At 44.9% G+C, this 280,211-nt stretch overlaps 3 long non-coding RNA genes across 5 annotated transcripts; 2 read left to right on the top strand and 1 right to left on the bottom strand.

Annotated features, from left to right (window-relative positions):
- Positions 1-37,773: 37,773 nt before the first annotated feature.
- LOC112059503 (uncharacterized) lies at positions 37,774-73,762 on the bottom strand. Of its 2 annotated transcripts, none has more exons than XR_010600796.1 (5): positions 73,536-73,762; positions 46,667-46,791; positions 43,597-43,670; positions 42,246-42,507; positions 37,774-41,215 (listed from the first exon to the last, which is right to left on the bottom strand). It is a non-coding gene; the product is annotated as an uncharacterized LOC112059503 (long non-coding RNA). The 2 variants fall into 2 exon arrangements; XR_010600795.1 differs by having other exon boundaries at positions 42,246-42,493.
- Positions 63,716-185,646, top strand: LOC135983219 (uncharacterized). 2 transcript variants are annotated; one of them, XR_010600798.1, is made up of 3 exons: positions 63,716-64,036; positions 184,495-184,662; positions 184,754-185,646. It is a non-coding gene; the product is annotated as an uncharacterized LOC135983219 (long non-coding RNA). The 2 variants fall into 2 exon arrangements; XR_010600797.1 differs by lacking the exon at positions 63,716-64,036 and adding an exon at positions 64,201-64,697.
- A 27,591-nt stretch (positions 185,647-213,237) lies between these two features.
- Positions 213,238-218,896, top strand: LOC135983218 (uncharacterized). Its single transcript, XR_010600794.1, has 2 exons — positions 213,238-213,425; positions 215,583-218,896. It is a non-coding gene; the product is annotated as an uncharacterized LOC135983218 (long non-coding RNA).
- The last annotated feature ends 61,315 nt before the right edge of the window (positions 218,897-280,211 follow it).

Below are 280,211 nucleotides of genomic sequence, written 5' to 3'. Positions count from 1 at the left end.
TGTATATGTGGCTATTCCCAGCCTCTGCCACTTTCATGCTCTGGCCAGAGCAGCCGTGGGTCAGCATGGAGGAAGGAAACAGTGGCAGATTTCAGTCTCTGGGTTTATTTACAGCACAGAACGTGCTGCCTGCAGGTGATCAGCTCCAGAACATTAAAGACCCCTTGGATTCCAGGCCGGGAGTGTTTAACAGACTATCTGCCTTCTGCGCAGGTTGTTCCTTTCCTTGTGCTGCTTCTCACACCTACAGCTCCAAGTGGTTTCTGTAGCACCTACAGGTCCTGCATACGTTCAGCTCAGCTGCACGTGAGAGCAGGGCCAGGCCTGTGTGCAGTAACAGAGTCCCCCTCCCCTCGGTGACTTCCTGCCACCACCCACATCCCCTCCTGTGCCTCCTCTCCTTGACCTGCCTGTGATCCCCCCGCCCCTCATCTCCTGTTTGCTAGGCTCAGCTGGCTGAAAGGGGGATGGAAGAGAGCGGCAGGACCCAGATGTTGAGATAAGGCATTGTGGGCAATGCAGCCACAGGATGGGGATTGAAACCCACTGCCCAAGGCAGAAATAGACTGGTGACTTGGCAGTGGGGCCAGGTAATCTCACCGGGTGTACACCTGCAAAATGAATGGTTCTTTTAGGAAAACCCAGCTGCAGCGAGATTCCCCTGACTCTGGGGCATGGAGTTGGACAGGGCAGCCCAGGCATTGTCAGGGAGGCTGGTAAGGCAGAGGGGCTCTGCTTTCTACACGCTGCTCCCCGTGTGATTTGACTGAGGTGGGTGATGTAGAAGCCGCCCCGCTCCACTGAGGCACATGGCAGCCCACTGCTGGGACTGGCTGGCTCCTCTCACTGCCTCTGCCCCGTGTGTGCATCTGGACTGGCTTGTGTGCTCTCTCTCTCCCTCCCCCGTAAGTGGTGTCTGGTCCCTGTGTTCCAGCTGATCTCAATGGCCCAGCGTCCCTTGCCCTCAGCTCTGTCAATCACAGGCACTGCCCAATGATGCTGGACAAGCCGTCTGGCAGGGGTAGCCAAGTGGGCTGCAGGGGAGAGCACTAGGAAAGAGCTTCTAAGGACTGCTGTGGCCTGCAGGAGCCAGGGGAGAATAGGCTGAAGATGGAGACACCGTAATGGGGGGTCTGACTGGTGAGTCTATAGGGTGTAAAGTGCCGGAAGAGCAAGTTCCTGTGCAATTTAGACCAAGGTGCCTTAGATATGAGCACGGGGAGAAAAACATTTGTAAGGTCTTGTCTACATGGGAAAGTTGCCCGGGTTTTAGCTGTACGGGGTCAATAGAGGCAACCTCCTCTGGGGGGACACGTAGTTCAGTTTAAGAATGGCTCGCTCTGCTTTAGCTGAAACAAGTTCCTAATCAACTTAAATAAAACCAAAACATGCCTGGTTTAGACAGCAAGGAGAACCTCCACACGGCCGCCTGCTCTGGGTCTGAAATCTTGCTCACGTAGACAAACCCTTGCTGTGGCCAGTCTGATCCCTTGTCTCTCAACTCAGTGATCTGGAGCTTTCTTCCTTCCTTCCTTCCTTCGCTGCCCTTTGTCTCTCTCGACTGCCCTAGTAACTGAGCTATGCGACTGCAAAGGTCACCTGGTGATCTTGCTCCTTTCTGCCTCTCTTGTATGCACGTTTCCCTTTCACTGATACACGGCACATCTTGCCTGAATCACTCCATGGCACAAGGGAGCTGTGTCATTTCTTGTGATCAGTTGTTGCATGGATGAGTTTAGCTGTGTGGGATGTGCATGTTGCCTATATCAACCCTTCGTTTCAGTGAGCTCAAGACAGCATGTTGATATGAGCAAGAATTAGCTGAGTGAGGGATTTCAAGTTGGAGGGGATAAATATTTGGACTCAGGGACATGTCAGCAAGGCAGGTGGTTGAAATCCTCCAGCTGGAAGCCTTTGGAAATTAAAGGTGCAGCAGACAGTGAGGGGAGTGGGGGAGGATATGCTACCTATTAGAATGGGGGCAGGGAGAGGGGGCAGATGTTCTGGGGCAATGGGCAGGGATGTATGAGAGCCTGGCTGCCTCTGGAAATGAGCTGAGCTGAACGGGGTGAGGACGCAAACCCCATTTCGTCCGGTGCTTCTGTCTTTGCAGTGAGCATTTAGTTTTAGTACATCTGCCGCCTCCTTTCTCGCAGGAGAAAGAAAGGGATCCCTGTCCTCCCCCATTCCTGTCCGAGCTTGTGAGGCAAATGTAGCTGGTGGAGAACAGTGGCTTTAAGCCACTGTTGCAGTAGCAGGTTGAGGTCTCTGGAGGATTCAGATCTAGCTAGATCAGAAGGAAGTGGGATTGGATTCAGAGCAGCTGCTGGGAAACATCCCTTCACAACAGACCGAGATGCGGTTAACCCTTGATGTTCGTGCATTGAAATACAACACTGTAGTGGAGGAGGTTTAATGTGACTGTATGAGACAGCCTCTGTCAAGTGAAAGCACCATCAACAATATTTATTTGGTTGATCTGTGTGGTTTTTCTATGCCTCACGGCTACAGGAAGTTTTGTTGAGGTAAATTTACTTGCATTATGGGAATTGCACTTTAAGGTAAGTACAACATCTTGTCCTGGTGAGGGGGTAGAGCTGCAAGCAAATTCCTCACCATTGACTGTGTCCAGCAGGAGGGATGAAGCTGTGGTGAGGAGCGCTTTCATATGCCTTCCCCTTGCGACACCCTCACCTATATCTGTTCTTCTAAGGCATTACGTTCTCATCTGGGAAGTGTCCGAATCGCTTCCCTTGGCCCAAGCAGCAATTGCAGCGTTAAAATAATAACCAGCCATTCTGTTTGGATGCACTTCCATGCTGTGATCTTACTGGGTTGTAAGTTCATGGCCGTGCTGTCTTTTCTCCTTAGGGATGGGTTTGCATGTCCTCCTGCCTATCGTTCCTGATTCCTGTAGGACAGAATGAACAGGGATAGGGCCTTTAACGTCACAAACCTGGGGAATCCCTGCCTGAGAGGTGCTTCTGCAACGGTGTGACATGAAAATTATTTCTGTACAATGGGAACTATTTAATGGAAGTGAGGTATGACATTCCCCTCTGGCGTCATCCAGACCGGTGATCTGCTAGGTCACCCCAATCCTTGACTCTGGGAGCCAGCCTTACCCTGCTCTGCTGTGAGAACCTCCACTCCTGGGCTGTCCACACACAGCCTCTGGCATGTAAGCTGCTCCTTGGATTGTGCAACCCAATGACACTAGCCAATATCTCCGGTCCCAGACACAACCCTGGGAACCTCCGTCTTGCAGTGTCCAGTTATGCCTGCTGGACACTGCAAGCTTATATGAGTTCGTCAATTTAACAAATAAATTGATATGTACCAGGTTTGTTATCCCAAGGGGAGTCTCTGACACATTTCCAACCAAACGCACTGCTTCAGGTAGAATAAACAAACAAATTTATTAACTATAAAGATAGCCTTTAAGTGATTATAAGTCAAAACATAACAAGTCAGATTTGGTCAAATGAAATAAAAGCAAAATGCAGTCTAAGCTGATCTTAACACTTTCAATGCCCTTACAGACTTAGATGCCTCTCACCACAGGCTGGCTGGTTCTCTTCAGCTAGGCTCTCCCCTTTGATCAGCGCTTCAGTCGCTTGATGCGGTGTCTGTAGATGTAGGGGGAAGAAAGAGAGAGCATGGGAAACGTCTCTCCCTTTTATCATGTTATTTCTTCCGTCTTAGCTTTGCCCCACCCCTTCAGAGTTAGGTGAGCATTACCTCATTGCAGTAAAGGTAAAACTGACCAAAAGAAGGGTGGGAGACTCCCTCGAGAGTCTAACAGATTCTTTTGTTGCTGCCTAGACCAGCGTCCTTTGTTCCTGTGAGGCTGGGCTGGATTTGTCCCATACCTGCCCTGATGAGGTGTGAACTGCCTCTCTGCTCTTGGAGAGTTTTTGCCTGGGCTTGTTTTAAGCCATGAGGACACATTTTCAGCCTCATAACTACATAAATGAAATTATAACCTGTAACAACAATGCTCAGTGCATCATGAGCCTTCTGAAGACACCCGACATGACAAACTTTGCATTGGATACCACACAATCATTTTACAAGGATGAAAATGGGGGTGCTAGGTGTTCCCCCAAGGTACAGACAGGGCCGGTGCTACCATTAAGGTGAACTAGGCGGTTGCCTAAGCCACCAAGATTTGGGGGTGCCAAAAAGCGGTGCCCCCACTTTTTTTTTTTTTTTTTTTACAGCATTCCTCCCCGAGTGCACGGTCGCCGCTCCACTTCTCCCGCCTTCCAGGCTTGTAGCTCCAATCAGCTGTTTGGTGCCGCAAGCCTGGGAGGAGAATTAGAGTGGGGGTAGCGTGCTTGGGGAGGAGGCGGAGCAGAGGTGAGCTGGGGTGGGGAGGTGCCACACGGCTCCCCGGGCCGGGCGGGTGGAGATCTGCTGTGGGGATGCCTCAGGACGGGCGGGGGGAGCTGCTGTAGGGCTCCCCACCCCAGCTCACCTCTGCTACGCCTCCTCCCGTAGCACGCCGTCGCTGCTCCACTTCTCCCACCTCCCAGGCTTTTGGCGCCAATCAGCTGTTTGGCGCCACCAGCCTGGGAGGGGAGGAGAATTAGAGTGGGGGCAGCGTGCTCGGGGAGGAGGCGGAGCAGAGGTGAGCTGGGGTGGGGAGCTGCCGCACGGCTCCTCGTGGAGGGGGGGATGCCGTGAGGGGGGAGCGCCTCAGGGTGGAGGGGGGGCGGGGAGCTGCCGCAGGGCTGGGGGGGCACAAGGTGGAAGTTTCGCCTAGGGCGCGAAACTTCCTTGCACTGGCCCTGGGTACAGAGCATCACATGATGGTCCCTTGTATGAGAGATACATGTGTGTGATTTTAGTACTTGTGAAATGGAGTTGATGCTGCTTTGACAGCCCCTCAAGCTGAAGTCCTCTCTTTATCCGCAGGGTAAATGCAGCATGAGAAGTAGGAAGCCCAACCTTCCCTCACTGCCCTGTTAGCGCTCCTAGGCCTCGACCTGGCAGGACTGTCTCTAAGGATGAGCTCTAGGCCCATTGATAATGGATCTCTGCTTTGACACCCATCCCGGGTCAATTAGTGCCATTTGGGGTGAGAAGTTTAGCACACTGGGTATGACTAAGCCGAGGGTGGGGGGAGGGGGTGGAGAAAGCATCCAATTGTCACAAGGTCTGGTCACTACAGCCTTGGGCTGCATTCAAGCTGGCATCCTAGGCTCAAGAAGCTTTATATCTCCCAACATGTCACTATAAAGAAAAAAAGAATGGGAAGTCCATGCGAAGCTGGTGCACACACCAGCTAGCAACTGTAGACAATAGATGCAAAACCGAAGACATTGCCTGCTCGTAATTAAATTATGCCTCTGTGACGGAGTGGGGAGTATTGACCTGGGGATGTTGCGTGGGAGTTTTACTGGTACTGTCTGCATTGGTGCTGGATGGTGATGGGGATATCAGGGTGTGACTTGAGGGATGATAGCTGAGCATGTAACCTGAGTCCAGGAGGGAGATGAGGCCAGGTGACACCTGCCCGGGAAACTGGACAAAGGCTGGAGGAGGAGCCGGGGTCTGTGGCTGGAGGAGACTGCTGGAGGGGCTTTCAGTTTGGAGCTGGCTGGGGAACTGGACAGGGGTTTAGGCTCCCTGCCCCCCAAGATGGACCTGACTGAGAGGGTCCTGTTGTCTGTACCTACAAGCTCTGTTTGGGACTGTGTTCCTGTCGTCTAATAAACCTTCTGTTTTACTGGCTGGCTGAGAGTCATGGTGAATCACAGGAAGTGTGTGTGGGGGGTGCAGGGCCCTGACTCCCCAGCTCTCCATGACAGCCTCCCAGCATGGAGAGAGAGTTGAGACCCCCCCCCCTCCACTGCATCCAGCCAGTGGACAGGAATAGTCTGGCTTCCATAGCTCTAGAACATGGAGTATGCATATGTGGGTTTGTGGTCCACTCCTACATACACCGGGATGGCAGTGCTGTGCTCCTACATACGCTGCTACGTGCTTACATAAGAATCATACTTCCAGCCACCTTCCTGGGGATGGTGAACCTGCTCATCTCACCAGCATGGCTCAACATAGTAATAGAAGCAATCAAATTCTGACCGAGTAGGCGAACACATGGAGTTAGTTGGCTCTGAAAGAGGTTTGAAAAGTTCTCCGTCCATTTATTAATGACCAGCAGTAGGATCCAAGAGAAGAAAAATGTCCATTGTGCTGAGCTTCTCAGATGCCTCTGATATTCTCCTCTGATTTCCGTAGTAATCAATTGTCTATGAAAAAAATCTATCCTGAATGTTGTGAACAATTTTTTAAAGAACTTGGATATGAAAGTAATTGCTCAGAGATCTGTATCTAAATTGCTGAACTGGTACCAACCAAAGAGCAAATGTGATTTTGACAAATGTTCCTAGCACACTCAGAAGCTGCAACATTGTGAGGAGTGGAATAATTCAGCCAATAACAGGCTATGGAAGGCTTAATGTTTGACTTTTTGTTCCATAGTTGTTGTTACTTAAAATGTCAACTTCATTTGACTTGCTGTTGTATGCAACTTTCACGTAATGGGCCTGATTCTCCATTGACCACATCCTGGGTAGTTATTCTCATCAGTGCCCAATGGGTGTGAAATTCCACCATCCTCACTTGGTTGTGTTTCACACACACTTTGCCCTGTACACCAGGTGCAGGGCAGTAGAGAATGGGGTCCAATCTGTGTTACAGATTTTTTCATGCACGCTTTATTTTATTTCTATTGCAGTAGTGCCCAAAGGGCCTAATCAAAACCAGGTCTCCAGGGAGTTGTACAAACACACACGGGGTCATAGTCCTCGTCCCAAGGGAATCCAAGAAGACAAATGATCTACAATGTTCAGCGAGCGAGCAGTATGATCGAATAGATACAATTTGTTAATAGAGATACATTTCTTTTTAAATCTGATTTATTATTATAAATGGTTAAAGGGTGTGACTTTCCAAAGTAATAAGGGGTCCAATTCCCATTGATTTTCCATTGACAGAGATTAATGTTTTGTTTTCAACTATGTAAAATGCCCAGATGCTTTGGCAATGGAGGGATAATACATCAGTCAGTGAATAATATTTCTGCTTGCTAACTTCAGTATTAATTCTGTGAATGATGGGACAATGTTTTGCATTTAACTTTGAATAAAACCTTGCCATAAAATAGGGTTGTTTATTGTAATTTGTTTCTTTTTTGCTATATGCAGAGGATTATGAGCTGTATTCACAAAAGATTATGGGATCCGGCCACCAAGGATTCTGAGTTTGGGGTCATGTGAAGTCACTTGTGTGGTCAGAGGCAGCAAAGGATTGAGAACCAGAACCAAGATGAAAACTGTGATTTATTTCCTTTCCATGCGATTAAAAAAAAAACCCCGCACCAAACCTGCAGAAAGCCTAATTTGACTAAATGATATTTTCCAACCACCTGAGACTTTTCGCTGAGGCTGCATTAATATGACAGAGCTTTTTCTTTTCCACCTCCTGATACTCAGCGGGTTAGGGACATTATTGTCACAAGAATATTCCTGATTCAGTGAAATTTGAGTGGGCTAATTAAATTATTTAAAAAAACCTTGCCGAAGCCCTACAGTCTTGTGCAAAAGAAGACTGCAGGGTTTCCCCCTCCTTATTTCAAGGGGAGCCGGAGGACGGGGGAGGGAATATGTGAGTCTAATGAACTTGATGATTTCCTGTGGCTTATTGAGAGCAAGGCAACCTTTAGCACTAGTTGCATTATTAACATCCCAGATGGCAAATTGGCTGACATTTGACACCATATAAAAGTGGTATGAAAAACTTTATTAACTTCTTTTTGCTGACTGCTTTGGATTGTGTCTAGAGCTTGGGGGAAATGCCATTCTTTGGAAATGTCTTGAAAATGCTGAGTACTCCCTGATTGTTCTGTCTATTAATTTAATATGCTTTTTATTAGAGGAATCTAAGGCGCGATATGGCTGCCTTTAAAATCAACAGCCAACTCTCTGGTTTTGGATCAGACACATATTGCAGTAGGGCTAGAGAATGACACCAGCTTCCATCCAAATGAGGAGGAAAACAAAAATATGAAGCTCAGCTGTCATCACGCTTGGGCCAGGAGAGGCCTTGAATGATAACTTTCCCCTAAGCCCTGTTGTTTTCCCTAGGATTCATACTTTGTGTTTTTAGGGGAATTGGTCCACCTAAAAATAATCTGATTCTCTTGGCCAGCAGCTCTGCTACAACTTGTAGCTGTGCCATCACTCGCACTCTGCAGTCATTGAGCTGATGCTCAAAGCTGTGGATATGGTGGCCTAACCAGTCAGTGCGGTTTCTGTAAATTTGGTTTTGATAGAAACTTGGGTTCAATTCCTGGCTGTGCCACTGACTTCCTGTGAGATCTTGGGTAGCTCACTTAGTCTCTCTCTCTTCTCTCTGCCTCAGTGAGGGCTACTATCTTGGTTGACATCAAGGATTGAGCAGTGGAACTCCAGAAATAAAAGCATGAATCTGTACAGGTTGAGCCCTAGTCTGGAAGGGACCTTGAGAGGTCATCTAGTCCAGTCCCCTGCACAGATGGCAGGACTAAGGATTATCTAGACCAGCGGTCCTCAACCGTGTGTCCGCAGCCTGCAAGCCCTTTCAGGATGAATGTGGAGCTCCACGGCTGAAACCAGGTGCCCCAAGCCCCAGCACTGAAGCCGGGAGCAGTGTGGGGCTGAAGGCAGTGGTCCCCCCCGCCCCAAAGCCGGGAGCGGCGCAGGGCTGAAGGCAGCACCCCCCAAAGTCTAGACGCGATAAATTAACCCCCAAGTGCTCTCCCATCGACTCCTGTACTCCAGCGCCGCGAGAGGCACAGGCAGAGTCAACAGGGGAGCGGCAGCAGTCGACTCACTGCAGTGAAGACACCGCAATGAGTGGGTCTAAGTACGTCGACTTCAGCTACGTTATTCATGTAGCTGGAGTTGCATAACTTAGATCGATCTCTCCCCCCGCCCCCCCCAGTGTAGACCAGGCCTTAGTCTGGCTTTCAGCTCCTCTCACGCAGCATCAGCATATTCCCCCTCCATTCTGCTGGATAGAAGAATCGTATGCAACATGCAGGGAACAATCTTAACTCTGCTTTCATGCGCTGCGTTCCATTGGCTGTGTGCAGCCTGGATTCAGTCCAGAGGCCACAGAATTTATGATGCTGCAGTAGGACCAATCAGGAGTTGAAGAAATGAGGCAATGTAGAGAGGTGTTATTAAAACCCAAATATTGGTCTCAACCAGGAGCGCCGCCAGCTTTTCTGCTGCCCTAGGCGGCGGAAGGTCCTGCCCCGAAATGCCGTCCCCCACAGAGGCAGCGGAAGGTCCCGCCACTGAAATACGCCGTGGTCACCCCCCCTCCCCAAATTGCAGCACCCTAGGCGACTGCCTAGGTCGCCTAATGGGTTGCGCCGGCCCTGGTCTCAACTCCACTTGCTTGGAGCATAAAAGTTTGCTGCAGTCCTGCTTGGTTTTTTACCTTCTGAAATAAACTAAAGGTCCTCAGCCTCCCTCCAAGTGTTTAATTCCACTGACATCTCTAAAGTCAAGATTTTCCTTTCCACGGGTTTGCAGGGTCTTCCAGGTTATGTGCGATGTCTTGTTTCTGAATATAGAGCTTGCCGGATCTGCAACCCCAGCAGAAAATTCTGTAGGTTCCTCTGAAGTCCTGACCTGCTCCTCCTCCTCGTCTCTGATTCTTTCCTTTTGTACTTGCTCATTGCCCAGGAGTCCAGCGAGTCTGTCTGATAGGTCAGAGATTTGGTGAGATCTTTGTCTGCCTTTTCTCATTTCCCCCCCATCCCCCGCTTGCTGGCTCTTCAGCTGCTCTGACTTGATCTGATTTTTTTTTCATGCTCTCACCTTGTTTTTCTTTCTTTTAGGTAATAGGGACAAGAATTCTTCTGCCTGAATACTAGGAACCCATGCAAAGGAAGCTCTCAAAAAGGCAGGGTTGTAGCAAGTCGGAGAGATCTGCCTATTCTCCTCTCTCCACTTCACATGCTTCTTTGTTCTCTATTCTTCACTGCAGCACAGGTTTGCTGAGCAAGAACACCTTGAGTCACTCACATTAGTCAGTGCCTCCCCAATCACGTCCAAATAAACAGGCAATGCCTCCCCCTGTAATATATGCCAAAAATGGCAGAAGACCTAAAATACTCCTTCAGTAACTAATCGCTGAGAATGTGCATCACACAGACGGCCGGCAACCAGTGTAATTTCTGCTAAGCTCAGGCTAAGAATCTGAGGGCAGATGCTATTTATGTCGCACAGCACTTCAGAGGCAGCACTGCAGAACAGTGCTAGCGGGAAATGAAGGTCAGTTCGGGCCTTTTAAAACACTGCATTACTTAAATGGCTTTTCCTGTCTCAGCTGTCTAGTTTTGAGATTAGCACAGCTCCAAAAGTGGCATTTTTTTGCTGCTCTTTTCTGCTGCTGTAAACCAAATGCAGATTTCTAAGCTGCTTTGGAGACTGGAAAATATTGAAATGACCTACGAATTGGCAAACTACCATTCAAGAGATTCCCTTGGCTAAGAAATTCCCTTCTAAAAGAAACTTCTTAAAGATATTTGACAATGAAAACATACCTCAGAACGGATCAAAGGCACCTTTCTACCTGTATCATCCTTTCTGTCATACTAATTTCACAAAGGTTGTTAAATCCCCCCACTTTATATTTGGCCATCAAGTTTTTATCTCTTCCACCTATATAGGACAAGGTTGAACACCTCTATGTTTGTGGTACCACCACAAGGTTTTGAATGTCTTGGGAGCTTTTGAAGACAGTTGAATAATTGAGGGCTTGGCTCATCGAAGTATCTTTCCATGTAATTAACAGACACTGGGGGTCAAGCTATCGTTTCAGGTAACAGGAGTTTGGGATAATTGAGGTTCAGATAACTCAGGTTGTGTAGACATTTGTGAAAGCACAATGTGTCCTCTGTACCTCCTTTAAGCAACCTCTTTACAATCAATAGAGCAGCATAATAACCGTCTTGTGGCGTTTGCCTTTAGGGAAAACCGACTCCTTTTCTTTTTTACTACCAGGATGAAAAATTGATCTGTTCCCCAGGTCTGAGGGGTGGAGTCCTGCAAGACATTGTACAGAGCCAGCTCTGTAAACGGTGCAATTATTGTCTTAAAGCATTCGTCTTTTATAGCACTTTGCAGAAAGCATGGGGCCAGATTCTGCTTCTTTATGCCAAGTCTACACCCACAGTTAACACCATGCAAGTCACTGGAATTACTCCTTATTTCAGTGCTATAAATGGCTATAAAACTACAAGGCTTTATCTGGTTTCTGAATATATCAGAAACTACCCCTCCATAACCAGGACCCACCCTGACAGCTGCATTTTCCAGGGAACATTGGAGCTGACCGGGCAGTGGACTAAATGTGCATGTGCAAGACAGTGGGCTTTTTCAATGGTTAATCCAGCACTTCCTGAGTTTTTGAAAGTCGAGTCCCCTTTCAGGACAATAAAACCAACCATGCCCTCTTTATCCCAACCACGTGTTGATAAATGCCCATGTATCTTAATTTATATCCCTCCCCACTTTAGGTAGCTCATCAGAGTATGATACAGCCTTTCCCGTCTTACCTGTTTTGAGGAACTATGAAATAGTTAGCAACGTTGACATTGAACATAGCACATGGACATTTGCATTAATATCCATTCAGATAAGTGGGGCAATTGTTTTAGGTGCTCTGCAAACTCAGTCAGACATCTCTGCACAAGTTGCGTTTTCTTTGCAACCATAACAGCTAGGGTCTCTGATTTTTAAATGAAAGCTGGAGACTGGAGAAAATTTGAGAGACTTGTTTGTGCCCCCCGGCTAGTCCATAGTGATGGGTGCCACAGAAATGTGGGATAGATAGAGAGTGAGAGTAGAATAAGGAGACTGTAGGACCCGATTTGCCTCTCCTTTACATTGGCTTCACAACAGTGCAACTCTATTGTCTGATCTAGTCTGGTGTAAAGGACAGGGGATCAGATCCTGAGCCATCCTTACACACATGGGGGATTATTCAGCCCTGATTGCATTAGAGCAGTTCTAAGTGATACCTTAGGAGCCACTCTGCCTGCCCAGGAGGGCTGGAACAGAGTGCCCTGGCCATGCTCCTACCCTCTCCTAGAATGCCCCTTAGGCTGTGGGGAACCAGGAGCGAGATGACAAAGAGTGGTTTTACACCAACCCATGCAAGGGGACTTCCCAGCTGGCCACTTAGGGCAATTTCCTATAGGCTTTGAGTTGCTCAAGAAATGCAAAGCAACAGGAGTAGTGATGTGGTGGGAGGTAGTGTAATGGAATATTGAACTGTATTATACTGTTCAGTCACTAGGTGGTAATGTGTAAAATACCTTATTTATGCTAACCTGAGCAATACCCCAGAGAGCATTAAAGGATCTTATGATGAACACATCTGGTGTGTCCAAGTAAGCGCTGTAGCCAGTCCATATCTGGTACAGAGGAACATGACATGGTGTCAGAAGTAAACCAAGAACAGAAACAGGAGGGACACAGCAACAAAGGTTGTAGACAGAAGAAACAAAGCAACAAAGGTTGCAGGTTCAGCATGCCACGCTTCAATGACCCAGAGAACTTTAGCTTTGACAAACCTTCACAATGGACAGATTGGAAGCAATATTTTGCAAGATTTCAAATTGCAAACAAGCTCCATAAACTGGAGACATGCAGGTATCTTCTTTAATTTATGCTATGGGGAAGCAAGCAGAGCATATCTTTAAGTCCTTTGCTTTACTGAAGACAGTAATAAGGATGACTATGAAAGGGTTCTGGGTATGTTTGTTTCACACTTTATCTCAGAGAAATGTAGTGTTTGAAATAGCATGTTTTCACCAGTGAATTCAAGAATCAGAGTAAAATGTTGAATGTTTTATAAGAGCTCTACATACATTTGCTGAAAACTGGGATTTGGGGGCCTTTCACAGCAGCTACAATTAAAGAAACTTTTAACCCTGTGCACAGCTATACAAAGAGCAAAGCAGACTGAGCTGGTGAAAAGCAAAACCTAGAACAACTTGAAAAACCTGAAATTAGCTTAGAAATTGTAAATAGACACTTGAGTATTAAAAGTCGTTATCATAGAACCCCTGTGTCAAGGAGTGAGAACTCCCAGGCTAAAAGGGACAAATTCCAGCCTACGTGCACAATGTATAGAAAAAAGTCATATTCCAAGAGATCACGCATGGCTAGCCAGAGGCACATGGTGAAATAAATGCATGAAATATGGACATTTTGCAGCTGTTTGCTGCACCAAAGCAGTCAGGGAGTTGTCATATTACAGACAATCAAGAGCTATTGGTGACACAGAACCTGCCTGGAGAGTGAAAGTGAATATTCACGACAAGACTATTGATTTTAAAACTGACTCAGGAGCTGACATCACAGAAGGGACTTGCAGTCACCTTCAACCCCTCCCAGAATGGAAATCACCTGACATAGCTATGACTAGCCCTGGAGATATTCTGAACTGCATGGGCCAGTTCACCACCGAAACAACTTACAAAGACAAAAGCTATACATTCAGAATGTCTGTGATCAAAGGACTGCAGACCAACAGGGCAGATCGTGTCAAACTAATCTGATCTCCTTCTTCGAGAAAGTAACGGACTTATTAGATAAGGGAAATGCGGTGGATCTAATATACCTGGATTTCAGTAAAGCGTTTGATACTGTACCCCATGAGGAATTATTGGTTAAGCTGGAAAAGATGGGGATCGATATGAAAATCCAGAGGTGGATAAGGAATTGGTTAATGGGGAGAATGCAGCGGGTCGTATTGAAGGGTGAACTGTCAGGTTGGAGGGAGGTTACCAGTGGAGTTCCTCAGGGTTCAGTTTTGGGACCCATTTTATTTAATCTATTTATAACTGACCTCGGAACCGATTGCAGGAGTGGGCTGATAAAGTTTGCGGATGATACGAAGGTGGGAGGCGTTGCCAATTCGGAGGAGGATAGGGACATTCTGCAGGGAGACTTGAATGAGCTTGTGAATTGGAGTATCAGAAATAGGATGAAATTTAATAGTGAAAAGTGTAAGGTGATGCATTTAGGGATGACTAACAACAATTTTAGTTACAAGCTGGGGACGCATTGGTTAGAAGTAACGGAAGAGGAGAAGGACCTAGAGGTTCTTGTAGACCGGAGGATGACTATGAGTCGACAATGTGACGTGGCGGTGAAAAAAGCCAATGCGGTCTTGGGATTCATTAGGCGAGGTATATCTAGTAGGGATAAGGAGGTGCTGCTTCCGTTGTATAAGGCGCTGGTGAGACCTCATTTGGAGTACTGTGTGCAGTTCTGGTCTCCCATGTTGAAAAAAGATGAACTCAAATTGGAACGGGTGCAGAGAAGGGCCACTAGGATGATCAGAGGAATGGAAAACCTGTCGTATGAAAGGAGACTAGAGGAGCTCGGGTTGTTTAGTCTGACAAAACGAAGGCTGAGGGGGGATATGATTGCTCTCTTTAAATATATCAGAGGGATAAATACCAGGGAGGGAGAGGAATTATTCCAGCTTAGTACTAATGTGGACCCGAGAACGAATGGATATAAACTGGCAGTGGGGAAGTTTAGGCTTGAAATTAGACAAAGGTTTCTGACCGTCAGAGGGGTGAAATATTGGAACGGCCTTCCGAGGGAAATGGTGGGGGCGAGGGACCTGTCTGGTTTTAAGATTAAATTAGATAAGTTTATGGAGGGAATGGTTTAATGGTAAAACATATTAGCTGAGGAATACCGAGCAATAGCAGGTAAATAGTATAATGGCTAACCAGGGTCAGGCTGGAGACTCTTGCCTACATGCTCGGGGTCTTACTGATCGCCATATTTGGGGTCGGGAAGGAATTTTCCTCCAGGGTAGATTGGCTGAGGCCCTGGAGGTTTTTTGCCTTCCTCCGCAGCATGGGGCAGGGATCGCTAGCAGGAGGGTTCTCTGCCAATTGAAGTCACCAAGACACAGGATTTGGGGACTTCATCAGCAGAGTCAAGGGAAGGGTAGGGACGGTTTTGTGGCCTGCAGCATGCAGGGGGTCAGACCAGATGATCATAATGGTCCCTTCTGACCTTAAAGTCTATGAGTCTATGAGTCAACAGCCTTCTCAGCTGCATAATGGCAGCCATGATATGCCTCATGAGAAGAATGGAAGAACTCAATGGAATATTTGATATTAGACTTTTGAAAGGAGACCAAGTACAAATAACCTATAGAGACAACGCTAAACCATGAAGTGTACATTCACCTTGCAGGAGTCCTATCCCATTACTTCATAAAGGGGAAACTGAGTTAAAGAGAATGAATAAATTGGTATAATGGGAAAAAAAACACTGATCCAGCAGCCTGGTGTGTTCCAGTGGTATCAGTTATAAAGAAAAATGGAAAAATATAAAGCTGTGTGGATCTTAAAAGACTTAGTGAAGCAATTGTGAGAGAAAACGATATCCTCCCAACACCAGATGACTTCCTCCTCACAGTGAAAGCAGCTAAAGCTTTCTCCAAGCTGGATGCCTTGATCAGATTCTGGCAAATTCCTTTAGCCAAAGAGAATGCTAAACTGACTATATTTATCACACCCTTTGGGAGATTTTGCTTTTGAAGATTACCTTTTGGGATTACCACTGCACCTGAAATTTTCCAAAGAAAGATGGCAGAACTGTTAACAAATGCAACAAAACTCTCAACAAATGTCCTAAGCCTAATCAGTCAGTCTGGACTTAAGCTAAACAAGGAAAAATGCATTTTTCACTTACCACAAATTGAGTTTTTGGGAACAGACGATAAACAAAGATAGAATCAGTCCAGAAAAAAGTAAAAGCAATTTGAGAATTAAATGCACCAACTAATGTACTAGAACTGCAAAATATATTGGGGATAGTAAATTCCCTTGGCTGATACTACAAAACCTTTCCACAGTGACAAAACCACTGAATGAACTGTTAATATTGGCTCTGGGGAACAAATTAATAAATTGCCTTTAGAAAGGTAAAAGAAGTTATCTCAACAGCTCCAACTCTCAAGTATTGCCATGTGCACAAACCTACAATGGGTCAGTGCAGATGCAAGGAAGTATGGCCTAGGTGGTATATTGTTACAATAACCTGGCTCTGAGTGGAAGCCAGTTGCATTTTGCTCCTACCCACTGACAGAAGCAGAAAAACGATATGCACAGATTGAAAAGGGGTGCCTGGCAAGTGTATGGGCAGGTGAGAACTCTTACAGAGATCTGTATGCATTGGATTCGTTTACACTGATAACAGACCATAAATCACTTGTAACCCTCATCAACAGAAAACACCTGGATCAAGTACCACTGAGATACTACCGGTAGCATTTATTGATAAGGTTAATGCGATTTAGCCCAATTTGTAATATGTTGTTGGGAAAAATCTGGTAGTATCAGATGCTCTGTCACAGAGCCCAGCAGTGCGCTCAACCACCCATGAGCTCAAAGATGACATAAAGGCATACGTGAATGCTGAGGATGCAGACAGACCAGTGTCATAAAAGAAACTACACCAGCTACAAAAAGCAATCTCAACAGACCTGCAACTTCAGGAAGTTCAAAGTTATACTGGGGCAGCTGGCCCAAGTATCTAAAGGATACTAAGGAAGTGACAAGAGACTACTTTGCGGTACTCGGACAACTAAGCATATCAAATGGAGTCATGATTAAAGGCAACTTCATCATAATTCCAAAAAAATGAGAGGAGAAATTCTACACCTCGTACATGAAGGACATCAAGGACTAACTAAATGCTGTGATTGGGCCAATCAGTCAGTATGGTGGCCAGGCATTGTCAAGGACATAAAGAATAAAGTATCTGTGTGTGACCATTACAGAAGTAATTGACCAAAAGAACACAAAGAAACGTTGATAACAACACCTCTACCAGATAGATGTTGGAAGAGACTTGCAGCAGATTTATGCTAATTCAGAGGATATCATTACCTAATCATCGTGGACTATTTTTCCACTATATAAATAATGTACTTGAAAGACATAACCTGTTGCACTGTTATTGAGAAACTGAAGTGCACTTTTGCTCACTTCAGTATTCCCAAACAACTAGTGATGGACAATATACCACAATTCACTGCAGCAGAATATAAGTCATTCCAAACAAAATATGGTTTTCGTCATATTACTAGCAGCCCACACTACCCACAAGTGAATGGAGATGCTGAGAGAGCTGTACAAACGGCCAAGAAAATCCTACAGCAGGAAGATCCATTCCTTTCTCTTCTGAGTTACAGATCAACATCAATAGCAGCTCCTGGATATAGTCCAGCACAACTCCTGATGAGAAGACAAGTCAGAACCACTGTTCCAACTTTGGAAAAAAATCTGTCTCCAAAGTGGCCAGACAAGAAGAGAGTAGCCAAATCAGATAAAAAGGCAAAAGAAGCCCACAAATACTTTTACAACAGACAACACTCAGCTAGAGAACAGCTGGGTCTAGAACCAGATGACCATGTTTGTATCAAACTAGATGGAGAAAAGGGATGGTCAACTCCAGCTGTTGTAAAGAAAAATAATTCAGCGCCCCAACCATATGTGATCGAGACAGACAGTGGAGAGTTCAACAGAAACCATCAACATCTACAGTTTGTTCCTCCAAAAGAACAACCAACAGAGGAAACTCTACAGATGGTGAATATAGAACATGAAGAAGAAGATTGAGAGATTCCAAACTGACCACAGCCAGTCATTGCAACTAATGGACAGCCCGATGACCAAGTAGTTACATGTTCAGGTCTTGTAATTAGAAAATGAGTATCTAGTACAGAGGAACATGACAGCTGGGGCATGATGATTTGTCCCAGAAGATTCAAACCTTACTATTTATAATTGTTGTAAAATGTCTCTCATATGACACCATAGCTGTGAAATGGGACATTTTCCTGCTAGCTGTGTGTAGTATCAGATTAAGTACAAATCAAGGGTGAAGACCCTGATTCAAGAAAGCCCTAGGCAGGTACTTAAGTCAATTCCTATTTAGGACAACACTTAAGCACATGCTTAAATTTAAGTATGCCATTATGTCCTATCGATTTCAATGGGACTTAAGCATGCAATTAAATATTAAGCACATGCTTAAGTGCTTTCCTGAATTGGGTCGCAATCTATGGGCCATACAGGAGTGCCCCTACAGGAGCCAATGAGATACTCAAGTGAGTAAAGAGAGCAGGATCAGTCCCAAAGATTTCAGAACTTAATCAAAAAGACAACTATCAGCCGCTTACCAAATCCTCCAGTGAAAACCAAGCCGTAAAGGTCCCAGAATGGGCTGTGAGGACTCGACTTTCTCTGAATAAAAATCAAGATGGATGCTAAGCTCTAAATATCATTTTTGTCTGCAATAATCTTGTTGCGTTGACTTGGCAATTCCCCAGAAATAAAACTATCACATTGCTATACTATAGTGTACACGTTACATAATACAAAAGTTTACTACAAACAATATTTACTGTTTTCCATAAAATATAGACGTGTGCATTTAGATGGGCAGTTCTTTTCCCAAGAATGACTTGGTTTTATTTCACAAATAGTGTATTTATTTATTTATTTCATGCACAGTTTCACATTGACAACACCCAAAGCAGTTTCTGTATACTATGCAATTCAAAAGAAGTAATCACAATGAGTTATTCATGTTTAAAGTCATAGGATATTATTTAGTGTAGTTCTAGTCATGTTATATGATATGCATTAAATATTTTTGGTGGTACACTTATTAAATATAAATTGAGGAAAGCCAGTCCCTCAGTAGGAATAGAACTGCCAAAGAAGTATTTTTCTACTTTAAATGTGACATACAAATGAAAATCTTCTCAGATTTCAAAGATGGGGTTGTTTTTTCCCTGTGCTGTTTTCTCTGTGAATTTTCTGGACTATGGGGACTTGTTAGAAAAAGATCAAACATAATGTATATATGTTAATGCATAATACATATAGATTTACCTCACATGGGGCATTGAGAATTAATTAGCTACTGATTGGAAAGCACTTTGAAGATGAAAAGCACTTTATTAGTGCTAGATATTTATTTATTTATTTATTTTCTACACTAAACCTGAAGCATGTTGGTTACTGTGTATTGGGTAGGTCTACATTGTGTAAGAATTTGTCTAACATGTGGTTTAACATCAGTTCAATTCAGGCTAACATAGTTAACCTAGCTGGGCCAGCTGCTGTGGACAGGAATCATGGTAAAATGACGTTATAAATCATGTATATTCCCAGAATGATGCAGGGGACAGGGGATTTTCTCGAAATGATGGGAAGATGGGGTTGGAAAGGAGCTTTTTGGAACTGGCTGACTGAGCTTTGTTATTTTCCCTGTCTGAATTTGTCCTTTTTGATGCTGCTGGTGGTATGATTATATTGTTATAATAATAATGATATCTTGCTCTTATTTAGTGCTTTTCATCAGTAGGTATAATTAAGTGTCAGGGCACCTACAGCCTTTGTATAGGTGCCCGTTTATGATTTAAATTTAAACGAATAAAAATAGTTCGAGGCCAGGTCCCCAGTGTTCCAGGCCAGTGTCCACGCTGGCCATCCACACCATGTCTAAACCAAGTTAAACTAAACTGGCTTAATGCTGCATTTCTAAATACTGTAGGCATAGGCACCGACTCCGTGGATGCTCCGGGGCTGGAGCACCCACGGGGAAAAATTAGTGGGTGCTCTGCACCCACCGGCAGCCAAGCTCCCCCCTCCTCGCTTCCTTCTCCCTCCCTCAGTGCATCGCGTCCCCGCTCCTCCCCCTCCCTCCCAGCGCTTCCCGCGCCCCCGCCGCCTAACAGCTGTTTGGTGGTGCTTAAGACTTTCTGGGAAGGAGGGGAGGAGCGGGGACGCGGCGCGTTCATGGGGGGAGGTGTAGAAGAGGCGGGGCAGGGACTTGGGGGAAGGGGGTGGAATGAGGGCAGAAAGGGGGCGGAGACTTTGGGGAAGGGGGTAATGGGGGTGGGGAGAGGGTGGTGCAGGGGTGGGGTCGGGGGGGGGGTTCGAACACCCACTGGGAAGAGGGGAAGTTGGCACCTATGACTGTAGGTTAAGCAAACTGGGTTTGAGTCTAACTGTAGGTAAGGCCATTGGCATCTGGGGCCTGATTTTTCAGAAGGACTGGGCACCTGAAACTCCAGCTGAAATAAATTGGAGCTGCAGATGCCCAGCGTCTCTGAGAATCTGCCCCTTGGTGCAGCTGTGTTTGACTCCAGCCTGCGGCCCAGCATACATTAATCAGCTGTGTACCCTGGCTGTGGTCCAACTGTTCCAGAACATGAGTCCTTCTTGCCTGTATGGAGGGAAACCAACATGTTATCCCTTTTAAGGAAACATGTTAGAGCTAAAAGATGGTTCCTGAACATCACTTTTTTTCTGTCCAGATAGACCAGAAGAATCTGTCTGAAAGCACAATTCTGCCACAACCATGTTTCACAGTTGTGTATATGCAGTGCCCAGATACCACAGTGATAGGTATAGTGTAGACATAGGCAGACAGAGCCTATGGGACTTCATCACTCCCCCTATGGCCATACACGTTGATAGGGCTATCACGAAGCGCTTTACAAACGTTAATACATTATTGAGCAGCAGCTTGAGAGAACAAGTCACTGTTCTCTTATGCCCCCTGTTCACAGAGATCTGTTTCTTGGTAGAGTGAATTTGGTGCATATGGTGCTGTCAGGGAAGTTGCTTCTAACTGCTCTTGTGAAGGTTTCTGTCTCTGCCAGCTGTAGTGGAAATCACACTGACCACCTTCTCTTCCTCAGAGGTTCCTCACATGGCGGGAACACATTTCCAGTAGTGAAAATTCCTCACTGATACTGTTGCAGTCTGCTTTGGGTACCAGGTGCGTCAGGTCTGTGTTTGTGGTGTGGGTAGATGGTTTGCAGTAGTGGATCAAGCAAGCATCCTGAGAGCACCAAGATCTAGGACATGAGTTTGGACAGGACCTAGTGAATTTGGAACACAGGGCACTGGACTGTGTGGATCCACTTCTTGTGGCGTGGGAGCAGCAGCTCATGCCGTGGGTCAGTCTGTCTCAATAGTAGGGTCAGAACTCAGTTCTTTCTTCTCAAGGCACCAATCTGAATTCAGCATAAAAAAAGGGGCAGCATTTTGGAGCCACTGGGTTCTCTCTTGCTCACATAGGAGCTTGTTACAGGGTAACTGGTTCCTGTGGATAGACTAAGTCCAGCTCCCCTGGACTGGAGCAGGCAAGCCCAGTCCAGCTAATTAAAGAGGGTTGGGCTATATCTGGGCCTATAAAGGGCTGCTACGAGGCAGCTGAAGAGGAACGACTGGGCAGGTTGAGCCTGGAGAGGGAAAGCCACACTGGGGTGGAGTTAGCTCCTGTAGTGGATCCCTGGATCAAGAGTTCAGGGGCTCTGGAAAGCAGCCCTGCAGCTGATGCTCCAGGAAGGGAGCAGAACCAACTGAGGCTGGGAAGCAGACAGGAGCTGAAGTGCCAGAGACCCCTGGGAGGGATGGCCCTGGAGCCTGGGACCAAGGATGGACTTAAGACTGTTTTCTGTTTGATAATCTCTGTTAAAGAAATAAACCCTCTTGACTGAGACTGGGCGGGGCAGTACATGTCTTCGAGCCGGCTTGCTGACTCTCATAGCTGTAGACGGGTATCAGAGAAATCCCATACCTTCCCTGCTATGTGGCCAACTGGGAGAGGAGAGAGGAAGCCACCAAAACTGCCTCTGACTCACTCTCCAGCCCTGCCCAAGCATCCAGGAAAGTGGCAGGTGATCTAGGCCTTGTTTGAAGCCTGGCTCCCATACCATTCACTGTGTTATACATACTGCAGTGTGCTAACAGGGCAACAAAAGGGCCCATACACCACACCAGTTTAGCTGGTATGTAGCGGTTCTTCTAACGGGGACTTGGGACGAGCCGGAACTAGGCTAAGGGTGTGTATACATTGGAGTGGGTATGGCAGACATACCAACGCTAGCTCTGATTGAGCTCCAGGGCTAAAGAAAAGAAGTGTAGCTGTGGCAGTCCAAGCTGTGGGATGGGCTAGCCACCCCGATTATGATCCCATTCAAGATGCAAGTGTGAGTATGTCTACTTGAGCTGGAAATTACACTTTCCAGCACCAGTGTAGACGTGCCCTAAGTTGGCAGGATAGAGTCAGAGATGGAGGATTCCATCCAGAAGCTATCAGAAAATATCCATGAGAAAAAATGTTATTTCTCAGAAAATATCTTTGTCTTTGGTGGAGCTGGGTGAGAAAGTCAAACCAGCCTCGTTTATTTTAACAAACGTGTTACGGCTTTTCAGGAATTTTTGGTGCTTTCTTTCTTTCTTTCTTTCTTTCTTTCTTTCTTTCTTTCTTTCTTTCTTTCTTTCTTTCTTTCTTTCTTTCTTTCTTTCTTTCTGATGCTGAGAAGGATGCAAAGCCCAGGAGTAGCCTTCCAAGGTTTGGTGCTGAGACTCTGCCATGGTAAGTAAGCCAAGAAACTCGCATTCTATTCTCACAACTTGAAAGAAGAACCCAGGGTGGCTGCATGTCTGTCTAATGTTTGATGGGAAGGGGATTCATTCACCCCATTCTACTTCAGGCCAGGCTGGAATCCCCAAGTACAAACCAGCTAGTTCAAGTTCTCATCTGACATGTTTTGTGTGAAAGTGATTAGATTCCAGGAGGTGGGGTGTATGAGAGGCTCTCATCTAATAGGAAGTCACTTTTTATTTACATTATTTGACCGGTGACATTTAAGATGCTTGTCCTAAATTTTAAACTGAGGAAAAGCTCAGACCACACAGGGCTTTAGCATGAATGGAAGGAAAATCTTGACACTGAATATTTGGGTGTTGTCTTAAACTTGAGACCCCCTGCTGAGACCTCTTCACCAGTGGAAATGCAACAACATTCAGTTGCCTGTCTCCTAGGCTCATTACTGTCTGTCAGTTCTGACCATTATATCCATTTAAAATACCACAGGGAGAAGTTATTGGACTTCTTCTGATATACTGTGCCTCGAAAAGTCAATCAAAAAACAATCTAGGGCACTTAAAGCTTTTTACTGCTTTGCCGAAGACAATCTCCCGGTCTCTGCAATCTGCACAATCTGCTCCGATGGCAAAATGATTTTTAAGGGCAAGCAGAAGAGATTACCTATCTGTTTATAAATTGTGATAATGGCTCACTTTCAGCAGGATGTGGGAGCATGATCGGGTAATGCAACAAATGCAATTACACCTGTTTCCACAGCACAGCTGGCTGCTCTGTGTTGGGAAAACCAATAGAGAATGTGTTCATTTGGGCTGTACCATAAAATCTGGGGAGAGTTGCTGAATGAGAGGGAATAATTTCATATGATCATTGATCGCTGAGATGAACTGCAGTTATCAGGCTGCAGACAACGGAGGGAGGCTATTTTATTTAGACAGCAGCATGTGGCGCAGAATGTGTGGAGAGGGCAAGACTTGTTCTAAGTGCTACTGATGGTTCCAAAAGACCTCAGAGCCTTGTAAAAACTCTTTCACGGACAGAACACTAGAAAAATGGACTCAGAGCCACATTGTAACATTTCTAAGACCAACATTAAAGAGACATTCGCTGTGCTATTTAATATCCAATGTTTTAGAATGATTATTTGTATTATAGTAGGGCCTAGAGACCCTAGCTGAGATCAGTCCCACTGTACTAGGCACTGTACAAACGCATCTCTTCTCCAGAGAGTTTTCAGTCCAAGAGACAAAACAGACAAAAGGTGGAGGGGAAACAGGTGCAGAGGGTTGACATGACTTGCCCAGGGTCACCCAGCTGGTCAGAGGACAGGGCTGTCCACTTATATAGAGTGTCTTGCCTCTGGGACACTCCAAGAGCTTTAATGAAACAGTTGCTCATTGGCATGCAGAGAGCACTTTGAACCATAGTTGTCATAGAGCTTTACAAAACTAGATAAGCATCTTCCCCATTTTACAATTGGAGAAACTGAGGCACGTAGTGATTCAGTGAGCGGCCCAAAGTTGCACAGCAAATTCAAGGGACAGATCAGAGCTCACCGGACTTCTAGACCTCTGCTTTAACCACAAGAACATCTCTTAACATTACTCTCCTGCCCCACAGAGTGGTGGAAGCTCCCTAAAAGTGGGAGGAGGAAGGGGTGGAGCCCAAACCATGGTTCCACCCCCTGCACTGCCCCTTCTCCCTGAGGCCCGGCCCCCATGCCATCCTTTCTCCCCAAACCCTACCCTCACACCACCCCTTCTCCCTGAGCTCCCACCCTCGTGTTGCCCCTTCCCCCAAGATCCCACCCCCGCTCGCTACTTTCTGCCCTTCCCCCACATTGCTCGCCCTTATGGCCAATAAAAAGTGGGAGGGCATAAAAGTGATGGGGCCATGGCCCCTATGTCCCCACCTCTTCCGGCACCCTTGACTCCCCAAACAAATTCTATGTGTTGTTTTCAGGGAATTTAGTGCAAGTGAGGCACAGCCTAAGAATTCCCCAAAGCTGCAAAAATCCATTTAGCAGCATCTTTTTCATTTAATTGGTAAATGTACCCAGATTTAAGGAGAAATTGTGGTTTGCTTTAAATGTCACAACTCTCTCTCCCGGGTAGTGAGACACAACACCAGAGGGGTTGATGAATGTAGTGCTGCCCGAGGCTCAGATCTTGTATAGCTAATACTGCCTCACAAAGCTGCCTTGCTACCATGGCAATTGACCAGGCCCTGAAGTCACTTTATAAGGGTGTTGCTATGGTAGCCACGGCTTGGTGAGGCCATGGCAGGATTGTAGCTGTTAAGCCTGGGCTGCAGCACATGGCGATGAGGCCCGAGTCCTAGGCCTCCATGGCCTGCTCTCCCACAGGTGGACCCTGTGCATTTGTGCAAGTAGCTACCCCCAAGCGCGGGATTGCCATGAGATGTGCCCTCCCCGCCTGCCGCCGGTCCATGTAGCAGCAGTGGTGGCTCCAGGTCCTGGGTCTGCTTGCTGCTTCTTCACGATAAATAAGGTAAGATTTTAATAGCTATTCAATTATACGATGGGTGGAGTGGAAATAACTATTTTGTGATTTGTGCCTCGTGTCAAAAACGTCATCACCCACCCCCGGTATGCAACTAACGATTGCTCCTTCCTAAGGAGCCCTATACAGTCCCCCTCACCTTAGCATCGGAGCACCTCAGAGTCTTTAGTGCATTTATGATCACAACCCCATGAGGTTGGGAAGTGCCATGGTGCCCATTTTACAGATGGAGAACTGAGGCACAGAGGCTTACCCAAGGTCAGGCAGGCAGTCTGTGACAGAACAGAGAACTGACCCTCCATCTCCCAAGGCCCAGGCAAGTGCCATAACCCTTGGGCCTTCCTTCCAGACTACACACACTGCTCCCAAGGCCATTCTGAGTACATGTGAAAAGGTGGGTGCCTGCTTGGCAAAGAAATCCCATTGTGTAATGCTTTAACTATGTGGTTACACATTTCAGTTGAACTGCTAACTGCCGCATTTTCAACTAAAAACTCAAATCGTGTAAAAACTGTAAAGTGACTCATAAAATGACTAACATGACATCTATATAGACTTTGGGAGATGTCCTCTACCCTTTTCATATCCAATCACGGATTAATTCATCAGCTTGATAAAATAAAAAGTAATTAATATATTTCTCTCATGTATCTCCTTGCAGTCAGAATGATAAAATATTCACAGGAGACGTGGCTTGGAAGCCTGAATTTGATGAAGATGATTTAAAAAGAAAGAAACTTTAATTAAAGTCTACAAAGGTCATTGAGTCCTAACATCAGATAATGGTGAGATTATAAAACAGATGGCAAATGTCCCCAAGAAGAACAGAAGCAGCGGTCTGGAAGAAAGAAAAAAGATACTGTTAACAAAGTGAAACTGCACTTATCAGAAGTACTGCATTACGCCTGATGTCTAAGTCGGAAGGAAGAAATGGCCAGGCCCTCTTGGTCTGTAAAACTTGTGGGTTTTTTCCTACTATCATTAAAAATAAAAACAAACAAAGAAAAAAACCTTTGTTGAACAAAGCAGTGTAATAGACACATTTTTATTTGACTCAAATGTGTTATTTATTTATTATTTATTTGTATTGTGGTAGGGTCTAGCGGCTCTGTTCAGGAATCAGAGCCCCATTGTGAGAGGTGCTGCATGCAGACATAGTAAACAAAGAAAAAGTCTCTGCTCCAAAGAGCTTAAGGTCTAATCATATGATGAAGGACAACAAATGGAGTAAAACAAACGGAGGGGCGGGGCGGAGAATGGGAAGGTAGCACTGAAATGAACATACAGCATTTCTTTAATCCATTCTGTATAAATAAGGTAGTTTGGGCCTTGCATGGCACTCACATTATCTGGGTGTATTAGCAGAGCGCTTTTGCTAATAAACAGCGTGATCTGACAAACTGTGAGTCCTGAGTCTGACTTTGACATCTAGTTATTACTTAGTCCGGCCTTGAGTACAGGGGACTGGACTAGATGACGTACTGAGGTCCCTTCCAGTCCTACACTTCTATGATTTGATGACAAGGAAGCAGTTTCTCCAAACCAAAGTATGATTTATTTGCCTTCACCATGCTGACTCTTGTGTTTCTCTATCAGCTTCCAGCTAAGGTGTCCATTCTCCCACTCCCTTTCTGCCACTGTTTAACCCCCAGGGTCTTTTGACCTCAGCCCAAGTCTTCAGAAAAAAAACATCTTAAACTGAATAGTGCCTTGGCGGTAGCTTCCCCCTCCAACTGACGGCTTAGTCATTGTCTTTACTCCTTTGAAGCAGGTACCTGAGGGGCTGTGCCACTGTCTCACTCTTCCTGGATTCTTTAACCACCCCCATTTAAAGCCTCCTTTGTTTACTCTCTGCATTCAGTCAGGCAGCAATGTAAAATTGAACAGAGAAACCAAGTCATACATTATTCCTAAGAAAAAATACAGGCATTTCTCCAATTTCACACTGCACCCAATTCACACCCTGCTTTGAAGACAGAATTATTAATTTTCTCATGGGCTTTTCTACGGTGCTCATCACTAAAGTATCTGAGTGCTTCATAAACATTCTTTAATCTTCACAACACCCTGAGGGACAGAGAGATGAAGGTCAAAAGCATCCACTAATTTTGGGTACCCAATTCAAGGTGGCTAGGACCTGATTTCTCAGCGTGCTTAGCATTATACACCTCTACCTCAATATCACGCTGTCCTTGGGAGCCAAAAAATCTTACCGCGTTATAGGTGAAACTGCGTTATATTGAACTTGCTTTGATCCACCAGAGTGCACAGCCCCGCCCCACTGGAGCACTGCTTTACCGCATTATATCTGAATTTGTGTTATATTGGGTCACGTTATATCGAGGTAGAGGTGTATAGCACTTTGTATGTTTAAACTGCAATTGTCAAAGACTTACAACTTAGCCAAATTTGAGTAGATTTTCAAGGAGAGAGCAAAATGCACATTCCTGACACAAAGGCCCACCCACCTGTCAAATTTCAAGTCTCTACTCCAAATCATAGAGCCACTGGAGACTTTCAAAGAAAATGGTTCTAGAATTTTTTTAACATGGGCAAAACAATGTGTATTTTCCCTAGCCTCATTCTCAGAAACAACTGAACTACTTTGCTGAATTTTTCCAGAACAATGCAGCCTGAGGCTGACATCCAGCATGGAGAGTTTCAGCCCAAATGCTTAAAAGTTTGGCAGAGTTATAAGCAACTGAAAACAGGCAAGTGTTAGGAATAGGGAGTGTCTGGCAACCTTAATAATAAGCAATGCTAGCAACCTAACCTATAACCTATAATGTACATATCCCATCCAATCAGAATAGCCGTCCTTGGCCCGTTCCAGAGTATTGGCTCTTCAGCACCACTTCTCATCTTCATGCTGATGTGTTTGGATGAAACCTTACTCTTTTCAGCCAATATCGGAATGACAAAGCATAAAACTTTCAGTGTAATCCTACACCCTGCTGGTTCAAATCCCAGGTTGCGTTACAACTGGAGCTGGAATTGCCACGATCCCATTTTGCACATGGCAACATTTTTGAATGCTTGGCTCAGCAGAGGTCTAAGCACGAGCTGCTGCTTATGTGTGTTGGGAATGAGGTGCACAGACTGAGCTGTGTGGGGAAGCTTATAAGCATCTACCCCTTTGTGTCTGTCTGGATTTGGTACGCAGGTACCTCACTTCCACCAAGTGGCTCCCTCCAATCTCAAAAGCTTTACAAACCCACAGCGCTTTACAAACCAAACTACCACTGGCTTCAATGGAGCCAGGATTTCACCCATGGTCTTTTGTCAGCTCTGGTGTCTTTAGCTATAAAATAGGCCTCTGGTTCAGACCCTGAACAGAAATATATGCAACTTGAACTCATTGAAATCCCAGAAATCCTAAATTAAACCTTAGTGATGACTTCCGTTCCAAGGGGGGCATTTTCCCAACTGTCCCTTGCATTCTTGTCCTATATCACCGATATAAACAGGAAACGAGAGGAGAGACTGAGGCTCACAACTCCAGTCAAGTGACAGTTACAAAGATTTCTAAATTATAAGAGCCAACATAGTCATCTCTTTGTTCCAGGGCCACCTCTTTCTTCCAAAGTGTTTAAAGTCCAAGCCAATTTTTATGTGCTGTATTTTTATTGGCATACAGCTCATGTGGAAGATCAAATGTGTTCAGATTGTGCTGTTCATTTCCCTACAGGTTCACGGTCCTCTTTACTAATTCTGGCAGATTAGAGACTGATCACTGTGTACACCAAACTCTCTTGAGTATTGTCTGGGCGCATGCTGGTTGGCAGAGGCAGAAAAAACCAGATTCCTGTACTCCTTTTTGCAGGAAAATCATGCAGTGGGGACTAGCATACCGCCCTTTGATTGGACTTTTGGCTTCTACATATAGTAGTTAAGGCTTTTGTCAATTATCACATGCCCATTGTGTTTTCCATAAGCTACTCTTACAGTGAAAACAGTTTTTAACTCTATTTAAATTGACTCTCCAGTAGCTAAGGAATAGCCAATGTATATATATTCTCTCGTCTCCTGCCAAAGGCAATTTAAATGAAAGGCTTTTGCAGTGGTTTCCGCAGGGTGAATAACAGCTTTCATGCACATGTGCCCGTTTACACCAGTCCAAATGTGCAGGGACTGCGGTGCTTTAGGAATATACTTTGGTCAAAGGAAAATTTGCAGACACTAGCTCAAGATTCTGCTCTGGTATTTTAGCTAGTATGTGGATGACCTTGATATAAATTGCTTTTGTTGTGTCATTAAAAGCTACCAGCCAAATTCTGGTCTCCCTTGTGCGAGTGCATCCCCCAAATTGTCCATGCTGAGCAATTTAGGCTTGTGAATGGCAGAGGACGTCATGCTTATTGAAGAAAGCTGTGGCTGTTTTGCTCATGGTGAGAAGGTAGCTAAGCTCTTTAAAGATGAGCTTGGATTCTGGAAGGTGGGTATGACAGTCCAGCCTAGGGAATTTTCCTAATTGTTCTTGTTTGAATGAACAGAATCCAGTCAAAACATCCATTATCTCCACTCAAAAGTACTGTCTAGAGTAGACACCCAGACAAACACAGGAAAATGTAACCATTGCTTGTGTGCAAGCTGTCTCTTCTGCAGCTGTTAACATCTGGAACAATCTTCCTGAACTATATAAATACAATTCTTCTATAGCCAAGTATAAGTTATGTGTTTTTAAAATAAAATATAATGCTTTTATAGCCAAACACATACAATATATAGCCAAATAAATACAATGCATTCATAGCAATATATATATATATATATATATATATATAAATACAATGCATTCATAGCCACGTAGAAAGCCATTTAACTACAGTGTGTTTATAGTGATATGCATATGGTATATATCCATATAAATATAATGCATTTGTAGCCATATAAAAATATCTTCAACTCACCATCCCATTTCAGATCTCAATTGAAAATATTTTTTCGTGCTTACTCCAAATTTCTTGATCTCACATTTATTATTTGAGTTTATGAAAACTTTATTATTAGTTTTGCAGAGCACTTTGGAGCTGTAGTTTGTATGAAAAGACATCACAAAGAATAAAGTTAGGTTGCAGTATTAGCAACTGAATAATAGTTACTGTGAGATGTTTATTTTTCTTTGCCATAACTTCTGTCAATACTGAGGAGTATAAACAGAGAACAGCTAGCCTGTCGCTGTGTATGTAAAGAGACATATTTACACATTATCTTTCAGTTTATTGGGTGACCTCTGGTTCTTGATCATGAAGACCATCTGACTACTAGAGGCCAAGTTACATCATCTTCATAATTCATAATAATACTTTGCTCTTATATAGCACTTTTCATTTGTAGATTTCAAAACTTTACAAAGGGGGTCAGTATTACCACCTCCATTTTACGGAAGGGAGGACTGAGGTACAGGTTACCCAAGATTACCCAGTAGGCCAATAGCAGAACTCGAGTCTCTTGTGTCTGATCCTAGTTCAGTGCCCTGTTTGCTAGACTACAAAAGTAACTGAAGTGTAGAATGCTAGCTTTAGGCCTGGTCTACACTGGGGGGGGAGGAGCGAACTAAGTTGGTCTAAGTTACGCAACTTCAGCTATGAAAATAGCGTAGCTGAAGTCGACGTACTTAGAGCTACTTACCGCTGTGTCTTCACTGCAGTAGGTCAACTGCTGCCGCTCCCCCGTTGACTCCGCTTCTCGCTCCGGTGAAGTACCGGAGTCGATGGGAGAGCGCTCAGCAGTCGATTTAGCACGTCTTCACTAGATGTGATAAATCGACCCCAGGTGGATCGATCGCTCCAGAGGTAAGTGTAGACATGTCCGTAGACTAGGGATGCTTGCTTACTTTATTGGCTAATTGATTGATCCTTTCTGGTCCCTGTCTGATACATGTAGAAAAAGTGATGCTATGATGATGTTGCCATACAGTAGTGCTGGGATGTTACAAAAGCTTTGTCAACATGAATTTGGGATTGTCCCATTACTCATGAAAGGCAAAGCCATTAGTGAGTTATCAAGTTTATCCCAAAGAAGTGCCAGTAAAACCTTTACGTCACACCACTCCCGTCCAGCGGGCATTTTGTATGTGCAACATGTTTAACAGAAAAGCTATGTTTAAGTGGTTTTGGAGAGTTTGAAATTTTTTTCATTGCTCCTATTTTTCTTTTGAAATCCCTCTGCCTCTACTTTTAGCACCAGAAAGTCCAACTGTCTGAAGAAGACAACGAGAAAACTAATTTTAAAAACCTCTCAAAATAACTTGAGCTCTTTTCAATGCATGAGAATGTCCTGACTTGAAATTACAATGTCCTGGGAGCTTTGAAGAGACTAGAGGCAAGTGCTGAATGTTCCAATGTAAGATTGGGGCTATGGGAGTTTCCCCTTTCCAGCGGCATAACACTTTTCCTGGGGCCAGGTCCACAGCTGGTGTAAATCAGTTAGGGTAACCAGACAGAAAGTGTGAAAAATCGGGACAGGCGGTGGGGGATAATAGGACCCTATATAAGAAAAAGACCCCAAAATCGGGACTGTCCCTATAAAATTGGGACATCTGGTCACCCTAAAAACAGTGTCACTCCATTAACTTCGATGGAGCTGTGACAGTTACACTATCTGAAGCTCTGGTCCCATTTCTAGCTTGAGAGCTCATGAGGTATTGGACCTCAAATCTCTCATTGGTTTAGGACTGATTTTAGCCTGTGCATATTGTTGAGTTGGTTTTCAGCGGGAGAAGATGGAACAATTTGGTGGGAGGTTTTTCTTTTTTAGGCTGTTTGAAACTGCTCTAAGAATTGAGAGGTTGGACTGTGCCCCAGGGAAGATGTATTAGGGCCAAATTTCTGTTATGTTCTTTTTAGTTTCTTATATTGTCCTTATCACCACAGTATCTAAGCACCTTCCAGTAGTGCGTTAAGAGACGTGACTAACATCTGTCACATGTTTGTTCTCTCATCATCTTCCTAGGAAAGAAGTGTGTGCAGAACAGGGTTTGTTTTGTTTTTGTTTTAAAAGCAGGAGAAGCAGCAGGGGAACTCTCAGAGACATGGTCTCCCTCTTGGGCTGCTTCTGGGGCAGCACAACCTGGCGCTGCCCTTACCCTTGGCTAGTGGAAGGCCGTGATTAGTAGGCAGGGTGCAGGGGAGATGGCCACAGGTTTATGGTGACTGCAAGTGCTCACGTGGTTTCACAATGTCTCTTATGGACATTACCAACACATAAGGGTATATTGCTTAATACTAACAATCTGCTGCTTGGATAAAATGATTTTTTGAAGGGCAAAAGTTGATACATTTGCTGAGCAAATTTACAGTGGTGTTAAATGACTGATAAGATGTCAAGGCACCGCTTGAATTACACTGATTTGCCCTCCCTGATTTTACCCTTTTATTTTTCAGCATCTTTCTGTCAGATAAAAGGCTTATAAGTGACACACTCAACTGTCACCAACTCTGTATTGATGTGGACTTTTCTGAGGGGAGGAGTTGTCTTCCAAGGTCATTAGCTAACAGTTGTAGCCTGTTTGAAAATTGCTTGCACTCTCCACTAATTAGCTCACCGACCTGTTCAGCTGTTAATTTGATGCCATTGGGTTGCTGCATATTTCTGCTGCTGTAGATGGATTATGGAAGGAGTTGCAGCCTTTATTTTGGTCTCTGATGTTAAAGGATTCCTTTTCTCTGTGTACTAGCTGCAGAGGAAGTGAACTTGCCAACTTCCAAACCAACAGCAAATAGAAAGGAATTGAATGGGGGGCACTGCTTCTGCCAGGCATGTGCAGGGGCAAAGATCTCTCCTAATCAAAGGAAACGTTGTTGGGTCTCTGGTTGCACAGGGCATACCAGGAAAAAAGAGCTGTGGAGGCTATTCTGAGTGCAGAGCGTACCATGGAAGAAGGCAAAAAAGTGAGACTGGGAGACAGATAAAGAGCACGGTTAGAGGAGAGAATAGTGACTGGGAGGCTGCGAGCCTTGGGCAATATAGGGAGCGAGAGGGGTTGAAATGAGAGTGGAGGTGAAGGTAGCAAACAGAGATGGGAAGAACCTAGACAGAGAGGACAAGATGCTGAATGTAGTAAGGGTAGTGGATCACAGTATGGGCTGGGAGTTTAAGCAACATCACAGAATCATAGAAATGTAGGGCTGGAAGGGACCTCAAGAAGTCATCAAGTCCAGCCCCTTGTGCTGAGGGAGGACGAAGTAAACCTAGACCATCCCTGACAGGTGTTTGTCCAGCCTGTTTTCAATAACCTCACATGATGGGGATTCCACAACCTCCCTTGGAAGCCTATTCCAGAGCTTATCTACCCTTATGGTTAGATAGTTTTTCCTAATATCTAACCTAAATCTTCCTTGCTGCAGGTTAAGCCCATTTCTTTTTGTCCTATCTTCAGTGGACATGGAGAAAAGTTGATCACCATCTTTATAACAGCTCTTAACATATTTGAAGACTGTTGTCATGTCCCCCATTAGTCTTTTTTTAAAACTAAACATGCTCCGTTTTTTAACCTTTCCCCAGAGGTCAAGTTTTCTAAGCCTTTTATCATTTTTGTGGCTGTTCTCTGGACTCCCTCCAATTTGTCCACATCTTGCTGAAGTGTGACACCCAGAATGAGGGACAGTACTCCAGCTGAGGCCTCACCAGGGCTGAGTACCTCCTGTGTCTTACATACGAACGTACATACTCCTGTTAATACACCCCAGAATGATATTCGCCTTTTTTGCAGCTGCATCACATGGTTGACTTCTCTTCAATTTGTGATCCACTAAACTCCTGATCCTTTTCAGCAGTACTACCACCTAGCCAGCTGTTCCCCGTTTTGTTGCTGTTCATTTCATTTATCTTTCCTAAGTGAAGTACTTTGCACTTGTCATTATTAAATTTCATTTTGTTGAATTCAGACCAATTCTCTAATTTTTCAAGGTCCTTTAGAATTCTAATTCTGTCCTCCAAAGTGATTTCAATCCCTCCCATCTTGGTGTAATCTAAAAATGTTATAAGCAAACTCACTACTCCATTATCCAAGTAATGAATGAAAATGTACTGGAACCTGGACTGACCCCGGCAGAACCCCATTGGGTACGCCCTCCCAGTTTGACAGTGAACCATTGATAACTACTCTTTGAGTATGGTCTGTCAACTAATTTTGCACCCACCTGATAGTAATTTCAGCTAGACAGCATCTGTGCAGCCACGCATTCATCTCCAGGATGCACATGTCCCTGCCAGGGCCTTTACCCTCAGTTGGGAGAATGGACGAGAAGACAACCTGCATCCCAAACCATTCACCCCACCTCTCACAGCCCCGTAGTCACTGCTGATCTGCTCAGGATCAAATCTGGCAGTATTTAGTGCCCATGTAGATAAGCAGCATGGAGTAGTGATCAGAGGGATGAATGAGCTTGGCAACCTCTTGTAACATCTCAGATGCAGGCTCCAGGCAGGCAGCATGCCTCCTGGGATGTCATGGCATTCTTGGAGGATGCTGCAGTGTCTCTCTTGCTAGAACAGTTGCTATTGGCCAATCACAACAGCTCCAATGTCATCTTTAAATTAAATTAATGGAGATATCCCATCTCCTAGAACTGGAAGGGACCCTGAAAGATCATCGAGTCCAGCCCCCTGCCTTCACTAGCAGGACCAAGTACTGATTTTGCCCCAGATCCCTAAGTGGCTCCCTCAAGGATTGAACTCACAACGCTGGGTTTAGGAGGCTAATGCTCAAACCACTGAGCTATCCCTCCACCTCTTGTTACTCTTCTGTCCCATCTAGCTCCTTGGTACATCCTGAAAGGATGTAAAATATAGCACAGTCATCATAATTCAGATGGGTTTGTGAGTAGAAAATTATAACCTACTCACAGGGCCTCCAAAATACACTTGGGCTTGAAACGTAGTGACTCCCCCTGCCTCCCTCAACTTCTCCTTATTGTTCACTCCTTATTGTTCAATTGTCATTGTCCACAGAATTGAGTGTCTAAACTCACCTGTTAATTTGTGCCGAGAATGTTTGAACCTTGTGGTTTATTGTAACACAAATCATTGCTAACATGCTCCATTGGAACAGCTGTAACTTATGAAACAAAGGGGCCGGATTACATCAAGGTGCTTTAGCACAAACCTCCTATTCCTTCCCCGAGATAAAGGGCCTTATTGATATAATTTTGTGAACAAAAGGGTGTCTTGTCAGCCAGAACAATGGCCAAATCTTAAAAGCAAAGTCTATAGCTGTACAGTTCTTTGAAGTGAGGTAGAAAAATCGCCTCTGTTGATGCAAGGCATTCAGATTTCATTACTCTCATCGGCCGTGCTCTGCTTCCCCAGGCTTCTGGGTTTTACTCGCTCACCCAAGGAAACATCTCACTACGGAAAATCCAAGCACTGGAGACAGATCTTTGGCTGGTGTAAATTGTTGCAATTCCGTTGAACTTCATCTCAGGGAGCCATGAGCGCAATGTGACTCCGAATTGAAACTCGTGGCACCATGCTGCTCGACACCAGCTCAGGATCTGGCTTGTAGCTTTAGATTCACCTTTCTGACCAACTCAAAGGCTGTGTCTATACAGCAATCACAGGGTCTGACTGCAGCCTGTATAGACATAAACAATCTGGCTTTGATCTAGCTAGCTCAGGTACCAGGGCAGTGAAGTTGTGGCAGTGCAAGCTTCAATGCGGGCTACCCAAGCCTGCCTGGAACCCTGTATAATTAGTCACAGGGCTAACCCACGCTGATGGCTTCACTGCTCCAGGACCTGAGCTAGCTAGATTAAAACTAGCTCAGGTATATCTAATGAGCTTCAATTACATCCCTAAGGGCAGGTCCACACTAGGAGCACTTTACTTGGGATAGCCTATTTTAGCCCCCACTTCTCTCCCTCTGAGTGAGATAAACTGTACCAGCAAAAGCACTGTTTTGCCTGTATGATGTGCATCCACACTAGGGGCTTTTGCTAGCACAGCTGTGTCAGTCAGAAATCACACCTCATCAAACTCCTGACCAACTTGTGCTGGAAAAGGTTGTAGTGCAGACTTGGACTAGCTGGCTGGGAGAGTTGAGTGGGTTTCTCCTGACTGTGCAGCAGTATTTTGAGAATATCTGAAAACCCCTTTCCTTTGGCGGGTAATTTCATAGGCTGGTAGAAAAGCAGCTGTTGGTGGTTCACAGCTCACATTTCCTTGAGAAGTGTAAAATCCCAGCTGGACATCATGATGATAGATTTTATAGATTTTTCTCCTCTCACAGCCGCTAGGCAGTTAAAATCTACAGTAGACTACAGTGGATTTCTATACGTTTAACTTCTTGAGATAATCCATTCGCCTTTGTTCTTTGAGAACTTACTGAATAAGCCACTTGTTTCACTCTGGCGAGGAAATAACACTTTGGGGGCCTCGTCTCTGCCTGTCTTATATATAACAGAAGCATGGAGTTTTATAAAGTATAATAAATACCCAGGTCTGCCAGATGTTAGATTTTCTTTTTTTCCTACTAGAAAGGAGGTCAGATTTTTTAATTCCAGACTTCAGCTGACTGCAAATAATATGGGGACTGTTTCTAAAAGGCATGTTCTGACAGTGTAAATAATCACATCTTAGATGGAGTTAAATATAGAAATGCCATATAAGTGGGGATAAATTTTGCTCAGTAAAGTGTAATATTTATCTCAGCAGGAATAAGATCATTGTGAAATGCTGTGTGTTTATTATTTGCATGCTGTTTTATGCTGTTGTACAGGCATTACCAGCAACCAGTGATGCAGTGGGGAATGCCAAAGAGGAGATGGTCTAGTTTCCCCTGAGTTTGGGGGCTACTCAGTAGGGACCAGTGGCAAAGTTCTAATAGACCAAATTCAAACCTGATGTAACTGGGGTCAAATTCAGTGGCACAAGCTGCAGACCAGGTGTCAGTGGTAATTGGTAAAATAGTGTAACATGCACCAAATTGGCATTCAGTGGGTGTGAATGAAACATATGACAAAAGATCAAAAATGGGGCATAAACATGGCAGGAAAAACAACTAATAGGAGGGTGTAAGGAAAAAGTAGGGATGTGTGTGGCACTCATTTTGCACACCGAGTGAATGTCACGTTCTTTAACTCTACACTTCTTTATCACTTCTACCCAGTTTCTAACTGACTTACATTACTATGTACCTTGGCCTTGCACTGACATCGCCTGCATTTGTGATAGCCCTATTAGAGAGACAGTAAAAAGGGTCCAGGGGAGAGAATGGGAAAAAGGGACGAAAGAAAGGCCAGTGGAATGAATGGGGAAATTGCTGATAGAGTGGAACAGACAAAATGCACCATGGTGAACAGTTCTGATTTTCATTTGCTGGGACTGAGTAGGGTGCTGTGGCTGCCAGGAAGTGGCCCAGGCAAGTCGAGGCAAAGGAATGCAGTAAGTGACTGTGATTCAGAGGGTCCCTGGGTCAAGGCCTGGACTGGAGTAGTGGGGCAGGCGCAGGTCCCCGCACTCACTACTGGAGATGTGGCTGGACAGTTGGACTGCAATACTAAACCCGAGAAGTGGGGAGCACAAATGGTGACATGGCCGGATGGCCGTGTCACAAACAGGATGCTGCAGTCCCAGGAGTGATGCGGGTCAGAGAGCAGATGTGACGGTGGGCGAGGCACCATCGGGAAAGGGCGTACCAACCTGTGCCACTAATTCCCAAGATGGCCAGCAGGGGGCACCAGCGTGGTGAATGGAGCCCCAATCACAAGTAGTCTTAGTTTTTAATACATTCAAAATTTCATTTAATGAAGTGTCATTTAAGTTAGAAGCAGTGCTGCTTGCCATCAAAGTGCTGCTCCAAGCAGGCGCAGTTCTTGCTCATATAGCAGAGTCTCAATTGTAACTTTATCTTCTCCACCTTGGTCTCAGCCCCATTAAACTTAATCACCATCATATACTGTTACCATTCAGCTAATGAAAAATAGTTATCTCCGAAGGTAAAGTGTTATTAAGGGGTAGTATATAACACAATAAGCTTTTGTTCCTTCATGCTTTTTTTCATTCTTAATATATATTAATTTTGCACTGAGGGGACAGACCAAAGGTGCTTATGAGACAGAGGAATCCCATGCAGAAAATAAGGAACATATTCATGTAAAAATCTATAGTGGCTCCTGGTCCCACACCATGAATCACCAGAAATGTCTGACTAAGCTAAGGAGCAACTGGGGAAATATTACCCAGCAGGAGAAATAGAAAAGTTGCTTCCACTTGGAATTGCCCCACGTCTGTTATTTAATTAAAAAAAATGGAAAGGGGAAGCAGTGTACTTACAGCCCTATACAGTACACTCCCTGCCAGTGCAGTGTGTGTGTGTGTGTGTGTACACGTATATCAGTGGTACCCAAACTTTTCCAGTCATCTCCCCCTTACCGGTAATGGAATCTATCCGTGCCCCCTCTCCATTGCTGCACGGTTGGCTCAGCAGAGGAGGTTGGGCTGAAGGCGGAGCTGGGGGTAGAACTGGGGATGGGAGAGGAGCTGCGGCTGGGGCTGGAGCAGGCCTGGGGATGGAGAGGGAATGAGGGCAGAGCTGGGCTGGGGGGTGTGTGTGGAGGAGGCGGCAGAGTGGAGCTGCAGATGGGGCTGGAGCTGGGCTAAGGGTGGAGAAGGGGGTGGAGTGGAGCTTTGGCTGGGGGCATAGCGGGGCTGGGTGGAGCTCTCTCCCCATTCCCCGTGGGGGCTGGCCCGGGCCCCACCACACACTGCCCCCAAGTTCCTATGCCTCTCCCCGGGGGGCGGGGGGGCACCCCAAAGTTTGGGGACCTCTGATATATAAAGAGCTGGTCAGAAATTGGAATTTCTGTGTCACAGGAAATTCTGCTAGTTATAAATTTGTTTTCATTCCAAATTCGGACACAAAACATGAAAATATTACCATTTTTCACAGAGTAGAAAGTTCAGAAGAATTTGGATTTGAAAATGTCAACATGTTTTGTTTTGACACTTCCAATTGAAAGGAAATGTTTTTTGTCATTTCCAAGTAAGAATGTTTTGGTTTGGTTTGTCGAACCAAATTGAAACATTTCATTGAAGCTTGGTTCAACATTAACCTCTCCCTCAACTGGGGTGGTGCCTCATAGAGTTGTAGTTAAAGTGCCTTCTTCTCTAGGAGCTGGGCTCCCCAGCCAGACTACTTCTCCCATAATGCACTGTGGTCACATAATCCCATGATGGACTGCGGCAGTTCAACCAGAGGGGAAAATGTGATACAACATGGGAGATATTGTCCAGCCCAGGAGCTCAGTCCATGGGGGCATGAACCACCCAAACTACAATTCCCATCAGCAACTGTGGCAGCTCAGGGAGAGATAGATTAATGTTTGAACCAAGACAAAATGAAATGTTTTGTTTCAGTTTTCCTTGATAGAAAATGAAAAATTTTCAGCAAAATCGAAATTAAATTTTGATTTTGAAAAAGATGCATTTTCTAAAACAAAATAACAAAAAACCACTTTGACAGAAAATTCCTGACAATCTCTAATATAGATCTTTTCACATGCACATGATTACAATGCATTTATAGCGATATACTTATACTGAAGAGCTATATAAATGCAGTGCATTTAGAGTCGTCACATATCGGGTAGGTTTATTATTAACTTCAATGAGAGCACAGTTAGCACAATGATGAGTGTCTCTGAACATCCCACTCTATATATGCTCTAGTGGTAGAAACAGTCTATTTGTATGTTTCAACATAGTCAGATAGTAAATTATAGTTATATATAGAGAGGGGATCAAGCTGCAAAATTCAGATCCAAATTTCAAACTCTCCTAAAATTCAGGATTGTTAATTTCCAGCCTTTTAGTTTGGCCCATTAGAGAGATCTCAGGCCACCATGAAATCTAGATCCGGATTGTGGTTTGGATTTCAATCTTCCTACTTCATAGTTCAGAGGTGTTTAGGCCTGGGATTTTGGTTCAGACCTATCTCTAGTTATATGGTGTGTACTGAATCTGTATGGACTCCAGGGCACATTCCAATAGTAATATTCTCTTGCTGCCTTTGTGTTTCATCATGCACATCTGTTATAACCTTGCTCTCATTCAGTATATAATTATTCCATGCCTCCCACATAATGGAAGCAATATGCATCATTCTTACGTTTCCCATTTTCAGTTGTTTAATATGATCCTGTAAGTTTCCTTCTGTCTTTTGTACATTAAAGACCCAAATAATTAATGAAAGAAGCCACATTTGTGTGTGGAGAAAAAAGAAACAAACCAACCCAACTTAGGCTAATTTTGAAAATGACAGAAGCAATTGCAGTATTGACAATTCCAAACTAGTTTAGGCATTAGGCCGGTGTGATGAAAAAGAAAATCATGTTACCATAATGACTGACACATGAACATTGTTAGCATTTACTCTGAGGTACAGATGTGTGCTCAAGAAACATGCATCCCATAAAAGGTGAGTTTGTTTTGCAGATGTTTTCTCGGGGAAGATGTCGTCCTAATAAGCGGTACATTGTTCCCTCTGTTTAATTATGAATTGAAATGAATGGCTGTTTGAGTTCTAACCTTTCTTTTTCTCCTGCTGAACTTTTCCTTTTCTAGCCTGTCACAAGTGAAGTATGATTATATATATAAAATCATAAACAAGATTATCTTTAAGGGAGTTGATAAATATAAAGGAGAGTTGAAGTGTGTTGTGCTTCTGTTTTCTCTGCAGTTAACTTATTGCTCTTCTGGGAGTGCTTCCAAAAAGTGGCAACTAGTATTTTAATTAAAGAAGGCTCTGTTTACATGTTTCAGCTGTTAGTCACGTAACCAGTCTGTTTATCGTGTGACCACCCTGTCCATACGTAAGCAAGGGATGCTCCCTTCAGGTGACCCAAATCCATGTTAACCTAATCCTCCACCACACACTGTCACACATTTATGCAAGCATACAGTATTTGGGACATCTCTGTGCCAAATCCATGAGCCACATCTGACACACTTTGCAACCCACATATCGGAAGGCAGAATATGGCTAGTGGGATTACATGGGGTTAATGAGCTGTACGGGCAGGTCACCAAGATGTTCAACCTGAAAAGTCTTTGTTGTCTGAGGGAAGTTCCATTAGTGGGCTCCCCTGAAACAGATTATACTGCTTCATAAGAAAGCCATATCTTGGGGGTGAGGGAGTTAGCCAGTGAAAGACATTCACACTGAAGTTCCTGGAGAGAGAGAAAAAGAGAGTAAAGCAGAACCTGGATATAATCAAATTCTATCCATTTACTAGTAGTCACATAGAGCCTGAGCCAAAGCCCATTGAACCCAGTGGAAAGACTCATTGGGTTTTAGATCAGGCCCATATTGCATAAATGGGGAAAAAAACCAACCAAATTCAGTTTGAAAACATTAAGGGCCAGGTACTCAGCTGGTGTAAACCAGACTAACTCCACTGAGCTATGCTGTTTTACACCAGTTGGGGATCTAGCCGTATGTTTAAAAGAGAGTTTGTGGATTATATTTATGTGATGCTAAGTTACAAACTATAACACAACCACTGACATCCCGTTAAGAAAATTGTCACATGGCCTTGTACTTTATGATGATAACATTAGAACCCCCAGAAATCTAGTTTCTTGTGGAAAAGTGAATCCATCACACAAACCTCTGTTACATAGGTCCTTAGTGGATTGGATTCCTCTTTACACAACTCTGGCAGTGTAAACGGGCTTTAAAAGGGATGGGACTATAATTTACACCCGCTTTAAGGCCAGTTTACACTGCTAGGGAGATGTAAATGGGCCTTAATGTAAATGAGAATCAGGCCTTGGATTTCCACAGAGTGGAATAAAAGCCGACACTGTTGCTGCAGCAGCTTTGTTGCGTGACTGCGGTTGTGAATATCATTACTAATGTCCTCATTTAGCTATGAAGTGGAACACCTGACTTTGAACTAAAGTACTTAGACGAAAGCTCTTCACTTGGCACTAGCTCACCCTTTGTTTCCTGTGCATACCTCACAGATGGGTAGGATTACTCAGAGCCTCCTGGACCATCATCCTCAGGATTTTTTTCCCCCCAAGCTGTCTTGCTTCCCTCCCTCTTCTGCCCCCGCTCCCCGATAAACATTCCTTCTGCTGTATTTGTGTAGCGCTCCTATGCCATCCTGTGTTGTCAGGGCCATTTACAATGTAGTGTATAACACACACATATTGATATAATAGACCTTTTTAATTTAAAAGAGTCAAGGCTGACCCAGTGCATTGTGGGTGTCTCAGCTTCAGAGTGTTGAGGGGCTCATGTCGAACAGCAGTGACAGAGCAAGGCTGGAGGAGTGTTTCTGGGTCCTGCTGCAGAAGAAATGGGCGTGCTGGTCACTCTCCCAGAAGATGCTTGACTTGCCATTGGGTGGGAGGAAAGGACTCACTAGGTTGACTCCCAGGGTTGCCAACCTTCCTGAATTGGCCGGGAGTCTCCTGGAATTGGCCTCAATCTGTTGGTTGCTATTGAAAACAATCTGGGAGATTTTAATAGGCCAAAAGTCTGGTTGGCGGCACAGTGGGGCTAAGGCAGGCTCCCTACCAGCCCTGGCTCCGCGTGGCTCCTGGAAGTGGCCGTCACGTCCAGCTCCTCTAGGCGCAGGGGTGGCCAGGGGGTCTTTGTGCACTGTCCCTGTCCCGAGTGTGGACTCTGCAGCTCCCATTGGCCACGAACTGCAGCTAATGGGAGTTGCGGGGGTGGTGCCTGCAGGCAGGGGCAGCACGTGGAGCCGCCTGGCTTCCGCTGAGCCTAGGATCCACAGGGACATGCCGGCCGCTTCGGGGAGCCGCCTGAGGTAAGCACTGCCCAGCCGGAGCCCGCACCCCTCCCATACCCCAACCCCCAGCCACCTCCTGCACCCAAACTTCCTCCCAGAGCCCACACCCTGAACACCCTCCCACACCCCAACTCCCTGCCCCAGCCCTGAGCCCCCTCTCTCACCCAAACTCCCTCACAGAGCCCACACCCTGAACCCCCTCCTGCACCCCAACCCCCTGCCCCAGGCTCAGCCCAGAGCCCCCCTCCTGCACTCCAAACCCCTCGGCCCCACCCCCCAGCCCAGAGCCTGCATCACTTCCTGCACCCCAACCCCCTGCCCCAGGCTCAGCCCAGAGCCCCCCTCCTGCACTCCAAACCCCTCGGCCCCACCCCCCAGCCTGCATCACTTCCTGCACCCCAACCCCCTGCCCCAGGCTCAGCCCAGAGCCCCCCTCCTGCACTCCAAACCACTCAGCCACACCCCCCAGCCCAGAGCCTGCATCACTTCCTGCACCCCAACCCCCTGCCCCAGCCCGGTGAAAGTGAGTGAGGGTTGGGGAGAGCAAGCGACTAAGGGAGGGGGAATGGAGTGAGCGGGGAATGGGGCCTCAGAGAAGGGGCAGGGCAGCGGCATGGCCCCGGGGAAGGGGAGGGGCAAGGATGTTTGAGTTTGTATGGTTAGACAGATGGCAACCCTGTTGACTCCTCCCTGCAGATATAGAGGAAGCCAGCTGTCTCCTGAAGGCATTCGTGTGTGGGTGTGAAGGCACTTGGATGATGGGGTGATGGGCACAACATGAATACCTACGTGGATGGGATTCTGGAACTCTCCACAAAAGGCACCATAAGGCAAGGAGATGGGGACTGTGCGTCTACGGAGACCTGTGGAAGGAAGGGAAATTGAGAGAGACACCTGGGGATAGGGAGTACTGGGGAATGGCTGGACTTTCACCAGCTTCCCTCAGGAGGGTGAGATGGGTGGGAAGTGTCACGAGCTCTTGTACGAACATGCCAGAACCTCAAGGAAGCTTACTGTGCTTGTGTGGGCACATGGGCCTTTATCTGGACCACTTTGTCCATCCCTCATGAGCTTTCAGAAGCCCACTTTCTATTCTAGTCTAGTCTTTTGTTTTGTTTTTTAAACCGTGCTTATCACTGTGGTATTGGAGCGTGTGGGCTCAGCAGCCTAGCAAGCCTTGAAACATAACCTTTTTTTTTTTTTTTTGTAAAGGGGACCCTGCCTAGCAAAGAGGTCTGCCCCAGCTCTCTCTAGTGGAGGATGCCACGTCATGAGCCGCAGATAATTTTAAAGAAGTGACTTGTGGCTTTTGTGCACCCTTCTTTTGTGTAGCTCCTGTTTGCTGTAATAGCAGTAGGATGTGCTGGGCTCCCTGTTTGTGTAGCCGGGGAGTTTTCATTGTCAGATTTCTGTCTTCATCAAAAAAGCAATGTGTTTTTCTCAGATACGGCGATTTGTGTGTGCTGCATTTACGCAGGCCCCATTGTTAATGTGGCCCAAAGCCCAGCTATTGTAATCTTGTTTGCTCATGACGTCTGTTGCTCTCTCTCCTATCACCTGGAAATATGAGGAGTGCAGAGCCCTTTTCTTTCACCCTCAAATGCTCTACTCCTTTCAGTGACGCCATCTGTTCATTTGGACCTTGGCTCTTTTCTCTAATGTGATTTATCAGTTTTCTGCAGTCTGGTTTCTCCTGGGGGTCATACAGCTACTGCAGTCCTCCTACCCCTGGTGCCACTTTCCAGCTTTAATACTTGATTGTTTACTTCATAGACACGAGTTTCTTTTGCAGGAAAGTTCCATAAATCACTTTTCCAGTTTCTCTGACTTTTTTTTGGCTTACCAGGTAGTTTGCATTTTCCTCACACATTTCTGAGAGAATTTTGTTTGTCCTGGCCTCTTTGAAGTGCATGCTTAAGAAGCAGCAATACCAGTTTGTGCTGTGCTCTCATTAGACTTTAAAAAGTAAGTAGGGCTGGGCTGGGTTAGTATTTGCATTGGAGACCTCTAGATGTTGCATATACCACATGCCAGGTAATAACATGAAAGGACCCCATGCTTGTAAAACTAAACTGGCTCTTTATTAAGAGAATTCTGTACAGAGATGCTGCAACTTCAGTTAGCATTCCAGCCATATGCACATAGACTGACTTCCTCCAAACTCTTCCCTCCTGCAACCTGTGCTCCTCTCTCCAAATTCCATCATCTTTCCTTTCAACAATCTTTTTGTTGTGTCTTTTATGCAACTGTTTGGCCTGCTAGGGCCGGATGTCACTAGTACATAGCTCACTCTGGAGACCTGGCCTTGACTGCTATCCCATTGCAGCTTGTTAGGCCTCAAAGTCTCAAGTGTGTTGGTCTTCGAACCAGTCTCTGACTTCTTGTTTGTGTTGTTGCTATTGGTGGGGGACGTGCTTCCACCCTGTTGCTACCTTCATTCTGTTGGGTGGTATCCCTATTGGATGGTCCTCTCTATTGCTCATATACCTCATTTCTTCTGACTCTCCTACATCAGGCCTGCTTAAGGCTGAGGTTTTGTCTATATCTCTTGATCATGGCTTTTCCCCTCTCTGTCCGGGTCTGCCATCTCTCTGCCACTGCTCCCCAGTTGTCTTTGGTTTCACAACCACTGGTGTCCTGAGTCTGTAGCTACCCTCGTATGATCTGTGGCCTGCTGCAGCTTGGACTGCTGCCTTTTGCCATTGCTTTGTGCGGCTATTCGGTGGTTGGATCCATCATGTGCATCTGTTCATAGTAGCCTCAGATTCTTGGCTCCTCTGTTGTAGCAAAGTGCCTGCTTAACTTGCCATTCTCTTAACTTCTTCTGTGTCCTGTCCATCATTCCTCCACTGGGCCGCAGCAAACTACCCCTTATGGGAAGCAGAGTTTTGGTTCTCCAGTCCATCAGTCTCAGTGCTGCGGTCCCTGGGAGTGTTTATAGTGATAGTCCACCATTGCCAGGTAGGGTTCCATTCTTGTCTGTTTTACCTTTGCCACCAGGCTCTTGGCCACCTTTACTGTTGGCTCCGCCTTCCTGTTACTTTGTGGGTATCCAGGGGAAGACATCTTGTGGTCAAATTTCTATTTGATGCTGAATCATTTTAACCCTGCTGCAGTGTATTGTGGCTTTTGTCTGAGTATAGCGTATCTAAGCTATGTGCCTTCGGTTTCCTGATCCCAGTTCTTGCCTGAGTGTCCTACAGACTGTCCACTTCCCAGAAATCGGAGCAGTAATCTATTCTGACCGTGTAGTTCCTGTCATTAAAAGTGACCAGGTGACCAGGTCTGTGCTGACCTTTCTCCTGGGTCAGGTTGGGATTTCATGAGGATGTAGAGGCTCCTTCTGTTGTCAATCACTATAGTCTTTGCACATCTTATACTGTTTCATGTATGCTCTCAATTGGACACTCAGAGCTGTCAGTAGATACACTCTATGGATCCTCTCGGGCATGCTTGTACAACCAGTTGTGAAGTACGTATCTGTCTCCTGATGTCAGCTCTTAAATCTGCTGGGATTACTGCTCAGTCCCTGTCCAACAAAATCCCATCTTGCACACACTGCCCATCTCTCATCTGGTAGTAGGGGGCTCTGGTCTCAGCAGGTTTAGGAAAGGACAAAGTGGTTGCACACCTGTTGTGCCAGAGTCTAAACTCCTGTGTGTGAAGATCCCTGAATCTCCTGTGGGGGGTTGGGGGGTGGGGGGACTGCCTGCCTACCTCCCAGGAAACATCTGAATATTCCGAAGTGTCTCCAGGAACGTATTTTCCATCCATTTGGTTAATACAAGGCTGGCCACCTACCCACCCAGAATGTCTGGAAACAGCCTGTCTCAGAATAACTGTCAAACCCTTGTCTCACCTGTTATCTCTCCCCTGAGCAGGATTTCCGAGTCCCAAACCCAAAGTGATCTCTCAGCTGGAATGAGAAGAGCTGTAAGTCCCAGATCACCAGGGCTCTGAGCGAAGGGAGATCCCGAGAAGTATCTGCACAGGTGATAAATGGATTTAATGTATGCAGAAACTATCTGTCACTGATGTAAATAGCTGGGATTCCTGCAAAAGCCTTGTGAGCTCCTAATCCTGACTCATCTCTCCCAGGTCATGATTGTCCCCAGCAGGTGGTGTTACTCTCATGGCAGATATGCTTGGAAGTTCTTCTAGTGCCTGATTCAGTTTACACTGGAACACTTTTGGGCAATGCCCATAGAAGCATAGGACTGGAAGGGATCTCAATACGCCATCTAGTCCAGTGATAGACTCATAGAAGATTAGGGTTGGAAAAGACCTCAGGAGGTCATCTAGTCTAACCCCCTGCTCAAAGCAGGACCAACCCCAACTAAATCATCCCAGCCAAGGCTTTGTCAAGCCGGGCCTTAAAAACCTCTAAGGATGGAGATTCCACCACCTCTCTAGGTAACCCATTCCAGTGCTTCCCCACCCTCCTAGTGAAATAGTGTTTCCTAATATCCAGCCTAGACCTCCCCCACTGCAACTTGAGACCATTGCTCCTTGTTCTGTTCCCTGCACTCAAGGCAGGACTAAGTAATAACTTGATCATTCCTGACAGGTGTTTGTCTGACTTGTTCTTCAAAAAACCTAATCTAGCTCAGTATGCTAGAACCTATTCTTGACATCACAAACAGGGAATGCTTTTGCCCAGGAAAAATCAGGTAGTATATCTTCAATTGTTGGTAATGGGTAGTGACTTCTTTTAATGCCTTGATCAGTGGTTTTGGATTAATGCAGATCCTCAATTTACCTGAAGGTTTTCTCACCACTACTAGGCTGCTGATCCACTCGGTGCTAATTTCAATGAGTGTAATGATCCCTCTTCTTTGCAGTCTTGCCTGTCCTTCTTCAGTGGCTGCCCCAGGGCTAATGCAACATTGCATTTTGGTAGTCTCGTTGAACTGCAGCTGAGGGTCTGTTTCTAACTTGAACATGCCCATTTCTTTGAAATATGTCTGTATATTCTGCTAGAATGCTGGACAAGTCACAGGGTGACTGTTCTCCCTCCTCTTTCACATAGGTGCCGACTTCCCCTCTTTCCTGTGAGTGCTCGACCCACCCCCTCTAGCCCCAGCCCTGACCCCACTCCACCCCTTCCCCCACCCCCATTCCAACCCCTTCCCCAAAGTTCCTGCCCCAACTCTGTTCCCTCCCTGCCAATATTCCAACTCCTTCCCAAATCCCCGCCTCCTCCTCTGAGCGCGCCACATTCCCGCTCCTTCCCCCCGTCCCGGAGTGTGCTAATGCTGCCAAACAGCTGTTTGGCAGCGGCCGAGCGGGAAACGCTGGGAGGTACGTGGAGGAGCGTGGACACGGCATGCTTGGGGGGGAGGAGGAGGTGGGGCAGGGGGGAGGGGAGCATGGCTGCCGGTGGGTGCAGAGCACAGACTAATTTTTCCCCATGGGTTCTCCAGCACCGGAGCACCCACGGAATTGGCGCCTATGCTCTCTCACATAGAGGATGTTCTGGTGCTACATTGCGATCAGATCCATGGCTTGCACTGCCCTGCTGCTCAGCAGCATGTGATACTCCTGTATATCAACCTTGACAAGCATATAAGTAGGGGAAGCAAGAACTGAGTCTATATAAAGAGCTGACAATGGGGGATAAAGATGAGAAAAAGGTAAAACTCTATTAGCTCACTAGGAAAAAAGGATGAGAAGTGAGTGAGACGCTGTTGCTCAAAACACTGGATAAAGCTGATGAAAGTATTTGATGATCACTGTTAAAGGGCCAGAGAGGAGGGTTAGCGATGGGCTACCGACAGGATCTGGAGAGGATAATGTTGGTCTGGGGAACTCACCATGAAGCATGGCTTACTGTACAAAAGGAGCTGGGAACAGTGCCTGTGGGGGACTTGGCAAGAGAGGTTTAGGGAAGGACCGCCAATATAGGAAGTGGTCTGAGGAACGGGGGCAGCCATTTCATGGCTTTGGGTTACTAAGCTGGATCCCAGAGTGTAGGGAGGGCCCAGGCTTTCCTGCTCCTCCGACTGACCATCTGCAGGAAGTTAGCTACAAGGGGGAATTGTAGATTTTAGAAAATGGAACATGCACACGGTACAGGTCACAAACATGGAAGCTTGGCACTATTCTGCTCCCTGTTAATCCTATCCGAGAGCCACTCCCACCCCCAGGTACAGCTCTCCCTCTGAAAACGTGGAGAGGTGAAATAAGAGGGCTGTGTTCCAGCAGGTGGGCTGCAGAAAGAATGACAGCCGCTAGATCAGGGGTGGGCAAACTATGTCCCGCGGGCCAGATCCAGCCCCTCAGGGCTTTGGATCCGGCCCAGGGGATTGCCCCCCGCGCCGCTCTCAGAAGAGGCCGGCACCATGTCCCTGCGGCCCCCGGCGGGGGGCAGAGGGCTCCATGCATTGTCCTTGCCTCCAGGCACCGCCCCCCGCAGCTCCCATTGGCCGGGAACAGGGAACCACGGCCAATGGGAGCTTCAGAGGAGGTACCTGGAGACGCGGCAAGGGCAGCGTACGTGGAGCCCTCCGCTTCCCCTTCCCCAGGGGCCACAGCACTTCCTGGAGCTGCGCAGAGTGGGTCAGGGCAGGCATGCAGGGAGCCTGCCCTGGTCCCGGTGCACACCGCTGACACCCCGGAGCCCGAACCCCTCCTGCACCCCTCCCCCCAACTCCCTGCCCTAAGCCCCCTGCCTGCACCTCGCACCCCTCCTGCACCCCAACCCCCTGCCCTGAGCTCCCTGCTGCACCCTGCACCCCTGTGCACCCCAACCCCCTGCTCTGAGCTCCCTGCTGCACCCTGCACCCCAACCCTCTGCCCTGAGCCCCCTGCCGCACCCCACACCCCTCCTGCACCCCAATCCCTGCCCTGAGCCCCCTGCCACACCTCGCACCCCTTCTGCACCCCAACCCCCTGCCCTGAGCCCCCTCCCGCAGTCCGCATCCCTCCTGCACCCCTGCCCTAAGCCCCCTCCTGCACTCTGTGCCTCTCCTGCACCCCTCACTCCCTTCCCTGAGCCCCCTCATGCACCCTCCACCCCTCCTCTGCCCCAATCCCTTGCCCTGAGCCCCTTCCTGCACACCGCATCCCAACCCCCTGCTCCGGCCCTGCATACAATTTCCCCACCCAATGTGGCCCTCGGCCCAAAAAGTTTGCCCACCCCTGCTCTAGATCCATGCAGGAAATGAAAGTTACATAGAGGAGACACTTTCACCATGAGTCTTTGGCAGGAATGATATAAAGTGTAAATGCAGTGTTAGTGTCTCTCGCTAAAGTTCCCCCAATCAATGGGAGTGCAGCCATTTTGACCCGCTTAGAGTTGGAGAATAACTCTACCACTTACAATAGCTGACATTCTCATGTTTTCACTTCAGTTTTAGGTTTCCTTGGAAAATTGTGACCATCCACCTGACAGAATCATAGAATATCAGGGTTGGAAGGGACCTCAGGAGGTCATCTAGTCCAACCCCCTGCTCAAAGCAGGACCAATCCCCAACTAAATCATCCCAGCCAGGGCTTTGTCAAACCTGACCTTAAAAACCTCTAAGGAAGGAGATTCCACCACCTCCCTCAGAGAAACCGTGTCCATCGCAGCTGGCTAAAGCTAGTAGGGAGACGTTGGACCCATTATTATCAGGGTAGGCATTCTTCCAGGCAAACATGCATGGTAGGCAGGCCCTTGCTCATAAATAGGAAATTCATGGTCCATTTTGGTCCATTTCATGGTGACAGATTTTTAAAAATAGTAAATTTAATGATTTCAGCTATTAAAATCTGAAATTTCACGGTGTTGTAATTGTAGGGATCCTGACCCAAAAAGAAGTTGTGGGGGGTCACAAGGTTATTGTGTGGGGGGTGGCAGTATTGCTACCCTTTCTTCTGCGCTGCTGCTGGTGGCCGCCTTGCCTTCAGAGCTGGGCAGCTGGAGAGCGGTGGTTGCTGGCTGGAAGCCCAGCTCCGAAGGCAGAGCTACTGATAGTAGCAGCGCAGAAGTAAGGATGGCATGGTATGGTATTGCCATGCCACCCTTACTTCTGCGCTGCTGGTGGTGGCAGCACTGCCTTCAGAGCTGGGCTCCCGGTCAACAGCCACCGCTCTCCAGTTGCCCAGCTCTGAAGGCAGCGCAGAAGAAAGGGTGGCAATACCGCAACCCCCCTAAAATAACCTTGTGACTCCCCTGCAACTCCCTTTTGAGTCAGGACCCCCAATTTGAGAAACGCTGGTCTCCCTGTGAAATCTGTATAGTATAGGGTAAAAGTACACAAAAGACTAGATTTCATAGTCCGTGATGTGTCCTTTATGGCTGGGAATTTGATAGGGCCCTACTCATAAACAGGAGGCTAATGACTTTCTTGTTCATCATCTGTCTTCAGCAACATCATCTATTTTAACATCCCTGTTTTCAGGGATGGTTACTGAATTGGTAACAAAGGCTCAATTACAGCTACACCTAACAGGCTGAGGTTGCCATGTAAAGTGGTTTCCAGACACCATCAGACTCATGCCTGTAGCTGACTCAGATCGAAATATCAAAAAATGGATGTTCTCTTAGAAGGGCAGTTCTACAGATGTGCCAAGAGACCTCTGATGACTGACATGGGGGTGTATTTTCAAATAGGTGCATTGGCTTGTAGCAGATGACTGATTAGTTGTCTCTGTCACAAAATGTGTGGCAATGTTCTAGTCTGAGTCCCGTGCCTTCTTCGACACATGGATCAGCTGTGTGTCTTAATAGTTTGGAAGAAGCAAAACGCTGCTCTGTAGTCATGCCTATATTAGGAGGATCAATGTATAGTTTGGATTAAGCTCAATTCTGACCACTGAAATACATCAGGCCTTCTGGTGCTAACTTTCTATGTACTGCCAGTAATGGTGACACTGCTTTGCATAAGTTAATAGTAAATGACTTCCTGCATGATAGCTATGGTATTGAAAATAAATGGTGGCTCATAAAAACTAGTGGGCACTGCTCATTTCCTCAAGGCCAATGAACTATCACTTCAGCTGCAGGAAATAACACCTTGTTCAAGCAGGAGGATGCAACTCATTAGAGTCCCGTGTAGAAAGTATTTGAGAAGTTTTTGCAACATCAGAGTTGGGTGACCGGATGGCTCAGTGGATGGTAATGAGACACATAGGATCTTTTGCCTATAAGTCATCTTCATCAATTCAAACACAGTGCCGACAGGTAGGGCCTGTATCTCCACTGGTACGTCAATCTTATTCTAGTGAAGTCAATGGAGCTACCATAGCACAGAAGTAGTGTAACACAGTGGAGACCCTGGCCCATACTGCCAAGGGATGAATAAGCCAGAAAAAATAAGTAACATTCTAAGCCTTTACTCAGCATTCAAATCAAATATTTTTTTCAGGCTCAAAGAAATCACTTTTAATTTTTGAGCACTTTTATATTCCCAATTACAGATGGAAGCAAAAGAGCTTAAATACCCCACCAAGGTTACCATAGTGAATGTAAACTTCCTTTCTTTGGTGCTTAGGTAGTACAGTGATTGATGCAGTATTGTGGGGCAGTGGTAGCTATGCCGAAATTAAGGTTTCATTACAGAGATAAGTTTTAACTGGAGATTTAAACCTTCATTTTGTAAAGGTCTCATTGATATGGCAAAAATCCAAAACCTAGGATATAGCCTTTGAGCACCATGTGAATTTTTCATAGTAGCTTGATGAAAAATGAACTGATACAGATGGAATAAAAAAAATGTTCAAAAACAAACCCTTTGGGGTGATTTTCCCCCCTTCCCCACTGGATTGTCTCACTTTTCTTTGTACTCCTTGTGCAAGAAATCAAAAACACTCTGGAACAGCTGTTCCCTGGCCATATTTTGGCTCTCACATGTGGATTCCTGCCATGTCAGTTATACATCAGTGTTTGTCTATAGAATATCTGCCATGGTGTGAAGCCTGTTGTTAGCTTCTGGGTGAGGCTAACAAAACAAGAGAGACATTAATTCCCCAAATACCCCTGTTGTCTGTAGGTAAGTTCCCTGAGCTGAAAAAGCAAAGACCAGAGTTCAAATCTTCACCACTTTTATGTCCTCGTTAAATTCCAGTGCAATTTATTATCAACTAAAGCCATGAACCACAATTAGAAGACAGTTAGAGAAGAGCCACTGTCCATCATGACAGTCACCTCAGAAGGCAAAATAACTTCCCAAGGGCATGGAATGGGCGACAATCGGACGTACTGATTTGTCGATGTAACTGATATAAAAGCATCTGAGATCACTGTTAAGGTTTTGCACTAGAGTGCAAGTTTGATGAAGCTGGGGTTTATACAGGCTTTACGTATCTGCTGGAGATAGAACTAAGTGCCTCATGAAGTGTGTTATCGACATTGTTGCAGGAAATATGAAGGTGGAAAGGAATGCCTAAGACTTTCCACTCAACCTCTTGTGTCTACTCTTTTACAGTTTGGGGTGACTGAGGAGTGTGCTGCTGCAGCTTTAGCAGTCACTAAACATAGCTTTTGTTTGCTATAAATTCATAGGTGGAGAGTCTGTTCTTGTGGCAATTCCAGCACTACTGGAGGCTGAGATTAATTGCTCTACCAGCGATCTCATTGGAAACCTGTGCTCTTGAGTATTATTATTTACTTGTATTACAGTAACGCTGAACAGCCCCACCTGAAATCAGGGCCTCATTTTGCTAGGCACTGTTCAAATATAGTAAGAGACAGTCCCTATCCTAACCTAAGAGTTTAGAATTTAAGTAGGCAAGGAATAGGAGGGGAAACCTAGGTGAAATGGCTTGCCACAGGTTACTCAGTAAGTCAGAGCCAAAGCCAAGAATAGAATCTAGGCCTCCTGAATCCCACATCAGTGCCCCCTCTGTTAACCCACTCTACTTCCCATGTCCAATTTGGGAGAGCCAGATGTTTGAATAATTCAGGTAAGTTTTGGTTCATTATCCAAAATTCTGGGGGCTCTGAATCTTTTGAGGCTACCCATCACTAATGGTGAGTGAAGGTTGTCATAGAATCATAGGACTGGAGGGGACCTCGAGAGGTCATCTAGTCCAGTCCCCTGCACTCATAGCAGGACTACGTATTATCCAGAACATTCCTGACAGGTGTTTGTCTAACCTGCTCTTAAAACGCTCCATTGATGGAGATCCCACAACCTCCCTAGGCAATTTATTCCCGTGCTTAACCACCCTGACAGTTAGGAAATTTTTCCTAATGTCCAACCTAAACCTCCCTTGCTAAAATGTAAGCCCATTGCAGTTCCTCCGGCATGGCAACCCCGCCCCTATTCCTTCCACGCAGCTGTCTGCGTCTCCTGTCTGGGGGCGTGCGCGCTGCTTGAATATAAGAGCGCGATCAGGGACAGCTGCCAGTTAGTCTGGTGCCCACCCCAGTGGGCTGGGCTGGTACAGCCGCGCCAGAGGAGCTGCTGGTGCGAGGTGCTGGCTCCTAGGAGCGGTGGTCCCACGTTCCGCTCCTTTTGCCGCTGTGGTTCCCAGGAGAGCCCTGCGGTTCCGCGGATACCCATTTATATTCGTGGGTATAAATTTGTATCCGCGCAGGGCTCCACACATCTACCCATCTGCATTCCCATACGCTGGTGATAGGGCCATATAAGTACTGAGCGAGAGTGGAAATGTAATTGAAACGGCCATCCTGGAAATCAATGGTGATGGCACCAATATAAGCTTGCTGCTCTTTACTAGGCACCTGCAATTCTTGCTAGGGGGCGATGCTCAGCTTGGCAGGCGAGGAGTGTTTTGGCAGCTGAGTTTTTTATGGACTTGAGGGGAGTGATTTGGGTGTCCAGGAAGTTCAGAGGAGGAGGTTCCAACAAAGAGGAGAGAGGGCTGTTAGTTTCATACAGCATTACTTTCCCACTCTCTCCATGACCATAGCATCTGAATGCATGCGACAGGATGAGGGAGGGGACTCAGATCCACGAGCTGGGGGACACCTGGGTGACAGGCTAGATGGTAACACCACAACCCTCCGTGCATTGTGTGTGCGTGTGTGGAGGGCAGTAGTAATACGTTTTAAACGTGTCACCTTTTAACTTCGTTGCATGTCATCTATTCTAGCACATTATGAGGGAGTCAAAGGCACTCCCAATTTGCCTTCCTGGCACTGCCCATTATCATAGGCCCCTCTCATTTTGTCTCTTGTGCCTGAAAAGATATTGAAAACCTGTTCTAAAACTTTTTTTATATAATGGGGGATGACAACAATCTTTCATATGGTTTGAGGAACTAATTGCTAAACAGTGTTAGAGTCCCCGTCTCCTACAGCAAACAGTTCATGATGTTGCACCACAGAAGGGTGTTGAAGTGACATTATCCATTTAGCTGGATACCCATCTTTGACTTACTTTCCCCCTAGGTTCCCCTGACCTGATGCGATGCTGTTTCCTACTGCTGGAGAATACAGGTTAATGTCTTAAGGAAGGACCGGCTACAAAAGCCCACTGAAGTTATTGGAAAGACTCTAAATGACTGCAGTTAGCTTTGGATCCCATCCTGAAGTAAAAGGCCCATGTGGAATTTTTGGGCAAGAGCCTCTCACAAGAGAGAGTGCTCCAGGCTCGCAGATCTGTGCGATCACCAGCCTCTCTCTGATCTTGGTGCCAAGCTTCCTCTGCCCGACTCAGCGAAAAGTCTTTAAGTTGTGGTAGCTGGCATGAAACCTAGCAAAATACATCTAGCTCCACTAACATGCTAAATGTCAAGAGACGTTCCCATATCCTGCTTTCTAATGTTAGCTGTGGGTATCCTCCACCTACTGTTTCTGCCATTCCTCTAACCGCTTCTAAGCGATGGGATGTTCTCTCCTTACTTTGTGCCTGGAAAGGGACAATATTGGCTGCTTTAGGCACCTCTTATTTTTATTACAGAAACCTATTATCAATAGGGCTGATTTCTTGGCATTGGTTGGGTGCTGGGGAGGAATCTACATTATCTCTACCTGTCCTATGCTTATTCTGGGGATAAAGAGCTTGATCCAAAGCTTATTTCAGTCATGGAAAGATTTCCATGGACATCAGTGGACTACGAATCAGGCCCAAATACAATGGTTTCAGTGTCTGAGGCTGCTAACGCAGCACCATATCCAACTACTGGATCTCCATTGTCGTGCATCTTGTGTGGCCATTTATACCAGCGCAAAAGGAATGTAAATCTTTTCCAAATTGCATTCGCTTTGTACACGTGTAAATGATCACACAAGGTGCAGGACAATGGAGAATCAAGTCCACAAAGTTTTAGGGAGGGAGGGGGAAGGTGCATTTTTTTCAATGTTTAGAATGTAAACTGGACCCAAACAATGAGGGTTAACCAGATGTGAGCTAGTGATTCTAATGAAACATAGGAGGATTGGTTCCTTTACATTTCTCCACTGCCTGGGCATAGTTTTGGTTGGCCAGATTAGAAGTCAGTGTTGTGAACAAATCACTTTCTGTACTGAAGGTTCTGATCGTGCCCTCCCTGTTCATGACCATCTCACGGTGAAATGGGAGTGTTGCCTGCATGAAGAGTGCATGATGGGGGCACTTCTATTGCAAAAGTCTGTTAGGAAAAGACTTCACACATGTGAGATCAAATGACAGTGTTTGTAGAGAATTATTGTTATCTGGAGAAACTTCAGATAGATCAGTGTAATTAGTTGATATCAGGCTGGTGTTTAAGCTGTAAGAAGCATCTGTAAGGGTGCTAGCAGCAGAGGACTTCGAGGAAGGAGGGGATAGGAGGCAAACAGAATGTCACTGAAAGAAAGATACAATTATAGGATGTGGTATCTTAAGTTTTAGGTTTTTATTTTGGTTTAATTCTGCATCACGCAGCATGGCAATTTGGAGATGAAAGTTTCAGACGCTGGGAAACTTTTTCTGTTTAAGAAAAGATCAGGGCTGTGTATCCATTTCATGAGACAACACAAGAGAGTTCAGTGATGAAAATAGAAAGTGATATATGGAGTTTTTAACTCAAGATTGGATGTCTTTCTAAAAGAGATACTCTAGTTCAGTCATAAGTCGTTGGCTCGATGCAGGAATCATTGAGTAAAATTCAATGGACTTTGTTATACAGGTCAGACCAGATGATTATAATGATCCTTTCTGGCCTTAATATCTACGTATAGGTATGTACATAAGGACTTCCTAGGTAAGTCACCAGCAAGGACTGAACCCACGCTATCTAGCTCCAAAGCACAGATCTCTACTACGTTGACTTAGCTAAAGGCCTAAGCCTACGTCTTCACTGCTAAAAAAAGGCTGGTTTTTTACAATGAAGTAACTAACTTGAGTTGGCTCTCTGGCTGTAAAATCCTAATGAAGGCAAGGCACAGGAAGTTTTTACCTCCAATTAGCTAGTTGAGCTCAACACTATATGCTCTGCCCAATTTGGGATTTACCTCAGCTAGCTTCACTGAGGTAAAAACTACCTGTGCCTTGTCTCCACTAGGATTGTATAGCTATCTTGCTGTAAAAACTCACCTTAACAGTTTTCAGAGTAGCAGCCGTGTTAGTCTGTATCCGTAAAAAGAACACGAGTACTTGTGGCACCTTAGAGACTAACGAATTTATTTGAGCATAAGCTTTCGTGGCCTACAGCCCATTTCATTGGATGCATAGAATGGAACATATAAGAAGAGTATATATATACATACAGAGAAGATGCCATACCAGCTCTAAGAGGCTAATTAATTAAGATGGCCTGTTATCAGCAGGAAAAAAACTTTTGTAGTGATAATCAAGATGGTCAATTACAGACAGTTGACAAGAGGTGTAAGGATAGTTATCATAAGGAAATAGATTCAAGTAGTGTAATGACTCAGCCATTCCCAGTCTCTATTCAAGTCAGAGTTAATGGTATATAATTTGCAAATCAATTCAAGCTCAGCAGTTTCTCACTGGAGTCTGTTTTTGAAGTCTTTCTGTTGCAAAATTGCCACCTTCAGGTCTGTTACTGAGTGGCCAGAGAGGTTGAAGTGTTCTCCTACTGGTTTTTGAGTGTTATGATTTCTGATATCAGATTTAAGTCTGTTTATTCTTTTGCGTAGAGACTGTCCGGTTTGGCCAAAGTACATGGCAGAGGGGCATTGCTGGCACATGATGGCATATATCACATTAATAGATGTGCCGGTGAATGAGCCCCTGATGGCGTGGCTGATGTGATTAGGTCCAGTGATGTCACCTTAACAGTGAAGACGTAGCTAAGTCCTTTAGACTGGAACAGTAACAGGCAGCGATTTCATTGGATGAGCCAAAGACTGGGACATAGGCAACTTGGCCTTACATGTATGTATAATATAAAAAACAGGGATAGAAGGAACTGCAATTGTACGATTTATTTTACAAGAATATCTTCTTATCTTGGGAATACTCAACTAGATGGCAACATTTTATGCAGAATAAAGCCAGATTTAACACCCCCCCCCCCAAACTCTGAGACTTGTAACATGTTTTACGTGAAAGGCATGAGAGACTCTTTTCATTTTCTTGGGGAATTAATACAATAGAGCTGTCACCTTTTATCAGTCAAATTTGGTGGCAGTTAAGCTCAAGGGGGACATGTGAAATGTGTGGAAAAATCCTGAATTTGCATAGGTGATAGGAAAGGATTTTCCATGTGTCCTGAGCAGAAATGTTTTCTTTGTCAAAAATCCTAACTTGGGGCTGGCTGGCGGTGGGGTGGGGGAGGAGTGAATGTAAACAGTGGCTAGGTGTGACAGAGAAGTTTGGCATCGAAAACAGAAGCACTGGTTAAGGAGACATTATGATTATTTAGATGCATATTTAAAACATGCTGCTGCTCTCTCTCAATCTCCCTAGTGGCACTTTTTTCTGAACTCTGCCTGGGGATAGGTTAACCTGTTGATTAAGGGGAAATGCTCCCAGACCCAGGGAATGTCCCAAATGCAATGCAATTGCTGTGGCTCAGCCACTCAAAGGGAACAGACCTGTGCATGTTGTGCAGAGGCCCATAGAGGTGCTGATGGGTGGGTCAAGGGAATGGCTTGGACTTAGCTATTGAGTCTGTGAACAGCATGGAACCACTGGGCACAAAGGCCAAGTACAGCGAGGGACCAGTTATACTGGTGCCCCATGGTCTAGTTCCAGATTCCTGGGGCGGATTCCATCAGATGCTACTACAGAGAAGCAGTTGTCAATGATGATCTACCATCCACTTTTCTGTGGCATTCCCCCCCCTCCATCTCTGTAAGGGCAGGTCTTCACTACGGGGGGGGGGCGGGGGGAGGGGAGCTGGTCGATTTAAGATACGCAAATTCAGCTACGTGAATAGCGTAGCTGAATTCGACGTATCGCAGCCGACTTACCCCGCTGTAGGGATGGCGGCCAAATTGACCTCTGCGGCTTCCCGTCGACGGCGCTTACTCCCACCTCCGTTGGTGGAGTAAGAGCGTCGATTCGGGGATTGATTGTCGCGTCCCGACGGGACGTGATAAATCGATCCCCGAGAGGTCGATTTCTACCCACCGATTCAGGCGAGTAGTGTAGACCAAGCCTAAGTGATACAGAGAAATGAACAATGGTGAAAAAAGAAGATGTGACATGATCTCACTGGCGAAGGTGGCAAAATTTTAGGTGGAGCACTTTTACCTGCCCATGTGTTCCTTGGGGGTTCTGTTCCCACAAGCGACTGTGGCATCCGAAGAAGTGAGGTTTTAACTCACGAAAGCTTATGCCCAAATAAATCTGTTAGTCTTTAAGGTGCCACCAGACTCCTTGTTGTTTTTGAACACCCTGCACTCCCATTAAGGCCTGGTCCTGCAAGAAGCCAAGCACCTTCTCGGTTGCCCCATGCATCCTCAACTCCCACAGAAGTCAGCATGGGTTGAGGATGCTCAAAGATGCACAGGCCATTGCAGGTGCTGGCACCAATGAGACCTAGCAGCCTCAGCAGAACACTCAGAGGAAACTCGGTAAGGGGGTATGAGGAATTTTGGGTATACTCACTGTGGTAGTTGCTACTGGAATGTGCATTGAAGAGCCAAATAAAATCTGCAGAAGACAACTGTATCTTTTTCTCAGTGTCTCTGGAGCTCTGTGGGTGGAACTGCCACACTTGCTGAGGGCCCAAGCCTGCAGTCCAGACTCATTGCTGCCTGTAGGACTTCAGCTGTCCTTGGCTAAGTGGAAAGTGAATGCTGCTCACAGCTGGCAGTCACTGACATACTAAGCTCCTTTCTGTCCATGGCAAAAGCCTTTCCTGTGAGAGCTGAGCTTGGTCAGGCGAACGTGCAACTTACTGGGTTTTGGAAGAAGGATAAAATTGTTCTCTATTCTTGATTTTTAGGAGAAATGACTGAAGCATCAGGACGTTCCTTCAGAGATGATTTAATAAACATGGAGTGAGCTCAGCTCTCATTACCCTTCTAGGCTTCTGATAAGTGCAGCCTGTGAAAAATCACATTAAGATCTGCGGGAGTGCAGACAAGACTTCCTTTCTACGAGCTTATTGGAAAAAAGCTCTCAACCCCCAGGAACAGCAGGTTTTTACATTTCACGGGCCAGGGAGGCCCTTTTGGTTCTTATTCGGCCCATACCTAGGAAAACACTCATTGCCTTCCATAGGAAGTTGCCTGAATAAAGACAGAATAAAATCTGAATGACTAAGACGCTTGCAATTTGGACTTCAGTTTTCACTCTGTTCTGATGCAAAGTTCCCATTGGGCTGGATCATGAGAGGCGCTGCATACTGGCTATTTCCATTGACTTCAGTGGGCCAAATCCTCATGTCCTCGCTTAAGTTTTACTCACTCTTTAAACAGGCAAACTTATTTACTTCAGTGTGAGTGTGTGGAAATGAGGCTTAATGGAAAGGTTCTCAGGATCTGGCCCAGTGGGACTTGTCAGTGCCCATGTAATGGCCCAAAGGACATCTTGGCTGAGTCGGGGTTTCAGGATTTGGCCCTTTAAAAGGGCTGGTGGAGAGAGAGAATTGAGAACTTACCTGAGTGATCCACACCTGAAAAAAGCTTCTGGTTTATTTTGAGGGACGAGCAAAAGTTCAGGATGTGGTTCCATTTTTTTTCCAGATGCAGTTCAGTCATCACCAGATCCTACGGCCCTTTGAAAAGCTGGAGAAAGACCATCGGGCTCCAGCAACTGTGACCTGTTGCTGCTGAAAAACTCCCACAGAATTGTGCCTCATCAGCAAAGCTGCTATCAGCTTAGCTCCTCCCACTGGGCCAGTGTAACAGATGATAGGTCTCTTTCACCTTTACTATGGAAAAAGAATCTTCATATTGCTCTTAAGGCTTGTCTGCACAGTAACACTGCTTTGGTCCACACCAGAGGGGTGCACTGGTTTCATGTTACAAGGAGCAGTAGGTTAACGTGCACTAGGAACTTTTAGTGCACATCAGCCTATGTGCAACCAGTCTACTGCAGAGTAAAATTTACACCCCTCTGGTGAGGACTAAAACACTACGTTGGCAAGCCCTTACTCCCATCTTCCTTTGCCCCCTTTCCCTACCATTGTCATGCTCACTTTGTGGCATCTTGATTGACAGTAGATTCCACGTTGTTTGGGGCAGGGACTATCTCTTTATGTTTGTATGGCATCTAGCACAACGGAGCTCTGATCCTGACTGGGGCCATTGAGTGCTACCACGATGTGAGTAATTGCCCTCAAACTACAACCTAGTTACATCTGAGGAATGCTGGTGTAACTGGTGGCATAATTAGGAGAGAATGCGGCTGCACATGTAGGCCTGCAACAGGAACTTAATTATCAATTCTTTTGGTGATGTGAGGGCTGGAGGAGAATCCACTTCACTATCCTAGAGCTGTGCTAATTCCGCAGGGCTGAAGACAGTAAAATAACCGGAGTTTGTTCCTCTAAAAGGCCAGACCTGACTCTGAATACTCACTTGGGGCAGATGTGCTGAATAAGAAGGTGCCATTTTCATATACTCCCTCTTTAGAGAAAAACCAGCTCTGAAGTGATGGGTAGCTGCTGAGGCTGCCTCCAGAACATTACTAGAAGTTCTGCTGATGGAAAATCTCTCTGTGTTGGCAAAAATATGGGAATCTTTTTATATGAAGTAGGACGCTTTTATCTTCCCTCAGTGAGCTACCCAAAGGTCTTTGGAGTATATTGTATTCAAGGTGACCTTCTCTAAGCTAGCATTTATAACCTTGACATATCCTGAAATAGACCTTTCTGTGCATGCCAGATGTAACCATAAGTCTATTACACAGAGCAAAATGTGCTTCTTCTTGAGAGACCTTGCAATTGGTTTGAATTCTCCTGTTCAGTTTGAATTTAAATCTCATGGAGATGTGTTCTTCCACTGGTGTCTAGATGCATTGTATTTTTCAATTTCACATTTATCGAGTTTGCATTTTTATAAAGCTTAAATTTACAAAGACAGGACTTGCTTTGTTATATACTGGGGCTTGTGCCGTTGCCTCTTCAACACAATTACCCCAGCCCTTGTACATTTCATTTCTGGGTGATTATTATCAAAACCCATATGCAGCGTCAAGACAGCCTGATGACAGAATTCTGGCAAAGGCTGTGACATGATTTGTAAGGTTAAGATGAAGTAGCTGATGATCTCTGACAAAACAATTATTTAACCTAATGAAGATGTCACACCTAACATGCCATTGCTACGCACATTGCTTATATTAAATATTGTAAACTATCCATGTAGAAGTGGATATCTATCCATTCCTACAAAGCCAGCTAATGTACATAAAAAGGTTTTTACATCTGAGAGATGTCTGCATAAATAAATGAAAGGCAGAACTACTGGGTATGCGGTAGCTGGCTGGCATTTACATCTGTCAGGCTTAAACTAGAACTAGATAGGAGTGTTTATAAGATGAAATTATTTAATATGCCAGTCTTCTCTCAGCTGTCATCTATTCCAGGAATTTCAGATCTTTCTAAATTAAACCTGTTTCTCCTTCCTGTCTGAATTTTGGGGGTGGGCTTGAGTGGGAAGTTTGTTGAAATAAAAAAAATAATTCATTTTAGTACAATTATTTATGGCTGGGGGAGAGGGATGGGAGAGGAAGGGCTAAAGAAGAATCTAAGTTAAATATATTAGCTCAATAAAACATTGAAATGGATAAATGAAAGCTGTAATATAAAAGGACAGGAGACAATGTGATTATCCAGCATCCCAAACATGTAGTGCAGATGATACTTCTGCAGTGAAGAATTGGCCCTCCGTGTCAGGGTGGAGAGTAACTCCAATGCATGTTAAGAGCTGGGTTTCTCTGCTGGCCAGCCAGGTACACGGCATTTTATTTTAGAGCCTTTTTGGAAAGTAGACAAAATGGTCCCAATGCCAAATGGTCCCAATTTTGAAAAACATGTTCTGCTTTTAAGAGCCCCTCCTGCACCTTTAAAGCCAATGGGAGCTTTGCCTTTCATTCCATGGCTGCAGAAGCAGGGCCCTCTGGGGGTCACTTTGGGTTAGATCCGCAAAGTGGACTCAGCCTCTGTGTGGTGATGCCTAACGTTTACGTGCTGCTCCTCCCAGTGGAATCTGCAGCCCTGAGTTGGGCTCCTGGCCTTTCCGATGCCGGGGGAGAGCTAGGTGCCTGGGAATGGGCTCCCCAACAGCCAGCATGCTGAGCACAGCGCTGCCTAGGCTAGTCCGTAGGATGTGCTGAAGAGAGGGGTGGGTTTCATGCCCCACTCCTCAAAGGGAGTTAGATGCCTAACTCTGGGCTGGCGGGAGATGCCACCTGGCATGCACAGCTGTGACTCCTCTCCTGGCCTAAACCAGGTCAGTCCTTGCAAAAAAAAAAAAAAAAAATGAGGAGGAGGAAGGGGCTTTCCTACCCCCTGCTAACTAGTAGCCCAATGGTTAGAGCACTCAGGGGGCTTGTGGGAGAGCGGGGTTCAAATCCCTACCCTGCCTGAGCAGAGACTGGACCCACACCTGCCCTAGCCACTGGGCTGACAAAGACCCATCTGCTGAGCACAGCTGAGAGGCAACTGGCAGGATATGGGATGCAGCTGGAAGGAAGTGGGACAGAGAGCAGTCATGGGAATGTTATTGTGCTCTGAGTGGAGCAGCCTTACAGCCACTGCCTCCTGGGAACTAGTGTGAGACTGAAATTACCTGGGTGGGAATTCCAAAAGCACAGACACTCTTGGCTCAGTGGAAACAGCTAGTAGCTCTGAGTGACTTGCCTGGCAATGGTCTACACCAGTTCCTGCAGTGTCCGGGGTCTTCTCTCAGATATTGTACCCAAGCTAGGGGGTACGCAGGTTGGATACACTTCAGGTAAGGTTGTGTTGGTTCTGTCTAGCCTATGAAAATGTCTAATGTAACTTCCACTTTACAACCCCCGATGCATGTAATAAATAGATAAGTATATCCATGTGATGGGTGTCCACCCCGCACAAGACTGAAGGGGTTAAGGTGACCAGGGAGGCCTATTAACTCCACTGGTTGCACCTGGAGGAAGAGCCAGGGAGCAGGGAACTAATTGGAAGCAAGTTCAGCTGTGCAGGAACAGGCCGGGCCTGTAGAAAGCCAAGTGATCACGGCTTGGGAAGAGGGAGGAGTGTTTGGAGCTAGTGCAGCCAGAGTGAGAAGGGGAACTATGTGTACTAGGAAGCAGTAGTGAGGGCAGAGAGACTGAAGCCCAGACATGCTGAGGTAAGGGTCTCTGGACTGGAACCTGCAGTAGACAGCAGGTCTGGCTTCCCCCGCTACTGATGGAGTGGCACCATGGAGCCATGAGAGGGAAGACTGCCTAGGACTGCTAGGGAGAAGGGACTTTGCTACCCCGGAAGGCTGAGTCACAAAGAGGACGCTGCAGTTCCTGGAGTGAGAGTGGGGCCGTGGACTAGAGAGAGAGGCAGAGCAACTGTGTGCAAGCTGCAGAAAGGGGGTGTTGACCTCAAGAGCTGCTTCCCAGAGTGACCAGGAGGAGGCAGTGGTGAGTGGAGCACCCTGTGATAGACACCAATATCTTGGATAGATTTAGGGCATCATAGGGCCAGATCCTTAGCTGGTGTCAACGGTGTAGTTCTATTAACAGTAGCTGAAGATCTGGGGTGCTGATTGTTGTGGTGAGAAGTCCCCCCCACCCCCCAGGTCATGTTTATGAAGTGTGACCTGCTTTCCTGATCTGAATGGCTTTTATCAGCATGGAGAAGGATGTAAGTTGGGGGTGTATGTATGTGTATATCTATCTATGCAAAATATCCTAGTGAAGGGAGAATATTGCCTTTGTAAGGCAATGACATGGCTCCTGAATCGAAATGGCCGCGGAGAGGAAATGTGGCATTTAAGAAGTTAGGTTAATTTGTATTTAACATGGTTCTAATTCTGCCCTGAACAGAACTAGCCACATGGGAGGTGATGGGGAGGGAGAAGCTGCTCGGCAGGCAGGCTAGTATATTTAGGATAGTTGCATTTAAATCTTTCATATAAATTGCTTGCAAGTTCCACCTACCTATCAGAAAAAAACAATGGGAGTTCTAGGCTCATTTAAAAAAAAAAAATCTTGGAGAAGTAGCCAGGGCCTTGTGTGCCAGCCATAGACCCTACCAGACGCCTAACTGCTCCCAAACTCCTCTGGTGGCTTAGTTGGACCTTGTGTAGGGTTACCATTCGTCCGGATTTACCCGGACATGTCCTCCTTTTTGTGCTAAAAATAGCGTCCGGGGGGAATTTGTAAAGCACTCAAAATGTCCGGGATTTCCCCCCTCCCCCGGCAGAGCAGAGCGAGCGGCTGGGAGGGCTGCAGGGAAGTCACGGGCTGGACTCTGGAGCAGCTGTAGAGGAGCCGGATCCGCCCTGCATTCTGAGCCGGCAGCTCTCCCCTGCAGCCCGGTCCGGCAGCACTGTGCAGGGCCAGGGACCGGGTTTTGTTGTGCTGGGGAGCGCAGCCACGTGTCCGGCTCGCACAGAGCCCAACACCCTGTTCTGAGCAGCAGGGTAAGGGGGCCAGGGGGCAGGAGAAGGGGCAGGGAGGTTCTGGAGGGGGCAGTCAAGAAACGGGGGGGGGCTTTTTGGAGGGAGTGGAGAAAGTTTTGGGCAGTCAGGGTACAGGTAGGGGGTAGGGTCCTGGAGGGCAGTTGGGGGGGGGTCTTAGGAGGGGGCAGTTAGGGGACAAGGAACAGGGAGTCTTAGGTAGGGGGTGGGGTTCTGGAGGGCAGTTAGGAGCAGGGGTCACAGGAGGGGGCAGTCAGGGGACAAGGAGCGGGGGGGTAGGAGGCTGGGAGTTCTGGGGGGGAGCTGTCAGGGGGCAGGAGTGGGGAGAGGGATCGGAGCAGTCAGGGGACAGGGAGCAGAGGGGTTTAGATGGGTTGGGAGTTCTGGGGGGGACTGTCAGGGGGTGGGGAGTGGTTGGATGGGGCGTGGGAGTCCCAGGGGTCTGTCTGGGGGTGGGGGTGTGGATAAGGGTTGGGGCAGTCAGGGGACAAGAGGCAGGGAGGCTTAGATAGGGAGTGGAGTCCTGGGGGGCAGTTAGGGGCAGGGGTCCCAGGAGGGGGCAGTCAGGGGACAAGGAACGGGGGGAGGATTGGGGGTTCTGGGGGGGCGGGAAGTGGGAGGGGCAGGGGCGGGGCTAGGGCGGGGCTCCTCCCGTCCTCTTTTTTGCTTGCTGAAATATGGTAACCCTAACCTTGTGGATCTAAACAAATAGAAAAACTCTTCAGTGGGAGGCTTTTTCTCCTTGCTGCCTTCACACCACTCTACTCCACTCATTCTTCCTTTCCTCCATCTAGGCCTGCTCCCTCCAGGTGTTTGCTTAGCCTTAATGCAAATAATTGAGAAGCCTTCAACCAAGAAGAGGTTAAAGAGTTCCTCTCGTTGTGGTCAAAGGGGTATTGGTGGAAATAGCAGTTAATTCTGTTGTTAGGCTTTGCAGCTGATTTGCTGTAGATTGGGTCTAGGCTTAATAAAAGCCTGGCAGTTTTGTGGGGTAACTCCATTGCAGAGATCCATCATGCGGCAGCCTCTGTGACAGTGTGATAGAACTGACTGGATGTAGTGATATACTTAGGAATTCTCATTTGAACTGCTTCGCTGGCCATGACTACAGATGGCAACCTGCAAGGACTAATGTAGCGAAAAGCCTCCTTCCTGCATGTCTGGGCAACTTGATTAAAGTGCTGGACATCACACCTTGTTTGATTAGTGGTGCATTCTGTTCCTGAGATGCACCGGACTCCGCCACAACAGGGCTGTCAATCAAGGGTATAGGATTAAAAGGCTAGATTGCTTTGCGCTAATGCTTCACACAAATGGTGCTCTCCTTTTAAGATTGTCTAGATGATAAAATGAGTGACCTTCATATCAAAGAGTCTCAGAAGTACCAGCTATGCCCTCCCATTTGATTAGCATTGCTGGCTGTAATGTAATGGTTTTAAGATTGTTTAACCTCAAGATCTCTCTAGCTAACATCCCTTCCCCTCCCCCCCACTGAGCATGTTCTCTTCCCCACATTCTTGCTGCATGAAAATTCACACCTTCCAAGCCCTGCACGCTAATTCTGAATTCTGTTGCTCTGTATTTTTTTTTTAGCCAGGCAGCGTACGGTTAATCTTACAGAGCAAACTTAATTTTACATGATCAAGCGACTCTAAACATCACACAGGGGATGTCAGGTGCTTTTTCAGCCCGTCAGCCAGGTTTCAAATGTTTATCTTAAACTGTGAAAATGGGAGGAAGAGTCTCAAAGGGGGTGAGGGCAGGGGATGCCAACTCAGAATGAGTGAAATACAAACACCATTTCAATGGGTTCATACATGTAAAACAGGAGACTTTTGTTTTTCCTGCTCTGCACTTTAGCTGGCAAATTCTTGCTTCTGCCTCCTGCTGAGTTCTTAAAATCACTTCCTGCTGAATCATCCAGGCTAGCTGAGCTGTGGATGTGGGAGAGGGGATGATAAATACTAGAAAGGATTCTGAAACTCTTGAAAAGTCTTTTTGGAACTAAGTGGGGCTGGTGTGACAGCAGAGTTTGAAAGGCCTTTTTATTGCTTATTCAAGGGACACATTCTTGAAAGAGACACTGTCCAATACTTTTATTAAAGAAGAAAGTTCTTATTTTCTTGTGTATTATTAAAACTCTTAAACTTTCTCATTTTGTTCTAGCCCCATTTTGGGCCTGGTCCCACATCCCCTACTTGAGTGAGTAACACTTCCTTACTCAGTCCTGCTGCAGGCAAAGACCTTGAAGTTAATGGGCCTGGTCAATGAGGGATTACTTTCTTGAGTAAGGGTGCAGCGTTAGGCCCTTTGTCCTTTTCCACTCTGCAACCATCGGGAGCTCAACCCTGCAAGGTGCTGGGTGCCTTCTGAGAGGAAATCAGCACCTGTATCTTTATTGTGAGTGTGTGCTGCCAACTGCCATTGACTTCAATGGGAATTGAGGGCATTCAGTATCTCTCAGGAGGCGTTAGCACCTTACCATATCAGGCTCATTGATTTCCCTGCCCTCCCTTCTCTTCCTCCCCTCCGGGTTAACTAGAAATTAGCAAGGCTTCTCAGTTTACTTCATACACCAGCATCCGGAAGGACACGAGCAAGGATATTCCCTCTGCTGGGAATAGCCAAGTATTTATAGAACTGGATTAAGCACTGTACATGCTATTTCAAGTACAGGTCTGGATCCTGCAGCCCTTAATCGGGCACAACCCGAGCTGAAGTCAGAACTGCAGGCCTGGGTGTGTATTTCTGTGAAATGTTGTGACAGCCAAATGAGGGGAAATGTATGTCTGTGACTTACGGCATTTCCAAGCGTGGAAAGAGCTGAGGATGGAGCCTTGCCGTTGAGCTGAGGCTGCTGCGCTGATGAGCGTTGCCACACAATACAATTAAAACTCTGTGCTGGGCATGCTACTGGGTGATAGAATCTGCAGGATCTAGTGCTAGCCGACCTGGGGAAGGGGTGCACAGGACCTACAAAGGAGCAACCGGTACTTGGAGCCTTGGAGATAGCGGTTTGCACTGGTGCCCAAGATGGATTAAAAAAAAAAAAAAGTGGTAAACAAATCCTCCCACAGATGGCTTTTCAGCTTGAGACCCTCCTGATCCTTCTATGCTTATTTACATGAAGCCAGTGGGATGAATAGGGAGCTTACAAACCGGTGAGGTAGAATTAACTGGGACTACTTACGGGTGTAAGCGTTGCTAGACTTGGCCCTTATTCTGTTGCATGTATATTTACACAAAGATGCATCTACATCCACATTTACCACCAAACATTTAAAAAAATATCGGGTTTTTTTGCCTTTGGCACCTTTTCTAACCAATATGCTCTAGTGGCCCGTCTATAGAGAAGCATGCTCATGTTCTGAGACTTATTACCATGCTGCCCATTCCATTTTTAGTTTATGGCGATCCTTAAAAAATTAAATGGGTGGCTTTCAGCAATTTCTGTGCTCAGTTTACCCAGAAAATCTATAACTCAGTGACTTCTTTGGATTATTAAATTCACTTTGCATTCCAAGTCACTATATTCATCATAAATGAGTGTAGCCTGCATCACAAGTAGCTATTCTCATCCGCAGATCTGTGCCATTACTGTCCTGAGGTCCAATACAAGTCAGGGAATATATTAAAACCATGAAGTCCCAAGACCTACAAGTACGATGCTAAATGAACTAGAACAATGTGGTTTATACATTTTATCTGTACCTAGTTTATCAATAATAATCTATCCAATATCCATCGGGAAGGCGTTTATATATGTTCAGTACAAATGCAGGTAAATTTTCACAAACTGCCGTTAACTACTGCAAAAATGTCAGGATGCAATGCTTTTGCCTCACAACAGAATGTGTGTAAATAAACCAATGATTGCCAGTTTCATCAGGGGTCTAATTATTTATTCATTAGGGCCTCAGTCCTGCTGGGCACTCGGGCCCCAGCCCAGCAAAGCAGTTAAGCTTGTGCTTAGCTTAAAGCATGTGACCAGTCTCACTGACTTGAATGGAACTACTCACAGATCTAAAGTTAAACACCTGGGCCAGATTTGCAAAGCTTTTTAGGTGACAGAAGAAGCGGAGAGGCACCTGGTGAGATTTTCCAAACCGCCTGCGTCTTCAGACACCTAAATACCTCTACACACCTGGCCTCGTGCTGAAATGCATTGCCCAGTAGAGCACTCAGCATCTTTGAAAAATCAAACTCTAGTTAACTGCTGTGTTAGAGCCCAGGAATCCAAAGTGTTTGTGTTTAGCAGAGCCTACATAAATATGGCGATTCAGATTTTACTAGTGGCTAGAACACTGGACTGGGAGTCAGGAGACCTGGCTTCTATTCCTCCCTCGGCCACTGGCATGCTGGGTGACATGAGGCACAGACAGGTGAAGTGGCTTGCCTAAGTTTCCCCATTTGTAAAATGGGGATAATGATAGTGACCCCCCTGCCTTTGTAAAGTGCTTTGAGAACCACTGATGAATGGTGTGCTATGAAAGAGCTAGGTATTCTCTTTAACCCTTTCTGTAATAGGGTGAGAGTAACCTCTTTAAAGGCGAGAGAAGAGAAATGTAGAATTTGGAAGGGATTCCCCACTAACCGTTTTCATGTGGGACTAATTTTAGTACTTGGCCATATTCCCTTGCATGTGAAATTTGATAAATTTAGATTTGACTAGTTTGCCATGGATTGAGTAGGAATGTTTGCATTAGAGCTCTTTGAATGTTGTGCACTATTTCAAAAGCCCTAGTGAGAATGGTGCTCTTGTCAGTCCACCTTTTTTTTCCCCCCCCCCCCCTCCCCTTCTCTTTCCTTTCTGCTTTTTGTATTTTTAGAGACCTTTTAAAAACAACTTTTTAACAGCCTAAAGGGGAACTTGGCTTTTGAAAGTCCTAAGGGAGGTTTAAGAGTAGGTGTCTGGGTAGATTTTTACAGTATGGATGCATTCTCCTGTGAACAATTAAACTGGGGAGTTCAATAGGGTGACAGCTGGTGCTGATTGTACAGAGAGCTGGGTTTGCTGACTCTGACCTGACGCTTTGAAACATCAATTTCTTTTCTTTCCTTTCAGATTTTGTACAAATTCTATAAGGGAGAGTTGGTCTGAAGGATCTGGAATAGAGTTAGCTGAAAATTTATCAGTGTTTTTTGGGATGAAAAATGACTTCTGATGAAAATGAGAACTTTCTCATGAAAGTGTGTTGTGTACGTTTAATAGCCGGTCCCATTTTCCATCAAAATGACTGTCTTTCCCCAGTGGAAAATAGTTTCTAAAAACCTGAAGTTTTCTGGGGGAAACTTTTAGATTTTTGGAAAACTGGAAAACTTTAGCCCCCAAAAAGTTTTGATTTGGATCAAACCGACCTATTTGTTTGAACTGAAACCTGTTTAGAGTCAGCTCAGCATTAAACTCTATCTGCCAATGGTGCTGCAGTGCCACACTCCATCTCTTATGATGTACCATGGTCTCCGCTCTGAGCTGTGTGGTGCCTCATGGGAGTCACATAACTCTGGGGGAATCCTGGCCTGTAGGAAAAAATGGGGCCGAGGCACCTGAGCGGCAACTCTCAAAAGGCACCACGGGTAGATGCAGCTTGATTAGGCTTGGCAGAATTTGATTATTTTTTTTTTATAATTTTGATGGATAATATCAATGTTTATTTTAATTCCGTTTTCACAATTGTGGGAAATTATGGGGGTGTCAGACAATTAACGTCAATAATGAGATTCAAAACATTAAAGCTTTAACCATTAAAATACAAACTGTCAGCATCGCCTGTCAAAATATACAAAGTAAATATCCTTAAATCAGACTCTACCTTCTCAAGCAGCAGTTTTCATTCTTTGCCTAGCTGTAGATTTCAATTATCGAAGGAAATTTTTTGTCTGCTATTGTGTATACAGTGAGAGCAGTATTTACCACTTAAAATCTAATCCTTTCAAGCCTAAGTTTAATGTTGAACTGACTCAAAGGTATGTTACTGAGGATGTTAACATGTTTTATCAAATATTAAAATATTTCTACATCAATTCTTCAGAACTGTGTGCAGAAAATTTCGATATTTTGACTTCTATTTCAAGATGCAAGCAAATATTGAGATCACAAATTCTGGTGGTGGTGTTTTTATTTTTTTTTTCTTCTCAGTTCCTCTCCATCTATCCTATCTATCATGAGCAAAATTCTGTCTCCTGCCACCTCATGCTTACTGCTGAATTTTGTTTATTTTATGAATTATAAAATTTCAGCTACAAAAACTTGACAGCTCCCTGCACTCCCAGGGGTAACTCTCAGGACAGGGAACCCCAAAATGCAAAACTTCTTTCTCTCTCATTAATCTCTTAATTTTGTATGTGTGTGTGTGAGAATTGAAGAGAGAGTCCATTTTCAATCTTTAGACATAATCTGCTTGGTTAATAGCCACTACCTGGAGTAAATCCAATGATTTATAATACATAAAATATTATTTATATAACGTGTAAACGTTGTGCTTTCAGTAATGGTAGGGGATATCAATAATTATTCCTGCAGAAGGACAGCCACCATCCTCTGAGTGTGCTTCCATCTGACCCTGCCAGCAGGTAGGGGATCTTGGGGGACAACTACTGCACTGGTGGGGTGCAAAATAAACTTTATTAAGAAAATGCAAAAACAGGGAAAATTCAATAGTGAGGGGTACGGGGTTTAAGGTAGACAATTGGGGAGGGGTTTCTTTTAGTAAATAGGATAGGGGGTTTCAATAGTGGGGCACAATACAGTGGGGTCCAATACAGTTGGTAACCAATTAACACTGAAGTATAAATGTAACCGGTAGCTAACAGTTCCTATGTAAAGGGTGTGTCACAGCAGCATATAACCAACTAACAGTTATGGGTAAAATGTGTTAAATAACCAACAACTCTAGGTAAAAATATGTCTCAGTGGTGTAAATGTAAAATGTGAGGTGTGTTAGAGAGAAAAAGGATAACCAATGGGGTTTTATGCTAGACTTCAGTAATACAATTGAGGTTTGGCAGCAGCAAGAGTGGGGTGAGCACATGGGGGAAGGGATTAAAAGAGAGAGAGAGAGAAAGAGGCAGTGGTAGAGGAGTGAGGTTGGGGGATGGGGGAAGAGGAGCATGTGTTGGAGCAGAGACCAAAGGCAGAGGCGCTGCGGAGGGAGATTTAAACTCAGGGAGACACAGAGAGCAGACAGGCTGCAAGTTTAAACAGCAGAGACACTGCAACGAGTGACTGGGGAGCTCGGGGGGAGACACGGGCAAGCTCGGGGGAGGGGGGGTTAGGGCAGTGGGAAGACAGACTTAACCACAATTATACAGAACACAGTAAAATCTTATCTATGATCTAACTTAATCAAGACTACACAAATTAGCAAGTAACAGAACACAATGCAACAATTTTTTTTAAACCTAACTTACAGAGCACAATACAAACAATTCTTTAAACCTAACTTAACCACAGCTCTGCAAAATGAAACTACAACTTATCTAGACTAAGAACCTGATTCTAATAGGTGCACCTTACACTATGCCGCTGCTTTGATCGGGAGGGGGAGCAGTTCCGGAGGGCAGAGTGGTGTGTGCCCAGGGTACAGCCCCGGGGGGGGGGGGGGGAGTTTGTTAACTAGTGGTGGCTGCAGCAGTGGGGTGGCTGCAAGCCGGCAGCCCAGGATACAGTCCAGGAAGGCACAGCCTAGCAGCGGCACAGGCTTATTTCCAGCAGCAAAGGCGCTGCGGAGCAAGAAACAGATTACAGATACAGACCAAGGAGTTAGCTTGGGTCTGTTTGCTGGGGAAACAAGGCCAGCAGCTAGGACAGGGGGAGTTTGCAAGAGGGAGTTCTCACCAATCCCCAGGACAGCAGCAAGCAGAGACAGGAACGGCAGTAGCATCGGAGGATGGAGAGAGGACTTGATTCGCTTACAATAATCAGGAGATCTCCAGGCACAAATTTTGTTGTTCGTGGGAGGGGAGTTTAAAAACGGGTACGCTCAAAAAGAAACGAGAGTGGGGAGAGGGCCCCCCCCCAAACACCCCTAGCTGATCAGACTAGGTGGCAAAGCAGGGACCTTCTCCGAGGTCTGATCAGAAAATGTCTGGCTTTAAAGGCAAACTCAGGCAGTTTCCCACCAGTACTTTTGATTGGCTCCTCTTGATACAGGGGAGGAGAGAAGGCAGGGAAAGGCTGCAGGTAAGCATAGGCATGCCTGGGCATGTTCTGGGCCACAGCTATGACTCATATGCTTAATTAGTTGGCCACTTCAGGTCTTGCATTTCTGGGCAGCGCCCCCCACACCGAGTCCGGGTCTGAACAAAGGAACCAAACAAAGAAGCAAGAAGCCCCCTCCCTAGGCAGAGCAATGGCTCCAGTTAGTCTGTACAAGCCATTCCTATGAATAGGGCTGTGACTTTAGTTAGCACAATGGCCGGGAGGGGCGGCCACACAGGACAAACAGAAAGGAGAGGGGAAAAAGGAATGCAGCAGGGGGACAGCTGTAACAGACACCATCCATGACTGGTTTCCTCTTTGCTCAATGCAAGGAAGAACCATGTTCCATGTAATTTAAAACCCTTTAATATCTATTTTCTGCTGCACAGGGTGGGTGAAAAATAATACCTGCTTCCTGAACTCCCACATCCCTCAACTACCTATTCTCTCCTGTCAAAAGGGTTATTTTTGCAGTTCACTTGCTTGCAAGCTACCTTTTGCACAAGTAATGGAATTGCACAATCGCATGGAATGGATGTCTCTGAAAATACTGTAATGTAGAAAAACTAGGCTACTGTCATGTTAACTCAGGAGAAGACGAAGCACAGCATGGGGCCTTGGGCCAGATTCTTTGCTGGTGTAAATCAGTGTAACTCCATTGATCGCAGTGGAACGATGCCAATTTGCACCATCTAATGATCTGGCCATAGTAGGACATGTCCTGATTATGCATAATAGTGTTCTGCAGTTGAGTCAATGTTGAACAGAAACAACGTGAATCCCCCTAGGATCCAATCTTGCTCAGTGCTGAGTGCCTGCTGGGAAGTACTGAGCATTGTCAGCTCCCATTAGTTGCACATCACGTCTTCCCTTCCAGGAGCATACAACAGATGTAATGTACAGGTGGAGAGGCAGAGATCAGAGCCCATTCAGGAGCACTTTGCTCTGTACTGCTGAGACCTCCAAGTAACATGGCTGTAACCTGCTAGGTACTGAACACCACATAGCCAACTGCTGAAGTCAACAGGAGCTGAAGGTCAATAGTTGCTTCCTGATTAACCATAAGACTATGAAAAGCAGGGGTGGGTGGAACCAGCTTGAGTAAAATAAGAACCATTCCAAACCTTCATCCATCCCCTGCACTAAAACCTGACCAAGGAGAATCTTTCAGGGCCTGATCCAAGAGAGTGCTAAGTACATTCATCTCCCATGGACATCAGTGGGAGTCAAAGGAGCTCAGCATCTTGCTGGATCAGACCCATATATTATGAACCCTTTGGGAAGTGGATTGTCAGTGCTTGGCTACTATTAGTTATTTGTGATGCTTAATAGCTGTTTTAAAAGCTTGTCACTTGTTTTTCATTTCTCCCCCCCCCGGCCTGGTAACCCAAGCCGGCAGTGCCAAAATGCTCTGAGAGGCTGATCCTGCACTACCTCCTGCCTATTGGAAAGTAGAAAGTGCCATAAATCATGCATGAGTGCTCATTCTTGGGGGACTTCCAGACCAAGTTGGCAGGCCAGAGAGAGATGGAAAAAGCATCCTAACTTCTGAACGCTCCTGATCCAGACCCACCTTCTGGGATTCATCTGCCACGAACTTGAAAAAACAACGCACAGCACCACCAGCTAATTTAGGATAAGCCTAAAAAAGAAGCTTTTGTCAGTGTCTGAAGACTTCTAGTTGGGGGGGGAACAATACAGCCCTGTAGTCCAAAGGTTAAGTATTGTGGTGGTAACTGTGTGACATCAGCATATTGATGCAAGATTTCAGGACCCTGGTCTTACTACAAGAACTTTATCTCTTTCTTGCACTATAGAGACAGCAATTTCCTAAGTGTAACTGGTGTACCATGGCAGTGCTATATTAAGTACACACATATGTCCTGAATAGGAAGTGCCTAGCCATTACAGAAGGCTCAAGTAAGAAAGTTGACCTAAGGCTTAGTTAGCAGCTGGCAAATAGTATTGGGATAGCTCAGTGGTTTAAGCATTGGCTTGCTAAACCCAGGGTTATGAGTTCAATCCTTGAGGGGGCTGTTTAGGGATCTGAGGCAAAAATCTGTCAGGGGATTTTTCTGGGGATTGGTCCTGCTTTGAGCCCTGGACTAGATGAGGTCCCTTTCAACTCTATGAAAACAACTCCTTAAAAAAAAGAAACCCTGGGATGGAAGGACTCATATGAAGCTTATACTAGCAGGAGCTTCCCAATCTAACTCAGTCTTTAATTTTTCTTATTTTTAGAGATGGTCAGATTTCCACACACCCCTCCCCAGCTGCAGGGAAATTTTCAGTAGAAATTTTCAACTTTTTTGGCCAAAAGCAGTTTGATTTTCAGCTAACTTTTTTAACGTTTGCATCACAGCTGCGGGCTCCATGTGGCACAACTTTCCTTCCCCAAAAAGGAAGACCCTGATATGTTATGGGAGATGTAATTCAGCTAGGAATTTTGGCCCATAGACAGGAAAGAGCAATCTACAACTTCCATTGGACACCCGAGCTCCCATTTTGGCCAAAATCTTCCAGTTTTCAAGGCTTGTCTGTATGTGTGATTTTTGTTGTTGTGTCTCTTTGTGAAAACTAAAAAATGTCAGTGGAAAATGAGCTTTGAATCATTTTTGTCAAAATAATCCAGGTGGGGTTAGATCAACTCTAGCTATGTTATCAAGAGCATCCACTGATCAGTGAGCAACTGCAGAAGCCTAATTCAACCATTCCTAGTGTCAAAGGGAGCTGGTCCCAAGGTGTAGAGCTGTTTGATTCCAACAGCCTTCAAACACAATTGGAAATTGTAACATGCATCACATGCATCCGACGAAGTGGGCATTCATCCACGAAAGCTTATGCTCCAATACATCTGTTAGTCTTAAAGGTGCCACAGGACACTCTGTTGCTTTTTACAGATCCAGACTAACATGGCTACCCCTCTGATACTTGTAACTTTTCTGTTACCTTTTTGGCAGTGAAGTTAGTGTGTGGTGGGGAAGTGTGCTTAGTTTGAGGGTTTGGATTTTTTTTAGTGGCTTTCTTTGGTTTTGTTTTCTTTGTATTTACAACTTGAAACTCTTTCAGACTAACAAACGTGTTCATTTCCTTTTAATTTCCCTACATCTGCCACCTTTTCTCACTTTTCAAATTTGGGGCCAGATCCTCAGCTGGTGTTAAACTGATATAAGAATTGCCAGACTGGATGAGGCCCCTGGTCCATGTGGACAGCAGCTAACAGCAGCTGCTTCAGAGGAATGCATAAGAACCAGGCAATAGGCTGATGTGGGATAATTTGTCCCCCCTCCCCCCCCCGCTGCCCCTTGGTTCAGCCTGGTCCCCAATAGTTATGTGGCATAGCTCCATTTGCTTTCTGGAGTGATGCTGATTCACACCAATGGAGGATCTGTCGTGTAATTGCCAGATAGAGGGCCAGTCTATAATTTGTCAATGTCCTGTAGCCATCGCAATAGAAGTGGATCTGGAGAAGGGATGTGAAGGAGGTGTTGGCTTTATTGACCTGTTTAGCAACGACCTGAGAAATGCCATCTACGACCCCACTAGCATTGGTAGGCATTGGCTCAAAGGCTGTTGAATTACACATACTGTAGTAGCTTAGCTGGTAGACCTGTTCAAGCAAGCCATTCTGGAAAAGTGAATACTCTGAAAAGATGAACAGATAAGGGGCAAACTGAGGCACTACCAAAGGAAGAAACGCTTCTGATCCTGAGTTCCAGACCGCTCATTGTCCTGTATTACTACAGACATGCTGTGTCCAAATGAGACGGCAGCTGTCAATAGAGGGATATTCAAGATGGTGTTACAAAATCATTCATTAACACAACTAAGAAAAACAGGCGTAATGAACATGCTCCGCCTTCTAAAGTAACTTTGGAAAACTTAAAATCTGTGCAAAAGACAGAACTACAATTACTATCCATCAAATAAGGAAATGAAGCTGAAGTAAAATGGCAATTGGGAAAGCAAACGGCACAAGTTTAGAACAATAGATGTGGAACTTGACAGGTTTTTTTTTTTTAATAGAGGTTGACCAATGTGCTGTGACTATAATAGACAAGCTGCAAATATCTGACAGAATAATAAAAGTGCTGTCTCATTGCGAAGAGCTGCAGTGGCTCTTTCTTCTGCAAGCAAGTGATTTTTGACTTTCCCATGTCCTAAGGAAGATGGACTCACACCACAGAACTGCTTTTTAAGATGGGAGGGAGTTGGGGAAGAAGAATCCCAAAAAACCCAATACAGGAAAAGTTGGCTCCTCTGATAGCTACCTTTGAGGAGATTTTTATGCTGTAGCTTAATTCTTAAGCAATGGGGAGGGTAGATTATAGCATCACTGTTGATAAGAAAGGAAACCAAACCTAAAGGTTAGGGATGGAAAAGACTAGTAGATGAGAGAGATCCTTGGCAAGAGTAGTCCATGAGTATTAAATGTTCTCTCTAGCTGGACACATGACTGCCCATGAACTGAAGAAGTGTTCACAGATGAAATCTGTACTGAAACAGATTTACAAGGGTATTCTAAGGGCCTGATTCTGAGCTCACTTATGCAGGCATAAATCCACCCGGGCAATCTATTAGTATAAATCCGGACTGTTGGCACAGCCTTAGGCAAGGAATGGTGTCTGTTTTGCCCCACCCTAGGAATAGCGCTGTGAGGTGATGTGCCTCGGACACACCTAGAGGATCCCTAAATGTTTCTCTGGAGGAAAGAGTCAGACCCCACAGACTTGAGTGGAGGAATATTTATGAATACCATGGACAAATTCTGGTGTGACTTAAAAATAGACACACACAGAATGACATATTTACAAACTTCAAGTCTGATACAATATATGATGCATCAGCAGCTTTTTCAATATTTGTTTGGGACAATTCCCATAATAAAATAGAAATGTAATCCCCACCTCCATCTTGATTTCTTTAAAAAAAAAAAATCCCTCCCAATGAGGTTTCCCTAAGATGTAATTTAAAACCTGTATAAATATCCTCTGCTGCAAAGGGTGATAATTACCACACCCGCATGTTGTTATAATATATACATCTAATTGCAGTAGAGTTATTTGGGGCAGCCAGGGCACTTAAAATATACTTTTTATTGCATGCCTCCAAGCTGTGATGAAAGGTCATCTTATTGCTACCTGACAATACACTTGCAGGGCACTTCTGGTTTTGTATAACTAAAACCAATCTGCTTTTAGCCTTTTCCTTGTCTAGCTAGCTAAGTTTTTCTCATGTGATTAAAAATAAATGTTTCAGAAGGACACGCGTGCCAAAAGACGTGTAAAGCTAGATTGTGGCTTGGACTATGGGACTAGAGGGGAAGTAAGATTTCCCCCTTTAATCCCTTGCACAGGCTACAGGGAACTGAGGTTCCTGTACTAACCTCGGTGTGTGTGCTTTTGCACAGCATGTGATCTTATTTTTACCTATGCCAGCACCCCCACTCCCTATGCTGGCCATCATGACTTTAGCTGTTCCCAAGATGACTTCACCCACCAGTTCCTGAGTGGTGGGGGTGGGGGGAGATAAGCAGGCTCTGTGTGCTTGTTTACTCTTGTGTGCCTATTCGGGGGTGTTCAGTCGGTTCTTATACTATTAGTCCCATGTGGGGATGTGAAATCCAAGCCACAATCTAGTCCCAAATGTCTTGGAGTGTTCTCTTTTAATCTGGTCCAGGTTTGCTGCCCCTCGGGGTGGCTCTATGTTTTTTGCCACCCCAAGCACGGCAGGCAGGCGGCACGCCTGTGGGCAGTCCGCTGGTCACGTGGATTCAGCGGCATGCCTGCGGGAGTCTCCCAGTGCTGCGCCATCCGCGTCCCCACCGCCGAAGCCGCAGGACCGGCAGATCTCCCACAGGCATGCTGCCGAAAGCCGCCCTCACAGCGACCGGCAGGCTGCCCTCCGTGGCTTGCCGCCCCAGGCACGTGCTTGCTGGGCTGGTGCCTGGAGCCGCCCCTGCTGCCCATCCCAGGTTTCACAGGGTTACCCTGGCTATGATGGGATATGATTCTGCAGCTCTCACTCATGCAGCTACTCCTCACTGGTCTAGTTATGAAGAGTTTGGAGGATCAGGCCCTTAGCTTGCAGCAGGGAAAACATTCGATGTTCCATGGTTCGTCGGGCCTCAGGTCCAGATCCTGCAGCCCGTACCCCCACAAGTGGTCCTTGTTCATGCTCAAGGAAAGTATCGGTTGTGGGATAGGGCCCTGGGTGTTTTTAATTTAAAGACTGTATCTGGCTCTGTGCCCTCATGCTACTGATTGATTTCCTTTTAGCATGGAAGAACATAACCAGTCTGAACAAGCTCTGAGACAGAATCACAGAAGGTCCTGACTTTAACTCGAGAGCAGAGGTTGCTTGGCCAGGAAACCAACTTCGCAAAGGCAATAAACAAATAAGCCAGAGAATCTAGGAGCCCCTAGAAAGAGACACAAAGGTGGTAATATGATGTTACTGAGTGAAAGCATTCGCAAGGCATGTTTTCCAGGCAGCATGTTGGGATTTTACTGAATGAGTTTCACTGATTTTGTAATGAAGAGCTGTGTGGATAAAATCCCGAGCACGTTTCTGAATGATTTACCCTTCCAAGGTTCAGATGCTGCAGCTCCAACTGCAGGAAAAGATGAATTCAAAGGCAGAAGGAAGGCTGGGCTAATACAAGGGATTATATGGCACAAAGACTTGCAGGAGGGAGTGGCCAGGAGAGCAATGGCCCTGAAATTTTATGACAGCAACATTAATAGACAGTACAATAATGAGCAACCCTTTAAAAGCATCGTTCGGTTTAAATAAGATCTGGCTTTTCTGAAGTTCAGAGTATTAGCTGAAACTTATCTGGGTCTCTGAGTTTCAGCTTTGCATGTTAAAACAACTCCTTCTGGCTTCTCGAGTTACGCTTTGATTGAGAATGAAGATAAATGTCTTCAGGCTGTCCGATGACTTGCACTTCAGAAAGTGGCACACAATGAAACCATTTAGCTTTCATGACTTGAATTTTCAAAGTCAGCTGAGGGAGTGGGATACAAAATTCCCATTAAAATGACCAGGAACTGAGCATCCAAACCCCTTAGGCAGTGCTGGAAAATCCCAGCCCACGTGTCTGGGAGCTGCTTGAAAACATGTGTGACTCAGTGGTGCTTGCACCTGCTGCAGAGCAGGTGGGTGGGACTTGGCTGTTGGCGAAAGAAACAAGTTCCTGGGCATTGACTCTGGAACTCCTACGTACTCTGTGTCCCTGGCTTGGCAGGCAATCGCCCTGCACGAGTAACTTGTATGGGAAGACCAGCTCATGGCCTATTCTTTCTGACGAGCTTCTTGGATCACATTTCACCTGCCATTCCATACGTATCACAGAGCAAACTTGCATAACTCCAAACAGTGATACTTGCCAAAGCAAACATTCCAAACTGCCTTTCTGATGTGGTGAATGCAATGGCTTTTTTATGGTGGCTTTGGACTCCTTTATTGATTATTTTGAAATACTCTGGCTCCTCACATTAAGGTATTCCTTTCTAATATTGATTGGGGGAACCTTGGAAACAATAGCTCAATGGTGATAAACCAATACGATTAACATGCTGAACACACATGTGGGATAGGTCAGGGACAGATTTTTGTCTAAGAAACAAGGCAAGAATGACCACAGTGGAGCACCTTGAGGCAAGAGACCGCTGCAGAGCTGTTGTTTGGAGGGGGGAGAGACAAAGATGCATAAAATTCTGCCATGAGAGTCAATTGCACTTAGTTTGCACAAAGTAGAATGCTGGTAACGAGGACAAATAAGACCCCTCTTCTGGAGGAAGTAGAGGGGGAGGTGTGTGCTTTTTTGGGGGGCGGAGGGAGCAGGGATGTATCCTATAGGTGCTCCGTGTTGTACCTGCTTTAACTTGCCTTAGCCGGGTTCTCTGCTCCCTGTTTGAATGCAGAGTCAAATTCAAAGTCCGATTCATGTTCTTGGTCCTGATCATCAAAGCCCTCCACAGAACTGGCCCAACCTATCTGAGGGATTGCTTCTCTCAGGATCTACAAACAAGACTTCCCACCAAAAGCTACAGTCCTCTGGAAATCACCAGCTTATAGGCTTGTGAGCACAGGAGACCGTTTCCATGGTAGCTGGCTTTAGACAATTGAACTCTGTCATCTTCAGCTTTCAGGGCAGCAATCAACCTCCCCACCATGAGAAAAAAATGGAAAGTGCACTTGAACCTATCTTTCCCACAAGGTTATACTCCTCCAGCAAAGGAGGGAGAGGAGCAAAGGTAGGAGTGTGTGTGTGTGTGTATATATGTATGTTTATAAGTTCAGTACTGTTACTTGGTGTAAATTCCTGAATCAGCAAACTATTTATTTAACCTTGCTCCCTCATGGCAAAACTGGAAATAGAAGCCAGGTATCATGACTTCCAATACCTCGCTCTGTCCATTATAACTCATCCAATACTTGAGGACTGAGAATATTCCCACGCACGTTCAAATTTGACAAGTTTAAAAACTGCCTTTAAAAATACTGTTTCTGGATGTTCCCATTGCAGTGTGTGCATTTGGCAATATGTTATCAACGGATGGATAACTTGCACTGAGTCATCAGAACGTGCCTGTTAATACTGGCTGTGCAGACCCACTAAATGATGCATCAGGCTGGGGAATAAAGAGAGAGAGCACTTTTTATAGAAGAAAGATGACTGAAATAGCTCAACTCAGTCACAACCTGCGTCTTTATCATGGATAATGGGCAGACCACCCAATTTGTCTCCCTAATCTATTTACAGGGAATGAGTCATACAACAGGCCCATGTCAGAGAGATGTTTGCTAGAGATTTGAATACTGGTGGTGGATGAGCCCCTTCCAAGCTTGCTTACCAAAAGCCTATGGAATGACTGAGGTTTTGCCTCTTGGCTGAGAATCCAAGCCAGTGACAACCCTGCCAAGTGCCCCTAAGCATATTAGCTAGCACATCTGCTGAAACGATAAGGTGATATTAGAATGAGATCACTGCCTTGTGCCCTTGTTCTGATACTGGCTCTTGGTGGCTGTCAGCCTCTGAGTGCAGAGGGAAGTGTTTTAGAGTGTGGGGTGATACTGAAGTTTAATGAATGTCTTGGAAGCTAAACTATTTTAAGAACCTATTGTGAATCTTACGAGTCCCCCAAGGGAAAGTCTTGTTTTAGGGACCCAATTCTGCCACCTGGTCTGCACTATATAAATATGATGTGTATGTGTGTAATATACATGAGCTTAAATCTGCTTACTCGTGTGCATAAGGATGTGTGTGGATTCTCTCAGATTCTCCACAAACAAATAACTTGTGCTTTAACCATGAGCATTACAAGGGTGATCCAGTGGATATAGTGTACTTGGGTTTTCAGAAAGCCTTTGATAGGCTCTTAAGCAAAGTAAGCAGTCATGGAATAAGAGGGAAGGTCCTCTCACTGACCAGGAAGTGGTTAAAAGACAGGAAACAAAGGGTAGGAATAAAAGGTCCATTCTCAGAATGGAGAGGGGTAAATAGTGGTGTTTCCCAGGGATCTGTAGAGGGACCAGTGCTGTTCAACATACTCCTAAATGATCTGGAAAAAGGGGTAGATAGTGAGGAGGCAAAATCTGTAGACAATACAAAATTACGCAAGATAGTTCAATCCAGAGCAGACTGCGAAGAGTTACAAAGGGGTGTCCCAAAACTGGGTGACTGGGCAACAAAATGGCAGATGAAATTCAGTATTGATAAATATAAAGTAATGCACATGGGCAGGGCCGGCTCCAGGCACCCGTGAAGGAAGCAGGTGCTTGGGGCGGCCAATGGAAAGGGGAGTTATGTCCGGGTCTTTGGTGGCAATTCGGCGGTGGGTCCCTCAGTCCCTCTCGGCGTGAAGGACCTGCTGCCGAAGAATTAAGCAGCGTGGCTGAGCTGCTGCCGAAGTGCCGCTGATCAGGGCTTTATCTTTTTTTTCCCTTTTCCTTTTCCTTCGCTGGAGCTGTCCCTGCACATGGGGAAATCCATAATCCCAACTATACATGCAAAATGATGGGGTCTAAATTAGCTGTTTACCCCTCAAGAAAGCCATCTTGGAGTCATCATGGATAGTTCTCTGAAAATATCTGCTCAATGTGAAGTAGCAGTCAAAAAAGCTAGGAGAATGTTAAGAACCATGAGTAAAGGGATAGATAATAAGATAGAAAATATAATGCTACTATATAAATCCACAGTACACCCACACCTTGAATAGGGCATGCATTCTGGTTGCCCCATAAAAGATGTATTAAAATTGGAAAAGGTATGTAAAAGGGCAACAAAAATGATTAGATATATGGAACAGCTTCCATCTGAGAAGAGATTAAAGACTGGGACTGGTCAGCTTGAAAAATAGATGACTAAAGGGGGATAAGATAAAGTTGGTGTGGAGAAAGTAAATAAGGAAGTGTTATTTACTCCTTCACGTAAGACAAGAACCAAAGGATGAACCAAATGAAATTAATAGGTAACAGATATAAAACAAACAAAAGGAAGCACTTCTTCACACAACACACAGTCAACCTGTGGAACTCATTGCCAGCAGATGTTGTGAAAGCCAAAAATATAATGGGATTCAAAAAAGAATTAGAGGTTCATGGAGGATAGGTCAGTCAATGACTATTGGCCAAAATGATCAGGGATGCAGCCTCATGCTCTGGGTGTTTCTAGCCTCTGACTGCCAGAAGCTGGGAGTGGATGAGAGGGGATGGATCCCTCGATCTCCTGGTCTGTTCATTCTCTTTGAAGCACCTGGCACTGGTCGTTGTTGAATGACAGGAGATGGGGCTAGCTGGACCATTGCTCTGACCCACTATCACTGTTCTTATGTTAATCTATTTCCCTTGCACTTCATTTTCTTTCCATTTGGGATTCACTTGAATTGACCCTCGGGTTGCTTGAATGGTCTGGGAAGGAAGGCATTCTATACAAATTTTTGAAAGGGTGGGATTTTGCAATTTTTCAATGTATATGCTTGTCACCATGCCTTTGTGGGTCACAACTGAGAATATCAAATTCAGGACAAGCTGCTGGAGGGGCAGACACATGCCCTCAAACTGGTGGTTATTCTCCTGTAATGTATACCGAAGCAGCAACAAAAGTAAACTTCTGTTTCAACATGCTGGCTAACAAGAACTCAGAAAAGCAGTCTCCTTAGATATTCCAGTCATTGTATCACTACCAAAAACACTACACTTAATGATGAGTGGTTATTTAAAACCAATGTAATCAAACAAAAAGGTTCTTCTGATCCCAAAGGACCAGCCACATACCCAGGTCAATATATAACTCGTATCTTACCCAATAATCACACTGTTGCCAATCTTTTAGTATCTAAAGGTTTATTTATAGAAAGAAAGGTGAAAATTAAAATTGGCTAAAGGAATCAAATACATACAGTTGCAAAATTCTTGGATCAGGCATGTAGTAGCGATGGAATAAACTGCTGCCTTAAGTCAAGTCTCTGGTTGCTTCCAAATCCATTGGAAGGTTCAGTCCTTTAGTTAGAATGCTCCCATTAGTACAAGTTCATCATAGTCCAGAGGTTTGAGCAGGAAAGAGGCAAAATGGAGATGTTTCCAGGGTCTTTTACAACTTCTGCCAAGTGAAAGGAATCCCATTGTTCTGACGGTGGGAAAATTATAGGTAACAAGATGGTGTTTGGAATCACATGGGCAAGTCACATGTGCATGCATGATTTCACTTAGTCATAGCAGAGGCCATCACAGGAAAGTCCATTAAGCTGTCTCCCATGGTCTATTGTGAGTTGTGTTCTTTGAGCCATTTAACAAGAACAGTTCCTTCAAGATGTGCAGGCTAAATACCTTGTGGGTGTTACTGTGTGAGCAAACATTTGAAATACAGGTACACAATACTCATAACTTCAGATACAAGAATGATGCATACCAATAGCATAATCCTATTCAGCAAATCATAACCTTTCCATAGACACCTTACTTGATATACTTTGTACAAGATTTGTTGCAATTTATATAACAGTGGTAGCAACAATGAATTACATGGTCATATTTTAATCTGATAATGTCACAATTCTGCCATATAAATGGTGCTCAGATGCTGTGGTGATGCCTTAGAAATTCCTAAAATGGAGAGGTAGACATAGTGTCATGACATTATCGTAGGAAAAGTCAGAGGGGCTCTGGTACCCAATGCATGTTCAGCCACCTCTATATTTGTTAGTCTCTAAAGTGCCACAGGTAGTACTCATTCTTTTTGCTGATACAGACTAACACGGCTACCACTCTGAAACCTGTCACCTCTATTTAGTTCATGATGGTTAATAACTTTACTTTGTTATGGCCTGAGCATAGCAGGTAAACAACTGAACAATATTCAGTCCTGTTTAATGCCTGCTCTGCTTCACTCCATTCCACTTTGACTGGGCGCTGGGGCAGGAAATGTGCTAAATTGAAGCCTTGTTACTACAAGGGCTGCCCCTTGTTTATTTGGGAAATAAACCATTTCCTCTATCTGCACAGTTGACATTTCAGCCAACCTGGCCTTTCTTGGGGCTTGATATGACCTGAACTTCAAACGTGGTTTGCTTGGTTGAAGTCAGATGTGTTAAGTTATAGAAGAAGCCAGGCTACGTTGCCAGGGCATCTTCAGGTTTCAGCTCTCTTCTGCAAGGAAAGGAAAACCCAGCATCTCATCTCTGCACTATTGATAGGCTGATATAGCCTCAACTTTCATCTGCTTAGACTGAAATCCCTTCGGTGGACAAATGTGAGCAATTTAGTAATTATTTCTAGTAGAAAATAGACTCCATTACAGTTCAGCTGCCCACTGTTCCAGCTGTTAATGTTCATGCACTGTCTGTCTGACTCGCATGTAAATTGGACACATTCTTGGTCATGTTTTTAACTCCCTTTTTTATGTGCATCCCTCCTAATGTGATCCTTGTGGCTTCTAAACTCAATTTTCCTTTATGTAAATGTATACGACGCAAATAGAGTGGGTTAAAGGTCACTTGCCACCTTGTATCCTCTCCCTTGAAGTTGTCTGTATTTGATGTGCTCTCCTCACATGTATTATGTAAAATCACCACGGCAGAGAGCAGTCATTAACTGGCCTCTGTTTGACTTAGGCTTTGCAGTACCCAGTTGTTCACAGCAAAATTAAGTGATGATTATTACAAGCCACAGGGAGGAGCATAAAAGGAAGAACAATGGGACTTCATGTTCTTTTTCCTCTATGGAAACTGCATGAATGAGCACAGCTAATGGCAGGTCTTTCTATCTTTCCTCCAGGAAAGGGGAAAAACTATTGACCCTTTTGTGCTTGTTAAATTTCAAATGTCCATCTGGTTAGGCTGAATTCTCTTTAGTGGCTAGATTTGAGCAATTTGGTGGTTATTTGTGGGGAGAAAATTGGCTCTGCTAGAACTTTCATACCCATTGCTCCATCTGGTAAACTGCAGGCACTGTCTTCACCACACAAACATTGCTTTGATAGATGATACATTTCTGTAGCTGAGCTCATCAAAGGAGTTCAACAAATTTTGTTTGACACCTCATTTTCTCCCCTGCACACTATCTCTCTTCGCAGCCTATCAAACACACCGTTTATGCTATTGGATCACTTGTTCAGGTAAACAGAAGTTTGACATTTGCCTCCTGGTGTTTTTCCATCTACGCTTTTGACAGTTGATCGTCTCAAATAGCTGACTCTTGTGAGTAGGACTGTCCTTTCCTGATGGCTTTTGTCTGATTTCTAACCTGCTGCATCCCCTTAGCATAGATTTTTTTTTTTTTGAGTGCGGAAGTGACATTATGATCATCTAGTTTGACTTTTTGCATAACATAAGCCATAGAATTTCATCCAGTGAAATGGCTTGCATCAAGCCCAAACCCTTGTGGTTGAATTAGCATTAGAAAGACATCCATTCTAATCAAGACTGTGGCAAATGTATCTGCTTATTTGGTAGGTTGTTCCCATGGTTAATTACCCTCTCTGTTCAACATGTGTGCTACACTTGCCTGAATTTGTCTAGCTTCAACTTCTAGCTTGTCCTTGCCTATTAGATTAAAGAGGACTCTACCATCACACACAGACCTGAAAGTCTTTAAAAGTTGTCTGGAACCTGATCCTGCCTGATGCTGCTTAGCACCCACTGCGCATGTAGGAATTGAGGAGGCTCAGAACCTTTTGGGACTAGGGTCAGACTGCTGAGCTTTGATTAAAGGGACATCCTTAACTGAGGAAGGTTTGTCCAGGGGTTGGAGCATTAGCTTAGGACTTAGGGAGACCTGGTTCAATTCTTGGACCTGCCACAGACTTCCTATGGGACCTTGGGCAAGTCACTTAACCTCTCTGGGTCGCAGTTCTCCAGCAGTAAAATGGGGATAATAGCACTGCCCCACCTGCCAGGGGTGTTGTGAGGATAATATATTTAACCTCACAACACCCATTGTGAGGTGCTCCAATACAACAGTGGTGGTGGCAACATAAGTACCTAATATTAGTTAAAAAATCATACAGAAGTGTCTGTCTTGTTACAGATAACCCCCAAGATAACTGTTCCTGAGAGCGACTTGAGAAAAAGGCGTGGCTTTTTTCCTCTAACTTTTTCAGCTTGCTTTTGTGTATTTGATAGAATTTGGGCCCTAATTCAGCAAAGCACTTAAGCGTTGCTTAACTTCAAGCATGTGAGTAGTCTATGCTTAGTACTTTCCTGGATCAGGGCCATAGGACATAGTTGATTTCATTGTTTTCCCCTGAGTTTCTCTGTGTTTGTTGGCTATGGTTTACAGTTGTTCTTTTGAAGCCTTATACAGACACCCCTTTATTGAATTTCCTGTTCACACAATCCTACTGTCCTAGTCAATTAACTAACTAAATCTGACCAATTTAAAATAAACTTGTCAGAAGGTTTTGGTGCTCCTTCTTCATTCCTCCTCCTTACCCCCACCCCTGCCCCGCCCCAAAGCAGCAATTTCAATTTTACAGTTTGCTTGTTGGCAGGATGAAAATGCTTTTCAATTTATTTATAACAACTTGGGCTTTCTTAATCACGAATTGACTTGCTACAGGGATGGTGTAAAATTCATCAGGGTGAGAGGGCCTAAGTCCACATTTTGACTTGAATTTGATGCATGCAGCCTCTTTCTACTTAAGTATGGGTTTGAATGAACTTGAAGCAAAAGTCATCCAACACAAGTGACATTTTTTTCCCCCGGTTTTGATGCAAAACAACATGAAACCAGCCGCTTTCAATGCAAGACCAGAAATCTGACCAGATAGACTCAAAAGGTCTGTGAACCATCAAATGAATCTAGACTGAGTGTGTTTTGCGTAAAATCAGGACCACTTCGCAAGGTTTCAGGTTTATTGGCATGACTCTACATCTTACCTGTGTGTGTGTAAACACACACGCGTGTGTGCTCTCTCGCGCTTGCCTCATCCTCCTCGTTAAATCCTTTTCTGATGAATGAATTGTGTGTGCATGGACAAAGGAGGAGTCAGGGTCGTATAAAGTGAATTAAAGAAAAAGAAGGTTTTGGAAAAAGGAATGCAACTTGCAGAGATCATCTCTCCCCTCTCCTACTGACTGACCAACAGACACATTCCCTTACCCTTTGCATTGCTGTCTCAGAGCCCAGTGCATGCATGTTTTTCACTCAGCCAGTCACTAAACTTTGGCAAAGAAAATGTTCATCAGTGGGAAGAACAGCAGGAAATGTGTGTATGAAGCAGTTTGTTGGACTCTAGGCCTGGGAACAATGGGGGATGTGAGGGGTCAGGGCAAGGAAGAATATTTATTTATTTATTTATTAAACGGGACCCATTGACACAGGGTGGATTAAGTAGCTCTGTGAGGCCAAGAATGGCTGTTTAAAGTCCTCACCTCCATAAATCATCTGACTAGGTCAGAAATCTGCTTATTTGCCAGAAGTGGGGCACTAACTAGCCTCCTATTTTTCTGTTCTCTTCTACAAAAACAGCAGGAGTGATGCTTAATTAAAGGGAAGAGTGGGAGTCTGAAAGAGCTCTAACCACAACCCCTCTCACCTCTGTCTCATCCCCTCTGTTTGCCTGAGCCTCCTGCATTTTACACTCTTTTCAAACAGCCTGGCACTTCTTTTCCCAGCGCTGGAGGGGAGGAATCACAACTGTCTCGAGAGCTGGCTTTTTTCCAGGACTGCCGTGCAACTAACGGTTTGCAGATCCAGCATTCATGGGAAAAGAGGGGTTGCACATGAAGGAGGTGCTTCCATTTCAGAATGGATAGCAGGAACCCATTTTACTTAATTTTCTGTTGTCTGTTCGAGTGAGTAATCGCTGCCCTTTTGAATGGTAAGGTGCTGGGAACCCTGGAAGCGTCAATCCTCTATTTCCAGGTCAGGCAATGGCAATCTGAGACTTCCCATGCTGCTCTGCATACCACTGACCTTTGCAATGACCTGAACGTTTATTGAGGGTGAGAGGTAGTTCAGGCTCTGTGTTAGCTCAAGCTTCGGCACACAGAGCACCATGCAGAGATGATCAAATATGCCAAATTGTGTGTAGTGTTTAAGTAGAATGGTCCATGATCTATTAAGATCTGAGCAAATTACAGCCACATTAATTAAACATAGGGTCTCTGGTTTGAGCCTGAGCCACAGATGGAATGCCACTATTGATATTCATAGAGGCACTCAGTCCTTTAACTTCAGCTTGTGTTGATCAGCAGAACAATTTATTTTAGGTGCAGCTACATGTTGGTGGTGGAGAGAGGTGAGTGCTTTTAAATCACTGAGGAGGATCTAGTACAAGAAAAGAGATGGAAGGGAGCTTGGATAATGAAACCTCCAGATTGGCTATTAAAAGCTTAGGTTTTTTTTTCCAAATGAGCCTAATGGAGTTAGCCATCCCACTCATTGAAATTTAATGGGGATTGGGCTCCTAACTCCCCTAATTGCTTTTGAAAATCCCCACCATAAAGAGCACGTTAGTTCTTTTCTGACTGTTATGGCCCTTTAGATAAGGTCACTACTAGACTGATATTCAAACAGTATTAAGTGAGCATGTCCACAAAGGGAAATTCACCTGTTAAAATGCACAATTTTCCCTCCATCTTTAGAGATGAAGAATAAAACATCCAGGATGCTAAAATAATGGATTTTTTTTTCTTTCCTGGGCCCATGGGGAAAGGACCCAGTGCTCTGTGTGTGTGTGTGTGTGTGTGTGTGTGTGTGTGTTTTTTTAATATATAGATGACGACAGTGCCTAGAGGCTCCAGCTGATATCAAGGCCTCTTTGTGCTCGAGGCTGTGCCCTGCTCCAGAAAGCTTACAGTTGATACTGAACAGCCAGAGGATGGGAGAAATAATATAACCTAAGAATGGCCATACTGGGTCAGACCAAAGGTCCATCTAGCCCAGGATCCTGTCTTCCAACAGTGGCCAATGCCAGGTGCCCCAGAGGGAATGAACAGAACAGGTAATCAGGGCCGGCTTTAGGCCAATTCAACCAATTCCCCTGAATTGGGCCCCGCCCCTAAGAGGGCCCCGCACCCAAGCCCAGGTACGGTGTACCGGCAAGAGCCAGTGTGCTGTACCCGGGTGGCCCAGCTTCCCCAGGGAGCCCCAGACCCTTTAAATTGCCACCAGAGCCCCACTGCTGGAGCCCTGGGGTAGGGCTGCGGGGCTCTGGGGGCTATTTAAAAAGTCCGGGGCTCCCATTGCTTCTACCGCCCTGGCCCTTTAAATAGCCACTGGAGCCCCGCCGCTTCCCCAGGGCTCCCGCGGCTATTGAAAGGGTTGGGGCGGTGGAAGCAGGGGATTCCCGGGCCCTTTAAATAGGCCCCGAGCCCCGGGCTGCTGCTGCTGCTACCCCGGTGGGGTAGGGAGGAGGAGGAGGAGGAGGGGGCACTTACCGTACAGGGTGGGCTGTACCCGCACCCTCTGCCCGCTGTACCCGCACCCTCTGCCCGCACCAGCCCCGCATCCCTTGCCCTGCCTGCAGCCAGCCTCTGTCTCCAGCCAGACTCTCACCCCCTGCCCTGTCTCCAGCCCCACACCCCCTGCCCTGCCCACACCAGCCTGTCTCCAGCCAGCCCCGCACCCCCTGCCCTGCCTCCAGCCAGCCCCGCACCCCCTACCCGCAGCCAGCCCGTCTCCAGCCAGCCCCGACCCCCTGCCCTGCCTCCAGCCAGCCCCGCACCCCCTACCCGCAGCCAGCCCGTCTCCAGCCAGCACCACACCCCCTGCCCTGTCTCCAGCCAGCCCTGCACCCCCTGCCCGCAGCCAGCTCCTGCCACACCCCCTGCCCTGCACCCCCATCTTACCTGCAGCAGCCTCGCACCCCCTGCCCTGCCGCTGATCGCAGCCAGCCCTGCACCCCCTGCCCACAGCCAGCCCCTGCCGCACCCCCGGCCCTGTCTCCAGCCAACCCCTGCCGCACCCCCCTGCGGCCCTGCCCAAAGCCAGCCAGCCCCGCCCACACCCCTTCCCGCACCAGCCCTGCACCCCCTGCCCTGCCTGTAGCCAGCCCCGCACCCCCTGCCCTGTCTCCAGCCAACCCCTGCCGCACCCCCCCTGCCTGAAGCCAGCCAGTCCCGCACTTCTCTGTCTCCAGCCAGACTCGCACCCCTTGCCCTGCCTGCAGCCAGACCCTACCTCCAGTCAGCCCTGCCCTGCCTCCAGCCAGCCCCATGTCCAGTGGTGCCCTGCAGTTCCCAGGGCATAACCCTGCACACCTGCTTCAATGAGGGGGGCAGGGAGCAGCTGGGACCCACACATGTGCACACCCCCCCAGGGAGTGGTGGGGACCCACACATGTGAAACGGAGCTCATTTCTAGTTCAGGCCCATCGTTTTAAAAAATAACTTTAGGTAGGGTTAACATACATCCATATTTTCCCGGACATGTCAGGCTTTTTGGTTCGTAAATCGCCGTCCGGGAGGAAATACGGACGTATGGTAACCCTATTGGTACAAAAAATACATACTGTGGCACAGCCCTTAAATCAGAACTTTTTATAGGGAACCGGTTGCTAAGTAATGAAAGGCTTTTTTGACATTTTTTTTTTATAGTCATCCCTGCTGGGGCCCCGCCGAAAATGTTCGAATTGGGCCCCGCATTTCCTAAAGCCGGCCCTGCAGGTAATCATCAAGTGATCTATCCCCCTGTCACCCATTCCCTGCTTCTGACAAACAGAGGCTAGGGACACTGCCCACCATTACCTGTATTTTACAAGCAGTAAACCAAGGCACAGGCATTAAGTGACTTCCCAAGGTCCTGTAGGGAATCTGGTGGAGCTAGGAGCTGACTCCAGAACTCTTGATTCTCAGTGCATTGGACTAACTGCTAATCAATCCCTCCGTTTAAAATGGGGTGCAGCTGAAGTATGGCATCTCTGGTGGGGTTTTCTTTTTCCCTGTGTGGCACCTGGAGATGCGGTGGGTAACGGTAAGTGTGGACCTTTAAACATCAAGATGGGGAGGGGGAGGGAACACCCCTCCCCCTCCCAATCTATTACGTGATCCTTAAGTTGGAGGGGTTGGTGACGGTTTGCCAGCAGTCATGGTTAATGAAGGCAGCCTGCTCCACCAGTCACTAAAAATGCTAGAGGCCTGTCAGCAAGCAGGGCATCTGTATTCCAGACAACAAAGGATAAGGTTAGTGGTCACGTCTTCTATTCCTTTTGTCTCAGAAGAGCAGGCATTGGTGTTGAAATGACTGGTGCTGTCTGAAGATACCATGGCTGCCCTTATAAAGTCAGCATCTGCTGACTGTTACCACCCAGCTGTGCAATGTTTGAGATAACATAGTTGCTTCCTCCAACTTGCAAGAAATCGCTGTAGTGAATGTATGGTGTGTTTTGGCAAATGCTGGCTTTTTAAAGGTTGCTGTTTGGTCCGTGGGCTCTGGGTGCTAGGGTTTAGCTACCAGCAGCTGCAAAATATTTCTCATTTATTAATATTTTTCTGGGTGACCGTGGGAAAGTCACGTCCACCTTGTGCTGAGTTTTCTGCTCTGTAAAATGGGGCTAATGGTGCCAACCTCCTTCATAAAGTGCTGTGCGATCTGCTGATGAAATGCACTCTATATGAGCGAAGTATTAATTTTCTAGTGTGGTGGTACTAGAGCCCCAGAGTGCTAGGCACTGTACAAACAGAAATTAAAGTCCTTGTCATAAAGAGTTTACAACTTAAATCAATAGTTGATTTTAAAGCCAACTGACTGACTTCTGTTGCCCACTGACTAACCCAGCAACCTCGCTGCCTATCTGGATGGGCACTTGGCACCAGTTGTTTGATACAGGCTTTGCAGTGGCAGGGATCACTTTATTACTTGGACGCATTCTATTTCCTGTCTTCTGTGTGGATTTGTGATGGGTCATAGACCTCAGACTAAGTGTCTGCTTGTGTTCTTGTGGCCTGCCCAGGGCTGTGGATTGCACTCCATGTGCAGAGATGCTGGATCTTTCATAGACTTCAGAGCCAGAAGAGACCTTTAGATCATCTAGTCTGACCTCCTGTACAACTTGGGTGACCAGACAGCAAATGTGAAAAATCGGGACGGGGGTGGAGGGGTAATAAGAGCCTATATTTAAAAAAAGACCCCAAAATCAGGACTGTCCCTATAAAATCGGGACATCTGGTCAACCTATGTACAACATGGGAAAGCTTATGTTGATGCAGTGTTTAAAAATTTAAATAGAAGTGAGGGCTGCATTTGTGTGTGTGTGTGGCATCTGAAATACACAGGCGCATTTGTATGCTCAACCCTTCTCCCTCTCATTCCCCCCCCCCAGCTGTGCTGAGAGAGACACTCCTTTCCCTTCCCAAAGTCACCTTTCTGTTCTTCTGATCCTGGGCTTTCCAGGACAATGTGCTCCACCCCACCTCTGACCTGACCCATCTCTGCCTCTGTCATGACTCCTCTGTGAGGGCGGCTCTATGCTACTCAGGAAGAAATTTCCTCTGGTCAAAACCTTCACCTTACTTTTGCACAGCTTTATGGAGCTGTGCTACTTATTGAAACGGGAGAGAATCCAGCCCAATCCCAAGCATCAGCGATGCCTTTAAAGGCAATGCAAAATTTAGTGTGTATGCTTACTCAGCAGTGAGATGGGGTTTAAATTGGCTAACAAGAACTGATGCTGTCTCTGAAAGAATATCAGCAATGTATCCTTGTAGGAACTTGTTCAATACTGAGTGCAGATTCTTTAGTTTCAGAGGAAATGTTAAAGCATGCTGAACTTTGTTTTCACTACTAGAATCATAGAATATCAGGGTTGGAAGGGACCTCAGGAGGTCATCTAGTCCAACCCCCTGCTCAAAGCAGGACCAATTCCCAACTAAATCATCCCAGCCAGGGCTTTGTCAAGCCGGGCCTTAAAAACCTCCAAGGAAGGAGACTCCACCACCTCCCTAGGTAATGCATTCCAGTGCTTCACCACCCTCCTAGTGAAATAGTGTTTCCTAATATCCAACCTAGACCTCCCCCACTGCAATTTGAGACCATTGCTCCTTGTTCTGTCATCTGCCACCACTGAGAACAGCCGAGCTCCATCCTCTTTGGAACCCCCCCTTCAGGTAGTTGAAGGCTGCTATCAAATCCCCCCTCATTCTTCTCTTCTGGAGACTAAACAATCCAGTTCCCTCAGCCTCTCCTCATAAGTCATGTGCTCCAGACCCCTAATAATTTTTGTTGCCCTCCGCTGGACACTTTCCAATTTTTCCACATCCTTCTTGTAGTGTGGGGCCCAAAACTGGACACAGTACTCCAGATGAGGCCTCACCAATGTCAAATAAAGGGGAACGATCACGTTCCTCGATCTACTGGCAATGCCCCTACTTATACAGCCCAAAATGCCGTTAGCCTTCTTGGCAACAAGAGCACACTGTTGACTCATATCCAGCTTCTCGTCCACTGTGACCCCTAGGTCCTTTCCTGCAGAACGGCTACCTAGCCATTCGGTCCCTAGTCTGTAGCAGTGCATGGGATTCTTCTGTCCTAAGTGCAGGACTCTGCACTTGTCCTTGTTGAACCTCATCAGGTTTTTTTTTTTGGCCCAATCCTCTAATTTGTCTAGGTCCATCTGTATCCGATCCCTACCCTCTAGTGTATCTACCATGCCTCCCAGTTTAGTGTCATCTGCAAACTTGCTGAGAGTGCAGTCCACACCATCCTCCAGATCATTACTAGGTACTAGGTAGCCTTACACTTCTAGTACTCCTAGCTATCTTCGAGGCACTACTGACTTCCTGAGGAAACTACAATCCATTGGTGATCTTCCAGAAAACACCATCCTGGCCACTATGGATGTAGAAGCTCTCTACACAAACATTCCACACACAGATGGACTACAAGCCATCAGGAATAGCATCCCTGATACTATCACAGCAAACCTGGTGGCTGAACTTTGATTGTGTCCTCACCCACAACAATTTCAGATTTGGGGACAATTTATACCTTCAAGTCAGTGGGACTGCTATGGGTACCCGCATGGCCCCACAGTACGCCAACGTTTTTATGGCTGACTTAGAACAACGCTTCATCAGCTCTTGTCCGCTAACGCCCCTACTCTACTTGCACTACATTGATGTCATCTTCATCTGAACGTGGAAAAGAAGCCCTTGAGGAATTCCACCAGGATTTCAACAATTTCCACCCCACCATCAACCTCAGCCTGGACCAGTCCGCACAAGAGATCCACTTCCTGGACACTACAGTGCTAATAAGTGATGGTCACCTAAACACCACCCTATACCGGAAACCTACTGACCACTATACTTGCCTACATGCCTCCAGCTTTCATCCAGACCACATCACGCAATCCATTGTCTACAGCCAAGCTCTAAGTTACAACCGCATTTGCTCCAATCCCTCAGACAGACAAACACCTACAGAATCTCTATCAAGTGTTCTTAAAACTACAATACCCACCTGGTGATGTGAAGAAACAGATTGACAGAGCCAGAAGGGTACCCAGAAGTCCCTTACTATAAGACAGGCCCAACAAAGAAAGTAACAGAATGCCACTAGCTGTCACCTACCGCCCCCAACTAAAACCTCTCCAGCACATCATCCCCTCCCTTGGTATCCTACCGTTAATTGGATTGTCTCGTTAGACTGACCTCTCACTTGGTATGGCAACTCCCATCTTTTCATGTGCTGTGTATTTATACCTGCTACTGTATTTTCCACTCCATGCATTTGATGAAGTGGGTTTTAGCCCACAGAAGCTTATGCCCAAATAAATTTGTTATCTCTAAGGTGCCACAAGGACTCCTTGTTTTTGTTTTCACTGCTGCTCTGAAACAACTCGCTTTGCTATTTTCTGTTTTAGGGGAGGTTACTTCAGTGTATTGTATTTATTTTTAAAGCAGGTCTCAATTTTTTTTTTTTTTTGAACATACCTTTACTTACCAGTGGCTAGGCCTAGAGCTTGAAATGATAGAAATCTATGGCTGTCTGGTTTTAACTAATTTAAAGTTAGCCCTATCTTTATAAACTAGATTAATCCCCTGGAGCCTGTGGGGAATATCTCAGGTGCCAACCAGGCTGCGTTGAGTGGTTTCCATTGCTCTGTGTGCTGCTGACTGGAGTGTCTGGGCTCCTTTAGTTTCATTCTCGCTAAAATGTCTGCTTTCCAGGGGGCCCTTCACTGCTCTAGCACACTTGCGCTGAGCGATCGGTCATGGAGTGCTATGTTGAACTTCATGTTCTTTGCTGATGAGTCCTTGGTCTCGGTTGTGTTGCCACTCTCTAGTAACAGTGTCGTATAATTCAGAATCTTTTAACTAGTCAGCCACCAAAGGTTTGATCTTATGCCCACTGGAGTCTTTGGAAAGACTCCCAGGGACTTCAGTGGCTATTGGATCAGGCCCTAAGCTTGAGTGTTTTGTTAAAGGGAGGGGGAATCCCAATTACTAACATACAAAAACTTTCTATACAAGTGTTAACAAAGCTTATTCATAACCTGTATTTGTTACCTTTTAACATATCCATTGGTGTTTGGTCAACCTCTTAATATCTATTTTGTTCAAATTTCAAAAACTTCAATCCTGGAATAAGGCTATCAGTCGGTTTCTGAAAGCATCTCCTGTACTTTACTTCGTCACCTCACTAATGTTGGGCAATATGTTGTTCTCCAAAAATGAGCTATCATGCATCTGGCCACTGGTAGTAATTTGTGTTTATCAGTGTGTCCTTCAAGTCAATAACCTCCTTCAGATTGTCCCCTAATAAACCCACTAGGTTGTGTGGGTAGCTTGTGTTTAGTGAGCTTGAAAATTCTATTTAATATTTTCCTCCAAAATACTACTATCTTAGGGCATTCCCACCATCTGCTTGCAGCATGATGATGATGAGTTGTGGAATGAGGATTGAAAAACTCCAGTTTACTGGTACAGTGAGGGATAATAATTAGCATTTTCAAAGTGTTGGACTAATCTGTGCAACACGTCATTCAAAAAGTCTTGAAGACTGTTGAATCAAAACTAGTTTTTTGAACCTGAAGGAATATTCCCAGAAAATGTCCCCTATTCTCCCAGCTCTCCTGATAGTTCAGCTTACTGACTGTTCCTCTTAGATTTATTGTGCCTTCCTGACTGTGTTTAATTTGGATCCTGTGTGTGCGCGCGTGCTTATTTCTCTGTGGTCGATTGTGTTTTAATGTTAGCCACTGAAAAATGACACGTCTCCTGGGGTTTTCTTTACATGCTTTCTAGGCTCAGAGGCCATTGGGACCCATCACCTTTGGTCTCTGTCATAGCTCACAATTGATAGGTTTCCTGCTAGCATAATGGTATCCAAAGGTATGTTCGCTTGGCTCCTTCTGAAAACACCTCTCTTGTTAAATCATCAGGGTGTTAAATTTGTTACCCTGGGTGTGCAATGAAATCTGTGGAGCCCTGGGGTCAGGGTTCCTCCTCTAATGAACATTGACTTTTTTTGTTTTTGGTTGCTTACTTTTCTAGTCTAATGGTGAAGTTGCCTGATTATTTGCAGGTCCTTGGTGAATAATTTCCAACTTGACACACAAGTCCTATGCATTCAGCTTTTGGCTGGAGCAGAATAAAGCTCAGAATTGTGCTATTCATACTCAAAACACTGGAGCTGAGCTCTGAGCCCAGGGGAGCACAGTTTATCTAATTACTATGAATTTGGCCAACAAGGAGAACTAGGTACTGTATATAAAGTCACGCTGAAGAGAACAGTGAAGTATTTATGGAATCTGGGCTTTAAGTGAGGGTAGGGAATCTCACTGGCTTAAGCAGCCTGTCAGAAAACCTATGGCAATAGAATTGAAGGGCCTAGTGTGCAATGAGAAGGGAAGGACTGTAGGATGAAAAAACCATTGAGTGAGGACTCTGGGACCACAAAACCATTTACTCCACTGCGCATGCACAGAATTCCTGTCCCCTGCAGATTTGTTTCCCTGCAGAAAAATTACTTTGACAAGGAAGCAAAGGGAAGCCACAAGAGCGGTCATGCGACCTTCCCCAGCAGTATGCTTTGGGTGCCAGGGCAGCAGCCAGATGTAAATCACTGTGGGGCAGGACTGGAGAAGACCTGGCTGGTGACTCCTACCCTGCGCTGGGCTCAGCTGCTAGTCCCAGCTGGGCTGGAGAGGACGGGACTTCCTCTCCCCTGCATGGCATCCGGGGTCAGGTCGGGCTCACCCCCAGATTTCTTCCCCAGGCTGCAGGAAGCTCTGCAAAATCCCCCACTTCCTGCACCCATCACTCCTCAGCTGCAGGGGGAGGGATCACTGTACAGGGAGCTGTTCTCCTCTACCCACCCTCATGTCCAAACCCTCCTGTCTAGCCTCACCCCCCCCACGCACACCCAGAGCCCCCTCTGCAGAGCCTCACTTCCCTGCACCTGGACCCCCCCACTGAGCCCCAAGCCCCCCTGCAGAGTCACATTACCGCTGCACCCATAACCCCCCAACAAGCCCCTGTGCATCCACGTCCTCTCCGCACCTGGATCCCCCACTGAGCCGCCTGCACCTAGATTGCAGGGGGAACTGCAGAGTGATCTCCAACTTCTGTGCAGCTAGTGGCCTGTCCTCCCCAATGCCATGTTGGAGCCTCCACCTTTATTTGACAAATAAAATTTGCAGAATTTTGAAATATTGAGTGCAGAATTTTTATTTTTTGGCATAGAATGCCCTCAGGAGAAACCATTGGACAGGAAGTATCTGCTACAGGGTAGGTCTGGCTGGATATGGTTAATAGGGATTTAGCCATGTGAGACTAGAGCATTTTGAGGGAGGATGACGTGGCTGAGATTATCAGTTCTTTGCGGCAGGGAACCTCTTTGCTCTGCATTTGTACAGCAACTAGCACAATCAGGTCTGGTCTATGACTGCGACTCCTAGGCACTACGGTAATACAAATAGCAACATTTACAGTGGACTGGCACTGGGTAGGAGTTTGAGATCTTCTCTCTTCCCCCCCCCCTCCCCCGAAACAAACCAAAACTACTAAAAATCCTGAAGGATGGGCAAGAGAACAGAACTAAAAAAGACCAAAACAAGATATGAAATGTTACTTTTTTCCTAATCCTTAGTTTGAAATTCTAGTACAGCATCTTTAACCTTGTGACATTTGAGACAAAGACACAAACTACTGCAACTGGCAACACAAAATAGACTGGTGACTGACAAATCCTCTCTGTGGCCATTGGATCAGATGCTTCTGCCTGAAGCTTGTCTACCTGACTTCTCTTCTCCCTGTGTAAATAGCAGTGGCACTGGTTCAGATGATGGGATGGATCACTTTATGATTACCTGTTCTGTTCATTCCCTCTGGAGCACCTGGCATTGACCACTGCCGGAAGACAGGATACTGGGCTAGATGGACCATTGGTCTGACCCAGTATAGCCATTCTTATGTTCAACCCCCTATAGATATTTGCCTTAGTTTCCTGCTTAGCCTCAGATTGTCAATATTGTCTTATAGTTCTGTAGAATGTGTATACTATGCACCTGTTTGCTTTTCCACCAGAGTTCTAATTACCCTGCAGTTGCTTGACATTGTCTTCTATTAGTTTAAACTACCTTTATCCCTATCTCCAGTTCTGACAGTTTTGTAAATACTATGATAGCTGTAAGAATGTACAGAAATCCTGATTTACTGCAAAATTAAACAAGGACAGCTATTTGTTTAGAATCCTTGGGAGTGAAGCTAATAAATCTATTTCATCGCTATGGCTGAAAGGAAAAATATCGCTTTAGAAATGTGATTGACTAGAATAAAGGAATTGGAAGAACTGGAGTGACTTTTACTGTCTGGCATTACATTAGCAACTGAAAGGCAGACAAAGTGGGATGAATTAGTTAAAAACAGCCTGAGATCATTGATAGACTTCTTATAACGATATCAAGCATAATGTAACCAATAACTTGCAGTCGCTTGTATTCTTTTATCCTGCAGACCTGACAGTCACTCCTTCCATTATTTGCAAGGCAAGTTTGTTTAAAAAAAAATCTCGAATTAAAAACCAACTAGCTAAACATTGTGGGTACCAGACGCCACGCTGGTGTAAATGGACACAACTATTTTGTGGGATCATGCACTATCATTATGGCTGATGCTTGTCTTCATGGAAGCAAAGCATTAGCAAGTATTTGGCTGTAGAAGTTCATCATCCGTGGCTTTTTGTTGCAATTGCCCTTGACCAAGGAGAAAAAAGTGAGCCATAAACAGCATTAAGAAGAAAGAGTAAAGGATCACCTAACTGCTTATTTGAGGGCCCTTTGGTCTGTGTGCATGTAAACCGCTTTTGAGAATCTTCCAAATCCTGCTGCTGAGCTCTGACCTGAGATGACTCATTCAATTTCCCCCACACTATTTGCTTATGCTTTAGCACTGGTTGTTACAACATTGTAACGTTCAGCCGCCAACGCTTAAACTTTCCTGTCCCAGAGTGGAGATTCCAGATGGGTATCTACAATTCAGTGATCACTTGAGGGTGCTGCTTGTTACCACGGTGGATAAATACATTGGAAGCCAGATTTTAATTTCCCCACTTTTCAGGGGGGGATCTTTTGTCTGCTACATTTGCACTGAATTTAAAACTCCTAGAGGTGCAGGACTGACTGCCCCATGGACCAGCCCCTCCTATTTAGTCACAGGATGGATACAGCAGGGAAACAGCCACTCATTCTGGGGATTGAACTAGGGATCTCTGGTGCTAATAGCGTAAGCCCCTTTATCTCGAGCTCAAGTGCCAGGCATGCCCAAGGCTTCTGTGGATTGGGCACAGAGGGGAACATGTAATCCACTGAGCCTCCTCCCCAGGGTTCAATTATCGGCATTACTGATTCACCACACTCTTTTGCATCCTATCATAAGGCTGTAGTGTGAGCTCCGTCAACAGAGACTCTTCCTGTTACGTGTTCTTGTTCAGTGACTATCACAGTGGGGTGCTGTGACAAAGCACCCCTGTAGTCACACCCTAGACACTATTGTAATAATCTTTGTACAAAATATGCCTTGTGAGGTATTGTTTGAAATCTAATATCTTGCTGGTCAATACTGTTGCTATATAGAAAGTATTCAGCCCTTTGACTTTGGGGGGAGATTCTGACCAGAAAATTTGGTCAGCCATGTTACTGGCAACGTGGTAAGGATTTTACCTTAAGCTAAGTCTAGCTTAAGTTTTATCTTTTATTTTTCTCATAACCATTTCTGACTCTAATACCTGGCACTTGACTTTGCTTACAATCCTATTTTCTTTTGTTAATAAACTCATTTTATTTTTTTAATCTAAACGATCCAGTGCTGTGCTTAAACCGAATGGTTTGGTAACTACAGTTAAAGTGGAAAACTGTTGAATATTGACTCCTTACGGGGCAACAGACCTTTAATGTGTGAACTGTCCAGGAGAGGGCGAGACAGTGCAGAACACATTTTTGGGGAAAACTCAGGTGTGGGACTGTGGTGGGGTCACCCTGCAAGTTGTAACCAAGGCTGGTGGAAGCTGGAGTGTGACTGGGGTCAGAGCTGCTGGAAGCTACACATAGACACTCAGGGTGTGACCTGATTCTTGCTAGCCTGTTTGTAAGTAGCCCAGGTTGGGAGCTACAATAGGACCGCATTATGAGGCACCCTAGGTTGCGGGACAGGCAGTGACACAATCCCTTGTTGGTCTGGACTGCACCCTGGAATGTGACAGGTGCTGGTGCTTGAGTGGGGTTTCTTGCAAACCCAAAACTTGCTAGTGCTTCCAGTAATTAGTATCCTGAAATGTGAACTCGGTCTTCTCATACCAACTTGCTGCCTAATCGACCACCTTCCATCTATATTATCTTGTTGGGTTAAGTCTATTTACCTTCCTCTTCCTTTATGATAAAATGGGGGTGGGGCATGGAGGAAGTGAATAGATCCTCCAATTATTTGTCCCTTTCTTCTGCAAGGAGCACCCCCCCTCTCCCAATCTTCACAAGCTCCTACAGCCCAGTATACTAGACTTACCATGCTGAAGAGATCTTTTGTGGCAGCTCCTTGTTAAAATAGCAGCAGCTCTGTTCTATACGAACTATACATAGAGATTACTGATTCCACGTCTGAGCTGACTCTTTGCCCATCATTGCAACCTGTTCTTTCATTCACTGTTTTTTTTTTTTTGCCTACATCAGCAAGAAGAGAGCCTGAAAATTATTTGAGATGCTCCCTTATTTTCTAACAAACCTCTATGCTCGGTGGCTATACTGACCTTGACTTGGCTATCCATGCATTTCTCACATCAAGATTAGATTAGTACAACTCCCTCCTGGCAGGCTTGCTTGATAAGGCCCTGTATAATCTCCAGCTGGTGCTGAGAGCAGCTGCCAGTTTCTCATAATATAGAGATGATCTGTGCATTTCACCTCTTCAAAATCACTGTTATTTGGCAGCCAAGCCATATATTGACCTGCAGGTTTGCTCTTAAAGGTGATCTGCAATTTTATTTTTCTTTAACCTGAACTTAGTGAGGTTTATGTGCTGACCGCCCCAGATAACAAAGGTCAGAGGGGCACCTGGCACACAACCTGAGATGAACTTCATTACATACAGATTATATGCAGTTCACCCTGAGCAGGATGGCAAGGAGACAGCATAGTTTTTTCTGTATCTTTTTAATTTCCCCACCTTTCAGGGGGGAATCTTTTGTCTGCTACATTTGCACTGAATTTAAAACTCCTAGAGGTGCAGGACTGACTGCCCCATGGACCAGCCCCTCCTATTTAGTCACAGGATGGATACAGCAGGGCAGCAGCCACTCATTCTGGGGATTGAACTAGGGACCGCTGGTGCTAATAGCGTAAGCCCCTTTATATCGAGCTCAAGTGCCAGGCATGCTCAAGGCTTCTGTGGATTGGGCACAGAGGGGAACACGTAATCCACTGAGCCTCCTCCCCACTCACTAAGCAAAGTGAGGTTCTGGAACGGCCTTCTAAGAGGAGCAGTGGGGGCAAAAAACCTAACTGGCTTCACGACTGAGCCTGACAAGTTTATGGATGGGAGGGGATGGTACGATGGGACTGCCTACGATGGCATGTGGCCCGTCTGCGACTGCTAGTAGCAAAAATCCCCAACTGCTGGAGATGGGACACTAGATGGGGAGGGCTCTGCGTTACTATAGAGAATTCTTTCTCAGATATCTGCCTGGTGGGTCTTGCCTACATACTCACGGTCTAGCTGATTACCGTATTTGGGGTTGGGAAGGAATTTTCCACCAGGTCAGATTGGCTAAGACCCTGGGGGGCGGGGCGGGATTTGCCTTCCTCTGCAGCAGGAGGCACAGGTCACATGCAGGTTTAAATAGGTGTAAATGGTGGATTCTCTGTAACTTGAAGTCTTTTAAACCATGATTTAAGGACTTCAGTAACTCAGCCAGAGGGTAGGGATCTATTTCAGAGGAGCGGGTGAGGTCTGACCTCCTGCACATTGCAGGCCACAGAACTAGATGATCATGGTGATCCCATCTGACCTTAAAATCTGAGTCAATCGGACACTGCTCTAGAAGTACTTGGTGGAAAATTAGTCCTTGGAAGAATTTATTAGGCGGGGGGCAGGCTTTGGATATTTGGAGTATTACATTTATGTACAGACTGCAGAGTCAATATCAAAAACAGGGTTGAAAATGTGAATCCCTCTCCTTGTCAAAAACACAAAAACCCACCTCTTTTCTTGTGTATTTTACACTTTTTTTGGTTTTTGGAATTTTGAAATTTCAAAATTCAAAAAAGCATCTTAGCTCTAGAACTGGTTTAAAAAAAGGGGACACATTTTTGTGAAAATGGCTGACACTTTGCTTGATTGTTTAGCATTCAAAACACATTGGGCCAGCTCTAGTCCAGACAGGAAGAGGAGGAGGAGAACCTTCTTCCCTGGAAGTGGGTGCAGAGGCCTGCTCTGCTTAGTTCGCTGTCCTATCCTCTTCAGAAGTGGACATTACCCAACTTCCTGCCCCATGAGTGGAAGAGGCAGGAGGGGAACTGGCCTTTTGTATCATGTGAGGCATCCACATTGCCTCACGCTACAGTAGATTCTATACAACGTTGGTGGGAAATTCACAGACAACATGGCTGCACTGGAGTCGCGTTACAAGGGAGCTTAAGGTTGGACACGGTGCCTTGGGGTCTCAACGTGAAGGGTCCAAGCTCTGGCAGATTCCCTGAGACCCACAACGGCCTGGTGTCTGTGGGAATCAATGGGAGTTAGGTACCTAAATGTCTTTGGGGATCTGGATCCTATTGCTGCGTGCTTGTCCCCTCCCACCCTTTGTCTGTCTGGTCTCTTGTAAACTCTTCAGCTCGGGACTGTCCCTCGCTATGTATGTTTGTACAGTGCCTAGCACAACGAAGCCTCTTTCTTGGTTGGGGCCTCTGCATTACTGTCCTAACTATCTTAATGCTTTATGTACATTTGAGTGCCTTTCACATAAAACCAGAGGCAAAAACGAATTGCCTAGTGGACTTCATAGCCTCTGTCGCTTCTCCTTTTTTGGGCCCAAAACTCTGCTTGGGGTGGGGTTGTTACTGTTTGGGGGTAGAGGTTGGGGGTATAAGGAGGTGTCGGTGTGACATAAATAAACAATAGTACAACACTGCTGCTTCCCTGGTGCTCTCAATGTATGCAATGTGACTAAGGAGGAGCTGGGGGCACTGGCAAAGCCACATTGGTGCATCTTGCTTTGCCTGTCTCTTATTGCTGCTGTCAGTTTTGCTTTCACAATCACTAGACTTTTCCTAAATTATATATTAAAGAAAACAACAACCCCAAACAGATGTCCTCAATCTGTTTGACAAAATAGCATGTTCACAAAACATATGCTTTATGGGCTTTCAGCACTTAAAAAAATGTTATTTTTAGCAACAATTGACAGAATACCCTTAACCTTCCAAAGAGGAGAGATTCTTGCTATTGCACTCTACAGGGCTTTGATATTAAGAGAGGTTAAGTAGCATAAAGTGAAAAGCTCTATGCTTCCCCTTTGGTAAGACGTGAGCTAATACCAGCTATTACCATGGCAACTGCAAACAGACCATCCTGTGCACTTCTGTTATAAATAAAACAAAAATATTCTCCGTTAAATTACATGCCGTGCCTATGTATTTGCTATCACCATGTTCGGCAGATGTTGGGAAATATTGCTGTACGTGATTTGTTAGTCAGAAAAGATTACAAGGTTTAGGCAAACTAGATAATCTTGGTGGCTGTGTTTCTTTGAGAAACCAATTTTTTTTAAAAAAAGCTTAAGAACAATGCCATGTAATTCGCTGCAAGACTTAAGTGCCAGTGAAGAAGTGGTCCAAAAGTATGGCATAAGCAACAATAAATTTGTTAGTGTCACTTTAAGCCATAGAATGAAGGGGTGAGTGCAACCAAGATTTTTGTGTATTGCCCCTTTAAATTTCTGAAGGGCCATGCTACTTACAGGGACTGGCAGCCATTTTGTCTTTTTGCAATGTGTACAATTTTTGAGGGCAATTTATTTATATCCTTCCCCAAACCTTCCAGTGCATGTTAACAATACTGTTGAGGACTGTTACAGAGGAAAGGTGATCTCTCCATTAGGCTTAAAAATTTTTTTTTTGGCGGGGAGGGTCTCTGGGAGGTTTTTTTGGAGATATAACTATCTCATAGAGCTGGAAGGGACCCCAAAAGGTCATTGAGTCCAGCTCCCTGCTTTCACTAGCAGGACCAAGTACTGATTTCTGCCCCAGATCCCTAAGTGGCCTGCTCAAGGATTGAACTCACAAACTTGGGTTTAGAAGGCCAATGCTCAAACCAACTGAGATATCCCTCCCCCTTCTTGAGGGAAGAAGATGGAGTTAAAGCTGAAGATCAATTGTAAGGGCTTTAATGACTTGAGATCCCAATGAGTCAGGCCTGGGTGAGCCGCTGTCTAGTCCAACTGTTCCTCTGATGACTTAGAGGACTAAACCTCATGCTCTCATGCAAATGAGCAGGATTTTGCCCTCCCTTTCTCCCCAAGAGCTTGCTTTTTTTTTTAAACTTTGTGTTTGCGGTAGAAGCCTTGAGGCTAAGAAAATCCAGAGCAATATTACAAAGAGGACAGGTCTGGAGCTGAAAGATGGGACAGATGGGGAATGTGGACCAGAAAGGAAGGGCCTATCATAAAGTAGGGGAGAGGCTTGGGAGGTAAGGACAAGCTACTCCAGCCCAAAAGCCTCAGTAAGATACATGAGGGTGTTGGGGTGCAGAAAAGCAGTAGTGGGAAAAGAACATGAAGGAAGGCCTGAGGTCATGGAAGAAGGAACAGCAAGCGAAGGGGCTTGATTCAGCCGTGTGGGAGAGGGTCTGACAGAAAGAACAAGGCTTAGCCAATGTAGTCTTTTCCTGCCCTTGTCAGGCATCTGACTGGCTGGTGGATGCCAAGTAGGCAGCAGAGGTGCTGCACATTTAGTAAAGGACAGCACCAGGCAATAATGTTCTTTGGGTTGGCAGGCACTGCCAGGTGTTCCCTGCTTATGGAGTCTGGTGACTGAGCTCCAGAAATCTAGAGAGCTGCTGCTTCGTGATGCAGTCATGGGCAACACTTCCCAGATTAGTGAAGTGGGTGGGCAATGTGAGGAGCGATGTCTGTCATAGATGGACCACTTACATCAGCTACTCCTTTAGCCTCTGGTGACCTTGCAAGAGCATCCATGCTGTCACAAGCACAAGAGTCCATTAGGGAGATTCTCTCTTGGTTGCATCTTGTGGGGGCTTCTGTGTCACTTGCAGCTTGTTCAGGGTGCAGCAGCACAATTGCGCACTGCTTGAGCTATGGGCATTATAATATATGGAGATATACCTATCTCATAGAGCTGGAAGGGACCTTGAAAGGTCACTGAGTCCAGTCCCCTGCTTTCACTAGTAGGACCAAGTACTGTCCCTGACTTTTTTATTTTTAGGACCCCAGATCCCTAAATGGCCCCCTCAAGGATTGAACTCATAACCCTGGGTTTAAGCAGGCCAATGCTCAAACCACTGAGCTATTCCTCTACCTTCCTTCTGCTGGCTGACTATAAAGTGCCAAGAACTTGATTTTTTTTTTAAAGCCCTCAACAGTATTAGCCCTACCTCTTTTCACACCCTGATCTCAGGCCCTATATTGGTGAGTACCTGTGCTCATGTGTATATCTGAAGTAGGCAGGAGATTGCCAATAAATAAATAAAGCAGTGTGCAATTCATTCCCACCAGAACCCATCTAATTTCACACCTCCTGACTGCTTTAAAAATGCCTTAAGCATTTCCCCTCCCCCCCCCCAATGTATTTTTAGAGCGAAGTCTCTACAAATCATTACTCTTCCTTTCTTTCTTTCCTTTTTGTATGGGATTGCATCATTTGTTTTGATACCTCCTTCTTAGAGCATCAGCAGAGATTTTATTGCTTTGGTTGCTTTGTTTTTGTTGTGTGTGTGTGTGTGTGTGTGTGTGTGGTGAGGTGGGGGATTTCGATTAGTACTTGATACTCTATATTTACATACAGATTAAAACCTGTCGTTTTAGGGTTTATTAGCAGTGCTGAAAATGGAAAGAAATAGATACTATTGTAATGTTTGTACCTCATTAATGATGAAATATTTTAATTAAAATGGCTTGCTAGATTTCTAATTACACAGCAAATTATTTCAAGGATGTTTTTAGATCTGTCTAAAGAACAGGACTGTATTACGCAGAAATGGGGCTCAAGCCATAGCTCTGAACCCCTTGCTCTTCAGAATGTTCAGACGCAGATCTGTGTGGGGCCTGTCATTCATTCTGGGCGTCTCTCTAGAGCCCTTGATTTGCATGGGAGGGTGAGAACGTCTCCATTTTGGCTAGTGAATGTATAAACCTCAGAATCACCTTCGCCCCCAGCAAAGTAGCTTCAAGCTCTGTGTTCCTGCTATGTATACTGGGGATCTTTGCAATTCTCTTGACGTTATGCTGACAAGTTGCAGGGCTTTTTGTAGTGTCAGACATACCGTATGCTAGTCTGAGAGTTTCCAGTGATTTTTAAAGGAGTAGAGAGATCATTTCAAGTTTTCTTTAGTGCTTCATCTTCAGTATGTGACTATTTTTACACTGTGTACCTGACCAACAGATGGATGACTTGGGAGTGCTAGTCTTAAATCAAAGTTAACTAGCATGGTGAGGGTTCCACTAAGGCTTTTCCTGTCCTGCATCTCTCCTTGTTAGAAGCTGCATTTGTGTCAAACTGTGCGGTGATGTGGGTAAGTGCCCACTAGGGACTAGATTGATGCTATTAAACAATTACCATTTGTGACCTGTCCACATTTGATCCTAGGCCTTCCGAGACAAAAGATCCACTAACCCACTGCATCACCACTGGAAGTATACAAATATTCATAAAGGGCCAACTCAGAGGTGATGATGTAAATTATATGGTGGTGAAAGCAAATATAACTTGCAGACTTATGAGATGGTGAAAAGAGCAGGGCTAGTCGTAAGGAAAATAGCCAAAGGAAGGGAGTAAGAAGGTGTCAAATGAAGCAGGAAGTGCCTGATCTATTTGATGCCACCAGCGTATTGCTTTCTCTACTGCAATCTGTCTTCTCCTGTGCTATCGCCTGCTTGTCAGAGCAGCAGTCAGTCAGGCCTAGTGGTCCGACCCAGGAATCGGAGCCAAGGATCAGAACAGGGCAGAAGCAAGGCTGGGAACAGGCATGTATAGGAATGATCACAGCTATGCGCTAACCATTGACAGCCAGTGTCCCACTGCCGCCGTTGGGCTTAAGAGCGTGCCTGCTGTCTCCCTTCAACCAATCAGATCAGTCGGCCAGTCAGGCAGTTCTGCTGTAGCCCATTAGTTTGCGTGAAGACTGAACTAGCCAAGCCCAACCTGACACTGTCTGTCATTTACACTAAAGCCTCTTAGGCATGTAAAGCAGTTTTAAAGTGGGTATATTTACATCTACTGAAGATGCCCCTTTATAGGCATCTAGCAGTTTAAAGGGGATTAGTGCAAATGAGAATCCAATTTAGTGTGTAATTTACTCGCACTCATGGGAGTTACCCATGTATATCTTACATGACCATTTATATCACACCTGAATATGCTCTGTTAGCCGCTCTCTTTTATATATTATAGACACCTCCCTCCCCATGTTAAATTAACATTAAGATTGCAAAGTTAAACACTCCAAAGTTAGGAAATGCCAGAATTAAAGTTGACTGTGCAAGCTAATTTGCCCCCCTGTACCTATGCATTATGATACAGACTTTAATTACATTGATTATGTGCTATTTTTCCCCCCCAGAACCACTGCCTCATTCAGTGCACAGAATGGATTGTGCTTACTTAATGAAAAGCTATTCAATGTTTTGTTTTCTCCTAGTTGCTCAGTGTCTGGTTCTCTGCCTTATTTATTGCACACTGTTCAAATACTGCTCTGAAAACAGAATTATTAATTTCCTCATGGGTTTTCCATCACAATCGTATCTGAGTTCTTGACAAATTTAATGAATTTATTTACACAACACCCCTGGGAGATAAGTGGGTTTTATCCCCATTGTACAGATGACAGAGTGGAATAAGAGATTTAGGTCAAAGTAACCACTAGCCTGTGGACCCAATTTTTCAGAGTATTACGTAGCACTTTATAATGTTCAAAGCCCAGCTGCCATTGACTTCCATTGCACAAGTGCTGAGCACTGACCCCAAATCTCAAGTTGGGCACCCAGAAAATGAGGAGAACACACCTAGTAGCCACCTATGAGAAGTTTGGTTGAAGTGACTTATTACAGAAGATTAGAGTTGGAAGAGACCTTAGGAAGTCACCTAGTCCAACCCCCTGCTCAAAGCAGGATCAACCCCAACTAAATCATCCCAGCCAGGGCTTTGTCAAGACAGGCTTTAAAAAGCTTTAAAGATGGAGATTCCACCACCTCCCTAGGTAACCCATTCCAGTGCTTCACCACCCTCCTAGGGAACTAACTTTTCCTAACCTAGACCTCCCGCACTGCAACTTGAGACCATTGCTTCTTGTTCTGTCCTCTGCCACCACTGAGAACAGCCGAGCTCCATCCTCTTTGGGACCCTCCTTTAGGTAGTTGAAGGCTGCTATCAAATCCCCCACACTCTCTTCTTTTCTGCAGACTAAATAAGCCCAGTTCCCTCAGACTCTCTTCATAAGTCATGTGCCCCAGCCCCCTAATAATTTTTGCTGCCCTCTGCTGGACTCTATCCAATTTGTCCACATCCTTTCTGCAGTGGGGGACCCAAAACTGGACACAATACTCCAGATGTGGCCTCACCAGCGCTGAATAGAGGGGAATAATCACTTCCTTCAATCTGCTGGCAATGCTCCTATTAATTCAGCCCAATATGACGTTAGCCTTCTTGGCAACAAGGGCACACTGCTGACTCATATCCAGCTTCTCATCCACTGTAATCCCCAGCAATGTTCCCTCTAAGTTTTTATGTCCATGTGTGGAATGAATTGTGTTATGTTCACCAATATGGAGGTGGTATGACACATCACCTTCATATTGGTGCACATGACAAAATTCATGTGGTGAGGCTGAGGGGTTTGGAATGTGGGAGGGGGCTCAGGGCTGGGGCAGAGGGTTGGGGTGAAGGCTCTGGGGTGGGGCTGGGGATGAGGGGTTTTGGAGCTGCGGTGGGAAGAGAGGACTTCTCCCCCCCACCCGCCCTCTCTTGCCGCAGTAGCTCAGGGCCAGGGGAGAGGCGCCTCTCCCCCTGGCTGTGGTAGCTCCGGCTGGGCTGGGCCAGGCTGAGGGAGGGGCTCCTCTTCCCCTGGCCACAGCAAGTCCGGGGCAGGTCCGTGCTGGGGCTGGTGGGCAGGGGTGCCTCTCCCTGCCGTGGCAGGTCTGTGCTGGGGCAGCAGCGCCTTTCCCCACCGCAGCCCTGAGTTCCTGCGCAGGGTTTAATAGGCAGCTGCGTGGCTGCGCAGCTTAGTGGGAACTTAAATCCCTAGATCCTTTTCTGCAGAACTGCTACTTAACCAGGCGGTCCCAAGCCTGTAGCGGTGCATGGGATTCTTCCATCCTAAGTGCAGGATTCTGCACTTGTCCTTGTTGAACCGCATCAGATTTCTTTTGGTCCAATCCTCTAATTTTGTCTAGGTCACTCTGGACCCTACCCTCTGGCATATCTACCTCTTCCCCCAACCTTAGTGTCATCTGCGAACTTGCAGAGGGTGCAAGCCATCCCATCATCTAGATCATTAATGAAGATGTTGAACAAAACTGGCCCCAGAACCGACCCCAGGGCACTCTACTTGATACCGGCTGCCAACTAGACATCGAGTCATTGATCACTACCCCTTGAGCCCGACAATCTAGCCAGCTTTCTATCCACTTTATAGTCCATTCATCCAATCCCTACTTTTTTAACTTCCTGGCAAGAACACTGTGGGAGCCTGTATCAAAAGGTTTCAGAGTAGCAGCCGTGTTAGTCTGTATCTGCAAAAAGAACAGGAGTACTTGTGGCACCTTAGAGATTAACAAATTTATTAGAGCATAAGCTTTCGTGGGCTACTGCCCACTTCTTCGGATGCATATAAAGTGGAACATATATTGAGGATATATATATATATATATATATATATATATATATATATATATATATACACACACATACAGAGAGCATGAACAGGTGGGAGTTGTCTTACCAACTCTGAGAGGCCAATTAAGTAAGAAATTTTTTTTTTGAAGTGATAATCAAGCTAGCCCAGTACAGACAGTTTGATAAGAAGTGTGAGAATACTTACAAGGGGAGATGGATTCAATGTTTGTAATGGCTCAGCCATTCCCAGTCCTTATTCAATCCTGAGTTGATTGTATCTAGTTTGCATATCAATTCCAGCTCAGCAGTCTCTCATTGGAGTCTGTTTTTGAAGTTTTTCTGTTGTAAGATAGCCACCCACAGGTCTGTCATTGAATGACAGACAGGTTAAAGTGTTCTCCCACTGGTTTTTGAGTATTATGATTCCTGATGTCAGATTTGTGTCCATTAATTCTTTTGCGGAGAGACTGTCCAGTTTGGCCAATGTACATGGCAGAGGGGCATTGCTGGCACATGATGGCATATATCACATTGGTAGATGTGCAGGTGAACGAGCCCCTGATGGTATGGCTGATGTGATTAGGTCCTATGATGATGTCACTTGAATAGATATGTGGACAGAGTTGGCATCGGGCTTTGTTACAAGGATAGGTTCCTGGGTCAGTGTTTTTGTTCAGTGATGTGTGGTTGCTGGTGAGTATTTGCTTTAGGTTGGGGGGTTGTCTGTAAGCGAGGACAGGTCTGTCTCCCAAGATCTGTGAGAGTAAAGGATCATCTTTCAGGATAGGTTGTAGATCTCTGACGATGCGCTGGAGAGGTTTTAGTTGGGGGCTGAAGGTGACAGCTAGTGGTGTTCTGTTATTTTCTTTGTTGGGCCTGTCTTGTAGGAGGTGACTTCTGGGTACTTGTCTGGCTCTGTCAATCTGTTTTTTTCACTTCAGCAGGTGGGTATTGTAGTTTTAAGAATGCTTGATAGAGATCTTGTAGGTGCTTGTCTCTATCTTAGGGATCGGAGCAAATGCGGTTATATCTTAGAGCTTGGCTGTAGACAATGGATCGTGTGGTGTGTCCTGGATGGAAGCTGGAGGCATGTAGGTAAGTGTAGCGGTCAGTAGATTTCCGGTATAGGGTGGTATTTATGTGACGATCGCTTATTAGCATAGTAGTGTCCAGGAAATGGACTGCTTGTGTGGATTGATCTAGGCTGAGGTTGATGGTGGGATGGAAATTATTGAAATCATGGTGGAATTCCTCAAGGGCTTCTTTTCCATGGGTCCAGATGATGAAGATGTCATCAATGTAGCACAAGTAGAGTAGGGGCGTTAGGGGACGAGAGCTAAGGAAGCGTTGTTCTAAGTCAGCCATAAAAATGTTGGCATACTGTGGGGCCATGCAGGTACCCATAGCAGTGCCGCTGACTTGAAGGTATATATTGTCCCCAAATGTGAAATAGTTGTGGGTGAGGACAAAGTCACAAAGTTCAGCCACCAGGTTAGCTGTGACATTATCGGGGATACTGTTCCTGATAGCTTGTAGTCCATCTTTGTGTGGAATATTGGTGTAGAGGGCTTCTATGTCCATAGTGGCCAGGATGGTGTTTTCTGGAAGATCACCGATGGATTGTAGTTTCTTCAGGAAGTCAGTGGTGTCTCGAAGATAGCTGGGAGTGCTGGTAGCGTAGGGTCTGAGGAGAGAGTCCACATAACCAGACAAGCCTGATGTTAGGGTGCCAATGCCTGAGATGATGGGGTGTCCAGGATTTCCAGGTTTATGGATCTTGGGTAGCAAATAGAATACCCCTGGTCGGGGTTCTAGGCATGTGTCTGTACAGATTTGTTCCTGTGCTTTGTCAGGGAGTTTTTTTAGCAGATGGTGTAGTTTCTTCAGGTAATCCTCAGTGTGATCAGAGGATAATGGTCTGTAGAATGTGGTGTTAGAGAGCTGTCTAGCAGCCTCTTGGTCATATTCCAATTTATTCATGATGACGACAGCACCTCCTTTGTCAGCCTTTTTGATTATGATGTCAGGGTTGTTTCTGAGGCTGTAGATGGCGTTGTGTTCAGCATGGCTGAGGTTATGGGGCAAGTGATGTTGCTTTTCATTTTGTTGTATCAAAAGCTTTGCTAAAATCAAGGTATATCATGTCCACCCCATATCCACAGAGCCAGTTATCTCATCATAGACTTGCCCAGCATCACATGGCAACTCTGTGGCAGAGGCGGGGATAGAATCCAGTTTCCCAGGGCAGCATTCAACTGCCTTAATCACAAGATCCTTCTTATTTTTCGTTCAGTTGTCTGCCTCTTTTACTATGCAACCCTGATTCATCTCCACAGCAGGTCTAGCCTCTGCATGGAATGAAGCAGGGTATCTGAAAGGTCACCAGAATTATTTAACATTGGCAAAACAATGTTTTCCTTAGCCTCATTCTCGGAAACTGCTGAACTGTTTTGGCTGTAATTTTCCAAAAACTGTCAGCTTGAGGGAAACACCTGTCAGCATGGAAAACATCAGCCGCAATGGTTCTAGTTTGCGAAGTTATTAATAACTGAGAATGGGGTCCTATAATGGGAAGTGTCAAGCCACCTGAATAGACAATGTTGCAAGCCATGGCTATAATATGTGGCTCTAAATACTATGGCACAGACCTGTTCAAAAGCACATGGACAGGCAAACAAAGTAATGGGGAACCTAACTCCAGTGGAGACCTCTGTTGGGGGGGAGAAGCTCTTGGGGGCAAAGTGGGTGATCAACCTCACTGCCAACCCAGCACGGAGGGAATAACCTCTGTTCAGAGGAGTTCCCACTCCAAGCACCTTCCCCAGCAGCATGGCACATCCAGCCACAGCGATGCCATTAGCCCACTTCTCTCAGCCTTGAGCCACATCTCCAGAGAGGAGAGCCACAGTGTGACTGGAACACCGGGAGCAGCATTAACTGCCCACAGCATCCCCTGCAGTTCATCTGCAGTGTCAGAGTGGGGGGAGTCTGAGAGCAGTCATGTGTGACTGCTGAGGGTGCTGTTTAGAATATGGTTTCTCCTTCCATCCAGACTCTAAGCACTTTTCCTACCAGGCCAAGTATCTGTGCAAATCTTTTGCCCAGAGGTCAATGTGGCTAGGTGGAGGGGAGCAACAGTGCCCCCTCTGCAGGGAACCACTGATTTTTCTGTCTCGATTTATCCTCCCTGCACCATGCAGTGGAGTGGAGCATCTGGTCCTGTATTTTTATTTTGGGAAACATAAGCAATTGACACATCGCTGCGGGTATCAAAAAAAAAAAATGCTTCAAGCCTCTCTGGTTGCTAAGAGACAGGTGCTTCAGCTTTGAAAGCCTTCATGCACACAGGGTATATTATCCTGGCAAATTGGACTTTCAGATCTGGCAGCAATGGAAAAAAGGTAAATGACCTCTATTTTTGGAAGTTAGGTGATTTGATTTCAGTGACATCTGTTCGCCCTCTTTAGCTATGCATGTGACTGGTCCAGTTTGAACATATGTGGCTACATTAAGCACAGTAAGTTTACTTGATACTGATTCCTAAATTGATTTTCTTTTATGCTTTAAATATTTGGCCAGCTGATCTCACGTAATTAATTACATTTTAAACTTAGTTTTGTGTGCTCAGACAGATTGTCCAGTCAATCCATGTGTGGCACTTGCTTTGAAGTCAATAGCAGTTTTGCATGCACATGGATTACATGATCTAGATGATCAAATGACTTTTGAAGGGTTGGTTCACGTAAGGTCTGCAAACCCTCCTTTCAAGGATCTCCAACTGATGTGAGTGAGAGTTCTAAGCTCAGAAGATATGGCTGCAGTGTAAATATCACTATGGTATAGAATACTGGCTTCTCCTCTGACTATTCTGATATAATATATTCTTTTGACCATTGAAAGACGCTTGGTTTTTTTTTTTTTGGTTTTCTTTTTAAGTGAAAACAAACAACCCCCCCCAGATTTTGTAACAGAGAAATATGGCCCTGATCCATAGCTGCAACAAAGGAGCTCGCTGCACAACTCGGTGTGTGTGTGTGTGTGTGTGTGTGTGTGTGTGTGTGTGTGCAAAAATGACTTTGAATCACCTATGCTCCCTCGATCCCAGGCCAGATATGTGGCAGGTTGGTTCTTTGGTTGTGTGTTGGAGCAGCAGCCTGGATTCCAATAGATGCAAGGTGGAGTCATGATAGCCAGGAATTTCTGGGGTGCAGGGGAATTCACCACCATGCATTCTGGCCACACCTAAGCTGGCCTCGGGGGATTGGTAGAGGAGCTGTTATGCAGCTCCGCCTTCAGCTGGGTGGTGTTCCCGTGGCTGCTTATGCTGGATTTACGTTTGCAGGAGAATTTGGGTTGATGCATTTACCATGGAGCTGTTTTTAGCAGACTATTATACTGCCCTGTGTTTGAGATGCTTCATGTGATCTGATGTAAACTCATTCTTTTAGAAACCAGGGTAGATCCCTCTGTTAGTTTTGGACATGGAAAGCATTGGGCATGCCAGTCAGTCTACAGTATGCCCACTACACTGAAATCATGGATAACCTTGAGAGTGTCTGCTGCATGAGTCACATGCTTAACATCGCTCTAAATGTTACATCTACAACTAAAAACATTTTGCAGTTTTTCTAGAGGAGGCTCTAGATCAAAACAGCAGATCTAAATATTCAGACTTTGCAGAAATTAAGATCTGGAGTCAAACTCATCTCTTGTTTTCTTTTTCTCCATTACTTAACTGGAACCACCTGCCAGTGCTAATGCCTAATAGACTTTTCCATACGCTCTCCCTGAATCCTCTCTAGTAATGTAAAACCATTGCACTCTGCTGGCTGAACAGATGGGAAATGTATCATCTGGGTCCTATGACAGGGTCTGCTCATTATCTATGCTCTCTTTGCTAATCTAATAGGGTACAGCATTCACACTGAGGCCCCTTAACGCTCCTCTAATAGTGCAAAGAGGCACTAGTGTAAATGAGAATCCGAATTCATGGTTTTTGTCTTACTGTCTCTCTGTCCCTGTCAGCAGAGACTTCTAAAAGTAGCTCCACATTTGTGGTAGTTCGGCATTTTTCATATGTTTGATAGGCAGGAGCCATTTAAGCGACACACCCAATGGCAGAGATTTCTTTAGTCTGTATCATTTTGACAGAGTCCTGGAGTACGCTACAGAGTTTGTTGACCTAACTCTGTGTCTATACTACAACGTTGTTCCTGCCGATGTAAATTGCCCATTACACTGAGCTAATAACTGCACCTCTGCGAGAAGCACAGGGCTTAGGTCGACATAGTTAGGGTGACGCAGTGTCAGTGTAGACCAGGGGTCGGCAACCTTTCAGAAGTGGTGCACCGAGTCTTCATTTATTCACTCTAATTTAAGGTTTCGCGTGCCGGTAATACATTTGAACATTTTTAGAAGATCTCTTTCTATAAGTCTATAATATATACCTAAACTATTGTATGTAAAGTAAATAAGGTTTTTAAAATGTTTAAGAAACTTCATTTAAAATTAAATTAAAATGCAGAGCCCCCCGGACCAGTGGCCAGGACCTGGGCAGTGTGAGTGCCACTGAAAATTAGCTCGTGTGCCGCAGGTTGTCTACCCCTGGTGTAGACACGGTGTTGCTTACATCGATGATTGCTGCCTTTCAGAAGCCGTCACACAATGACCCACACCAACAGTGAAATCTGTGCAAGCGCTCCTGGTAAGATGAGCACCGCTGACACAAGGAGCATAGCATGGGCATGCAAAAGCAATTTAGTCACTGCGTTGGCTCTACATCACCATAAGTTAGGTTGACTTAATTTTTGTTGCATAGACTTGCCCTGAGAATCCTTTACCAACTGTTTGTAAAGACGGAGGGCTGCTTCACTTTTCTGAGACCCATTGTGTGAAATTCCCTAACAACAAACTAAAACCACAGGCGCTTTAGTTAAGCAAGATATTTATCAATAATGGAACGAAGAAAATCAGGTTAAAACAAAAAATGCACAACACATCTAGCATTTGCAGAGAGCAAAGGCTAGAACTAGCTAGATTGACATCATTCATTCAGGTCATTGCAGGATCTTATACTTTTGGAAAATGCATCCCCTGTGCTCCAGCTTCTCCCTTTCTCCCCTGGGGCAGGCAACATACCAGATACACAGCCTCTGGTTTCAGATATCATGTGTTTTCTTACCTTTGTCCCTAGGATCCAAGACATTTATATTCTGTGATCCGTTTGACGTTAACGGTATGAAGGAATTTATTATCCTATCAGGCATGCAAGTCCATCTTCCCTCAGTATTTCAACAATGGTATGTGTGATTTGGTGCACTATCTGTGGGGAGTGGAATAGTTATGTATTCCATACAACCGATTGTTCCCTATGTTGACTAACCACCTCTTCTCTCTCCGCGCCCCCCTCCCCCACTTACATCTGGAGTGATTTATCAGTTTCTTCCCTCAAGCCCAGCTTTCCCAGTGTCCTGTGATCTTGTTTGCAGTTTAGGTAGCCTTAGGGTTGTCAACTTTCTATTTGCAGAAAACCAAACTCCCTTGCCCCATCCCCTGCTCACTCCATCCCTCCCTCCTTCCATCGCTCGCTCTCCCCCATCCTTGCTCATTTTCACCGGGCTGGGGCAGGAGGTTGGGGTGTAAGAGGGGGTGAGAGCTCCAGCTGGGGGTGTGGGCTCTGGGGCGGGGCTGGAGATGAGGGTTCAGAGTGTGGGAGGGGGCTTCAGGCTGGGGCAGGGGGTTGGGGTGTGTGGGGGGTGGACTCTGGGGTGTAGCCAGGGATGAGGGGTTTGGGGTGCAGAAGGGAACTCCAGACTGGGGCCAAGGGGGTCAAGGTGTGGGCTCCAGGCAGCAGTTACCTCAAGTGGCTCCTGGGAAGTAGCAACATATCCCCATCCCTCTGGCTCCTAGGCGGAGGCAGCTCAGCCACGTGGCTCTGCGCGCTGCCCTTGCCTGACAGCGCCGCCCCCTCAACTCCCATTGGCTGCAGTTCCTGGCCAATGGGAGCTGCTGAGCTGGCCTTGGGGGCGGGGGCAGTGCGCAGAGCCCCCGTGGCCAACCCTACGCCCAGGAGTCCGAGGGAGATGCCGGCAGCTTCCTGGGAGCTGTGCAGAGCCTGGTAGGGAGCTTGTCTTACCCCCCTGTACCACCAACTGGACTTTTAACGGCCTGGTCAGCAGTGCTGACCGGAGCTGCTAGGGTCCCTTTTCGACCGGGTGTTCCATTCGAAAAGTGGAGGCCTAGCAACCCTAGGTAGGCTGTGGATCATGATTTGCCTGTTGACTTTCTGGCTTGAGGTGTTTAGAGGCAAACTGAGGTGGATTCCGATTAAGAAAGAAGGGTCATGTATTCTTATAATTCCTTCTTCGCCTCACGCTTTTCTATATCAACTATCAATTCTGCACATATTAGTGCTGATCTCTTGCAGCCTGGTATTTTGCCCTCCTTTCATGTGGCATGTCAGTGGAAGTTACTCCAGGTTAACCTCGTTGTAAATGGAATGGAAGTTGGCTCAATTTATGCTCTTATTAAAAGGTATATTGTTAATTTTTGGGTCCACGTCTGTCCAATTAAGCAGAAGTGTGTGGCTCCTATCATTTGTCTTGTAGTGATATTACTTCACACACAGCAAATATTACAAGGTGTTCATTGATCTTCACCCAGACAATTCATATAGATTATTCGTGTATTTACCACAGTCAAAGCCATAAACGTAAAATAATGCCAAGCTGTTTCTATCCCTTTTTGGAAACTGGAGTCTAGCTATTGGGATGAATACTCATCTAGGATAGCATATTTGGAGACAGATATTTATTATGGTGCCATCAGTTTTCAGCTTGATATCTCATATGTAGCTCTGGTAATTGGAGAATAGCCGGTGGTCACCTTGGTGTATTGAGCCACTATGCAACTCTCAATATGTTTTCCTCAGAGGCTATTGGAGCTACCAGGTCATCTGTACTGAAAATAGCACATAAGAACGGCCATACCGGGTCAGACCAAAGGTCCATCTAGCTCAGTATCCTGTCTTCCGACAGTGGCCAATGCCAGGTGCCCCAGAGGGAATGAACAGAACAGGTAATCATCAAGTGATCCATCCCCTGTCGCCCATTCCCAGCTTCTGGCAAACAGAGGCTAGGGACACCATCCCTGCCCAACCTGGCTAATAGCCATTGATGGATCTATCCTCCATGAACTTTTCTAGTTCTTGCCAGAGGATGTTGTGAAGGCCAAGACTATAACAGAGTTCAAAAAGAGTTCCACAAGTTGACTGTGCATTGTGTGGGGAAAAAATACTTGCTGCCTATACATTTCATTTGGTGACCCCTAGTTCTTGTATTATGAGAAGGAATAAATAACACTTCCTTCTTTACTTTCTTCACACCAGTCATGATTTTATAGACCTCTATCATATCCACCCTGAGTCGTCTCTTTTCCAAGCTGACAAGTCCCAGTCTTATTAATCTCTCCTCATGTGGAAGCTGTTCCATACCCCTAATCATTTTTGCTGCCCTTTTTTTGAACCTTTTCCAATTCCAATATATCTTTTTTTTTGAGATGGGGTGACCATATCTGCAGGCAGTATTCAAGATGTGGGTGTACCATGGATTTATATAGAGGCAATATGATATTGTCTCTTATTATCTATCCCTTTCTTAGTGATTCCCAATATTGTTTGCTTTTTTAGACTGCCGCTGCACCTTGGGTGGCTGTTTTCAGAGAACTATCCACAATAACTCCAAGATCTTTCTTGAGAGCTAAATTAGCTTCAACAGCTAATTTAGACCCCATCATTTTATATGAATAGTTGGCATGTGCATTACTTTGCATTTATCAACATTTTGTTGCCCAGTCACCCAATTTTGTGAGATCCTTTTGTAGCTCTTCACAGTCTGCCTGGGACTTAACTATCTTGAGTAGTTTTGTATCATCTGCAAATTTTGCCACCTCACTGTGTGATCGAGGCTCCATTGTGCTAGGTACTCTAAGATCATATTATAAAATTATGATCTTAATAGACAAGATAGACCAAGGTAGAGAAGATACAGAGATGTAAAATGATATGCCCGGTGTTTTACATAGTTGTCATTTTTACTGTTTGCTTGAAAAAAATGTAATGCTCTTATGCAAAAGAAGCCATAACAAGATTTTAAATCATCTACATTCTTTTGGACTTCTTACCTGAACTCTCTTCTACAGAGTTCTCTTCCCCATCTTTCAATACTATAGGGGAATCGGTCACACAGTTTTTTTCATGCACGCCATCTGTTTATAAAGCTTAGGTCATCCAGTTAAGGAACAAAGGCAATATCATATGACTTGAATGATGAATCAGACAGCTCAAATAGGCCCCAATCCAGGGAAATACTTAAGCATGTGCTTAGCTCTGATTGAAGAATTGATTAAGTCTTTTCCTGAACCAGGGATGAAATGAATGAATACTTGTAGCAGACTGTCTGCGAACAATTTACATGATACAATTTATCGGCATAAATTTTGTTTGCACATTTTACGAAAACAGAACAAAGTGGTGATAATTGCAATCTCTGCTGGTAATTTGCTAACAGAGTAGGGGGTGAAAATTTCTGAAGGAATCCCCAGTGCCAACGACATGAGGTCAGCTGGGGATAGGAGGCTGAAACATGATGTGCTCTGCTGATCTCTGGCCAACAGAATAGGAGACTCTTCTTGTTAACCTGAGTTAGAGGAAATCTAAAGCTACTTTACTTTGTACCAAGGGTTGGCTTGGTAAGCCCATGGATGGGGTGGGTATAGAGCTGGTTTAGAGACACCTTTGCTCTGTCAGCCAGCTGTACTGAGTTGAGCATGATCTTGGTGCACTGAGAGTTACACCCTTCCATTCTAAGGTCAGGTTTTGTGGCAGCAACAGGCTGTGAAGGTCTAGCTCAGAACCTGTTATGGGACTGGTGTAGCCTTTTAAGGTGCACTAGGTGGAGAAAGAAGACTTGTCTGTCTTCTGTATCTTGCATAGTTAAAAGAAAACACAATCTGCTTCTCAACGTATATGCCTAGAGCCTCTAACAATTCCTAGAGCCTCACTCACCCCATTTCCTGCTGTGCCTCATTTCCTGTCTCCTTTGTCTCAGTGGCCAAACTCCCAGTTCTTAACTATATCACTAATAATTATTTTGTTGTTGGCTTCATGTGGCAGAGTGGAAGGCTGCTGAATTGCCACTTAAATGTGGGTTGCTGGTGCTAAATGACTGATTGCAAAGTGTGGAAATATTTCTTGTGTCCTCCACACATTTGAAACAAAGGCATTCAACTAACCAACAAGTAAGAAAACTACTCAGCAAATCAGGTACTTCCTATAGGAAGTCTCTATCATCCTTAGGAGTCATATGATATATGTGGAAATCACCATTGCAACAGATGGAGTAGAGGGAGAAGTCTCCACTCACCAGAATGCTTTAAGTGCCCAAACACTGCCAATGACCCCAATGTGAGCCTGCTTGCTCAAGAAATACAGGATTGGGACCAATTTTGACTTTTGCCCAATTTACATTTCAGACAGCCTACTAGAGCTTGTCTGTAAATACTTCATAAATCTATAGATTTAAAAACTTTGATATCATTAGCTTGGTAGCTGATATTAACCAGTTCTTCACTCTTCTCAGTTTTACTTTTCATCTTGGCCACATTACATTGATAAGCTCATGCATTGGGTCACTACGGATTCCTACAGTTTTGTAATTGGTGGGTTTCTTATGCAGTTACTAACCATCACTGAATATCTCATCTACTGTATGGTTATCTTTTTAAGAGGAACAACTGGGCATCCTGTCCCTTTCATGTCTTTCCAGCACCTTTCTTTCCCCCTTTTAAGGGTATGTATGCTGTTGAAATGAAGTATGTTTATATACTTTGCCATGTGCGGCATGCATGTTCAAACCTATTATGTACATAGTTTTATAGCTTTTAAATTTCCTTTCAATTATATTTGATTTGCTGAGAAGAAGGCTTGTTAAAGCTAGTTTTCCCAAAACTAATTACATGCTATGTATTTAATGTCCTTTCCCAAAGGTTTTTATAGTAATAAAATTGATTGTTACTGATTAAAATGGTTCTATTACATCAGCTAAATGTCACTTGAGGTGAATGTGGTATTAGAAAAATGGTCATTAAAAATGGGTGAATAGAAAACAGAGGGTAAAAGATAAAAATGTAAGGGAAAAAACTCTCTGGAAGGACAAAGTTGAATACAAGTGAAGAATTTTAAAAAGGCGGCTGCTGATTTTAAAAAGATGTATCTAAGCACATCTAAAACCAGATTTCCATGCAATTTAATTCTGGTTTATACAGTTTCTTTTCTCTCCCCCCCCCCCCGCCCTTTTCTTTTTTAAATGGAACTTGGCAGAGTTAAATTCTACACCTCCTGGGTGCGTGTTCATTTTGTAGTCTTAAAAACAGACTTCTCTCACTTTCTTAGGCCTTATATTATAGTGATGTACATCATATTAAAAATACAGACACAAGTAGACCAAAGTAATGTTATAGTTTAAAGGTTTGGATATGGGTATTAAAAATGGAGCTGATGTCTTGGAAAATGTATTTTCAGAGAAAGCCGCCTCACTCCCTCCCCTCCCCCCCCCACAAGTTCATAAGCCTAGGGATCTGGAATATGGGAGGGCTCTAGGTGATGGGAGGAGCTGGAAGGAGCTAATCAACATATATTCCTGGCTTTCTTATTTTAAGGGGGAGAAATCATAACTCATTTTGCTTCCTCTGATATTCTAAAAAGAAGGGTTGATAATCCATAAGCCTATTAAAGCATAAAAAGAAATCACCTCTTGCAACTTTTTTTCCTGTACACTATTGGTCCTTTATGACTGAAGGTGTGTTTTGCCAACTCATGGTTTTATCATATTTAGTGGGGCTTTTAAATTCCCCACTCCTGCTATCATGTGATGGTGAGAAACTTTGCCTCCATTTAAATAAAAAACACCCGCCCCCCCCAAAACACACAACAGTAAGTTTCCAGTCCTCAAGCTTGCAGAGAAAAGCTTGAAAACATGACTCAAGAGCACCCAAAAGGCTTCGAAACCAGAAGACGGACAAAATGAACCCAAAGTTGATTTTTAAAAACTTTCTTTTGAGGTCTGACTCATGATTTTTGGCTGCTTTGGGTTGGCAAAAGTAAAGTCTGCAGCTGTACCAGTTTCTCAGTGACCTCTGTTTCCTCTGGAGTCTTCTGTCATGTGACAATGGCAAAGAATCACACACAGTTGCTTTCTAACACTGAATAGTGCAGAAATAAAGAAAACAGTATTAACCTTTCTCCCTTCCTCACTTCAGAGCAGTTGTCTAGAACTTCCACAGCTCCCTTCTGCCTCGCTTCCTCCTATAGATTTTAAAGAAACAACATATGTGTGCAGCTTCCTTACCTCCTTTCCTTCCTGCCAATGTTGTCAATAATGTCTTAGATCATTAGCTTTCCGTTTTTGATATATATTGCCGTTTGTGGCTGGCTGAATGCCTTACGAAAGAAAGTACAATTACCGTGCCGTATTAGCTTACACTAAAGACACCTTTCTGAATTCCATGTGTTTCTTGGCCTCTTTGTGGCCATTTCCTGTCACTCCTCTGCAGTTTGATATTGAAGAATGGAGCCAAGGTGGAAGCGGTGTCTGGAATGCACCGTAACAAAAATGCCTGAAAGCATTGGCTTCTCAATTTTAAATGTATCTGCATGGGGCGGGGAGAGAAGGGCTTGCTGAAAACTGCAAGGCCTACTAAGGAAACCCATTGTGTTTAGGTCACTTAAATATACATCTCTTCCCCATGTTGAAGCAATAACAATCAAGATGCATGGCATTTCTTGGAGATTTAATGAGCATTTTCCTAGGGCCAATAATTCCAGCTGCCCATAAGTTCCCCAGGAAATATCCTGGACAGTGGTTGTTTATGGAATAAAGGGGCATTTCCTTGGGATTAATGACTGGCTGAGAGAAGCTGATGGCCTAAGGCACAGAGGAGGCATCCATTAACTGCAGTAGGTTAGGAATGGCTAGGAAATGTCCTGTGCTGAGGTTATTACTAGTATAGGATACAGATGAAGAAAGACATAAAATCACTGTGGAAGTATATGGATTATTTATTTGGTTTTTGGGATAGATGCCATTTCCAAAATATTTAGTAGTTTGGTGCAGGATATTTCTAGAGAATTAATATTCCCTTCACTAATCAGATTGCTTGAATCAACTCTCAACATTCCAGTCAGTCTACAGTATTGTGTAATCTCAGGAAGGGATATTGCTGTGGCTAGAGATAGGATAATTGTTATTGTTTAGTATAAGGGTTGTGAATTAGGCCTTGGAGAAGGAGGTAGAGGAGGAAAACCAGGGAGGAGGAGGAGATAAGACAACATGGCTTGCAAGTTGCATGTGCAAAGAGAAGCAATTATATTTGTCCTGCAACTGAATCAGAGTTCAAATAAAATGGACATTTTTGTTCTGAAAATAAAGTGTGTATATCCCTTCTACTACTAGCTTATTAGGAATAAAAAATGGTGTTGCAATAGCATTCCTAGCATTCTCCAAGCCAGACCCATTCTTGTGCTTCCCTCTGTGCCCTGGATGAGATGGTTCAGCTCTTGATAGAAACAATCCTCAGAGGTAGATGTGGGTAGAAAAACTTCAGTCTTGTTCTACTGCTTAAGAACAGATAGGCAATGGATTTAGCCAACACTTAGCATCGAGAAACCTGCAGCACACTGGAACAATAGGAGAAGGAGATGCATGTTCTGAGTCTGCCAAGAACACATTAACGAATTACATGTGCTTCGTTGACACAGGCAAAATGGCCAGGCACTATAAGGCAGTATGTAATAGCCCTATGGCTTTATCTAGACTAAGAAAAGTGGCTGAGTATGTACTCTAGTCAAGATGAGACATGTAAGAATTTGGAGAATGAGGGACCTTGGTTGGGGGGGGGGCATGGTGGGGTGCACATAGCCGCTGGTATGGTGGGGAAAGGAGCCGCACGCACACAGGGGGAGAGGAGGTTGCAGGAAGTCCCTGAAATAGAGGGGATGGGAGGCATACAGGGAGCTTGTGGGGTGAAATGGAAGATTGTCATGGCAATCAGGTGGTAGATGCTCCCAGAAGGGTGGCTGAAGACACAGGCACATTGAGTCCATTTCTCATCTTGTATAGGTATTGGATAGCAGTTCAGCCAGCGCCAACATAAGATACTCCAGAGATGTCTGGCAATGCTGTGACAGGACCACAGTGTCTTGTGGACAGAATATCCTCTTCAAATATTTTGAAGCTTTCAGAGCAGAAATGTGTAGTGTCCACTGGCAGGATAGTTACTATCCTGTTTATGGAGGTAGGGAAAACAGGCAGGAAGGTCGACTATTAACAGTAATTGTTAGTTGCACATATGCCTTGAAAAGGTCATAGTGTTACTCCTATAAAAGAGGCCATGTTTATACGGCCAAGCAAGGAGAGCAGTAAGAAGTGGTAGGAGCGGCTTTGGGAATTCTTAGCTGGATGCTCATAGAGAGAGAGTGTAACTGTGACCACAGAATATATTTTGGTAACATGGCGCTAATCTTATTTCTCTGCCAATCTAATCTTGCATTTATAACATCCCAATTAGAGTGGTCTCGAGTGCCCTAAGAATGGGGTAAGCCTTTTGCCTATTGTATTTCTGCTACTGATGCTGCCACAGAAGAGTCTGCCTAAAAGTGAAGTGCTACCTCCTCAGCTGGTGTAGATCATTGTAACCTCACTGAAGTCTATAATGAAGATTTTTGCATCACATTAACTGAAGTCAATGGAGCTAAGCTGATTTAAACCAGCTGAGCATCTGATATAAATTCCCCCATGTATTCTCTCTGGTGTTCAAGAGTGTTTGGATTCACAGTTCTAGTTTGAGCCATTATAGAGTGACCTCAGCTGGAAAGTTCAAACCAGGATCCCTGGCCAAGTCTGACCTTTCCTAAAGTTCAGGGTTGGGGTTTAGATCAGTAACGCCAATCCAGGCACATCGCTAATTTGAATTTGCACGGCTTTTATATTTTACAAGTAATTACTTTTGTGGTAGCAATCCCTTGTGTCTGCTGACTTCCCTTTTTTGGCCTGCATTATCTAATTAGGTCTGATATTTAGCAGTCTCAGTGTACAACAACCTGTAGCTAAGTTTCAGATGTTGTTTATTAGAACATCATTATGGCAGGAGTTGTCAGCTGGTGCTGTTAACCACAGCCCCACAAGTTATTTTTCTTAGGGGCGGGGCGGAAGCCCAGAATAGCTGGTGCTGAATAGCTATTCCCCACTAGCTCCCCATATGGACACTCTTATTCTGCACTCTGGGTGTGTCTCTACTGCAATTGGAGGTGTGATCGCAGCATGTGTCGACCTACCTCAGTTAGCTTTACTCTAGCTAGTGCGAATATCAATAGCAGTGAAGTCACGTCAGCGCAGACATCGGCTCAGGCTAGCTGCCTCAGGGCATACCCAAGGTCGGCTTGTGAAGCTGTGCTGTGGTTTCACTGTTGTTTGAGCCGTCTCAATTAAAGCTAGCTTGGGTATGTTTACATGTGCTGCAGTCACACCTCTGGGTATGTCTACACAGCAATCCTAGTGCCTTGTGTGATTTAGGTTATTCCACTTCCAAAGTACAGAAGAAGAGTGGCCACATGAAGAATTAGTGCAAAATAGCTATTGCGCTTTAACTTCACACCCTACATATTCTGCACCAACTTCCCTGTAAATTCCCCTTGTAGACAAATGCTTAGTGTGGAAGCAGATATTCAGTCTGTGTCACATGGTGGTGTGTTTTTTTTTTTTTAAACAGTAGTCCTTGTTGGAGAGAAAGTGTGGTAGAAAGCAAAGAGTTTGCTCTCTGCTTTATTCTTTATATTCGGTGGCAATTCTTGGGACAGAGTAGCTTTCTGGGAACCAGGCATTGGTAAATGGGCTGACACGTCTGGAAGAGAGGATTGCCTATTGTCTGTGACTGCCTCTCCTCCAGGATTGCTGTACATGTCTAAATAAATCAAGTTCTCTCCAAACTGATTTTTCCAACACTGAGAAGCCAACTTGAAAGGCCAGAATTCTCATACCACTCAGCAGAGGGGGAATGCTAGGGTGAGAAGAAGAGCCAACAGTATATTTATTATTTCTACAGAGTCCTAAACATGCCTGGCATTTCACAGATACATTAACAAAAAGGACAAGATCCTAACACTACAGACCTGTAATTGAAGGCTGGCTCCTTTGCAGGTGCGGGAACAATGGGCAGGGGACAGAGTTTGCCCCTCAGTGGCATCTTTGCACATTGGCCTGCCATAACTATGCTCAGCACATAGGTCCTGCTCCCTGTTAACATCCTTACGGGCACTAGCAAAATGGCTTCAATTTATTTTAGTTACCCCATAGCTCCTAATGCGGGGCAGCAAGGAGAAGGTATCCATTACCTTCCTTGATTCAGCTCTAAAAGTCTTACACCTGGACAGGAGCTGAGTTGTACTAAAAACATCAGTGAAATTCTTTTTCAATATATTTTTCCCCCATTGACACTTTTTTATTTTTATTTTTTTATTTTTAAATGAGCAGTTCTGCAAACCAGACTAGGGAGTCTGGGAGCAGAATGAATGTGAGGCGTTCAGGATGAGCGCGTGATCAGGGCATTAACATGGGAGTCAGAGAACCAAGTTCAATTCCCTGCTCTGCATAGACTTAATGTGGACAAGTCCTCATTTCCCTGAGAGACTGATCACATGAGAATTACTCTCCTACCTCCCAGGGATGTTGTGAGGATTGTTAGGTGCTCAGATACTACAGTCATGTGGGCCATATAAGTACCATAGACAGAGCATTGTAAGACTCCAGATTCAGTAGAATAGATCCAGGAGTATTAGAAGGGAACCTAATGGGAGTAGCAAGGTTTATAGTAGAAGCAAAGGCCAGGAAGAAAGCTGAAAAGGCCACTGGCTTCAGGCCAGTGAGGAATATGTTTTTGGCAGAAGCAACTGTGCTCCCTTAGGTAGGGTTTCTGTTTCTGCCTTTCTGTAGAACAGGTGAGAATCTTGGGTGGTTTTTGTTTGTTTGTTTTGTTTTATTTAGTCATGTGCAAAATGTTGTGTGTCACTCTAATCTGTCTTTCAGGGACTTAAATGAAAAAGAACATAAGGGCAGCCAATTCAGAGGACCCCCGCTGTGGGTTATGTACTGCTAATGAGGCCCCATGTGATCTTAGTGCTGGAGGGACAGACAGTTGCCACAGGGAAGAGGCCCAGAGAACTTCTGAGGGAGATAGTGCTTCTGGGAAGCAGTTTGCAGAGAACAGCTCTGCAAGAAGCTTCAGGCCTAGCAGGGGACGTGTTCCGGATGGGTAGTGCTGTTGGGAGCACCAAGAAGCAAATGAAATCCTCAAGGAGAGTTGGGAAGAAGTCCCTAAGTCACTAACCAGAGAGCGAGGCCAGGCCTTATAGTAGTAAGCTTGAACAAAAACCCTCCCTAAAATCTCTGTATAAAAATTATATTCTTACCGCTTGGGGGAAACTCCTCAGTGGTTGCAGTCTGACACTTTCTATCCCCTGAGGAGAGCATGGATGTTGCATTAAGACATTTTGTTTCTGCTGATGCTTAGAGAAATACTGGTGCTGCCACAGGGCCTGATTCAACAAACCCATTGAAATCAATTGGAAAAACTACCATAGATTTCAACTTGTTTTGGATCAAACTCATGAACAGGACCCATAGTGCCGGGGTCCCCTTTCGGCTGAGTGTTCCAGTCGAAAACTGGACACCTGGCAATCCTAGTCACTATAGTCCTCCCCTTCCAGGGTACCAAAGTGCATTTATATAAAATGTCAGCCTTCTCGTCAACACCCTAACCATACCACTCCTCCAGTGGGTGGCAGGGGAACCCGGGCCCACCCTCCACTGCAGGTTCCAGTCCAGGGATCCTCTCTCTAGCAATGGTGGCCTGCTCCCTCCCAGACCATGTTGCTCTTTTCCTGGACTCATTCCTGCAGCTTCCTACTTCTCAACTGTACCTTCTGGCTCCCCCCTCTCTGGGTTTACCAGCCCAAACTCCCTCCTCCCAGGAAGTAACTGTAAGCTACCTGGCCCTGTATCCCCCAAACACATCTCTCTTCACCCAGGGAATGACTGCAGACTACTTTCCCTGCTTCCAACTTCCTCTCTTTATATCTGCTTTGTGTTGGTAACAAGAAGGAGGTTATTGGCAACTAAGCAGGGAAAGTGCAGCTGTTGTCAGGAACACTGATTATCTGAAGCCTGCTACAGAAAAGCAGAGGGGAGAGAGTGTGGGCATTTCATGTTTGAAAGGTTTCATGTTGTTTCTAAGTGTGTGAATACTAACTAGAGAAGAGTTCAGGGCTGCAGTAACTTGTGCTTATAGGTAATGTCTCCCGAGGAGCAGGTGCTCCCTGTACTGGGGTCTCACCCCCTCCTGCCTATTGGACATGGCCTATTAAGCCCCGATGATGGGGTGTACTGGCTCTTTTAAGACCAGAAGTCTCAGTGGTTCAGGAGTTCTGCAATGGATATGAAGAGAACAGATGCAGATGCTGAGAGAGCGATGAAGTGGTCCCACTGGAACAGTTGTTTGGAGACTACTATTCTCTTTAGGGCCCAGGAACGAGAACCATTTAATATAGGGTAGGGCAGGCCTCCCATTTCTTAGATAATCTGGGAAGGAGGCCATCATAAGGGGAGAGAGACTGGTGAGAAGAGGACTGCCTGCTAACCTCTCCCAGGTCAGGGAGAATGTGACGGAATGGTTCAACTTTGCCTCCAAACAGTGGAGGAGTGTTGGTGAAAACCCCATCTAGCAACAATGCCTGCCGAGAAAGGGATTTGGTTGTGAAGATTTTGTTCCAAGTTTTGTTTATATGAGAAGCTTACCTCCGCGCAGATCGGCAGTGAATTTAAAGGGCCAGGTGGGAGATGCTGGCCCAGGGTCATAGCCTGCTACAGCTCCCTATCCTTCAACAGCTGAAGATGCATCTGTGCAAGGGGAATTCTTAGGTTAGCATTAAACCCCTTTGGGCTGCTGGAGTGGTGCAAAAGGGATTTAACATTGGCACATGCGTTTGATAGTAATTCTGGAAAGGCTGATTTCTGGGGCAGTGTCAAGAGCATCCTGAAAGAGATGCCTGGTCTGATGTCCTGTACTCTAGGTTGTGTAAACAAGATGTGTCCACGGCCAGCTGGGGGACTTTGGTCAAGTGACTAATGATTCTGGGTGCCCAGCTTGGGACCTCTGAAAGGGGCCAGGTTTTTAGAAATGGCCAAGCACCCTCTCGTTGAAAAATCAAGCTGATTTTAAGGCTGTCTCGAGTTTGGGCACCCAAAAATCACAAGTCACTTTTGAAAATCTTTGATCTTTAAATTTAGAAGCGTCCCTTCTGGCTGAAACTGCTTAACTGTTACCTGACTCAGTTCAAGTCAGCATAGTGTTAATGTGGCCAATAACCAAATAGTACTCAAGTGAGCAGAGGCAAATCGCAGATATCCCACGAACCTTAATATCCCCATCATTATTGCTTTTGTCATTAGATCACTGCTTTTTTGTTAGAAGCGTAATTAATTTCTGGAGTCATTCCTAATGGCTGTAATTAGTGAAAACCAAAAGCAGGTTGCAGGGGAAGTTGAGGTTCTGCAATGCCATGATGGGAGCTCACTGGCCTCCAATCGTGCCACCTTCTCTATATACATACCAAGGTTTTCTTGAGTGCGGAACTGTTAGTGGCTAAACTATCACATGAATGAATAATCGTAATATTTAGAACTTTACTGGCCAGATCCTTAGGCAGAGCAAAGAATAACACGGTGGAAGTCAATGGAGCTGGGCTGATGTTCACAGCGCTATACACACACGAATAGCCAGATTCACTGTAAGATCTATTCTGGCTTCTCTCCGTGCAGATGCTGACTGTGAGCCCAAGTGGTGCAAAGCCTGCTTGGAGAGGCTGCAATAGTGTTTTAAAAAATCTACAGCCTCCTGTCTGCCAGGATTGGAGGTGCAGGGAGCGGACACCTCAGAAAGCCAGAAATCTTACTTTACTGTGGCAAAATAGGAGTGTGGCTAGCCTGGGAAGGGGTATCGCTAGGGATGCCAGGAATGCATGAATTCAGTGCATCTCCCCAGAAGTCTCTTCTGGAGGGAGTCCCTCTGATGCAACTTAAAGTTGTCTTCCTAGGCTACGGTACATGGCCAGATTTCTTCTTTGACTGCTGTTCGTGGGCCTGATTCAAAACCAGTTGAAGTCTATGGGAGTTCTTCCATTGATTTCAGTGGAAGTTGAATCAAGCCCTATGGCAGCACAGGTTTCTCTAAACACCACCTGTTCTCCTCAGGGGTGAATCCCTCTGCAGCCTTGCTGGTGAAAGGAGATGCCGTTCTGCAGCAGGGCTGAATTGAGCAGCAGGTCTCTAATCCATTTTTAACACCCTAATGAGATGGGTGAGCAAGTACATATTAAAACATCTCCACTTTCCCCATTTTGAGCATTCAGTGCAATGCTCAAACCTGACAAAGATCTATGCCAAGAAGCAATCCAGGTTAGAAAAGGGACATGCTACTTTTCTCTACCTCTGATGCTTGTCACATTTTGTTACACACGGTCATGTAGCATGTAATGAAGACATCTGTTCATTTTGGAAAAAACTGTGAAAAAGTGCATACATTTGCCTTGTGCCATCTGTTGCCATTCCGATAAACATTCAGACGCACTGGCAAACATAAACAAAAACAATGCACTTTGGTGTTAACTACACCGTTTTCTTTCTGGCATTTGAACAGTTACATGTAATATGTTAAGTATTTCAGTGCTTCAGTATGCTGTGAGCACAACCTGTGCTCAGTAAAATACTGAGGGTTACTCCTGCTCCTGTCTGCGTCCCTCCTCTGAACTTTCTACGACAAAGACCACATGGGAACGTAAAGAAAGGACAGGAACTGCCAATCGCTAGAATGGTATGAAATATTTAATGTTCCACTTTGACAGCTCAACTTTTCCCAAAGATTTTGTGACTCTTAATGGAAATTTGGCTACATAGAGAAAATGATTTGGGAATATGCCACGACCAGGAGGTATTTGGCCCTGTTACATAGGATTATTATTTTTCCAGAAGTCTGATTTGGGAGCCAAGGTTCTTCTGTGTTACAGAATGTGTTGAAAGTAAGTCGCTTTATAATGTATTTCAAAGCCCAGGAGCCCTGTGAAGCTGGACGGTTGTTAATAGAAGGAAAGACAAAAGGAGACATTGTTGTGGAAGTCATATCCCATCAAATAAACTTTATAAAGAGAATGCTGGGATTGCATGGTTAAGTGCTTAAAAAAAAGAGACTGAAAATGAATCCTGCCTCCTTCTGTGTGTGTGTCTAACTGCATGATCATATACTGTTTCTCAAATATTACAGTATAATAGAAGACTTTTTTTTTTTTACAACCGTAGATATATGTGTAGCATCATATAGGACTATGCATTTCCATGTCAGTTTAGAGCTAAATTATCTTTGTAGCGATATGCCTGAATTGCATCTAAGGAAGTTTTGAGCTGTAGATAGTAAAGAAAATGTACAGTACTGACAAAATTACTGAATATGTACCTTAGTAAGAAGAGCATTCACATAGAACGTCTGTCAATAGAGAAATACTATCCTGGACCATTATGATAATGAAAATTTGTAAGTGTACAATGGTGTGTGGGGAGGAAAAAAAAGTGAAGAAGCCCCACCTGCATATTTAAGATCATAGGGGAAAAATCGTATGCTGTTGCATTATTTGAGAAATAGTATGGTATCATGTAACTAGAGTATCCTAACACACACTGACCAGGGTCAGAATTAAGGTTCATTTTACAACTAGAGCTGTTTAGAAAACCAAACATGAAATCTGGGGGTGAGGAAACAGGACTCCCAGGAAAGTTCCCTATTGGGAGCTGTAGCAGACTCCCATTCTTCGTGGATCACAGAGGGGAGATATATTTATATATTGCATGCTGAGCACTGTGTTACACCTACTTCTTCCCAAGCCAAAATTCACCAGAATTGTAAGTAGAGCTGTGCAAGAACTGGAATTCTTGTTTTGCAAGAAATTTGTGATTTTCAAATTTGTTATTTCTAAACCGAGGGAAAAAAAGAATTTCTAAATCTCTCATGAAACACAATTTCCCAACAAGTTTTGGGTGAATGACGTGTTTCCTTTTGACAAAATCAACGGGTTTTCAATTTTGACTTTTTAAAAATGTTCTATAATATAAAAGAAAATTATAAAGGAAAAGTTGTTTGAAATGGGAAGTTTGATTCTAAAAAGGTTTTTTACCTTAGAAAAATGCTCTCTCTCCTCCTCTTCTCCCCCCCCCCCCCCATGACACTTCATTGAAATGGACACATTCCCACGGGAGGTTTTGGTTTTGACAAAACGGCACTTTCAGATGGAAAACCATTCTGTCAGAAAAGTTTTGACCAGCTATAATTGGGAGTCTTCTCAACTTCATTAACAAATCAGGCTTTACAATCACTATCCTAATGGGGTTGGGTGGCAGTGATTGGAAAGGGGATTTAGGGCCTTATCTAAAGCCCATTGAAATCAGTGGGAATTTTTCTATTGATTTCAGTGAGCTTTAGGTCAGTCACTTAGAGACTTGCATCTCTATTTTATTTTTATTAGCTATTTGGCTAGAGATCAAGGGCCCCTGTGTTCACACCCTACACACTATTGTAGTAATCTTTGTACAAAACGTATGCCTTGTAAAGTATTCATTTGTAAACTCAACTTGCTGGTCAGTATTGTCCCAATAAAATGTGTATTGCAACATTGTATGTGCAGTTATAAGATTTCCCTGCATAGTGTACATGTTCCAAACCCCACAGCGCTACCCAAACAGAAGCTGGCAAACAGGGGTGTTCTAAAAAAGGAATGTGTGCTCTGCTTACTTTGCATTTAAGCAGCAAACAGAGTCTTTAAGCAGGAAGAGTTCAAACAGGTGAAAAACCCATGAGGAAAAATCCTTCCACATAGACTCTTTGGCTCCTTGTTCTCAGCAGGAAATGTTTTTGAAGAGGGAGACTGAAACTATATAAAAGGAGGGATAAACACCCCAAGGCACCGCCCTGCCTATCACATTCACTGTGCCTGAAAAGACAAAGGAAGAGGGTTTTGGACTCTGGGGAAGGGATCCTGACCTGAAAGTTAGGTCAGTAATCTGCTGGAGCACATGATGAGAAACTTTCCTTAAATCTAATATGGGATGTTAAGTTAGGGATTAGTAAACATCTTATCTTATTTTTTCTTGTCACCATCCCTGTCCTCATTACTTGTACTCACTTTAAATCCCTTTGAAGTTGTTAAACTTTGTTTTACTGTTTTATCTAATCCAGTGTATTCAATTTGAAGTGTCTGAGTAACTCCTTTTGGGGTAACAAATGTGGGTATTATTGCCTTAAAGCAATAACGGACTTAATATATTTGTTCCCTCCAGGAGAGGGACAGGCGGTATGGGACATATATTTCTGGGGGAAAATCTGAGAACCGGGAATGTGCTGGGGTCACCCTGTGGTAATTTTTAAGGCTGGTAAGAGCCATGGTGTGTCTGGCTGGAGCGCACACAGGCATAGCTGGGAGTGACTTACATGCTGAAGGCTGTTTGTGAACAGCCAGGCATTGTAAAGGGCACCCTAGGTTACAGGGCAGGGGATGACACAGTTACTCATTAGTCTGGATCAGGGGTAGGCAACCTATGGCACGCGTGCCGAAGGCGGCACACGAGCTGATTTTCAGTGGCAGTAACGCTGCCCGGGTCCTGTCCACCGGTCCAGGGGGCTCTGCATTTTAACTTAATTTTAAATGAAGCTTCTTGAACATTTAAAAAACCTTATTTACTTTACATACAACAATAGTTTAGTTATATATTATAGACTTGGAGAAAGAGACCTTCTAAAAACATTAAAATGTATTACTGGCACGCGAAACCTTAAATTAGAGTGAAAAAAGGAAGACTCGGCACACCACTTTTGAAAGGTTGCTGATCCCTGGTCTGGATTGTACCTGAGTATGTCACAGCCCCACTGTGGATAGTGAGACAGTTCCTTCCCTGAAGAGATTAGTCTACATAGACAACAGATGGGAGAGGCAATAGGCACAAGACAGTGATGTGATGTACCTGAGGTCACACTGTTGAACAGTGGGAGAATTGAACTGCTGCCTCTTGAGTTGCTAGCCCTGTGTCCTACCCACTAGACCACACTAACTCAAGAATACAGTGTCTGATCTAGGCCAGGCACTGGTAGGATGTGTTCATTACTGTTTGATTCCTGGGTGAAATGAATTATTGGTGTCAGTTTGGTTCTCCAAAGGCAGGTAACATCAGAAGATACATTGCTCCACTTCTCACCCTGGTTGGCAATCCCAGCAGAGTGGTCAAAGTCTGAATGGTCATGAAAGCAGAACTATTCTATTGCCTCCAGAGGTGCTCCTTCCATATTAGGTTGAGGCCCGTGTGTGTGGTGTGGAGAAGCTTGTCATGCCACTGTGCTGTACCTGTGCTATGGATAAATAGACTGGCAGCCCTACAGACTGAAGACCTCTCTTTCCTCGTCAACGGCTTCCCGATTCTGGCCAAGATGGTCATCCATCAGTCCAGGAGGACAAAACTGGACAGGGAGGGACTGTGCTTGTGAGGCCTTTTCCCAGTCCCCTATCTCGGTGCACATCCATAGAGTTTCTGTGGATGGCATGCACTGACTCATTGTATTCCTTCGAGGAGGAGGAGTGGGCATTGTCTTGGGTTCTTTGCTCCGTGTTCCCTTGTTTTACCTCTGTGAACTGCATCCTCATCCCTGTCTGGTTTTTGTCTCCTGCTCTCACTTGATGTCTGGGCTCTGTGGCCATTCTCACTGGAGGGGTTGGGACTTCTGTTGGCTTGGAGGGCTCTGCTCACTAATCCCAGTCACCAAGTGTGTGTGGTGGGGAGGGGAAACAGATTCTCCCTGAGAATGGACAGAGGACTAGCAGGGGGAGTGAGGGGAGGTATTGAGATTGAGAGGACTGTTGGCTCCAGGCTGGGAAGGAGGGTCTCGGGGGATTCCTACCTGCTTCTAGACCCAATCCTGGGCATTATGAGAACTTCTCTAGCCCTTGTCTCTGCCCCATGTCTCTGCCCCATCCCTGAGGCATGCATGAGTTTATGTGGGGGCTATATTGCCACTGTGAGAGTGCTAGCCCACTCAGCACTCCAGGCTCCGCTGCCCCGAAATAGGGCATCCCCTGTCAATATTCACTGCTTATATCATACCAAACATGTGTCCGGGAACTGCAACTGGAGTTGTGTCTGACTAGTTATTTTTACTGCGTTTAATAAACAAGAAAGAGACAAGTGAGCAAAAACCTCAAGCAAAATATATGAATATGTAAAATCCTGAGCGTGTAATTAAATAGCACCTAACGAGTGGAATAATTTGAGTAGGGAGTATTAGTGCCAACAAAATGCAAACTATGACAGAAGGGAAAAGGAAATACAATCTTTACTATCCCTAAATGAAGACAGAAATGACAAAAAAAATTAGCCTTCGCCCACCCCAATCTCATCCCGTATAATGAACAGCTTCAAAAACTTTTAATGAATGCAAATTTTGAGGCTGTCTCGGAGAGAAGGGGAAAAAAATTGCCTAAATACCTTCTGATACTGCTGGGAAGTCCCCTCTGCTGCTTTTCTAACAATGTTCACACCATTATTTAAAACCTAATGTAGGATTCTGTTTTCAGGTTGCATCTGTACAAGCAGGTCCATCCCTCTCACTTGGATTATATATTGAGTTCATGTACGTGATGTCTGTTGCTGTGAACAGAAAATGGAATTGAAATTAGTTTTGCATCTTATATTTAAGAAATTTGACTTGAAGAAAATAGAAAATGTGCAAATAAGGGTTTGTTTTGTTTTTTTTCCCATGAAAACACTTTTATGTTGCATTGCTCAAACTTAAGAGTGTAGGTGACAGAAGACCAAAACATCTGCTAGCCTAGATATGTCTTACACACAACAAAGCATCTATAAAAACAAGAGAAACAGGACCCCTACAGTTTGTCTTTTCCATTTAGTTATCCATTCCAGTAAATGATGCAGGAAAATTCTCAGGTAGCTGTTTGTAAGGCAACAAATCATAGCAAGCAGATAGATTCTAAGTTATTAATAACTAGAGAGAAACATGCTTAAGCTACCATCTTTCCCAAAGTAACATGTCATGGCAGAGGTGTAAATGATATGAACGTCTGAGGCTACTTTTATTTCAAAATGCTTTGCTGCAATATCTCAGGATGGTGATTAATCAATTTTCTGTGCCTTTCAGAGTATTCCTCTGAACAGTGTTCTTCCTCTGAAGATCATTAGCTATCAAAACCTGTCATGCTGACACACGTTTTTTTTGCACCTCATTAAGAGATTATTGGTTGGTGTCTTCTATACCTTTCAGGACTTCAGAAAACTAATTCCAACCAAAAGCCCAATTTAACCAAGTACCTTTTTACCAATGTTTGATTGTTGCTTGGTTTGTTAATATAATTTAAAAGTGATCATGTTTATTTGTTCAGCTTCAGTAGATTCATGTTCTGCAGGAAAGAAAATTGTGTTAAATGGTATTGTATAATATCGTCTACACAGGTTGGCACAAGCCTAAAGCTAGTTTAGAAATATAATGAAACTTTATAATTGCTATTGATTGATTCATAACAGGTGTATCTCAAAACCATCAGATTTGTCAATATAGCTATCCACTATGAGCCATGCAATTAATGTCCTTTATCTATCTATCTATCTATTTATCTATCTATCTATTTTTGGAGCCTTGGTAATTAGGACCAATTTTTCACTTGTTGAATTATTAATTATTCAGCTCCTGGGATTTTTTTAAATTGGGAAATATATGTATGTCCTTTATATGTTTATGAAGGGACTTTTCTAGAGTCAAAAGCCACTGAATTTAGAGTAAAATCTACCATTGCTTGAGAAGAAGGAAAAAATAAGAGCAGCATAGCAAATTCTTCGTGTTATGTAGCAGCTAAAGGTCCAAACTCTGAGCAGGGACCCGTTGTATTAGACACTGTACAATCTCACAGTCAGAGGAGGTCTCACTGCCTCGCTACAATTGAAATAGATAAGGAAATACTCCTGTCCTCATTTTACAGGAAAGAAATCGAAACACGGGGGACAGATTTTCAAAGGTATTTGGGTGCCTAAAAATGCAGAGACGAGCCCAGAGGAATTTTCAAAGGTCCCTAAGCAGGTTAGGTATCGAGCTCCTATTGAAATCAATGGGAGTTGGGCACCTAACCTGCTTCTGAAAATCCCACTAGGCACTTATGTGCATCTTTAGGCACATAAATACCTTTATGAAATCTATCTCAAAGTGATATACATAAGATTACATAGGAAGTCTGGGGCACAGCAGGGAACTGTAGCTAGATCTCTTCAGCTCAAGGCCTGGTCTACACTTAAAAATTAGACTGGCCTAGCTGCATTACTCAGGGCTGTGAAAAATGTCATGCTCTGAGCACCGTAATTAGGTCGACCTAATCCCCTCTGTAAATGTCGCTAGGTTGATGGAAGAGTTTTCTGAGAGGCAGTAGTTATGTTGATGGAAGCGGTGGATTACCTACATAGATTGGGGGGGGGGAAACTCTTCCCTCATTGTAGGGAGCATCTACGCTACATTGCAGCATTGTAGCTGCGCCACTGTAGTAGCTGTAGCATAGGCACTAGTTCAGTGCTTTGGCCCCCGGAAAATTTTTTCTCCCTACAAGATCTCCTGAGTAAAGAGGTCCATGTATTTGGGAGCATTATTCTCTTTAAGGTCAACCCCTCTCTGGTTTCAGCAGGGACGTCTCCGGTTGAACAATGGAGGAAGGAGGAGGACCTTGTGCTTCAAGCACTGACCCAGGTCTCACCAGAGCTGGATTTGCTTCCTGGCTCTGTCAGACTCCCTGTGTGATCTCTGGAAAGTCACTTCATCTTGCTGTGCCTTTGTTCCCCAGTTGTACCATGTAGCTAACAGTCATTTGAAATTTCATGACGTGGGATGGCTTAGCGGGCTAAGCATCAGTTGTCAAACACTTTGACTCCTCGGAGCCATGTATTCAAACCCTGGCAGAGCTGCTCAGGCCCTTCGCCCTTGATTGGCAGGAGGTCAGACTAGATGATGATGATGATCATGGAACGGGTCCCATATGAGGAGAGATTAAAGAGGCAAGGACTTTCAGCTTGGAAAAGAGGAGACTAAGGGGGGATATGATAGAGGTATATAAAATCATGAGTGAATTGGAGAAAGTAAATAAGGAAAAGTTATTTACTTGTTCCCATAATATAAGAACTAGGGGCAACCAAATGAAATTAATGGGCAGCAGGTTTAAAACAAATAAAAGGAAGTTCTTCTTCACGCAGCGCACAGTCAACTTATGGAACTCCTTGCCTGAGGAGGTTGTGAAGCCTAGGACTATAACCGGGTTTAAAAGAGAACTAGATAAATTCATGGAGGTTAAGTCCATTAATGGCTATTAGCCAGGATGGGTAAGGAATGGTGTCCCTAGCCTCTGTTTGTCAGAAGATGGAGATGGATGGCAGGAGAGAGATCACTTGATCATTACCTGTTAGGTTCACTCCCTCTGATGGATGGACCTGGCATTGGCCACTGTCAGTAGACAGGATACTGGGCTACATGGACCTTTGGTCTGACCCAGTACGGCCATTCTTATGTTCTTATGGAGGGCCTCTTCTGAACTTCATCTGTGAACAAGGGAAGTGCTCCCATTTATGCCAGAGATGAGTCTTGTTCCATGTGTGTGATTTTTCTTGGTAGCTAACGATACCAATCCATTGTTGTCTTGGCAGGAGTGGTTGGGTCCACCCATCTGTCTTGCTTAGCTAATTAGGAATTGATTGAGATTCAGATTTTCAGTTTATTTTAAACAAGAAATGTTAACCTGCAATCTGTGGCCTCTTGTAGGAGATTGAAAAACAACACTTTAAATTCCAAGTAAACAGTATGAATCCCTTCAACCACTGATAATCAAAAATAAAATCTATATAAGCCATTTGCTCGCGTTAAGTGTTTGGCATATCACAGGCGGAGAGACATTTAATTGCTTTCATTTAGGAAATATATTACACACATAGCTAAAGCCCTACTTAAAATGCAGGGAAACTTTTAAAAAAATCAAGACCACAAGAGACCAAATTGTCTAGTCTGACCTTCTCGCGGGGGTGGATGATGGGATAATTACCTGTTCTGTTCATTCCCTCTGAAGCCCCTGGCATTGGCCACTGTCAGAAAACAGGATACTGGGATAGATGGACATTTGGTCTGACTAAGGATGGCCGTTCTTATGCATAATCCAGGCCACTGAAATCCACTCATTGATTGCTGCATGGAGTCCAACTTGTGGCTGGACTTTCAGATTCAGGGTATCCTCAGCACACTGCTTACTAGCTGAAAGAATACGCTGTGTCTCGTATAGTTCTGCCCATGGATAGCTAATCACTGGCTGTGTTTGTTACCATTGCATGGATTGTCTTTGACTTTGTATGATGCTTTCCAAACAAGATACGTAATTGCAAACTGCTCCTCCATTTATGTTCAGACTGCATCGGTGTGTCATGAGTTTACCACATGGTATTTCTCAATTTACTAAGTCCTATAGGCCCAGTTTGACATAGTACATTGGGTGAAATCCTGGCCCTGTTAAAACCAATGGCAAAACTCCCATTGACTTCAATGGTGTTAGGATTTTGCCCACTCACCCAGAGAAGTAACATGGGCACAGAAAACTATGTAACAAATGTGGTGGTTGTTCTTCTGTTAGAAACATAGGAATTGCCATACTGATTGACCCCATATTCCATCTAGTCTAATGTCCTCCCAGTCTGTGGCAGTGGCCTGTTCCACATGCTGCAATTGTAAAGGTGTAAAACCGTTGTAATGGACAATCACACAGCAACACAATAGCAGAATGTATCTGTAAGTGTATTTGTCAGCTAATGAATAGGGACTAAGGGTGAAATTCTACTCCCCTGTGCAAACCTGCAGTAAAAGGGCTCTGTGCAAGGGAATTGTGTGTGGTTGGGAGGGGAGATGGAGAGAAGGAATCCTTCCCCCTAGCCTGGAGGAGGGGTGCACTTGCCTATGGTAGTGGTCACAAACTGATGTGGTGTTATGGTCCAGTGATCACTGTTTATGGACCCCCTGGTCATGTCCCACCATTTTCCTGTTCTGCCCACATCCTGCCATTCCCTCCTGGAGAGTGTCACCATATAGCTTGGCTCCATGCTGAAAAGGGTCTATGTAGTTCCCAGCCTCGTGCCCTCATCCAGCAGAAACCTAGCATTTCATGTGTGTTTTGGTTCTCCTGTGACTAACGCATGGGATCTGTTGCATGAGATTGGTCTGTCCTGGGTTGCTCAGTGTGTCTCTCTCATCTGACTTTTTTTTGTGTGTGTGGTGGTGAGAGCCCTTAAGCGGGTGGTGGCATGTGGGAGCAAGCCCCGCTTTCATCCTGTCTTCTCTTCCCTTTTGACTGGTGCAGTAGCGTAGCTTTCAGTGGAAGGATCGTTTTTGACATTTCTGCACATTCTAACTGCTCTGATGGCTTCCAACCTTTCAGAAGTCTGTTTCCCCTTCATCAGAACAGATTTAATGCTTTTTGTTAGGCATTGCCCTTCACTGCAAGAAATACATAATATGTGCTGGTTTCATTATGAAAAGTGATCCTACTGGGAGAACATCCGTGAACTTCTGAGCTAAAACTGGGAAGCTTTGAGGGGCTTGTTCATGGGCATTGGCAACACTCATGAACAGTCCCCTGCAGGTCTAATTATTTTTACTAGATAAAGTCCCATTTCGATGAATAGGAAATTTATACTGTACCAGTGATTTCAGTGGGCTTTGTGCTGTAAGATAAATTATTCCTGTGTTAATAACATTGCATGGGAAGATATGGCGCAGTAAGGATAATGTGGTTGCTGGCATATTGTATATGAGCAGAGAAAGTCTCTGTTGGTACTTTTGAGCCAGAGTTTTGATTCACGTTATTTTCATTTTCAACTTGTCAGTGTTGCAAACGGTTGTACTGTTAGCATTGGAAAAGAATAAAGGGAATTAAATATGCAAAAGCATCAAAGTAACATCTAGCATTTAACATAAAAACACAAAATTTGAGAAAAACCAGAGTTATGCTTGTCCTGCCTTTCATTTGCCCTGGTATGCCTCTAGATTGCATCTCATACGGTATGTAATATCCTGAAGGGACTGCTGTGTGAGCTGCAGATTAATGAGAGGGTGATTTTGAGGATGTAAAGTAGTGGCAATGTTGGCTTTGAATTTAGTTTGTTCTCATTTAAGTCCCTCCCTAAAGATGGAGCACTGAATGACCCCATAGGATGGGGTATTGGCCATTAATACTTAGGGCCAATATTTCCAAAAGTGACTGCTGATCTTGGGTGCCTTAGTTTTGGGATCCCCATTTGAGCTTGGGGTGCTCTACTCACTGCTGGAGTGCTGCCTCCTGGCTGCATCCGGAGATTAACTCTGCCAGTCCGACACACGTGCTTCTCCCCGCCTTCGCCCCCCCGAGGTTACTCACTCCAGCACTCTCTCAGCCTCGCTCTTTTGGGACTTGACTACTCCCACTTCGTGGCTTGGCCCTCCAGCCAGGTCACTGTAGTCCTCCCCTTCCAGGCATCAAAGTCTCTTGGGACCCACTGTCCCAGGCAGTCCTTCCTCTTACTGCCCTGGCCTGCCCTTCACACTGGGTACCAGCCCAGGGACCTTATAACAAACCGTCAAGACTGGAAAAAGAACAGGAGTACTTGTGGCACCTTAGAGACTAACAAATTTATTAGAGCATAAGCTTTCGTGGGCTACTGCCCACTTCTTCGGATGAAAGCTTATGCTCTAATAAATTTGTTAGTCTCTAAGGTGCCACAAGTACTCCTGTTCTTTTTGCGGATACAGACTAACACGGCTGCTACTCTGAAACCAGTCAAGACTGGCACAGTCATGAACCTTACTGCTGTATCCTTCGGCTACTTCCTACCCTACCTTAGCTAGCACCAGACTAGGACTAGAGAAATAGGGTTTTAATCCTGTCTTTACTACGTACGTCCTCTGTGATCCTGGTCCAGTCATTTAATCTCTGTGCCTACGTTCCCCACTTGTAAAAACTGGGATGAATGTTGCTTCCTTTTCTCCACCCTCGGTCTGGCTTGGCTGCTTTGATTGCTGTCTCTTTGTGGCTGTGTGTTTGTACAGTGCCTAGTATAATGGGGCCTCTCCACACCACCACAATACAAATAATTAATAATAAGAATATGACTGTTCAGAAAAGTGAGAATCAGGGACTATTACAAGGCTCTTGGAATCAGTAGGTTGGTTCAGTAGGTAAAGGTGAAACTGCCCATTATTATTTAGACACAAAGCTCATGGTGCAAATGCTATTTATCTCACTTCTATAGGCCAGTGAAAGCTTTGTGAACAACCTAACAAACCCCCCCAGAGATGGTGTTGGGGGGAGTGCTTCCTATGAGCTAGGCGATGCTGACTGCTTTGATTTCCATGGGCACCCTATAGTCACTGTTATAATGCACTACGGAAGGAGTGCTTATCTAGTCAATAATTAATTCCTTGATGTACAAATAAGCTGTGTTATGCACCAGGGTGTTTTAAAAAATGAGAAAACATTACATTATAGCTTCTACCCTACACACTTGTTAAACGTACAAAGTTACGATAGCTTCACTTTAGTCAGTCAATAATTCAAACAAGCAAAAAAGCTAAAAGCGAGTTTCCCACTGCCTTGCCCTCTGAATGAAAGCCAGGCCAATGAAAGCCAAAGGAGAACAGTCGGCTGGCAGAGAGAGTATATCTAACAGGACTGCTGAGAACCAGGATCGTGAGAAAATATTAGCAGGCTGCTTTAATCAATACAGAAAGAGAGGTAATTGATTTCAGGGATAGCAAGGGGTTAGTCAGCCAATAATTAGCCACCTTATCAAAGTTGTCTGGTAAAACCAAGGCTTATGCTGCACTCTGAGCATTTGCTCTTTGAGAAGGGTTCATTCAGATCCAGATTTTTCTCCTTGCTTATGCTCTCCTTTGTTGCTCATGTGCTGTCTCATTTCACAGGCCAGGGGATTCTGTTCCCTTCCCCTGGCACTAGAGTGCACAAGTGTCTGTCTAGGAAGAGCCATTCCATCATTGCCGTGACAGGGAGCAGACATGTCACCTCAGCACTAGACAAATCAATTCAGGAATTTGTGAGCAATGTTCTTTTTTCCACCCTAAGGTGACGACTTTTGTATCTGCCAAATGTTTGTGAGTCTATCACACAGTTTTACATCCTCCTCTCCCCGTCTCTGTCTGAACCATCCTCCAAAGCCTCAAATCTTTCAATATCTTTGCCATTAAATGTGCTAGCACCTCTGATGTGGATGGAAATAATCGGCAGCACGTTCCCTCGCTAGCGATACTCAAAGAAAGACTTCAACCGGTGGTACTCCTGCTGCGTTAGTTCAGAGGAGCTTTACAGATTAGTCCCTCTGTCCTTGTTCCTGTGCCTAAGGCATTCTGGAAAGCAGGTATTTGTATTGCAGACATTTGACTCTCTGATCATACCTCTTGGAGCAGAAAAAGATTTGTTTTTTCTTCAGCCTGTGGAATTGGATGTACTTTTTCCTTTTAGTTTCTTGTTGCTGCCCTACTCGGACTCTCTATGTCTAAACAGCATATCACATTCTAAAGTATTTGTAACTGAAAAAATACCAATATAGAAATCTTCTTGACTCTATTTCTTAGATTATTTTGTACTGTATTATTGCTACTATTTATTTGTTTTACAGTAGTGCCGAAAAGTCCTGGTTGTGCTCAGGACCCCATGGTTCTAAACACATTGAGAGAGAGAGACCCTGTTCCTAAGAGTCTAAATTTAAATTGGGGCCAAAGGAAAATTTAATGATGGGGAAATTTTATTTTTGACAAAGTGGAGAACCGGTCTGGTAAGTACGCAAAGGTTGGGAGACAGAAACTATTCTCTCCTTTTGCACATGGGGAGCTGGGGCATGGAGAAATCAAGCAACTCACTTGAGGTCCCAAAGGAAGTATGTGGCAGAGCCAGGAACTGAATTGATCTCTCTCAAGTCTCAGTCTAGTGCCTTAACCGCAAGCTCATCCTTCCTCTCTAATGTACTCATTTCTGCCTTTAAGCTGCATGTTCTTCAGGGTATGGGCTCATTATTATTTTGGCATCCTGATCAGCAATACAATCCAATAGACAAGAAATGGGTGGAGAATCAAAAGAATGGTTCTATCTCTGGCTTTGCTGATGACTTTAGGCAAATCACGCAAATTCTGTGCCTCTGTTTCCCTATTTTACAGTTGGGGATAATGATTTCTAATCATCTTTGTGAGAGCAGTGCTATCAGCGCTAATTGTTTTGCCTGTTGTGTGTCAGTGTGTCTCTCTCACTTCTGGTGCTGCATGAATAATAAATAATAGAGGGCCAAATCCTGCACTCTCTACTCAGGCACCACTCCCACTAAAATCAATAAGAGCTTCATCTGAATAAGAATGGCAGGATTTGAGTCTTCGCATTGCTAATCTGTACATGTTTACAGACTGTGCAGTAATGTCCTGATTCAGCAAAGTACTTACGCACGTGCTTACTCATGTGCCTATTGATTTCAGAGGGAGTACTCCTGCTTAAATTGGGCATGTGCTTAAGTGCATGCCTGAAGTGGGATAGAAAAGCAGCCTCATATTGCCAAGAGTAAGCGGCGTGTGTTGCGATAACCAGTTTAAAAAGGTCGCAAAACAAGGCGTGGCCACCACCTGTATTTTATGACGACTCTCTTGGAATTCTATTTAGACTAGTCAAGACTGCTCTCAAGGTATTTAAATGTAAAGTAGGAGGCTCTGTAATTAAGGAGATAGATCAAGTACACACATGGAGCATGTATTAAAATATTATATACTGCTTGATGGAGATACATACTGTACCATATATAGTGTCCTGACAAGTGCTTTGTGATCTCTGACTGAAATGTGCTATGGAAGTGCAATGTAATTATTACTGCATTTCAACGTGTCATATAATAAGATGATGTTATAGTGCAGTTCATAAATATTACATTGCCATTGGGGTTTGATCTTAAATAGTATTTGCTATTATTGTATGTGTTTACAGAGAATGTACGCAAGACACCTACTTCAATCAGCTCTTTCTTAAATTATGATCTTTTTGTTTCCTTCCTTTGGAAAACCTGCCTTCAAGTTGAGATTCAGAAGCTATTGTCCGTCAAGAAACAGGGTGGGCAAATAGTATTAACTGGGCTAAATTAGCATGTTATCCCTGGCTGCTTTTCCCAACTCATGTTTAAATTATGCTGTGTTAGTAATTTTTTGTTATCCAATGTTAAAACATGTTTATAAGATCAGTTCTGAGTCATGTTGTGGATTAAGCAATGATGTGTAGCTAGAACATGAGTCTGTGTTACTGCCATTATCTATTTTTGGTACTAGGGCGCAGCATTTGAAAGAGGGGAAGTGATGTATCCAAGACATGTGGCATATCCCATGTTGTTTTCTCATAGCACTAATTAATATCCCAAGAGCCTCGCTATCCAAAGTACCTAACAAGATCGACTCAATTGTTTATATTCAGTTGAGGTTTATTTAATCAGAAGGGTGGCATTTGGCCTTCTCGTTAGTGCATTGTGGGTCTGACTCTAAATAATTAGCGGGAGAGGCTCCCAACTCTGTGACTGAAAGATTAAAGTGCTGTGATGCTGTTAGAAACCTATTAACCAAACAGAGTCTTAGGGAGCCTTTGAACTTCATGACCTTACCCAGACTCTAACAAACAACTCACTAAGCTAATCAATGAAACAGAGTGACGTTGTGGTCTATTACATTTACCGACTCTTTAGTGTCTATAGGCTAATGCTACAACAGGAGCGGTTTCTCCTGTTCTTAATATAAATGATGATTACCCTCTGAGCTGTATTTAATGCATCCGGCAAGGAGGCGATTCTACCTGTATGCTATTTTTAGGGCTACTTTAGCAATGGACGTTTAGTTAGTAGGCACCACTGGACCTGACAAACGCATTGAAAGCTTTGGTGTCTAACTGTAATTGACCCGACCAGTGCAGTAGTGAGACTTTTTACGTGAACTAGTGGCATGATGTGAAAAAGCTCTGTGGGCAGCACAGGTACCCTGCTGTGGTTGCATAAGCAAAGAGGACATGAATTATGTGCAAACACTGATAGACACAAGGCCCAGAAGGAGGGAAGACTTCGTTGTCTTTGTTAACGATGCAGACAGAATGAAAAATCTCAGGTTTCTTAGGGACACATTAAAGATCCCAGTGGTCCGTCATTAAGTGGAGGCCCATCAAATAGCATTAGCAGACTAATTGTGTGTGCAGCTTAAACTTAATTTTGCTGGTAGCAATAAGACAGATTAAACATTATTCATTTTGTGATGTCCTTGATTCTTAGTTCATATTTTTCACTCCTCTGCTCTCTCCCCTTCCCCCCCCCCCAACCATCACTTTGTTTCAATCCTTATTTTGGAAGTTTTATCTGAATTAATGTACCTGACCAGGTTGCAGAAGTAGGGTATCTCGGGCAAATCTTCCTAACCTGAAGCCTGGTGGTAACTCTTATTAGTATGGCAAGCATGCTGTATAAAATGAAATAGGTTAATCATGTGTAATGTCAAGACTATGGCTATATCTGTGCTTGGAGCTAAGGGTGTGATTCCCAACTTCTGCTATCACTGAGCTAGCGCAAGTATGTGTACACGAGCTGGGAATCACACCTAGCTGCAAGCCTAGACATTGCCTGTGTGTAAGAGAAACTTGCATAGATTCCAAGCTGAGTACTATCATCTAGTCTGACCTCCCTGTCCATAGAACTTCCCCCAAACCATTCCTAGAACCTAGTCTTTAGTTAAACATCCAATCTCGATTTTAAAAATGGTCAGTAATGGAGAATCTACCATGCCACTTGGTAAATTGTTCCAATGATTAACTACTCTCACTGTTATAAACATATGCCTTATTTTCAGTCTGAATTTGTTTAGCTTCAACTTCCGGCCATTGGCTCATGGTATACCTTTCTTCGCTAGATCGAAAAGTCCATTGTCAAATATTTGACCCCCATGTATGCACTTATAGACTGTAGTCAAGTCACCACTTAACCTTCTCTTTCTTAAGCTAAATAGACAGACTCAAGGAGCTCAATCACTATAAAAACACATTTTCTTCTCCTTTGATCAATATTGTAGCTCTGCTCTGAACCCTCTCCAATTTTCCAACATCCTTCTTGAATTGTGGACACCAGAACTGGACACTGTATTTCAGCAGCGATCGCACTGGTGCTCTCTGCTGCTACTCAAGATTTCCCTGTTTATTAATCCAAGGATTGCATTAGCCCTTTTGGCCACAGCATCCCACCATATCAGCTGTATAAATAATCAGCTGATTATTCACCAAGACCCACAAATCTTCTTGAGTCACTGCTTTCCAGGATAGAGTCCCCTATCATGTAAGTATGGCCTGTGTTCTTTGTTCCTAGATGTGTATATATTTACATTAGCAATATTTAAAACACATATTGCTTGCACCCAGCTTACCAAGCGCTGCAGTATTGCTCTGTATCAGTGACTTGTCCTCTTCATTATTTACCATCCCCCCCAATTTTTGTGTTATCTGCAAACGTTCTCAGTGATGATCTTATTTTTTCTAGTCGAAGGATGATTACAAAGTTTTGTTTTACAAGAGGCTGTTTCAGACTTGTCCCTCTCATTTTTATGTCCTTTAAACCATAGATAGCCCCGAACCAATGCCCCAGATCCAGTATGTTCAAAACATGGACCCTTCTCTCTGTGGCTGTATAAGAATCTGAAACAAAAGGAGAGAACCTGAAAATAAATAAGTGAACATTTCAGAGGCTTGCGGGGAAGCTGGATTAAATGTATTCTGCTTTGTTTTGGGAAAGACAAAACCTGTTCTGGAAATGCACCTTTGTTTTAGAGTATCTCCGAGTGGTAGAAAACTGTCTTGTTCCTAATTCTGCAAATAGGAGTGCAGCTGTAGACTCAATGCGGCCATAAGGGTTTGACCCGCACATCTGTTTGTAGGTTTTTGGATCTGGCTTTAGAGATTCTCTGTCCCAAATGAGCAATGCTGTTTCGTGATTGCCTCAACCTATAAGTGGATTACACCCTCTCCCCCAAAAGATGTTAAAAGAATGCTAAGGTTGCAAAGTCAAGCACTCAGAAATTCGGAAGTTCCAGACTTAAGTTTGTTTGCCCATGCACCTTAATTTGGCCCCATGTGCATACGCATCATTATACTTTTTAATTACATGATCACATACTATTCCCTCTGCCCCCCAGTCTCTAAGTAGATTTGCATGTACAGGATATCTAAAAGCCTATAAAACAGGAGAAGTTATAAGTGACCTGAAAAGGACGATGGTCGATGTACATTTCATCAGCATGAGCTGAATACTCTGACCAAACAGGGTGTAAATAATTCTTTTTATGTTCCCCTGAAATCTGCTGTTAGTCTTGCTACACTGAGTCCCAAAATGCATCATTCTTTGACATCATTAAATACTGCCAGCAAACTCCACTGGTGTACAAAGTCTTAAAGATCTGAAATAACCCACCCTTCCCCACACTTTATAAATTTTTTTTGTACATTGTGAATTTTTTTTCAAAGTGTATTTTTAAAACCTTTTAAATAGCCCCTGCCCCTGGACTTACCTGAGCCCTGTGGGCTGCCCTGATGAGTCTGCAGTTCATTGGTAGCTGTGATGTCACTGCAATGCAGTGGAGTTGGTTAGCAGAGGCACCCAAATGGCGTGTTTGAAATGGCTGGTATTTACTTGTGTATTTTTAATTATTATTTGCGGTAGCACAGGGTGTGCTAAGTGCTTTCCAGATATATAAGGAGGGACAATTCCTGCTCCAAGGAACACTGTCAGGGAGTCAGATCAAGAAAAAGGAATAATAAAAAGGATTTTTCTATATAAGCCATCCTGATTCACTATAGATAGCACAGCAGAAGAGGTTTGTTAAGAGGGACTTAAAAGTGCGGAAGATAGGGTGCTGCCTGATCTATTGGTTAGGTATTATTTAGAGTTTCCAAGTAACATGACATGGTTTGGAAGGGTTCAGTTGCCTCCAGGTTGGCTGCAGTATTACAGTTCACCTGGGAGTGAGGACCCTGGGGTATGCGGGAGAGATACTTGCACTTAGGGAAGGCCTTTTATTAGCACAGTCACAAATGCTACAACATAGAAAAGTAGACAGAGATAATACAAAGCATCTAGAACTTGCATACTCACACCTTCCTTTGCAGGGAGCCCCGTTGTATGTAAAATGGCTGAGTGGTCCTTGGTTTGGCAGTTTCCAGGAAAACTCCCTGGAGTGCATAGGCCAAGTGCCACCTTTTATCAAAAGCAACAGAGGGTCCTGTGGCACCTTTAAGACTAACAGAAGTATTGGGAGCATAAGCTTTTGTGGGTAAGAACCTCACTTCTTCAGATGCCACAGGACCCTCTGTTGCTTTTTACAGATTCAGACTAACACGGCTACCCCTCTGATACTTTTATCAAAAGTTACACTAATGCCTACTATGCCTAATACGTATTCTGTATGGGTTTCAGCCACTTTCTCCTTGTCCGTATTGCCTCACCCACTAATGTTGGGGTGCCCTTCTCCCATAGGTTATTAGGTCTTTTACTTCAAGCATTTACATCAGTTATCATGACACTGTTGTGGCTGGGCATCTGCTGATGTTCCTGATTTAAAATATCTAAAGCTGGTATAAACTAGCATCTTGCAGTAATCTGTCAGCAACTTAGCAACACTTACCTATAACAGCACTCTATCTTGTGATACAGAGCAGTGGTTTTCAAACTTTTTTTCTGGCGACCCAGTTGAAGAAAATTGTTGATGCCCATGACCCAGTGGAGCTGGGGATGAGGGGTTTGGGGGGTGGAAGGGGGCTCAGGACTGGGGCAGTGGGTTGGGGTGCGGGAGGGGGTCAGGACTCTGGGATGGGGGTGCAGGCTCTGGGGTGGAGCTGGGGAAGAGGGGTTTGGGGTGCAGGAAGGGGCTAGGAATATGGGGGGCTTAGGGCTGGGGAAGGGGATTGGGATGCTGGCTTACCTTGGGCGGCTCCCGGTCAGCAGCACAGCGGGGGTGCTAAGGCAGGCTTCCTGCCTGTCCTGGCACCGCGGATCGCGCTGCGCCCAGGAAACAGCCAGCAGCAGGTCTGGATACTAGGTGGAGGTGTGAAAGCGGCTCCATGTGACTCTCGCCCGCAGGCCAATGGGAACCAGCCAATGGGAGTGCGGAGCCGGTGCTCAGGGCGGGGGCAGCGCGTGGAGCCCCGCGGGGTCCCCTCCCCCCCCCCCCCCGCTTAGGAGCTGGACCTGCTGCTGGCCACTTCTGGGGCGCAGTGCGGTGTCAGAACAGGTAGGAACTAGTCTGCCTTAGCCGGACAGCACCGCCAATGGGACTTTTAACAGCCCGGTCGGCTGTGCTGACCAGAGCCGCCGTGACCCTGCCTTCCATTCCAAGACACAGTACTGGGTCGCGACCCACAGTTTGAAAACCACTGATATAGAGTCACTTGCTGGTCAGTTGCTTACGCTAAGTCTTGTATGCCTTAAGCCTTAGCTAGTTTGGCTAAGCTGTTGTCTGTTGTCTAAGCCTGTAGGCCTTTGTGTTACTGCCTTAATCCATACCTACACCTTTTTTAGCATATGCCCATATATCTATACTAAAATGGCTGGCTACAAGGGGTCTTGCAGATGAGATTATACCATGGCTATGGAGGTGAGTATATACTAAATTTCCCGATTAGCCTGGTTAAGTAGAGGCCTCTGGCTCACATTATTAGTCAGGTAAATGCAATTTACTACTGTGTTATGCAGGCCCGCCAACAGCAATTCCGGGCCCCATGGCCGTCCTGAGGGGGGTGGGGCCCAGGGCAGAAGTGATGAATACGTCACTTCCTGAACCAACCGTGCTGGCCAATCGTGTGCGCTGGCCAATTGTGCGCGCCTAAGAGTCCTGCGGCCCCTGGGCAATTGTTCCCCCTTCCCCCCCCCCATCGGCGGGCCTGGTGCTGTGGTAAAAAGGTGAAGACTTGCAAATAATTGGTGAGTATGGTAAGGGGTAGGACGGCATTTGCAGTATGTATTTGGCGACCTTTTAAAGTTCTTATCTCAAAATATTGTCTGTGTAGTGAAAAATGAAAATTACCCAAGTACTTCTGCTTTTTAGTGTTCACAAATGTGATCTGTGAGCACCAAGCTAGCAGAGCCATGTATCTGATTCCAGAGGCAAACCATTTAATTGGCATATACATTTCCAGCTTGAAAAATACAGATGTACTTTAAAAAAAAATGCATCATGTATACTTTGTTAGCTGGGTTATTTGTTTTTGTTTCCTACCTTAGGAAGCAGGGGGATGGTGCCATTTATCTTATTTCTTGGGTGTTTTTTTAAAAATTCCATATGCCGGTTTTCTATAGTGTTTATTACAAGCTGATCATTATAATCTTTACTAATCTGAGGCAGCTTCCTTTGAGAAGCATAGAACAATGTGCAGGATGAAGTCGTTGCAGACACAGCATGTTTAGCTTACTACAGCAGGATGAATTTACCACACGAAATAGCTAATCATTAAGAAAATGTGGATGGAACCGACTACTTGGTTTACATATGAAAAATGTGCCATAGAGCTTTTCTATTTTAAGAAACAAATCCATATTGGAAGAAATTCATCCCTATTGAGAGGCCCAGCAACAAACCTGTGCACTGCTTTGGCCCTACTTTGAGGACTCCAGTGGGACTTCAATGGTGTATAAGCTTTGTGCTGGCCCTCTGCAGGGAGTGGACTTTAACCATTTTTTCTACATCTTACAATGCATGGTAAAGAGGCAAGGGCTTTGGGAATCCGTTTCCTTAGTTGTATGTTTCCTGCAAAGTCAAGGTATTTGGCTAAAAGCCCTCAATGCTCAGGGGTAAAGTTGTGGTTTATTTGTTACCATAGCATCTAGGACACCTAGTCATAAACCAGGACTTCATTGGGTTAGGCACTGCACAAATGCAGAAGACAAAGATGTCCCTGCCCAAGGACCTTACAAGCTAAGTGTAAGGCAAGAGACAACAGGTGGATACAGACAGACCGATTGGGGGAGTACAAGGAAACAATGAGACAGGATATTGCTTAGCATGATAGGCAGTGGTCTCTGTGCCCTAGAAGCCTACCCATTGCCAAGTCTTTTATAGACTTCATGGCAAAAGAGTTTTAAGGAGGGATTTGAAGGAGGCGGTATTGCAGCTGTCCACAGGGAACTCTCCCCGACCATGTGGGACAGCATGGGAGAAAGCATGAAGGTGTCTGAAAATTTAACACATGGGCGATGGAGGCTGGCATCATGGACTGACAGGAGGTGAGCCTTGACTGTTCTGGCGTTGGGCGGAAGGGGTGAGTATGTAGCTAGTACTATATACATTTTACCTGTGACTTGTACAGGTAAAAAGCAACAAGTACCTAAGACCATTCTGGGGACAGGTACAGTAAAAGGCTCTCTTGAGTTATTCATTTAGGGCCTGATCCAAAGCCATTGAAGTCCATGGGAATCTTTCCAGTGACTTTGCCTCAGGTCCTTAGTTGGAGTTAGCTGAAGGCCTAGCTGAAGATGATGATGACTGGGTTTTGCACTGATGCAACTCAGTTGATTTTAATGGCATCACTTCTGATTGACTCTAGTGTCAAAGATCAGAATTTGTTCCTCTCTGGATCCTGGGTCCAGCTTGACTTTTATTGATGACTACTGAAGGCTCCCACCTCTCCCATATACAGCCCTTTTTCTCCATGTCAGTGCCATGGAGTCACTGCACTTTTCTTTGTACCTCATCATACAATGGCATAGTGAGAGTGGGAAGATCAGGGAGCCAGTTATGGCTTCCTTGATTCTTGGTGTAGATTTGTACTACCTGGAGACCTGACATAGGTCAGGGCAGCCAGGGGGCTGCTCCAATATTTTCCTCTCTGGCCAACCCTTCCTCAGTGCTGTGCCAGGCCCAAGTTAGAGCCAGGTATGTTGGCTCTCCATCAAATGAGTTTTTCTACTCTAGGGAAATTTTCAGATGGTTGGATCCAGGTGTTTTCTGGCCCCTTTGTACTGCTGAGGGGCTGAAAGGCAGTTCAGAATCAGGCCCGTGTTTTCATTTTGCACATTTCTAACTCAGTAAGCAAAAAAAGTCCTATCTTATAATGACTTGAGGGTCACTTTCAGTATATCTACTACATCTATCAGTGCAATAAACTGTTTTATTTTGTGCTAAGTTCCCACAATATGAGATGCTGAGAAAAGAAGCATTTATTCAGTGATGATTTGTACTTTTCTCCAGCTGACTTAGTATGAATTCAGGGCTTTCATATTTGCAAATCGCAGGTTGGCGGGGTTTACAGACAATTTGGCTAATTCAACCACCTCTTGCAAAGATCTGTTGCTTCTGAAAAGTTCTCAGTGTGAAGAGGAAACCACGTTATTTATAAGAAACTGTCAAAGGGAAGCTCAGCTCAGCAGTCTGAAGAGCTGCTTACGTACATCAGCACTAAACTGCTCATTTGGTTAGCACGAATGGCTAATTTTAGCTTAAAATTGGAGGCAATTATGGGTTCAAGGAGAAATGTAGGGCTGTATGTCATCAGTAATTGATTTCTTTTCGGGAAGAGTTTGAAATGAACAGTTAAGAAGTAAAACCTACCTAAGTGATGCAACCTGTCGTGAAATATGCAAATAGTTTTCACATGTGTCTGCATCAGGTAGACTGGTGGTTCTGGTTTTTCCCAGTATTTGTCTGGTTTATTCCCATGTGCCACTCGACTTTCTTACTGAAACTCGTGAGCTAATGATGCCTCACTCGTGCTCAAACTCAGATGACTGCACAAATACTATACAAAAGCAGAGAGCGATCCGTCCTAGCATAGGAAGAGTTGAGTCATTCAGTAAGATCTAGCTTCCTGCTTTCAACATTGCAATGCCTTGAGAACTTGTTCTCTGTCTCTCCCCTGAATAGCTCAGGGTAATTAGGCTGAGGTGAAGACTGGTCAAGCAAAACAAAAGTTCTACATATTGGTGAGGAAAACTTGGAACGTTGTTTACAAAACCAGTAGGAATAGAAAAAAGAGTTTGAATTAGCTCCTGCTGTTCCTTTCCACTTGGAGCAATTTGTGGTCTTTCAGAGAGATGCCTGGATAAAACAGAAGGAGGCGAGTACCTTTTTGGGTCAGAAATTCGTGGCCCCAGTAGAAAGGATCACACTAGTGCGCTTCAACTAAAAATGGATGTGGATCAATTTTTACTGTGTGATGGGTCAGCAAAATAATCAGATAGCATTTGGGAGACAAATCAATGTCCTTTCTGCTGCCTGACGTCACCATGAAACATTTCCTAACTTACAGAAAAGCACAAGCCAGAAATAAATAGACCCCCCCCCCCAAACTTTAATTTTAAAAATCTCATGATTTTGAAAGCCAGTCTCATGATTTCGGAGGTCTTATTCATGATCCTTAAATGTCCGTGCTTGGTAATACAGCTGGATTTAAAAAATCAGCCACTATCCCCTTTTTAAATTTTATACTTGTTGCTGTCAATAGTTACAATATATTTAAGGGAATGTACATGATTTCCCAATTTGCTCTCCAGTCTTATAGGCCCTTAGGGCATCGAGAGGCAAGACACATTTAAAATTCTCTTTGTGCTTTCTATGCCACAAACGCTTAGTGGGTGATAATGAATTGATGTTAACTGACTGATTATTTATTGACTTTTTGGTTTGTTATGCTCTATGCAGTCTTCCTCCAGAACTACCATAGTATCTATATGGTAAATCTAAATCTTATATTGAATGATCTCCAGTCTTATCTCTTTGGCTACATGAATTTGCAACATCTTAACAAATAAATACAACTATAAAAGGTTTTAAAGATAAGCAGTTTGTTTAGCTGCCTGACTGTAAATTCAGTATTACTTTTATTGTTAATGTGTACATATACAGGCTATCTATTCCAGGAAATCAAAATTATACTAAGGAAAATTTTTCTAATATGAACCTACTTTATGGGGTTCTTACTGCTTCATGAGAAAATATACAGATTGCAACATGATTAGCAATACATTATATAGTGCAATTTCTGGAAGTTTTTGCAGTTAAACATGGCAAAATTTGTTCCCTTCTAGTCACATGCAGCGAATTAACCAAATTACCTGTCAATATGTTTTGTTTTAGGTTTATTTTTTATTGGTTTTTGTAAAACAACATTTGCAAGGACTTATTGACAAGAATGCCAATCCCCGAGTAATTTTGGATTTGAAAATGCTATCAGATGCCTCCTTTTGTACTATAATGCACCTTGATCAATGGGTTGTTGAAGAAGGAAGAAAACAGAGCACAGCAAGATAAATAAAACAGCAATTGTTGTTTGACATGTTCTGTCCACGGCCTAGTTTATTAAACTTGCTGAGAAAGAGCTAAGCAGTAGTGATGAATGTATCTGTTTTCCATAAAATTAGATCCTCGGAAGGTAGCTGAAATGATTTTGTTTTCCATCTGAAATGGGTAGACGATCTCATTAAACAAAAGGCAATTATATGTATTAGCAAGCAAAACACACCCCGATGGATGTAATTTTAGAAGATTTTGCAAGGGTTAATATGAGAGCTGTTTTCTGTTCGTTTTTAAAGCTTTGCTGTAATTTTGTATGGAATTCGAGATCAGTGAGTCTATAATATCTTATGAATAATTTACAATGCCAACAGTCTTTCTGTGGAAGAATACTAAATTAATTAGGGCCTGAAGGAATTTCCATGTGTTTAAGCCACATTATATCTTCAAGGTTTTACTACTTCAAAGTCACTGAGACTAACTTCTGGCTTCTTAGGTGTTAATAGTTCTAGAAAAACAAGATCTGTGCCATTGTTGTGCCTGAAAGAACTGAAGGGCTTGGGAGGATGCGCTGGGTACACCAAAAGTACCTTCCTCATATGCCCTCTTCCCCACCTTGCACCTTCACTTAGCTTTCTGAGAAAGGCTAAAGTTAAAGGGCCATCCCTAGTGTCTCTCCCATCACCAATGACCTTGTCGGCATTAAGGGAAGAGGTAGTAGGCATCCTTTGGGCAGGCTCATTTCCTGGGGTTGAAGGAAATGGAAGCCAACCTGAAGACACTGGAGCGGGGAATAGTAGGTTTCTGAGCCTGTCCCCCTCCAGAAGACAGCAGCCTATTGGGTTGGGAAGGAAGCTGCCCAGCAGAGGCCATTTCACTGAACCTGATGGTGGGCCTCAGAAGTTCTGGTTATTCAGCTAAACTTCCCATCAGCCCGGAATACCCTTGCAACTGGGAGATGGAACTCTGCATTTGTGAACATTGCCCATGGCTGATGATGTGGCAGTGAGCCAGTGGGGCCGTGGTTAAGGCTGAGAGGGGGGTTTCCATCAGCCACTAAATTTCCCCTCCCCCAGCCTGTCAGACCTGTATTATTTGTAGAAATTGAATTGAAAATAGCTGTTACTCCATCTGTGCTAGATACCCTTGGCTTAACTTAAAACACAAATATCAGTGTTCCCTCTCTTTGCCTACCTTTCAAACTCCTGGGGATAAGGGCCAGCTTTGCAGCATGCCCTGTGAGGTTTTTCAGGTTCAGGCGATTTCAGATGAAGTATGAGAAGTGAGCTCCTGAACAGGGGACTCCCAATGAGAATTTCCTGCCAGCAGCTCCTTCTTGACTATATTCAGGGAGAGTGCTACAGCACTCTGCTGAGCTCAAGGGCAAAAACACGATGGCATAGGGGGTGAATACAACAGTCCTTTTAGACCGATCTTTTCTGTGCTTTGCTGCAGTCTGAGAACAAGGCTGTTACATACAGCAGAAGTAAATTGGGGGGGGGGGGGGGCGTGAGCGCGTGCGTATGTGTGTGGAAAAGTATGAGTTTTGTGCTCAAATAACTCATAAATGCCTTTGTTTGACATCCTAAGAAGATGGCAGAAGATACCCAGTACCGCTCTGGCACTCTGTGCCCTGCAGGAACTGAGGTCCAGTCCTTCTCTTGAATTTAAAGAGCTTCACTAGAGAGAGTGTGTGTGCGTGGGGGGGGGGGGCGGGAGGGGCAGTGGGAATGATCCAAATATGGGAAGGAAATAGAAATTGACAATCAGTAGACAAGGGCCTGATAAGACCTGTTGTGCCATGCTCAGCCCTCCATGAGAGGCAGAGCCCTAGTTTAGGTCCCTATTCAGTAAAGCACTTAACTATCTTAGGTACTTGTATAGCTCCCATTACGAGAGCACCTCAATCATTCATGTATTTATCCTCACAACACCCCGGTAAGGTAGGGAAGTGTTGTTATCCCTGTGTTACAGATAAGCAACTGAGGCTTAGGAAGGCTGAGGCCCAGATCCTAAGGTCATACAGGAGGCCTGTTACAGAGCAGGGCACTGAACCGAAGTCTCCCACAGTCTAGGCTAGTGTCCTAACCGCTGGACCATCCTTTCCCCTCTACAAGCACATGCCAAAATGCTTTGTTGAATCGGGGCCTTGGACCCTTCCTCCCTCTCTCCTCTTTGAACACTGATTACAACTAGATGTCTAGTTGTTTATAGTGTGCAAGCCCATGTGTTTCATTGAGTTGTCTGTGTATTTGTTATATTAACACATAAAGGGACCAGAACAGAGAATTGATGTATAGTAAATTGCAGTGAGTAGCAATATTTGAGTCCTATTTTATATAGGCAAATTAGGGCGTGCATACATTCAAGCTGCTTGAATTAGTGAATGGATAATTTAGAGCAGGAAAAAAGAACCTTAAGTGAGGGCTGGTTGTAAAAGGGGGAAGCCAGTTTGGGGGCCTCAATAATATCAAAACTGCCCTGAGAGCCAATATCCATGGATGATTTACACATGAAAGGAAGGGAGCGGAAATGGACATGAACAGTGGCAGCAGTTGCCAAGTTCAATAAAAGCCCCTCAGTGAACATGAAGAGCAATAAAAGGCATTTGAAAAGTTGGCTGCAGAAGAAGAGGTTTTGTGAGAGCTTATCCCCTACTGCCGTCTTGGTCCCTTGGGAACTTATACAGACTCCGAATTCACTTGACCCGTGAGGCTGAGGAAAATGTGGCCACACATCAGGAAAGTCTGGTGTTTGTCATAGGAAACAAAAGCAGAACTGTGCCAGCTACCAGACGAACGGGATCAGGTAGCAGGAACCAGGACCCACCTATAAACCTCAAAGTTAATCTGGGCCAGTAGGTTTCCTTAGAGCAGAGTCGCCCCCACTTAAAGAGGAGTGAAATATGTGTGTTGATTTTTTTATTTTTCTCCCTAGGTGTGTTGGAGGAGAGGTACAGGCTGGGTTTGGTAAAGCAACAAGAAGTCTTTTTAAGAGAGTGCTCCCTTAAAATATAAGTTTTACATTAAAACACTTTCCATTCTTGTCTTGAATTACTTAAAAAAAAAATGAAAAGCAGCTTACATAGGTGGAAAATTAATACCAAAATCGGTTTTCACTCTCCTCCCCCAGATGTGATTTTCCCCCTCCCCCTGCATGGAGCAAATCTAGCAATAATCCTGACTTCTCTCCCAGAGGTGGAATGTTTCCATTTTCACCATGCAACCCTGTTATGTTACCTTGTCAGGCAGGGAGAAATGTTATCCCCATTCATATTTGCAGATATGCAAATAGCTGCAAAGGAAAAAGTGATAGTTACCTGAACCTGGTATCTTGGGTCAGTTTCTGATCCCAGTAACACGGGTGTACATGAGAGTAAATCCACAGACATCAGTCTGGTCAGTGTAGATGTCTACAAGTGTAACGGAACAAAATCCGGCCTTGAGGTTTTTTTTAAAGCTTGTTTCCCACTCAGACTGCCTGTCTGGGGAGTTAATCTAGCTCATTGTTCAGGGTGGTGGTGGTCGGTATTACCGTGCAGTTCTAGCCTGGCTTTCAACATCAACTGCAGCTGCTTTATGCTCAAAGTGACCAGAACTGGCAGTATCCTACTCCCCTCCATTCCCAAAACACAGCAGGTTTAAGTGTCCCTGCTGAACTCTTGTGACTTGCCCCTTTGTGAGTCATGTGACTTCTGTTGTTGGGATTTCTTGTCCCAGTCTGAGGAGGTGTGTGTGTGTGCTGGGGGAGGGGATGGGTTAGAAGCTGCTAGTGGAGATGTGTTTAGAGAATGAATAAGGTTAACCAGGGCCAGAGTCAGTCTGCAACACAGGGGTCTAAACCACCATCCAATTCCCGCATTGCCTATTGGAGGCAATGCTGTGACACCTATAGTTGCAAAGGGTCCTCAATTGACCAGGGCAAGTTGAAATCTCTGTGTGATGGTTACAGCTTTTGCTCCAGTGCTACGTGGATTCGATAACAAGCTGCTTCATATTGACACAGCTTTGCAGGGTTAATAACTTGAGCACCTTGGGCAATCGGGCGTCTCCCTGTTTATCATGTCAGGGTGTGTCACAGATTGCTCCCTTCCTCTTATGTAACAGGAAATCTCCATCTTCTCTTTCTCCAAGGCCCTTCCACGCTAGTTCCAGTCGTGTTATGTGTAGTCTCACCACCATCTCGGCCTCGGAAGACATGGCAAAGCAATATTTGGGGCTCGTGGGTGGGCAAAAAGGATGAATTCTTGGCATTGCAGTTGGAATGGGGTTCCCTAACAAAACAACTTTGTAGGGGGACATCAAATTTGCTTGAAATTGCCCGGCTTCCTACAATTTCCCCCAATTAAGATGTTTCCCTTAGTATCTCCTCTCTTCCATCCCCTCCATTTCCAGTTGAATTAGCAGGCCAGATAATTTTTTCTTCCACCATTCCTCTCAGCTTCCATACTAGGAACTGGATCCTTAGCTGGTCTAAATCTGCATGGTTTTGTTGACTTGGGAGCTACACCAATTTACACTAGCTGAGGATGTGGCCCTAGATTGCAAAAGCTTCCAAAACAGGATGCTGTGAGACACCTTGCACTGAAACCAGCGTAATGATGATACAAACAACCTATTAGATCGATGCCTCCCTACTAGGAAATGTCCTAGTTATGATGCAATCAGTTTCTATTTTCATTCAATAACCAGGTTTACTATAATTAGGTTAATGACCTGAGGCTGAAGGAGAAGAGATTAAATTTAATAGGGAAAAATGATTAAAAGACTAGAAAACATGACCTATGAGGGAAGATTGAAAAAAAAATGGGTTTATTTAGTTTGGAAAAGAGAAGACTGAGAGGGGACATAACAGTTTTCAAATACATAAAAGGTTATTACAAGGAGGAGGGTGAAAATTGTTGTTCTATCCTCAGAAGTTAAGGAGAAGACGCAATGGGCTTAAATTGCGAAAGGGTGGTTTAGGGATCCTGGAGTCTCTGCCAGTCAATCGCAATCTCCGGCTGCTAAAAGTCCGGTAGTGTAGCAGAGTTGCTTCCCTGTGGCCCCTGGGGGGGGGTTGGGGGGAGGGTGAGGTGGCTCCACATGCTGCCCCTGCCCCCCAGCACCGTTCCCACAGCTCCCATTGGCTGAGAACTGGCCAATGGGAGCTGTGGGGGTGCAAGTAGAGCACAGAGGCCCTCTGCCCCCTACCTCCCAGGGGCCGCAGAGATGTGCCAGCAGCCAGCTGCTTCCGGGAGCGATGTGGGGCCAGGGCAGGCAGGCAACCTGCCTGAGCCCCGCTGCATTGCTGACCGGGAGCCGCCTGTGGTAAGCGTCGCCTGGCCAGAGGCTGCACCTCGTACCTCCTCCTGACCCCCAATCCCCTGCCCCAGCCTGGAGCCCCTCCTGCACCCAAACTCCCTCCCAGAGCACATACCCCTCACCCCCCTCCTGCACCCCAATTCCCTGCATCAGCCCAGAGCCCCCTCCTGCACCAAACTCCCTCTGAGCCCTCACCCCCTCCTGCACCCCAACCCCTGCCCCAGGCTCAGCCAATGCACACCCCACAGTTGAGAATGGTACACTGATTTGTGACAATCCCTGAAGGATTTTGGATCTATAAATCACAAATGACACTACTAAAAAGTAAAACTCATTAAATGTCCAGTGGATTCTATGAGATTAGGTGCAGTGTGACCATATGACCCCTGCCCCAGGTTCAGCCCGGAGCCCTCTCCCACACTCCGAACCCTTGGGCCCCAGCCCAGGACCTGCACTCCCTTCTGCACCCCAACCCCGTGCCCCAACCCGGTGAAAGTGAGTGAGGGTGGGGGAGAGCGAGCGACGGAGGGAGGGGGGATGGAGTGAGCAGGACAGGGCCTCAGGGAAGGGGCGGGGTAGATCTTGGGTTGATCTTAAATTCAAAAAGTGATCTTGTGCGTAAAAAGGTTGGAGACCACTGGTCTAGGTAATACTTAGTCCTGCCTAGAGTGCAGGGGACTGGACTAGATGACTTCTCGAGGTCCCCTCCAGTCAAGATTCTATAGTGTAGGAACATGTCTGACCAGTGCTGATCTCTCTAACTCTCTCTCACAAGGAGAGGGAGAGGAAAAGTTCCTTTCTAACTCTTTTCCATATCCTCTTGAAATGCAGCTGATAGGCAGAGCCTCAGGCTCACTTGGGGCAGAATAGTTATCCTCTTTGCCAGCCCCTTGGCAGCTTGGGATTGCAATCATGTGTGTATTGTGGAGTCGAGTGACTGTTCCCAGGGGGATGGACCATGCCACAACGCTGATGCGGTGGCACATTCACTAATCTGCTGTGTCTCAACAGTCTGTTCACCTAGTGTCATGGCTGATTCCCCACTCTGGCACTTTGAGTGCAGAAGGTGGAGGCCCACAAGGATTCTAAAAGTGAATACTAGCCACTCCAGGCTTGTATTAAACTCCCAAGGTTACACCTTTTCTCTGACCTTGGATGGGTAAATGCTGCCACCATGCAAGTGCAAAAACCCCTTTAAGAACCCAGGAAGGTGCACTTGGGAATTCCTTCCTGTGGGGTACCCTCAAGCCCTTTCATATCCCCCCCCTCCCCCCGGGGAAGAGCTGAGAAAGAAAACAAAGGAAATCAGCTGTTGCCACCAACTAGTTAAACAACATGTACGCACACCTCTTAGGACACACAAATTCAATCCTGTTCTTAGAAAAGGTAAATTTTATTCAAAACAAAAGGAAAGAAAAAGAAAGAAAATATATCTGAAAACTCAGGCTATTGCTAGATTTAAAAAACCCACTTACAAAAATTCAGAATCGAGAATAGCTTTCTTAAGGTCCAGCTTAAAGGCTACAAGCAAAACAAAAGCATTTGGGCTTAGCACAGAGGAGTCCACAAGTCATAAAGAAATAAACTTAATCATGTCTTCCTAGACATTTTCTGATCTACTTGCGTATCTAGGGTTTCAAATGAGTCGTTTCTAGGTATGATTTGATGATTTTTCATACCTGGCCCATAGCTGCGGCCCTGTCTCCGCTTCTTCCCGAGAACAACAGCCAGACAGACCAAGGGAAAGTTTTTTTCACAATTTTAAAAAGTTCTAGACTTCCCATTGGCTCTTTTGGTCAGGTGCCCACTCCCTTCCTTTTACCTATTCAGGGGGACTTTTTAACCCTTTACAGGTAAAGCAAGTAGAGAACAACTACTAAGAAGGATTTCATAGATGGTTGGCTGGGTGTCCATAAAAGGAAGCTACCCCCCTCCTCTCCTTTCATTTATCACATCTAGTCTGCAGGGTCCAGGAAAGATGATGCTGACAAATCAAGAGGAAGAAAATGCAGCTGTAGCATAATACAGAAATCTTTTCTCCGCTGACCCAGTGGAGCAATGGAAGGATTTGCTGAGTAATCTAAGGGATCAGAGAGCTCCCAGGTTTTGGACCAATACAAGTAAAGAACAGCGCAGACTGGCAGTGGCATACTTAGGCTGTGGGGAAAAGTATACTGTCTGCACTGTAGCTTATTTACTGCCTGCTGGCATGTCCCTCAATCAGGGCAGACGGTGTCTCTGAAACAGCTGCTTGCCTTCCTTCTCAGACATCCAGCAAGGTGCAGCCATGACAGCTGTTCCCTTAGGGGGAGCTGCTTCAGAAGGGTATTTCGGCTCGGAGGGTCTTGCTCTGGAAGGACAAGCCTTAGGCTGTGCATGTGCCGGTCCGCACAGGCATGAGCACCATCTGGTATGAGGTGACTGCTCTGAAGAAGGGGGCAAGGGCGAGTAAGGAGTATCGTTTCTTCTTAAGCCTAATAGGCTAATAGTTAGTCATCCTTTTCCCAGCAGGATCACAGTCATGTCTGTAAGAGCTACAGTATGAAATAATGTCTGTATTAAATAATGTATCACTGAAGCAAACGGTGGTGATTACCTAAGCAATTTCAAAGCTCTGCGAGCCATATCCGAAAAACCAATCTGAGACTCGTTGCCAGGAGGAGTGGGAGAGGGGCTGTCAGCTGCTTCGAGGAACTTTCTGCCTGACATAAAGGACTCAGCCATGTCAGATGCTATAAGGTGCCTTGTAGATGATTGTTTTATCTATGGCTCCAGGTATTTGAAGGAGACAGCTGACAATTAGACCTTTTTGTTTTCTTTTTCATAGTTGACAGCCAAATGTTTTTTTTTTTTAATTTGGGTGTGGGGGTGCATGCATTTGTGTGTGTGTGTGTGTGTGTGTGTGTGTATATTATCTTACATCTACTAGTCTGGCAGCGTCCTGAATGGTTCAAATGAATGTTTAAACAAATACAGAACTGTCTTGCACACTGTAACACCACAGATAAGAGAGCTCTTTCAGTGCTTGCTTAGAAACACTGTAGGGAAATAGTCTTCTTTCTCCTGGAGCTATGAAATTCTAAGAATTGTACAGTTTCTGCTAAGTGTAAGCGGGGGAATGGTCCCGCTATTGTGGGGAAATTTCCTGACTTCTGCACTACCCCGGTGAGGTGGGCTAGCGAAAGGATCTGAGTCCTCGCTCCCACTTCCTTTACCCAGAGGCCTCCCTGCCCTTGAGGGCTCCCCTTTCACTCTCCTGTCTGGCTGAGTCCTCGTAACCCCAACAAGGCTGGGCCCAGGATTCCTGGGGGGCTCGACCCCCAACCCTGCTGTGGTCACCTAGGACAGGGGCTAGGGTGTCCCCACTCCGGGGTACTCTCTCTGCACTGGGCACCTCCCTGACCCACTGATTATTCCATACAATTTAAAGCAAATACAAGTTGTTTAATTAACAATTAATCTAAAGAAAAGAACAAGGAAAAATGGGAAAGGTTAAAGGAAAACACATCACCCCGCTCTGTGGCAGGGAACATCACAACCAGTGTCTCTGGAATGTTAGGGCAGGTCACAGTCTGCTTCTTGTAGGTCCCAGGCCTCCTTCTCAGGCCCAGGCCGTGCTGCAGAGACGCTGCGGGGTGGACACTTGCAATGGTGGTGGCCACACACCTCCGGGCTTTGAGCGGTGGGACCCTTCTTCCCAGCGTCAGCCCCCCGTAGGGTTAAGGTCCCCCTCCCGGTCTGGCCTGCAAGGGCCCTTGTCTGGGGGTGTCTTTCTGTGCTGGGCCCTTTGCCCAGGTTCCCCCTTGGCTGGCCCCACTTGCTCACCACACCTGGCTCTGTGGCTGCACCTCTGCTCCCAGCACAGGATCTGCTCTCCCCGGGCTGCGTCTCTGGCTCTGGATCTGGCACGGTTCTGCTCTCCAGCTCAGCTTGGGCCCCTGCTCTCTCCTTAGCTCGGCCCCACTCAGTCTGACTCAGGCCATTCCAGTTCACACGGAGGACGGGACCCCCTCTGGCCTCCTGACTCCCTGATTAGCCTGCCCGCCCTGTCAATCAGGCTCATCTGGAGCATTGGCCTCTCCCCATGGTTCCTGGGGACTGTCAGTCTCAGGCTCCTGATTTGCCATCGACCCTTCCCCTTTTAGTGCTGGGAGCTAGCCAACCAAAACACCCCCACTGAATGTTAGTAAGGGGGCAACAGTCCCCTTACATAAGTGTAAGCAGAGTCAGGATGAGCTCTACCCTGACATCTGGTGGTGAATTATGGCGAGGGTGGAAAAGAACTCCAGGAGCTGATCTTGTTTGCATAGGCACACCCACTCGCCTGGCATGAAACCACAGCAACTCAAAGTGGTTACTTTGGCTGGTGTGGGATCCCCAGTTTCTCTGTTATTGGGGCAGGAAGAATAAAGTTTTGTTACCCTGATTCTGTGAATCAAGGCCAGTGGAACTGTTGTATGACAGAAGGACTGAGTGAGTCATTCACCATTACCTAAGTAGCATTTGCTTGTCAAGGGGCATGGGTTACAAAACCCAGTGAATTGAGAGAGGATGGGGACAGGTATTTGTACCTGATGGTGTGACCCCCTCCCCGAGGGGGTTGAAACACCAATTGCACTACCTCCTCTCTCCACTGTTGAATGTCAGAGCTAACTTTGATTCCCTTAGGAGTCTAGTTACAGACTGCTGAGCTGAGTTCACTTTGGGTCAATAGTGCACCGGCACTGGGGCTCCCTTACTACTAGCTGAAATCACTAAGAGCTGAAATCACAAAAGAGCTAAAGCTATTTAAGAGCTGAGATCACTGAGGCTGTGTTAACTAGTGGGGGAGCCTGAAGCTATATTGCTAAGCTAACTTAGCTTAGCGGGGGTGAGCGGAGCGGAGCGGCTGGAGGAGCAGCTAGCAGAGCAGAGCCTTGTGGGAGCGGCCCAAGGGACGGCTGGAGCGGAGCGGCGCAGCTCACAGGTCGGTGAGCGGAGCGGCGCAGCTCACAGGTCGGTGAGCGGAGCGGCGCAGCTCACAGGTCGGTGAGCGGAGCGGCGCAGCTCACAGGTCGGTGAGCGGAGCGGAGCAGCTGCCAGAGCAGTTTGTGGGACTGCGGGTGGAGTGGAGCAGTTCGTGGTGAAGGCTGCGGTGGAACCCCACGGAGAAGCAGCCGGGTGGCCTCGGATCACGTAAGGTGCCCCTTAACACCCTGCTCACCCCCCCCCCCCTTTGAACTCTGGGGATGCACTGATCATGGACAGAGACTTTGGGGGGTTGTCGGACTTTTGGGACTTTTGTGATTCTTGGGTCGCTGGTTTCAAGAACCAACGGGAGAGGACACGGCCCAATTTGCTGGGGTGGGTCTTCGCTCATGGTTTGGTCTAAAAACTCTAGTTGTGGTGTTTTTCCCATTTAATGCTGATGTTGTTTACCTCATGTTATTTGTTACACTCAGACTCCGTGCTTGCGAGAGGGGAAGTATTGCCTCTTAGAGGTGCCCAGGGGGTGGTATGTAATTGTCCCAGGTCACTGGGTGGGGGCTCGAGCCGGTTTTGCATTGCGTTATTGAAACGGAACCCCTAGATACAGAACCCGGCCCTTGTTGCTGCCAACTTAGATGGGCAGAAGGGTTACATTTTTGGGGGCTCGTCCGGGATCCCCTGGGTCAGTACCCCTCGCAAGCACCTGTTGAGTGTTCCCCTGCCTTGGGAAACAATTGTGGTTATATTTTGAGGAAATTACTGTTTGTATAATGGCTAATATGTCGGGTTTGTTGGGCCCCGGCCCTGCAGCCTCTAGCTCAGGGGCCACAGCCTCAGCCAATGATTGGAGAAAAGCACTGGGGCAAATATTGGAAAAGGTTGTGTTGTCCCATGCTAGGTCAAACTCTTGTCGTGAGTTAAGGTTATTTGCTGGGGCAGAGGAGTTCGAACCCTGGTTGGAGCATACCACTGAAATGCTGCAGGAGTGGGCCGTACCTGATGCAGAAAAGCGAAGATGTCTGATAGAGAGCCTTAGTGGCCCAGCATTAGATGTGATTCGCACCCTGAAGCTCATTGACCCTGGGGTCAGTGTGAAGGACTGCCTAGAGGCCCTTGATCATACCTTTGGGAGTGTAGAGGGCCCTGAAGACAGTTACTGTAAGTTCCTTAATTCCCGACAGCAAATTGGCGAGAAGATTTCAGCCTATATACAGAGGCTGGAAAGACTGCTTCAGAGAGCTGTCATGAGGGGTGCAGTGACTGCTGAACAGATGGATTGGACCAGACTGGCTCAAATTGTAAGAGGAGCTCAATATCAGAACTCAATTCTACTCCATCTCCGGCTAAGAGAACGACGGGAACATCCCCCAAGTTATTCCCAGCTGATAAAGGAGGTCAGAGAAGAGGAAGAAAGGCAGGCTGCCAGCGAGTTTTGGGAAGCCCAAACATTGGAGCCAGCCGGCACAACACCACTGCAAATGGCCAGTGTACTGATGGTGAGCACCACAGAGGAACTTACCCAACAAGTGCAGGTCCTGACAGAACGGATAGCTGAACTGCAAAGCACCATTGACCAAGCTAAGACTTCCGGGAATAAGGAGCCTCTGACCGTGGCGATGGAGAAGTCAGCATTTAGAGCCACCATCCCATCTGGGCGAAGAGGGAAAGGACAATTCTTCTGCTACCGATGTGGTCAGGATGGACACAGTGCTGCCAAGTGCCATAATGAAGAAAACCCCTCCTTAGTGTATGGAAAGCTGAGGATCAGTTGGGAGAGATCCGGTAGCTGCCAGAGAGTCCAGGGACGGGGACCACCCAGGCCTGCAGGATTTGAAGATTCCCCCAGAAAAGACTGTCCAGCTGGGATCCCCGCAGGACTGATAGGGCCTCGAGCAGAGGTCATGGTGAAGATTGAAGGGGTGGAGTGTAAAGCCGTGCTTGACACTGGATCTCAAGTGACTATTATATTTCAGTCATTCTACCAACAAATGCTTAGGCACCTGCCTATACAGCCACTGACTGGCGTTGGTCTGTGTGGCCTCAGCATGGATGAATACCCCTACCAAGGGTATGTCATAGTGCACCTGGAATTCCCAGAGGAGGTTGCTGGGGTAAGAGAAGAGGTGGACACAGCTGCATTAATATGCCCTGACCCTAAAGGGACCTCTGATGTGTCTGTGCTGATAGGGACCAACTCCAGTCTCTTCAAGGTGCTCGCGGATTACTGCAGACGACGGGCTGGGGACCAGTACCTGAATACCCTGATGATCCATACGCTTTGTGCTGAAGCCTATAGGAAGATTGAGGGTGCTAAAAAGGAGACATCTGAGCTACCGATTGGGGCGCTGAAGTACATGGGCACAACCCCGTTAGTAGTGCCTGCAAGGACGGAGCAAGAAGTGCTTGTCATGAGTACTCGGCTGAAAGGCAGTAAAGGGGCATTAGCAATGGTAGAGCAGCCGGTTGAAGGAGAGCTCCCGGAAGGAGTGCTGGTCCCCAGTGGAGTCATAACCCTACCTGCTGAAGCCCAGGAAAAGGTGACTATACTGATTGCTAATGAAACAAGTCGAGATGTTGTTGTGAAGCAAGGACAAAAGATAGCGTATCTCTTTGAGCCTGAATCAATTGTAAAACCCCAGTGTGAGACTCAAGTTCCGCCAATAGACCCTGCAAAGTTTGACTTTGGAGATTCACCGTTGTCCGAGGAGTGGAAAGATCGCCTGAGGAGGAAACTTTGTGAAAGATCCAAGGTGTTCTCATTGCATGAGTGGGATGTGGGATGTGCAAAAGGAGTAGAGCACAACATCAGACTACATGACTCTCGACCTTTCAGGGAGAGATCTAGGAGGATTGCCCTCTCCGAGATGGAAGATGTGCGACAACATCTTCAGGAGCTGGCTGCGAATGGCATCATTACAGAGTCCCGCAGCCCATATGCCTCACCCATTGTGGTGGTCCGTAAAAAGAATGGGAAAATCCGGATGTGTATTGACTACCGCACCCTAAACCGCCGTACTGTGGTTGACCAGTACACAATGCCTCGAGTCCAAGATGCCTTAGACTGTTTGCTGGGAAGCCAGTGGTTCTCTGTGTTGGATCTTCGGAGTGGATACTACCAGATCCCTCTGGGTGAAGCAGATAAGGAGAAGACAGCCTTCATCTGCCCATTAGGGTTTTATCAGTTTGAACGCATGCCCCAAGGGATCTCTGGAGCACCTGCCACATTTCAACGTCTTATGGAGAAAGTTGTGGGAGACATGAATTTACTGCAAGTGTTAGTTTATTTGGATGACCTGATAGTGTTTGGAAGAACCTTGGAGGAGCATGAAGAAAGACTTCTTAAAGTGCTTGATAGGTTAGAGGATTATGGTTTGAAGCTCTCAATTGACAAATGCCAGTTCTGCAGGACCTCAGTGAAGTATGTGGGTCACATCATGTCCCAAGAGGGTGTGAGTACTGAGCCCGATAAAATAGAAGCCCTCACTACATGGCCATGTCCAAGTAACTACAGAGAACTCAAGACCTTTCTTGGGTTTAGTGGCTACTATCGCAGATTTGTGAAAAACTATGCTACGATTGTAAAACCTCTGAATGATCTTACCAGGGGATACCAGTCCAGCAGGAACAAATCTAAGACCAAGAATAAGGGAAGGTCCCCAAAGCCTCCTGTGCAGAGACACTATGGCCCCTTCGAACCATTTGGGCCACGGTGGGATGAGAGATGTGAAAGGGCTTTTCGAGAAATCATTACTTGCCTAACTCATGCTCCAGTCCTAGTCTTTGCTGACCCAAGCAAGCCATTTATCCTGCATACTGATGCCAGTTTGGAGGGTCTGGGAGCAGTACTGTACCAGGAAGTGGAAGGAAGACGTAAACCTGTAGCCTTTGCCAGCCGAGGACTGTCTGATAGTGAAACTCGCTATCCCACCCACAAGCTGGAGTTCTTGGCCTTGAAATGGGCCATCACTGAGAAATTTCGAGACTACTTATATGGTGCTCAGTTCCAGGTGTGGACAGACAACAACCCACTGACCTATGTGTTAACAAGTGCTAAGCTGGATGCTACAGGGCAAAGATGGGTGGCCGCTTTGGCTAGCTATGACTTCAGCATTCAATACCGATCAGGGAGAAGCAATGTAGATGCAGATGCATTGTCCAGGCGTCCACAGGCACCAGGAGTTGCTGTGATACCCACAGATGGAGTGAGGGCTATTTGCAGTGTGAGTCGCCGGGAGCCAGAGTCCCATGAGAGTCTTCATGGATGTGCTGCAGAAGCTTTGGGCCTGCCCCCTGAATGCGTGCCTTCTGCTTCAGTGAACTATATTGCGTTGGACCAATCTCCTTTGCCCATGCTCAATGCGGCTGACTGGCAGGAAGCCCAGCTGCAAGATATTGGCATTCGTGATACACTACTTGCCAAAAGGGAGAGGCGAAGCCCAGCTGTAGTTGTCCCACCTAACCCGGAGGGTAAACTACTATTGAGAGAATGGACCAAACTAAAACTGATTCAGGGAGTGCTACATCGAGTGACCACAGACCCTTTACAAAAGCAACGAGCACAGCTAGTGCTGCCAAAAGAGTACAGAGCCCTGGCCATGAGGGCCCTGCATGATGACTTTGGACATTTAGGGATGGAGAGGACCCTGGAACTTCTTCTATTGGCCCCGGATGGCTGAAGATGTTCGTAGGAAATGTGAGACATGCGCTCGATGTGTTCAAAGGAAAACTCTGCCCACGAGGGCTGCATATCTCAAGAACATCACCAGCACCAAACCTTTGGAACTGGTATGCATCGATTTCTTGTCTTTAGAAGTAGACAAGAGGAATATTGGGAACATTCTAGTAGTGACTGACCATTATACACGATATGCGCAGGCATATCCCACGCGTGATCAGAGGGCCACCACGGTTGCTCGAGTACTGTGGGAGAAATATTTCTCAGTTTATGGATTTCCAGCCCGGATACACTCGGATCAAGGGCGGGACTTTGAGAGTCATCTTCTGAAGGAGGTGCTGAGGATAGCGGGAATTAAGAAGTCTAGAACAACGCCTTATCACCCGCAAGGTGATCCTCAGCCAGAGAGGTTCAACCGAACCCTATTAGATATGTTGGGGACTTTGCGACCAGAGCAGAAAGCAACCTGGAGCCAACATGTTGCATATCTGGTGCACGCCTACAATGCCACAAAGAATGATGCTACAGGAGTCACCCCATATCTCTTAATGTTTGGACGAGAACCAAGATTACCCATAGACCTGTGCTTTGGTGTATCAGAGGATGGAGATAGCTATGAAACTCATCAGCAATATGTATCCCGACTGAGAGAAAAGCTGCGGGATGCTTATCACTTAGCTACATCTGCGGCTCGGAAGAACGCCGACCGCAACAAACATCGATATGATGCTAGGGTACGTCTGCAAGAACTCCAGCCGGGGGACAGAGTTCTGCTGCGAAATTTGGGTATTGCTGGCAAACACAAGATAGCCGACAGATGGAAGGCAATACCTTACTTGGTGATGGAAAAGCTAGGAGACCTGCCGGTCTACAAGATCAAACCTGAAGAGGGTCCAGGGCAGACAAAGACAGTGCATAGAAACCTTTTGCTCCCTGTGGGGGAATTGGTAGGCACCCCGTATGAGATGGGCCACAACAGGGCAACTGGGCAGAACGAAGGTGCTGGACCAAAGCCGCCCTCCAACGTGGACAGCCAGCCCCATGCAGCTAACCTACCCCCATGCAGCCCATCTGAGAGTGAGTCTGAGGAGGAAGAGACAACCATGGTGTACCCTGGGATGGAGACAAGATTTCAGTCTCGATCGGCTGAATCAACAGAGAGCTCCTCTTCTTCCACCCTAAACCCCATGGCAGAAGTATTTAGGCCCATTCCTGACACCCCTGAGCCACTGGTGGGACCCCCATGTGATGACACACCCAGGTTATTGGACAGTGGAGACATACAGGTGGAGGATGTCCTGGGCACCTTGGACCCTCCACTGTTAGAACTAGAAATGCAGGGGCCTATGCCAGTAGCCGAGGGACCCTCAAAGAAAACCTCTCCATCCATCGGTCAAGAGGCTGTCCCGCCCACCACAGCAACAGAGATTCTCAATAGACGAGACAGGGTAATAAGACCAGTAAAACGGTTGACTTATGATGCACCTGGGGTAACTAGTGAGGAACCAATATGTTTAGCACACAGGCTTGTGGAAGCTAAAGTGGGCTATCTGAGGCCCTTTGGAGGGAACCAGTGAGTTGTTATAATAGGGAGTGTGATTTGTCGGGACGACAAATTTTCGGCTGGGGGGAGGATGTAAGCAGAGTCAGGATGAGCTCTACCCTGACATCTGGTGGTGAATTATGGCGAGGGTGGAAAAGAACTCCAGGGGCTGATCTTGTTTGCATAGGCACACCCACTCGCCTGGCATGAAACCACAGCAACTCAAAGTGGTTACTTTGGCTGGTGTGGGATCCCCAGTTTCTCTGTTATTGGGGCAGGAAGAATAAAGTTTTGTTACCCTGATTCTGTGAATCAAGGCCAGTGGAACTGTTGTATGACAGAAGGACTGAGTGAGTCATTCACCATTACCTAAGTAGCATTTGCTTGTCAAGGGGCATGGGTTACAAAACCCAGTGAATTGAGAGAGGATGGGGACAGGTATTTGTACCTGATGGTGTGACCCCCTCCCCGAGGGGGTTGAAACACCAATTGCACTACCTCCTCTCTCCACTGTTGAATGTCAGAGCTAACTTTGATTCCCTTAGGAGTCTAGTTACAGACTGCTGAGCTGAGTTCACTTTGGGTCAATAGTGCACCGGCACTGGGGCTCCCTTACTACTAGCTGAAATCACTAAGAGCTGAAATCACAAAAGAGCTAAAGCTATTTAAGAGCTGAGATCACTGAGGCTGTGTTAACTAGTGGGGGAGCCTGAAGCTATATTGCTAAGCTAACTTAGCTTAGCGGGGGTGAGCGGAGCGGAGCGGCTCACAGGTTGGTGAGCGGAGCGGCTGGAGGAGCAGCTAGCAGAGCAGAGCCTTGTGGGAGCGGCCCAAGGGACGGCTGGAGCGGAGCGGCGCAGCTCACAGGTCGGTGAGCGGAGCGGCGCAGCTCACAGGTCGGTGAGCGGAGCGGCGCAGCTCACAGGTCGGTGAGCGGAGCGGCGCAGCTCACAGGTCGGTGAGCGGAGCGGAGCAGCTGCCAGAGCAGTTTGTGGGACTGCGGGTGGAGTGGAGCAGTTCGTGGTGAAGGCTGCGGTGGAACCCCACGGAGAAGCAGCCGGGTGGCCTCGGATCACGTAAGGTGCCCCTTAACACCCTGCTCACCCCCCCCCTTTGAACTCTGGGGATGCACTGATCATGGACAGAGACTTTGGGGGGTTGTCGGACTTTTGGGACTTTTGTGATTCTTGGGTTGTTGGACCCAAGAGACTTTGGGATTGGTGGACTTTTGGGACTTTGGTGATTCTTGGGTCGCTGGTTTCAAGAACCAACGGGAGAGGACACGGCCCAATTTGCTGGGGTGGGTCTTCGCTCATGGTTTGGTCTAAAAACTCTAGTTGTGGCGTTTTTCCCATTTAATGCTGATGTTGTTTACCTCATGTTATTAAACATTTTCTGTTACACTCAGACTCCGTGCTTGCGAGAGGGGAAGTATTGCCTCTTAGAGGTGCCCAGGGGGTGGTATGTAATTGTCCCAGGTCACTGGGTGGGGGCTCGAGCCGGTTTTGCATTGCGTTATTGAAACGGAACCCCTAGATACAGAACCCGGCCCTTGTTGCTGCCAACTTAGATGGGCAGAAGGGTTACATAAGGAAAGAGAGTCCCAGAGTTTGATTCATAAATGTCCATGCAAGCACTGTGTGATTTGTGCTGCTAAACTTTTTTGTGGGCTCCCTTACTGTTAACCCTACAGCTGGGCCAACAGAATAGAATCTGTTTTGAATTCTAGCTATTGAATACCGGAAGCCAGTCCAAGAGTGAACCCCAGGCTGAGAACTGCTTGCATAAAAAAATTGTATCAAATAATCCTGAAGAAGGAACTTGCTCACAGAAATTATGATCTTTCTGTGGGTATTTTGTGAACTGGAAAAGAATGATCCAATCAAACAAATCAAGTAATAATATAAAAGGAGTGGTAATTCGCATGCATATTGTATAGCTGCAATTTATGGCTGAAAAGGTAAATAATAGTTTATATGAGACACTCATGATATTGGCCTGGGTTCTCAGTAGTAATGGAGAGTGGTAGCTGCAAAAAGTTGTTCTCTGATTCAGGACTGTCCAGCTCCAGTGCAAATTAGAGCTGCCCGGGGCAGCCCTGACTCATTCAACTGGTGTAATGACCTTTAGGGACCTTACACCAATGGACAATCAGGTGCAGCAGAGTGCTGATCTGCCACATGCCCTTCCCACCCTGCCCCACCCATGATCTGCTCCAGAAATCCCAACATGTGTCCTCTTATGCCAGAGGAGGGGGGCACAGGTGTGATAGGAGGCAGTGGAGCAATGGGATGTTTCTTTTCACAGAGAAAATTCTCTACTTCCCGTTTCCAGACTAGTGAATCTGTCTCATTTTTGTGACAACAAGGCCCATTTAGGCAGTTAAATGATCGGAGTAAATGGTGTTTGAGGGATGAATATGGGACTTTGAGGCTCTTATTACATTAGGGGGTTCTAAAGCCCTGACAGTTCACTCCTGCACTTGAAAAGTGTCATCAGAAAAGCTGAAGAGCAGAAGGCACTAGACTGACTGACTGTAATGAACAAGGAAAATCCTGCGCCATGAAAGGACCTGGGCTAGTTGATCCATAAGATCAAACGGCCAGGACTAGAACTCTGGACTCACAGACACTTGCTCAAGTGACAAGACCACACCACTCCTTAGTTTATCATAAGGCCTGTCACAGCAGTTCCCTATCAGTCCAGTAAATAGTGGTTGGAGTAATTACAGAATTGGGGTGAAGTAATACCAGCCCGTGTTGGAAGGATAAGGGATTACGTTAGAGGGAATTTTTGCTGTTCTGATGTGTTGAGAAAAATACATAACAGTGATTGTTCTTCTAAAATTAAAAAATAATGAAATGTATTGTCATGCAACATCTCTCATGAGCTATCACAGGTTTGCTCCCTGTACAGGAACTGAGATATCAGCTTGTGACAAAGTGAGCTCTGGGAATGGCTGTAGAGGCTTGCTTCCTTCAAGGGAGCAGAATGGAAACGTAGGGAGACTGTTTTTCTTGATCCTTTGCCAGCTGACTAACCATTTGGGAGGATGGGGGCATGGCCATGCACGATCTAGCAACCTTTGAGGTACAGCCCCAGCATGTGTATTCCTTCCTGGGAAAATGTTTGTGTGTGTTCACGTTTCTGGGCCTGCTCCTACCACCTTGACTCACATGAGACTGCAGTGGGACTCCTGCACTTGTGTATTTGAGGTATGCATATGAGCGAGGACCAGACATGCCAAACCCGTGGAAAAAAAATGCAGAAATTGGGCTTGTTTTTGGCTTAATTGGCTTGTGAGTTGCTTGTTGGCTAGTTTTTGGCTTGTAGCTTGTTTGGCCTGTTGCTTGTTTTTTTTTTTTGATCGGCTCCCAGCAACAGGAGCGGGGGTGGGGGGGGGCAAGCAGGGGTAAGGGGTGGAGAGGGTCAGGGATGCACAGCTGGCCCACCATCCCAGGCAGCATGCCGGGGGGATCTAGTCGCATAGAGTGTTGGGATTCTTAGGGATTGGCTTGTTTTGGCCTTGTTTTGAAATGGGATTAGCTTGATTTTTGGCTTATTGTGAACATCGGGGTGCTTATTTACCGCGTGAAAGTTGGCAGCTGTGGTGAGGATTGCAAATTTGGGGCTTATATGTTTGTCTGTGTCTATGTTACCATTCCGATGAGTCATCCAGAGCTTGATTGGAGGTCTTACGTAATTTTTTTTGAGATGCTTATGTAATATTTGGCACTTTTCAGACTGCACTGAAAATTATTACAGGTGGAGATTTTCATTAGTTTCAAAGGGAATTAAGCCTCCAAATCCCTTAGTCATAGCTCAGGTCAAATCTTGAGGTCCTTAATTGGAAAAATTTGCACTGAAGTCAATGGGTGTTTGCCTGAGTAAAGTGTAAGCAGAGAAGTAGGATAAAGGCACACACAAAGTGCTGTGTGCATGGTATGTGGGCTTTGCACACAATCTGCATATGTCATGTTCTGTACAATCTATCATAGTGGTATTGCATACTAGCGGGGTCCCTCTAATTAATATACTATAATAAACTCTTAGTATGTAATGATTAAGAAGAAATCATGCATAAAGAAATCACTAGTAGATGATCGCATTGGCAAAATTATAACTCAGTTATATTGCAGTCCCATTTATTTTCTGTTAGGTTTAATCACTACTAATAATTCAGTCTGGGATAATTAATCTTTGCTGATCAAAGTACAGGAAAGAACTGAAGTACTGTAACAGCATCATAATGAGATAAGGTGCTGATGGAGCAGAATTGTTCAAAATGCTCACTTATATGGAGAGTTTTGAAGATGGCCTGATAGGCACACAATCAATCAGCACATGTTTATTATCAGATGGTAGGTCCTGCTCAGGTTCTATGGTGATGGGGTCCTATGAGTACCAAGATAGACAGATGTTAATAGCTAGGACCAGCTCATGCCATCCATCAGGAAAAACCAGTGGGGGAGAGATCTGGGGAAAAGGCCATTCAAAGTTCCCCACCTTGTTTCCTTTGAATTGTTCCATTAGTGGGAAGGGCAGGGTTTTCTCCACGGAAGGAGTGGGAAGTCCCATTCCCAAACTCTGTGGATTACCCATGACTTGCAAAAGGCCCTGGCCATCAGCATGGAGGTTCTGTTAGGGTTACCATATTTCAGCGAGCAAAAAAGAGGACGGGAGGAGCCCCGCCCTAGCCCCGCCCCTGCCCCTCCCACTTCCCGCCCCCCCCTGACCTCCCAACCCTCCCCCCGTTCCTTGTCCCCTGACTACCCCCTCCTGGGACCCCTGCCCCTAACTGCCCCCCAGGACTATCTAAGCCTCCCTGCCTCTTGTCCCCTGACTGCCCCAACCTTTATCCACACCCCCACCCCCAGACAGACCCCTGGGACTCCCACGCCCCATCCAACCACTCCCCACCCACTGACAGCCCCCCCCAGAACTCCCAACCCATCTAAACCCCTCTGCTCCCTGTCCCCTGACTGCTCCGATCCCTCTCCGCACTCCTGCCCCCTGACAGCCCCCCCCAGAACTCCCAACCCATCTAAACCCCTCTGCTCCCTGTCCCCTGACTGCTCCGATCCCTCTCCGCACTCCTGCCCCCTGACAGCCCCCCCCAGAACTCCCAACCCATCTAAACCCCTCTGCTCCCTGTCCCCTGACTGCTCCGATCCCTCTCTCCACTCCTGCCCCCTGACAGCTCCCCCCCAGAACTCCCAGCCCCCTACCCCCCCCCGCTCCTTGTCCCCTAACTGCCCCCTCCTAAGACCCCCCCCAACTGCCCCCCAGGACCCTACCCCCTACCTGTACCCTGACTGCCCAAAACTTTCTCCACTGCCCCCAAAAAGCCCCCCCTGTTTCTTGACCTCCACCTCCAGAACCTTCCTGCCCCCTGACCTCCTTACCCTGCTGCTCAGAATAGAGTGTTGGGCTCTGTGCAGCCGAGCCGGACACGTGGCTGAGCTCCCGAGCACAACAAAACCCGGTCTGGCCCTGCACAACAAAACCCGGTCTGGCCCTGCACAGTGTTGCCGGACTGGGCTGCAAGGCAGCTGCTGGCTCAGAATGCAGGGCGGATCCGGCTCCTCTACAGCTGCTCCCGAGTCCAGCCCGGGACTTCCCTGCAGCCCTCCCAGCCACTCTCTGCTAATCCCGGACATTGTGAGAGCTTTGCAAATTCCCCCCGGACGCTATTTTTAGCACACAAAAGGAGGACATGTCCGGGGAAATCCGGACGTATGGTAACCCTAGGTTCTGTTCTTATGCAGGGGCTTTCTCCTACTCTCCCTGTTATGGCTTCTCCTAACAGCTGCTGCCCATGGCATCTCCCCCTCTTAAAGGGGTGGGGGTAGATGGTTCGTAATGCACAGCAAGCACTAGTCAGGAGTTAGTACAGCTGTAAATTGAGTGAGGATGAGAATTAGGACTCAGCCGTAAACAGAGTAAGGTTGGACTGCACTCTTGGTATTCTGTCTACCCCTTCCCTGACTCCTCTGCCATCATGGGTCCAGGAACAGGGTGGGTGGATGTTTGCACTGTTCTGTTTGGCCAGGTGGGCTAAATATTGTGTATATAATAGGTACGTGTTGGAGTTACAAGGCAGGAGTCCATGCTACACTGCAGTAGTGTAGGGTTTTAAGATGACTGCTTAAAAAGCTCAACAAGCCTAATTTGTTTAGTTTGGGTTCATTTATTTTAATTTTTCAGGGAAGTGCTTTTTGAGGGACTTTGATCTGAAAGTGGGTGTCTGTTTTCAAAGGGCCAAAAAACCTTTTCACATCTGAATATTGTGTTTAAAATTCTTTTGATATTCCCTTCTATTGACTCTGTCACTGAACATCAGCAATATTTTTTTAAAAAACCACACATTAAAAGTAGACAGTATTTAGAGTGATCAACAGCTTTGGAATTAAACAGTGAATTAAAAGCAGAACTCCATCAATTCTTCTGCTGCTAAAACATTTCCATGGTGGGTTTGCCTTTATCATCTAGAATAAAGAATATATTCAGAGAACACCAAATAGCTGGCAATAGGCCAGAGGCATTGGCTGTAGGACAATTAGCACAAGTGGGATCCCCCCTCCCCCCAAAAAAACATCAAAAAAACCCCAAACAAAAAACCCCAAGGCTTCCGGAAATAGACATGAATAAGAAATATTTTTAACATGCACTTTAACTTATTGGTTTGATCCAAATGCTTGCCTCTTATTCCTCTTGGTTGGAAATGCGGTCTTGTATTACTTGGTTAGCTTTGCTTTCTTCAGTCATTAGTTTCCCCCTTGAGTTATAGGACTAGTACAATATTGTATTTGTTGTCTCCATCATCTTTAAGACTATTTTTGTTCCGTTTATAACACATAAAACAAGGCCTCAGTAGTAGTCACAAAGATAGGCTGCTTTCTTCTAATCCTTCAGCTCTCCCTCCATACACAACTTTAATTAGCCACGAGGATTTAAGCCTTTACATTCCAAGGCTTGCTATAGTCAAACTAATCATTAAAAGGAGATATTTAAATGGCTAAAAATCCCCTTTTAAGGATAATTTTTGATATTTAAAAGTACCAGGCCCCTTTCAGTATCATATGCTGTAGATCTACTCTTGTGTATTATCAAGAAGAATATTTTAATCCTTCAACAGAAACATGACACCATAAAGCCTTGACTATTGAAAATAATGCAACTTTTGCTAGTCTGTTTGAAGGATTGGGACTGTCCTTCAGTTTACACTAGCTGAGTGTCTGGCTCTATCATTCCTACCCCACTAGCACAGAACTTTGATGTGACAGCCTCCATGTTGGCCAACATCAGGGATTCAACCGCAGACTGACAAAGCTGAACTCATCTGAATGTTTCATAGTTTGAGTTAAGGAGCCAGATTTGGAACAGATTTACATCCTCTGTGGCTCAGAAACAGATGTAACATATCCTGATCAGTGGGTCACATACGTCTTCTACACAGGACGTAGGACAAGTGCTAACTTATGTGACACACAGCTGCTCAGAAAACTCCCCCCCCCCCCGGAGAAAATGTCAATGAAAATGGATTTTTTTTTTACCACTAACAAAATGCACAGAAAATTTTGACTGTTGAAAACCTGAAAACCAAAAGTTTTCCTTAGGAAAATCAAAATGAGATGTTTTGGTTTGGGTTGGTCGAATCATGGTGGCTTATAGGAGCTGGAGTTCAGATGTCTTTCCCCATGATGCATCACGCTCTCCTCTCTTCCTGATCTGTCATGGTGCATCATCAGAGTCACATAGCTGTGGTGCATTGTGGGAGAGTTAGTTCAGCTGGAAAATCTGGTCCATAGAGGAGAATGAGGGTATGAGGCATGGAAAGGACAGCTCTCATATGGCACTACGTGGCTCAGGAGGGCATGCTTAAATGTGGAACCGACCCAAAATGAAATATTTCTATTCAAGAATGTCAAAACATCTCATTTTGATTGCAAATGTTAGGAAAAAAATTGTTGGACACTTACTAAATGGAAGCTTCAGGGGTTTTTTTGTCCAAAACTCAGAAACATTTCCATTTTTGAGTGTTCAGTGTTTTGATGAGGAGCTGATATTTTCCCACAGAAAGCAGATGCTTTTCACAAAAAAAGGGTTAACCGAAAACCTAATTTTCAGGCAAAAAAACAGTTTTGCCACTATCTTGGCCAAGGCACCAGGGATTGACTCGGGGATCTATAGAACTGAAAACGTAACTCTACAGCTTAAGTTAGCAGGTGTTACGTGTCCCACTCTGTCTGAGTGGGTATGTTACACCCGCTAGATAAAGATGTAGATCTTATGTGTTCAGCTTATGGACACTTTCAGTGTCTTGGCTGACCTTATCTTGGCTGACAGAGCTGTATGGAGGCAGAAGACTTCTGTCAGGTGGGTAGGGTTTCCCTCCATGGGAAGGATTCAGCAGAAACTCCACAAGAGGAACCAGACAGACATTTCCCTCCCTTCGCCCTCTATGTTTTTCCACACACAAAGCAATGATCATGTCCTGAATAATCATAGAATCTCAAGGTTGAAAGGGACCTGATGAGGTCATCTAGTCCAACCCCCTGCTCAAAGCAGGACCAATCCCCAGACCGATTTTTGCCCCAGATCCGTAAATGGCCCCATCAAGGATTGAACTCACAACCCTGGGTTTAGTAGGCTAATGCTCAAACCACTGAGCTATCCCTCCCCCCAAACACAAGCAACCATCCTCTGTGGAAAAACATAGAGGGCGAAGGGTGGGAAATATCTGTCTGGTTCCTCTTGTGGAGTTTATGCTGAATCCTTCCTGTGGAGGGAAACCCTACTCACCTGACAGAAGTCTAATGCCTCCATGACAGTTCTGTTCCCTGGCCGTCCTCCGTCTCTCACTGGAGACTGATGCCAGGGATTCTAGAAGGATGGTTGCCTCCAGGACTTCATTAAAGGCTGTATTACCTTTTGTACCTTGAGCTCCAGTCCCAGCTCACTCACACTGTGCCCCTTTAAGACTTTACTCCATCTTTGCAATTCCCATGTAGGGAGCCTCCAGGAAGCTCGCAGACTCTGTCTATAAGTGCCCCCGTGGGCTATCTGGCAGCTCAGAATAACGGTAGCACAGCATTCTGCCCTATCTTCTGCCATTGCCTATTTTGGGGGTTGCATAGAGGTGGCATAGAGCCCTCCCAGCAGCTCTAATCTGCCCAAGGAACCCCCACATGCCCAGGGTACGCCTAAGGAGCCATTTCTGCCCCCTTTACCACCCCTTCATACCGCAGGGGTGAAAGGGAGAGTCAAGCCCAAGACTTACAGGGGAGGGAAGACTTGAACATTGACTTAGACTCTAAAACCCGATTGTAATCTTTTAAACTGTAGTGTCCTTTATGAAAGAGCAGGTAATTATCCGTTGGATTACTAGGAAATTAAAACTATCTGGAAAACTGCTACCTGTGCTCAGAGAAACGGCACTGGGAATATTGGCCCTAGAATAATTCCTCCTCTGAGCTAGCACAAGGTCATGGAGCACTGAAACTGCTGGCAGGGGAGGGTAGAACGGTATACTTTTGTTTCTGCCATAGATTATTGCTGTTCTGTCTCTCTAGGTGCTTCTGCAGCTCCCGTCACCTTGATATCCGAATGCCTACTGAGGGTTTCTTCATACCACGTTATAATCCTTTAACATTTCTGTCCCATTTTCATGAATTACCTGAGGCCCATGGGTATGTCAGTAGTTAATCATCACGAGCCAGATCTTCAGCTGGTGCATACAGGTATGGCTGCACTGATTTCAATGATTTATGCCAGCTGAAGGTCTGGCCCCATGTTCTTAATAGAAATAATCACCTCTGTGTTTTACTGCAGACTTGAGCCGAGCCAGATGAGCCCAAGCTACTTGATAAATTGACACACAACAGGCTACTTTTGAGCAATGTCAGGATCGGGAGGTGCGACAAACCAGCCCAGTCCGCTGGGAAATTGAGCAGGTGGAAGAAATATGTGTGTGACTCATTCTGTTGTTCCCTATTGCACTTCCTAGGGTGGTTTGTCATCTAAGAACCTGCAGTGTGGGGAGATCCCTGTAATTCCTTTGGGGGGAGGGGCGAGTCGAGGCCCTTGCCCTGGTTTGAAGCTTTGTATTTCTTTGCTTTTGTCATGGTGTTTTTGGCACAGCTGCAAGTTAAACAGTTTGCTTCTGTCAATTTATTTTAAAAACAGAAACAAGTTAAAGGGAGTTGTGTTTTAGAGACAAAATATGACCTATCATCTATTTCAAAATGGCTTGCCTGGTATATTTGGGGAGGTGCAGAGGGCTCCGGAAGTGGCAATGCGGGTGCAACTTGGAAACAGCAATGGTGAGGATCCTCTGCTAACCAGCTCCACCAGCCATTGACTCATGCAGAGCAGGGATGCGGGAGCTGTGGGTGCTAGTCTAGCCTGAGGGTTGCAGAGGAAGATTTCTTCTTCTCCAGCTTACCTGCACGCAACCTGGCGGATTAGATTTCCTGGATTTGCTCTTTTATGCGGTTGGAAATTGGGGATTTTGCATGGTCTGTTGTGGATTTAATTGAGCACTGCTTTAGCAGCTAGTCATGCAAAATATCTATCGGAATGCAAAAATATGAAAGGGAAAGTATTTGTGCTCACAGTTGCATGTTAACCAACATCTGCTGAGCTGCTTAATATCTTCAGGTCTTGTATCTGTGCCCATCATGTGCATTCTAAAAACAAGCCTGTGACCTGAGGTGTCTCGGGGTGCCCACACTGGAATTGCCAACGTCCGAGCAAGCTGCGAAAAGGAGAGATGATTCCCCCCAAACCAGTTAACACTGTAGTTAAATTCACCAACCAGTCACATACTGTGCTCCTGACCTCCCACACTGGTTATCAACAAGCAGAAGGAAAAAAAAGAAATCACACAGCCCCCTTTATTGCATTCCGGTCTCTGGCTCCCAATTAGCAAATAGGTCCAATAAAGTGAGAAGTTACTTAAAACTCTATTCACTATACAAAATGTTCTTCTGATCCCCAAAGGGATCAGCCACATTACCAGATCAATATTAGTTAGGGTCGTACCCAAAATACCACACTGCCAGCCAATCCTTTAGTTTAGAAAACCAAAGATTTATTATAAAAGAATGAGAAGAGAGTTATCTGGTCAAAGCAATCAGATACATACATGTGACTTCAGAATCCAGATTCTTAGCAGCACTGGTGAGTTTGCTGGCTTGTAATGTCCCTCTGGAACACACCCAAATCTTGGATGAGTCTATCAGTCCTTTGTTCAAAGCTTCAGTCTCTAGAGAAGTTACTCCAGAGGTGAGAAGCAGGATTGAAGACAAAATGGAGGTGACGCAGCTGCCTTTTTATATTCTCTGCCATGTGGCTTGTACATCCTTTGGCCCAAAGAAAAGCTCACAGCACATGGGTATGGAAACGTATTGGGGGTCCCCTGTCCATAGGCATGTCCCTACATGTCCTGCTGACTCTGAGGCCTAGCCCCTGGCTTCTCTCAATGGATTCATTGTACAGCTGATTTCCCTTGATGGGCCACCAAGCAGGCTGGATAGTGCTGATGCCAATGTGTCTGAGGGTGTCACCCAGATACACAGCACAAGTATGAGATATTGGTATACCCCACACATTGATAACTCATGATACAAAGATGATACATATAAACAAGCTTATTATATTTAGCAAATCATAACATCTCCACTGACATCTTCCATGGCATATCTGGTATAAGATTCATTGCAATTTTGTAATATTGGTATCAATGATACTATAAATGGTCACCAGTGTTCCCTCTCATTTTTTACATCCATGTGCAGAATTAATTTTATGTGCACCAGGGGGCTCAAGGCTGGGGCAGATGGTTGGGGTGTGGGGAGTGAGGGCTCTGGCTGGTTGTGCAGGCTCTGGGGTGGGGCTGGGGATGAGGGAATTGGGGTGATGGAGGGGGGTCAGGGTTGGGCAGGGGGAGGGGCTCCTCTCTGCGGCAGCTCTGGCAGGCTTGGGCTGGGCCGGGGAAGAGGTGCCTCTCCCTGCCAGTGCAGCCGTTGATAGCTTGCTGTGCGGCCGCGCAGCTTACAGGGAACTTAGATGGTCACCCATATTCCAGACAGTGTCACAAAGCCCACTCTCCTTGTTTTCCCATTCACTCAAACCCGGGGGTGTTGTAACCAAAAATAAAAGTATTAGCATGCAGTGGCCAATTTAAACAGATCTTGGGTCCCAAATGCTAATGACCTTAAATGAGATGCTGTTCAGGCCTCCAAACCTCCTTCTAACCCCTCCTCACAGACTATTAATTATAAGTTGTTGTTCAGACCTATACGTCTGCAATACTTGCTCCTTTAGGGACTGGAAAACTGGCCACAATTGACAATGGCTCTACAGTGGCTTTTAGCTTCCAAACACAAATCTCAGAGCTGACATCATCAGCAATTATGGTGCACAATCAAAAACACTCTGACATAAGAAGGTAAATTATGCATTAGTTGGTTAGTACCATAGATGTAGCCAGCACTTTATGAAACATAGGAATTGCAAGACTAGATGGACCCTGGGTCTGATCCAGTCCATATTCTGTCTTTGACAGTGCCCAACACCAAATGCTTTGGAAGAAGATATAAGAAGCTCATAGTAGGCAGCTGTGGGGTAGTCTGCCCCCCCACATAGGTCTCATCCTTGTCTTTAATACTAGATTGGCTTAAGCCCAGAAGCACCAGCTTTAATATCCCTGCCCAATAAGGAGACAAATTTCCTGTCCCAAAAAGGTTCCTGCAGTCTTAACCAGACAAAAGCAAAACACAGGGCAAGAGTGGAAGCATAGAGAAAACATTTGTGAGATCTGGGTCAGAAGGATTAGTGGAAGAAGTGGGGAGGGATTTGTAGGGAGGGCCCTGGGCAGACAAATCTGCTGTGTGTGTTTTCATGGTCATGTTCAATCCTGCACCATTCAAAACTCAAGGGTGGATAGCTGGGAATATCTGTTTCCCAAATGGAAAAGGACAAAATCAGTGGCAGAAATAGATCATGATTCTAATAACAATTGCAAGCTAGAGTGTTCTGATAAGCCACGGTAAACTCTGCAGATATAAGCCATTCCAGGTAAGGATCTATTTGGGGGCAGGCGGGAAGGTGGCTGCTTTCCCTGCATGCCCATTTGTCACCTGGTAGATTTGGAGAGGTGTAACTAGGCAGGGCTTTTCTCCAGCAGCTCCCAAAGAAACCCTGCCACACCCACAGTCTCTCTTAAGCCGACTTATTGTCCAAATTTAAACAAACAACCAAAACAGTTCCTCAGCTCACCCTTTATACTTTAGTTTCTCACTGCCTCCCCTCCCCAGGGACTCTGGCAATCCTACTTCCTGCAGCTCTGTAGCCCTCTCTCAAGCAGTTCCCCTTCACCAGGTCTTTCTCACACCCTTTCTAGCCAGAGGTACAGTCCTGCCCCCTTAATTGGCACGGGGATGCTGGGCCTACTTCAGTGACCGGGGCCAACCACCCTGGGACAGGGGGTTAATTGGAGCACTGATATAAGGCAAATTTTAGTCTTCACTGCTATGGTCCAATGGATGATTGACTCAATCATTGCATGGTTTAATCACCTTAGCATTTGATTGTGACCAGTCCCATGGGGGTATGTACCAGTGGGGTCAGAGCATGAGGAAACATTTTCTCCAACCTTGTGCAAGCATGAGTCCCAATCTCTGTCCTTGCACTTGAGGTCTGCACCTGGCTGCTTGACATCCTAATGCGGTGGAGTCATTGCTCATGGACATTTGCCATGTAATCGGAGCTAGCGCGCCAGAGAGGCCGTGCTGCATCCTGCTACAACCCCTGTAACAGTTGTTTAGGTGGCTGTGCTCCTAGGAAACATATGGACTGAATCTGCTTCTACATCCCACGGCCCCAATATGTGCTCTGGCTGTAAAAGCCGGAAGAAAGCCTTTCATCATAAGAGACTGAGCTTGATTTTGGCAAAGGGCTTTTATCTATCAGTGTTTGTCCTGTTCCTTGACCACTTCACTATATACAATAGTAATGAAAAATAGAGGTAGGAATCCAGGAACTTTGGGGGGAACTGAATTGTTTCCTTGGTGGTAGATGTATGAGGTTACCCAGAGGGGGGTCTCCTCTGCAGCAGTACTCTATTGAGTCACTCACATTTCTGAGTGTGGTCTGCAGTACTCTCTAGATGCACAAAGTGTAGGCGGAAATAACTCTTGATCAAGATTTGAAACTATAAATAAAACACGTGCATAGATTTTTAAGGCCAGAGGGGAACCTTATGATCATGTACCCTGATCTTCACCAAGTAACGTTTAAACTATGCTAGGGGAGACATTTAGTTTGCAATCTATAGTTTGTGATGAAAACTTTCTTGGGGAACTTGTTTTTTTGTGAACTAAAAATTAACCTCTCCTACTCCCCCTTCCCTCAAACAAAATAAAAAAACCCAAACCTTCTTGCAGGATAGAAATTTCTTAGCATTCAGAGTTATATTATGAAGAATTAAACACATCTGGCTGAGATTTACATCAACAAAGGGATGTTTCCTTTTTGATATTTCATTGTCTCTGTGGGTATAGATGCAGCAACATGTGGCAGCTGCCTCATAAACAAGAAGAAGCCCCCACAAGCCCACACGAGATGCAATTTAGAGTCTTTTTCCTAATCCCAAAAGTATAGGAAGGATCTGGCTATTTGAGGTCCTGGTCCTTCTATCACTGAAGCCAGTGTCAAAACTCCCACTGAAAAGGAGGGGCATGACTGGATCTTTAGAAGCTAGCCCTCCATTTGTGACCCACCAAGGTAGCTGCACTCAGCAGGGAAGCGAAGCCTAATGGAGTTGGAGATGAAACTCTTAGGAGAAGGAGGTAGCTAGTTCTCAGCAGACGGATCTGGATTGTGGAACTCCTTGCTCGGGATCAGAATAGCCCCAGGTGGGTCATTTTCTTAGCATGACACGCCGTCTTTTTGGAAAATGCTTTCTGTAGTAAAGAAGTCTAAAGATCCTTCAGCTGAATCTAGTAGCTGTGGAGAATAAAGTCCTTTATGGATGAATTTAATACCAGTATTCATTTTTCTAGTTGGCACCTTGAAACAACTGGATGGGTGAATTATAAATGCAATAGATAGACTTCAAAATGAAACAGACATATAATCAATATCTTAAGAAATGCTAAGAGGAGGAACATCCATCAGGCTTTGGGTATGTATTGACCTGGAAGAATGAGTTTGTTTATATTAAAATATATCAGGGTGAACATATGCTCCTGTCTGAATATGGAGTAATATTAATAAATATTCCTATTGTATTAAGCAATGGCCTAGTGTTATTAAAATGTACTGGCAGGATCTGAAAACATATTCCTTTGCAAAAGTGTCCTTTTAAATTAACACTGATTCAATGGGAAAGATTTGCAGGGAACTTTGGTTCAGCCTCCCTTTGCTTAAAGGCTTGGAAGGATTAGATTTTTATTGCTAAATGTTGACTTCATTGTACACCCACAAATCAATGGGAAAATATTTCCATCGATACTAATAGAAATTTACAGCTAAGCAAAGTAGCAAAAACACTGCTTGAGAACTTGTTTGGGTTTGCTGCTGTAGCTCCATGCCTGGGATGCTCACAGCCAGCCCACGAGCAGGCAGACACCCTGAGTGTCTGTGTGCTAGATAGCCCTAGTTCAGCAACTGTGATCCCAGCAGCCTGTCTACAGCCTCACTCTGGCTTCCACTGGCCTTGGTTACAACCTGCAAGGTGATCCCAACACACTCCCAGTCCCAAATTTTCCCCAAACCATGTTCCTCAAAGTGTCCAGTCCCCACCTGGTTATCTCAGAGAAATAATAAGGTTTGTTTGTTCTTCTAAAGACGCACAAGTACATCACAGCTTATTAACTTACCTGGGGGGAAATACACCCTTCCCTTCAAACAGAGCATTGAGTTGGTTTATATAAAGATAAAGACAACAAGGAGTCTGGTGGCACCTTAAAGACTAACAGATTTATTTGGGCATAAGCTTTCGTGGGTAAAAACCTCACTTCTTCGGATGCATAGAGTGAAAGTTACAGATGCAGGCATTATATACTGACACATGGAGAGCAGGGAGTTACTTCGCAAGTGGAGAACCAGTGTTGACAGGGCCAATTCAATCAGGATGGATGTAGTCCACTCCCAATAATGGATGAGGAGGTGTCAATTCCAGGAGAGGAAAAGCTGCTTCTGTAATGAGCCAGCCACTCCCAGTCCCTATTCAAGCCCAGATTAATGGTGTTAAATTTGCAAATGAATTTTAGTTCTGCTGTTTCTCTTTGAAGTCTGTTTCTGAAGTTTTTTTGTTCAATGATAGTGACTTTTAAATCTGTAATAGAATGACCAAGGAGATTGAAGTGTTCACTTACTGGCTTATGTATGTTACCATTCCTGATGTCCGATTTGTGTCCATTTATTCTTTTGCGGAGGGACAGTCCGGTTTGGCCAATGTACATGGCAGAGGGGCATTGCTGGCACATGATGGCATATATAACATTAGTGGATGTGCAGGTGAATGAGCCCTTGATGGTGTGGCTGATGTGGTTGGGTCCTCTGATGGTGTCGCCAGAGTAGGCAACGAGGTTTGCTACAGGGATTGGTTCCTGGGTTGGTGTTTCTGTGGTGTGGTGTGTAGTTGCTGGTGAGTATTTGCTTCAGGTTGGGGGGTTGTCTGTAAGTGAGGACTGGCCTGCCTCCCAAGGTCTGTGAGAGTGAGGGATCATTTTCCAGGATAGGTTGTAGATCGTGGATAATGCGCTGGAGAGGTTTTAGCTGGGGGCTGTATGTGAAAATAAAGCAAGTTTATTAACAATAAGACGTAGGGCAAGTGATGCCAATAAAAGAGTAAAGTTAGAAAGGGTGACAAGCAAATAGAAGTGAAAACGCCCATCTAAAAGTCTAAAACTTAATCTAGCAAGGTGCAGGCTTTGTTCAAGATGCTTTGTCTCACCAGTCTTCCTTCGTCCCAGCCACGGCCGACTTTCTCTCAGCCAGGACCTTCCACAGAAGCACAAAGGGCTGGCTTCTCTTGTTTTCCTAGGTGAAAGGTCTTAGCCTTAGCCCAGAGGCAGCAGGTCAGAGCCCTCTTTCCTGAACAGGTCACCTGCCACTATATTTTCCTTCCCCCTTTATATGGAAGAAAATCCCATTTTGTCACCTTTGGCTGTTTACAGTTTCCAGGATACAATGTCAGAGAGTATCCATAATTGCACCCACCGAGTTGTTACAAACATTTCACAGGGACATTAATGCTCAGTGTGATGTTAGATTTCAAAGGACATGTGTGAGGTGTAGAGAGTATGTCAGGCCTGAGGAGTTGCTGATACAGCGCAGTGAGCCACAAATGGGCCGCTGTGTCACAGCATGGTGAGTAGGCCAATGCCAACCTGGGGTCTCTCACTAAAGCAGGTTAGATGCAGCTGTGGGGGGACAGTGATGACGTTTTCTCCTCCAGCAGGCTTGGATGAAACCTGCCTGTGCCTGTAGGCATGATATTACCAGGCATGCTGTTATTCCCTGCCCTGCAGAAAAGGTAGAGCTGCTTTTGAGGTTTTGGCATCTGTTTGACTCTGACTCCATGATAATTCCTTAGACGTTAGCCAGCTTAGAAAGGAGCGGCCAAATGCTGCTCCTAGTTATGCCACTGGCAATCTGGAGTACCTCCACTGGGCCAAATTAATCCCTGGTGTAACTACAAGAATCTGGATTCTGGGCTGTGCTCCTACACGGGTGGATGTGAGGGTGGACAGTAGACATCCATTCAGCTCTTGTACTAGGGTAATTTTCCCCATGTGATCCTAATATGCCTCCCCAAAGTGGCAAACAAAGACCAGAGCAGGGACCTGACTCTGACCCTTTGACTTCAGTTTACACCCTGTATCTGAAAGGGAAAATGTTTTCGGTGGTGACATTATCTGAAACTAGAGGGGAGAACTCAGACTCCCTAAGTGAATGCAACTCTGCTGAATCCATTTATAGCAGGTCTGAATTTGGCCTGAAGCCTTCTTATTCTTGAAGGGAATCATCCTTTTCGTATAATCTTTGTGGTGCATTTATATTTACATGGTCTATTCCGCACATGGATTAATCCTTGAATACTATATATTTACTGTTTCATCCAGATAAGGCTTGATGTTCTAGTAACGAGATTATTATTATTATTATTTTTTGACATAAAACTACATGGAATGGGGCAATACACCGAGCGTCATGGAGGAATCCCTGATAGCTTCATACTAGAACGCTGTAGGAGTTCATGGCGCACATGTTCTGGTGGGGCAGGTGTCATGGAGAGTGACTGTTCCTCACCTGCGCTCCATCTCGTCCTGCTTCACCCATCCGCAAAACACCTTGAGTCGTAAGCTTGTGGCGTTGAAACACCTGGGCTTCCTCAGTGCCCACTGTACCCTAATTACCTACACAGCCCCTTGCCTCTTCTGAATGAGAGAGGGGATCTGGAGGAGTTTATGGGTTTAGAGAGAACCTATTCAAAATAAAAGCAGCAGAGAGTCCTGTGGCACCTTATAGACTAACAGACGTATTGGAGCATGAGCTTTCGTTGGTGAATCCGAAGAAGTGGGTATTCACCTATGAAAGCTCATGCTTCAATATGTCTGTTAGTCTGTAAGGTGCCACAGGACTCTTTGCTGCTTTTACAGATGCAGACTAACACGGCTACCCCTCTGATACTATTCAAAATAAGTTGTTACAATGCCTGCCATTGCTAGAATGTCTTATCTTGGTTTAAATAACAGGGAAAGACTTCATTTGGGAAACAGACACACTGAAGCTGAAGGAATCTAGTCATACTGCAGTGCACCTTAAAGAAAAAGTCACTCCTGGCTTCAGCAACTGTGTAACTATCTGCAAACTCCTTTTTTTTCTGTTCCCCTCTTCCCCTCTCTCTCTTCCGTGATGCCTAGTTATTTTGGAGAAACACCATGTCATCCAGCTATCTCTGATGATGAGCATTAGGAAAGCTGTAATGAGAACTGTAATAATGGCAGAGACTTGTGTAGATGAGGTGACATTTACTTCGGAGCCTAGTTTGCAATCAGAGAAGTGCCTGAAACAATTTCTGTGTTCAAATATACTGAGTTGTTCATTCTCTTTCTCTCATATTACCTGGAATAACTTGGCTTCTCTCCTATAGCTTGGGCAAGACACACCACTGTAGGGTAATCACTCTGGCAAATGCTGGGTTTTCATGCTGCATACTCTGTTTTCTTGTGTGTGAGGGAGGAGTATATATGTGTGTGATATTTTTATTACACTTACACTTTCTCACACACCAGCACCTTTAAAAATTCAGCATATGCCATCACAATTCAATGGTGTCTCTGGCCCAGATTACAGGAAGATTCCACAGTGGTGGGAGATAGCTTGTACAGTGAAAGTTGTATTTTTAATGGGGCTTACAATATATAGTCTAAACTGTGGTGATTTATTTTGTTTCTCTAAATTATTCCCGCTGGCTGTGGATAAACGAGGAAGAGTCCATTTTTAGTCTGACTGTTGCTTTTTCTTTGCTTCCCAGCAATCCAATTTTTGTTTTAAAAAATACATCTAATTAAAGGACACATTATTCAGCAGGCACTCTTTTAAATGCATAACTGATTATCTACTTCCTGTAATTGGTGGCTTGTATACTGAAACTTTGATTGAGTTGGCAGCCAATAAAAGATTATATTTTAATTAGGCATTCTCATTCCTGCCATTTGGGAATAGGGGATTTCCACCCCTTATTTGCTCCTATTCAGGAACACACAGTAATCTCTCACTAGCCATGTATGTCATTTTTCCCCAGATGAGAAATAAATTGAAATCTGTCTCCCTTGCAAAACCAGCATGGCTAGGCATTATTTATCATTTCAGTTTGAGAAGGCACGGCTAGCAGGATAGACGTGCATATAGTACGCTGAGGCCAGTTTAAAGTACTGAGATTTACTTCCTGTCCCAAAGTGTGTGTTTTTTTGTTCTTCGTTGTAAATTCTGTATTTACATCAGGAGAATGTTGACATGAAATTATGACCCGTAACTATCCTTTTATAGGACACCAAACTCATTTTCCCCCTGACAGACAGAGCGATTGTTCGTTGCCATAAAAGGCGTCTCATGTAACCTCTTGCCCTGCAAACTCCATCTAAAGTGATGGTTCCTCCAGAGGGCTTTCTTTCCGCTTGATAAACTGTGCTGTAGCCTGTCTCTGGAGAAATATACAGTATCATAGATGTGTAACTCTTTGTTAATAGCAGAGCTGCCAAGCAGGGTGTGTAGTTGAAACATTTATAGCGATGCATTTTGCTAGCAGGGGTTCTTAGATTTTTTTTTTTTTAAGGTATGGGCAATATTTCAAGACAGGTGCGAAGACCACCACCCTTTTCATTCCCAACCACATGAGCCATCTCCTTCCATTTGAAACTGCATTCCATTCATGTGGCAGTCACCGCAGACGCTTTCGTGGGCGAGAACCTGGCCAATACGTTTTTAGCCGTCCTTTTAAGTTAGCCACCGGAAATGAGGAGGAGTTGCTGGCATCCCACCTTGAGTGCTGCACTACCACTAGTTTGAGAATACGGGTGCTAGATTTACCCAGTGCCATTGCTTGTGAATACATGCTGCCCTACAGCGCTGGATGCCACTGATCTCTGGCGCTCTCTCTCTCTTTACTGCGCAGAAACTTGCCAGTGTAGACAAGGCCTAAGTGAGGAGAGAATAGGGCCCCACGCCTTGTACTGTGTTGAAACAACATTATTCTCTTTGGGCAGAATGTGACATTATCACCCCTCTCCTCCGCCACCTTCAATAGCTTCCTCTGCTGAATAGCATCCAGAGGGCTTTCAAAGCTCTCCGTGGACTTGCCTGATGCTACCTCTTTGATCTTGTATCCATCCCCATACACATTCATTCAGTTCCTCTAATCTGGATATCGCCTGTGAGCCCTCCCCTCAGCTCAGAACATGTGGGTGTTTCTCTCTTGTACTCATTTATCTGGAACTTTGAGCCACTGAGTCACTTCCCCTCTCTGAATCTCACAGTAATCTAACCTCACCCCCTTATACAGCTGAGTCCCTGGGCCACCACTTGGTGACACTGTGCAGGAAGGCAGGCTCTGTTACTAGCTCTGCTCTGGGACAGCACAGATATTGTTCTATGCTCAGCCACAGCTATTGATTCAGGGCCAAACTGTGGCACCTAGATACTGGCTGCAGTAGGGAGTTTGGGGTGGGATGGTGCCTCAGAAAAGGAGAATTGCTCTCGGTGGTGGTGAGGGAGGCCAGGTTTTCTGCTGTGCTGAGTTTATGCCAGTCAGGGAGCTGGTTATGGCACCATGATTCTCTGCCTAGCCTCAATGCAAGTTAGAGCAGCTGTGGGGTCTGCTCCAACCTGTGCTGGCTGCCAGCAGCCCCCCAGGGACCATCCACCAGCTGACCATAGTCAGACCTCTCCGCTCCCCATGCAACCCTCCTCACTCCTATCAAGCCTGGTTACACAGGCTCTATCTGGGGACTCTCTCACAACAGGGGATCCCCAGTAAGAGATTTAGGTCCCCCTTAGGACTGCAGCAGCACAAAGAGGGCAGAGAAGCTGGGTCCAGAAGTGGCTTTCTGTTGAAAGGCACCTCCATGCCTCAAATTGGGAGGGGCTGATTCTGAAAGGGCCTTGATGTTTTAAGGGTTTTGTCACGCGATGGTACGTTTTACCTGGTGGTGTTGGCGCACATGTGTGTCTGGTCTTGTCTGCATCCAGGGGTTAAATAGCTTTATAAAGAGCATTTTGTCAAAGGTGGTGATTCGAGGCTGCATTTTAATGCCATTGACTCTTGGTTTATGCTTTGTGACGTGATCCTCGTATTAGCAGAAGTGAGCTCCTTCCCCTCAGTAATTGCTCAGTTGCCCTTTATGTGGGAGAGAGGAAATCAGAGGTGGCGAGTAGCTAAGTAACCTCTTGCTGCAACTGCGTCTTCAGCAGGCCTTTCTGTGTGGCAGATGTAACCTTTGGAGAGGATATATGCTGCAGTCGCTTTTCCTCGTCACCCACTAAAAGCAAGCTCAGGTGACACGTGAGTCAAATGATCTGGAGAACAGCCTAAGGGCAAGTTTTTATGAAATGCACAGTATCGAATGAACTGATACTCTCTGCGTAACTGTGTATTAGGAACAGTATTGTAATAACATGCAGTGTTTTGCTTCCCTCTAGGAACAGTAATTTACAGGGTTTTTTTGTTTGGAAAATGATAAATATTCACAAAGTGATATCTCCGGGGCCACTGGGTTGTCCTGTAAGCTCTGGGTGCGGGGCCACAGCAGAGCTGTTTGCAAATCCCCAATCCTGGGACTGATTCTGTGCCATCCCTGTTCTCTGCATAATTTAGAGCAGCCTCAGGGAAGCTCTACATTCCACCAGTAGCCCCCATTATGCTGACTGTGCATCAAAGAAGCACCACATTCTGGCCTTGTCTACCCCTCCCACCTCCCCCCTCTCCCCAAGCATGCTTCCTACATCTGTGGTCAGGAAGATGATGGTGTTGAGATGACTAGAAGAATTCCATCCTGGGGGAATCCATTGCTGATAAATTAAACTTGGTTTCTGGCCCCTTTGTGCTGTTAGAGAAGATCTGCCCCTAGATAAGTGTGCCAAATTCCCATTGACATTAATGGGAGTTGTGTGTGTATGTGGAATGAGTAGTGCTGGAAGTAGCAGGTCTATGTCCCCACAACAACTAGAACCTCTCTGAAGCTATGACATTGTCCTTCAGAATGTCAGATTTAATTGGGGCGGAGGGGAGTAAGTCTCTAGCTGTTATGGTTGCTTAGGAAACCTCAAAAATGTAACCAATGCAAAAATGAGTCCACAGAGAGCCTGGAGCAATAGTTTGGAGATGTGTGAACCACCCTGGAATAGTAGTTTGCAATAGTGTGAATTTCCCCCCCCCCCGCTCCCCCCATCCTCCATCCTCCCCAAATGCCCAGATATGAGAATTGTTAACTATTTAATTCCTCACGTAAGGCCTTGTCTGCATGGCAGAGTTTGTTTGGGTATAACCTAAAGTGTGACTTCAAGCCAGCATCGTTATACTGATATAAACGCCAGTGTGGATACTCTTACTTTGCTATAAGAGTTGTGCTTTTTTTTGGTTTAACTTAAACCTTTTCCCAAATGGTATAAGCTAAAATGAGAGTATCCACATGGGGGATTGTATCTGCATAACTATATTGGTATAAGGCCTTGACTACACACACAATTGTATTGCGTTAACTACACCGGTATAGATAAATTGGTACAACCCCTGTAGTGTGGATGCGTTTATAGCAATATAAAGGTGCTGTGTGGGAAAGGGAATAAGCTATACTAGTATAAGGCACCTTTATACAAATATAACCATGTTCACACTATAGGGATTCTATTGAGTTCAATCTCACCCTGAGCCAAAATAGTTAAACCAGTATAAAAACTGGATAGACAAGGCCTTATGGGTAAAACCTTCCCATGTGCACAAGTCCTAACCAAAGAGAGGGAGGGTCACAGATTGGCATGACTGAGTGATGTCTCATTTTAGGGTCATGAGTGGGTGGCGTTTGGGAGGTGTCCCTGCTAACTTCTTTTCCCCCCATTAAGCTGAGCCCAAAGAGCCATTGACCTGCTGAAGTCACTGCGAGCGAGCCAAGCTCAAGGAGCCCAGTACATCCCACAATTATAATATGAACATCTACAAACTCTACAGCGAACGGGGTCACATTTTGGCTGCTCCCATAACCAGAGCATACTATAGGTATCTCTACACTGCAATGTAAGCTCAGGGTTCGAACTCAGGCTCAAGTGTAACCCTTCTTCTGTCTACACACAAATTGTGCTAACCCAGGGCTCAGACTCAGGGTACCAGGACTTCACGGGGTGGGCGGTCTGAGACTGAATCAAGCTGGGATCCAGGGTTCAAGCCCTATTGCTTTGCAGTATAGGCACAGCCCCTCAGGACTTGTGTTCTGGGAGTCTTCCAAAAGTATCCCACAGGCTGACTTCTTGTTCTCTGGACAGTCAAGTTTGGTGGAGAGTCAAACTCTCTGCACTGCAGCATGAACAAAGGGCTAGCACCACATTATGAAAGGGTGCTAGGAAGTCTGGGATATAGGTGGCTGGACTTGGGCCTACATACTGGAGTGTAGACTCTGGAGACCCAGGTTAGGACCCAGGCTTCAACCATTCCTAACCCGGGGTTGTAAATGAGTGCAGACGCTCAAGCCCTAGATTAACAAACCCAGGGTCAGCTACTGGAGCTCTACAAATGCTGGACTTGTTTTGCAGTGTAAACATACCCTAAGATGGTGGTGCTTGGCAAAGCGCCATCACCTTTTCCCAGGGTTCAAAAAAGAACTAGATAAGTTCCCGGAGTATAAGTCCATCAATGGCTATTGGCCAGGATGGGCAGGGATGCAAAACCATGCTCTGAAGTGTCCCTAGCCTCTGTTTGCCAGAAGCTGGGAAGGGGATCACTTGATGATTGCCTGTCCTGTTCATTGCTTCTGAAGCACCCGGCATTGGCCACGGTTGGAAGACAGGTTACTGGGCAAGATGGACCATTGGTCTGACCCAGTATGGCTGCTCTTATGTTCTTCTTAATCTGACCTCTGGGAGTGAGTGGAGAATACGGTCCGTGGTTGTGATTATTTCATTACAGAATTGTGTCCCCTTCTCAGTAGTACTGTTGTGATAATTGGGCCTACAAATTCACCTAACTGTGAATTCAACTGTGAAAAGTGAGTGAAAGTTCATAAAATGTCAGAATAACCTATAACAAAAAATGTTGATGGGAAAAGGTGTAAAAAAGAGAGAGATGAATTAGTCCAAACAAAAAAAGCCTACTTATATAGTTCAAGCAGTGTTTAAAATCATGCCTGGTAAACAAGATCAGTGTGAGACCAGAAATCAGTGAACCAAATTGGTGTGTTGGAAATTAGGCCTCACTAATGGATGAAATAATGTGGGGATGGGTTATTCCACCCAGCACTCCTTTTTGGGGTCCTTATTAAGAAGAAAAAGACTTTGGGAGGAAAGCTGGCTACTGCTCCACTGGCTGACTGAAAGAAGCAGCTTCATCACCCGGCCATCACCCCACTCTCTCCTGGGACCTCCAACCTTCTTTGTCCTAATCCTGAAAGATGACCCAGATCAGGCCAGAGAGGGAGTCAGATCACATCACCACCTACACTGGCTCTGGCTAAATCCCCCAACACCATCTGGGATGTGAGACTTTACTTCCCCCCCACGACACTCTGTGTCTTTTTCCTCCTTTGCTTTCCTCTCTCTCCTCCTTTCCTTCTGTCTAATAAGAGTCTGGCTTAGACAGCCAAGGCTGCATATTTTGCAACTCTGCTGTAAACAGGTGCCAGAGAGGCAGATACAAGTAATGCCCTGCCCAGGTTGATGCTTGTGCAAGCATGGCTGATCAAACCATGTGCTGTGCCTATGTTTTTCCAGCAGTGGGTGAGAGTCAACCCCAGAGACAGAAGTTGCATTTTCTGTCTTTGCTGTTCTTTCCTTTCCCTTTTTGTATGTGTTTGTCTTGTGTATTAGGAAATGGGATTGGACTTTAACAACAACAGGAATGACAAGTCTTCCAGCCCAGGTCGACTAACTTCTCTTTTTTCCCCAAATGGACAGTTATTACAATCTTTAATATCATCTAAGAGACTGTCAAATAGTGGGAGAAAAAAGGCTCCCTTCTAAAACCTCCCACCAGTTAAAGAGAAAGGGAACAAGAAATGTGGTTAAAATGAAAGCCTAGCTTAATACTTTACACGTCAAATGCTTTTTGTGTTTCCTTCATTTTCTGCATCTTTAATAAATGGTTAAAAAGATTTTTAATGGTGTGTTTGCCCTGGTACTGAGCAGGCTGAGGTGTCTGTATATTAAACCCTGAACCTTTTTTAACACTGTACAGTGACTGGGTTCTGTCAACGTCTTTAACAACTTGGGCACTTTATTCCATCTAAATTAATACAATAGGACTAATGTGATACTGTTTCCCTTGTGTGCCCCTTTAATTCTTCTCACAAAAGGGAATTCTCTCTCATCTGACAGGGGATGCAGGATACTGCTGCATTGTCATCTGCTGTGTGTGGAAAAGCAGTGTTTAGCACTTCCATCAGTGTTTTGTAATGCGAGTTATATGGTCCGTAAATGTACATGGTGCTGTACAGTGAGGGAAATGTGCTGAAAAATGAACTGGCGTCTGTTCCCCACACAGTTAAACTGGGATTTTTAAAAGAACATAGAGGAGTTTGGCTCCCAACTCCCACTCTATTTCCATGGGCTGTGGGTGTTTAATCTGCTGTGCAGAACAAACACTGAGTGGGCTCAGATCTTTAGAGCTAGGATGCTTCGTGGAGCAGATGTGGCACTGGAAGATTTTGAAAGTGGAACGGAAATGGGTTGGGTGTATATTAACTGGAAGGCTATTCCAGACATGCAGTGCATTGTGAAAGAGCGACAGTCTGGCGTTGATGAGACAGAGAGGGGCCAGTCTGGTATTTTAGCATAACCTTGTTGGTGGAAGAATGGCACAAATCTTTCAGCAGCGTAGTTTATCTGCAACAGTGACAAGGTGTCAGTGGCTATTTAATTTATTAAACACACTCAAAATCGCAGCCCATTTTACAAGTATCATTATTACATTTGCCCTCCCACCCATGGATCTCTGATTAATGTAATACAAGCTGTATATGCGCTGCCCCATCACAGCCAATGTATCTATAGCTGTTATCCAGATAATTCTATAAAGTGAGTTACTGTCTTGTAGCTTTATAAAACTGGACATTACTGCCTGGTGCACCTTCTCCTGGCGGAACAAAATGTTCTTTATTTTTGCACTGCTTTAGTATGATATTAACAGCTAGGCATTGCCCTGAGTCCAACTCACACCTTTCCCCTGTGGAGTAATTCACATTTTAAACTTTGCTGAAATAAAAGGTCATCCCATTTATTCTTTGCATGATTCAGAGCCTTTCTGGAGAGTCGTCTATAGCCAATATTAGAGGAGAACATGCTCATTAGCTGACTGCTGCTGTCTCTCCAGAACATTTGGAAGACCTATCTAATTTACGAATGTCTCCTGTAAAGGGGTGAAAATGAAGGGAGCTTTCTAGGCACAGAGTCTGTTTGAAGAGAAGGCAAGATCAGGTATTTGAGACGAGATTACTAAACATGTGCCTTCTGGGAGTTCTTTGCAGCCCTTTGGGCTCCTGTAGTTTGTGCATTAAAGCAGTGCCTGGTCCTGGTTTTCTCTGGTCAGATTGTGACCTGTTGACTTTTCCTTTCATTTCCCTTGCCCCTCAGCTAGTTACTGAATTGGCATTGGTGGCAATAACAGTGGCAGCTGCAGGAGCCTTTTCTAAACTGGGCCTCCCCTGGCAGGAAAAAACAGTGTAGCTGAAAGGGTGGTAGCATCAGGGGTGAATGTTTGGGGTCAGTTTCCCTTGTGTAGAGGAGAGCTCTATTTCCTCACTCAGTTCTTTTTTACCTCTCCCCCCTCATCCACTCTATTCTCCTTATTTCCAGTTCGTTCCCTCTGCTTCTCTAGACCCTCAGTTTTGCCCAGTTCTCCATACCTTTTATTACTATTTTCTCTGTGCTACCTTAAGCTGATGGCTGGAGATGCTGGAGAGACAGGCTGAGATTTTGGTTGGGCCAGTTCTGGAGCAGAGAGGTAGATCTGTGAATCGCCAGCATAGCATCCTCGTCTCTCCTTTCATTGGGTCTCTTTAGCTGTCCTCACCTCAAGGTCCTGCTGCTCAGTTCCCACCCTATTCTCCTTACCCTGCAGTTCCTCTCTCTCACTCCTCCAGTTCTTCCTAAACACCAAGGATTCCGCCCCCTCCTTTTCCTTCCATTGGCACTGCAGAGATGCTTCTAGAAGGGGAGGGCATTGGGGACTGGAGTGGCCTGAAAAATGTTCTAGGAGAGAGGGATGAGGAGGTCTGGAACAGCCAGTAGGTAGGTGTTGGGGGAGGGCAGCCTGGGATGGGGCCAAAGATGCTCTGTGTGTAGGGGCGAAGTGGTGTGGGAGCAGCTGAGCTGCCAAATATCTGCTGGGGCAGGAGCTTGTGACTCAGGGATTAGGTGCGGCTCTCTCCTTCGGAACTAGTCACTCTCCGCTGTATCGTGTCTTAGCACCCAAGAGGTGGCCTTTTGTGCTGAGGCAGAGGGAGCTGCTGCTGCCCATGGGGCCAGAGGGGGCACTGCTGTCCAGGAGCTCACAGAAAAGTAGCACCATTGCATCAAGGTTATTAGTACCCTACATAAGAACGGCCATACTGGTCAGACCAAAGGTCCAGCTAGCCCAGTATCCTGTCTTCCAATGCCCGGTGCTTCAGAGGGAATGAACAGAACAGAGCCATTTTGAGTGATCTATCCCCTATCGTCCATTCCCAGCTTCTGGCAGCTGGAGGCTTAGGGACAGTCAGGGCATGGGGTTGTCCCTCTGACTATCTTGGCTAATTGTCACTGATGGATCTATCCTCCATCAACTTATCTAATACTTTTCTGAACCCTGTTATTGTTTTGGCCTTCACAACATCCCCTGGTGACCCCATTCCTCCTGCTGCCTCCTAGGCCCAACAGTTCAGCAGCCAGCACTTCCCACCGGTGACATTGTGGTAGATATCTTATTACTGGCTGGGGGGAGGCTGGGACGAACATGTGGTTGTACTGTTTGCCTATTCCTATGATTGGATCCGCATTTCAGATGTTTATCAGAAATGCATGCGAATGTCTTTGACTGGAAATCTCAGGGGATGAGGCTTTCTGGAAAGGCTTGCAGTACGTGCTGGCTTGGCTTTGCTTGAGCTGGGAGTACTGGGAAGAGCTTCTTTTGTGGTTGGCACATCTGCTCCCTGCCCTGGCTATAACCCAGAGGAGAATACGTGTTCAGACATTTGGGAAAAGGCACCAAAATTCACCCCACTTCTTCAAATCTCAGAAGAGGTTTTGGTTCAAGCAGAGCTCAAGTTTTAGGTAGAGATTTAGTTCAATCTCTTGTTTGTTGGTCTGTTCCTCCCTTTTACATCATGCTAATACCATGGATTGAGGCACAAAACAAACCACAGAAGTGAAGGAAGGGCCCAAACCAAAACCCCCGGCTCCAACCCCCCCAAACCTTTGGGAAGGTTCAGTTCTAGGTGGGCTTGGACACAGAAAAAGACGCAAAGGAAATAAAAAAGGGGACTAGTGAGCAGTAAAAGGCCGCATGTGTGCCCTTTAAATTTGGCCCCTTTTTTCCTAATGAAAGATTCTGTTTCCTCAGTACACCCTATGGCCCCTCAATGGGACCACTCAGGTGCATAAACCTACTTCTGTGTGTAAGTCTTCGCAGGATCTGGGCCTAAGTCAAGATACTATCTGTCTGTGGTGCGTATTTCAGGCACAGCAGCTGTCACTCAGATTATTCTGGGGAGGGGCAGGGTGGGAAGCGAAGAATCTGTCATTGTTAATCATCTTCGCCGACTCCAGGTTCACCCTCAGATTGGCAAGTGTCAGTCTAAAGGACATAAGTAGATAATCAGGGAGGTTTCTCAGCCATTGCCTCATATTTTTTAATCTGGGTAACTTAGTCTGTAACAACGGCACCAGCAGCACTGATGTGTTGGAGTATACAAGGGTCAGATCCTGGCACAGGCCCAGGTCCTTTGGGTCTGTCTACCTGTGCTTAGTGCAGGACCCAAGGAGAAGGGGCAAAGGGCTGCTCTAAGTTAGTTCAATAGGAACAGTCCCCTAAGGACCATTCTGCTGGATTGCCAGAATGCAAGGTGCTCAGGTCATGCCCTGTCTTGCACCCAACATGCCCCCTCTGCCGGGGTGAGAGGCTGGGAGTGGGTGGTGTAGAACCGGCTCCACCAGCTTTATCCTCCCACGCTAGGTAGCACAAAGCAGCTGGGTACAGAGCAAAAGCCAGGGTGGAGTGTGCAATGGCACGTACTTCGACATGGTGTGAGGCACAATCAGTACACAAAAGCCTGCCTTCGCAAGGCAGAATGCCACATATTGGGTTGACTCAATGTACTGCAGCGTGATTTATCTGCTCCTTTTTTGATGTAATATAATAATTAATGGAGATATCCCATCTCCTAGAACTGGAAGGGACCTTGAAAGGTCATTGAGTCCAGCCCCCTGCCTTCACTAGCAGGACCAAGTACTGATTTTGCCCCAGATCCCCAAGTGGCCCCCTCAAGGATTGAACTCACAATCCTGGGTTTAGCAGGCCAATGCTCAAACCACTGAGCTATCCCTCCCCCCAAGGGAGGCACAACTAGCTCACTGTCAGGATTCTAGGCCTTTGTACTCACTCCGTTTTGTGCAAACCACACCCTGTTTCCCTCAAACTTCACCCTTTGAGGTCCTGGTACCTTGAATAACTGGGGCACTGACTAACTGTGTCCATAAGTGTGCTTGGTGCAGTGTAGGCTAGAATGCCTTCTGGGGGCCCAGTTCACATGGCCAATGAATTGTGTGAAGGTTAGTGGCTGATTGACCCTCCGCCCCCCCCGCGGATAGCTGTCCAGGCATAGCTAGGATTTAGCCTTACATGTTAAGCACTGTGCCATTCAGGCACAGAGGAACCATTTGTGTCTGAGCTGGTGGCAGAGGTTTCTCCATGTCTGTCACCCCAGTGGGTTTGTATCACACCTGGAGATGCTTCATGAAGGATAAAGAGACAACTCCGCAGTCTCAACAGTCTTCGACAAGTATTTCGTTACAAATTAAAAAAGCAGCGCAGAGTGAAATTGTCAGGAAAGCACAATCTTCTCACTCGGAGCCCCAAGCAGTGTCTTTGGAATACACCAATGTACTCAAACAATTAGAGAAGTGTAACAGCCCAACAAATCACAGCAGCATAATGCTGCCCCACCTAACGCTTAGCTGCATATGTAGCCTCCACGCAATTTTCTCATGCAGAAACCCCGTGACTCTTTTAACACCACTGCACAATCCTACAAATCTCTTTACAGTTCGTTCTCCCTCTCTGCTCGCATACATGGCTGCCAGAGCTGAGTTCATAACGTGCAAACCTCTAACAGCTGCCTGATGTGCTTTTAATCTTTCCCAGATGCTGCATCCAGGCGCTTCAGTCTAACAAAGGGCACAACTACAGGCAATTTAACAAACCCGGCATGTTCTTAGGTCTATGTCTAGTCTTGACTCTTGATCCCCGAACCAATGATAATTGGCAAAGTGCAACTGTCACATTTATTTCAAAATTCCTCTAGCAATGGGGATAGCTCTTGATATTCTATGCTGCTTATTCACTAGTCAGCCCTAGACTAGAAAAAGATCTAGATCTTTCACTTTTTAATTCAGTGAGCAGGGAATGTTTCTCGGTCTTTGCATGTATTAAATCTTTCCAAGATCATTCCTCTCTCCCACATTTTGTCTTGTCCAGTCAAGTTAGATCACAAATTCCTTGGGCAGGGACTCTCTCCTACTGTGTGTATTTATACAGTGCCTAGAACAATGGGTCCTGACCTTGGTTGGGGCCTCTACGCTCTACCGTAATACTACTATGACTAATCTCACTGATGAGCAAGATCATTATAGAGATCATGTCAGAGAACTCACTTTAACCCTTCTGAGACTTCACATCCTTCTACGGATCCACTTTTTGTTGGCACTCTGAAAAACGCCAGCTTTCTAAGAGCTAATATTAAGAGTCCTATAAACGGGTACTGTCTCTGCCATGCTCCTCACACAATAAACACAAACTGGATATTTTCCAAACGTACCCCTTTCCTATATCTGCCTTTAACCTTCACATGAGCTTGATTCTTCTCTTTCCTCCTCCAGCACCATTCCATGCCCTACTTCCCTCTGCCTTCACATGACTCAACTAGAGCTGGTAAAAAAAAAAAGTTGAAATTCAAATTTTTTTTGACAAAAATCAGGGACAAACTTTGATTTTTTTTTAAACCAGCTCTAACCTCAGCCCTGTTATACTCTTGAGCTGGAGCAAATGAGCCCCACTAGGTCTGGCTAGCTGAGCAAGTCAGCAAAATAGCTCTGTGTCTCTGTGTAGGGTCCTAGAACCTGACACGCTATCACAGGTTGTTAGTGGCAAAATGCAAATGCAATGAGTCTTGCCTATCTCATAACTTCTATTATATAGACACCATCTGCCAAACAGTCAATTAGATTTACCAAACTATCTTTCTGCCAAACGTTGCCCTAAAGGGCAACTCCCTGATCCTCTCTGTCTCTCTCTGAATGTGAATTGTGGACCAGAGATGCTTATAGAATAATGAGAGCAATGAAAAAGACTCTGATTTCCCTTCGTTGCAACTAGCAAATCTATCTGTCCAGACACTTATGCTGCATCCATCACCATGGCATCTGAATTATAAAGTTATGTCTTTTGAATGTACCTAATCTAGCTCTCTGCTTATGCTCCAAGTGTCACAGATGGAGGTGTGGCCAAATACTAGGGTACAACTAGATGTACCATCACAGTGAGCCAACAGATGGGGGTGAAATCCTGGCCCCATTCAGATCAATGGGAGTTTTGCCATTAAGATCAGTTGGCGAGGATTTCACCCATCAGTCTATCTTGTCACAATAAGCAAATATTCTATCTTCAAATGTAAAAGAGCAGGCACTGAAAAGAAGTTCTAAGTCTTCATCACTTCAGATTAAGAGGGGGTCCTTTACTTCCCTTTTTTATAATTTCAATTTATCTTCAGTTTGAAAATTCTGTCGTTTCTGCAAGGAAGGTATTTTTAAGACCTGACTCTGCCAGCCTCCCTGAGCTTGAGTAATACCTTACTCTGCCGTTAGCCTCAGTGATTCCGACAGAACACTAGTCTGTGTGAGTAAGGCCTTACGTCGACCTAACTCTCAGTGTCTATGCTACAATCAGGGCCGGCTCTAGGTTTTTTGCCGCCCTAAGCAAAAAAAAATTTGGCTGCCCCCCACCCCAGCCCTGGGCTCTCCCCCGCCACCTGCACTGCCTGTCGCCCCAGCGCTGGGCTTCCCTCCCACCAGCGCTGACTCCGCCTGCTCCCCCCTCGCCTCCAGCCAGTCTAGCGCTGGTAGGGTCGGGGTAAGCAGCGGGGCTCCCGGGCCGCACCTCAGCCCAGGGTCCCTCCAGCCGGGGCTCCCGCCTCCAGGACCGGCCGAGACCGGGGAGGACAGAGCCAGGGGACCGCCCCGGCAGGGGGCTGAGGAGCTGGGGCAGGGCAGCCCCAGAGGGAGCGGAGCCCCGGAGAGCAGGATGCGGGCCCCGCATGGCAGCACCCCACCCTCTAGGGCCTCGCTCCTGCTGCTGCTCCTGGCCGCCCTGCCACAGTCCCTTGGTGGCTCTGGCCACTTCACTCAGCCCCGGCTGCAGGGCTGGGGGGCGGCCGCCCTGCGGCACCTGCAGGCAGCTCCGTGTGCCCTGAGGGGCGGTCCCCAGCCCGAGTGTCCCGCGCTCGGAGCCCACCCAGCCATAAGGTGCGGGTGCTGCTTCGCAACGCGAACCGCAGCGGCCTCAGGGCGCCCCCGGTGCAGAACGCACTGCTGCTGCCAGGGCCGGCTCTAGGCTTTTGCCGCCCAAGCGCCCCCCCAAAAACGAAGAGGCTGGCTGGAATGCCGCCCCTGAAAATGTGCAGCCCCAAGCACCTGCTTGGTTTGCTGGTGCCTGGAGCCAGCCCTGGCTACAACGGTGCTCCCACCGATGCAAGTCTCCCATGACATCGACTTAATAACTCCACCTGGGTGAGAAGTGTAGCGCTTAGGTCCAGTGTAGCCATGTGGACACTGCTTTACTTACATAGCCTGTTGGCTGTTAGCCCTGTGTGGGGCTGACAGATGGAGTGCCCCCTGCCCCGGCACTGGCAGCCCAAGCTGTTAGCCCAGCAAGGGGCTCAGTTTAACAGCAGGGAGCCTACCAGCAGTGAAATTGACATTCTTGTTAGTACCACAGCTGCTTTTATTTCACATTTTCGTCTCCGATGGTCAGCCCCCGGGTCGGGAGGCCCCATCTGTAAGGCCCATGCGGTTGCCAGTGCCCCACTTCAGTCGGTGCAAGTACTTCTGATGAGGATGCATGCCACCGGCAGAAGGAGTGTAGTGTGGACACCAACAGCCAATTTAATTGCCGCGGTGGCAGTAAGTTGACATAATTCTGTAGTGTAGACAAGCCCTAAGCACGATGGGATCTGGTCCTTAGTGGAGTAATTACTTTGACATTTATATATAATGGCTGTAACTTGCTCCCACAAAAACTCTCCCAAATAATATCACTCTTGAAATTAGAATCTAATATGGGGAAACGAATGGGAATTTGCACATAGTCCCCTATTTATGTAGATGGGGAATGAGTTGATATGGAGGAATAATGCCTTCCTTTGGCTTGTTCGAATGATGAGGCCTGAAATAGTCACAAGTGAAACTGCACTTAGGTTCCACCTGAACTGCACGCTCGTGTTCCATGCTGCAGCTGGTCTCCGCGTGGCTGTTACTGTTTCACTACTCTATTACGGCACTCCTTTCGTGTGACATGTGAGATGTTCCTGGCTTGCATTCAAAGGGCAAAGGAGAAGAGGATAACAGCACAGACTCTAGTTTGAGCATTTTGTTTACTGGAATATCCTTTTAGCCATTCAACAGTATATACTGCATGGGCTGGGGAAAAGTCATTAATGCTGCCCTTGATAAGTGGATCAAGTAATGCTGCCATATGCTCAGATCTAGTCAAATGAAATCACTGCCCAGAAAGACCTTTCCAACAAAAAAAAAAACAAAATTAGATTTGCTCTTGCTCATTTTTCATTACCCTAAGGACATCTGACTTTGCTTCACCAATGTCAATGAAGTGTCCAAATGTGCCTAGTGCCTCTGGATAAATCAGAGCATTAAAATAACCACACATAATGCTTTTATTTTATTTTTTAATTTACTTTGTGTGAAATCAAATAACCACTGACACCAGATTGAAAACACAGGCCGGGCCACCAGCTGGTGAAAGTTGACATTTGACTTCAATTGAGCTGAGGATTTGTCTTGTTGATTCTCTGTTTTGCTTTGTTAACATATATTTTGCCTTGGTGATGGTGCACAGGACTAGGGCCCTGGGTTCTATTCCCAGCTCTGCCACTGACCTGCTGAGTGACCTTGGGCAGGTCACTTTTGTGCTTCAGTTTCCCAGTCTGTAAAGTGGTGAAAATGAGAACCCCCACCCTTTTGTAAAGCGCTTTGAGGTCTGTGGATGAAGAGCAGTGTGTAAGAGTTAGGTGGTATTTATTACTGAATGACACGTTACTAGCTGACTTTGCATGAAAACAGACTCTTGCCTAAAGTTATATCTGCTCCTGCTACTTCTTTCCCAGGTGGAGGCGCAATTCTGTGATGCTACAGTTGGATGCTGTAGTGAGTTAAGGATCATTGTTTAATATCTGTGTTGTATAGTGCCTAAAGGCCACACCTAGCTTGGGGCCCCATTGTGCTAGATTGGGGCGGGCAAACTTTTTGGGCCAAGGGCCGCATCGGGTTTCGGAAATTGTATGGAGGGCTGGTTAGGGGAGGCTGTGCCTCCCCAAACAGCCGGGCGTGGCCCCCCTCCATTCCGCCCCACCCCGCTTCTCGCCCCCTGATGTGCCCCCCCGGGACTCCTGCCCCATCCACGCCCCCGCTCCCTGTCCCCTGACTGCCCCGGAACCCCCGCCCCTGACTGCCCCCATTACCCCATCCAACCCCTCCTCTCATTCCTGACTGCCCCCTCGGGACCCTGCCCCCATTCAACCCCCTCTGTTCCCTGCCCTCTGACTGCCCTGCCCTCTATCCACCCCCCCCCTTACTGTGCTGCCTGTAGCACCAGTGGCTGGTGGCGCTACAGCGTCGCTGCCCAGAGCAACAGGATAGGTGCCCGGCTGGAGCCATCCATGCCACCATGCAGCACAGAGCACCGGGTCAGGCCGGCTCTGCAGCTGCGTTGCCCCAGGAGTGTGTTGCCCCAGGAGCTAGCAGTCCCACTGCCCAAAGCGTTGCGCTGGCAGCGGGGCAAGCTGATGCTGCAGGGGAGGGGGAACAGCAGAGGAGGGGCCAGGGGCAAGCCTCCCGGGACAGGAGCTCAGGGGCCGGGCAGGAGGGTCCCATGGGCCGGATGTGGCCCACGGGCCATAGTTTGCCCACCTCTGTCCTAGATGCTGGATAAACATGCCCTAAATGGCAGCCCCCGTCTCAGAGTTTACAATTTAAGATACAATGCAATTATGATGTCACACGCAGCGGCATAGCGCTGGGATCAGTGCTGTGAAATCAAAATAAATAAGGCAAAATAAACAAACTGCAAATTAGCAGCATCACTCAACACACTTCATTTACAACAGGCTGAATTCTGCACTGGCTTGCACCCTAACCTGGCCCAACTGATTTGTAGAGGGTATAAACCAGGCAGAATTTGGCACCCTGCTCTGTACAACATTAACTAATTAATCCTCTGAACTGCCTTATGAAGCAGGACAGGATCTATTATCATCCCTATTTTTGTGGAGGGAGTAATTGAGGAGAGAGGATAAACGACTTAAGGCCATGGAGATAATGATTGTCAGAACTTGGATTAGAACTGGCTCTTAGTCGTTTCTGCACCAGTCATTTCTCAGCAATCCCAGGTGTGGAATAAGAAGTAGGAACTGCTGGAGCTATTCAGAAACCAAGATCACCGGCTGTATCCTGATCTCAGTTGCACCACTGTAAAACTGGAGTCGTTCCATCGGATCTCAGTGGAGACGCCCTGGATTTACCCGGGCGCAACTAAAATCAGAGTCTGGCTCCTCATATTCATGTTCAGCGCAGAAAATACAAGTGAAGGGTCATAAAGAAAATAGGACTGTTATAAGCAAAACTGTTTTAAAAAATAGTTATCCAGGCCTCTCCTGTGTAATCCTGCGGAGAAGTCTCTGTTATGTCAGGGAAGTATACTGGAAATGAAACCAGAGGTAGCACCAAATATGCCCATATATGACAGGACTTTTAAATAACAAAAGAACAATTCTGTCTCCTTTCCTGTTTGCTCGGTGTTAACTTAAGGAGATCGGTGCTGACTTTCTGGAATCACTGCAGCAAGCTGTAAATGATGTATGAAAATGAAATGAAAAATCTCTGCCCAGTGCTGTGTGGTCACCGCTGTGCGGGGCTAACGTCTGTTTGCTCCTGAACTTGTGGACATGATACTTAGCTGAGCCACAGCCAAAAAACACAGTGGCCCAGAAATCACTATCTCAGGGTACGTCTATACCCAGCCGCTAGTTCGGCAGCTGGCAATCGAACTTCTGGGTTCGACTTATCGCGTCTTGTCTGGACGCGATAAGTCGAACCCGGAAGTGCTCGCCGTCGACTGCGGTACTCCAGCTAGACGAGAGGAGTACCGCGGAGTCGACGGGGGAGCCGCGGAGTCGACAGGGGAGCCTGCCTGCCGCGTGTGGACCGAGGTAAGATCGAACTAAGGTACTTCGAACTTCAGCTACGTTATTCACGTAGCTGAAGTTGCGTACGTTAGTTCGATTTGGGGGGTTAGTGTAGACCAAGCCTAAGGGTACGTCTATACCCAGCCGGTAGTTCGGCAGCTGGCAATCGAACTTCTGGGTTCGACTATCGCGTCTTGTCTGGACGCGATAAGTCGAACCCGGAAGTGCTCGCCGTCGACTGCGGTACTCCAGCTAGACGAGAGGAGTACCGCGGAGTCGACGGGGGAGCCTGCCTGCCGAGTGTGGACCGAGGTAAGGTCGAACTAAGGTACTTCGAACTTCAGCTACGTTATTCACGTAGCTGAAGTTGCGTACCTTAGTTCGATTTGGGGGGTTAGTGTAGACCAAGCCTAAAATATCCTGGTCACAATGTGATTTTCTGTAGTTGCCCCCTAATGTGGAGTCTAATAGAGAGAGGGACAGGCACAAATGTTTACTAAACCTCCTTCAAAAGCCAAACAGCCCTGGTGCAATCAGCAAAGTAACAAGTTGGATACAATCACTGCCTTCTATGGCCTGCCCTTTCTGCCTCCGTCCCCTGGTTTTGCTTTTACTCTTCTCTGCTGTCATATCTGTGCTGTGCTGTTGACAGCCTCTGCATTGCAATATGCTGGGGATAAAAGAGGGTTGCTGTAAACAAATGGGTATGATGCAATTAAATGAGTATATGTGTATGGGTGACACAATTTGATTATATCAATACCATTAAAAAAAGCAGAAAAATAATGCAGCAGAGATTATGACAAACTAAATTTCTGATGACCTATTTAAAGAAATATACTGTTTGCACTGCTGCATTGCAGTATAACTAACAGTGATGCTTAATGCCATTAAAAATTCATTGAAGCCCAGGTTCTACAAATGCTCTTCCATGTGAATTGTCTCTATGGAGATAGAGGGCACTACGGCAAGTATGAAAAACCAGTGTCCAGGCTAACGATGCATAACGCTGAAGGAACAGCTTCACAACAAGAAACTTGGGCCTGATCCCCTGGTGCCCCAAGGTAAGAAATGGGCCATGTATTTCAGTTGAAAATGTCTGCCATTGTAAGCGTACAATACGGTTCTGTACCCCCATTTTATAATTTGCTTTTTCAGAGGTAACTTATGCAAGTGTAAACTAAAAATAAAATATATTAAATTAAAAATTCCAGTTCATCACTTTTAATACAGCCTGGAAGCTAAGTGGAGATTGGATTTAATTTAGGCCAATCCTCTACTGAATTTCAGATAAAGGATTTTTAATCTAGTCATAGGCTGATAAAAATACCCCTCTTCTCTCCTGGAGGCAACTTTTTGTGCCAATTTTCTTTGCAGAGAGGAAGAGAGGGGAAGAAATAATTGAAAGAATACTGCAGCATAGAAAATCACACTAGAGGAGGAATGCACTTTGGAGTTGTATGCGCTGCCAGTTCCACTTGTTTCCTATACTTTTTTCCCCACCCCCCGCTGCAGATCAGGTAGTTTAAGCTATTGGTAGTCATCATCACTCATCTTTTCTGAGCATGACATGAGCTGCATTTATTCAAATAGGAAACAAATTCTGTGGTCTCGAGTGTTAATACAACTTTCACAGTATGGTTTGTTCTCGTCTCCCCCTCTCCCCACCCTCACCACTAGCAGAAAATTTTCAGGGTGAATTTATTCATCTAATTGCTGGATGAACATGTGGCATTGCAGGCCGCAGTGATTTTTATGGACTTACGGCTATAGTAATGATTTCATAAACATGCACGTATACATGATTTGAAGAAAATACATTCTCTTGAATGCAACATTTCAAAACCATGGCATGAAAAATAAAAGGATAGCCGGAGGCATATCTGTTTGGAGGTGTGAAATGCTGAGCTCTGAGTATTGTCTCCAGATTAAAGTCTCTGTTCAGTGAAGATATTACCTAGCAATTTTCTGGCAATTCATATGTATTTGAATAATCAAGAGACAAAACCCACTTTTCTGCATTTCTTCCTACATTAAGCCCTGAGCCTTTCTCTAGGATTGTAAACATGCGACATGAGGGCTCTATGTGAGAGTGGAGTTGAGCGAAATGAAGATGGTCAGGGGGCCGACGGAAAAAGAATGTTTTAAAAAGCTTTGAGACTGTTTAAAAAACAGTGCACGTGTGACGGGTTTCAGTTGCTGTGAGCCAAACCCAGATCTCTTCTGCATTGGTATAAAGAGGAAAATGTATGTCGTTACGCTTGTGTAACACTACAGTGAGAGGTGAGCTGTACCCTTTAGCTGTAGGGTAATCTGTTGTCCTTAAATTTTAAAATGATTCTACTGCCTAAGATAAGCAAGCGATCACCTGTAACTTGCTAACAGAACATTGTGAATTCCCTGCATTCTCTACCAGTGTATTCCAGCTCTGGGCTGCAGAACCATTAGCTTTGCAATACTGGGCTTCTCCTTGCTACTCACAGATTGTGAGAGTGAGCAAGACATGTTGCCACCTACTGGCTGGCTCTACAGTGAGGATCAGGGGTCTGCTGCTACTTCCTGTAAAAGATGATGTCCTTTAGGCCAGCTGTTAGAAGCTTGTTTCTTTGGAGCAAGGGTTCGAGTCCTACACCCTGAATGTGTGGCTTTGTGTGTGAGTCATAGAAAAAAATGGAGCTGCTCTTTGTAGAGCATGGATTCCTTACAGTCCGAGTGCAGATTGTCAATCATGCAAAATTATTCCAGACCGCTTAGTGAGGTAAATAACTGAGCAATAAGACTATAAGGATGGGTGAGCCTGTTCAGATAAAATGACTCCCCCCACTGCCAATCCTTAGCCAATTATAGAACTAAACTCAGACCTAACCCTGAGGGGTGCACCTGGCCAGTGCATCTGACTTGAGAGTGCTGTCCAGAACAGTCACAATGGAGCACTCTGGGATAGCTCCTGGAAGCCAATACCGTTGAATTGCGTCCACGCTACCCCAAATTCGACCCGGCGATGTTGATTTCAGCGCTAATCCCCCTGTCGGGGGGGAAGTACAGAAATCGATTTTAAGAGCCCTTTAAGTTGACAAAAATGGCTTCGTCGTGTGGACGAGTGCAGGGTTAAATCAATCTAACGCTGCTAAATTCGACCTAAACTCGTAGTGTAAACCAGGGCTGAGTCTCTGGAATGCTTAGGCAGTGGCTAAAATACTTATCTGATTTTTTTTAATCAGGATTGGTAGTTGCAGTGTCAAAGAGGCTCTCCTTGTGATATTTCAGCTGGGACTGGAAGGACCAGCAATCCAGCCCAATTTTGCAGAAGACATGGATAGACTTTGGGTAATAATCCAAAGAGAACAGCATCTCCTTTGAGACCCTCCAAGTCCATTAACTTTTGATCTGAAAAAAATTTAAACCTAAACCTCCTGTTTGGTCCCCACTTTAGAAGGAAAATACACATTAGGGTGAAATTCACCCTTGGAGTGAAGAGTTGGTACCAAAATCTACATTATTTAACCCCACATAGAAGTGACTCTGGGCATCGACCAGCTGAGTGGCTGCAGGGAAGGTTTGGCATTCCCCTATGTTAGATGGAACTGGCGTCCATGCTGCCCTTTGTAGAGTCAGTTTGGGGGCAGGCTGGGGCTGGTTTAAGGTGCAGGGCAGGCCAGGGGAGAGTCCAGGATCTGCATCCACACTCATCGGCTGCAGTAGTTGTAGGGAGGGTCTGCGTGGCAGCTTGGCACCCTGGCCCTCTGTTAGAGCCATGTGAATTTCACCTCTGTAGCTGCTCCAACACTCCATCCCAGTACTTGGGTTTTGGGCAGGGGGAGTGAATTTCATCTGTTAGAGGGTAAACTGTGACCTGTCTGTCAGCTTTTACACTGTATATTTTGCTTGATCTACACACGTTTTTCTTGTTTTTCAAATCATTAATTTTTGAAGCGAAGAATGGTGAAGGGACAACTGGTTCTCCTTCTCGTCTTGTTTGCTGCAGTGTTGATACTGGGGCACAAAACAACACTGGCTCCCACTTGGTACTTCTCTGTCTCCTTTATTGTAAGCTACAAAAGCCAAGCTTAGCCAATCCATCCTCACTGCTCAACACCTAGAAGCCTCAAGGAAAGCCTCAAGAAATTATGGTTGCCCTCTGCCTTTCTCATCTCTGTAATGTCCTCATCTGGGCTTCATCCAAAACCCATTATAGGGAATGGGAGCCTTCCCATTGACTTCAGTGGACCTTAGAACTGGCCTCATGGGGTGGTGATTAAATGTGCTCCTACTCTTCCAAATGAGGTCCCAGGTAGCGTCCGTAGCCCCTGCAATTCTGTTGGGAGTCCTTGTTTGTCTCTTGCTTAATGGGTACTAAACAATCTGCAGGTGGTGTAAGTGCATTATCCAAAATTATAGCCACTTCTCACTGCCTCTCAGTGTTCTGTAATGTGCTTCCATTCAGACTATAAACCCTGTGCTTATTGTCGCTCACCAGTCTCATTACCTTTCATTTTGCTGCGTTTAGCCTAGCTGGTTGAAGTGATATTCCATTTTCACTCAGTATTACTCAACAGGTCAACAACCAAACCAAACAAACCAACCAAAACACATCTGTGCAAAGAAAACTTGGAAACATTTTGTGCCTAGCAAAAGGATAAATGCACATACCGAGGTCTAGTCGGGCACCTTGTTAGCCTGTTGGGTGCACTACATAGTATCTAGGCTCACAATCGTATGTGCATTTTGTACACAGCTTTTCAAAATCAGGCCCTTTAAATATCTCCAAAACGAGGGCTGATCCGTATCCCCACTGTGGCATTACAACTGATGTTACAAAATATGACCGCAGCAAACAACTTTCCAACACTAATATTATTATTAATTATACATGCAAGTGGGCCCCAGCCAAGATGGAGGCCCCATGAGAACTGGTGTGAAACTCAGAATTTCTGGTTCATGGGAAATTTAGATATTTCAAATTTAGTTTCATTCTTATTGGGATGCAAATCACATTTTTTGAAAATTCCCGTGCACTAGAAGTTCCATTACATTTTGGTTTGGGAAACACTGAAACCACTGTGTTTGTGACATGAAAATGCTCCCTGGGACCCCACCTGCTGCTGCGTTAAATTGACTTGATTTGCAGTGGGGTTCCCTGGGGCTGGAAGCTCTTAGCTCCCTGACCCTGAGACAGTCCTTATGGCAGGGCTGCTCCAAAGTGGCCAACTCTGAAAGATGATCTCAGGACTTTCAGGCTCCCAGCTCTATCAGGGAACCTGGAAAATCCCAGGTCCTCAGTCCTGGGGCAGTCCACATTGTATGGATGCCCCAGAGCAACTCTGGAAGCCCTGGGTCCCCAGCAGCCCAGCAGGTGAGCTTGCATGAAACCAGGCAGGGTTTCTGATGGAAACCACTGTGGCAGACAGGGTTCTGCCAGACCCCTGCCTATGGTTTGTGGGAAGTTTGTCAAACCCAGTGTGTTTCTGCAAAACACTTCAGGTTCAGTGAACTGGCATTTTCTGGTAAAACTCTGTTTCGTTAGAAAATCCCCAACCAGCTCGAGGCCCCATTGGAGATGCTGTACAAACCCCAACAAAAGACTGTCCCTGTTCCAAAGAGCTTACAATAAAAACAGACAAGATGGACAAAAGGTGGGAGAAAGGATGTACTGTTATCGCTATTGTACAGAGCAAACTTGTGGCACAGCGAAATTAAGTGATTTGCCCAGGCTTCCACAGGCAGTCTGTAACAGAGCCAAGCTGGAAATTGTTCCCAGATCTCCTGGGCTGAGCTGGTCAGCGTTTTTTGATGGACCTGTTGTGATGTTCTGTACCTCGGGAGAACACACTGCACCCCCCATGTTAATCCTTATAATATGATTGTGTGGTATCCAATGCAAAGTTTGTCATGTCGGGTGTCTTCAGAAGGCTCATGATGCACTGAGCATTGTTGTTATAGTAATGTTATAGGTTGTAATTTCATGTATATAGTTATGATGATGAAAATGTGTCCTCATGGCTTAAAACAAGCCCAGGCAAAACTCTCCAGGAACAGAGGGGCGGTTCACACCTCATCAGGGCATGTATGGGACAAACCCAGCCCATCCTCACAGGAACAAAGGACACTGGCCTAGGCAGCAACAAAGGATCTGTTGGACTCTTGAGTGAGTCACCCCCCCCTTGCCTTGGTCAGTCAGGGACTACGATGAGGAAATGCTCACCTGACCCAAAGGGGGGAGGGGCAAAGCCAAGAGGGAAGAAAGAACATGATAAAAGGGAGAGACGTTCACCAGGCTCTTTCTCTCTCTTCCACCTCCATCTACAAACACCACCACCAAGCAACTGAAGCGCTGATCAAAGGGGAGAGCCTGGCTGAAGGGCAACCAGCCAGCCTGTGATGAGAAGCATCTAACTTTGTAAGGGCACTGAAAGTGTTAAGATCAGCTTAGAATGCGTTTTGCTTTTATTTCATTTGACCAAATCTGACTTGTTGTGCTTTGATTTATAATCACTTAAAATTTATCTTTGTAGTTAATAAATCTGTTTGTTCTACCTGAAGCAGCATGTTTGATTTGAAGCATGTCAGAGTCTCCCCTTGGGATTACAAGCCTGGTACATATCAATTTCTTTGTTAAATTGACAAACTCATATAAGCTTGCAGCGTCCAGTGGGCATAACTAGACACTGCAAGACGGAGGTTCCTAGGGTTGTGTCTGGGACCGGAGATATTGGCTAGTGTCATTTGGTTGCACAATCCAAGGAGCAGCTTACATGCCAGAGGCTGTGCACGAACTGCCCAGGAGTGGGGGTTCTCACAGCAGAACAGGGTAAGGCTAGCTTCCAGAGTTGAGGATTGGAGTGACATTGCAGATCAACAGTCCAGATAACACCAGGGGAACGTCACACCCGCTTTCTGTTGGAAGGTGGAGTTTTGTGGAAAATGAAATGTTTTGTGGGAATGTGTTGACTTTTGACAATTTTTTTTGAAAGAAAGGTGTCCTTTTGATTCTCGTTGCATTTTGATAACGTTGAGACATTTTATTTATATTTATATTATTTAATATCATGTATATAGGCAATCTATGTACTATTTTATATTATTGTGTTTTGACATCATCAAAACAGTTTAATGTTTCTAAATCGAAATTTTACTGAATTCCCATTCTGTGGGGGAAAAAAATTGACTTTTTCTTCCGATTTGGAATGAATGCACGTTGTGAAATGTTGAATTTTCCCTCAGCCAGAACTTCCAATTCCCCGCCAGTTGTAATTCTGAGCCCCAGTCCAATGCCTTAGGTAGATGTCCAGCCTTCCTCTGACCAAGAAAGAGAAGCTACTTTTTTTAAATCAAATAACGTTTTTTGAAGTTGTGGTGTCCTGTATCATGTATAATTAATAAATAGGAATGATATTCATTGCTCAGGAGTATATACTTGCAATAAACGCCTTGCAGTGCTATCAAAAACGTCAGTAATCACCCGCTAAAAGCATTTCTTGCCTGATATACCCTACTGCCATGAACATTTCTCTTCATTAACTGCCTTATTTAATATAAATTAAAAAAGATCAAAGTGTTAACACATTTTTATTATTAAACTTGAGCTATATCAACTGTATGAAAAAAAGTTATTCCGTGAGCAGAGGTATAAGATTTTATTTTCTTGTGGAAATGAATGAGTGTTTTATCTTTGGCTCTCTGTGTTTTTATGAATTGCTCATGGATTCATTTTTTTTTCTGCTGATATGGGCTCTGACTGAAAATACTGTCCCCAGGGCTGCTCCAGCTAAAGTCAGGAAGTCAAATAATTGCCCTCACAGTACCTCCCTGCAGACTGTCTAGGATATTGGTGCTAGATTTTTCAATGGGAACAATTTTAAGTAAACACAGGAATGTATTGGAAGCCGCATCCAAATGGTTAGACTATTCGTGGGCCGTAAGGAAACCCATGACAGAATCAAATCAAAACAAAAAATGGAAACATTTTATGAGAAAGTCTCTTTGTTTCTCTTTTGGCTACTGGATTTTCCCCTGGGCCTTGGCCCATCCAGCCCATATGTTAGTACGTCTGCAGCCAGTTAATACATTTGTAGCCTAACACCTTGTAGAGGAGCTCAAAGCTCTTCTGTTGACTCCCCCTTGGCTCAGGTGGTAAAAGCTTGCATTAAGATTCAGGGTAATCACTACTGAATAATGCAAACATGTGGGTCCAGTTAGTTTCAACCAGGATATTAAGGGGCAAAGGTGGCTCTTTGGATGCGGGAACAAGGACTGAAACCATAGGAACTGCTGAGTTTGGGGAGGAAGTTTATGCTGGAGGTTTATGCTGTACTGTTGTTTCTGAGTCACCAGTACAGCCATGTCCCAGCTAGTGGGTCAGTTTGGACACTAATTCAAAGTCTGCATCCTCTTGTTGAGGCCAAGGAAGGGACACAGTCCGTTTACAGCAATGCTGTAGGAAGGAGCAGCTGTCCAAGGGTGAAACTACATTGGATGGGGGTCGATGAGTGGCTAATGGCTATGATAGGTTACTTCAGTCACATGGAATAGGGAGATATTTATCATAACAAGAATGATTGTATGCACTGGTGAGCAGAGACCGGATGCTGCTGTTCTCGCTGCAAATTAAGGAAACCCTTAAAACAAACAAACCAAACCCCAAACCCCAGAAACCCAAACCCAAAACCCCAGAAACCGAGCATTACCCCAGAGTGACTGGTTTGCCTTTTTTTGGATCCCAACTTAATTTTCTTTATCCTCTTCTATATCTCTCTGTCTGTGGTTTTATAATTTTCCATTACACAGTTGTACACAGCCATAAGGAGGGCAATAGGCATTATCTTTATTGTTGGGAGGGAGAAATAATTTCAATGTTCTCTTAATTACAGTTTTTAGTAATGGATTGACAACTACCCAGAATAAACAGGTTTGAACTAGCAGTGACTTTCACTATGCAGAATGTCCCCCTGGAAATGGTTACTCTGTAAATCCCTAGGCAGAATTCGATTTTTGTTTATTTTTTTAACATTATTTGTGTTCATTTTTAAATTTTCAGTTATGCAATATTATTGGCTAAGCTTTGTTTTAAAAAAATATCAATTTAAATGTTCAGTTGCTTGAAATTGTGGGAGAATCAATTATTAAATGACAGTAGATATGGAGATATAAACTATTAACACAAGTTGGCAACATCACATGCCAAAACATACAAACATACAAAGTAAATATCCTTAAATCAACAAATTATTGCTTTTTTTTTTTTTTTTTTTTTTTTTTTACTATTCATGTACTAGTCCATTTGTGACCAGCCTAATTCAAAAGTCTAAATCACAGCATTTTTCTTACTTTGCCTATATGTAAATTTAGATGATTCTGGATGGAACTATTTTTGTCTGTTTGTGTTTGTACAGGTAAACTGACATTTACCTATAAAAATCTAATCTTTCCAAGCCTAGTTATATTTGAAAGGGTTCTTTCTTCCTTTTTTACATGGACATCTAGCACTCAAGCCAACACCATAGACTTGCCCATAGATCACCACAACTCAATACTGGAGTTGCCCCACTAAGGAACAAGCATTGATTTAGCCCCAGATTAAACTACTATTTGCTTTGCCCCAATGTTAAAATTCAGTCCCGATAACAATCCAGAGAGATCAGATGGCCCAACATGCAACTGGAATTGGATTACTCATAACTGACACGATTCTCGACCCTCTCCCCTCATTTAGGGCTGGAATTTCATGTTGTATCCTATGCACTCCTTGCGTTATAACCTACAAAGGTGGTCTGCAAAAAAGCCAGATGTGGGAGCCCAACATGGGTAATGTTGGGCATGCATACCTGGTCAGCAAGCATTTACACTGGTCAGTGAAAGTTGTCAATGACAGCAGGGTCAGTCCCAAAGGACGTGCAGGTACTGTGCCAAAGCTGCAGGCAAAAACCAAGCCAAGAGCAATGTTTCAAACACCTTTCCTTCCGCCGCCCCCGAATGAAAGCGGGGAAGGATAAGGGAACATTTTGTGCCCTGTGCAGGTGTACAGCTTTGGCTCAGTTTGGCTGCAGTGGTGCTGCTGTTGTAAAGGCACCTCCAATGTGATGTGACAGCTTCCCTGACTGACATAATCTATGGTAATGTAACATGAGGTATCGAGACAGACACTAGCAAACATTTCAATCCTTTTCAGTAGGAACCAAGCGCTATTCACTTGGCAGTTTTCATGGGCATGCTGTTTCGTTATTAGGCACCAACATGGTGTATTGTATTTTAAGCACACTAACAGGGGGTACCTTCTGCTTTCCTTTTGTTAGAGATCATGGCTAAGTGGATTCTTCTGTTGCACGGCCAATAAAAGGTTCATTTAAAACCAGACCTATTTACATTGTGACAACGATAAGAGGGTACCCTGAGGTCTAACAGTGGCTGTCAATTTCACAGGTGGCAGAGACAATTCTGTGTGTAGCTTTCTACCCCTCTGCAGTTTGTATTTTCTTAACAGAAGTCAAAGAATGAGCATACAGCCTCACTAGGCTGCTTGCACTGGCTAGTTACAAGCTGGTACCAAAGCAGTTGTAATGTTATCTGCTTAAAGCCTCAGGCAACACACAGTAGGTAAATGGTTAATTAAAAGGCTTCTTTAAGACTACCTTTAGGGGTGCATGGAATATTTCCAAAACCTCCAGTACCAGTTATTGATGAGAACTGCTGTCTGTGTTTTTCTCTCAGGCATCCACACAGAGTCAGTAACTGTAACTGTTTCTGACACTTTATTCATTTCACCATGAGATTCCCGAGAGGGTAGAACTAAATAGCTAATCTCCTTTAAGAATGAAGTGTGACACAGGCAAAGACATAATGGTAAAGATAGAGTATCCATTCATCCATCCACAAAGCTAAGGAACGTTATTCAAGTTGCAAAGTCAAGCACCCCAAACTTCAGAAAGTTCAGAACTGTCTGTTCATTCCGCTTCTTTGTGCACATGAATCATGATACAGGCTTTAATGACATGATTATCTATTTTTTTTCTACAGGACCCTCTACCCCTTCAGTGCACTAGTTGGACAGGGCTCACTTAATGAGCCGCTATTCGATATTTAGTCTTCTCCTCAGTGTTCAACGTGTAGCTGTAGGCCTCGTTTATTGCACACTGTCCAAACCCTGCTCTCAAGATAGAATTTTTAATTTCCTCCTGGACTTTTCTATGATGTGTGTCACTACCGTGTCTGATTGCTTCACAGACAGTCATGAATTTATTTTCAGAACGCCCCTGGGAGATGAGTAGGTATCCTCTCCATTTTACAGATGGGCAGCTGAGGCATGGAGAGATTGAGATCAAAAGTATCCACTAATGATGGGTGCCCAATGTGAGACACCTAGGACATCATTTTCCAGAGCATTTAGCATTATTAGGGCCCTACCAAATTCATGGTCCATTTTAGTCAATTTCACGGTCATAGGATTTTAAAAATGATACATTTCATAATTTTGGCTATTTAAATCTGAAATTTCAGGGTTTTGTAATTGTAGTGGTCCTGACCCAAAAAGGAGTTGGGGGGGTGTCATAAGGTTATTGTAGGGGGGTTGCAGTACTGCTATCCTTCAGCTGCCCAGCTCTGAAGGCAGCGCCAGCAGCAGCGCAGAAGTGAGAGCGGTGGTTGCTGGCTGGGAGCCCAGCTCTGAAGGCATTGCCGCCACCAGCAGCAGTGCAGAAGTAAGGATGGCCTGGGATGGTATTGCCACCTTTACTTCTGCGCTGCTGCCTGCAGAAGTGGGCCCTGAGTCAGCAGCTGCCACTCTCTGGCTGCCAAGTTCTGAAGGCAGCAGCGTAGAAGTATGGGGGCATGGTATGGTACTGCTACCCTTACTTCTGCGCTCTGTTGGCGGGGTGCTGCTTTCAGAGCTGGGCGCCTGCCCAACATCCGCCACTCTCTGGTCACCCAGCTCTGAAGGCAATACTGCGTCCCTCCTAAAATAACCTCCCCTGCAACTTGCTTTTGCGTCAGAACCCCCAATTTGAGAAATGCTGGCCTTTCCTGTGAAATCTGTATAGTATAGGGTAAAAGCACACAAAAGACCAGTATTCATGGAGGGAGACCAGATTTCGCGGTCTGTGATGCGTTTTTCATGGCCATGGATTTGGTAGGGCCCTAAGCATTATATAGCACTTTGTGTTCAAACCTATTGCCTTCAGTTGCAGCTGTAAGTGCTCAGCACTTCTGAAAATCAGACCCCAGAGTCTTAAGTCAGGTACCTAGAAAGAGAAGAACACACAATTAGTGACCTCCTGGGTGAAGTGACTTGTCCAATATCAGATAGGAACCCTGTGGCAGAGGCAGGGATAGAATCTATTTATCCAGAGTGACATTCAGCTGTCTTAACTATGGGACCCTACTTTCTTTCCTGCAGTCCCCTGCTTCATTTGCTAAATACCTTCCAACTTCTGCAGCAAATGAGGCTGGGGTCCTACAGACAACATCCCCTCAACGACACAACCCTGATTCCTCTCCAGAGGGGAGTCAGCCTATGCACTGAATAAGACAGGTTTTATGGAGCTATACCCATCTCATAAAACTGGAAGGGACCCTGAAAGGTCATCAAGTCCAGCCCCCTGCCTTCATTAGCAGGACTAAGTACTGATTTTGGCCCAGATCCCTAAGTGGCCCTCTCAAGGATTGAGCTCACAACCCTGGGTTTAGCAGACCAATGCTCAAACCACTGAGCTAGCCCTCCCAGTAAGTGAGCATGTAAATAAAAATGGTATCATAATACATATATGGGCTAGTTCCCCAGCTAAGGTCAGAAGGGACCAAAATGGTCATTTAGTCTGATCTCTTGGATAGCACAGGCCATAGAACTTCCCCAAAATAATCCCTAGATTTTAGAAAAACATCCAATCATGATTTAAAAATTCAGTGACTGAGAATCCACCAGGGGTCAATTGTTCTCACTATTAAAAAAATTATGCCTCATTTCTGGTCTGAATTTGTCTTTCTTCAACTTCCAACCATTGGATCATGTTATACCTTTCTCTGCTAGACTGAAGAGCCCATTATCAAATATTTGTTCCCCATGTTAGGTGCTTCTAGATTGTAATGAAGTCACCCCTGAACCTTCTCTTTGTTAAACTAAACAGATTGAGCTCCTTGAGTCTATCTCTATAAGGCAGGTTTTCTGATCCTTTAATCATTCTAGTGTCTCTTCTTTGAACCCTCTCCAATTTATCAACATCCTTCTTGAATTGTAGGCACCAGAACTGGACACAGTATTCCAGCAGTGGTTGCACCAGTGCCAAATAGAGAGGTAAAATAAACTCTCCACTCCCACTCAAGATTCCCCAGTTTATGCGTCCCAGGACCTCATTAGCTCTTTTGGCCACTGTGTTGCACTGGGAACTCATGTTCAGGCAGCTGATTATCCACCATGACCCCCAGAGTCACTGCTTCCCAGCATAGAGTCCCCCATCCTGTAAGTATGGCCTGCATTCTTTGTTCTCTGATGTAGACATTTACATTTAGCCATATTAGGACACATAGTGTTTACTTGTGTCCAGTTTACCAAATGATCTAGATCGCTCTGAATCAGTGACCTTCCTCTTCATTATTTACCATTATTTAAATTGCATAGCTCCGCTGATACATATAATGTCAAAGACCAGCACCCATTTCAGATGAAGGTACCTAGAATAGTAAGACTGATTATTTTTATATTCACAACTGAGAAATATTGTCTACATGAAGTAATACAAATAAATAACAAATGTATTTAAGTAAAATGTTGTTTATGTAGTAACCAGTCATTCATTATAAGGCCTTAGTAATAAACAAATTCCTTCTACAGTTCATTTGCCTATTTTTTACAAACTTATTATTATTTCATTTGCAGACTAGACCCCAGCTTCTCTGTGCTGATCATGGAGAAGACTCTCCAGAAGGGTTCTTCAGTCAATGAGGTTTACTTGAGTAAGGGCTGCATGATTTGGCCTTATGGAAAAATACCAAACATATTAGTTTAACTGCCAGCCTATATACCATCTTTTCCAAACATTACATACTTCCTCTAATGTAGCATGAGTTTGGAACACATATTCAAACAACATATGTATGAGCACACAATGAGCTTGGTTCAAAGCCCATTGAAGTCAATGGAAAGACTCCAAAGGGTCTATCTTGAGTTTGTGACTCATGTAATACACCCACTTGCATAGCATTGGAAAACTGAGAGGACTGGATGACTCAGAACATTGGCAATAAAGGGCCATGATGCGGAGGCATAAGGTCCACTAACGATTTGTTTTTTGGAAAAGGAGGGTCAAATCTTGGTTCCATTGAAATCAATGGCAAAACTCCCATTGATTGCAACAGAGCCAGAATTTAACCCAGAATGTTTCTCTCTCTGCATGGATTTTCCTTTTAAATTCAGGGATAAAGATGTGGAGGAGGAGGACAGTGGTGGCTGGGGTGGGGAGGGCGGTGTTTCTGAAACCAGCAGGTTCAGTGTGGTTGTGGCACTTGTACTTCGGATTTTAACAGAAGTGAGTTGGAGCCATGCCAGGAGGCAAACTGGGCAGGGCAGTAGAAAGAGGAGCCAGGCAATCTGGGGAGAGGTGAGCGTGGGGAAGAGCTCCAGATCTGGAGCAAGAGAGCAGATTCTGGACAAAATAGGGATGTAGCATGTTGGGAGTGCAGCCAAACCTCAGTTCTTTTGAGCTGTTTGTCATGTGCCATTCAGAATGCTTAGCATGCTCACAGTAGAACACTTATCAAAACATTGTCAGTATCCGTCAAAGATCGAAAAGTAGGCAGCTGAAAAGCAGAGTCTGTAATTAAAGATGGATTCAATTTTGTTTCTAAAATTTGTTCAGCTAAATCCGCCAGAGTTGCCACAGGTTCATTACCCTCCAAACCTCCTCTTAGTGCCAATACACAAATATTACAACTACAGAATTTGTTTTTGAGTGACTGGCCACCTTTTCCTCTAACCAAAGAACTGCCCCTTGTTTTTGAGTGTATGCTTCTATTTTTAATAAGATCCTGATTCAGTGAAAAGAGGTTTATACCCATGCTGTAGTTGGTTCTCTAATTTTGCAATGTTTGGCAGAGTTCTGTCCAGTTTCTCGATTAAACAATACAGAGTTTGATCCTGCCCAGTGTAGATGTGAAACATACATAGAAGTGCCAGCTGAAAGGCGATGCGTCGACTAGGGAGAGCAGGTCTACTGAAACCTGTGTTTATATGAGTGGTACTACATGAATGCCAAGTTACTCCTGCTGGTAGCAGCAGTGAGTCGAAGGGTATGTCTACGTTGCAGTCAGAGGTGTGATTGCAGCATGTGTAGACGTACCCAAGCGAGCTTCGATCTAGCTAGCTTGAACAATAATAGCAGTGAAGCTGTGGCAGAATGGGCGAGCTGCTTGAGAACATGCCCAGGGTCCCCAATGGTCTTGTACAGCCCATGTTGCTGTGCTTTCCTGTTATTGTTACTTGAGCTAGCTAACTCAAAGTCACGCCCCTGCAGTCACAAGCCTGGTTGCAGTGTAGACATATTCTGAGGAGACTGCATAGTTAAGCCCCTCATTGGGAAGTTAAAGATTGCACTTAAACTCATGCCTCCTCAGCTGTGCCTGGTTTCGGCTTGCACACTGCTCCTCTTTTACCCTTGGGGATGAAGGGAGTGGGCATGCAAAGGGCTTAGGCTCTGATCCAAAGTCTAATGAAATAATTGGAAAGACTGATTTCAATGGACTCTGAATGAGACCTTAGCCTTTACTTCCACTCCATACAGGGATCTAGGGGGGAGATTTTCAAATGAAAGTGTGAGGCAGGCATCTAACTTCTCTTCGTGCCTTCAAAAATCTCCCTCTATATCTAGAGAGAGAACCAGGACAGTGCAACATCTAGGCTTTATTCCTTCCTTTGCATATTCTGTTCTTTCTCATCAAGCACCACCTGAAAGCGCTCTATGTTCCTACTCAGAATTGTACTATAGTGTCACCACACTGGGATGCTATTTACCATAACACTCTAATATTGTACCTCATCTGGCTTGTGTGCTTGTAGTCTGCTCAGGTCTGTGCTCCCTGCTGTGCTCTGCACAAGTGTTTAAACCTTATATAGGTCTGCCTGCAGCCTCCACTCGCACCTGAGAAAGGGCTCATTCCTGCAAGGCGCTGCTGAGTGCCCTCAAAGCCATTGAAGCCAGTGGGAATTGAGTGCACCCAACAGCTCGTCGGAGTGCTCAGCATCTTTCAGGGCGACACCCTTGCACCCACTCCATGCTGCCTGCTATGCAAGGACTTGCGGGATAAGGTCGAAGAGATGTCAGAGTAATTTCTGAACTGGCTTACCCTGACCTACTTAAGTGACTAAGCTGTTCTGAGGAAAAGGGCTTAACCCCAATGGGCAAACCCTTATCTCAGGCATCCTCATCTATTCTGTCCAATCCAATCAGTGAGAAATCACCTAGGACTGTGGCTAGCACAAGCCCTCTGGAAGCCTATTAATATGACAGAAGTCAGTTGTCCGTTGCACTCTTAATAGCGCTGACACCTAAAATACTATCCATAACAAAAATAGGGGGGAAAAGTATTTTTCATAATCTGCTTTGATGCTAGAAACTTTTCCAAGCCCACAATATTTCCCATAGTTAGTCCAGGAGAAAGAAGGGGAGCTGTGCTGAAATCATGTCTCAAGTGACGCTAGCTGGCAGCAGTAAATCCTATAATATTTCCAGCAGTCAAGAGGGTGAAGCTGTCAGGGAGCCAGTCAAGAGGATGGAGCAAACAGAGAGCCAGCCGTGCTAGAGCAGTGGCCCAAACATGATTTCAGAATGTTATGTTGATGAGAGTTCCTATGTATTGTTAGCTATTATAACAACATTTATGGAACGAGTATGCAGGAGGGTGCACCACTCTTACACAAAGGCCAAAAATGACTCGTGATTTCGGATACCCTGATTTTTGGTTCCCCAACTGTAGAGGAGAGGCTGGACTTTCAAAAAGTGGTGAACATCCAAATCTCTGAAAATCAGATCCCCGTCAGGGAGCTGAGTAAAATCGGGGCACTCAGTCACTAGTTGCTTTTGAAAATCTTGGCACAAATTTGGAAAGTTCATGTCATTTTGTGTTAAAGGTAGACATTTGGTGCCAAGGTTTCTGCTGGCATAACTCGATTGGTTTCAATGCAGTTAGTCAAACAAAGAAGGCAGCATAGTTTCTTTTTTTAATGTGTGTTTCTTGGGATTCCAGCATTTCTACCCACATTCTGATTCTCTGATGTGTTCTTGTATGCTCAATAAAAAGAGATGTGATCAATTTAGGAGAACAGCAATATACACTTGCTAAAATTTCCCAAGAATGAAATTAGCAATTTAATTTCATAGGAGGTATCAGTGAGCTGGATTTTTTTTAATACATAAATTAAATTTTTCATCTTGACATTTTTTTGTATGTATTCTTTATTGAGTTTGCCCAAATTTTAAATGGTCAATATTAAAAGTATGATATACAGTATAATACCAGATCTGGGATTTCAGTCTATACAGAAACAAGTTCTGTTTCTTTTCCAACAGAAAAATCAATATTATCTTACTCTGATTAATGTTGTTATAAGGAAAAACTAGCTATCCAGAGAGATCTGAGGCTTATACCTTTGCTTCTCTGTGGGCTGTTTCAGTTATTATCCAATATTTATATGATACCACTGGATGGAGAGTGAGGATAATTTTATTGCCAAATGTATTTTCTTCAAAGCTAGGATTTATATAGTGCAGTAGGGCAGTGTTCACTAAATTATGTTAGAGACTGGAAGGGGTGTATGTCATGTGATTGTAATGATGCTGATAAATTCTGCTTTTTTTTTTTTTGCTGGTGATCTGAGAGACAACATGCGCCATATCAAATTTGAGTATGTTACCGAGAATGGGAAGATGAAGAATCAGTTAGTCACAAAATTCAGCACACTGCCATTTCCAAATGTTCCATTTCTAATGATTCATAGCTCTGAAAGGGTCGGCTCTATAAGAGCTAGGTATTATTATTATTTATTATTATTATCTCTTTTCCACACCATTGATCATGCTTGATTTATCAACAGAATTCTGCATTACAATGTGGAGAAGATAATTCAAGGCTCAACTTAGCAACAACCAAAACCTGTTAGATTGTAAATACAGCTATTGCAATGTTTCCCCTAGTTGTTTTTTATTAACCTTTCCCCTTTGTCTGGTACATCATCTTTTCTAGTGAGGATATACTGAATTTTCTTTAGAAGTGCTGCTCTTTCTAAAACGGGGACACAGTTCCTTCAGAGGGTTTAGTATATTCTTTGTAGTTGGGTTCAAGAGGTAGGAGAATTGTGAGGTTCTATAGGTACATCTTGATTGAGAAGGGATCCCCCTAAGTGAGAGGCATATAACAAAGTTATATTGCGAAGTAAAGCTAGTCTTAAAGCGGTAGAGTAAGACAATTTCATTAGAGACTAAGGTTGGGATTTTCAAAGGTGCCTAGGGGAGTTAAGTAGAACTTGGGCACCTAATTCTCTTTGAAAATATCGGCCAAGATTTTGAAAATAGGAGCTATATGCAGATGTCTACACGAGTGACCTGATTTTCAAAAGTGCTTGAGCACTTTCACTGATCTCAGTGGGAGCTCAGGATGGTAAGCACTTTTGAAAATCAGATAATTTATTCAGGGACATTGAGTCAAGACTTTCAGAAACAACTAGTGCCTGGTTATCTGGGTGTCCAGCTGGACATACCTGGTTTCCAGAGGGTGGGTGTTCAGCACATTCTGAAAATCAGGCCCCTTTAAACCGTCTCAAGTTGGGCACCTAGGAACCAAGGCATGCAAAATCTCTAGTCACTTTTGAAAATCTTGGCCTTTCATGTATACATAAGAGATTAATGTTAGGCACCCATTTAAAAAAAATCTTGGCCTAATAGTTTGTAATTTTATAAATGATCCAGAATTAGCCATCTGCGTACTATAGAACTTTTGTATATGGGGACACGTTTTCAGCTGTGAGCACAATGGATGATTCCTCAAAAACAAACCAACAAAACTTGTCTGAAAACCTCACATGCATGCACGTGCGAAGGTTGTACAGTAGTTAGTCTCTTTCAGGATTTACATTTTCTAAGGGAGCTTTTGGCACCGCTGGGCACATTGCTCTTGCTTATAGTTCTAAGTTACAGTACTGCAGCAAATGCATGATAGGTATTTGGATCAGTTTGCAGCAATGTGCATGTCCAAATGACGAGATCACTTCCTGGCATGCATGTCCTTTGTTGGCTGAATCCCTCAGTGCCTGTGTGAGAAGGCACAGGCCTATGCCAAGCCTGGTTATAAGCTGAAGCTTCTGCACAGTTTACCTCTTTTGCTTAGGACGAACCATGGCAAATTTGAAGTTGTCTGGTCACATTTGGAGTAGTGACAACTCTTAGGCACGGGGAATGGGGCCAGCCACCGGCCCAGCTCAGTTTTCCTCGTTTAATCTCTTAAGCACATTTACAGGCTTAGCTGGTTGAGTGGCAGAATCCCCATCAGCAATTTAAAAAAGCAATTATTTTGAATCTCTTCAGAAAATATTTTTATCTGAAAGACTCTGCCCAGCTTCGGCATTTTAGAAATGGTATGAATCACTCTGGAAAATATTAATTGATAAGATTTATTACCTTAAAAACATTATTAAGGAGCATGATGTAAAGCACATGCCGTGTAATTCGGGCCGGGGGGACACAGTATTTTAATGGAAGTGTGCTAATTATGTATTGGGTATTTCAAGGATGGCGGAAAAGGCTTTTAACAGAAAAGTCAAGTATCCGATCAGTTATGCATTATACCCTTCAACTCACTCCCCTCCCCTCCCCCCCCCAAATATAATAGATGATTTATAACTCCATACAAATCTCTAATGAAAGGGCCATATTTAAGGAAAAGCCTTTTATTTCATATCACTGCTCTTTTGAGCCACCATAGCAAAGGTCTGAGTGACAGATCTATTTCCTCTAATCTTCGGGCCACTAACAGTTTAGTTTTCATAAGAATAAGCCATTGTCTGTAGTTATTGAACTGACATTTAGGAAAATTTCCATCTGTACTGTGCTGTGAATACAGTGAAACTTGAAACATTTCCCCATTGCTTATCATGGAAACAGAGATTAAAGGAGACTTGGGTCACCTAATTCATTTCCCCTGCAGTAGATCAAGCTTGTCCTATTTTTAAGGGCGTTTACCTGTTTTGCACATGCAATTACCTACGTCTGCACAGGGCTCAATTCAGGACCTTAATGATCCATAACTGATCTTTATAGATCAAAGCTTCTGATCGACCTTGGGCTAGATCATTCTCCCACTGAAGTTTTGCTGTTAACTTTTGCCCTGATTCAACAAGGTACTTCAGCACCTTTCACTAACATATTAAAGTTAAGCAGCTACTTAAGTGCTTTGCTGGATCAGGACCTTTAATAGAAGCAGGATCAGAGCTTTAGTTCTGTTCTAACACCAGCCTTCTGTGCATTCCCTTTAATTTTTATGTCTTTTGCAGTAAATAGTCAGATGCTATTAAAGTTTTCTTGAATGAAATTGAAGAAACTAATTTTGTTGCTAGTATTCTATTCTGATATGTAACTATTTTTTTCAAAGTGCTTTGTATAGTATGTTGGATCGCATCTGCTTTATAATCATAATCTTAAGGTTTCCCTGGAGTTGAGGAAAAATTAGCTTGTGCGTCCCCTATCTAATTAACACATGAACGTTGCCTAGCTCCTTATAATTTACTCTTGTGCACAGTAGCTAGAACATAATTGTAAAAATAATGTATTCCATGAAGGAATGAGGAAAAAATCCTTTTGTCCTGCCCATAATATAGGCAAACATTTCCAATCACCGCAGATTTAAAAAGTACAGCAGTATTAAAATATCTGTCAGTGAGAGGAAGAGGACTGGAAACTGGAGGGTTTAATTTAAAGTGTGGATCTGTTTTTGGTCAAAAACTTATTTTTCACTGAAGATTTTTTGGTTGGTATAATAAATAAATCAAACTCGATGTAAACACCGCACACTGCATCTCTGTGTATCCGTGTCCACTCCCACAGTGCACAGGGCAGCGTGAGCGCCACCCACAACAATCTGTCACCCCATCCGTTGCTGTGATGGGCACACTAGAAATAATGGCCTAGATCCTCCTCTGGTGTAAACTGCTCAACCCTACTATCTTCAATTAAGCTACGCCAATTTGCACCAGCTCAAGATATGGCTCAACACAGATGAATATCCACATATATTGAAGTGAATGGAATTACCCCACATTTACACTGGTGTAAGGGAAAGCAGAAACTGGCCCCAGGTCTCAAAAATCAAAGCTGTGAGGAAAGGCTAAGGTGGTTAAGCTTATAATTTCACTGGGAAAGAGGGGACTTCAAAGACATCAAATAGACATTTTAAAAATGGTGCAAGGGATTCAAAAACGGGGGACACAGGAGTAAATAAGGAATGTGGGATGAAGTATTTTACACCAAAGATGATAAACATATGGCTTAAAATGCCAGGGAAGGTAACTAAAACAAAGAGTACTTATTTTAAAACAAGCCCACTGTACTGAACTTAGCTATTTTTCCTTCTTAGACAAAATACAGTTGTTCTTTCTACAGCTGGCAAGTACCATGAATATAGGGTATAGCGTATACCTAATGTCTCACTTCAGAGCTTGAAATAAAAGAAGTGTACAAATGCCAACATCAGACTTAAAATAATACTGTCCCCTTCTTCCTTGTGAATGTCTCTCTTCCTTCAGAAGGAAGGAATCTTCCCTTCCCCTCCAGTTTTCTGTCCTTTTAATTCTTTCGGCATCTACAGGCCTCCCTTTCCCCTCTTGTTTCATATTCTCTAATGCACAGGATTTAGAAGCTTCCCTGCTCTCTCTTTATCTCTGGTCCCTCACATTTCCTGCTCGGATTATTAGGTGTCTGCCTTTAAAAGGTTAGTCATAGTACTGTTCACACCTGAGGTGCGGTGAGATTTTATCCTGGATTCAGAAATGCTGCAGACACTTGACACGCCAAAGAAATCACATGAATGGTAGGAGATGTCCGTTTATTGGGAAATGCATACTTCATGTGCTGAGATGCAGTGCATAAAGAAATTGATTCACTAGGCATTGAAACACAGATGCTGCCTGTTAGAATACATTCATGCTTTACTAAAAGAAAAGATGAGTATCAAACAGATGCATTCCTTCCTGAATCAGACATATTGCCTGTTGCATTGGATACATGACTTGTCAAATCAAATCATTCTTGCTCTAAAGCAGGGTTGACAGCTCTTGAATCAAATATGTTGGCTATTGAATTAAACCTGTCACATAGGAAATCATATCAATATTACGTAGAAAACATATACAAAATACCATAGAGATCTGTAAGCTGATAAATAAGGTACACAAAATATTATTTGGGATTACATAAGGTGTACTCAATATGTCCATATTCAAATTCTGATTCAGAACGTCGGCAGCTGTAAGGCAGTCTGTCTCCACTGACTTCAATGGAGCTGTGCTGACTTGTACCATTAGAGGATCTGGTCCTGTTATTTTCTGTTCCTGTGAGATTGATGTATCAACCCTACAGGGTTCTGTTAATACTTTTAAAACAGGCTTTGTTATTAAGCGGATGATAATGTGCTGATAACTAGAGCTCGCCAGGAACTGGCATTCCCATTCTGGGAGAAATTCCAAATTAAAATAAAAAACACCCCCCACCCCCCCCAACTCCTACAGAAATTGACCGGGAATTCCAAAAGGTTGTTTAGCAAGAGTCAAAATGACATTTCATTTACACCGGGTGGGCTGTGGAGCTCTGGGCAGCCTTGGGAGCATGGAAACCCTGGGGCAGTCTGTCTGGTGGGTTACCTTGGAGCTGGGCCGGCAAGGTGCCGGGAACTGGGGGCATGCGCTCTCAGGAAACATTTCTGCAGAACGTTTCGATTTCAACAAACTGGCATTTTTCGATGGAAAAACATTCTGGTAGAAAAGGTCCAGCCACTTCTACTGATGGTGTTTCTCGGCTCAGTTCCCCACTACCTTGCTCCTTACACAGTCATTGCACCTGTGTGAAATGCTGTTGTAACAGGGTCCTACTCTCTGTTGGGGCACCTCCTTGTGGCTGCTTTCAAGTTTGATGCGCCTCTTCCAATGGCTGTTCACACCACATCCCCCCACCTCACTCTCCAGGGCTCGCAGTGCTCTCTCTTTGTGACTCAGTCCTCTGGCCACGTCACTGCAGAGTACTCCCTTTCCAGGGTGTCAAAGTTCCCCTGGATCAGCTGTCCACATGCCACTCCAGACAGTCTTCCATCCAATTCCATGTCACTTTCCCAGTGTCTGGTTGTGGAATCGGGTCCGCCCCCTGCTCCAGGTTGCAGCAGGGATCTTATGTCCCGCAACATGATCTGCTTGCTCCCAGACCCTGTCACTATTTCCCATGACTCCTTTCCACTTCCCTTTTCTATCTTCCCACCCCATGGGTTTACTGGCTCAAACTCTCACCTCCCAGACTACTTCCCCTGCAGTCCTCTTCTGGTCTCGGCTTCATCCCTTTATACAGGCCCAACCAGCTCCTTTCCAGCTAAACTTATTTCGTTAGGCTTTACTGAGCGTTGGCTCTCCTCCAGGTGCAGCACATAAGGTTAATTGACCTAATCTAGCCTATTGTGTGTTGTCTGGCATGAACCCCCATCACAGCTGCCCCATCAGAACCATAGCATTTTACACCCACTTTGCACAGGGGTAAGTGACGGTGACCCAGGGAGCTCCTCAATACCAACTGGCAGAGGGCACACCATACCATCATTCTCCTCAGATCCGGCACACTCATTACCCCAGCCTGGCATGCTGGTCATTAATATTATTGTGGGGTGTATGTCGGGGTGACATATAAAGAATTATAGCTGTGTTCTGGAAATATGTTCCTAAACTGTGTATGTCAGGTAGTGCCTAAGCCTTGCCTGTCCTCGACATAGGAATCTTGTTTCTCAGGCTTGACTGTGTCTCCAGTGTAAGCTAAGCAAAGTGAGACCAAAGGCAATGCAAAGTACATTTAAAAGAGAGGTAAACACAGCCATCAGAAGAGCAAGTGGGGAAGATGACCACTCAGCAATCTTGATGGGGAGTGGAGACTGCACCACCAGAACCTTTCCTGCCTCTTGAAACAGGGTCAATGCACTTTGGGAGGGTAAAAACAGAGGCAAAAAGCCATTTTGTTATGCATCACTGGATGGAGACAAGGAGCCAGAGCATTGTAGTTGAGAACGCTGGATCCTTCAACCCAACAGGGTTGGAGTCTCTGAGAACTGACTATCGGCGAGAAACCTGCTTAAACAAAGACTGTAAGTTTTAGTCACTAGAAAGCGTGTTTTGTTTCATTGTACTTGTAACCATATCTGTGCCTTCTATTCCTGTGTATTATCACTTAAATATCTGTTCTCTGTTAATAAACTTAGGCTTGTTTTATTGCAAAACCATTTCAGTGCTGGGTATAAACCGAAGGGTAAAATCCTCAGCCACGCTAACAGGCTGGTGCATATTCTGTCTTTTGAAGGCAGCGAACTTAGTAACTTCTGTGAGGGTCCAGTGAGTGGGTCTGGGCACTGCAGAAAGACATCTCTGGGGAACCTGGGAATTGAGGTTCACTGATTGCTACTTGCAAGGCAAGGTTTGGACTGGCAGAGTCCTGAGGAGTTTGCTAGCATGGCAGGCTAGTTGGTGTGTCAGGGAGCTGACTCATCGCTTAGCGGCAGCGAAGCTCACTGTTGCTGAGGCAGAGCAGTAACACAGTGGGTCACAGTTCTGGGTGACCTAAGCAAGTCCTCACAATGATGGTCATACATTCAAGGCCAGAAGGGACCATTGTGATGATCGAATCTGGCCTCCTGTATAGCACAGTCCATAGAACGTCCCCAAAATAATTCCTAGAGCAGCTCTTTTAGAAAAACTTCCAATATTGATTTAAAAGTTGTTGGTGAAGGAGAATACACTACGACCCTTGATAAATGGTTCTTCTCCCATCAAGTGGGGTCAGATCATCGTGCAAGCATCTGCTGTCATTGTCTGTCTGAGACAGCATTAAGGTCATTATGCTTCTCTTTAATGCAATCCATCCATTGCGTCCTCAGGGTATCTTTCTTGTCACTCTTGCTTGCCATGCTTTCTTCACTAGGTCCCCTTCATTCATCCTCAGCATGTGTCCAAACTAGAGAAGTCACACTTCCTCAATTTTTGTCAGCCACAACTGGTAAATTGTTCAAGGGATTAATTACTCTCTCTCTCTTAAAAATTGATGCCTATTTCCAGAGTGAATTTGTCTAGCTTCATCTTCCAGTCATTGGTTCCTGTTATACCTTTCTCTGTTAGATTGAAGAGCCAATTATTAATATTTGTTCCTCATATAGGTACAGAAATAATTGTCACCCCTTAACCGTCTCTTTATTAAACTACATAGATTGAGCTCCTTGTGTCTATCACTGTAAGGCAGGTTTTCTAATGCTTTAATCATTCGTATGGCTCTTCTCTGAGCCGTCAACATCCCTCTTGAATTCCGAACACCGGATCTGGACACATTATTCCTGCAGTAGTTGCACCTACTTGAGATTCCCCTGTTTATGCATCTCAGCATCACATTAGCTCTTTTGGCCACAGTATCACATTGGGAGTTCCTGTTATGCCAAGTATCCACCATGATCCCCAAATCTTTGTCAGAATCACTGCTTCCCAGGACAGAGTCCCACATCCCCTATGTATGGCCTACATTCATAGTTCCTAGGTGTCTACATTTACTTTGAGATGTATTAAAATGCATGATGTTTGCTAGTGCCTAGCTTATCAAGTGATCCAGATTGCTCTGTATTAGTAACCTGTCCTTTTCATTCTTTACCATTCCCCCAATTTTTGTGTCATCTGCAAACTTTAGCAGTGATTATTTTATGTTTTCATCCAAGTCATTGATAAAAAGGTTAAATAGTGTAGGTCCAAGAACTGATCCCTGTAGGACGCCACTGGAGGCGCACTAGCTGGATGACAATTCCCTGTTTACAGTTACATTTTGGGACCTATCAGTTAGCCAGTTTTTAATCCATTCAATGTGCACCATGTTAATTGTATATCATTCTAGTTTTTTAATCAAAATGTTGTGCAGTACCAAGTTAAATGCCTTACTGAAGTCTAAGTATATTATATCAGTACTATTGTTTATCAACCAAATTTGTAATATCCTCAAAAAAGATATCAAGCTAGTTTGACGGGATCTATTTTCCATAAACCCATGTTGATTTGCTTTAATTACATTATCCTCCTTTAATTCTTTATTGAGACCCATATCAGCTACTTCTTTATCTTGCCTGGGATTGATGTCCAGTTGACAAGCCTATAATTACCTGGGTCATCCTTTTTACCCTTTAAAGAACTGGCACAACATTAGCTTTCTTCCAGTCTTCTGGAACTTCCCCAGTGCTCCAAGACTTACTGATGGTCAGAAGTAACAGTCCAGTGGGTTCATCAGCCAGGTCCTTTAAAAGTCTTGGATGCAAGTTATCTGGACCTGTAGATTTAGAAATTTCTAACTTGATTAGCTTCTGTTTAACATTCTCCAGAGATACCAGTGTAATACCTAGCTCTGTAGTATATTTCCTGTGTGATCTTGGGCAAGTCACTAAATCTCTGTCTGCCCCAGTCCTTCTCTCTAAAATGGGGATCATTCTTCCCCTAACCCTTGTCTGTTTAGAGTATAAAGTTTTGAGGGCAGGTCCTATCACTTACAAAATGTGTTTGTACAGTACCTTGCACAAGGGCCCCCTGATTTTGGTAGGGTCCTTTAAAACAATATGGTAATACAAATAAAAAATGTCCGATAAAATAGTTTTGCAGGTTTTTTAAAACACTTCTGCCACTAAACAGGTGGGAGGGTATAAAGCAAATAGCATATACTGTGCTGAAAGTACCGTACTTAACTATCCTGTTCTGATGACTTATGAACAATTCACAAGTCATTTATGGATGAGCAGTTTGAATCACATTCCTCTCCACATTATGAAAACACTGAGAAAATGAGTCATGGTAATGAACACAGCCTACAATGCGACATTCTCACCCTCTGCCTGTAATAGGACAGGAAGGATGGTCCAGGGGGTAGGGTGCTAGTAAGAGGCTTGGAAGAGATGAACCATTACAGCCTTCCTGTGTGACCTTGGTCAAATCACTTAGTCTCTCTGTGCCTCAGTTCCCCCATCACTTCCCTACCTCACAGGGGTGTTCAGAGGATAACAATGCTTTAGAGATTGGGAAGTAGTCCCATATTATGATAATGGGGATTGTATATAAGTACCTGACATAAATAGCAACCCAAATGCAGGACAGAGTTTCCTGAGCACAAAATGGCACTTGGCATAATCTCAAAGCTTTCAGCCTTTTAGGGTGTAAATAAGGGAAAGATTTTATTTCTGTACGTTCTTTGCTTCCTTTAGTCCTGTCTCCTCACTGTTCACTCCCTTCACCCGGGCAGCTGACAAGAATTCCTGTACCTCTGTCACTTTCCCCTATGAAATTGGCTCCTGCCTTCCTCCACTCCATCAAAAGCCCTCTCTGTCTCTGACTTCTGTCCCATCTTCAGTAGCAGCACTCAGTCAGGGATCCTAGTAACCCTTCCCAGCAGCACATAAGAACTCCTTTCATAACGCCTGGCCTTTATTCTTTTGTGGTGGCTATTGGGCTGTTCATGGGCTTGCTGGGGCTAGCCTGAAGTGTTTCTGTTGCTACCAAGGAGCCTGGTATTTGGAATATGCACTGCCTGGCATGGCCCCCCTGCAGCCTTCATGGAGCTCTTAGCCAGGAAATAGAAGCACTCTGCTAATTAATGAAGAGCTGTGAAGAACACACAGCATCAGGAGGAAAGGATCTTAATTTGACTTTGATTTAATCTTCCTGTGGATTGAGTTGAGGCAGCACCTCAGGTGCCCCAGGGACAGAGCCAACACTGTCCTTCTCTATCCCTCCCCTTCTCAGCAGAGCACTTGAGAATTGAGCTCTCTCTTCTCTCCCCCCTCACGTCTCATATTACACTCTTCTGGATGGTTTTTATTTGGATTTTGCTCTGGTCAGCCATACAAAGGGCCCTCTTCCAGGTAGTTAGCTCCCTCCCTTCTATTATCTCCCTGCCCTGTCTGAGTCACATTGCTTCATTTCTATCCAGCCCTGAGTTAGGGTCACTGTGGAGCTGCCCCACTTCAGGGCTTGCTCTATGAAGGACTGGGCCTCCTGGGACCTCTAGGGAGTACAGCAGGGATGGCCCTGTCTCCCCCATAGCCACTTTTGGAGGGGCTTTATTCCCTGTGCTAGGAGACTACAGCTGGGCCTGGGCCTTCCCTAAGAGGGCAAGGATGGAGGCAGCGCCTCGCACCTGTCATCCTATGCATTTGCACAAAGGCCAAACACAGCCTAGCCCTGTGTGGGAAGTGAGCTCCTCACGTCCCTCTAGTCATGAGTAACCTGAGCAACCCTTCTTGCTGCGTTAGCAGTGAAGGTGATGGTCTCCAGTAGAAATCACCTCTAGCTCTGTTTGATGTAGAATTAACTGTAACCACTCAAGAAAAGACAGGGGTGTCATTGTGTGCAGCACAGTGCAAACCCCATCTCAGCGTGCACCACCAGGAGGAAAGCAAATAAAACATTAAGATGCATAAGGAATGGGATAGAAACCAATCTGGGAATATTATGCCAGCCTATAAAGCAGTGGTACGTTCTCCCTTGAAGTGCAGTGTTTGGTACCAGTCACCCCATCTCCAAGAGACCTAGGAGAAAAAGAAGGGGAGCAGAAATGGGAAACAAAAACGCTAAAAGGAATGGAAGGCTCTGTATGGAGAAAGATGGAAGCATTAGGACTGCTTAGTTGAGAGAGGAGACAAGCAAGAGGCAGAGGTATTAAAATAATGAAGCCGGTAGAGCAGTGGTTCTCAGCTTTTTGGCCTCAGGACCCCTTTGTAAATGTTTATGGCTTGTCGTGACCCAGTAATTCTTCTGGGGGTGGAGGCCCTGGGGTGGTTTCAGTCAGATCCTGGCCCCTGGGGGGGTTGGGTCTTGCCAGGCACTCACCCCACAGAGGCAGCTCCTATGCTGTGGGGCTGGCTGGGCTTAGTGTTGCAACTTCTGGAGTTGCAGCGCTGCTCTGTTTTGGCCTCGCCCCTCTGACTGGACCAAATTTGTGAGAATGGAGTTGTGACCTGTCTCCTGGGGTTGCAGTGCTGCTCCCTCGAATTTGGTCTACCCGGACTCCTATCATCATGACAGCTGGGCTAAACCTGAGTGGTGCTGGGACCCCAGAGGTTGCAGTGCCTGGAGCAGGGAAGTGAGTCCAGCCGGCCCCAGGGGACAGGAGCTGCCATGTGACCCTTTGAAACATTCTGGCGACCCAATTTTGGGTCCCGATCGACAGGTTGAGAAACCCTGGGTTAGAGGATGTAAATCAGTCACTGCTGCTTATTCACTCTTATCATAAAAGAACGTCCAGTGAAACTGAAAGGCAGTACATTTAAAACTTAAATCCTTTGTTACGCAAGCATAAGTAACCTAGGAAAATTGCGGTCACAAGATATCACTGAGTCTAAGCGTTTAGCTGAGTTCAAAAAGGGGTTAGAAATAGATGTGGTTAGTGAGAACATTTTGTGGTTGTGTATGACAGGATAAAATATAAGTGATAGAAACTCTCATGCTTCTGGGCACAGAGAACCTCATCTTAACCCCAAGCAGTTAGAAACTTCACTTATTAATAGGTTATCCTGTAACTGTCCATTATACGGACAATTGCATCGTCCTCTGACTCATCTGGTATTTACCACTGTCAGAGAGAGGATACTGGGCTAGATGGACATCAGCCTGATAGAATATGGCAATTCCTATGTAGAAACCAAGATTCCAAAGCAAAGGAACAATTTAGCTTCCACTTCCATTTAGCAAGTGGAACTTCTTTACTTGTTTATTGAAGAAATTAACTTTAACCAGGAGAACAGCAGTTCCTTTATTTTTCCCGCAGTTTGAACCCTGAATCGAGGAAGAGAAAATGAGAACCATGCACTTAATAGCAGAATAGCTTTCTCAGTCCATGCTCATTCCAGAATTAAGACCTATATTTAGAGAATTCAAAGTATTAGATACACACTAAGTTGGCAACTGTTCCGGGCAAATTTCCCGACCCCTCTGATTTTCTAAACAAGTTAAACATTTCAGTAATATAAGAAGTTGCAAGAGAGCCTAAAATACTATGCTCCTGCGTTTACAGCCTCTGCCTGCCTCTGTTTAATATCAATTTTAAGATGAAGTGTTTGATCTGATGTGATGGATACTATACTCATTGTACTGTATTTGATTTAAGAGTGTGTGTGTGCATGTGTGTACATGCTAGGAGTTGCATAGGTACATGAGAGCAGAATTTGGCCCATTATTTTGGCAGCTCTTTAATGAAAAATAAATCTGTTTTTAAGGGACAAATACACAGGCATGTGATACAGATGTGTGACATCCTTTATGCTATGGTGAGCTAACACCTAATCACTGAATAATTTAGCATCTGTAGATTCCTGTGGTCATTAGTTTCCAGACATCTCAAGCTGATTATGACAGGCATGTTTAGTTGCACATTGTGTCGTGCTTTCAGGGAAGAAGTCACATGTTGCCTTTGTATTTACATTCCAGAGTATGGGAGCAGAAGTCCTAGCAATTGCTGTGGATAAAGTTCCATCTTCCATTATAACCGCCACCCTCCTTGCTCATAATTTTATCATATTCCTTTAGATTGACATTTTCTATGCTTGCTCTCTGCCCAGACGCAATCTTTTGATGACAGAAAATGTCAGACTTCGAGTTCTGCATAATCCCTATCCATTATTGCCGTAGACACTGTCCTTCCTCCTCAATTCTTCCCTACCATTTTGCTATTCTGTTTGGTGCCTCTTTCTTTAAAAGTAGATTGCAAACTCCTCAAGATGGGAACCTAGTCTCCTTAGCTGTAGTTAGAGCAGCGGTTCTCAAACTGTGGATCAGGACCCCAAAGTGGGTCACGAGTCCCGACCCCGTTTTAATGGAGTGGCCAGGGCTGGTGTTAGACTTCCTGGGACCCGAGGCTGAAGCCAAAGCCCCACTGCCCTTGGCATTCGGATTTGGCCCACCAGCTCGGGATGGCGGGGCTCGGGCTTCAGCTTTGGATCCCAACCTGGGGCGGCAGGGCTCGGGCTGGCTCAGACTTTGGGCCCCCGTCCTGGGGTTGTGTAGTAACTTTTTGTTCTCAGAAGTGGGTCACGATACAATGAAGTTTGAGAACCCCTGAGTTAGAGGAACCCAGCACTCCTGAGGCAATGTAACATGATGATAATGATCCATGTATTAAAAAACCATACCATCCTCTAATTATAAACATTGTTCATGCACAGTTCAAAAATGCTTCAATATATTTCTTCAAACTTGACTTGCTTTGTAGATCTCATTCAGATCTAACAATTAAACTGAGTTTGAAGGAGATTAGGTGAACAGGTTTGAAGTTGTGTGTTGATGGGTTTTCATGCCTGTATAGTCGGATTTGATGGTAGGTTTCCTTGTTTGATCTAAACATAGAATACAGGTGTATGAGAGAGGTATGCCTTATTGTGGGTCATTCTGGACAGTCAACAGCAACTTTGGAGATACATTGAGATATATGAACATAACAGAAGTTGAGAGAACATAAAGAACTGGCAAAGCTGATGAATCCTTTAGGAAATCTGGGACATTGTAAAATCAGAAGAAAAAGCAACGTCTATATGGGTTAGGGGGAAAACCACAGTGTTAAGATCTACCTCTACCCCAATAGGCTGTATTAATACTTGTACTTTTATAACATTTTGCAAACATGGTGAACTTCCCTGGGGCCAGGATTCATCCATTATTTGGTTAGGTCTCACAATCCCCCATTAATTAGATAAACTGAGGCTCAGGAATATTAAGATCTACAGTTCAAAAATACCCATTAATTTTGATGCCCAACTTGAGACACCTAAAGTATCAACTCTGGCATCTGAGACATTCATTAATAGCAATCACTTTTGAACAACGATTTAAACGAACTGCCCAATGAGTCAGTATCAGAAGCACCATTATAACGCAGATCTCTAAACTGCTAGGCATAAGGACCCAGATCTTCAAAGGTATTTAGGTTCTGGAAGTTCAGAACCTAAATACCTTTGAGGATCTGGGCCTAGCCAACTCCAGCAGAATACACTGCTTCTCAGGTGAGATTCTCTCGCTGTTCCATTTTTCCCATCTGTATGTTTATGTTTAATAAGCATTCCAGTGCAATTCCACATGGCAAACCACTGTATGGGTATAACACAGGAAAATAATTCAGTGATGGTAACTATGTTGTTTTCAGAATAGTTTTAAAGCACGTTGGCGGTGTCCTTTTAAGTAGTTTTACTGCTGTCTGTAAAGTAGTTGCAGTATTGCCATGACAAGTAGACTCTGCGCAGACTTGCCCTACTACCATTGTCAGTGAGAACTGAACAAAAATAAAACAAAACACTTTTATGTAAGAATAGATTATTAAAGTGAATGTAACACCCAAAACTATTTTGTATAAGCCACTTTTGACAGACCCAGAACTTTCATATTTAGCAATTACACACATTTTAATTCTGCTACAATAGTGGTACACAGCTGCAGCTCCATCCTGTAGAAGTATCTTTCTTTCTGACTGCCTAGTCCCTACTATTCCTCCTCAGTGTTTTGGTTTTTTTAATCAGAACTTTTCCTAGGATGCCTTTCTGGGGTCTGGCCCTTTAAGTTTGGGAAAGGCAAACAGCTGCTTTGCTAATATGGCCATTTTGCAGTCGGTGACTGCTTATTACTGCTCTCTTTCTTCGAGCAGGTAAGTTTTCTTAATTGCTGTTAGTTTTCTTCTTCTTGGTTTTTCTTTCTGGTTCCTTCTGATGTTAATTGCTTTAACATGTTTTAAATACTGTCAATGTTTCTTTTGAGTCTGTTTCCAATCTCTAAAGTGACTCAGCCACAAATGGCAACGTAGGGCTCCATGTATTCTGGCTCAGTGATTTCTGGTTTACAAGTAAGATGACATTTGTTCATATTGCCAGCCTTGCAAACTCAGCCTGGGCTCAGACAGCTGAGCGGTGCTCTTTCCTTGTTGTGCTCTTAGTGAAGATTTTGCAATCAGGATTTATTGTAATAATTCTAACGATGATGTGTCAGTTAAAATAGAATCCAGCTCACACTCTCACAGTAGTGACTCTGCAGTGCTAGCAGGAGTAGGTAGATGCTTGCTGGAATATACGCAGAGGGCCCGAGTCTGATCTCACATACACTAGTGTCACTTCACTGACTTTGATGGAGTTTTTATGTGAGTATAAATACTTAACACTTTCCATAGGTAGACCATAACGCTTTCAAGACTAGAAAAACACTGTTCTCTGGAGGAATCTTTTTTCCATTCCCTCATTGTTCAGTGACACATAATGCTTTGCTCAGATCTTTTCAGAAAGTGGAAACCCCAGAGTGCATGACACAGTAAAAAGTACACTGGTTTGAGCTCTACTCTAAAAGGGCTTTGAGTTTTTGCAAGATTGCACAATAAACTTACGAAGAGACTACAAAGTAGTATGGGAAATGGGGGTTGTCTGTATTGTGCAGGATGCTGTCTGAGCTCATGCTGTGTAATAAGTGTCTATCGAGGGTGTGTGTAGACACAGATTCATATAGATATGTACATGATGAAAAGTACTGCCAACCATATCTATATTTACTAATCTACATTAATTTTGATTGTGGGCGTGTCTACACTATAAACTTAAGTCGACCTATGTTAGGCCAATTTACTGCGGTGGTTCATGTCCACGCTGCCCTTCTTCTGTCGGCTGGGCATGTCCTCACCAGGAGCACTTCTACGGACTTAAGAGAGGCAGTGTTGGGGGCTGAGAGTCAGGGTGCTCAGCTCTGTGCGCAGCTCCCCACCGGGAGTCCGGCTGCTCCCAGCTCCCCACCGGGAACAGGGCAGCTGACCAGACTTTAGGTGCAGAGCTCCCCACTGAGCACAGCTGTGTTCCCACTGGGGAGCAGGGAGCTGCGAGTCTATGGGGGCAGCTGGGCTCCCAGCCTATAGATCTGTGCCTGGAGTCCAGTCAGCTGCTGTGCTCCTGGCAGGGAGCAGGGAGCCCGGGTGGCAGCCCAGAATGGAGTGGGGAGCCAGGCGCTAGGGTGGCAGCCCAGCTTGGAGCAGAGACCAGGCGGCAGCCCTGCTTTCTTGACAATTTCATAGCTCCAGAGGAAGTAAAATTGACAAGAATGTCAGCCAATAGATGTAAGTAATGCAATGTCTACACTGCGTCGCCCTAACTACACTGACATAAGCTCTATGCCTCTCGTGGAGGTGGAGTTATTATATTAGTGTAGTAGGGCACTTAGGGCAGGTCTTCACTACTCGCCAGATCGGCGGGTAAAGATCGATCTATCGGGGATCGATTTATCGCGTCTCATAAATAAATCGATTCCCGAATGCGCTCCCCGTCGACTCCGGAACTCCAGCTCGTGAGAGGCGGAAGCGGAGTCGACAGGGGAGCGGCAGCGGTCGACTTCCTGCCGTCCTCACAGCCAGGTAAGTCTACCTAAGATACGCCGACTTCAGCTACGCTATTCGTGTAGCTGATGTTGCGTATCTTAGGTCGACATCCCCCCCCCCCCAGTGTAGACCAGGGCTTACATCGGTGGGAGCAAGGCTGTAGTGTGTACACTGACATAATTAGGTTGATTTGAAACTGTCTTACATCAACCTAACTCTGTAGTATAGACCAGGCCAGACTGGCAGAATCCCTCGTACAGAGCTGGCTCTAAGAATTATTTCAGTTCTTAGCCTAGAGACCCATGTACTTTAGACTCAACTCACTCTCCTGGTGGTTTAGTGCTGTGTAATGCTCTCTGCGTTATGCTCAGATGGTTGTGATTTGATCCCTGATATCCCCATGTGAAATGGCATCCACGGTTTCCAGAAACAGCTTTCTGTGTTTCAAAGCAACAAGCAAGGGAGCGCTTCTCAGAAGAATTTCCCACAGGAAGGGAGGTGTTTGCATTGACCTTGCACTGATGAAATCATTGGCCAGCTCTTGGAATAGTAGCAGTGAAGTGACGTCCTCTAGATTCCGTGGAGCGTGACTATGATTGCAGATTCCTATAACTGCATGATTCAAAGCCAAGAAAAAGATCTAGGAAACATGATAGTAGAAGGGAATGGACTAAATAAATAAATATTGCCATTTTTCACACCTAAAGAAAGAGCTGATATCCCAGTCAAAATGCAAGCATTGTTGCAACAGTTAATTATTTCCATGTGTTTACTGGCTTTAATAATGTGTTTGAGGGGGGGAAACCTATACAGAATTCTGATGTGTTTTAAAAGGGTTCACCCTTAAACATTATTTTTCATGGATGTTTGATGTAGCAGGAGGAGTCCTGAGACTGAAATAACATGGTAGAATAGGAACTAAAAATATAAAATGTCTTATATCAAGGGTTTATATCACAGTTGTAAATTGTACATTCTAGAATTAAAAAAGGGTATAATCGATGAATGATTCTGAACACTCCAGATACGATTATATTAGCTGTGCCCTTTACTGACAAGGGCTTTGTGAAATATTTACATTGAACTTTGAAGCCACTTGAACTTAGGCTCAGTGTTAATACAAATCTGCAGCCCATGTCTGTTTTAACTCTCCAAATGAGCCTGGAGGGATACATTTGTGAATTCATTGTGAATCTAAATCCCCACGATTCACACAGACCTATACTAAACCTGAGCAGAATGTATGAGGATGCATTATTGCATTTGACATAAGCGCAATCAAAAAAACTGATTAAAGGAATAACCTTTATTAAAGTGAAATGCAAAATCTTTGTTAATGAAACATTAGATTATGTACTTAAAATCGCACATGAGCTGCAAAAGTGTAGGTGCCACTAGCAATATTCACTTGATTGCCTTACCTAGCTTTTAGGAAATAAGTTTTATGACATTTTCAGTAATATTCAGCTACAAGTTTAATAAGAAAAAGCAGGAATAGAAAATACAACATATGGGGAAAATGGCTAAGTTAACTTTGCTGTTGAAATCTGAACTCTTGCATTTCCTGTCTGCTGTGATAAACCCTTAGGATGAAATCCTGGCTCCGTTAAAGTCAATGGTAAAATGCCCACTGATTTTAATGGGGCCAGGGTTGGACCCTTAATGTTTCTGTTTTTTAACTAGACAGACTTATTTTGCATTAATACATGATTTTTGCCTTTCATTTCCTAGGTTTTCGAAAAGGAAGAGAAAATAATTGGAGCAGTTTAGCATGAGCATATAAGATCCTTGTTATATAACTATTTTGCTTGTCCAGCTTACAAGCTCACTTGGCTTTGTCTACACAATCTATATACTCTGCTATTACAAAATCAAACAAACCTTTGTTTAAAAGACCCAATGAAGTTGGTACATGACTGCCTTACTTATCTATCCCATCATTTACAAAGCCAAGATTCTTAAAAGCAAGGAAATGAATGGTTAAGGATATAATAAAATGGATATTGCCCACAAAGTGAACAAACATATTATTTTTATCCACAATAAAGAAATGTATATCTGATGTAGGCCAGATAACCTTTTTTAATGTCTTGTAACTCAAAAATTATTTGCTGACTTTTCCTCAAACTTTGCACCAACATTTGCCTTAACCTTCATAGGAAGTCTAGCAATTTTTCCCATGCAAACCTATTTTCTAAGCCAAAATTACAGGAGGATAAATTTAGGTTTTAGAATAGAAGCTTGTTGCCTCCTGAACTATGGATAAGTTCCCCCCTCAATAATACAGCTCTTTTCCCTGTTGGGTTTCTTATATTCATCAATGGAACCTGTAAGCCTCTTCTTACAAATGAGGTTCTGAGCTCCATCTGCATCATTTAGAGTTTATGGGTGCTGGGGGCGGGGGGGCGGGAGTCAGTACATCTTAGCAGGTTCACCTTATAGGATTGGGCTCTGGACTTGCAGATTCCTTGAGCTAACAAACGTGAATTAGCTAGCAACACATGCATGCAGTGTGCACACTCAGATTTCAGAACATTTTTTTCTACAGTCATTTCAGTTTTAAAATGTCGGCAGTTTTTTTCAACTCAAGCTCAAGCGATAGTCCTCAATGAGGGATAGAGGTATTCCAAGCTTCAAACTTCATTGTTTTTCCTGTCAAAATAACGTTATACTTTTTTAAAAACACAGCTGGGAAGGTATGTATTGTTTCCACTCTCCTGTGATTAGTGTGATTCTGAAAAGTGATTTTGTAAGATGGTCCCTTGCTGCACATCAGATCTGCTCCCTAAGTGTGTTAAATCATGTCTGGTTCCTTTAATGACAAAAGCTTTTATTTCATTTTTTAGTCCTTCAGCTGCGGAGGTATCAAAGCTACAGGACAGTGAGATGGATACTTTTCTAGCTTTTGCATAATCAATACAGTTATTAAGTTCCTGTTACATACCATTTACCTCAAGGTGTACAGAGATGCATATTTGAATAGCACTTTAACTACACAGATAATACACCTCAGCTGGATCAGAATTATGGGTAATGATGCATGAGCAAGAAGGAACATCCTTTGACTTTCAAGCCAGGCTGAGTTTTCAGAGTTCACAGTTTGGAAAAAATATCCCATACAAATGAGAGAACTTACTACAGAAGTAACTGAGAGCCAATAAACATGGAACACATGGTGCCAATTTTACAGTCACCTTTCAGAGTGAAGCCACACTTTAAAAGTTACTGAGAGAATATTTATTCAAACTTCCCAGTCAAATTTCACTTTTGGGGTAGAGCCTAAGCCTGGAAAATTTCAGTGACAATGGGTGCAAGTTTGAAAGGTGAACGTTTCAGTAAGTCACGTGCGTGGATGAAGCAAAGTGGTTGTAATGAAAACTGCCTTGTCTTCACTCTAGCAGTCCCCATTAGCAACCGGTACAATATTGTCTAAGCAATTTTCCGTCACCTTGGTAAAAAAACAAATGGCTCATTCCAGATCCTCACTTGCTGTCGCTTGTCATTGAAAGTGTTCTGAGTGTGTAATCGCTCTGTTTTCACTTTTGGGGAAAATCCAATCCAGACCATTGTTCGATATAGGACCAGTTGGAACATTTTTGCATAAATGAAATGTTGGTGAAACATGCTGTTTTTGGAAGCTGACACATTTCATAGAGATGTATGAGTTTCGACAGAAGTTTCATCAGGAAGTTAATAAAAAGTGACGGCTCTTCTGTAGCTAGATGACTAGGGTTTTGGGCTGGGATGTGGGAGAACCAGGTTTGAGTCCCTGTTGTGCCTGATTCAAGGTAATCTGAACTGAAAACCTCCGTGCTGAATCAGGCAGAGCAGTAAATCATATCCCAGGCTAGACACTCACACGCAATTTACAAAAATATTCTGAAAGTTTTGGTTTTGTTCAAATGCCTTGAAAATTGCTGCAAAATGGAATTGCCTTCTGGTCAGCTCTAGTTCAAAATGAACAGTAATACAGAAAAGCCACTTAATAGTTATTATTTATTATGGCCTGTGGCAAAGCAGCATTATTCAGGCAATGTGAAAAGTTGATTTCTCTCTCTCTCTCTCTCTTTTTTTTGGGGGGGAGGGGGGAAGGGGGCCTACTTAAGGATATTTTAAAGGGCTAGTGCAAGCTGTTTGCCACGGTACATTTTAAAGGCTGCTTGCTTCTGTGAATGCATTAATTATTAAATCAGTCAGTCTAGTTCACGAGTGCTATAGAAGCAGGAAATAATTTCAGAGCCTATATGGAATCAGCCATTTTATCCCCACAGACGAGAACTTTTTGATTACTAGATACGTGTGCTATCTTGTGAACTTGGATCAATCCACTATTATTTGCTTGGAGCTAGTAAACGCGAATGAAGTTTAAGGGAGATTGGCTGGCTCCCTTTAAATAAGTGGAAACTGATAGTCTAGTCACTTTCTGGCTTAGATAGATAAGAGGCATAGAGACTGGCGGGTACAAAAATTAATTCTTTCAGTGCTATATTAGATTGCACCTTTAGAACTGAGCAGATCTCCCATTTGTCGCTCTTATGTAAGGCTGTGTTGCACATACTCATAGAGCAAGGGCACCCAATCTGTACACAATCAAGGGCTACCTGGGCAACTTGCCAAGAGCCTGCAAGTGCTACATACTGTGAATAAAATGAAGACTGCAACAGCCTTGATTTTTAATATTTAAGTGCAGCCCACAGAGGTTACAACTTCTAGCATCTCCGTCTTGGTCTGAGTAGCCAAGAACCAAGATGAAGCATTATGTGCTTTACTTCATAGTTTCCATGGGCTGCCTTACTGTATTAAAGATGAGGCCTGCCATGGACCATCTGGCCACGCCCCTACCTGCAAGATGTTGCTCGGTGTGTGAGGGCACCGGAAGGATGGACATACAGCATCTTTAGAATCTGAAATGGAATTCAAGTGATTCACATTCCTCGAGCTGCACCTTGTATGGTGCAGCTTGTTATGTGACCTTGTGCTCCACGTGTTGGTGCGCTAGCGCAAATAGGCACAATCCCCAGAAAGATGACAGCAGGCCTGAGTTCAATCATGTTGATTGCTGAAAGAGAGCACAGAAGCAGCATCTGGCTGTTGGCTATGTTGATGTTACTGTGATGGGTTGGATCACAGAACCCCCCTTGGGAACTGCCAACTGATGTGCCAAGACTCCTTCTGCCCCTGCTTTCCCTGCCAGCTTGAGACTCCAGCATCCCGTCTTGCTGAGTCAGACACGCCAGTCGGCTCCACTACAGACTCGGGGTCTGAACCACGTGCCCCAAAGCTGCAGACTTAACTGAAATCAACTTACAGAAGTGTTCCTGTCTTTAACACTCAGCTGCTCAACTCCCAATGGGATCTAAACCCCAAATAAATCCATTTTACCCTGTATAAAGCTTATACTATATTTTCATAAAATCATATAGAGTGCAACGTCACAATTACACTCACATATTCCGTCTGAGGCAGGAAATTAGACACATCCCTGAGTTCCTCTCAGAATTACTTCCTGTGCTAGCGGTCCTGGGAGGACAGTACTTTCAGGGTAATGTCTGGGAGGTAATCGAGGTAACTGTAATTTACAAAATAGGATCTGGTACCTAATATTTCTAACAGAGATGTAGGTGTGAAATGCAGCACACACTGAAAAACAGAGCAAATAAGTCCCTTATTTTTCAAGCATTCAGGGATAGTTTTCATTCTTGCTATTACAATATGGTGAATTGGGCCTTTAAGATATGATGTGCAAGTGGCAGCACCATATTTCATGGCACAAACAAGTTTGATAGAAATGTCTTTATTTCTCCAGTTGGTTGGCAGGATGCTTCCTCTTGTGGGCTGGAATTTTCAGATTGATAGCTAGGAGTAGTAATTCATTAAGAGAATGAGAAAGGCAGAGTGGAGTGCAGGGGAGATTGATACACACTTCTCACATAACAGATACAGCATGAGGCGGCATTGACGAGCTGGACTGGCATGGCAACACCAGCAGATTGAGAATGATTCTTCTTGCAGAAGCAAACCCATTTAGGTTGATGCTTTTAATAACCATTAGCGGTTTGACTTGAAAAGTAATGTATTCCTTCCGCCCAGCATCGACAATGAATGACAAGCGTCTGGTACATGACCAGGTGAAGTCATACTTCTTGAGAAAGGCGAGTCTCTGAGAAGCACCTTCCTGCTATGTAATTGTATTGCTCAACTTGCATGAACAAGTTGGCCCAGCAAACTGGAAACTAAGAAGACAAAGAATGATCAGGGGTGAGGCTGGGCTCCTGTGTCCTTGGGAAGGATGACTACCACTCCTTTACTCACGCAGTTGCAAAAAAACAAAAAGTCCTCCCAATGTTTTCAGCCTCTTTTTCAAAGGCATGGTGCAATAAGGGTGAATTTCACCAGGTGTGGAGGGCAAGAGGCCCTGAACCACTTAATCCCTATGCAGAGAATCTGCTGGCTGTGCAGCCATACTGGCGTGCATGCGCATACTCACTTTTGCTTCTCCTACAGGATGGCACAGGAAGCCATGGTGAGGAGAGGGCCAGGAAATGTCTGTCAATGGGCCAGAGGAAGAACTGTGGCTTCAATGGGCTCAGCCCAGAGCTACAGCTTAGTAGTAGCTGTGAGTGGAGCATGGTGGGTGGATTCTGTTCTTCACTGGGGTGTTGTTTGATAGCTGAGGTCGGAGGCTGTGACTGTTCCCTGAGGGTAACCAAGGCTGTGAGGCACCTCAATACCACCTGCCCTTAGTGTGAGGAAACCCTGTCTGTGCCTATCGGGGATCAGCTCCCCAACAAGTAGTGCCCTCTAGGACTCATAGGCCCCACTCTCACTCTGCAGGTTGGCGATAGGCACACTCCAGCCCCGAACCCTCAGAGCGTCTCCCTGGAGTGTCCTGCCTCCTGGTCTACTGGACACCCGCAGTATTCACAGATTCTCTGCTTCCAAACAAACAATAAACCCCAACTTATCAGTTCCCCCTCAGATCACTGCTCCACTTAACACACAGCACTGAGATCTATTTATAGTGAAATCAAGTAGAAGTTTATTTAATAAGCCATAGAGATTCAAGTAGTAGCAAGTAGAAGTATTGCAAACAAATGGTTACATATAAAATAAAATCATAACATGCATTCTAGAGCCTAGACTTTATTATCCAGATACTTTCATGTCTTGTAGATGATTGTTCACCTCAAATCCTTGCAGTGCTTTACAGGCAGGCTGGCTGTGACCCTTCTTTCATGAGGCAAGTACACTGTGAGTTTGCTTCCTAGGTGAATGATTCCGTGTGTCTCTTTGTACACCGCACCAACCCTTTGTCTTTACTCCTAAACAGGAAACTCCTTGCTGTTTGTTTCATCCTGTAGATTTCCGTCAGTTTCTCAATTCACACCTGGTTCAGCGTGCAAATAGACAAACCTATTTCACTAGGAAGGTGGTGAAGCACTGGAATGGGTTACCTAGGGAGATTTTTAAGGCCCAGCCTGACAAAGTCCTGGCTGCGATGATTTAGTTGGGGATTCGTCCTGCTTTGAGCAGGGGGTTGGACTAGATGACCTCCTGAGGTCTCTTCCAACCCTAATCTGCTATGATTCTATGATACCATGTGAGGCAGACGATACACCAATGGTCAGACAGGGAGACAGGTGTTAGTTACCTTCTGCCTGAAAGGAACATCTCCAAGGTACATCACCTCAGTGACCTGCCTTAACTCCAAGACCTTAAGAGCATCATTTTCAGTACAGATACATAACTCCTTAAATATTTTCCATACATACATTTTTTGCAATGATTATGATGACCAGTGGGTACTGGCTCTCAGTAGGGAGCTCACATGCCACCCTTTGGTGAGCTAGTATGCAGATATCTGACCCAGGGGATCCCTGTAAAACACTATGCTCACCCTGTGTCTCTGCCAGCTGGCAGCATGAGGTCACGAAGCCGCCCCCTCTTCTCACTCTCAGCAGCTTGGCCCACCTTTCAGCAGTTTTGAGAAAGACTCCATAGAGAAACTGACTAGGTGGAACTAGCTATTTACAAATGAATGAATTCCTAACTGGGCAAACTTACTGAAAGGGTTACTAGGGAGGGGAGTGGGAAACACCTGAGAAATTCAGACCAAATAGTGAAAGAGAATTGGAAAGAAACAGCAAAGAGAAAAGAACTCTCAGCTGTATCAGTTGAGGGAAATAAAGCACTGAAATGCCCGCTGGAATGGATGGAAAATCAGGTCAGGAACAGAAATATTCATGCATTCGCTCTACTGGAGGGCAAGGAATCTCCAAACCCAATTTCTTCTGTGGAAACCTGGCTCCCTAAGGCTCTGGACTGAGATGCAGAGTGACCTGCTGTATGTGGAGTGCTGTTTCAGGATCCCCACCAGGGCAATCAGTCCCAATAACAAGCAAAGCAAAACTGATTTTCTGAGTTTCAGCCATTCCAGGGAAGGACAGCTTCTGACTGTGGAGAGAGAGCAATATGAGGCTGTTCTGAAGAGGAGTATGTTCATTTACTTCCAAATTAGTCCTACTATGCGAGTAAAGAGGTGAGACTGTGCCACCATGTGGGACAAAGCCTTCGAGATTGCGGGATGCATTTCCCTTGTTGCCAATAAATGCTCCTCCTTTTCCCCACTCTCCCTTACTTTAGTTCCCAGACACCTCCTCTCTTTTCCCCTTTTCCCTGCCATTACCCCCTTCGCTGCCAGATTTCTCAGAAAGTTGTCCGCTTTAGAGTTCCCTACTGGGGCAAGTTCACCTTCCTCGGACCAAATCATCACAAGATAGTTTGGGATGGTCCCTGTGGCAGAGGCAGCGGGTTCTGATTAATGTTCCCTGCAGTGGGTAGCTGTTCTTAATCTGTACTCTGAGGTGTTGTAAATAAACTGCTACGTGCTTGGGGTTACAGACGCCATGTAAGTAATCAAATGTACGATCCTTACAAAATCCACCCTTCACCTTCTGTCTGAAACCTGTTCTTGAGGCAGTATTGTCTCTTCCTCATTATTTCAGTCTTATATCTGTGGCCAGTATGTGGGGAAAAAAGAAGGGAAAATCCAACCCAAACTGTATTGTTTGTGTGTGAACTGTAGTTGCTTCTGAGCTGGACCTAGTGGTGTTTGCAAAGTTGTAAAGATGCAAAAGAGCCTCTAGTTAAAAATGATCTATTTGAACCCTCTGATTTGAAAACAAATTAATTTTGGAAAAAATGAAGTGCAATAGACCTTGCCCTGATAAGGTCTATAGTACTAACAACTCTGTTTTAGAGCCACCCTAGGTCCATTTAACAGGTTGCAAAGCAGGAGAGCAAATTGTAACTCTGTGTGTATACACTGGAGCTCATAGCTAATGCCCTGTATAGCTGTTCCAAAGAGATGAATGATTATGCCACAGATCACAAGGCAACATTGTCGTCATCACCTTGCAAACATCATTCCAGGGGGCTATTTTGCTTAAAACCTGCAAGTGGCACGTACTTCAAATTGTAAGGAGGCAGGTCAAGGCAAGAATAGGGTGGGGTACTAACAATCCTGTGTCAGTCAGGTCTAGACCTAACCATGATTCATACAGTAAACAAGATGAACAGTCAAACCTATGCTACCTCTATAATAATAATAAACCTTCAAAAACTTTCCACTTACTTTTGAGAGGATTAACAGGAAAAAGGAAATTGACAATATGCACGGAGAGTGAAAAATATTCTATGTATCATTTAGAAATAAATATGTATTCAGAAGAATAAAGTCACTTGTAACTAACACTTCCATACAAGTGAGATTATGAACAAAGAAAATTATCAAGAGAGAACCAGTAAAAAAAAAAAATCTGTTATCTTGCATAAGGTGTGGTGTATCAGACGAGGCCACCTGTAGCATGCTCTAAAGAAGTCTGCAGTGTCCCCTGGGGGTCTGGCTTGCTTGGATGTTTTATTGCATTAAGATTTCTTTCCATTTGTGTCCAGTAACATTTTCTGCGGTCAAAACCCATCCAAGGCAGCTGGATATCATAAAGGAAGTTGTCAGTCTTGTGGTCTAACTACTGTTTTGTAAGTTAAACGAGCAACCAGGAATTTTGAGTGCTGTTTATGAAAAGCAAACTCCATTTATTTTGCTCTATAAGGTGTGTCATAGAAACATATCTATGTTTCTAACATGGACATTTTGTTAGAGATGCATAAGGGTATCAGAAGAAAGAAACGTGGAAAGCAATCCTATTGCTTTCCTAACTCTAATTCCTGCAGTAATGTCACACAAAGATATGTACTTTCTCCCAAAACATCCATGTAAAAATGTAGTCCTTAACCAAGCAATTACATTGGCTGTTTAAGCCCCTATTGCAGCCTCTTTTTGTCTTCATTGCTACAGCAGTGACTGTGGACTGAATATGAAACAGTAGAAATGTTCTAATCTTTTAATAACAAATAAAGTCCTCCTGCATTAGTAATTTAGCATGAATTTTTTTTCTGTGCAATACGGCTGCATAAAATTGCCCATCCTCCAGGAGCTGTACATTACACACAGTATAAATGTTACAGAGACCACCTTAGAAGTCTGAATGTTTTCATATAAGTATAGGTGGGAGAATAATTTGTAATGAACAACAAGCAAAAAATGCCACTTCATCTGCTGTTTGTGAATTGTCCACGAGCAGACTGTAATTACCTTGACCTGTTTGCTGAATAACTTCTGGAATTCATTCTTCATCTGTAGCTTATTGGAGAGCAATTTGTTGCAGGCATTTGATATTCAAGATTTGCAACTTGAATTAGTTCTATTTGATATGCACGTGGCCTGGTATGTTTCTGTTTTGTGGTTGGATGAGTGCATTTCTTACACTTGAGTTTCTGATGTGAGTAATCCCAATTAGGGACTTGAATATTGATACTTTCCAGGAGTATCCAGTGCTATTTGTTTAAAATTTGCTCTTTTGACAAATACTGGTAAAATAGCCACAGGAAGCAAAAATGAACACATCTGAAGCAAATTCATTTAAAAAATTGAAATGGATCACCACGGACCACTTTATTTTGATGTAATCAGCCCCAGTTCTTGTATAAGCTAGCTGATTGCTAACCCATGACCAGTCACGCAGGGTCTAATGGCTTTTAGACTACTGTGTTATTGAAAAGGTAGAGAGAAAATTAAACGTATTAGGAGATAGGAGTAGGTAGAAAATGTAATCTCTGGAGGAGATCACTTTCATCCTGTTGCTTAAGATGTCTTAGCACACATAGGATCTGACCCTGATCTTGCTTCACCATAACAATTCTATTGACTTCACCTGAGTCTCTCATGATTTACAGTGGCGCTCTTCCAGGGACGGCTCCAGGCACCAGCGCACCAAGTGTGTGCCTGGGGCGGCAAGCCACGGTGGGCGGTCTGCCGGTCGCTGTGGGGGCGGCAGTCAGGGAGCCTTCGGCGGCATGCCTGCGGGAGGTCCGCCGGTCCCACGGCTTTGGCAGCAATTCAGCAGCGGGTACGCTAAAGCCACGGGACCGGCGGACCTCCCACAGGCATGCCGCCAAATCTGCATTACCAGCGGATCTCCCGCAGGCGCGCCGCCGAAAGCCACCTGACTGCTGTACTTGGGGCGGCAAAATACATAGAACCGCCCCTGCGCTCTTCATCTCTAGTGAAGACAAGGTTCCTTGCAAACTTGCCTCATCTGAAACAATTGTTAGGCCAAAGCCTAGTCTGAAATTAAGTCTTCCCAGGGTCCAGACAGCCTGCCAAATTCTAGCAGAAAGAATATTCTGCTCTGTTAAGGGTTCTCCCTGTGGTGCTAATGATGGATAAAGGAGGAGGAAGATCACAAGGAAAGGGTAATGTTTCTGTTGACAGCATTGCATAACATTGCTTTTAGGAGTTTTTATTACCGGTGTATGCAATCCAATCCCTCTTTTGGTCCAACTGTTGCCCTAGCATCCTATCTTTGAGAGCGCATGTTCAGATTGAGGTAACTTTACATAGGCTGTATTTTTTTGTCTTCTGATGCTCAGAGCTGCGTTGAATCAGTTGACCTTTTGTAGTTACAAAGTCCTTGGAGGAATCAATAATCAAAACGAAGCTGTAGAAAACAGACAACATTTCAATGTCCCATTGAGTGCAAACATATAGGTCTGTATGCTGCTTTGTTTGGAAGTAGGATACTAGAAAGCTCTGGGTTTTTTGGATTGGTCACTGATAAGGAAGTAAAGAAAAACCACCAAATTGTTGTTGAAGTTCTGTTCAAATACATCTTTACAGTGAGAGAGGTGAAGGAAGGAAACCAGAAATAAGGTGCATAGAGTTTGTTACACAGCAAAGGAAATGAAGCATCTTAGCACTAGCCTCTGAGCTCCAAATCTGCGTTCATCACGCAGAGAGAATGTGAGACAAGGAGACATTAAACCCAAGAAGATCTAATTTCTGGGTAACGATAAAACTATTGACAAGGTTTCCAAACCTCCCAGTGAAAAGCGTTCCATTAAAAGTTAGCACACCAGCGAGCTGGGAAAACTAAAGGGCTCGGCGTGCCAGCTGTTCAAGTCAGAAGCTAGTGTCCCTGAATGCCTTCATGTAGTCACCTATTGAAGATGAGATGCCAGTTGGCATCTGTATTCTGCCTTGAGACTGACCGAAATGTGCCACACACATTTTTATAAAGAGCAAGCTAAGTCCTTGGAGCTGTAAAAGAAAATCTTCAAATAGAGATGTTCAGAATTCAGCCAGCCGCTTTGGTAATGGATGCACTATTGGCCTTTCTCACACCCAAGCTCCATAGTTAAAAAGGCAGGCAATTACCCCAATAATCATTTCATAAATGTATGTGTCTGGGTAATGATCCTCTGTATTACACCCTTCTGCTGGTATTAAACCATTATGGCTCGGGAATGTAATACTGTCTTAAGCCTTTTGATCTACCAATATAATGTACTGGGAAATGTTCCTATTAAAAAAAAAAAAGTGCCCCTCCCCATCAGTGTCAACAGGAGCCGAATATTGTTCACCTTACTCCTGTAAGTAGTCTTCAAATTCATCATGTGCATAAATGGATGCATGCATCTTGAACTCAATGGCATTCCAGACAGATCCGCTCACGTCACTGTCAATACGGCCCCTGAGGGCAATCTTCAGAAAAAAGGTGAGCAGGATTTGGCCATAGGACTGCAGGCACCTGTTATGCGATGATCAAGGGTGAAAGCGGGAGAGGATATAGTATGACAATAGCTTTGTTGACACATTTTCCCCCAACAATCTTCATTTTTTCATTAATTTTCCATTTCATAGAAGAAAAAGAAAAAAAACAGCAACAAAATGCAGGAGAGCAGTAGCATTTGGCCCAACAAGGTAGCCTACTTTTGCATTTATAGGGGGTGAAGGTCTGTGTAGGAAAAAGTATGTACCAGAAGACAATTGCTTTTGCTTGTTTTCCTGGTGCGTTCATTTTACTGTGTTCCTGCTGTTCTTGCTTTTCACTTCTGCGGGGTAAGCTTTGATGGACGTAGGGCTAGAAAGCACAAATTGGATTATTTGTTAATGTGCCCGTTTTGAAAGTGTGTAATTTTCAGCCGTCTGCAAAGAGTACAAGCACAAATCCTGTTATTTGGTAATGAGCTCTGTGTGCATAACTTCCACAGACTGTTTTAAACATTTACTCTTTTTGAAAGGGATTCATGTTTGTCACATTTAATTCTCCTCGGAGATCCAAACATTGGGCCCATGTGTAAGATAACACTTTCAAGTAGCGATTTAGAGTCTTTGTCCTTCTGCCATGTGACAAGTATGCAAAAATCTGAAATCATAAAAATGATCTAAATGAGTTCTATAGACTGTTAAAAGGGAAGATTGCTTTTGTTTACTGTGTAAGCAGCTTAGCCTGACTCCACCTTTTAGCATCTCCAATAGGAAATCTTTGGGCAATGCAAGTTACAACAATCTTATCTGTAAGGGAATGCATCAGTCATAGGATGAGCCTAAGCTTGTCACAAACTTTCAGTGAACCATTACGTGGCTAGCCTTAATACATCACATCTCAACCATTATGCAACTATAATACACAAATAAACAGCTGACCAGTTTTTCCCCCCTAGGCACTGTGTGCGCATGCTGAGCAGATGGGGAACAGGCTAGCACTACTACATTGTTGCATACTTTTTTCAGTCTATTTTAACAGCTTCTTACATAATGTCAAGTTCCTGTTGGTTCCTACAAAAGGTAAAACAACATTAAATAAGTCATTCTGCATAAGAGGAGAAAGAGACCCACGTTCAGCATAAGCAATAGCAAGACTTACGGCCCTGATGGATTTCTAGCAGAATTCTATGAATGCATATTAATTCATTAGACTTGGTAATGAATTACCTGAATTGCTTAAAATAATCCAAACTCTCAAATATTTTTTTCTGTATAAAAGAACGTTTCAACTTGTTCTTTTTGGTGGACTTCTATTTGTTATTGTCGAGTATTCAGACAACCTTTGGGTATTTGTGATGACATCTGAGTATCCTGAAAGTTCCACAAAGCCTTAGCACAGTATTGAAATTATTATTTGTCATTTGCTAGTCTCCTGTTTTAAAATGTTCAGTCATCCAGGGAGCTGAAGCAATACTCTGTGCTTCAGGTCACCAATCCCAAAACATGTACACTGAATATTTAAAGCAAATAGTTTGCAAACAGTCAATAGGCTAAAAATTAGTGGTTGAAACTAATCAATGACTACTTAAGAATGGCAGTGGTAGAAATCAGGAGGATCAGTTTGCAAATGATTCGCTAACCATTAAAGGTGCTGAATTCATAACTTCCATTATTTAGTTTGATCAGCTCTGCAAATGGTATTTACTAAGAGTTCCTTCTTCATGTGATAGCTCCTTAAATGCAACTGGGAGTTTTCAGCGTGATGGCTTCTCAAATGACTAGGGAGGGGAAAAGCAAGTAGTCAAAAAATGTTTTTCATACAAGTCCAGCTTTCTTTTAAATACTGACACCAAAACTTTGTTGTGAAACCCTTTCAGATGAGATGGGTACTTTTCTGCCATAGTTAAATAAGTCAGGCCAAACTGTTTTCAGCTTGGGATGATAGTATGGATGAAATCCTGGCCCTGTCAAGGTCAGTGGCAAATCTCCCTTTAACTTCAGTGGAGTCAGGATTTCACCATGTGTGTGTAAAGAGTCCTTGGGAAACAATCATCCGACAGGTGCAACAGGAAGCAACCAATTATTTCCCAGGATGCTCAAAATATTGTTTTAGAAAGGGTTATTTAAGTTACATATGAATGGCCCTTACTAAGGGGTCATCTTGAAGCATATGTTAGTACAACATACCTAAATAGCTTCTGTTCGGTTCACATTTGTGTTCAAGAGGGAGATGGATAAGGCTTTTGAACTGGCAATGCATTTAGGGGAAAAAAAGGAACTTAATGATGGGGAAGAAAGAAAAATGTGGAAATTACTGTTTGCAGTGAGCACTGTAGTTCTTCTAGAGAAGAAACTTTATTGCTAGCAGTTCTCTCTTGCATTAAACATGCTGATGCTGTACTTTTCTGACCATAAGATTAATGATGCCAACCCAAATATTATGCCCATGCTTAAAGGGTCACAAATCATCTCCTCCCTTTATCATCTGTTTTTCATTTCAATGACCACCAAGGCATTTACTTTTACAGGAATTAGTATATATCCAAGGTTTAAGTAGATTAAACTAAACAATGGTCCCTGTTCATGGTGTAGGTCTCATTAGCATAACTTGTTGCTGCTGGCACAAAGTAGTTTAATTAAAATGGCAGTCCAGTTTCTATGTGAAATGAGTTAGGAACCCTGTGGAGATCACCACTGAGCAGATATGTTCACATCTCTAAAGGCACCATCCCGAGTGGCACCATTGATGGAGGTCACATCAGAGAGGCCAAGAACTGACTTGATTGTCTCACCTCTAGAAGTGGTCTCTCTGGGCTGATTTGAGGCACCTGGGTTTGAGGATAGTATAAGGAAGCATGCAGTGCTTCTGTTCATATTCTACCTATATGATTGTTCTAATGCTATCTACGCAGACAGATCCCTTTCACCAGCACTCAGTTTTTTGTTATTACATGCCCTGAGGTGTGTTGACTTGTGGACTTGCAAAAGCAGGAAAAGTCACTGGAATTATGATGCAGGGCGTGAGCTCAGTAAGCAACAGAACTACATCTACGAAGTACTGGAAGAGGGTACGTAGGCAGCAGCCCTCCTGTTACCGATGGCTAGAAACGAGGGCTGGTTGGAAAGCAATGATTCTGCTTTGTGAAACATTTTGAACTTTTGAAATAGGATTGAAAGAGAGAGACATCCCATTATAGCAATAGTCCAGTGGCTGGAACACTCTCCAAATTAAGCTGAGAATTAAGCTTGAACCTCGGTCTCCCATACATGTGCCCCAACCACAGGGCTATAGAATAAGTCTCTCACAATCTTTTCTGCTGGAATTGTTCTACTTTCTATAAATAAATAATTATTCACTGGCCCAGAGAGAGAGACTGACTCTATAGCTTGCTGGGTAGGGCATGTGGGAGACCTCGGGCCAAGATTCTGCTCCAAATAAAGCAGAACAGGGACTTGAACCTCCCACATGAGTACCCAACCAGTTCTCTTTCAGTTCCATCTTGGGGCCTGAGAAACATTTTGATGAAAGGGCATTTTCTAATGGGAAAAGGTGCTGTCAATTTTTTTTTTTACCTACTCTACTAGAAATGCACTTAAAAAAAATGAAAATTGAGATTTTTTTACCTAATCACATGACTACAGTTGCTGTGGCTTTAAGAAAAACACCCAATATTGCTGTAAGACAGGTGATGAATTTCGGAGAATTGGCACCCCCACTTTCCCTTTCTCCCAATAGCAGAAAGCACAGACACATGCCTGGATATCCTCTCAGAGTTACTTCCTGAGACTTCCCACTCAGGGCAAGTCTACACTACAGCCGGGATCGACGCTCTGAGATCGATCCACTGGCGGTCAATTAAGTGGGTCTAGTAAAGACCCGCCAAATCGACTGCAGATCGCTCTCCAGTCGACCCCTGTACTCTACCCCCCGCGAAAAGAGTCAGGTAAGTCGACGGGAGATTTTTCTCCCATCGCCCCCCGTGGTGTAGACCCCGCAGTAACTCGACTTAAGGTATGTCGACTCCAGCTATGTTATTCACGCAGTTGGAGTTGCGTAGCATAGGTCGACTTACCATGGTAGTGTAGACTTAGCCTCACTTGTGCCTCCCACTTTGGAGAAGCATCACCCTTTAGATGCTGTCTGTGCGAGTGCCTAGAAATGCTCACTCACCCAGCCAGCCCAGTAACTGTGTCTTCTGTTACACTATTGTATTTATTGTACTGTGTGGAGGCCCGGCTCATATTGGGGATTGCATTGTGCAAACACATTAATGATAGAGTCCTTGCCCCACTGAGCTTACTATCTGAATAGACAAGATGGAGAAACAGAGCTGATATGACTTGTCCAAGGGCACTGAGTAGGCCACTGGCTGAGCTGGGAATAGAATGCAGGTTTTCTGAGTACCAGTCCGTGCCCTATCCACTAGGCCATGCTACCTCCCTGATCATTTTCAAAAGAACAATAATATTTCTGTCTTATGTGTCCCTATTCATTATTTCTATGACAAGCCTCCTTTACCAACACACACCAACTTTGGAGGGGAGGTGGAGAGTGGCGAATTGAAGGAACAGCCTAGGAAGATGTTTGTTTGGCTGAATCACTTTTACAAAAATGCAACAGAGGTAAAACAGAACAGAAATTCACTAACTGACTGGTTTTGTTCCAGTGTCCTGGCACAAGAACAACGGCCCAAACTCCCTTGTGTGGAAAATGTAACACCGGGGAAAGAGCAAACATACAAGCCTATCCGCTATTTCCTCAAAACAATGTTAATCTGTAATAGGATACAGCAACGGCTCTTCAGAATATGGATTGGAGTCAGAAGCTGTATTTGTTCAGTGGTGTGACTGAATTGATTGGTATCCCCTAGGTAAGGAGAAGCGTTTTAACCAGCTGGAACAATGAGTGCTTCAAACCTACAGAGCATTCATCGGTGCCAGTGTTACTGAATGCATTCAAATGTAAAAAAGGCCAGAAGTTTCAGTATCTAAAACACAGTGATTTTAAATGGTTGTCATTAGGAATTATGCTGACTGTTTATTGAGTTGTAGTAGTGCCTACTGGTTTCAGGCAGGGATCTGGGCCCCTGTCGTGCTAGATGCTGTACAGAGTCCCTGCCCCTAAGAGTTTACAATCCAAGTATAAGACGAGACAGAAGGTAGATACAAGAAGAGTGAGGGCGCACACAGCGAGTAACAATGAGATAATTATGATCTGGTCTGATCAGACGGGGCACGACAGCCCCCTAGCCGCTGTCAAACTTTTTGTAGGTGTCTCAGCAGAGGCGAGTGCTAAGGGGGACTTGAAGAAAGACAATGAGATGGCTTTGCAGATGTTTATGGGAAGCTCTTTCCATGCATAAAGGGCAGCCTGGGAGAAAACGCGAAGGTTCCTGTTGGAAAATTGGACAAGAGGTGCTGAGGGCTGGCACCACAGCTGGAGCCAGGATCTCAAGAGCAAATAGCGTTATAAGAGAAGTGAAGGCAAGCAATGCAGTGGGGAAGGAGGAACTAGTGGCGGGGGGTAGAGAGGGCAGGAATGTGGTTGAAGTACCAAGCCAAGGAAATGATCTTGTTGCAGCAGTGTTTTAAATAGATAAAAATGGATCAAGATGGGACTAGCCAAGGCCAGGATTTGATGGACCTACTGAGAAATCAGAAAATATCCTTTCCAAATCTTTGCCCAGTTTTTAAGAACGGCAACTTTCTAATGGGTCAGAAGTGTCCAGAGAAGCTCTCTAATTTCTGGTTTTTATCTTGGTCTGGAGCCAGGAGTCTTGGGGGAAACCCTGTTCTGAGGGTGAGATTTCACACTCGAGGTTTAGCTAAATTGTGGCTATCAAACATTTTTTACTGGTGACCCCTTTCACATAGCAAACCTCTGAGTGTGACCCCCCCTTATAAATTAAAAACACTTTTAAATATATTTAACACCATTATAAATGCTGGAGGCAAAGCGGGGTTTGGGGTGGAGGTTGACAGCTCGTGACCCCCTATGTAATAACCTCACGACCCCCTGAGGGGTCCCAATCCCCAATTTGAGAACCCCTGAGCTAAAACATCCAGGAGCAGAAGTCAGTCTAAAAGTCATTTGAGGTTTCTCCTAGCACTAATAGCAGATATGTAAAATGACTTCCGATGAAGGCGAAGTGTCGAATTAAAACCTGATACGTACTTAGTAGGGGCACTGTTTTCTGCCATGGAGAGCTGATAGATGTGATACTCCAACAGGTATTTTCCATTGCTTAGTACCATGTTGCTAGGCCAGCTCTAGCCTACAAATTTTTGTTGGGACAGCTATGTAGGTCAGGGGCATGAAAACACCACACCCCCAACTGACATAATTGTCAGCAAAACTCCCAGTGTAGACACAGTTGTGCAACAGAAGAGGGCTTCCACTGGCATAGCTGACTTCCCTTGGGAAGGTGGTATTACTGTGTCAGCAGAAGAGTCCCTTCTGTCAGCATATGCAGTGTCTATGCTAGGGGGCTATGCTGGTATAGTTATGCTGACATAGGCTCTGTAGTGTAGACATGACCTAAGTCATCGATAAGGATGAGAGAGAATTAAAATCTTCACGGGTTTTACTGTTAGTTAGGACTTGGCAACAGAAACTATTTTTTTGTAGTCAACTTTCATGATTTTCTCCCTCTTTCACTCTGCCCTCTCCTTTCATTGACATAATTCTTGTGCAAAATATGCAAATGTATCCATCTTTTGTATAATGGATTCACTTCCCCCTGTGTTTGTGCTGGGGATACATACTGTATTCCCCTCCACCAATGGGGAGGGTTGCTAAGATAGGCAACTTTGACTGAAGTGCGTAGCACACGGGTGGCAGTGTGCAAATCATAATATTTGGTGGGAGCTCAGCTGCAGGTGGCTTCCCATGGGACATGCTCATATTCAGTGGTACCTCGCCTGCTCTCCTGATGCAGCAGTGCCCACTTTTGAGGCTTCACTAGCTGCAGTGGGGACTGCAGATACTGTACATAGCTGTGACCCTCCTGCCCCCTTCCAGTCGGACTTTCTGCCTCAAGTGACCCCCATCCGAGCTCCTGCACCAATGGGAGCTGGTACTGATGCTAAGTGGATTAAGCACTATGTTTCTGGTTTGGCTTCCATCCTAGTGCCATCAGGAGTCATGCTATAAGAGCTCACTGACTTTACTTGTATCAGCTGCTTCACTTGAGGGAAAGCCAAACATCAAACTTGGGCCTGTGCCCTGAAACTGTCCATTCACAGATCAACGCAGACATCTCTGATCTCGGCGGTTGCCCTTGTGCTGTATGGAAAAGCTTGAGGAAGATTAGAAAGCTCCTCCCAAAATCTCTGGAATACAGAAGAGTGCTTTTCCCTCATCACAGCTGGTCTGTGTTGTCCCTGGTCATGTGAGAGCTGGAAGTTCCCTGGTCCTCTCCAGTCATCACTCCATCTTGCAGTTCCCTTTCAAATGCCCAGTGGCTGTGGCCCGAAGGCCTCAGAGACATTCCCACAGGTCAGCTCATTCTGTTTCCTCTTTGTTTGATCCACTGCAGACATGAGTCCGCTTTCCACTATGGCTTTCATCATCAGTCATGTATAATATACATAGGCAACATCTGACGTGCACTGCTCAAATGGTAAAGGCTTATGGAGAGAAACACCTGTTTTGTCTCATACATATCATACTGATTTCTCCGCTACTTCCAGAAATGCATTCCCATCGGAGAAGCAGCAGACTGATACTACTTTTATTTCTGTGTCACTTCCAAAGGCTGTTTTCTTATCTTTTTGAGGGTTTAACAACGTTAGGTGGAACATTTTCTTGCAAAGCCTGGAATAATCAGACATCTCAGTCATATTTGCCCAGGACCTTGCAAAAAGCTGTACTTGTTGCTCACTTGCTAATGCCAGAATAGCCCCCTGGGGTGCGTGAGAAGCATATTGTGCTGCTTTCCTTTGTGTTAGCAGCAAAGGGAAAATAGCTTCCCTGTGCTAAAGCTGAAAGTGTCACACGGAGAGGACTGGAACCAAATCACTTCATGATTATTATTTTTAGGCCCCCAGTTTTTTAAAAAAATTAATAGGGTCTAAATTCCCTTGAAATTGACACATACATTTGATCCCAGTGACACTAGTTATTATGAGGTTGGTATTATAAATATATTACTGATTGTGAGGGCCTGTTGCTATGGCTGATTAATAAGCCAAATCTTGAGGCACTTTTTGCACCTGTGGGTAGGTCAAGCACAGCTGTGGGTCTGCAGTGCAGGGTGATGAAAGCAGCAGACACTCTGCACTGGGGAGCTCTTGCACTGCAGAGGTGTGGTTAGTGCCTGGACTACACCAAGGAGTAGGGGGATGCTGGTGTGTTGGGCGCCTAGCCAGTGAATGTGGACACAGTGTGGATCCACATGATGGCAAACCTCCGTGGGACAGGAGATAGCATCAGAGAAAAATTGTTCTTCTTAGCTGCTGAGGATAGAACAAGAAGCAATGGGCTTAAGTTGCAGCAAGGGAGGTTAAGGTTGGACATTCAGAAAAACTTCCTAACTGTCAGGGTGGTTAAGCACTGGAATAAATTGCCTAGGGAGGTTGTGGAATCTCCATCATTGGAGATTTTTAAGAGCAGGTTAGACAAACACCTGTCAGGGTTGGTCTAGGTAACATTTAGACCTGCCATGAGTGCTGGGGACTGGACTAGATGACCTCTCAAGGTCCCTTCCAGTCCTATGATTCTGTGATCAGGCAATGCCCACTACTACTACCCATACCCAGTAGTGGCTGAAGGTAGCCCTGATGTCCCAGACTCTCCATTTTCATGTGGATTTATAGATATCAAGGCTGGATGATACCATTATGGTCCTCTAGTCTGACCTGCACAACAGAAGCCAGAGACTGTCCTCCAGTAATCGTTGCATCAAGTCAGATGAACTAGAACTTTTAGAAAGTTATCTTGATTTAAAGATTCCAAGCGATGGAGAATCCACCGTATACCTAGGTAAGTTGTTCCAATGATTAATAACCCTCAGTGTTAGAAATTTGTTTCTTATCTCTAGCCACAATTTGTCTAGCTTAAGCTTCCAGACATTGGCTCTCGATATGTCTTTGTCTCTTAGATTAAAGAGCCCTCTGGGACCAGAAATCTTCTCCCCATGTAGGTACTTATAGGATCCGATTTAGTCACTTCCCCATCTTAAAAACTTAAGAACATAAGAACGGCCATAGTCGGTCAGACCAGTAGTCCATCTAGCCCAGTATACTGTCTTCCAACACTGGCCAATTCCAGGTGCGTCAAAGGGAATGAACAAAGCAGGTAATCATCAAGTAATCCATCCCATGCCGTCCAGTTCCAGCATCTGTCAGTCAGAGGCTTAGGGACACCCAGAGCTTGGGGTTGCATCCCTGACCACCTTGTCTAATAGCCATTGATAGACCTATCCTCCATGAATTTCTCTTCTCTCTCTCTCTCTTTTTTTTTTTAATCCAGTTACAGTTTTGGCCTTCGCAGCATCCCCTGGCAACGAGTGCCACAGGTTAAATGTATGTTATGTGAAGAAGTACTTCCTTTTGTTTGCTTGAAACCTGCTGCCTATTAATTTCATTGGGTGACCCCTGGTTCTTGTTTTATGTGAAGGGGCAAATAACACTTCCCTAGTCACTTTCTCCACACCAGTCCTGATTTTATAGATCTGCATCATATCCCCACTTAGTCGTCTCTTTTTCCAAGCTGAATAGTCCTAGTCTTTTTAATCTCTCTTCATATGGAAGCTGTTCCATTCCCCTAATCATTTGGTTGCCCTTCTCGGCACTTTTACCATTTCAAATATATGTTTTTTGAGATGGGGTGACCAGAACTGCATGCAGTATTATAGGTGTAGGCATATCATGGATTTATAGAGTGGCATTATGATATTTTCTGTCTTATCTATCCCTTTCTTCTATCCCGTTCTCTTGAACAAGATAAATAGATTGAGTTTTTAAGGCTTTAACTATATTTCCCAGATCTCAAATTTTTGTAGTAGTTTTTTGAACCCTTTGCTAATTTTCAACATCCTTTTCAAAGTATGGACACCAGAACTGGATGCAATATTTCATAATAGTGCTACCTCCTTACACCTATTTGAAAATTCTCAGAACTGGATTAGCTGTTGTGACGCAGTAGAGAGCGGGGCGGACTGACCTGGGAATGTCGTCTAGTTTCTGCATGGGGGATGGGATAAGAACGACCGTACCGGGTCAGACCAAAGGTCCATCTAGCCTAGTATCCTGTCTACCGACAGTGGCCAATGCCAGGTGCCCCAGAGGGAGTGGACCTAACAGGTAATGATCAAGTGATCTCTCTCCTGCCATCCATCTCCATCCTCTGACAAACAGAGGCTAGGGACACCATTCCTTACCCATCGTGGCTAATAGCCATTAATGGACTTAACCACCATGAATTTATCCAGTTCTCTTTTAAACGCCGTTATAGTCCTAGCCCTCACAACCTCCTCAAGTAAGGATTTCCATAAGTTGACTGTGCGCTGCGTGAAGAAGAACGTCCTTGTATTTATTTTAATTTCATTTGGTGACCCCTAGTTCTTGTATTATGGGAATAAGTATATAACTTTTCCTTATCCACTTTCTCCACATCACTCATGATTTTATATACCTCTATCATATCCCCCCTTAATCTCCTCTTTTCCAAGCTGAAGAGTCCTAGCCTCTTTAATCTCTCCTCATATGGGACCCGTTCCAAACCCCTAATCATTTTAGTTGCCCTTCTCTGAACCTTTTCTAGTGCCAGTATATCTTTTTTGAGATGAGGAGACCACATCTGTACGCAGTATTCGAGATAGCAGGGGATGACTTTATTTGAGGGACGATACCTGAGCCTGTAATCTGAGCTGGGAGGGGGATGGAGCCAGGTGATACCTTTGCCTGGGAAACTGGACAAAGGCTGGAGGAGGAGCCGGGGGGAGGGTGGAAGGAGACGGCTGCAGTGGAGTTTCAGTTTGAAGCTGGCTGGGGAAACGGAGGGAACCCCCCAGGGTTGGGGTCTAAGTTCCCTGCCCCCCTCCCGCCCCGAGGGACCTGGCTGAGGGGTCCTGGTTGTACCTACATGCTCTGCTTAGGACTGTATTCCTGTCGTCTAATAAACCTTTTGTTTTACTGGATGGCTGAGAGTCACAGTGAATCGCAGAAAGATGGGGTGCAGGACCCTGACTCCCCCACACTCCGTGACAGCTGTCTTAATCACAGCATCACACTGGGAGCTCATGTTCAGCTGGTTTCCACCATGTAACCTGCAAGTCCTCTTCACTTCTACTGCTATTCAGGATATGGTCCCCTTCTTGTAAATGTGGCCCACATTCTTTGTTCCTAGATGTAAGATGTTGCATTTGGCTGGATTATCACTAGATTTGGCAGAATTCGATTTTTATTCTGTGATCATTGGGACAGATAATGTTGATGTTTTAAGTCTTGAAGTTTTTTTTAATTGATTTTACATTTTCATAGTTGTGGGATATTATGCAGGGAGCAGACAATATTTATTTAGTAACAGTAGATGTTGAGATTCAAAAAAATAAAGCTTTGTAACTGTTAAAACACAAATTGTCAACATCACACGTCAAAATATACAAAGTAAATATCCTTAAATCAAACTCTAATAACTTCTCTAGCAGCATTTTTATTACTTTGCCTATCTGTAAATTTCGATGATTATCAATGGGAATATTTTTTCGTCGGTTTGCCTGCATATGGTGAAACCAATGTTTATTGACATTTACGTATCTAAACTTCCAAGCTTAATTAAAACTCATATTGTTCAAATGAACCCACCTTACCAAGTGATCCAGTTTGGCCTGTGAACCTGACTTACCTGTCCTTATCATTATTTACCACCCCACCAAGTTTTGTATTATCTCCAAACTTCATCAGCAATGATTTTATATTTTCTGCCAGATAATTGATAAAGAGAGTGAATATCACTGGGCCAAGACCAGATCCCGTTTACAATTGCTTTACAAGGTCTTTGATAGCCAGCTTTTAAACCATATCATATGGGCTACATTGATTTTTGTATAGTGCTAATTTTTTTAGTCAGAATGTTGTGCAGTATTAAGTTAAACACATTATAGAAGTCTATTATGTCAACAAAATTACCTTTATCAACCAAACTTGTGTAGGAGTCTACTACAGGCCACGTAACCAGGTAGAAGAGGTGGATGAGGCTTTTTTTAAACAACTAACAAAATCATCCAAAGCCCAAGATTTGGTAGTGATGGGGGACTTCAACTATCCAAATATATGTTGGGAAAATAACACAGTGGGGCACAGACTATCCAACAAATTCTTGGACTGCATTGCAGACAACTTTTTATTTCAGAAGGTTGAAAAAGCTACTGAAAGGTTGAAAAAGCTGTTCTAGACTTGATTTTAACAAATAGGGAGGAACTCATTGAGAATTTGAAAGTAGAAGGCAGCTTGGGTGAAAGTGATCATGAAATCATAGAGTTGAAATTCTAAGGAAGGGAGTACAGCAAAATAGAGACAATGGATTTCAGGAAGGCGGATTTTGGTAAGCTCAGAGAGCTGATAGGTAAGGTCCCATGGGAATCAAGACTGAGGGGAAAAACGACTGAGGAGAGTTGGCAGTTTTTCAAAGGGACACTATTAAGGGCCCAAAAGCAAGCTATTCCGCTGGTTAGAAAAGATAGAAAATGTGGCAAAAGACCACCTTGGCTTAACCACGAGATCTTGCATGATCTAAACAATAAAAAGGAGTCATATAAAAAATGGAAACTAGGACAGATTACAAAGGATGAATATAGGCAAACAACACAGGAAAGCAGGGGCAAGATTAGAAAGGCAAAGGCACAAAATGAGCTCAAATAGCCACGGGAATAAAGGGAAACAAGAAGACTTTTTATCAATACATTAGAAGCAAGAGGAAGACCAAAGACAGGGTAGGCCCACTGCTCAGTGAAGAGGGAGAAACAGTAACAGGAATCTTGGAAATGGCAGAGATGCTTAATGACGTCTTTGTTTCAGTCTTCACCGAGAAATCTGAAGGAATGCCTAACCTAGTGAATGCTAATGGGAAGGGGGTAGGTTTAGCAGATAAAATAAAAAAACAACAAGTTAAAAATCACTTAGAAAAGTTAGATGCCTGCAAGTCACCAGGGTCTGATGAAATGCATCCTAGAATACTCAAGAAGCTAATAGAGGAGGTATCTGAGCCTCTAGCTATTATCTTTGGAAAATCATGGGAGACGGGAGAGATTCCTGAAGACTGGAAAAGGGCAAATATAGTGCCCATCTATAAAAAGGGAAATAAAAACAACCCAGGAAACTACAGACCAGTTAGTTTAACTTCTGTGCCAGGGAAGATAATGGAGCAAGTTAATTAAGGAAATCATCTGCAAACACTTGGAAGGTGGTAAGGTGACAGGCAATAGCCAGCATGGATTTGTAAAGAACAGATCGTGTTAAACCAATCTGATAGCTTTCTTTGATAGGATAACGAGCCTTGTGGATAAGGGAGAAGCTGTGGATGTGGCATACCTAGACTTTAGTAAGGTATTTGATACGGTCTCGCATGATATTCTTATCGATAAACTAGGCAAATACAATTTAGATGGGGCTACTATAAGGTGGGTGCATAACTGGCTGGATAACCGTACTCAGAGAGTTGTTATTAATGGTTCTCAATCCTGCTGGAAAGGCATAACAAGTGGGGTTCCACAGTGGTCTGTCTTGGGACTGGCTCTGTTCAATATCTTCATTAACGACTTAGATATTGGCATAGAAAGTACGCTTATTAAGTTTGCAGATGATACCAAACTGGGAGGGATTGCAACTGCTTTGGAGGACAGGGTCATAATTCAAAATGATCTGGACAAATTGGAGAAATGGTCTGAGGTAAACAGGATGAAGTTTAACAAAGACAAATGCAAAGTGCTCCACTTAGGAAGGAACAATCAGTTTCACACATACAGAATGGGAAGAGACTGTCTAGGAAGGAGTATGGCAGAAAGGGATCTAGGGGTTATAGTTGACCACAAGCTAAATATGAGTCAACAGTGTGATGCTGTTGCAAAAAAAGCAAACGTGATTCTGGGATGCATTAACAGGTGTGTTGTGAGCAAGACATGAGAAGTCATTCTTCCGCTCTACTCTGCGCTGGTTAGGCCTCAACTGGAGAATTGTGTCCAGTTCTGGGCACCGCATTTCAAGAAAGATGTGGAGAAATTGGAGAGGGTCCAGAGAAGAGCAACAAGAATGATTAAAGGTCTTGAGAACATGACCTATGAAGGAAGGATAAAAGAATTGGGTTTGTTTAGTTTGGAAAAGAGAAGACCGAGAGGGGACATGATAGCAGTTTTCAGGTATCTAAAAGGGTGTCATAAGGAGGAGGGAGAAAACTTGTTCACCTTAGCCTCTAAGGATAGAACAAGAAGCAATGGGCTTAAACTGCAGCAAGGGAGGTTTAGGTTGGACATTAGGAAAAAGTTCCTAACTGTCAGGGTGGTTAAACACAAGAATAAACTGCCTAGGGAGGTTGTGGAATCTCCATCTCTGGAGATATTTAAGAGTAGGTTAGATAAATGTCTATCAGGGATGGTCTAGACAGTATTTGGTCCTGCCAGGAGGGCAGGGGACTGGGCTCGATGACCTCTCAAGGGCCCTTCCAGTCCTAGAATCTATGAATCTATGAATCTCATCAAAAAACTCTCTTCAGTCTGTTTGACAAAACTAATTTTTCCATGAAACCATATTGATTGGCATGAATTATGCTACCATCCTTTAATTCTTTACTGATTGCGTCCCTTATCTGCCTTTCCAAGAATTTTCCTGGGATCAATTTCAGGCTAAATGGCCTATCAATACTCAGGTCATCCCATTAACTGTACTTAAATACCTGCACATCATTAGCTTCTGCCAGTCCCCTGGAACTTCCCCAGTATTCCAAGATCTGTTAAAAATCAACATCAATGGTTCAGAGAGCTCCTATGGTAATGATTAGGGCTTACCAGGCCTACTTTAATTGTTAGCTTAGCGAGTGAAAAATGGGTAAAGGTTCATGAATTGTCACAATGATTGGTTATTTAAAACTGTTTAAGGAAAGATTTGAGGAGGACAGAGAGACTGAATTAATTTAAACAGAAAGGATCTACCAACCCCATTCCAGGGCTGTGCTAAGATTATGACTAGTAAACAAAAGAAGTAGAGGCTTGAAAATCAATGAACCAAAATTGGTGCATCAGAAATTAGGCCTCATTGGTGGGCAAAATAATGAGAGGATGGATTATTCAACCCACTGTCTGTTTGATGCCCTTAAAATCGACTTTGGGGTAGAAGAAAACAAGAACCTTTGTTTTACTATCACCCCAGTTGCAGCAGCAGAATTGTTGCCATGACATTGGACTTTATATATCAGTGGGGACACTTGAACATCATCTCGGAACCAGCGAGGAACCTAACCTGATGCATGTGAGATTCTACTCTGTCTTCCCCTCTCTTGTGTGCTCCTTTCTACCCCATCCCGTCTTCCTCCTGTCCTCTTCCTCTTGGCTTTTCATCTGATCCCAAAATCCACCATACTGCATAGCACCAGCCTGGTGAGATGAGATGGCCCATCCAGTATTTCCTAGCCTGAGCAGGACCAGTGAAGAAGAGGGACGTGACCAACCAACGATATCCCTGACTGGGGAGGTGAGTCAGGGTCCAGAGCAATAACTGTCATGGTTGGTCTGCCAGCCCCAAAGCATCCATCCATGACTGACCAGCTGTTCTGTATTTTCCCTATCTTCACTATTCTATCTCTCTTCTCCCTTCTGTGTGCGTCTGTGTTGTCTAAAGCAGGAAAATGATTGTCATTCCTGATTCAGAATTGAACAGCAAAACTAACCCTTTCTTCCCCACCAAGACAGTCTGTTTGACAGAATATATTAATACTGGTTAAAGTCTCTGTCTCCAAAAAGAGACTTTAATAGGTTTTGATTAAATTCCTTTTGCATAAACAATCAATTTCAGAGTCAATGCTCTTTACTTTGTTTTGATTACTCTCCTTTTGAGTGTTTCAATCAATACATTTCTACCCTTTGGCATGAATTTTATAGCATGTTTCTCATGGTACTAAGCAGGCTGAAGTCTCTGATTACTGGGTCCTGTTTAACATTGTGGAATGTTGGACAGTGACTGCGTTATGTGAACACCTAGTCCATATAGTCCATCTAAATTAATCCAATACTTCTCGGCCAATCCTTTTTGAGTGCACATTATCAGGTTCTGCAGATTCAAGGTTGGGAAGGTGGGGGAAGGATTACATTCCCACAGGCAAATGTTTTGCAACCAAAACCCAAATAAGATTTAGAAATAAGTCCCACCCATTGGAACTCATGGGAATTTCACTCTCAGGGTTGCTATTGGGACAACATCAAAATCATGTTTTAAACATTTCCCCAATTCCTTTCTCACATGTATCAGTCCGTCAGTAGGAAAAATCCCCATAGTCAGTCACCGATAACTCCATTCAGGATTAATTTAATCTTGTGAGAACTGTGTCATCCAAAAGCATATTTTGCTGTTTTGCCTTTCTTCTTTATTTCTTTTATAAATGCTAGGGCAAAACCCAGCTTTTTCAGCCTTTATAATATAAAGTCTAATTTTCACGTTGTTCTTCATTTGGTAGGTTAGAGATCAACGTACAGTTTTACTGTGAGTTGGTATGCTAATTTCACATGGTCTCAAGTACATTAACGCAGTAACATATAAAGTGGTGGAGTGCTTTATTCTAAGAAATTATAGAAACCCGTTATCTCCTGATGTTTTATTAACAGAATATGGGTTTCATGTAAATAACTACATTAAATGGGGAAGCATTGTGATTGTACATGGGTGCCCTTGCATTGTCCAGCATCTCTTTGCCTGTCCTGAAGGAAGTTCTCCAAAGAAAGGGAGCTTTTGTCTTCTCTGGGACCTTAGTTTGCATAATCTGGTTAAAGAAAACCAGCACATACACAAAGGATTGTGGGGGAAAATAGTAGTAATAGTCAGGCCCAGTTTCTCTGTCTAATCTGACAACAATATAATATATAGCTTATTTGTGTACACTGAAATAGCTCCTTGGGACCGAGTCCTTGTCCTGTTTCCCAACCACACCGTCATTAAAACAATGGGCACTGTAATTACTGTGGTAGAAGGGCATTATGGCTTCAGTTCTTCATCTGGACCATGTGCAGAAGGAAGAGTTTGTCTTTATAATCTCCCTCTACAAGGAATACATGGACCAGAAGGCTCCTTCTCCCACTGTCTCTGCATGTACAAAAGATTTCTCCACACAGGAGACTGCAGTGTGCGAGCCTTTGTCTTAAATGAAAAGGGCATAATACAAGCCTTCTGTCAGCACTGGCTAAGAATGAAAGAGGAGCATCTATGCACCAGCTAACTGTTGAACTGCGCACAATACTGTAAAATCTGTACTTTTCTATTACCTCAGCTGGACTCATTGTATATCAGTATTACTGAGCCTGAACCAGTGGCCGTCCCAGTATGTGGCGTGGCAGCCTTGCAAAATCATTGTGAAAGTTTTTCAGCCCCCGCAGAAAATCTGCTTTCCCAGCATTAGCAACTTGATGATGATGAAGAGGGAAAAATATTTTTTGTCCTTTGACAATAGTTGCTTTTGCTGGCAAGTATAAAGTTGCCCAGCCACGCTGTTTGCTTTTAGCGTATTGCACTTCAGTGTTCTGAGTAATTATTGAGAGTTTGATTTAGTTTTGCAGGTTGTCTCCAGTCACTGATGACTATTTGCCACAAGTTCAGACTTCTCTGCCCCTAACACCACCACCACCACAATGTAGGATGTAGCTAGGCTTGTGTATCCCTCATTGGTTGTTACATAAGCTGTATTGTTTTAAACGATCCCACTAGTTAAAGGAAAATCCGTGAATAATGCAAACCTTAGGGTCAGATTTTCAGCATGGGTAAATTGATAGGCGCTTCATTGACTTCAGAGAAGGCACACCAATTTATGCTAGCTATGATTTTGGTCCAGGTTCTTTATCGCTATTCTAGACACTTAAGCAATTACTTAAGATGGAAAGAGTTTGGCTGGTACAATTTTAAATGTGATGTAATGTTCTTCATCAGTTTAGTTGAAAGATGAAAGACACCTCTGCCTGCTAGATTGCACTAGGAGAGATTTAAAGCTGTCTCTTCCCTAGCGTGTCTGCCTTGGGGCACCCTCAGCTCTCATTGGCTCCAGTATGGAGTGAGGAGCCTCATCACCTCCTAGATTGCACTGGTCATCTCCTAAAATAAGGTGTAATGGCAGCAAAATGTTCCATGGTTGTCTGTAACGTGAGTGACGGCAGGCTGGGAAGCAGCAAGAGCTTCCCTGTTACAAAAGCATGCCATTAGGGGGCTGAGAATATCATTGCTAGTCCTAGTGCCCCCTTTTAGGAAAATTGTTTTCACCCCATTGCGAGCATAACTGATGTAAATTGGACATGTCAGACTGAATGGAATACCTACTCCCTCCCTCCTCTGGAACTTTTCTCCCCTCATCTGACAATATGCAAACAGAATGCCCGTTCAGATGTAAGCAACAAATACCAAACATTTCATCAGAAAGCAGAAGCCGTCCTGTTACAATCTGCTACATGTCAGGATTTGACAGCGCTGTGAAATATAAATGATCTCCAAGATGGCAATGCCTGCCTCAATTGCCGGTAAACAACTCCTTCATTAAAGGGATGCTTTAGAAATGACAGCCCAGAATGATGAGACTAGATTGATATAGTACCTATCAACCAGGGATCCCAAAGCACTTTTCAGGGTTTAACAGCTGCTTGCATACACAAATCTCTTCTCACACATTTGAAAGAGAGTCACCTCTGAGCTGGAAGACAGAAGCCATTTAACAGGCTACAGCAACAATTGAGGACAGAAACCGAACCATTTGGAAATTACAGGGAGAATTTTAGGTAGGCAGAATGTAATTACTTGCTAGAATTTGGCCAGGACAGCAGAGTTAGCATCCTTACTCTTGCAGAAAGTGTGACAAAGTATTGATTGTAAGTTTCTTGGGGCAGGGATTGTCTTTTTGTTCTGCATTTGTACAGTGCCTAGCACAGTGGGGTCCCGGTCCATGTTGGGGGGGCTCCTAGGTGCTATGGTAATACAAATAATGAATAAGAGTGATCACAAGTGGGTCAGAGCCTTAATTTTATGTCTCATCTGAAAGACAGTATTCAACTGCACAGTGCCCCCGTAGCATTCTTCTATAGGTTGGAAAATGACTTAGGGAAGAGGGACACTTACTAAGACACCAACACCACTTCCTGTAGCATCTGGGGTTTCCCGGGAGGTCTCTCACCGAAGTGCTGACTTCATCTTGCTTATCTTACCAGATCTGATGAGGTCAGAGCCAGAAGTAGCATGGCTGCAATATAGCTTCAGAGGTTCCATATGCATCCTGCGCTGCGTCAGAGAAAAAAGGAATGAGGTACAGAATGATGATATATTTTGGATGTATTTCTCAAATATAAGAACATTCAGATCAGACAGTGCCTGAAATACTATGAGCAAGAATATTCTCATATTACTTGTGACTCAAAGAGAAATAGAAAGTACCGGAAATTTCATGAGCCAGTGTTGCAGGATGAATATGTTTGTATCAACATCTTGTCAGTGTGTTTATCTGAGCTTTGTTGGAGTTTATCTTGACAATGTGGTGACTATTTTCTTGTCCAAACGATATACACAGGACTCTATTTGAAGATGTCCTGCTTTGGTCTTACCTAGATTTAGGTTTTGGATGGTACAAGACTAGCACTCTAACCTAAATATGATATTTGCCTGTGGGTTTATTGAAAGAGTGTTAAAAGGAGAAAATGTTTCTTGTGGCTTAATACTTTGATTGAGTAGTATTTGGTGTGAGAATGGAAGATACTTTGTCTTTATGTAACAACAAATAGAACTGGCTCAAACGCAGGATTTCTGATTTGTGGGAAATTTCACATTTTCAAAATTTGTTTCTGAATCAGAAAAAAAAATCCAGGGGAATTGTGTAAGCTTTTTGTACCCCGTGGCCTCTACCCAGTTGTGAACTCCTTAGAGCAAGGACTGTCCTTAAGTGTGGAAAGTACCTAGCACAT

This window comes from Chrysemys picta, chromosome 4 (assembly GCF_011386835.1).
Source record: "Chrysemys picta bellii isolate R12L10 chromosome 4, ASM1138683v2, whole genome shotgun sequence".
Classification (NCBI taxonomy): domain Eukaryota; kingdom Metazoa; phylum Chordata; order Testudines; family Emydidae; genus Chrysemys; species Chrysemys picta.
Note: the sequence above shows the minus strand (reverse complement) of the source record. Positions and strands in the feature narration are given on the sequence as shown.